We start from the raw sequence: 261,909 nt of genomic DNA, 5'->3' as shown, positions 1-261,909 counted from the left end.
GGCTGCTCTCCCCGCCAGCCGCAGTAAGAGCGCTGCCGGAGTCGCTTAATGGGGAACAGATTTTCCCCCAGTGCGGGAGGGCCCTGCGGGCTGGCCGTGCCGTGCGTGCTTGTGTCCCGGCGTGGGAAGGGGGTGGCACACACCCCACGCACCCAGCTCCCCCTCACCTTCTCCCCCGCTTTGCTCCAGCATCAAATGCCCTTTTAACACTGCTCCCAAGGGACCAGGTCCCCACGCAGCAGCTCTGTCCACCCGCAGCGGCTTGAAACTCATGGGCAAGGCGGAGCGGGAAGGTGGGGAACAGAGCCGGGCTCTTTGCAGAGCATGAGGTACTGCTGAATGTATGTGATATTCACGCCTACGAATGTACTTTAGTGACAGCTGCCTTCGAAAAATGCTAATAAAATAGCAGTTGCCGGTGCAGGGCTACCCAAAAGCGCGGCTCAGCCTTGCAGTGATGCTCTGCAAACCTACCCTCAGAGAGGTCCCACCTTCTCCACTGGCTCCTTGGGGCTGGACATTGGCAGGGGCAAAGCCAGATTTTTCAGCCCCCTACCCCAAGCCTGGGGCACATTCGCTGCCCTGAGCAGTGCTGGCTGCTCTGCTCGCGTCCCAGGCGCTCCTGAAAACCAGAGGGATGGTTCTGGGATGGGGGAATGATGGACCAGAGCAGGGAATGACAGACCAGAACAACTCAAGTCCCTGGAAAGGGCTCGAAAAGCAAAGTTCAAGCCTTCCTCTGGAAGCTGATGCTGGCCATCCACCTTGCAAACCACTGGGGAAGGCAAGAGTTAAACCCTCCTGCTTGGGAATTAATTAACAACAGATGTGCTTGGGTTTAACTAATTACTCTCCTGCCAGCACTTGGTTTTTACCGTTCTCTCAGAGCTGGGAGCCGTAGCACCGTGCCCATGGGGCTGCTGGCCCCACAGGCTGGGCTGTGCTGGGCACCCTGGGCTTGCCTGCCCTCCTTCCCTGGCCCCTCACTTGGTGTCTTAAGTGAAACAATTCAAGGAAACCGGCTAAAAGTCATATGAAATGGTCCAGTTGCCTAAAATAGCATCGCTCCGTTGTTGCTGTTTTCAAAGCAGCTTAGTGGCCAGGTCCTCCCAGGGGTGACAGGCGTCTGCCTCCCCGGGATGGGCAGTGCATGAACCCGGCTGGCCGGGTTGTCCGACACTTTCTGCTGGCAATTTATTATGGATGGGACATGGGACGTATTAATGACAGGAGCTTATTGTCTAATTGCTAATAGACTGCCAGGGCCGCGCGTTCCCAGGGCTGTGTCTGTGCTGCCGGGCTCCCATGCTGAGCATGTCTAGAGATGCAGCCAGCGTGTAGCAAGATGTACAACACAAGGCTTGGAAACTATGCAGGAGCCGTGGCAGGCAGGTGAGAAGCCCTTCTGCTTCGGGGCTGGCTCACCCCATGGCCGTCAGGTTTCTGGGCACCCTCTTTCTCCGTGTGCTGCGGGCGGCAGGAGGATGCTGTACGGGATGAACCCCGCATCTGAGCCTCTGCTCCTTCGGTGGGGGATTGCTTTCAACAGCCCGAGCTATTTCTGTCCACAATCACAATCAATAAAGCAAGAGAGAGGATTTTTATTTTCCACTCCAAATACTTTCTTCATCCTGTTTCCTCCCAGTTCACACGGCGGACTGGGGTGTGCTCCAGCAAGGAGGCCCACGAAGCCGTCTCCTCCTCCTCCTCCTCACTGCTGATGCAGTCCCCCGCTCCTGCTCTCACTCCTGCTCCTGCTCCTGCCCCAGCCCCATGCAACCCCGACGGTCCCTTCTAATTCGCTGCAATCTAAGGGGCAGGCTTTGCTTGGGGGTGGGGGGAGCGAAAGGCGTTGCACATGTGCGTGCGTGCACACACACACACTCACACACATATACAAGAAAAGTTTCAGAGCCAAAGGGAAAAAAAATAAAACCAGGTCTTTGGAAGACAGAGCGGCTCATGTAATCCCAGGTTCTGCTGGGCTGCCTCCGCACAGCGCGGCGATGGGGGGACGGGCCGAGGGGAGACGACTGCAGTCTATTAAACTTCCTTTGAGAACCTGCCAGACTGACAACAGCTGGAAGGAATTAACATTTCAGGTCCACCAGCTCCTCTCCTCGCTTTCGCCCTTCCCCAAAAACCAGCTTGAGGCCACTGGCCCAGCAGTATCACTTTTTCCCACTCCTTGGCGTCTGACAGTATCTGGTCTGAGCTGATTCCTTCTTTGATCCTGAACCTGCCAGAAGCGTGAGCATCTGCTGAACGAAACATCCCGGTGCCTGTGCCAGCACAAGCACCCAGTTTGGGATCCCTTGTCTCTTAGAGGGTTGGGACCAAGGTGGGTGTCACAACGGTGCTGCAAGGTGGCTTCAAGCCATCTCGCACCTCTCAGCCTCCTGCACAAGAGACAGCACTGTCAAGGAAGGAGAAAATACCCAGGCTGCTGGCTGCTGCCACTCAGGGCTGCACGGACGCCCTGCACGCGTGCAAGATGCAGGAAAGGGTTTGTTGGCCGGTGAAACCCCACTGGCTGCCAGAGAGCCCGTGTTTGCTGTCACTTCGGGGTGTCCTCATACTGTGCATGCACCCTATGCCGGGGGGAGCCTCGGAGCTGCCCGTCCCCTGATTATGGGGACCTGCACCCCGGTGAGGGGGTGCTGCCAGCCTGGCACCCTGGCCCCTTCGCTCCTTGCGGCGGGAGCTTGGCAGGAGCCGGGTGAAGGGGAGCAGGGTGGGACGGCTCCATGCTGCTGTCGCCAGCACAGATTACGCAGAAAGTTATCGTGTCTCGAGGGAAGGGGGGGTGTGGGGTGTGCAGAAGCTGTCTGAGCTCGGCGATAGCTGAAGCAGTGCAGAATTGGCAAATGCCGGAGGGTTTTGCTGCCAAACGGCAATCTGCCTGAAAGCGCCGGCTCCTCCAGCCAGCCTTGGAGGCTGGGACCCAAGCGGGGACCATATATCCCCACATTCTGCCTTGCTACCAAGTTGGAGAAGGAAAATGCAGAAACGCTCGTGTTAACCCTCTCCTGGGTGCCTAGGGAGGAGCGGAGAGAAGCCGAGCAGCCCGGTGAGCCCCTCACCCTTATGCACTGCCAGAGACCTGGGCAAAGAGGGCAGGTGAGGGCTTTGCCCCCAAAGAAACACTGAGACCCCAAGGGACACAACAAGGGACAAAGCCGGGATGCGCAGGACAGTTGGACCCGTGGCCCCTGGGGTCATATACACGTATATACTCATAGGCACATCTATCCAGGGACCACAGCTCAATTTAATGCAACCCCTTCAGCCTCCTGCCCAAAGGTAGAGACACAAGATTGAAGCCCAGCTGTAGGAGAGCTGGACAGACACACGGACCCCATCTCGCCCCGGCGGGTGTTTTCCCTTGCCCAAGCTCATCCTGGAGCTCAGCATCACCATGGGCTCCAGCCGAAGGGGGCTCTGCCTCCCCGGCGGTGCTGGGGCTCAGGGCAGAGCCGGCAGCTGGAAGGAGCGGGTCGATCGGGTCGTGCAGGGAGCAGATGACTTTTCCAGCATCGGAGAGGTCAGGAAAACAAGAGGGAGAAACAACCGCTTCAGAGGGGTTGATGGTGGGCTCGGTGTGTGGTCCGGCTGCCTGGGGAAGGCACGGCAGCCCCGGGCTCGGGCAGACCTGGGCTGGGGCACGGCAAGGCCGGATCCTGTCCCTGCAGCACTGTGCTCTCATGCATCACCATCGCCAGGGTTAGTTACATCTACTGGGCTCCTACCTCCGAGCCACACACTGGGTGCTGGGTCCTCTGTGAGTGCAGAGCAGGGGCCTGAACCAGGAAACATCGCTAATAAAATTGAGTGACTTAATTTTTTATTCTAATAACATTTCCTACACCTTCAACACCTTAATGTACGCACAGTCCTGCCAACCAAAAGACAAGGCTTCATCCCTCATCTCCCTTATGTTATCCAAGGAGCTGATACAAACCCCATCAGCCCAAGCATCTCCTTTTTCCCCGCTCGCAAAAGCTGCAGCTGTTGCACGAGTGGCTTTCAAGTGTCACCTCGTCCCTCTTGGCCACACGATGCTGGGGCCGGTGCACGGTGCCGAGGGCTGGTACATGATGCCAAGGGCTGGTGCACAATGCCAAGGCCCCGAGCTGCCCCGCCGGCACGGGGATACCTGCCTTCCAGAGCAAGCAGAGACTATTCCGCGCGGCTCGTCAGGAAGAGGTGCCTCATAAACCCAAATAGTGATTTCCTGCTGCAGTCGGTGGGAGTTGTTTTCTTTAAAAACGCAGCTGAAACCGGAGAGGAGATGGAGTTAGCTTAAATATCTGGGAGCTGGGGAGTTTGCTGTGTGTGAGACAGCGCCAGCAGCCAACACACACACACACATGCGCATGCACTCGCCAGGGATGCCAACATTTGCAAGCCATTAACAGGAATATTTTGGGAGGAAAATTCGGCCCTACCTTTAACCCCACACAGAAACGCGCTGAACAGCCCCGGTGAGTTATAGAGTGAAAAAAGTGGCACCATTTTTCTTTTGAGACCAAAGCACTCGTCCCTGCTAAGGAAAGTTGGCGCACGTTGCGCACACGTGCGTGACAGGGCAAACAGCCCTTCACCTCCCACGCATTAATTCACTCCTATTTACATGCTGGGCCTCATATGGGCTCCTGCTCACACCCACCCTGCTTCCTCCATGTGCACAGATGTGGCGGTGGCATGTGGAGGTGACCTGAGCACTCCTGTTTCCTCTGTACGTATATGTGTGTGTGTGAGACAGACCCTACTGTGTGCTATATAGTCTGGCTGACTGTATGCATATATATATACATGTGCATACACACATATATGTGCATATATATATATATATAGACACACATACATAGATACATATATATACACACACACACACGTATTTTTGTGCATTCATTTGTTTCTCTATATATTTTTCTATACCCACCCCAGCGGTACTATCTGCATTATCTTGTTGTGGCAGGCTTCGCCCCGAGAGCGGGCTCTGGGTTTCATTTGCCTGTGGGTGGGTTTCCCCTTGGTGCTGGGATGCCCTGTGCTGGGGCTGGGTTTCCCGTGGAAAGCTGAACCTCCCGCTCGATCGCCAGGGTTCAGCAGCCCCCTCAGCAATCTGGGAGCCATCCCCTGCGCTGCCATTTGGTGTTAATTATTTGCTGGCACTGCTGATGCCGGAGGGGTGCTGGTGGCTCCCAGCAGGTCCAAGCTCCATTTCCACCCAAGCCCCACTGATTTCCAAGCTCGTTAGTGCCTGAGCCTGTTCCATGGTGATGGGCAATGAAGGATTCTTTTATTTAAGGCTCTGAGTTTTAAAGTGTACCGAGTCCTCAGCGTTGCTGGGTGTCTGCGCCATGGTGTCTCTGCCTGCTTCAGTATCCCTGCTGCAAAGGGGAGATACGCATCTAACGTGTCTGGCTTGGTTATTTTGCTCAGGATTTTGGCAGCACGGAGGGAGCTCTCGTAACATACGCTGTGCTGAGCGCGCAGTCCCTCGGCTCGGCTGGGACCTGGAGGCTCAGCTGTGCTGGGATTACCCACGTGTGCTGCCTTCCAGCCACCTTTTATCTCCTTGCAATAAAGCGAATCCCGGGGGCTATCGCAGTGCTGCCGTTCTGGTTGTGCTCAGCCTCCTCCCGGGCCTCCCGCCCGAGCCAGGGAGCTGCTCTCCCCTTGCTGCACGTCAGCCGGGCAGCGAAGCCGCTCAGAAATGGCTTCCAGATGTTGCAAGCAACCGACTCCCTCCTGCAGCCCAGAGGAGCTAGGGCGCACGAGCCCTGGGCACGTCTCCCCGGGTCCTTCCCGAGCCCGAAAGCAGAGGCTGCCCCTTGCATCCAGCTCGGCCGCTCTTGGCAATGGCGGTTTGGCTTTTCAGGCAGCCCGGCAGCTGCCGGACCACAGCCCTTTCCCCCCTACGCACCGGCGCCTTTCGACACCAGATTGCCCAAGGTGTGAAGTTCTTTGGATGCTCCCACCTGGCTAATCCAAAATTGCAGAGATTTAAGGCAATTTTATTGGCATGATGCTGCCCTCTAGTGAAGGGATGACCAGCCGTCCCAGTTTCCCAGCCACGCTCGCACTGGGCCCGGCTGCTCGACCGACAGCGGTCAGTCCACGAGTCTCTGGTTTGTTCCTCGAGTGGAAAAATCAAGACACAAGTATCCCATTTTTATTGCAGAAGTGTTCAGCATCTGCACCTCTTAGTGACATCCAAAGGCACCCACTGCTTTAGAAAAGATTTTACACAACTTGATCTGAGGCAGTTTCTAGTCTAAAAGCACCAAGCCAAAAAAGAAGTTGTTGTAAGAGAGATTAAAAGAGATGTCAGAGGCAGTAAAAGTGCTGGTCGGCTCCGACCACCCCATGGAGATCTGCCCTGTCTCAGCTGCAGCAGTGACACCCCACCAAATGGGGGGGGTCCTCTGGGCTGCTTTGCTATGAGGTGAGTTTTGCTGCAGAGCCTGGGGGCTGGGGACCAGCCAGGTGCTTGGTATTAGCAGTGGGTGATGGAGAGGGAAGAAGAAATCTCCCAGCAGCGAATCACCTGGTAAGGGGCGGTGATGGGGAACCACCTGCACAGGGGCTGGGGTATAAAAGGGTCTCGGCAAGACAGGGCTCCCTTTGCTGGGATCAGTGGGACGGGCTCTGTGGTGAGCAGCCAAGGTAAGCACGTGCTTTGCTTCCCCTGGTAAAAAGCAGGGGACGGCGGTTGGGGTAATCCCGGGCTGGCGATGGGAAAGTGGGGAAGCTGATTTCCTCCGTGCACCAGCTCACCCTCCCCTTGGGCGGGGTTGCATGGGGTGTGCTGAAGAGGCAGTTGGCTTCTGTGATTTTTGGGGTTGAATCCTCCTGTTTCTGCCTATAGCGTTCTGCCCTAAAGTCCTGATGCTTTCTTTTTGTACTGAGCAGCTTTCCCTTCCCAGCTAGGTTTTGCTCTTCTCCAAGTCCTAGGGCTCCCCTGTAGCATTTGAGATAAAATAAACTGCTTTCTGGAGGCTGTGTCGGGGCTTGGTGACAGCCAGGTTCCTATGGTGGCCGTCTCTGCTCTTCCCTGAAAACTTGTAGCCTCTGGAAAGGCCAGAGGGTCCCCGAGTGCCTCTCACAGCCCTGCCCGTGGGCTGTTTTGCCCAACTAACTTGATCCCAGGGTTGCTTACAAAGCAATAAATATTTGGGGCTCCGCTCACTGGGCTGGTGTGAAGGACCACACGAGGTCCCCGCAAACCCCCAGCTCAGCATTCTCCATCCCCTTGTCTCATACCGAAGGGCTGAGCAGTCCCACAGTGACCATGCTGCTGCCGCCCGTAGCGGTGGCTGCGTTTCAGAGGATTCATTTTTACATGGCATTTTACACGTCTCCAGCTGGGATAGCCCAGCGCGTGCTACAGCCACTGTTATTCCCATTTACTGGGGTGCAGAGCAAGGCTGGCCTTGCGGGTAGAGCACCTAATGGTAGAGAGGAGGGTTAGCTCTCGTTTCACATTGCTCAGGTGTCAAGTAGGAGTGAAAATCCTCCTCTCCTTTCTCTCCAGCCTCTTTGGATTGCAAATCCCAGCCCCACAGAGCGCCTGGCACAGCGTCTCTCTGATACCCCAATGCTCAGGCTCTGGCTGTGCGGGGATGACACCGGGGCCGGGAGGAGACCGCTCTCTGCATCCCCGTCCTGCAGCCAGTCTGCGGGACCAGCCTTTGCTTCCTCACAGCAGTCCCTGCAGCCTCCTCATTGAGAGCAAACACTTGCCCCTGGGGGAGAGGACGCAAATGAGGGAGGTGAACACCTAAATCTCAGGCAGCATTTCTTGGTTGTAAATGGGAGCTGTTGCGGCCACAGCACTTAAATAGCCCCTTGATTATTTTTCCGCTTAAAAAGTTTTGAGCGGTCTTGCAGCAGGCTGCCTGGCAGAGTGCATCCTGGCTCAGTCCCCCAGTGACACATCTGGGGGTCGATGCACCTCTGGACTCATCCTCCTGGGATGAGCATTGATACTCTTTCCTAACAGAGAGGACCACAACCACCCCTTGGTCCTCATGATGGCACTGGCACTTAGTACAAGCGCTCTAATCCCAGTTGATGCCCTCCAGAAATAGCTGTGGCCTCGGTAGAGGCTTGCTGGGCATGGAGCAGAGCGTGGTGCAAGCCCTGATCGTCCCTGCCCGGTGCCCCTTCGTCCCTTTGGGTCGCTTTGCTCGGCGTTTGCTGAGTGCGTGTAAAATACCCGCACAGTAATGTCCCATAAAGTTTGCACTGTTCCAGGCTGTGGTTTGTCCCCTTGGTTTTATGTTTACATTGAGTTATTTTCAATAAAGGTTTTTTATTGTCTGAACTATTTCATGTTCAATAAAGGTTGTTATTGATGATGGTTCAATATAGCATCATAAAAATTGCACATGGCAGAAACATAATGAAATGCCCTTTCATGATAGTGTTGCACAAAGTACAAAAAAACCCCCATGATAAATTCTCACTTAATAAAACCCCTTGCACAGATGGAGGAAACTCTCACAGAGCATGTAATATTTCACTGCTTTTTCTCCTAGGAACGGGGTATCCCGTGGCAGCTGGCTGGGTGCAGGCGCAGCCTCCTTGGGGGTCTCCTCCCAGCTGGACACAGGTGACAGAAGCCAAATTGGGGGGGTGGGGTGTGTGTCCTACTTTTTGCCCCATGTAGACCGTTTTGCTGAGACACAGACCAGGTTTTCTACCTTTCTTCCTGCATGGCTTCTAGACAGCATGAGGCAGCCTCCTCTGACAGCCACCACTAACCCATGCAAAATGGAAAAAGGCAACCGCCCGGTGCAGAAAGCTGCTCTGCAGAAGTGCCAAAGCCCCTCACTGCGCCTTTGCACTCCCCTTTCTCGGGGGGGGCTATTGCAGAGCATTCACCAGTACCTGCATGCAATGCCACGGGATGCCCAGCAGCAGCAGTTTCATCCCCCTGTATTTGACTCGCAGCAGCAGCTAATGATGAGGCTTCAGGAAGGAAAAGGGCTGGCGAGGCGGCAGCGTGGACGTGGTCCTGTGCTGGAGGTAAGGGCGGGCTCCCTGGGGTCAGCTCTTGCCGCTCTCCTCTGCCCCGAGCTGCTGGGCTCTGGGTGGAGCAGGCTGAGATCCCTCCGGTAGCTTAGCGAGAGCAGAGGATTGGCCCCTGAAACTGGAAAAGAAACAGAAACCTGTCGCTGTGGTGCACAAGTGTGCTTGTCCAGCTCGGTGGCACCAGGCGTCACGGAGGGCGAAGGCTTGGCAGTGGCGACAAGGGCACCTCGAAGGAAGGTGGGAGCTGCCAGCCCTGGTTAGCATCTCCTGCTCCTGGATCCTCATCTGCTCTTAAATGCTTCAGAGGGAGGTACCACAGCAAAGGCAACTGGGCTCATCTGCTTCCCTGCCCGCAGAGCTGCCGGCCCAACCCTGACCTGTGCAAGCCTAAAGCACAAAGTTATTAATCCTTCCCAAACCTCTCCCTTACCCCTACCAGACTGAGGGATATCCCCATTTGCACAAACACAAAACCAAAATAAATATGCCGATGGGACAGAAACCTGCGTGCACCTGGGGTTAAAGAGGGACTTCTCCTGCAATGCAGCTATTCTGTAGCTGTCCCACCTGGAGATGTTGTTTTAAGTTATCTGGACATCTAGCGCCAGCCTTGCTGGGGGAGAGGATGGAGGACACGGGTGGCTGATCTTGTGGTGGCATTGTAGGTGAGTGTCCCACCGTGCCCAGGTGGGCAGGGAACAGACAAATTCTTCAGCAACCCCAGAAACCATATAATTTCTAAGCCATGACAGGGAATTAGGCGATCATTGCGCTTGCGCTCTTGGGCGAATCCCTTCTGCTTGTGGCCGGGATGAGCCAAGAGGTGCTCGGGCTACCGGGGGTGGCAGGTTCGCAGAGCTGAGCTGGCACCTGCTGTCTGCACCCATAGTCCAGAAATCCCGCGGCTCTAGGGAAAGGGGAGGAATAAATAACAGTTGGCTGTTAGTTGGTACCAGCCTCGAGGACTTCTCCTCCCTGCAGGAGAGCGTGGAGGTGTGGAGTAATGAATAAAAGTAAGAAAGATGGGGGGGGGGGGGGATCTCTTTTGCCATTATCCCCAAGTATAGAAGAAAAAAACCCTGTCCCTCTGTCCCCTCACTTGCCCTCTACAGATGCACATGCAAAATCTAATTAAAATTTAGCAGACGGGGGGGAAAAAAAAAATGACACAGGGTTTTTAGCTTTAAAAAAAAGAGAGAGAGAGAAAGAAAGAAAGAAGATCCTTAACAAAGGCCATAATATTAACAGGGCTGATTCGTCAGCCGCTACCTGATAATATAGAGTTGAGCAAGCTTTATTAACGTTGGAAGCCTTGGCTCTTTGTTAATTACGGGCTTTGCTAATGATTTGGAATATTGGCCGGTTCTGGGGGATGTTGATGAATAGAGACCTCGCCAAGATTTATTCCTAATTATCTCATTTGTCTCCCTCCATTACTTTTTATGGCTGAAATTTATGGAGCTATTACCAGGGACCTCGCCACGGCTCTGAGATGATTTGGGAGAAGAGAGATGTTTAATAATAATAACAATAATAATAATAATAAAAAGCTAGATTAATAGGAAACTGATTATGCGGTGGTGGGCGGTGGGGGCTGTTCCTGGGTGACCCCTGGTCCTGGAGGTGCCCGGCCCCCCGATGCTCCCCTCGGGCCTCTGTGTCCCCGGGAGGGAGTGGTGTCCTTGCCCAGCAGCCGGGGGACATCTGGAGATGCTGAAAGAGCCATTGGGAAATTCCTGCTGGCACCTGTAGGAGTTGGAAAACTCCTTTCAGGGGAGATGGCAGAAATCCAGCAGGTTTTTCACGCGTGGCTTCTCCCCACAGCCATCCCTGTCCGGGTCTCCTCCCTCCCCTCCAGATGATGCTCCCGAGCCGCTGCGGCTGCACCGTGATGCTCCGGCTCCTGATGCAACCCAAGAGCTGAAGTTAGCGACAACGCCGAAACCCCAGAAGCACCCCAGGGACGTTCATCAAACCCCCGGTGTTTCCATTTCCCCCACTCATCCCACCAAAATAATTCAATGCTTTAATATCTGATACCTCGGGCCATTCATAAGGGGGTTTTGCCGTGTCCCCGTGAGGGGCGGTGGTGACCGTGGCAATGACAACTCACGTCTGCCATCCCACCACGGGCTGTACCAGTAAAGCCGAGGGGCTTCCCAGCAAACCAACGCTTTCCTCCCACTCCATCCCGGGGCCGGGGCTGACGCCGAGCCCACCATCCTCTAATTATCACACAGAGCAATTATTTTTCTCAGCTGCGCTGGGGACTAATTCTCCCCCAAAGTCTCCCAGTAAACATTTTCCCAGTATTATCAAGTTTGCCACAAAAAAGGAGAGCCGGGGCTGCAGCTTATCTCCGTGGAGTATTATTCCCCTATCTTCCAGCATGTAAACCTACTCTCCTCCTGATAAGAGGCCTCACACAAAAGATCAAAGACAGCGAGACTCTTACGGAGAGGAGGGTTTTCTTCTTCTTTTTTTCTTCTTTTTCATTTTTTTTAGCGTTATTATAAATTCACAGATCCAGAAGAAGCTGCATTCCCGCCCAGTAACACAGATGATTAAAATAATCACCCACGGCTGGTTTCATTAGCCAAGAGGAAAAAAAAATTAGCATTAGCGATCCGGGGAACCCCAAATTACAGCATCCCTCGTGGCGACTTTGCTGCGTGGACGTCTCCCGCAACAGGGCCGGGGACAGGAGCGTCCCAGCAGCCCGTCCCAAGCACGGGACAAGCGCGACCACAGCCACCACGCACCCGGATTTGGGGAGAAGGGGGAGAATTTCCCATTGAGGGATTGTGTCCAAGCAGGATTTTTCTAGATTTATTTGGGATTTTGGGCTGTTCATGAGGTCCCTGGGGGCTCCAGGCACGTGTCCCTGTCACGGGCATCGATCGCCGTGGGGGCGTCGGCGGTTTGCTCAGAGCGCCGGCACCCCGTGCCTGTGCAGCCGGACCCCCCCCCGTGCCCCCCCCGGCCACTAACACACACACACACACACACCCCCCAGAGTGAGGGGTGCTCCTGCTGCAACTGCAGCCATTTGTCAACCTGAGTCACATCAAACAGCTTCTGCAAAAAAACAGAATGGGGAAAAGAGGAAAAAATATTGCAATTATTGAAACAAAATGTATCAGTGCTTTTTTTTTTTTTTTTTTTAAATACTGTGGGTTTCCTCCGTGCATTGAAAGGGGAAGGGGCTCTACAGCTCACCCTGCTTTTTGATAGCCAACATAACTGGCACAAAATCCTTTGGCCGGGGTTAAACAAAGTGTTCTGGCAGACCCACAGCGCTCTCCCCGAAGTCCAGGTTTAGTTTTTCTCCCTCCCTCCTAATTTTGGCTGCCGAACCAAAAACGGTGCCAGCATGCGGTCACCTCTGGCCCATGGCACGGCCCTGCCAGCCCCATCCCCAGCGCGTCCCCCGCAACTCAGGGATACTCTGGGCCCCTTTATGCTTTCTGGGTGCTACGAAAGGGACTTTACACCCATATTTGTTTTTCCCCTTCTTTTACACCTAGATGAAGGCTGGTGCAAATGGAAACCAGGGCTGCCTGGAAGCTAAGGGAGCTCTTTCCTCCTCCGGGTCGGGAGGAAAACGGAGAGCGATTGCCATGGCTATTTCTGGTTAGGAATACCGGGACAACGCTCGGAGAGGACAGCGGTGGCGATGGATGGGATGGAACACAGGGCATCCAGCCCTCCTGTCCCAGCGCAACCCGGGGGAATCTCCGCTTAAACCCACGCCCGAGCACCCCGCAGACCCCAACAAGCCCCCACGGGACCGAGACGATGCTCAGATCCCTCTGCCCCCGTTTTGTCCTCCGGAGCCGGGCTCTGCCCGCGGCGATGCCGGCTGGCACCAGCTGAGGATCGGGCTCCAAGCGCAGGAGCGAGAGCACCCCCTTCCCACCCGAGCTGCAGCCCATCAACACAGATGGCAAAATCTAAATGTTATGATAAGGTATTTCTCCCAAATTTCCATCTTAATAGAATTATGAGCCTGTAATTACCCTACAAGCCTGAAAACCTGCCGGAATCCCAATTAGGAATCTGAGGACATAATTGGCCCCTAATTAGAAAGATTTGTCAAATGTGAACAATTTTCTCACCTCTTCATTTTTTTTTTTTTTCTTTTCTTTTCCTCCTCTTTTCTTCCTGGTGAAAATACGGATATTTTCTTTTCCGCTCCGCCTCTTTCCCCATAAACAGGGGGCTGCAATCTCCCAGCTGCACCGCGCTCCGCGTCCCGCTCCTTCAGGCTCTTGGGAAAGACGAACTCCGCAGCAGCTGTTAAACCATTTTTTATATTTCCTGGAAAACTGCACTATTAAAAAATATTTTTAAAAAATTAAAAAAATTTTAAAAAATTAAAAACAAAACAAAACAAAAAGAGAGAGAGAGGGAGAGACCTGCAAAACTGCAGCCTTGGGGTTTTGACTTTGCTCCCGCTGCAAGGATGGGCACCGGTGGGCTGGCCGGGGCGGCGAGGCTGCTGCTGGAGCAGCTTTCGAGGCTGGGAGATGCGGAGAAGGTGGCGGATGCTGGTGCTGTGGTATGGGGCATCGCTCCGTGGCCGCGGTTGCCAGTGGGATCAGAGGGTTTTGGGGAGCAGGCGCTGTAGCTGGGCTGGTGCACAGCAAGGTGCAGGGGCTGGGATGTAGCGGCACTGGTCCTGCACAGCAGCGGCACAGCCAGATCCAGAGCAATTCCTCTACCAAAACCAGGTATTGAGCTTAAACACAGTGCCAGGATAACACCGGCACGGACCCACGCTGACCCGCAAGCCCTGAGCTCTGTGATGCCCGTCGCGCACACAGACAGCCGAGGTATGAAAATCCACCCCGGGAGCAAAGCCACGGCGGTTCCCGCGAGCACCCAGCCAGGTAAGTGCGTGCAGCCACCCCGGCGTGCCCGTTTCAGGGAGGATGGGCCCTCACCCCTGCAAAGCAAGCGGCCAAGTGAAACCCCGAGGGGGTTTTGGGCTGAGGAGGACCCATTTAAGAGAAAGCTTTGCTGCCCCAGCGATGAGATGCTCCCATTGCCTGCTGTCTGGCAGGAGAGATGGAGCAAGGCAGGAAAACCAGAAAAACCAAAGGAATAAAGGGAGCAAGTGGACACACTCTCCAGAAGGGGAAAAAAAAAAACGCCTCTTTGGGGAATGTTAAGCACGCGGCCATGGGGCAGGGGGTCACGCAACCCAGCACAGAACATCTGCATCACCCGTCCTGGGGGACCCCACGGAGGAGCGGCAGCGCGCCAGGGGCTGGGAGGGCCTGGGGCCACGGGGGGACGATCGACCGAGCTGGTGGAGCCGGTTAAAGCGGTCTGTTGGCACGTGGGGTCAGCACCCTCGGCAGCTGCCTGGTGCCACAGCAGCTTGTCCTGGTGAGGCTGCGCTGCTGGGATGGAGCTGCGGGAAAGGGGCTTCACGGGGACGTCTCCAGGTGGAGGGTTGTGTTGCACCACCAACACATGTGCTTGCACCCCCATCCCTGTCCCCCTGCCCAAACCCCCAGCTGGAGCCACACGCCGTCCCAGTGCCATGTGCTGGGAGCACAACCACCCCCCTGAGCCAGGTTTCACAGCCTCCTTCCCCCCCCTTTCTTCCTCTTCCTCCTCCTCCTCCCACCAGAGGCTCTTTAGTTAAAAGCGACAACAGGAGGGGAGGGATGGGGGGGGATAGGGGGATGCCTGGTTTTCCTAATTAACAATTAGCACAGAGTGTGCTGCTAATTATGTGGTTCCATGTAATTAAGAAGCTAATTAGTGCAGTGTCAATTAAGATTTAATTAGTACCCTTGTCAAAAATACTTGAAAGCGCAGTTTATATGCAAGTACTTCAATATTTCAATGGTCATGATCTCCCCAACGCGGGGAGCGCCTGCTTGCCAGCCCTCGTCGGAGCCTGCTAACAGCTCTCCTGAGTTTATTGATATTGTCCTTTAAAACGCTGTCGCGTGTATCTCTGTAACAGACGCTTGTATTGATTCTGCAGGCAGCCGGTGCTGGTGACGTGGCAGAGCTTTGCTTCCTACCGGGACGGGGCTTGCGTCGGCCGCAGGCATCCCCGGTGCTGCGCCGGGCAGGCGTGAAGCCTCCCTTGCCGGGGCCACCTGTCACGGAACCAGCAACACCGGCACCTGCAGGACCCCGGTGCTGGGAGCACGGGACCGTTGGGGCTTTCTTCAGCATCAGCCACCAACTGAGCAGCTCTGGACAAGCCTGTGTTGCCCAAGCCCGTGCACAGGCAGCTTCCTCGCCTCCAAGGAGCTCCCAGGCTCTTTTAAAAGCAAGGACGCAACGCCCACAACGGTAACATTTTGTGCAGCCAAATGCTTTTATTCTCATAATCATCCCTGCTATCTCCAAAGATGACAACGACTTGCCTGCGGGCACGTCAGTGCCCAAAGCTAAACCTGTGTCCTTCCAGTCCGGAAAATAGTAGAGCAGCTGGACCACGCCACACCTCCCCATAGGGACACCTCAGACCCGTGCTGCTCAATGGGGCTGTGCCCAAAGCCGCTGCTTCGCCGAGCTCCAGAGCCTCCTGCCACAAAGATGGGACAGCAAAGGGTCCCAAAAAGCCCCAGGGAGCTGAAGGCGGTGGCAGGTGATGGCAGAGCAAGAAGCAGACGTGAAGGAAGGATGGGGGGAGCCAGGGTGAATAATTTCCACCCCAACACCCATAGCAGCAGCATCTCTACAGCGCAGAGAAAAACCTCCCTCGGTCTAGGCTTGGCCCTGGCAAGGGGTTCCACGGCTGCCCGTGGTGCTCCCGGGCTCCTGCCCACGGTGCTCCTGGCTTGGGATTGCCCAGGAATTTCTCATGTCGGGAAGGGTGTGGGCTGAGGCAGGAGGAGGAAAGGAAGAAATATGTCGAGGGCTCTCAAGGCTTCAGGAGACACATAAACAAAAACCCACCTACACAAACAAACCAGGGAAACTCTCCGCACTTTGTAAATCATTCTCTGCAAGCGGCTCAAAGGCTCCCAAGCCCAGAGACGCAAGGAAAAGAGCCAGCCGCTCGCTATTTTTCAACTTGAAGGTGCAGGGCTGCTTGCAGGGAGCAAGCTCGGATGTGCCATGACAGCGACCGGGAGGGGAAACAGCTCCCAAACTCACAGCCGGCTTCCACGCGCCCCTGGGAGCCATCCCATGCCGGGCACAGGAGCTGCTGTTTGTCACGTTCTCCTCCAGCAAACCCCTGCCCTTGCCCCGGGCACTTTCCCCATGTGTAAATCCATGCCCTGAGCGCACACGCACACCTCGGGGCTTTCAAACTCCTCCAAAGCCACGCGCTTCACCAGTGGCAGCAAATTAAAGCCTGGCTTGCCGAGCGTTTTGGGTCTTACCTATTAATTTTATGCACTGTGGGAACGCATGCCTGGCTCGGTCATGGACCAGGTTGCTGCACCAAGCACTAACCAGTCCCAAAGAACATCCGAGCAGGAGCCCTCTCCCGCAGCACACCCAATGGCCCCATCAGCCACACGGACATCTGGGGCTCTGGCATTTTCACCCACCATCCCCCCCCTTGCTGAGCGGGTATTGCCAAGAAATGAACAACGAGCACAGACTGGAAGGTTTTATGGTCTCGAGGAGGCTTGGGAGTGAGGTGGTCCACAGAATAATCTCCTCGGGCAGATAAAAACCTTCAGAAAGCCGGTTTGTGCTTTTTGAAGCAATGCCCAGCCCTCCCAGCGCCGTAGTCAAGCAAAACCTCGCTCAGGACGCGGCACCGAGTCCCAAACGTACATGCACGGAGCTTGACTGCAAAATGACTCCTCAAAACAGCAGCTCCCGAGCAGCTCCTCCTGCCAGGACGGGAAAAACTTGTCCCCCTTGGCCTAATCCCCAGGCGCAGCTTCGTGGAGGTAGCATCCCTGTGCCAGGCCAAGGGACCAGGCTGGAGTCCAATGGAGCTGGCACGGAGCGTCACTGGGAGACGGACCATTTCCCCACCGCACCGGAGGGTTCAGCTCCTGCCCAGGTGACAGCAGTTGGTTTTACACCCCGAGAAGCAACAGGGGAGGATTTCTTGCCTCTACACTAATTGTCTCTCTGCGGGAAGCTTTCAGCAGTACGTTGAATAGCTGAAAAAACCCTGAGGGACTAAAATAGGGTCAGGACAATCCCCCAGAATAACCCCACGAAGAAATCAGCCGGGAAGGAAGCAGAGACCAGGACAGCATCAGAGTTGAATAGCCGGGGGGCTCTTCGTGCCAGCCGCGGGAGGGGACCCCCCGTCTGCTCCCCAGGCAGAGCCGGGACCTTGCGTTTTGGGGGCTGGTGAGGACGGACCCTGTATCACCCCACGGCTTTGAGCAGGGCTGTCCCACGCGCTCGGGTCCAACAGGTCTTTGCCGTCCCGCCCTGGGCACGCTGCCGCAGCCCCGGCTCTGGCACGGCAGAGGGGGACGTGTGGGTTTATCACCTTGTTTTAAAGGGGAGAAAGGGAGACAGGAGACAGAGCTGCCCATCCTCAAAGCAGCCGCAGCCAACCCGCCTCCCGGCCGGAGCTGAGCCCAGCAAAGCCACCGCTCCGGAGCCGCACGGACGGAGGGACGAGGAGTCTGGGGAGCACGAAGGAAGCACAGGAGGTGGTGGGAACTTTCCCCCCTCCTTCCCTTCTCCCTCCCCCCCTGCCTTGTACGCGGCTGAGCCGCCTGCTCTCCCACAACGGCTGCCAAAATACAGCGAGACAGGGTATAATTACAGACACTTACTGTGGCCATTACACCACCAGCACGGTCTGCGCAAAGTGACACACGACCCGTCAACTCCTTATTCACGCCATTAAGGGGACTCATTAGCATCTTCGCTCAGAAGCAAAATTACCCTCACTGCTCATTTCAAGATGTCATAAATTTTAATTTAGGACCCAAAGATAGCACAATGGGAGCGAGCTGGCTCTCTCCGGCAGTCGCTGGCTGGCTGAGGGAGGTGGTGGGAGGGAGGTGGTGGTGTTGGAGGGGGGGAGGAAAGAGAAATGAAAGGGCTGGTTGATAAAAGATGGTGGGGTTTTAAGGAGCGGAGATGGGGAAGGAGGGAAGAGAAGACGTGCCCAAAGGCCTGGCAAGTGCTCTGCCCCGTTGGAGGCAACGGAGGAGGAGGGAGCCTGCTGAGGGAATAATGCTTCCCTGGGAGGAGTGGGAGAAGAGGGGCAGTGCCGGATCCTGCCAGGGCACGGCATACAACAGACCCTGAGTTTTGAGCCAGCATCACAACTTGGTCCTTCCAAATCCCCTTCCCCAGGAGACTGCCCTGCCACAGCAGCATCACCCAGGGCTGGGCACTGGCCAGGTTCTGCTGGGAGATCTCCCCCAGCCACCCAGAGGGAGGTCGAGCAGAGGGCTCCAGCCCCGGCTCCTGGGATGGAAAGCAGAGACCAGAGGGACAGACGACCAGGGACGTGATGCTGCAGCCGCAGAGAGCAAATCCCTGCGTGAGGATGCTCTTCGTGCCCATGACGCACACTTTGCTTTAGTTTGTATCTACTGTTAATGTGCTTCTGTCTCAAGCAATCCCATTACCACCGCTCCATATGTTACCACTCATCAGCCGAGCGGAGCGGTGGGAGCGCTCAGTCCACAGGGCTCAGCTCAGCCCCCGGAGCCCGAGTCACCCCCCCCGTGGCTGTCCAGCTTCATCTATCCCACTTAAACCTGCTGGGCCGGGACGTTTGCAGCCTGTGGCTCAGCAGAAGAGTGGAAATGTGCTATAGCCTCCCACGAAAAGGTTGCTTTTATTCTAGAGTAAAAGTAGCTGTTGGAACTGCATCTGCAACAGGGCACGCGGGACATCGTAGAGCAACTTTTGCAAAAGACCTTCCAGCCCATCTCCCCCGCGGTCAAGCCCTGGTAACCTCCCTGTGCTCTCCCTGCTGGGTTTTTGGTACCCTAACCCATGCCAGGAGATACCCCTGCGAGGGCGACCACGGGCACCCCTTCCCTCCCACCCCGGCCCACGGGTGCTGGCTTAAACCTTCACAACGAAGGCGAGACACCTCCTCTCCCCCCTTCCCTGCAAACTGCCAGGACCAAACACAATTGCAAACCTCAAACTTTACCAGCTACCAGGCTCCATGATTAATGAGTTCAGATGTCCACATCTTTAAAAAACAGTGGGGGGAAAGAATTAGGAGAAAAGCAGCTCAAATTACAGGCGGCTGAGGGACTCTGGCCCACTCCTGTGCTGTAAGAACATATATCCAGAAAGGTTATGTTAATTTTTAATGTACAAGACTGTAATTAATTTCTGGAGCTGGCTGGATTAGCAGAGAGTGTAAATTCCAGCCTCAGCTCGGGCTGCGGATAAACCACACTGCTGAGGGCTGGGGCCGCGGGGCTCCCCGGGGCCGGGAGCAGCACCATGCCGAGGCCACTGCTCTCGGTGGCTCCTGGGGACACCGCATCCCCACGCACAGACCCGGCAAGAGCCCCTTCGCCAGCCCTGGGACACAGTGCTCGTGGCACCAGGGACGGGGTTGTCACAGAGGGTCCGGCCACCCCTGCACCGTGTCCGGCATTTGAGATGTTAAAGCATCCAAAGACACTTTGGAAAGGTAAAAATACAAAATAATCCCTCCAATGGCCTTTGGGGAGACTGCAAGGAAAGGGTCTGCACCCAGCAGGCAGGGATCATGTGGCCTGGAAATACAGTAAGTTTTTAAAGGAAAGAAAAGGCTCCATTATTCTCCCATTAAACTCTCCCCAGCTCTCCCCCTCTCTCCCTTCCCTCTGTCAGTCTTTCGTTCGCTCACTGACTTCCCCCAGCCTCTCCGAAGACAGATCGTTCCCTTAATCACTCTGGAAAAGAACCCCAAGCCGATATAATATTATAATTAATTAATTCACTAAAAAGGTATTAAATTTCTTTTCCCCCCTGTGGATATTATCTGAATTCATTGACCTTTAGAAAAATCACCCTCTAATTGTAACCAGGTTCAAGTGCATTTCCAGCCTGTCCCTTTTACATTAATAATATCTTCCAGGACTCCACTATGCTGCTTAAATATTGTATAAATTTCACTGCCCCCTCAAAAAAGAAGAGAGAGAAAGGCACGAAATGAAAACTAGGAGCTGATTAAACCATCTCTGGAGTGTGGGGGAAGAAGTAAAAGGACTCCACGGTGGCCTGGGAGGTGGACAAACCCACAGCGGGACCCTGAAGCGGTTCGGGACAAGGAATCCCACATCCCCAAGGTCCCTGTGGTCCCCAGCTCCCAGCTGGGAGGAAAATCCCAGGACCAGGATGCGGGGTGGCCCCCAGGCGGGGCATCCTTGGGAAAGCAAATTGCCAAGCATTTTGGGGTGCAGCTTGTTGGGAGAAGTGGTCCCAGCATGTCCACGGCGGTCGCTTTGGGGTGTCTGTGTGGCACTAGTGCAAGAGGACTGGATTTCCAGAGGGGTTTCTAAACACCAAGAAAAACGGGGCACTGCTTGTCTCAGCCTGGCCCTTCCTGGGGTCCCAGCACCTCCATGGGCCTGAGGACCGGTGCTCCCTGGGTTTCTGTTGCTGCAGCCGCTGCTCTTTTCATTCCAGGTGCCTGCTGTCCCCTTTTCTGGTTGCAGGGACCAGGCTCTGCTGCTCTGATCTCAGCAAGACCATGCTCAAATGACAAGCCAGCCAGCAATTGCTCCAGCATCCAGCACTGCAAATTCAGTGTCAGGCATGGAAAATCCAGCTGGGCGGCTGCTGTCAAGTCTATCGGGTATCCTGGGCCAAAGCTCCCCCTGGCAGAAGTCCCAGCCCTGCCAGGGCCAGCAGAGCGGGGCCATTTGGCTCTGGCAGAGACTTGGGGGGTGAAAATTCCTGCTGCTCTACCCACTGCTCGGGAGGCAGAGCTCAGCCTCTCCCAGCACCCCAGCTTGCCTCAGCCGAATCTGGCATGGCGTGCACAGCCAGCCGGGAGCTGGGGTTTTGCTCCACGGGGCTTGAGCCTGGGGAGTTTGCATCCCATGAGGAAGGGGCTGCTCCGGCATCACTGCTCTGCATGAGCTGCCACCTGCACCACAGGGGCTCAGCAGCAAGGGCCAGGTCACCTCCCCTGCGTCAGCCTTTGCATCCTCACCTGGGTGGTGGGGAAACTGAGGCATGAACCTTCTCCATGTCCTTCTCTGTGAGGGAGTGGCTTTCTACCTGCACCTCATTTTCCTCTTCCCAGGGCTTTTTTCCAGCACACTTTTAGCCCTCTTCACAACCAGCAAGCCACCGTCCTTCAGCCCCAGCTCTCCTGACCCTTTGGTTTCACAGCACACGGCCACTCCTGCCGAGGCACCAGAAATCCTAACAGCCATTAAACTGTCTGCAAGAGCTCCATGCACGGTCCAAAGGGCTCCCCAACCCCATAGCTTTAAAAAGCTGCTGACGGAAAAACAACAGGCCAAATGCATCCAGGGAGTAACCCTTCCAAGCCAGGGACTCGCCCAGGGACCAACCTAGCCCCTTCTCTTTGGAAGCGATTTCTGGACAGGCATCAGAGGTTTTCCAGTCTCTCCCTCTTTATTACATGCAAAGATTTACTTGCAAAGAGCTGCTTCGGTTTCTCGAAGCCAAGGCAGCCGTGCTGCCTATTCCCCCACCTGAAAAAGCCATCCCCTTCCTCCTGACCTCATCCCAACTGTTGCCACAACAACCCCCGGCGACGTCACTGGCGGAGGATTAGGGCTTCAGGTGGGGAAGGAGCAGCAGGAGTAGCCGAGGCGAGAGCCAGAAAGGAAATGAAGGGAGATGGGGGGAGAAGGAAAACTCAGCAACAGCCCAGCACCGGGACAGGGGATGGCTTCCAGATTGCAGGTCCGGTCGGTCCCACACCGGGGATGCTACAGAGCCGTGTGGGGATGCCTTGGGCCCAGAGAGCCCAAGGCTCGAGGTGGAGCAGGGGAAGCCCCTTGAGCCATCACCCACTCCTCTTGCTGCCGCTGCCACTGCACTGCTCTTCGCTCCAGTCTCCGGGGAAGGGCTGCCTTGCTTGGGTGAGCATCTCGCTCCAGAGGTGCCGAGGGCTGGGTTGGCTAATACTCATTTCTTCTTGCTTCAGGATCAAGCCCGTCTTATGTTTTATTAAGGTTTTTTTTCCCCTCCCCAAGAAAACTTTTTGTAGAAAATTCTCTGGGACTCGAGAAACAACTTGCCAACAGCATTTGTGAGGTGGATCGGAGACATGTTTCTACAGCGATACCTAAAGGATGGTGCTGGGGAAGGCACAGCTCTCTTTACGTAGATCTCTGTTTTCAGACAAGTCCAGTCTGACAAAAAAACCCAACAGAACCAAACCCAGCCCTAACACCTTTCGCACGGAGCAACCCAAGGGGATGCGGCTGCATCCTCCTGGAGAGCACGGTACCCGTGGCTCAGCCTCCTGGCCCTGCGCCTCAGAGGGTTTCGATCCTGTCCCAGCTAGGCGTGGGTGCTTGCCCCATGTTTGCCACCCCTGCTCGCACAGCCCCTGCCTGCAGCCCCTCTGCTCTTCTCCAGCCCAGTTCACCATCCAGCCTCTGCCAGGGGCTCTCCCCTTCCCCAGCTTTTACTGGCACTTTATGCACAGGGAGATTAAAAACTCCGCAAGTTGGTTTGTCGGAGGTGCTGAGCGCAGGGCCTGCAGGGAGCAGCGGCTGCTCAGCACCTCTGCCTGCCAGCCGGTTTGTTTTTAACCCTCCTGGGTTTACCAAAGCCAACTCAAAGAGGGAGACGGGGCAGCGGCCCTGGCGAGGGGATGCTGGCGGCAGGCTGAGAGCACAAGCAGGAGATGGTCTTGCTCGCAGAGGGCATCAGCCCCAGTACAAACACTGAGTTAAAGGTTGGACTCAATGATCTTAAAGGTCTTTTCCAACCTAAATGATTCTATGATTCCGTGAGCTCTCGGGGACCGGCAAACCCCAGCATCAGCTACCGGCGAGAGCCGCGTTTTGTGCAGGGTGGTTCCTACATCCCGAAGCTGGAGCCCAAAACAGCAGCGGGGCTACGAGCGGCGCGGCTGGGTGCGCTCCGCTCCCTGCGAGCGAGTCCCGGGCACCGGGAGCCGGCGGCGGGGGCGCCCGGGGATGAGCATCCTCGGCCGGGAGAGGTTGGGCCGGCTCCCCCGCCGGAGCCCCGGGTTCTCCGGCAACGGTCTGGCTCTCTCTTGTGGCTGCTCAGCCCCGGTGCAGCCTCGCTGCTCCCTCCCCGCCGCCCCCGGGCCGGGACTCAGCCCAAACCCTCCGGGAGGCCGCGGCGACACGCGCCTGTCCCGGGTGTCCCGTCCACGCAGGACACGCGCGACGCCTCCGCCCGGCCCACGGGAAGCAGCCGCTGCTGGCACCGCTCCGGCTCGCACCCTCCCCGAAAGAAGAGCCACAGCGTCGCGTGGGGCAGCGGGAAAAAGCGCCACAGGCTGCGTGAGACCAGCGGCCCCACCGAGACAGCATGTCACGGGTGGGAGGGGGGGAACGGAGGGGAGGACAAACCGCCCCCCCACCCCCCCCCGGGTGCAGCACCCCAAATCCCCCCGCTGCGATGGCAAAGGGGCTGCGCCAGGAGCAGCGGTGACCCTGCCGCCCGGTGACCTGTCCATCCGTCCATCCGTCCATCCCCGCAGGCAGAGCCCGGCCGCAGCTCATCACACCCACCACAGCCCCAGCCAGCGCTCCCTCCCTTTTATATCCCACTTGGAGCCTTGACACCGATTTTTTTTTCCCCGTGGGTGGCTCACAGACTGTAATTAAGAACCCTTCTCTCCCGCCTGCCCCAGCTCCCGTGTCCAGCAGCTGCTGTTTAAGCGAAGGAAACCCCCTTTCGTCCTCTCTCTCCTTTATAATTTCCCCCCCCCCCCCCCCCCCTCCTTCTGAACATAAAGGGATGACAGCGCTCCAAGCCAGGGTCTTTTGCATTTCTGAGTTGGTTCTGTTAATTGGAAGGAGGGTTAAGAATCTGCAAGGTCGTTTCAATCTACATCTGACCTTCAGAGTAATCCTCTATGCCAACACCAGAGCATGTCATTAAAATGAGGCCCTCTACCATATCCCGGCATCCCTTTATTCTCTCCTTGTGCACATTAATTGCTCATAAGTTGATTTGATCTCCCTATTCTGCAAGAAGTAAATTGCCCTCTTATTTCGCCATTTTCATCCTGTTTTCTTAATTAGGCCCTTAAAAATCTCTAGGGCCTCAGCCGGGCCGCAGGCCTCATCCTGGGAATAAATTTTGATCTCAGCCTGATAAAGAGTGAGCAAACCCGGAGACTGAACAATGTCATTCTCCCCCCTCCCTCCCCTCCACACTATTCTCTTGACATGAAAAGGCTATCAGTTTTTCTCTGTGTTAATATAGGAAATAATTCACACTTCAGGCGTTGTTCTCTATTTAGTGTTCACACTCCCCAGATAAATCAAATCAGGGATTTTTTCTTTTTTTTTTTTTTTTTTTTTTAAGTGTCTGAAACTACTTACTCTTTCTCTCCCCCCCAGCCTCCTCGCTCCCTTTTTTCCCCTCCTTCTTCTTTTAATAAAGTTTCCAAGATTAGCCCCTGTGATTTTCCATCCTGGGAAGTCTATTTTAAGGTGGATTTTTTTTTTTTCCCTTCCTTGTGTGTCTAACGCCATGACGGAGGGGAGCGGGGGGCAGCGGGAACCTGGCACGCGGCTCCGCACACCGAGCGGCACAGACAGGGTCTGCAAACGTGGCATGTGATGAGTTTTGCCAGGCACGGGCTCAGCCCCCTGCCCAGCCCAACAGGGCAGCAGGAGACTTTACAAGCACATTTTTCCCCCCTGCTTGTGCTGGGCAGGAGGGTCCCCAGCCTGCAGCAGGTTTGCAAACAGGAGGTGGGGGAACACCCCACCCCAAAGCCTGCTTGTACCAGGGGTCCAGACCCCCAGAGGGGTTCTGCAGCACCCAGGGGTGACGCTAAGCCAGCCCCAGCAGCGAGGAGGGGGCAACGAAGCCCCCACTCAGCCCCACGCCTGCTCCAGGGGCCACCTAACAGGTAGGAAACACACCTGAGCTCCTGGGAACAGCTCCACCATCGCTCTCACCAAGCACAAACCGGAGCAGCCACCGCAAACCTGTCCCACTCCCAGCACCGCACTCAGCCCCAGGAACACAGCTCCTTCCAGCTCTGCTCTCTGGGGCCTTGTGACTATTATTAATTAAGGGGCCAAGCCTGGTTCCAATTAAGCAATCAGCAGATGGGTCAGCACCTCACAAGTCCCAGCTGTGCTCAGCACCGGGAGCTGTGGACCTCCCCGAAGCACCTGGCTGCAGGGCTGGCACCTGGAGGGACGGGCAGGGGGGACCCTGAAAACCCCAAACCACCCTGGGACCGGCTGAGTGAGAGGAACATCAGTGCATCCCCCCTCTAACCGAGCCAGGCTTTCCCGCAAAAAAAAAACCCCAAACCCAGCCCCCAAGCAGCCCCCCAAATCTAGGGCAGCTCCCCTGTGAGATGGGGATGCTGCTGCAGCCCAACCTTCGGGCACGGCCTTGGCATCGCTGGGGGAAAGCGGCTCTGGGTGCTTTGAACACCATGACCCTCCCTCCTCTGGGACGAGAAGAAACAGCCCACGCTGCAATGCTCCGGGATGTTGTAAATAAATATATTTTAATGATTCTTCTTCCATTCCAGTTCATTCTTTTATACATTTATTTATAAAACAGTAGTAAAATTTTTTAATCAGAGCACAGTGCATTACAAAAGAAAAATAAAACAAACAAAAAAACCCCAAAAGATTAAAAAAAAATAATAATAATCCACAACGGTTTACTCACGGCCGGGGGAAGACGCCACGTCTCGCGCTGAGCAGCGGACGGTCCTCTGCCCCCCGGTGCCAGGAGCAGGGCGCAGAGCGGGCACGCACCCCAGCCAGCCCTGCACGTGCCATGTACCACCAGCGAGGGCCCAGCAGAACCACCTTATAGCCACGATAATCCCAAGCGACCAGGGATTTCGTAAGCCCGCCCTGAAGCACCCACGCAGACCCTTTGGTGTCCGCAGATCCACAGATCACCCACACCTATAGGTACTCAGCACAGCATATGGGGCGCCGCCGCCTTGCCAGGGGGGATTATTCTCTTTACAGGCACTAACGGCAGCGCACGAAGGACGCCAAGGCCTCCCGTGAACATGTGGGGTGAAGCAGCCCCAAACCTGCCAGCGCGCATCCCCGTGCCCCTCACCCGGCGCCCCGACGTCCCCTCCGCTCCCTTCCCTGCACCCCTGCAGGGCAGCAGCCAGACCCTGCCCTGCCCCAGCGCTCTACACCTCCGACATGTCCTCCCTCTTCCTTTTCCCCTCTCTTCCCCGCCTTCTGCACTTCCTCACACCCTCACGCCCGACAGACACCTCTCCAGGGGGGCACCGGGGCCATCCCCCCACCTCACGATCCCAAATCCAACCACGATGGAGCAAGCTTGTCCCTCCTTGGCTGGGCTTTCCCCTCGCGGTCCCAACCCCGTGACATCCCCCATCCTTGGTCCAGGACGGGCTGCACCCAGTGACCCCTATGGGTGGGCTCCTGTCCATCCAGCCACAGCTCCCATGGCCCGGGGGGGTGATGCTGTGCTATAGTGCAGGATCACAAAGGGGTCTCCTCTCCCCAGCCTTCCCTGTGCTCCCCTTTGGGCTTTACAACAAATTTGTGCAGTATTTTCCCTGTGAACAGCGTCCCCCTCCCCTGCCCAGCTCCCTCCCCACCGCCAGCCGGGCTGAGAAGGCAGAAGATGATGCAGAGCCCAAAGCAGCTCCCCATCACCGAGCCGTCCTGGCTGGGGAACGAGCTGGCGACGCTGGGAAGAGAAATAAACCCTGCGAGCCTAAGGCAGAGAGCGGCGGCTCAGGTTTGGCAATCAGTACAAACCGTTCCCTGGTCCCCCAGCCAGAGCCTGGACCTCCATGCCCAGATGTGGGGCAGGACACCCGCTTTCAGCAAGTATTCCCCCCCAAAAAAGTGTAAAACCCCTTTATCCTTCCACCTGAAGAGCCACAGCTTGGCGTTACGGGGCAGAGGCAGCTCTGTGGGGATGTCTCGAGGAAGGCTGAAGGTTGCCTGGCACCATGCAGCCCTTGTCCAGAAGCCAGCAAGGTTTTGAGGTGGTGGATGCTGCCAAACCCTGAAGGGGGGTCCTCCTGAAAGGTGGGGGTCACAGCAGGGGGTTGGGCGAGCATCAAACACCCTGTCCCGGCCAGTTTGGAAGCCCTCAATGTCGACCCGAATTCGTAGCCTCAGACCCAGCTCACTCAGACAACACCCCCCACGCCCCATGAATTAACTTGCTCCAATTAAGCACCTCTTCTCCCTCCAGCCCTGCAACCCGGAGAGGCAGCGCGTGCTCCGAGGAAGGAGGAACTGTGAAGGATGTGGCACCGTGAAGCATCTGCCGGGCTCGGAGGCCACCGCTGGGGAAGACTCGTTGGGGATGTGGCAAGGAGGCAGCAAGCCAGACAAAAAGCTCTGAGCATCGTCCCTCTCCTCCCAGGGACTCGAAGGTTCCTGCCCGCTCCGGCTCTGGGCCAGCACCCTGGGGAAGGGGGACAGTCCGGGAGGGTTTCGCTGAAAGGCAAAGCAGCCGAGATCACGCTCCTGGGCTGGGGAATCTGCAGTCAGGCCAACGCCACGGCAAGCCAAGAAGGTCTGCTCCAGCTCCTGGCAAAAAAAAAAAGCTTGCGAAAGACACGGCGGTACCCGGCGAGCCTTGATCCGAGACCCCCGTTGCATAGAGAAAAGGTACTCCTACGTAGATTCAAGTGCGTGGCAGGATGGGCTCCCCCTGCGAGAAGAGTGCCCTGTAACTTCACTAACCAAACTTGAAGGTCCAGTCCTCGCCCCCAGTGTCGGAACAGCTCCTCGTCACAGCATGTCTGCGTCCTCCATGCTGAAGCTGCTCCGGCGACTGCTGGCCTTGGAGGCCTCCGGGGACATCGCCGAGAACAAGGGATCGGAGGCCAGGGGCAGCATGGTGTCCTGCATCAGCATCAAGTCCAGCTCCTTCTTGGATAGGGAAGGGAACGAAGCACTGTGGCCGGGCTCCAGGCTGTCCGGGAAGCCCCGGGAGCCGTCGTCGAAGCTCAGGCTGTGGGTAAAGTCCAGCTGGTGGTAGGGAGACTGGGGTGGTGGAGGCAGCGCCGGCTGTGGCTGTGACTCGGGGTCCGAGGGTGGCAGCAGTGGCTCCAGCGTCCCCTCGTCCCCGCCGGCTTCTTGCTTGACCACCTGCTGAGCCAGCTCGGCCACGTTGACGCCCGAGGGCGAGGAGGTGGGCAGCCCGTGGACGCGTGCCTGCATCTCCAGCTCCTGCCAACAGAGCACAGGAGGTCTTTGGTGGGGACGTCACACACGGGGACACGGCACGCGGGCATCCAGGGAGATGGCAGGGACAGAGGGACCAAGAAGCTCACAGGGAAGGAGCCCGCGGAAGAGCTGAAGGGTTTAAAATGGCGACCCATGCAAAGCTCAACAACACTCGCTGTGGTGACCTGAGCCTCAGACGTCTGGTTTGTCTGAAGACTTTGCTCCTGGTGACTTGACAGCCATCAGAGGGAGGGAGCCCCTGCCCGCCCCCTCGGTGGGGCAGGAGTGAGCTGCTTGTGTGGCTGGAGCAGAGCGGAGGGAGGGAAGAGCACAGGGAAGCTCACCTGGATGCGGAGCAGCAGCTGCTTATTCGTCATCTCCAGACGCCGTGAGTGATTCTCCAGGTCTCGTGACCTCTGCAAGTCCTTCTGCATCCTCTTGATGTAGTCCACAGACGCCTTCAGGATTGTCCCTTTGTTCCAGCGCACGTCTCTGCCGTGCAGGATGGAAAAAGAGATTGCCACCTGCATGCCAGCAACATGTCCCCTCAGCCCTGCTCCACCAAAAAGCCCCTCTGCAAGCATTGCCTGCCATGGGGCCGAGTATCGAGCAAGCCCACGCGACCCGCAGTTATCCCAGCCCCACAGAAACCACTGATACGTACAGGTCGTTAGCCTTGGGGATCAGCATCCCCAACTCTTTAATGCGGTCGTTGATGTTAAACCTTCGCCGTCTCTCTACTGCAGGGCGAGAAGAGAGGGAAGGCGGTGAGGAAGCAGCAAGAGCAGGAGAGGCTCAATGTCCCGCCGACCCCACTCGCCACGCTGCTGCTCCCAGCTCGCGGGGCTGGGAGTCACCGTCGTGCCCCGAGCCAGACCCTCTGGAGTCGGGGGGGCTCAGGATGAGAAACCTCTGGGGCCAAGCCTTTGGCACCTTGCTTCTGTCCATCGCCCCAGCTGGCCTGACCAATACTACTACCAGAAAGACTGGCCTGTCTTTCTCAGTGCTGACGGGAGAGACAACAGGGTGTCTCCTGCACCGCAGACATTTTGCAGAGCCGGGAAAGAGGGAGCCATGGCAAGGGGCTGTGGGGGTATTTCCTGAGGGCGAGATGGGATGGGAAGGGGGACCCGGCTTGGAGAGAGGGGAACGAGGACGGAGAGCGATGGGGAAAGGGCTGCGGGGGTGGGAGAGGGAAAGCTGTGCCACCTGCGGGCAGCCAGTGCCAAACTCACTCAGGTTGTGATTGTCTTTCTTCTGGCGCTCTTTCGCCAGGGCTCGGCTCTCGGCATCTGCAACGGAGACCCACAACATCACCCGGAGGGGACAAGGCTGCATCTCTCCCCACGAGCATCCTGGGCTGGTGTCGGAGCACCCCAGCATCCCCCAGCACCCCCCTCCCCACCCACGGGGACAGGGCACCCCCGGCCAGCTTTGCTGCTCACCATCACCGCTGGCTCCCCGCTGGCTCGGGGGGCCAGGGACGTACCTGTCAGCTCTCTCTTCTGGGTGAGGTCGGCGGGGCAGGAGCTGCTGGTGACACCTACAAGAGAGGCCGTCACCTGGGGGTCCCCGCTATAGACATTCATGTGACTGCTGGACATCGGCAGCTGAAAACCAGAGGTACAGGTGGGTTAGCTCCATCCAGGGCCATGGGACCAGGGTTCAAGCCCAGCTGCTTGGCCTCTGGGATGTGAGTGTGTAGCCCAGGCAGATGTAATTGTCTTCCTGGGCCCTTAAAACAGCTATAATCAGAGTAGCAAAGAAAACAGGACTTCAAAGGGCACAGCTGATCCCCTCCCACGGCCAGCATCTAAAATAGGGCAGATGAATCACATCCGAGAAGGGCCCGGCAGGATGAATCCCACTGGGAGGCACAAACTGGCATACGGATCCGACCCAGGAGACGGTGCCACTCCGAGCGAGCTTCTGGCTGGGAAACCTCTCCTGGTACCAACGTCCCCCCGCGCTGCAGCGGACACTTGGTCCCTCCCCGCGCCCCTCTCCCGCCTCTCCGGCTTTTTATAAGGGTTCCCAATTGTCATTAAAGAGGAAAAGAAGCTGAAGAACTGGCTCTTGCAGTTGCAAAAGGGAGATCTCGCTGCCTCCCTTCCCCCAGCCCCAGGTCCCCAGGGACACCCACCCCAGGGACGAGGCTGGGTTGGGCTGGCACCCGGGCATCGCCGCAGGGACGTGACAGAAGGACAGGTCCCCTCTGCGCCACCTCCGTCCCTGCAAGCACAGGGCTGTGGGACCCTCAGGCCACCCTCCCTCGCGCAGCCCGGGGTCTGATCTCTTCCTAACGCGCATCAGAGACTCACTGTGTTGGGCATGTGGACTTCGGGGTTCATATAGCCCAAAACGTCATCCAGGCGCATGATGTCATCGATGACCTCATCAAACTGAAAGGGAAAGGCGTAAGGTCCCAGTGGGCTTCTTTGCCCTTTCCAGCACCTTTGCCTCCCCCAGCAGCCCGGTGACACTTCCTCACCTCCCGCTCGGGGTTGGAGCCGATGTTGAGCATGGCCATGGGGCTGTTGGGTGCACTGTTGCCCGCTGAGGAGGACATGACGTGGCTGGGTCGGACGCCGGGGGACGCGGCAGGGGGTGGCTTGGGAGAGTGGCTGACGGGGCTGACGTGGGCAGCAAACTTGTTCCCGTAGGTTTCGGAGAGATAAGCCTGAACCTTCTTGTCCCGTGACTTCTGCAGGTGGTACGTGGTGGGGTTCTCCAGGTAGGACTGGACCTGCAAGGAGACAAACCATCAGGGATCTCCCACACCCCCTCGGCCCCGGGGGCAGGGGACACACCCCCAGCACTGTACCTTGAGGACCTCTCCGGGCACGGGCGGTGGGGACTGGTAGTGGACGGGAGTGTTGATGGCCGGGGTAGAAGCCACCGGCATCCGCTGCTGCTGCATGTAGTTCATCATCATCTGCTGCTGCATGCGCTCCCTCTCGGCCTCCTGCTGCGCTTGCTGCTTCATCAGCTCCATTCGCAGGCCGATGCGCGACGCCATGATGCACCGGGGGGGAGGGACGCGGGCGCCCGCCGGGCACGGAGGTGACCCTGAGAGGAGGACACGGCACATCAGGAACAGCCTATTTTGCAGCAGGGAAACTGAGGCACGGGGAGGGAGCAGACATCCTGCAGCACCCGTACCAGCCGCTGACTAAGCCAGGACAATCACCCTAACGCCAGACGGACGGGTCTGCCTTCCTGCCACGGCTCCCTGCCGTGCCACCGCTCTCCCTGGGGACAGCCGGGGTACCTCAGGGGGGACGGGGAGGGCAGGGAGCAGCTGGGACCCCGCGCCCGGCAAGTGTGGACTCACGTACCGCCGGGTTCAGCTGGAGCGTGCTTTGAGCCACCAACTTCCAAAACACCGGAGCAAAGCAAGAAGGGCCGGGAAAAGCCAGAGCCCAGGAGCAGAGCGAAAGGGAAAGAGAAAGCAAGGGAAGAGCAGGAAGAAAAGGCCGGCGGGTGTCAGGAGCCAGAGGCAGGGTTTAACCCTCATCCCGGCTGCCCCGAAACCTCAGCTCCGGCGTGGGATGAACAATGCGGCTTCTGTGCGGGGCCGGCACGCGAGCACGGAGGCGGGGGGGAGGCGTGCGAGGCCCCCGCACCGCACAGACCGGCCCTTGTTCCCCCGTACAAAGGGGACGGTGGCCCGTGGAGGAGGTGGAGAGGATGCCGGGGCGAGGGGAGCTGCCCTACCCGGACTCTCCGGGGCACGACGATGGCTTTCCACAGGGCTGGTTTCCCAGGCGGGGCTGGGATGGGGATGCGGGAGATGCCGTGTGGGATGGGGGTCTGGACCACAGCATCCGCAGGGTGGGAGGGAAAGCGGAGCACAGGACCCAAAGCAAATGCTGCCAGGGGAACAGGCAGGAGCCAAACACCCAGGGTTTGCTCTGCGGCAGCGTAACCAGACAAATCTGGAGGGTTTTGCTATTTAAATACAATGTGTAATTGCAGACAAAGGGGCCACGGCGGCTACAACACACCGGGGTTTCGGCGAGGCATCTGATACACAGTGCCATGCGATATCCTAAGGGGGAAATTAAATCAAGCCAGCATGGACAGAAATACGATTACATGGATCAAGAGCCAGCTATTGAACGGCAAGAGGAAGGTAATTAATTAGACATGGTGGCCCATCTAAAGGGGGATGGGAGAAGAGGAGCCTGGGACAGTTATCAATCGGAGCTTCGTTAAGACGGCTGTCACAAACTGCCTTAAAGGAGGGCACAAGGGGATGATGCTTGAGATGAGCAACAGCAGAGCCCTGGGAAAGGACCCAGTGGCACCGGGGACAGCCCACAGCAGATAAAACAAGGCTGAAGGGGCATAAACCACAGCTGATGCACACGGAACGATGCAATAACCCCAAATATTAAGGGCAGGGTGAGAGGAAAAGCTTCCAAGAGCTGCGAGGAGATGGGATGAGCCATCGTGGCATGGAGGGACTGGCCGTGCTTTGCAAGCCCAGCTCACGCCGCACAGCCGGGGCACGGCCGGGGCAGGGAGGGGGAGAGACGCTGGGGCCCCACGAGCCAGACATTTTGGGGGGGCTCCCAGCACCAGGGGAGAGGAGGAAAGGGATTTCAAGCCGTGCACAGGAAACTTTGCGGTCAGCTCCCGTGTTTGCAAGCAAGCAGCTACCCATGGCCCTACAAAGCACCGTGAGCAGCAGCAGGGCTAAGCGTGCCCCGTGGGTGGCTGCACGGGGACCCTGGCTCGATGGTGCAGGGTGGGGGGACGGGACGGAGAGGGGGAGGAAGCTGGAGTGGCTGGCACCTCCGGCGGTGGGGAAACCCGGTTTCAAGGGCGAGGAGGGAGCTGCCTCGCTGCAGAGCCGGGGGGATCCGGGCTCTTCTCAGGAAGGGCAGCCGGTATGTGGGGGCAGGATGGTGTCATGTGAAGCATGCCAAGGCGTAGCCACCCACAGCACAGCACCCGCTCACCCCCGTCGGCCCCGGTCCCATCACCCTGCCTGGCTGTGGGATCCCCCCAGCTGCCCCTTTATAGGAAACGGGGGCGGGGGGAGCCAAAAGCGCTACCCTCTCCCCTGGGAAACTGTCGAGAAGGGGAGCCGCCGAGGGCGAGGATGGGGAAGGGTGGCCAGAGCCCGATAAGGAGAGGGGGGAAATTAGGTCAGGTTTAAAATAACCTGCTTGGTTCTGCTTGGCTTCCCCCCCGCCCCCCAAAACACTGAGCAGCTTCTGCTTTCGCTCTGAGTCAGCCCCGGCGGGAGGGTGGCTGGCGTGAGGGAGGCAGCCGGCAGTGGGAAAGGATGGGGATCCGGCCGGCGCCGCAGTGCAGGCACCCCACCCCAGGGCACGCGCCCCACCCCAGGGATGCATCCCGCCATCCCGTGGTCCAGGGGGGGCAGAAATAAAGCACGTGGGACGGCAGCTCCATCCGGGATGTCCGTTATTCCTGGGAAGGCGAAAGATGTTAGCATCCCGGAAAAAGCACGCCCGGTGGCTCTCCCGCTGAGCTGGAGCCACCCCCATGCCAGGGGCAGCCCCAGCTTAGTCCCCGCCTGGAGGGGACCCTGGCGAGGGTCCATCCCGGTGCACGGGCAGCGGCTTGCCTGGCTCCGAGCGGGCAGCACAGCCGGCCAGGGCATGCCCAGGCATTGGGTTTCCCGGCGGGCGCTGCCAGGGCACCTGCTGGGGAGACATCCCCATCGGTCACGGAGAGGGAAGAGCAGAGGAGGGGAGGGAGGAAGGTAGTGGGAGGCCCAGGGTGGGCGATGGAACAACAGGAAGGGGATGGAGAAGAAGAGGGGCTGAAGGGCGGGAAGGTAGGAGGGAGCAGGGAAAGGGTGGACAGCCCTGGCAGCTCTCCGCTCCCTGACGCCACCTTTCCTGCCCGGAGAGCGGGGACGGGCGTCAGGGCGGACACAGGGTGGCTTTTCCATGCCTGGAGCAGCCAGTACCCAGGTGGGCCCTCGACCCCCTGCCCGTAGCACAGGGTGTGCTGCCCATCGCCGACCATCGGCAGGAGAAGCCGCGGAGCCGGGCTGATCCTGACCCCGGCTGCAGCCCCCCAGCTCCACGGGGGAGCCCAAAGCACCTGCCCGGGGTCAAGCCAGGAATGCAGGGAAAAGGGACCCATTTCCCAAAGGAAACTCTACCTGTGCTCCAAAAACCCTGCGACCCTGCCCCTGCCTCCTTGGAGTGGGGGAAAAAGCTAATCCCGCTTTGTTGCAGGATCGCATCCTAAAGCCAGAGCAGCTCTTCGAGTGAAAACCTCCCTGGGTGCTGGAGAGCAGTGGGCTCCATCAGCGCCTGCGGGCTGTCCAGGCACCAGCCGTGCTCCACCACCGCACACCAGACCCACCGCTGGGACAACGCGCAGGGCCGGAGCCAGGGAATTAATCTCCCTTCAAAATATCTCTGCTGCTGTTTAGCGACACGGTTATTTCTGGACCTTTCTTGCTTTTCTTCTGGGGGTGTTATTTCATCAAGAGCCCAATGTGCTCCCCCCACGCCGGGGCGGCACTTGGGGGTGGCTCCAGCCAGAGGATACCCAGCGGCACCCAGAGCTGCCCTGACCCTCGCTCGTCCCCCACAGGTCTTTGCACGGCCCCGAGCTGTTCCCCGTCCCTGCGGGAGCCCAGCGGCACCGCAACCCAGGCCGTGACAGACAGTGGCATGGGGTCGGCTGCTCAGCAACCGCCGGTACTTTCTGGAGTGACATCGGGTGCCGCTCCGCAACGCGCGGGGCCGGGCTGCCGCTGGACCCACTGCGGAGAGCCGGCGTGGGGCACCCGGTGCCACCCCGAAGGGACAAAACACCCGGAGCCGCACCGCCATCCCCGTGCCCAAGCGGCACCCCACCTCCACCTCCCCGAGCGCATCGCTGCGCCCAGGTGGGGGTTAGAAATAAAAGCCGCCGTGAGGCAGTTTCCAGATTTAGCCCCTGTGAAATACAGGGGGATCGCGTTACCCTCCCTGGGCGGCTCACGGGGAAGCAGCACCCGCGCTGCCTGTCCTGCCTGCAACGTACAGGCACACACACACACACACACGCTGCAAATGCAACACATCTCCTGCCCACCCCTTCAAAAGCTGGAGGGAGAAGAGGGGAGCGATGCCCTGCTCAGCCCTGGAGACAGAGCTGAGAACCCCCAAACTCATTGCACCGAGGAGCTGCCTGCCCAGCCCCGCTCCCTCACGTGTGTTTATTTCCCGGTCGATCGTGGCCGTTTATGAGCGGAAAAATCAATCAGCGGCTTCAGCCGGGAGCAGGGACCCCTGGGGAAGGAAGGGAGCCAGGGCGGGGGCCGTGCCACCCACCCACCCGCTGCTCTGGGCCGCTTCATTGATAACCAAGAGGGCAGCGAAAAGGAAAGGGAGAAGAAAGAAGTGAAAACAGCTCTGCTTCTTGCTACCAGCAGCAAGCGCCCACCGAGCCTTCCTTCCTCGTTTTTGGTTTTCAAATACTGGGGGGGGGCGGGTGGGGAAAGATGCAGGGGCGGCGAGCGAGGGAGCCCGGCGCACCCCAGCCCGGGCAGGGTGAAGCACCCGCCACCGTTTCGGGGCAGGCAGCGACTGGTTGGGTCCAGGGCAGCCGGGAGCCTGACGGTGTTTGCTCTGCACCGAGATTTGCTCCGACAGCACCAAGCTGCCACCCCGCCGGGCACCCGCAAAGCCACCCCATGGGTGCTCGCAGCCTGGGGACGGGCTCCGCTGCCACCCCGCTGTGTGGGGAAGGGGGACGACGGGGCAGGGGTTACCTGGGCACGGGACAGTGGGGCCAGGGGGTTCTCCGGGCGCCGGGGCCAGCAGGTCGCAGCTCCTCCGTGCTCCTCGCCGGGGCCAGCCCGGCTCCTGCGCCGGCCCCGCGTTTCCTCATTTTCAGGACCCTGCTTTTAACGCAGCAGCAGCCACGCGGGGTGCAGGGGGGGGAAGTTGCAAAAAACCTCCAAACCTGCTTGTTTTTCTCACTGCAACACAGGAGTTAGCAATCAAGCTGAGAAAAAGTGTGGCAAAAATAGATGCAGCCAGTGCCGCCGGGCTCTCCGGGGTGCCGGAGCCCAGGCTGAGTCTGCCCCACTGTGTCCCCTCGGGAGCTGCCAGCAGAGCGGCTGCAGTGCTGCCTGCGGTGACATCCCTGCCTGAAAATACACAGGGACAAAAGCTGTCCCTTGTCCCTCCGTGTGCCTGGAACAGGTGCAGAGCAAGCACCAGCACTACGCAGCCGGATCCGGCCCCGCACGCTGCCAGGCAGCATGCGGGGTCCCTCCGGCACCCATAGCTGGTCCCCACCAGGTCAGCGATGCCAGTGCCGGCCGGCACCAGCCAGGATGGCGATGGCAAAGCCAGGGGATGACAAGGACGCCTGTGTGATGCCCCACGCAGCTGGCACGGTGCTGGGGACTCCCCCCACGCCCCCATTGAGCAAAGCTGCTTTGCACCATGTCCCCTTTGCACCTGTGCTGGGTGTGCCACCATCCCACAAGGGCACCACGGCACCTCCCTGAGCACCGCCAGCAGATCAAGCTCCCCTGCCGGGGAAGCCCCCCTGCGCCGGGCCGGCGAGCCACTGCCACGCCACCCTGCCAGCGACGCGGCTGGCACCCATCTGCTCCCACGCACCTGGGACCGGCCCCGTGGCCTGTCCTTCGGGGCACTCACCCTGACTTGGCAAGACCGCGGGGGCAATTCATGCCGTGCCAGCGTACCCGCTGTGTCAGGGGTCCGGTAATGCCAGCACCCAGTGGGAAGAAGGCCGGGGTCCTTCATCTTCATCGGCTCACGGAGGAGCGCAGCGCCGCGGTTGACAGCCCCAGAAAGGGGCAGCGGGACAGGGTCCGGCCCGGGGTATTAGGAAGGGATTCCTCATCACAAGGGTGGCAAAACCCTGGCAGCGGAGCAACCTCCATCCTTGGAGACCCCGATCTAACGCCAACGTTGGCCATGCTTGGAGCTGGACCAGAAGGTCCAGAGGTCCCATCCAGCCTACGTCCCTCTGGGATGAGGATGGTGGTGGAAAAGGAGGGGATTGGCCCCATTTCCAACCCCAGAGAGCAACAGTGCCCTCCCCATCACCCACCCAGCGGGCAGGAGATGGGTCGGGCAGGAGATGGGTCGGGCAGGTGGATGGCCAGAGCCACCCCAGCCCTGTCCGGAGGCGCCTTCCCCACACAGCGAGCACGCAGCCCTGAAAGGGAGAAGGAGAAGGCAGAGGGAGTTGGCAAATAAAAGCCGGGGTCAGTTGACAACACCAGCGAGAGACTGAGTCACTGGGACTGTTTTTAGCCCCGGCATCTCAGAAACGTGGACCATGGCGTTGTTAACAGGCGCTTGGGTCAGAGGCCAAATGTTTTCTCTTCCATGCGTTAAATACCGCTCCTGGAAGCGGCCCAGGTATCCAGCACAGTAAAAATATTAACACAAGTCTTGTATGACAGCAAGACCCCAGCTAAAGTGATCCCCAAACTGCCCAGGTAAGCTCGCCTCGCCGGGGAGGTGTCAGGGAGCCGGCAGAGAGAAAAGTGTCGGTCCCTGGGTACCAAGAGCCAGGGCTGAGTGTCCCTTGTCATGGTGTCACCCCCAGGGCAGAATAAATGGGGTCCATAAAAAAGCCCCCTGGTTCTGGTGGTGCCAAGGTATATCCACGAGAGCCCACCTGTGCGTGGCAGCCGTTACGGGGTTAATAATACACAGCCTTGCTCCGATGCCTCTCCTTCACCCCAAAAAAGCCCCTCTGCCCGGCGCGGCACAGCTGGGGGATGGCATGCACTCCATCACCCCAGCCAAGCACAGCGGCTGGAGGCTGGCACCCGCGGGCCAGATTCGGGTGCAGCCCCCGAAGCAGGGCTGGGGGAGGCAGGGGGACCCCTGGGACCCCACCACGGTGGGGCCGGACCCTGGCTCTGCGGCTGCTCCAAATTGGAGCAAAAGCCCTTCCCTCAGGGTGGTTGGCACGGTGCAGGAGCCCTGATTGAAACATCACTGTCCGACTGACCGCCCGGGGAATTCACAGCCCGCCAGCGCAAACAGCCCGAGCCGACAAGTTCCTGCCCTCCCCTCCCGCCCCCCGCCCGACAGCAGCAATTAAAAATAAAAGTGTTAACAGGCAGAAGGACGTTCCTCGGGCGAGGACGAGCCAACGGCAGTGCAGGGGCCGGGGACGCGCCGCGGCCGCAGCCCAGCACCACCCCAGGCTGAGTGGTTAATCAGCCCCGTATCATGTCCGCCTTTCAGCGGGGAGGCGAGGAGAGGAGCGGGGTGACCTTGGAGGGGCCTCGGCCGCGCCGGCAGGGAAGGACGCGCGGCCGCACCGCGTCCCACTCACCTCGGCAAAGGTCGCGCGCTCCCAAGCGCGCGGGAGAGAGCCGGGAGCGGGGCCCCACGCACAACCCGCGGCCAAAGAGCAAACCCCGTCCTGCTCCAACGCGGGCTGACTCTAAACAACTTGGGTGTTGGTGGGTTTTTTAAATAACTGCATAAATGAGCAATAAGGGGAACCGGCAGGACAGCACCATCCCTGGCCCCCAGCTTAGTTCCAGCAGGGCAGACGCAACACACCACGGCGCTGAGGTTTAGAGGCACCGCGTGCCCCAAAATCCTAGAAACCACCCCGGAAAGTGGGGATGCTCAGCAAAACCAGCCCTTGAGGTCCATGCGCCCCAAGTTCATGGTGCCACTTGCCGCGAGCAGAAGGCGCGAGGTGACAGCGGCTGCCCCGTGCCCCCCCGGCCCCCGGTGTCGGAAGCGCTCCCAGCGCCGCCCCCATCCCTCCTCCCTCCCACCCGCTGCGGCCCCGTGCTGCTGGAAGGAGGTAATATTTATAAATACGCTGCGTCCAGCCCCCAGCACCCGGCCAGGAGGCTTCTCAGAAGGCAGATTTCATGTAACCGTACCGCAGGCAGCAGCCCCAGCGCCGCGGCCGCCCCATCCATGGGAGCCGCAGCTGTTCCCCGACCCCAAGAATAAACAAGTTGGGGACAGCCTGTGACTTGTCCTCCCAAACAGTCCCGGGGCTCTCCCCGCAACCATCCCAGCCCCGGCAGCACCTCTCATGCCCCGGGGAGCACCCAGCCATCGCTGCTTACCCGCAAAGGAGGAGTTTCTCCTCTCCCCTCCTTTCCCCCAGGCTCAGCCCTCCACTGTCCTGCTCCGTGAAGGTCAAACTTGGCTCTCGGGAGCCCCCGCTGCCAATCCAGCCCCTGCCCTGGCACTGTGCTGGTGCAACCAGTCAGGTCCTCGCTACGAGTGCTGCCGCCTCCCCGGCACGAGTTACGCCGGTTTGACCATGAAGGAGCCCAGAGGTTTTTCCCACCAGGCTGGGCTTCCTCCAGGCAAGATCTTCACCTGCCCTGAGCCTGGAGCGGCCCCCCGAGGAGCGGCTGCGGCGCCGAGAGTGGCACCCACCCTGCTGCAGATAAGGCGGGAGCTACAGCCAGGGCTGAGCCCGCCGGCACCCATCCTCCCCTCCTCCAGTGGGGTTTGCAAGCCGGGAACGGGGAAACGCTCCCTGCATGCCGGGTGGCTGCAGACCCTGCTCCACCAGCCTGACCCGACTGCAGTCCCCTTCTCGTTTCCTCTTAAAAATTCCCCACCCCATGCAATTCCCCTGAAATTCTGGAGAAACGGCCTGGGCGAAAGCCGAAGCTGCTGCCCTCGCTTGTCCCTGAGGCTCCAAAAACTCCCCTGCCCGTCCCCAAGCTCATTGCCAGCCGCTGCCGCCAAGATGTCCCAGCCCGGACCCTGCGTCGGGGAGCACCCGCATTCTCTCCGCTTGCTCCCGATGCAGTGCAGGGGGATCCAAAGGTGCCCAGGTCAGGTGCCCCCTCGGCCCTGCTAGTTTTGGCACCTGGGCGCTACCGCAGCAGCTGCACAAACTGCACCGGAGGTTCGGCCACACGCTGAAAGGAGAATTTACAGCTGAAGCACAGTCCCTGAATAATGCTGTGCCGGGCCTGCGGAGGGGAAGGGGCTGAGCCAGGGCGGGGTGATGGGAAACCTTCGGCTTCGCAACTGTTTATGCAAGAAGTAAATCACTTTCATTAATAGTGTGCATGTATGGGAAGGAAAAAGAGGGATGTAACTGGCAGGGAAGGATGTTGCCTGGGTGTTTCAGGTTTATCCAGAAAGAAAGTTGCACCAATTTAACTAAAGGAGGGGATTTAAGCAGACAGCCTGCTGAGGAGTTTGTTCGGAGTTGAATGCACTTGTAGGAAGGGTGACAAAACCCCGACAGCAATTCTTAGAAGAGTCTTTAAAAATAAGGTGGCACAGCCTCCTTGCAAAGACTGTAGGGACCGTGGGGCCAGGGCGGGCCATGTCACTGAAAGACCTTGAACCCTCCCCAAGCGACCCCATCCAGGCAAACCCACCCACCGCCCGCTGCAAATCCCCTGGGCCGCACAGCGGTGCTTGTCCCCGTGCTCCCGCTCCCAGCCCCGTAGCACCTACCTCCCCGAAATGCCTCCCGAACCACCCGCCATGCCTCCAGAGATGGAGCATCCCCCACTCCCCGAGGGGCTGTGGAGCTCTGCCTCTGTCCTACGGACCTACGGCACAACGCAAGCTCCCAGCGGCCAGGATCCGGCCCCACGCCATCCTCCCGGGCCGGATCCCCCCCCGCCGTGGCACACCAAGCTGCTTCGGGCGAGGTCCTTCCAGGCAGGCACCACGCAGCCCCATTCACCTCTGTTGCTCAGGGCTCGGCCCTGAGCCCGCAGGGAAATCGTGGGGTTTCTTTACTGTTTTCCTTTTTTTGCAATTTAATATTTATAGCTTTGCTCCGCTGCCTGTTTGTTCAACAGAAAGCGAGGGGGAAGACGTTTGGAGAAGGGACGGCTTCTTCGAAGGCTGCTGTCAGCATCAGCTGGACAGGACCAGGGCCGGCATCGGTGCCGGGATCGTACCCGTCATTCCTAGTTTTCTCAGCAATGCGCCACCTCCACCTCCAGCCAACGCATGGGTCTCCCTTGAAGGCGAGGAACAGGAACCGGAGCTCATCCTGGAGCGCGGGGCTCGGCCTCCTGCATCCCTGGGCTGACCGTGTCCTGGGACCCTACGTGCATGCAAATCCACAAGGAAAACCCGCTCTGACCAAAAGCCAAGTGCCAGGTGCCAACCCTGCGGTGGGGCACGACCTTGCAATGAAATCAGGGGGAACCATCGGGGGGCTCTTTCTGGACATACCGGGGGGGGGGGGGGGGGGGGAAGATGAGCACGTATTTCCTGTCTGCGTGTTCACAAAGAGATCATCCTTTTCGTCCCTCCAAGCATTACACCACCAGCGCCTTCCCCTGCGTCAGCCACGAGGGCGACAATGACCGCGGCTCACCCCAGGAATCACCGGCTGCAGGGGGGATGCGCCCCGGCTGCCTCTGCACCGGGACTGCACCGTGGCTTGGCAAAGCCCGAGCTGCTGCCTCCCCCGGGCTTGCGGAGGTGATGCCACCGCAGAAAGGCCACCACGGGATGACCATAGGGCTGAAGCCAGCATGGCACAGCGCGGTGGCAGGTACACGTCACACCTCCGGGCAGCCTCTGCTCTTTTACGGGGCTGTAAAATGCCCAGCACTGGCTCCTGCGGCTGCAAAGCGCCCTGTAAATCTCCCACAGCAAAGAGAGGGTCGGGGAAGTTGCCACAAAACGGCTGCCACGGGTCAACACCGGTGCCGGCTGTGGCCACGGGATGCCATGATGCTTCCCCGGCGACATGCCAGTGATGCAGTGCCACTGCCAGGCTGCAGCGCCCACGCCAGGGACATCGCTGTGCTGAGTTGACCCTGACAAGTTGCTTCCCCCCCCAGCCCGGTTCCTCTTTGACCAGCGCACAGGATAACCCCACACAGGGCAGTTATGAAATGGCTCCCTTTCAGTGGGTGCAGCTCGAGGTGTCCCCCCCCCCCAAAACCCAAACCACAAACTCCAGCTGCCCCCAGAGACGGAGCCCAGAGGTGACGGGGATGTGCCATGCCCAGTGCCGGGAGAGCTCCGTCCCTCCCCACCATCCACCTGCACCCCCCAGGAAAGGAGGGAGAAACAGCGATCCAGGGCTGAGATCCCCCCCGTGCCAACGCAACATCAGGACCCCAGCACACACACACACACACCCCCCAGCACCCCGCAGCACGGGGAGAGCCGCAGGGAGCCAGAAGAGCATTTCTACCCTCAGTACACGTGCTTTTGGGGGGGTGGGTGCCCCCAGCGTGTCCTCCCCAGCCCCATTTCCCTGCAGCAGCTGTTTCTTTCCCCGCAGGGCTGTGCTGCTCGGGCTCCACGGCCACCCCACCCTCAGCCCTGGAAATGTCCCCCCGCTCCGATGATTCATCACTTTGTCGCTCGCGCACACAGGGCTCTTCCCTTTCCCCACAGCACCGCCGAAAACCAGCAAACGGGGAAACCTCGTCACGGCAAAGGCGGTAGCAGGGCAGGGGGGGACCAGGAACACACGTGCCGTAAACTCGGCGCCGTGGAGCGTGGAAAAAGAAATAAAGACCTGGCTGGAATCACAACCTCCATCCCAAACACCCGGATGCTGGAGTCGCCCCGTTGCTGCCAGCCCCACCCCGGAGCGGTTTCCTACTGATAAGGGCGGGAGGGAAAGCCAGCATCCCTCGGGAGGCAAACCCAGCATCCCTCGGAAAACACGCCGGCTCCCCTCCACACACCGCAGGGTCAGCATGTGCTGCTCGCAGCCGCCCGCCACGGCCATCGGGCACCCACCCCTACAGCCTAAATCTGGCGGTTTCTCACCTCCGACAGCCCAATTCCCAAACACCCACCGACCCTGGCAGTTTTCCCCGCCGGATCCCCCGGCAGCAGGTAAGCGCAGGCTCAGCCGCCACCAGCACCCGCAGCAGGGAGAAACCAGCCCCGTTCCCTCCTCCAGCCGGAGGAGCAGCCGTGCATGAAGCCAAGCAAACATGGCAGGGGAAACTAAAGGGGAGGCGGGGGGGGGAAAATCCCCCAAACTCCACACCTTCGCTGTCTGCTCGACTCTCTGCTGTTATATAAAAATAAAATCACAAACTCCCCCCATGCCCCAAGGGCCGGGAACGCGCAGAAGCACTGGGATTCCTGGAAACAGGCCCTGCTTGTCCCCGGACTTGCATGGGCTTATTTATTTATCTTAGAAGAGCACAACAATAACCACCATATTTTCTCTCTTTTTCTTTTTTTTTTTTTTTTTAAAGGAAATTTCCCCATCATCTGACTCACTGAAGCTTTAGAGGACACGGGCATGAGGGCTGGCGTAATCCTTCCTACTTCGCAATTAATTAATGAATATAATTAATCGGCGGCTGTAGGTTAAGTGCAGCCCCCTCCTATGCCCCCGCCAAACTCCTGCTGCCCCAGAGGAGCAAGTTGCAGCCTGGGGGGGGGGGTGAGGGGTGTCTTCTTGGTGATCCCCTCAGAGCTGTGTGCCGTGGGGTACCCCAACTCTTCACCTGCCTTTTGCAGACCCCAAAAGCAGCAGGGCTGGGGGGGCGGCCAAGCTTGCAGGGGGAGACCCGCTCTCCTGCCCCCCAGGCCGGGAGGGATTTGCACCCTGTCCCAGGGGACGGGGTGCCCGGAAACCCCCGAGCAAACCCAGAGCTCCGGGTGTCAGCACCGAGAGCTGGAGCATCCGTGCCTCAGTTTCCCCACGCGTAGGGTAAAGGGGGCGGGGGCGGGGGGGAGGGGGTTTACGCCGGTAAAGGCGACCCGAGCAAGTCACGTCCGGCTGCCGGCGGGCCCGCAGCCCCTGGGACCCTCGGCCTTTTGGAGGGGGCACCCGGCCAAGCTGCCGGAGACCCCCGACCCCCCCAACCGGCGGCTCAAACCCGGCAGCGCCGGGAGCAGCCGCAGCCCCGGCCCGGCTGGAGCTTCCTGTAAGCGGGGGCCGCTCCGGGGGGGGGGGGGGGGGGGGGGGGGGGGACGGGGACGTGTGGGGGTGTCGTTATTATTTACAGCAAAGGAGGAAAAAAAAAAAAACACAACCAACCCACCCCGCGGCTGCGAGTTCAAAACGCCCCGGGATGGGGCAGGAGCGGGGGGGCCCCCCAACACCCCCCCCCACCCCCCCCCAAGCCGGGCTCCGACCCGAGGGGGCCCCGCAGCACGGCTGCCCCCCCCCCCCCGGTACCCCCCCCCGGGGCACTCACCCGGCGGCTGCGGGGGAGAGGCGAACGCCAAAGGAAACAAAGTGGCTCGGCTCGGCTCGGCTCGGTTCGGCTCCACTCGGCCCGGCCCGGCCCCGCTGCTCCCGCGCCGAGGGAGGGCAGCACTGCCCGTCCGCCCGGCCCGGCCCGGCACGGCCCGGCTCGGCTCGGCCCGGCCCGCTCCGCTCCGCTCCGCAGCACGCCGGGAGCTGTAGTCCGGAGCGGGGCAGGGCTGCCCGCGCCTGCCGGGACTTGTAGTCCCCCGCCTCGGCCACAGCAGAAGTTTGGGTTAGGTGATTTCCTCCCCAAAAGCGGGTTTTTCCACCCCCGGAGCGGGCCAAGAGGCGGGGTGCCGGGGCGGGGGGTGAAGGCAGGGCTGTGCCAGGGTCGTGCAGTCCCTTGCACGGACGTTGTGCGGCTCCTTGCACCGGGGTCGTGCAGCATTTTGCACCAGGGTCGTGTGGCCCCTTGCACCGGGGTCGTGCAGCTCCTTGCACCGGGGTCGTGCAGCTCCTTGCACCGGGGTCGTGCAGCTCCTTGCACCGGGGTCGTGCTGCTCCTTGCACCGGGGTCGTGCTGCTCCTTGCACCGGGGTCGTGCTGCTCCTTGCACCGGGGTCGTGCGGCTTCTTGCACCGGGGTTGTGCAGCTCCTTGCACCGGGGTTGTGCAGCTCCTTGCATCAGGGTTTTACAGCTCCTTGCACTGGGTCACGCAGCTCCTTGCACCGGGGTCGTGCGGCTCCTTGCACCGGGGTCGTGCGGCTCCTTGCACTGGTGCCAGAGGCTTGCTGCAGCCATGGAAGGTTAGCAGTGACCTGGAGACATGCAGGGTGGTGGGGAGCCCCAGCAGCATGTGCCTGGCTCGAGGCACGGGGGTGTTTGGCCCCCTCCAGACGGGACCCTGGGGGTCTGGCAGCTGCCGGGGGAGCTGTGCGGGGAGTGCGGAGCTTTTAGTGCGTGATAAACTCTCCGGGGACTGGGGGCAGCAACGGGAGGGAGCAGTGGGGACCTTGCCCAGCCAGAGGCAGCAAGCCCCGCTGCGCCCCGAGTCCCCAGGGCACAGTGTGACCCTGCCACCGGGCTGCCCGTGGCAGCAGGACGGCATTTCCCTCTCAGTGGCTGGGAGCTCCCTGCTCTGCAGGACCCGCTGTGGCAGATTTGGCTGGAAACAGCAGATTTAACAGGCGGTCACATGCCCCAGTGGGGTGACTGTCATCTGACCGGGAGATGGGTGTCAGACAACGGCGATGGGCCCTTCAGCGCTGCATCACCCGTGCATCGCCCCATGCTGGACCTCGAGGACCAGCCTCTCGGGTCCAGTCCGGGCACCCAGCACTGGCCTGACCTGTCTGACACTGCATCCAGCAGCTCTTCCTCGGGGGGATCCAGACACCCCAAGCTTTGGTCACATCACCCATCCTTTGAGGCTGCAGCAATGAAGAGATTTAACCCTCGAGAACAAAACCAGGGCGTTTTCCTCAGCCTGAGTGTCCTTGCATGACGCTTTTTAATCCCTAATTTATTTGCAAATATGTGTGGGCAATTCCCCCAAACCTGATGAACCGAGAGCTGTTCACACGCAGCTCCCTATCTCTGCACATCCTGCTCCGAACTGGTTTCTGAAGCCTCCAGCGACCGCACCGGCTCAGCCCTGGCGTCCTCAAACCACAGCTGATCACACGGTGCAGCTTGAATTTCTCCCGGTCATCCCGGTTTCCCAGCCAGCCTGCCAGCTGCAGCGGGGATCCGGGTCCCAATCTAAAAGGCGACCCCAAATTTGTCATCGCTGCAAATTCAAAGGCTCCATGCACATCTGAAACTCCCAGCTCAGGCAGCGCCTGGAAACCTCGAGCATGAACTCGGACTTTGTTGTTTTATTAAGAAGAGCTGTGCCAGATCCTGCTCAGCTGCAGCCAGATGAGACACGAGGCAGATAGATTTGCAGCCCTTTATTCGCTACAGGAGATTTGGAGACTACTCATCACCGTACACGGGTCCAAGAGAGGATAAGGTGCTGCAGGGACAAATTATCCCACGGGCGATGCTCAGCATGCCTAGGCTGACAGGGCAAAGCCGACTCTGTTGTTGGCCAGGTCGAAGATGGAATAATACTGCCGGAGGAAGAGGTTGCCGAGGATCCAGAGCGGCTGGCCGCTGGCAGAGGGCACGTACGTGCTCTCGACCCCAACGGTGCAGACGCCGTCGTTCTGTCGGGGGGAAAAGGAGCAAATTTCAGTGCCAGTGAGGAGTGCGGGGGATTTGTGCTGCCTGCGCCTTCGTGGCTGCTTTGGCTGGGAGCAGGATTAGACCCTCCTTACAGTCACATACAGGCATGCAAAAGCACCGTGAAATCGGGTGCTGGGAAATATGGCGCTCAGGCTGCTGGAAGCTTCTGTGTTTGAAAAGAAACTCTGACTTTCTCCTGGGCAAAACTGCCCTATGATGGCAAACGCGTGTTGGGAACGATGAAATCACACCTACGTTTAAGACGTAGACAGAGGGAGGCAGCGGTAACTGGGCTCCGCTGATGGCAAAGTAGAGGGTGGGCATGCTCGGGACATTGCTGCAGTCGACGACGAACTGCAAAAGAAGCAGAGAGGGGCAGAGGGGTCAGGACCCCCGGGGCTGGGCACCGTCCTTCCTCCGGCTGTAACCCCGGCCATGCTCCCTAAGGGTCAGCACAGCTCCGACTGTGGCAGGGCTGTGCTGACCCGGGTTTATCATGTTTGGAAGAATTATTTTTGTTTTACAGCACTGCAAGGAGAGATACACCATTGCCGTGTTGTTTCAGGTGAGATGTTTTGCTCCAGAGATGCCGGGAGCCCCCCATAGCTCAGCATTACCACCCAGCTGTGTCCTCATCCCACGGCATCAGCCCCTCGTGTGTGCAGGGCATCCTTCCCACCTACCCCGTCGTCACTCTCCTCCACACCCAGTGCCTGCAGAAAGGCTGACATGAATTGTCCTGGGACAGTCAGAAGGAACGTCCCGGTGTCCACAATGCCGTGACAGCCTTGGCTGCACCAGCCGGTGGCTGACAGCCCGATGGTGAACCTGGAGAGAGCAGCAGAAAAGGCATCAGAAAAGGCTCCCCCCGCTCCAAGACCCACTCCGAGCCGCGGTGCAGCACTTACTCCTCGATACCAATTTTCCAGTACAATTCCTGGACCACAGGAGCCCATAAAACCTTCCCGGAGTACAGCTGGGGGTCAACCCCTCCGAGGATGACTTCCCCACCGTAACTATATGTCGCGTTGCTGGAAAGACACAAAATTAAACGCCAGATCAGGCAGGCTGCTCAGCAGAAAGCGATGTAGCATACAGGTGTGTGGGGAGAACGTGGGGATGGAGGATGAATGAAGGAAAGGGTGGATCCAGGCTGTGTCTGTGCAAGAGAGAGACCCGCTGTCAGAGGTCTCACCGTGAGTAATAGAAGCTGAAGATGGGTTCGTCGAGCTGGCTCTGCTGCAGCATGTTCTGCATCAGCGTGTTGTAACTGCCGATGCCAACGCCCGGGTAAGCCATGCCCAAAATCCCATCGAAGTCCAGGTAGTAAAAGGGTCTGCTGGGCTCATCCAGGCTCAGGCCGAACTCCTGGTTCCTGATGACGATGTTCTGGATCTAGAGGGAGAGGAAAGATGCTGGGAGACATCGGCGTTTTGGAAATCCCCCTTGACAGCAACATCCCACCAGGGAGTTTCTGGGGAGAGGCAGGGGCGGCCAGGAACGTCACGAAGGTAAATCTGCACTGAGGGGTGCTGAGCTCTTCCCCATCGCAGACGGGAGATGGAGTTGGGACCAGCCTGGCTCATAGTCTTTGTCCCATCACCCTTATTATTTCATAAAAATACCGACAAAACCCGTTTGCCTCAGTTAAATTAGTTTAAAATCACACTTTCACTGCGTGCAAGTCTCACAACAGAACATTTCTTATGTCCCGTAATGACAAAGCTCAGCCATCAGTGTAAAAAGCACTTGCGGCCAAAGATATCCCTTAGCCCAAAGCAGTGGCGAAAAGCCCAGAGGACTCGGACTGAGTTTGTTTGCAGATCCCAGTCTCTGAGTAAATTTATGCTGACAAGACATAAACTCTACATGGGAGATTCAGGCACTAATATCCAAAATACGAAGGTACTTTCAGCTACCCCCTAAATTTTTAACCGGATTGGACTGATCACAAGCGCGGTCGCTTCTTACCCTGATCGCAGCAACGCGCCAACACATCAGAAGTCACTTACTGTCACGGTGTCATACCCTAAAGCCACCGACAGGTCACCGAACCCGTAGATCAGGGTGTAAGTCACTCCGATGCCCGAGAAGGTGGATGACAGGCTGTGGTTGAACGTGGCATGATTTACTGCACGGAGAGAAGGTCACAGCCCCCGGGTCACATCCTGCCCTGGGTTCAGCATCCCTGTCCCCACACGGGCAGAAATCCGCAGCAAGGGGCTTCCCAGGGAAGGGACCATCCAAAACCAGCCCCACCGGTGCCACCGAGTGGAGAGCAAACACCAAACCCCATCGGCTCTCACTGATTTCCCTCCCGTAGCGCCAGCCCGCAGCGTGCAAGGGATGTCCAAGAATACCGATGGGTGGGGAGCCCCGGCCCCCCCCCACCGCTGTGTCCCCCGAGGGATGCTCACCGCAGGCTGGAGTCTGGCAGTAGGCGGAGGGCACCCACAGATTGGCAGAGCCGGTGTCGAAGAGCACCAGGAAATTTTGCGGGGGGGTCCCGATGCTGATCTCCCCGAAGTAGAAGGACTGTGAACAAGAGCGTGGGCGGATTTCTGTTTCTGCCTGTTTTTTTGAATGAGGCTTTTCAGCTCTCTGCCCTCTGCTAGCTGAGAAACCCAAACCATTACGGCGTTGTAGGAAGGGCTCGTAGTCCCTGAGTGCACCCAGGGCAGCTAAAGCACAGAAAGGGGGAATGATTTGCCTACGACATAACAAAGTCAGCATCAAGGCCAGGAGTAGGAGATCTGCCCTATAACCATCAAACTCTCCTTTTTCTGAGAAGGGAAATCAATTCAGGATAAGACGTGCTGCCTCCTGCCTTCGTCTCCCAACATCACCCAGCCCTCGGAGCCGGGCTACAGAGACAGCAAAACTCCTGCCGGCGCCCAGCACAGCCCCTCGACTCACGAGCAGGGAGGGAGCCGAGCCACCCACTGCAGAGCTTCCCGCAGGCAGCCAGGAGAGGAGGAGGAGGGCATCCCCAAAAACCGGAGCTGGGTGGCTCAGGGGAGGAAGGAAAAGCTTTAAATACTTACATCCAGGTAGTTCGTTAGCGGTTCATAAGCCACAGTGTTACTGAGCTGGTATTTCCTACCGGGGTCCCCTTTGAGTTGCTTCAGGAAATCCTCCAGCACCCCCTTCTCTCTCATCACCTCCCGCATGGACCTGCCTTTCTTCAGGGGGATCCTGCGCAGGACGGAGACGGCAGCGAGATGCTGAGCGGCCGGGCGGCCCCATCCACGTGTGTACCCCCATGTGCCGAGGGCGAGCCCCGCTCCGCAGCCGGATCCTGCACCCTCGCACCCATCCCGCCCCGGGGCTCACCTCACCATCCCCTCCCCAAGCCGGAGGCAGAGCAGGGCCAGCACCAGCCACCGCGTGGCCCCGGGTGCTGGTGGCTCCATGGCAGCTCCTGCACCACCTCGGCCAGGACAGGGAGTATATAGCCAGGAGCTGTGCTAGCCCCCGCCTCCAGACACCCCTTTCTTCTATCACGGCACCCACCCAACGCCAACGCTTGCGGTGTATTTATCACCGCAGCCGCCCTTATTATGCCTCCTTACCTGGCCGTTCGGGCGCCAACAGATTGGCCAGTACCTCTGATACCGAGACCAAATATGTGACGTTTGATAAAAAGCAAAATTCTGTTGTTATCAAGAAGTTAAAGTATTTTCCTTTGCCTTCAGCACCAGCTTGGTCTTTCCAAAAAACAAAGGCAAAACACACCCTTTGCAGCAAATAGAAACTTATGATGCTGGTATTCCTCTTTTGACTCATCCAGGCAGCCAAGGAAGTGCCACGGGCCGGCGGTATTTCTTCTATCCAAGTCTACAGACTGTTACATCCAATTCCCTCAACACAGCTAGCAGGAAAGAGCAGGGGTGGTTTTTCAGCCCAGCTCCAAGACTCCTGGGAACCAGCACGTACCCCCAACGATGTCTCTCTTGCCAGGTATTTGTCCTTTTGTCATCCTGCCCCTTCTGCCCTCCAGCTCTGCTAATACACCCCAAAGAAGCTGAGGTGGGGGCTAGAAACTGCTCGGTGTAGGAGCCCTGAAAGACATAACAGGCCTTTACTTGCCCAGTTACAACCACTCAACCATCTCCAAAAGACGCTTTGATTTGCTGCAGTTTATTATTAGTGCCAGAGTTACACCGAGGATGCTCAGGTCACACGTCTGGTGCATCAGAGGTGATGTTTCCCATATGCTTTGAGCGATGCTGGTCATACCCAGGCTGGAGAGATGCAGGGGAGCGTGTATTTAGGCACTCAGTCACAGGGGAATTTTAGTCCCGGGAGACCCTTTCCTCCCCTGGGAAGATGCTACCAGCCAGCCAGCCCTGCCAGTCCCCACCAGGTCACTGAGGACCCATCCTGGCATCTGCTACCCCGAGGATGCTGCTCAGCCTCGTGCTCTGAAGCCTGGGCACTTACCACCTGCAGAATCTCTGCCATGTGCTGCCGGGGAACAGTGATTGTCCCCGCGTCCCCATCACCCTGACAGCTTCATCTGCGCTGGGCCGGTGGCCTCATCTCCCACGGAAAAACTGAGGAGGCAAACATGGGAGGTTTTCTGTGCAAAGCTCTCAGCAAAGGAGCCCCAGCTGGACCGAAAGCCCAAGGCTGCTCGGACCCCTCTGCTTGGGGAATGTGACGCTGGGTCAGCTCCACCTTAACCACGTGCTTTAACGTGTATTGCTTCGAGCACCCGCCACACGCTGCGGTTCTGCTTCCATTTTGCTGGGACCAAACCCTTTGTCCAGATCTAAGGCCGCACGTTGAATACTGTGTTCAGTTTTGGGCCCCTCACTACAAGAAGGACGTCGAGGTGCTGGAGCGTGTCCAGAGAAGGGCAACGAGGCTGGTGAGGGGTCTGGAGAACAAGTCTGCTGAGGAGCGGCTGAGGGAACTGGGGTTGTTTAGCCTGGAGAAAAGGAGGCTGAGGGGAGACCTCATCGCTCTCTACAACTACCTGAAAGGAGGTTGTAGCGAGGTGGGGGTCGGTCTCTTCTCCCAAGTAACAAGCGATAGGACGAGAGGAAATGGCCACGGGAGGTTTACATTGGACATGAGGAAAAATTTCTTTACTGAGAGAGTGGTTAATCATTGGAACAGGCTGCCCAGGGAAGTGGTTGAGTCCCCATCCCTGGAGGTATTTAAAAGACGAGTAGATGAGGCGCTTGGGGACATGGTTTAGTGGGTGGTGGTGTTGGGTCGACGGTTGGACTCGATGATCTTAGAGGTCTTTTCCAACCTCAACAATTCTATGATTCTATGATCTGAATTTGTCCCACGGGGGTCACCAACGTGCCGCACCTCAGGGATCAGGCAGAAGGGGGGCCAGTGCAGCTCTCCCCGGGGTTGAGCGGGAACAGCCCTGCTGGTTTTTGCTGTAGGGCACTTGCAGACTCCCCAGTCCCCGCTAACAGTGGGGACAGACCCCAGCAGAGCCTTGCTGCTCCCATCTGAGCTGTTGGCGTTGGACCGGTGCTTCGAGCCTGCGGTGGCTCAGAAAACCCCTGGCACCCCCTCCTCCTCCTGATGGACCTGCCTTTGCTCCGATGGATCCTGCAGGGAGCAAAGGGAAGAGCAAAGACCAGCAGGGACACGGTCAGCCATCGCCTGTCCCTTCCTGCCACGGCTGCTGCCAGAGCAGCTTCAGCTCTCAGAAACCTCCCCATTTTATAGGGGAGGAGAAATGCCCTTCCCTGCTATCCGCACCTATCTAATCTCCGTCTCGCTGTGCTCAGCCTGTGTCAATATTTTGACACAAAGCACAGAGGAGTTTTTGTCCTTTCTCTGGTGAAATGACAGAGCTATTAATATATCTGATAATGAGCTCCAATGATAAAGAGCTTCTAAGAAACAAGTTTGGATCCCGGGAAAGAGCGGTGTTACCCAAGCCTCTCCCAGCCAAGGCATTCCCCATCCCCTTCGGCCACAGACCATGATCCCTGATACACCAGCTGTTGTTTTACCTGACTGAATAGCCCCACTTCAGGATTTAGGGGTCATTTGGATGTCATGGCTAACCTAGTCTGGCCTCATATTCCCACTCTGACTTAGTCACAGGACTTTGTTAAACCTTATCCAGCTGCAAGGAAGATTAGTGGCTTTCCACATGCACCTCTGACGAGGTTCTCCAACGCCCAGCAAGAGGGACAGAGGTGGGGACCGACCGGCCCCGCAGCTTTACCCGCGGCTGGACGGAGCCATCGGTTCAGCCCTGCAAGTACCAGCAGCAGCAAAAGACAGGACAGCGTGTCCCCGCGGTCCTTCCAAGGTCACCACAAACTGCAAGCAAAGCAACGTCCACCGCCACCGGCTAACTCTGTATCTGCCCGAGTAGGTGCTGGTGAGCATCCCCCTGAAGTGACATAGTGCAGCGCGGCAGCAAGCGGCAGCTGGAGGAGGATGAAGCCGTACCGCCCCGTTAGGGACACGCACGGCATTTCCAGACACGCACCGGTGCCTGATGGCACAGAGCAGAACTGGCTTTTTGGGGAATCCCTCGGGGAACTCCTGTCCCCGGCGCTGTGGTTGGTGTTTAAGACCAACCCCAGTGACCTTTTGCTGTCCCAATCCCCTGCACCGCAGCCTGGTGCGCGGTGCTTCTCACCTGCAAAGCAAAGCCCTTACAGGAATCAGGTCCAGGATCCTTGTTCTGGGCTTGTCCCTCATTGAGGACAAGGAGGACAGGAGGTGGGTGCAGCCAGGCCCAAAGGCAGCAGCTGGGATTCGGGGGACGGCAGCTGCCTGCTTTCCAACGCCCAAAGTCTGCAGCCCCCAGCTGAGTCGCACAAGCCTTGCAGAGGGGACGGGGCTGGGCTGTGGGACACCTTCGTCCCCAAGGGCTCGGGAGAGATGGGCTGCACCGTCTGCAGGAGCTACCCCGGGCACCACTGTGTGGAAGGACTGCTCGCTCCCATCCCTGCGCCCATCACGCTGCGAGCTGAGCTGCAGCTTGGAGCCTGCTGCGTTCATCAGAGCCACCCCCAAGCTTAATAATTCACTATAAAGGCTGAGACTCAGTCCCACAATCATTAGGAGTCGATAGCATGTCATACCCCTTTGCAAGAAACATAAATACATCGACTTTAGATTTGAAGCAGCCCAGGGACAGCTTCCCCACCGCTTTCCCCGTGCTGACTCTGAGGAAATCTGCCTAGGAGTTTATCACGGCGTTTACCTCGCTAGAGAAAGAGCGGCTGAGACACGCAACCCGTCAGTCTGCGCTCAGTCATCACTCAACAAACTCGGAAGGTCAGAGACGATTTGGGATATTGGGGTTTATTTGCAAGTGAGAACACACTTACACAGAAATCCCGGAGGGACAGGGAGCCATGCAGGCACGTAGAGGAACATAAAGGTCCACAGGAACCCCATGGAACCCCACCTCCAGCAACGCTGGCTAAGGTGTGTTCGGCCAGGAGAGGGGCTGGATTTCACTGCTCCACTCCTCTACGCTGACGGGGCGAAGCCAACACGGTTGTTGGCCATGTCAAAGACAGTGTAATACTCCTTGAGGAAGACGTCACCCAAGATCCAGAGCGGCTGCCCGTTCTGGGAAGGCAGGTAGGTGGCCTCAATCCCAAGAGTGCAGTAGCCGTTTTTCTGTAAGGGGGGAATAACGGGGGTTCAGAGCCTCCAACAAGCAGCAGGACCCTGCCAGCTGGGCTGCAGGGAGGGAGAGCATCGCTACTTGTCAGGAAGCACCAGCTCCTTTCCCAGCCCTCAAGGACTCAGCAGGATGAAGCTGCTCAGCTAATACATACGTTCAAGACGTAGGCAGAAGGGTAGAGCGGGAGCTGAGCTCCGTTGATGACGAAGGTGATGGTGGGCATGTTCTGGATCTCATTGCAGTCAACTGCATACTGCTGAGAGAGGGTGAAGAGGAGGTTATGGCTGGAACAGCACCGACTGTGAGAGGAGAGATACCCCGCTATGTGGGGGTAACACACACTTTATCCCCTGGAAGTGCCACATCACCTCCCTGACATGCCTGCAGCACCATGTTCCCTAGATGCCACGTGAGTTTTGCAGGATCTGGTCAAGCCCATGGCTTCTGGCTCACTTGCAAGCCTCACCGCTGCTCTGTGCGCACCTCCAAACCATCCCCTGCACTTACACCATAGCTGGTCAGCTGGGCACCCAGGGCCTGAAGGAAGCTGCCCACGTATTCCTGGGGCACCGTCAGCAGGAACGTCCCCGTGTCCACGATGGCCTGGCAGCCCTGGCTGCACCAGCCGGTCGCTGACTGTCCGATAGCAAACCTGGGAGGAGAACAGGGAGAAGGACATCATTTTAAGCACCCACTGGCAACTAAACGTGTCTTGACTGGATCTCTAAGTCTGGGATGCTCTGAAACGCAGTGCCTAACCCCTGCCTCGAGCCCACACCTGCCGCAATAGCTGCAGCTTCATCTGGAGGACAGCTGTACCACCCTCGTTGCATGAGCTTCCCCAGGTGGATCACGCCCATCAGGTACAAACACAACTCACTCATTAAGCGCAACCTGCCAGTAAAGCTTCTGGGTCACCGGTGCCCACATAATGTCCCCATGGAAGAGCTGAGTGTCAACTCCGCCGAGAATGAGCTCTCCCCCGTAGCTGTAGGTGGGTTGGCTGCAAAAACACAGAGTTACAGCAGCAGAGATTAGCAAATCGGTGCGATATGCGTGGGCTAGCGAGGGACAAATTCACAAGGAACCTGCACGAGGACAGGCAGAGGGACACCAGTGCACATCGGACGTGCAGAGGGCTCCAGCAGATTTTTACCGAGAGAAGTAGAAGCTGAAGATGGGCTGGGTGAGCTGGTTCTGCTGCAGCATGCCCTGCAGCGCGGTGGGCACCCCTCCCACCACCAGCGAGGGGTAGGCCATTCCCAGGATCCCATCAAAATCGGCATAGTAGAAAGGCTGGGTTGGCTCGTTCCTGCTGAGCCCGAACTCCTGATTTGTGACCGTGATGCCCTGGATCTGGAGGGGAAGGGGACGCCAGGTCAGCCGGCGCGCTTAGGCAAACCTGAGCAGCTATCAGATGGGATGACTGATGGTCTGAAAGCCCAAAGAGCACACTGCAAGGCCATAGCTGGTGAAAACATCACCAGGCAGCTGGGAAAATTAGCAGGAATTGGGTTAAAACAAGGTAAAAACCCAGCTGGGTAACTGATGGTGGCAATAACCACTTTATATTAGTTCTACCCATCTCAGGCCCTGGTTTGCCCAAGTCTTGGCTACACAAGACATGAGATCTGCCCTTAGGCTGTCCCCCAGGCTCCTTCCATCGGAGGAGCCGATGCTGGGAGCTGGTGCTGGGGACACAGTGCCCAGGAAGACAAGGAGGGCGCGGGGTGCACTCACCCTCAGCGTGTCGTAGCCCAGTACCACCGTGAGCGCGCCGCTGCCGTAGGAGATGGCGTAGGACTGGCCGTTGTAGGTGAAGGTGGAGGACTCACTGGGCTTGAACTTTGCATGGTTGACTGCTTGAGAGAGGAGAGGACAAAGCTCCTGGGCACACGCTCGCCTGGCCCCGGTGGGATTTCACCACCGGTCGCTCTGCCGGGATAATGCCTGGGAAAGCGGCTTCCCTGGCAAAGAGCAAGTCGTGAAGAGCGGAACGGGCTGTTCCTCCGCCTCGCGGTCATCTCTAAGGCAGGGTTTGCATCCCGGTTTTGCCTGCATCCCTCTCAAGGGAACAGCTGTTGTGATCACAACCAGATCAGCTACCCAGCGTGAGCAAAGCCATCAGCAGTTAAATCCCCACCGCTCTCCCACCGGCAGCGAGTTACATCGGCTGAGCTCTGCCGGGGAGCAGGACATCAGCTCCACGATTCGTAGCTTTGCTCTTCCCTCCGCCCAGCCACGAAAGGTCATAGAATCATAGAATCATTGAGGTTGGAAAAGACCTCTAAGATCATCTGAGTCCAACCGTCGACCCAACACCACCACCCACTAAACCATGTCCCTAAGCATGTCCCTAAGGTCAGGCACAACCACTGTGATTTCTGCGCTCCGGGGACACCCACGATAGCCACAGTGATTTGGCCGTCTTTATTAGCCAGGCACATAAGGGCAGAGGGCTCCGTGTTTCCCAAGGAAGGCACCAGCTGGTACCAGGGAGCAGCTATCCCAGAGCAGCGTGCCGGCATCATTTTCGGTCCGGCATCGCGATTTCCCCCATGTGATCGGACTATGCTGTGCTGCTGGGGGAGCTCTGTGCCACGCGGCTGCGGTACTCACAGCACGCCGGCGTCTGGCAGTAGGCGGAGGGCACCCACAGGTTGGAGGAGCCGGTGTCGAAGAGCACCAAGAAGTTTTGCGGGGGGGTCCCGATGCTGATCTCCCCGAAGTAGGAGGACTGCAGACGAGAGACGGGGTATCTCCGTTGGCCACAGGGTCAGGGACAGACCAGGCTTTCGCCGCCTCCCAGCCCTGCGCCGGCATCCCAGCGCTTTGCAGGGTGCCGGGGAATGCCAGGCTCACTCTTGCAAATAACAAAGTAGGCAGGAACGGACTGAACTCTCACCCTGCTTTTTCTCCCAAAAGATGTAATATTAAATATTTATTTTGTTACGCCTTTTGTTACACATAGAAAAGCATCGCTTTTCATTGCTGGGGGAAAACTTTTCTAAAGTCTAAAATAAAAGCTTAAAAAAGAGTGGGGAAAAAAAGCACTCTCTCACTCCTGGAGGCTCAGGGGTGAACAGATCACTCTGGCAGCGGGGAAGGCAGAGGGAAAGGGGAGCGTGGTGCACGGACAGGCAGCGAGAGGGGAACCTGGGGTACTCACATCCAGATGGTTGGTTGTCGGCTCATACATGACGTAGTCCTCACTGAAACGGTATTTCTTAACTGGATCATATTTAATTTTCTTCAGGTAGTCCTCCAGCACTCCGGCCTCCCTCATTTTCTCCCGTATAGACTTGGCTTTCTTCAGTTTGATTCTGCACAGAGAAAAAAAAACAAACCACAAAATACAGCAGGAAATCAGGAGAAGATTTGGGCATTTTCCAATGATCAGTTCTCTGGGCTCCTTTGAACCCTGCCACGATGGGAGCCCTCCGCTCGGCTGCCTTGTACCTCCCCAGGGGCTGCCCTCCCGGTGAGGGACGCAGCCTGGACCAGGACCATGATGGTCTGTGGAGATGCAGGAGGCCAGAGTCACGCCCGGTTAGACTCGGTTGGCATCCTTGGGGACGCAGCGCAGACCGTGCAGGTCTCTGTTACCTACCCTCCTCCTGCTGCAGCAGCTGCTGCAGGACACCCACCTCACCAGCCCCTCTGAGAGCTGGAGACCCACCAGGGCCAGGATGAGCCACTTCATGGTGCAGGAGTTGCCCACCGGTCCCCACACACCTCAGAGACCGCAGCAGATGGGTTGAGCTGCCCGGACTCCCTGGTTTTATACCGGGAAGCAATAACCCCCCCTTATCTGCTGACCTCCATTTTCCATTACCACCACGCGCACCCCCAGCTTCAAGGGTTTCATTGTATTTTGGGCCACGAGGATTTTGAGGAGTTTGTGTCCTTAGCGAGGCGCTCAGGTGAGAACAGAGCAACACACATCTTCCACAGCAAAATCAAAGCGTTACCATCCGATAAGAGGCCAGCTCTTATCGCAGCAAAGAGGGGAGCGACCCAAACGTCACCGTGGTGAGGCGTTATCTGTGTTTGCCAAAACCTGTTCAAACCTTTTCCCAAATCAAAGGCGCTCGCGGCTCTTGGTGCAGGATGGAAACACGTCAGACTTTTGTCTGCCGTTCTTCCGCCCGGCCAGCCCAGCCGCCCGCCCACGGGGACCTTCTGGCGTGGAGGAGGGATGGCTGCTGGCATGGAGGTTTTTCCAGGGCACGGCGCAAAGAGCTGGAGCCGGCTGCTCTGCTCCCCCCTGTCCCAGGGCCTCACTGAGCCCACAAGGTTTCTTCTCCTGCATCCTCGTAGGTGGTTCCCAGCGCTGTTCTGCCTTCTGGTCCGTCCTTCTCCCCTTCTTCGTCTGGTCTGTTCTTCTCCACCACTTCATCAGCCTCCCAGTCCTTCGCCATCCTCTCCTCCAGGTACGGATGGTTTCCCTATCTTGTACACCTCAACGCTGCTTCTGCTCTCATACTATTTTGGACAGAAATCACATATTTTTCCTTTTTTTTAATTTTTTTAATTTTAATTTTGTGGAACAACTGATTCCCTTTCCATCCTGTGTTAAAAGGCAGGTGCTGTGCCTCCCTGCATGGGGAGGTTTAACGTGGAGGAAGGCCTCGGGGCTGGCCGAGCCGCAGCTTCACCCACTGGGTCCTCGCACCAGCCCAGAAAGTCAGGAAATTCCTTGTTTGCTTTTTTTTCTCTGGGGGAAAAAAAAAAAAAAAAAACCCACCACAAACACAGACCTCCCAAACTGCCAACAAACACCCAAACAGACCAAAATGTTTTCAGTTATGACCTAAATATTTTCTAGCGAACGGACCAAAATGGTTTTGGTCATAACCTAAATATTTTCTAGCAAACAGACCAAAACATTTTTCCTTGTAACCTAAACATTTTCTAGCAAATGTACCAAAATGTTTTCAGTTATAACCTAAATATTTTCTAGACCTCCTCTGGCCCGGCTTGCATCCCCGCTCCGAGCAGCCTGGCTCTTCACAGCGGGGAAATCGCGCTCTCCATCATCCGCCGATAGCCCGGCGTCACTATCGCTGCGCTCATCCCGTGTCAACGCTCTGCACAGATTTTATTCCCTCAGGAGCACCGGGGAGTGTGTGTCCTTTGCTGGATATTGAGACTATAATAAAGCAATTATCTTGTTTGCTAGCAGGATTGATAGAAAGATCAACTTATTAAGATTGGATAAAAAGCAAATTCTGGCTGAAAGCAAAGAGCTGTTATCAAAACGTTAATATACCGAGTGTTATCTGCAGGTCCCCAGGGGGACTCAGCCTTGCCAAAAGACAAAGGCGTAAGGTGCCCTCTACAGCACACACAAACACATTCTACTTTTGGCACTTCTTGACCCAAAGTTAAGACAGCATTTGTTTGCCGAGGCATTTAGCCTAACGGGAATCAAGGGTTTACAGTTTCTAACATCAGAGGTCCCGTGTCCTTGCGCGCAGCAGGACTCGGCCAACAGCACGTACCCACGCCGCTCCAAGGCAGGACTTCTCCTTGGGGCCAAGCCCTGGGCATTTCTCCTCCTCTGCTTTCAGTTTCTTTTCTGTGTTGGTGCAATGGCCCAGCCCACGCGCAAACAGCTCCAGCCCAGGGAACCCCGTCTCTCCCAGATGAGTACGGATCCCCTTTGCACCCCATGGCCAACTCCGCCACCTCTCCCGGGACACTGCGGCGGGGCAAAACCAGCAAACGAGATGAGCCGTGAGCAGCAGCTGTCCCGGCCATCCGGAGGGCTTAAGCACTTTCAACACGAGCCAACAAATCTTATTAAACCAACAGCCACTGCAGAGGTGGGCACCGGCTCCCGAAAGCCGGTAGCTCTCGACAGAGCGTTTTGCAGGATTAGAAATGGGCTTTAAAGTGGGATCCAGCCTCCCCCATGACCCAAAGACCTCTTCTGCCTGCAGACACTACTCCCAGAGCCATCAGGGGACAGACACCTTTTCAAAAACATTGCCGTCACCCTGAATTTCCTAGTCTGCTCTAGGCTCTGCTCTACCCGTGGCAAAACCAGAGAAGTGACTGGTCCCAGCTCCGGGATAATTTACCACCCCGGTTCCTCCGCCTCTGCCCCAGACACAAGCTTTTGCTATTTACCTCAACAAACGGTAGCTTAGAACTTAATAAACATGAATATGGGACTGCCAGGAGCTTCCCCTGGTCATTAAAGCCTCTCGCTGTCGCAAGCACCATGTCAGCTAAAACCCTTCCTGAAGGTGCTGAATCCCACCCGAGTTAATGCTCTCCCCCTTGATAATTTAAACAGTCTTGCTCGATGTGATTAATTTAAAATAGCTATATTCACTTTGCCTGGAGCACAATTGCTCCCTGGCTTGGGTTCTCCAACCAAGAAAAGCTGTTGGTGGGAGCTGCAATGGCATGGGTACGACCGAAGCAGCTGTGTTTATGAACTGCGGACAAGCACACGTATCCTTTACTCAGTGCTGCACGAGCTGGTTTTAGTGTTTTATTTCCAAAACACAGATGAACAGCTTCCATCCACATTAAAATTAATATTCCTCCTTTCCTACGCAACCATGAGAACGGCTCCTGAAATAAACAGCTAGGCTCTAGGTCTAACATTTAAATTCCCAAACCAGGGCAAGGATCAGCCACTTCATGATGATCTCCTCTTGTGGGCAGTTTCCAAAGGGTGACCTCCAGTCACCCTGCTCAGTCCCAGACCCCAAGCTGATGCTGGAGCTCTACATCACCTCCTTATACACCCCAAAACGGTCCCCCCCTCCCTGTGTCAGCGTCCGCTCACGTACCTGAAGTTTAGAAACGCACCCGTCACAAGAGATTTTCCCACAGTGCTAAGGACTATCCTGAAAACTCCAAGTCAAATACCAGTGGCAAATGCCATGCTATTTTCAAGCTATTTTCAACTTCTTTTTGATAGGGCTATCGAGGTCTTCCTAGAAAGAGAAATGAAAAATGTTTCATCGTGTTTTCCTGGGATGGAAAGAATAACACGGGTTTATCGTCAGTTGTGTTATTGCCTCCGTTCCCCTTCCAGTTCTTACCTCCAGCATTGTAGAAAGTCATGGAACGACCCTGAAGGAAAGAAACACATGGGTTTGGGTTGGAAAGACTCCGCGCATGAAGGCACGCTCACTTAGGAAGGCACAGATGGCCCTATTAGCTGTTCTTAAATCGATTCCTGCTGGGGGAGAGTTTTCAGGGGGAATTCTATAAGCCAAGGAATTAAACAGCGCATGTTACCGCACAATTAGCTCTCATTTGCTGCAGAGCTTGGAAAAACAAGCAAATCAACTCTTTGCACAGAGCGATGGCAGAGAACCCATGGAAAGGCCCCCGTGCCTAGAACAGAACAGCACAGCCAGGAAGAGTGAAGCCACATCTTGTTCAACGTTGGCAAAAGCACCTCACTCCCACCAGCCCCCAAATTCCACCACTCCAAACTATTAGCTTAAATTACCCATGGTGGAAACAGCACGTCTTAAAGGGTAGGCACTCCAGAGACCACGAATATTCTTGCTGTGTTCAACCTACACTCATAGCACATCAATTCCCAAGGCAACTTCATGATTTCCTCCTGATGCTCAGCTCAATGGAAATCTGGTCTACACCCTCCTGACCGACTGTCAGCGATGGCTCTGCCCCAAAGAGTCACCGTGAAAGAGTCGGTGGTTTCAGAGCCTCAGCTCCTGTATCACATGGGCCAGAGAGCCTCATCCAAACATTTCTGCGAGTTCAGCTTCCAGCTCAAACAAGCAGCACGTGGAATTGTCCTGCAAAGATACCCCCATGGGTCACCAGCCAACAGAGAGGGAAAGGTGACCGTCCCTGCATACAGGTTTCTCTTCATTTATTTTTTAAGCCTATCACAGTGAGACTAGCCAGGTGGGAGACAGCAACCATTGCTCCAGGTAGAATACATAAGGACATAGACATTATTCCTTCAGGGGACGGAGACCTGGAAAACAAAGGTTGCGAGAAGTCCAGCTTGAATTGCGTGAGGGCGACTGGTTATTGTTGGCCTGGCTTTCCATTTTAAATAAAAAGTAAAGTTCACTTTGAAACGTGACGGTTGTCTCTTTGCACCACACACAAAAGACAGGACCACCGGATAATCATCATATTCCATTTATTCTGTATACATTCGTAGTGCACGTTAATGTAAGACATGAGCACTCCTCAGGTCACATAGCACTGCTGCTGTTCTTCACCTGTAAGGTTACACCCGGATGAGATATAAAGAGGGACGGGATGGATATCCATAGAAATAACCTGAAGAAGCAATTACACAGCAAGATCAACCCCTCTGGTCAGAGCAACTGAATCCCCGGTGGCCAGAGCCCCGAAGCACCTTTGTTTTTCTGCCACATCAGAAATGTTCAGTATCAAAGACACCAGTACGAGTAACAACAAGGAGAATCGCACGGGGGGAGAGCTTGAGATAACACAGATGCACCTGGGCCTTTCAACTGTAAAATCACATTCACTTATGGAAGAAAAACAAATTAGATCCCTTCTTTACAATTAGCCTTTTCCATACCCTGGCTTGTAATTGCCAACTTCAAAGCTCTCAGGATTTCCACTAATGTATTCACCTTTGGTCCTGTTCGGTAACAGGAATCTAAACCTGTTCTGCTACCTGTGCGCGGCATTTCAAGACGAGCCAAGTTTGGGGGAAAGACAAACTTCCCAGACAGGCCGGTGGCAGCCCTCCCAGAAGCTGAATTTAAGCAATGTGTTCATTAACGATCATTTGTTAATGATACTTCACAGTCAAGATACCACCCGAGAGGGCTGAGCAGCATCACACGGAGGGACAGAGGAAAGACTTCGGGAGAAAATGGCCGAGAGAACGGACAGCTGGTTTGGTTTTTCTCCCAGTGAACAGCATGGCTTAGGTAATAAAAATAACAATACTTCAGTAATAACTAACACATTCGAGTCTCTTTGCAGAAATACTGATCCTTTAACCCTCACAATCCAGCCTCTCCTTTGTCATCCTCTCCCTGTAAGGCAGGTACAGCTCACAGATATTCCAACCTCCTTCCCTGGGCGAAAAGCAGGCACATAAAATGGGTCAAAAGGAAAAACAAATCAAAAACCAGAACCCTCCCATGATAAAAGACAACTGAGCGCCAGGAGAAGCTATATTCCTACCAACGGGTTCTTAGGAAAGGGAAGGGTAAAAGATCTATTTATGCATTCACTGGGGAAGAAGCATCAGGGGAAGAAGTCTGATTGATTAACTCAAAACTCAAACAAGAACCACTTAAAAAGGTTAAGACAGTCAAATTCTCTCTGCACAGCACACGGCTTCTTACCAAGTCATCCCTTGAACTTCAATCTCACAAGCAGAGGAAGGAGACCAGCGAAGATGCAATACAGTCCCCAGCGGGGGCTACACAAACCTGCTCCGCAGCGAAGTACAGAAACCAACAGCTAAGCTCATGCTGCCAGGCCTTCGCCGTTACCCAGGATAGCTTCATTTTGCTGCCTTTTCTTCAGAACCAAAGAAAGTCTCAGCAAACGCAACAGCCAACTGAACACAGCTCCTTTTGCCAAGTTACCAATTCACAGACAAAAACATCGAGACGAACCATCTGCCTTGCAGAAGCAAGCTTGGGAGAGTAAGAGATCTCACAGCTTCAGCTCAGCTTCAGGTCCAGAGCAGGTTTCAGATGTACACGTGCTCATTCGTTTCCTCCTGGTCAGCTACGCGGCATCAGCTGGATGCACAGAGCCCTGGATGAATCCCTCAAACTCAAAACGAGATTTATGGATGCAGCCACCAAGGGTGAGGTATTCCGCTCTACGGAGGTGATCTTCGCTGCGGAGGATATTCCATGGTTGAAGGGATAGGAGGAGTCATTGGGTATCCCTACTTTAGTTCCCCATCCGAGTAAGCATGCACGTGCATATTAGTACGTATCCATTGGGAAAGTCCAGCAAACTTGCATGTAAGGCTCAAAGCAAAATCTCTAAGATCCATCTTTACAAAGTGCCATAGAGATACACCATATTGCATAAACATAATTTTCAACCAAAAGAAAACGGTAACAAGGAAAGACTCCAGAGGGTTATCAGAAGGGATCCCTCCTGCCCATCACCTAAATCAAAGAACTGAAGGAATGAGAAAATGCCAACTCAGATGTCCTCATCTTTCAACCCGATACTGGTTTCTCCTCCGAAACCATTTCAAGCGTGGCCACTAGAGGAAGCTGCGACACTGGCGAGCGCCGCTCGGGCTCTAACACAGGGAGAAATCCAAAATAGTGACATTTCTGCTCCCGGTGCCCCAAGAACTACCGCCTCAGCATTCAAACACGACTCCAGTCTTTCCTTGCACTTTCACACCACCTGCAAAATTGAATATTAAGAAGTTCTCAAAGGGTCCTGGATACTTAATGCGGACATTGCTCTTGTGAAGTTTCCCAGAAAAGCAAAAAAAAGCAAGAAAATCACTGGGACACGGACCCAATGTGCACCCTGAAAGCCATAAATGACAACTGGTTCCTGGCTGCCTGCACGGTGTTCCCCATTTAATTGCTTAAACATTAAACAAACCCACTGCAAACAGCGAGCCGTGACCGGCTTTTCATTCCCGAAGCTTTCTGGGGAGCTTACAATACCACGCGAGCGAAGCCTGCTGAGCCAGCAGTGCTGCTCCCCGACCCACGGCCACCAGGCAGGACACAACGGGACGTAAAGCAGAGGACGGTGCAGCAAGGCACCCGCCAAATCCCTGTGCACTGAGAAAGCAGCAGATGCAGCCAGATTCAGCTCTACGTTTTCTCATCTTTAAGGTCAAGGAAATTCTTCTTCTCCCTCTTTGAATAGGTGCAGCATCCTCCACTATAAACGGGACAAGGGATGCCCTCAGGGAACAGCGATAACGTATCTGCTGCGTGCGCACACAGCTATTGCACAGAGGTCTCCTCGTCACTACTGCTTTCAGTGTCCTTGGGAGGTAGGGGAGCATCAGATTCGCCAGCGAGGAAAGGGAGGCACAAGTCGGACAACCCAGTTCGTCTGGAAGACACGAAAGTCAGCAGTTCAAAAGATCAAAGCCAGCTTTCCCAAAGCAAAGCTAATTTAGAGCCACCTAAACGGGATTGCAGCCGGGGCTGGCTGGGAGCCCAGCCTTTCTGAGGAATCACCAGCACCGGCGTGGCTTTCCCTGATCCCTGGAGCTCACACTATCTACAGACCCTCACACCAGCCTCATCCCACCCGTCGGAGACACGGAGCCAGGCCGGTGGCCGCAGGGAGCACCCACCCCCCAGGCCTCACCTGCTTTCTCCCAAGACACAAGCTGCCACCCAACAGCATCTTCCCTTGCATTTAACCAACCTGCAAACCTCCCGTGCGGGTGGGAAAGGGCCCTCACCTCTTCCCCCATCTAAGCGTAAAACATTTCAGCCTTTTCTCCCTTTCTGAGGGGAAGAGGGGAATAAGTATTTTGCATTTCTCAGCTCGGGCGGCAGAAAGGCAGGTTCATACGGAGGCTCCCAGAGCACTGCCCTGTGCTGCCATGTGGGACTTGCTAGTGCTGTCCCAGAGGGTGACACTTACAGCTTATAAACTCTTTATTTAAATGGTTTATTTAAAGCTTAACGCAGTTAACTTTTTTATATATATATATATATATATATATATATATATATATATATATATATATATATATAAAAACCAATTTCTTCTCTCACTTCCCTAAAATGAAAGCTAGATTTAGGGGGATACATTACTTGTCTTTTTTTTTTTTTCCTTCAAATAAAGTCATTTGGTATACATACAAAAATATATTACTTGGGTTTCCTTTCAGTTATAGATCACACAAGGGTTGGGGTGGAGAAAAGAATGGAAGACAAGCACAAGGACTTCCAAAAAAAAGGCAAAAACAGTGATTTTAAGCATGTGGTGCACTTTGAATTTATAGTGCAACAGCAAGCCAAGAAATCCATGTTCTGCCGACACAAGCATGGCATTACTCACACTTTTATCACTTTTTCTGGACTGCATGGCACGTGTCCCCGCTCCCAAAAGGGTCACATTTCAATATGACATTGCAGCACCAAAACCAAAAAGGCTGAACTTCAAAAATCTGGAAATCAAGTTTCTGGACCTCAGAAGCAGGTTGCAGCTGGACGATCGGGTTCTCTTCTTTCACACCGGAGGCTCACTGACTTCGACATCGGAAAACGTTAGGGACAAGGAGAACACAGCAAGGTTTGGCAACGGGACACCTCGCAGAACACTGGATCTCTCAACTCCTATCCCAGGGAGGAAGATGAAGAATACAGACAGCAGAAAGGTGGGACTCCGGAGTAACCCAGAGCACTTCTGTCTGATTGAAACAGCTTATAACGGCAAAGAGTAATCCGGGGAGAGATTAAGCTGCAGCGTGTCACCATGCGGAGCCGGGTGGTGGAACATCCTGCGACAGGAGAGGAGCAGAGACCCTACACAGGACCTCACACAGAGGCCTGACAGCTCAGCTTAGACTCAGCCCTGGTGTCAAGAGAAAAATCCACATCAAAGGCCACAAATTTACCCGAGCGCTGAAATTTAGCCCTTCCAACTCCATAGTTGTAGGAAACAAACTGCACATTCACTCAAAACACCGATCAAATATTCCTCATGGACCCAGTCAGGCACGTGGGTGTAGGCAACGACTTCGACACAACTCCAAGCTCGGCTGCCCGGCAGCTCTGCTGGCACTCCCACGTCTCCCGTACCATTTCCCACCCACCCTGTGACAGTCAGTCCCAGTTAAAAAAATTTTTGATTCACAGCTGCTCTTTTCCCCAACTGCAGCTCAGCAAAGCCACCAACCTCTTCCGAGATCTGTCCCCCAGACAGGAGTGAGCCACAGCGAGTATGTGTTTCGTATCGGCACCGGTTTTGGCAACTACCACTGGGATGCAAAAATGAACATTTAATAAATAAATAAGTAAACAAATAAATAAATCAACAACACTTCTGAACAGCCACCAAAAAGAACCCTTAAAAATCAAAACAGGGTACGGTACAATTGAAGTTTTCTACACCAAACCTCAAATCTCACAGTTGCGGTCTTCCCCTCCTCTTTTAAAGCAGGGTCTCTTCAGGAAATCAGGTTTATGTGATCACAGTGTCTGCGCCCATGGCTGTCTGTCCTCCTCTGTTAATTTCTAGAGTTGCCCAATTTAAATCGAATCTGAGAAAGGGACAGAAGTACAAAAAGCTTCTACGAGCTTCAAGAAAATAGGAGAAAGGAGCGAGTTGAGGGGGAAAAGACCGCAGCATGAGTTCCCAAGTCATCAGGGATCAGCGAAACCCCAAGGCAAAACCTGACTTTGGAGCGGCCCGGCTGCAGAGCTCGCCTGGAGTCGCAAGGCATGAAATCCACGGGAAACGGGCTTGATTTGCAGTGGAGCTCCTAAAGCAACTCGCTTTTGGAAACAGGCCTCCACCACGCTCCTGCCCTGCCTCTGCAGCCAGGCTGTTGGCAGCGCTCACGGAGCTGCCAGGCAATCAGGAGAGCTAACCCGATTCGAGGCTGTATCCACACAGTGACGGTACTATGGCTGACACCTTCTGCCCCTCTCACCAGAAACTTAACCTTCAAACAGCGTCGTCAAATATCCCACAAGGCTTTAAAAACGAACTACACAGAGAGGGGAAGACGGACAGACAGACTAGCCTTAACATCAGCTGCAGGAGCCATCCCGTAACACCAGGTAATGGGGTAAACAGGGAAGCAGAAGGCAATGGCGAATGGAAGTCACACCGGGCAATACACTGAAGGGCAGGTACCGAAGCCACGACACAGTGCTTGCACTTGGCGTTCCCCCTTACAGAGGCAGGTCAGTGCTGTTATGTCGAGTTTTCCGCGAAGTCCCATCATCTCTCGGCAGGGCCCTTTGCAAACTGGACATGGCCGCTGTCTTTTTTAGGTCAATGACCGCGTAGGAGTCCGTCCGGCGGGCTTCGTGGGTGGCAGGAGGTGGGACACGGGGGACCGGTGGGTTCTGATGTCCCTTGCGCGGCTCAGCCTCCAGCTCCACCTGGATGTAGTTGAGTTGCCGCGGCTGCTCTGGACAGGGCCGGGGGAAGTCGAAGCTGAAGACGCTGGGCACGCAGCCGCGACGAGGCTTTGGCAGGAAGCCGCTGCGCCGCTGGCCGCTGCCCCCGTGCAGCGCCGTGTTCTCCGAGTTCATGTAGTTCTGCAGGGGATCTTCTTCACCAGCCTCGGAGTAGCCGCTGGGGGAAGGCGTCAGCACGTCCCTGGCGCCCGCGTCCTCCTCGCCCCGCCGGAGCGGCTGGCACTCCCACACCGGGGGCAGCGACGGCAAGTTCTCATAGTGCAGGAACGCCGTTCTGCGATGGGAGCAGCCGGGTAATCCCGCGTCCTCCCGGGTGAGTTTCAAGCGCCCGCCTCGACAGAGAGAGGAGGTGCTGGAGGGCAGCAAGCCGTTGACGTTCTCGTAGACGCACTGGGGTGAAGGGCACTCCTCCTCACACTCGTTGTTGTTGTTGGGGGGGCAGAAGTGCGTCCTGCACTCCCGGTGGTGCCGACAGACGCGTCTGTAGTTGGATGTGGGACCTAACACGAACTTAACCTCCCCTGGCTGCAGAAAGACCTGGGGATTGCGGTCTTCGAGGGAGCAGCTGTGGTTCCTATGGGGGAAAGGAGGGTGGACTTCAGGCAAGGAGTGCATACAATGTCGGCCCCTCAGGTCCTGATCACCATTGGCCGTGTTGACGTAGGTGTGGGACTGCAAGGAGAGAAGCAGAGGGACAGTGAAAGGAGAAGAGAAGAGACAAGAGCAAAGCAGCTGTCAGCAGCTGAGAAACCAACAGGAATGGAAAATTCTTCGGTGGCTGATGAAGCAGGAGGAAATGAAAGAATTTCAGAAGTTGAAAATACTTTGGGAAGCCAAACGCAAAAGCCATTTCTGGATTTGTGGGCTTGAAGGAGAGACAAAAAGAGTCCAACTGCAGAAGATACACATCATCTATTTCACGCTCAATGCATATGGCACAGAACAAAAAGCAAAGCCACCTGCAAAATAGTTCCTTGAGTGGCTTACACTGGCGATATTGCAGCACTCAACACCTACCTAGGCTTCTCTGATAATGGTTGAGACAAGCTGGATTTTGTAGGGAAGAATCTTGAATTCTAAAACTGAGAACAAAGAGCTGAACATCAAAAATAAAAATAAAAAGAGCCTGGACTTGGGTATGCATCTGCACATCAGTTTAGGGGTTGCAGTAATAGCTGACAGATAGGGCAGTATGACTTGGACTCACAAGCTAAGTGCTGCTGTTAAATAATTGCCACGGAAACACTAGTGGATCAAGGAAGCCAACTCAGTCGGCCTTGACAGAGTGCCTGCTCTAGTGAAGTGTCAGAGAGCAGCAGTCTCCAAGAGCAAAATGAAGCAAAAGAGGAAAAAAAGGATGACAAGGTAGGAAGATCCCCCGAGCTTTGCTGGAGTAAGAGAAACTCAGAATTGCACAGGACTGCTAGCAAAACAAGCTGCTTGTTCATTGCTTGCAAACAGCAGAATTTAGGACATCCAGGTTTACCTGCTCATCAGGCCCAATAAGGGCATGAGTAGAGTCTTCACCCACAGAGGAATGCCTCAGGCTGCTCACGGAGGGGTGGCGGGCTGCGGAGTATGATAGGGTTTCTCCAGGGAAGCTGTGAAATCCATTGGGAAATCCTGGGACAGTGTACCCCAGACCTGGGAGAGAATCGAGACGGAGAAGCATTAGAGCATTGGTTTGGTATAAAATAGAGTTGACTTCATTTTCACAGTCAGCTGGCCTCTTAACTGCACCCTGTAAGTCAGAATCAGCCTCTCTGGGGAAGATCCCTACCGTGAAGTACCTAGTATAAATACAAGGGCTAGGCCCTCCTGTTTAAATCTATTTAAGTCACTCCTAATGGAGACAGGACTCGAGCAAATCCGAATTCTTCCAGGTGTGGTTTCCTCTAGGAACCACCTGATCCTTGTAGGTGCTACTTAAAAAAAGGCCACGTGGCAGCGGTCCAGATGAAAACCAACTGGAGGGCGACAACTCGGTTGACTATTTGAAGGGCTTTTTGTTGCTGTTTCCTTGGAAACACAATACCACATCGCAGACAAGCGGGGCCTTTAAATAAACACGCTGCGTGGGGCACACGTGGACATAAAGATACTGGTCAACGGCGAGGCAGCGCACGGGAGAGATCCGTGGGCTGCAGAGGGCAGTTTCACATGAGCAATTGCAGACATCACCCACGTCTCTGTGTTCCCCCCCTCTTCTCCCCGGACACTGAAGGAGCCTTACTGTTGGGTGCCTGGGGGGTCCGGGAGAGCTCCCGCTCCGTGGGGCGACTGTTCCTCGTGATGACAACAGGCTCTTCCACTACGTTGATACTGTTACACTGCATCAGGTCCTGAAGCAGATTAAAGATCTCCTCTGCTCTGGAACACTTGAAGGCAAAAATCCCTGCACAGTAATGAAGAGAAGGGTCAGAAAAGCAAGAAAGCGATCCTGCTTTAACAAGAGTTTATGTAATTCCCGGCTCTAAATGAACAGGCAATTCTGATTTCTTTCGCTGTGTTTAACACAATCAACCCCTGCAACCCACAGCCAGAGGAAAACAACCAACAACTCGGTGGGTTATTGCATCAACAGAAATACAATGCCATGACTGCCGTCTGATCAAACGGTGCATCATTACAAGAAAAATAGCGAGCACCCCAGTTATCTTAAGGCGATCAATCCCACGCAAGCAGAGGTGTGAAAGGGACAGGCTAACCGGTCTCGTTTCATCTCTAATCTTCTATTTTAACTCACTTGGTACCCAGTCCAGTTCTCATTACCAGGGGAAAGTCTATCCAGTGACTACTTGAAGCTGAACTGGGCCCTGTGGAGCGTGCACATGAGGGAAGGACAAGAACGTCGTATTTCAAAAACGTATGGAATTAAACAGTGTCTCCCCAAACGAGCAGCCCAAACCAGAGCTGGTGTGTGCAGAGCTAACCAATCCCAAGCTGGCACGCACACACACGCACAAAAGCCATAGCAACGAGAACGGCATGGCAACAACGGCTGCTACCCCAAAGAATACGGTTTTAAAAATTCTGGCCAAAAAAATAGCTATATCTGCCTTATATAAGGCAGGGAGCAGCATCGGGAAGGAGTCCTCCAAATAAACCTAACTAAGCAAAAAAAAAAAAATCCTACAAGGAAGGGAGAAAACTCGTCAAAACACAAAGCCAACCCTCTCATTTCTGTCTGCTTTAAGACTGACGAGTAACTATGTGTCTGCTAAAAATTTTGTAATATGCGAAGAGCAAATGGCCCTGCTTTATCCCCACTACCTGGACCTAAATAAAAAACAAAACACACGCAGGGCAGAATTCTAATCGCTGCATCCCGCAAAAGGCAAAACAGGAACCGAAGATAAGCAATTCCCATCGCTGGCAACCGATAAGCACACGACTCCCAGAGAGGAAAACCCCACTTACATAAATATTAAAAAAGAGCATACGGCACTACAGATTTGCGCAGTGCTTTACACAGACACTGAACAGTCACGTGGAGTCCTTTTGGAGAAGAAGGAGTTTACAAACACATTAATAGAATGAGGAAACAAACTTCTTTTTCCCCCCCCGGGGATGCAGATGCCAAGAAAATGTTCAGCTCTTTAGAAGCAAGAGAGACAGACTGGTAAAGGAACTAACAGACACCATTGTAAAACTGGAGTCTATCCCCAGCATTGCTGATGACTTGGCATGTACTCCCGGGTGACTCACTTCCCTTCCCTATGCACAGCATCCCCATGCATAAAGCCAGTAAAATGTAAAACTCCTTTCCCTCTACGTTACAAAGTGCTGCCAGACACAAAATGCAAAGCATTAAGTAGAACGAGCGCTAACCAAGGCAGACCGAAGGCACCGAGAAACGTGAAATGTGCTCAAATAACTATTGCTACTGACGTGCGTTTGGCAGCTCTGTGGAATAAGCAAACCCTGAGAGGGACCTGCAAAAAGGTGCAGGTGATGCCCTTAAGCTGTATCCCCGGAGTTAAAAAGCGCTTAACAAAGCTTCAGTCTTGCAAAAAGCACTTTCTAGCTCCTAAGGAAAGAAGTCCAGCAACCCCTCCTACCACAGCTGTGCATCGTTCGGTACCGAAGCTCAGAGCTGACAGCGTAACTAACATCCTTCTCTGACGTTAAATACGCCCCGTCCAAGGCTCAAGCCTGCTTCACCAATTACCTCACGAGCGTCGGTGCACTAGCAAAATGAGACCATTAGATTTATGCCCAGGTCCTGAGCCATGATGTTGTTCTCATTAGTGTTTCAATCAGGACTATTAACTGTATGTGCTTGCACACTCTGGTATTCCGGGGGAACAGAGGCTGCAAAAGAACCTGTTGATTCATTAGATGCAGGAATTTGGGAAGACACAAGCATCGGCTCGCTCTGGCTGCCTGGGAACAGAAACCTCAGCAGTTCCTTCCTCCAGGAACCTCCCCACTCACCCTGCCCCGTCTGGCAGCGACGACCGCTCTCGAAGGAGAAGAGGTTGGAGTCATAGCCATAGCGGCGCAAGCAGAGGTAGGGCCACCTGACAGCATCTCGCTTGTGAGTGTGCAAGATGAGCTCCGTCTGTGTCAGCTCCATAATCCCAGATCCCAGCTCGTTACCTTCATCGTCCACGTTTGTTACCTGCAGAGGCCACAGAGCTCACATCAGGAAACTCAGTGCATCGGTGTCAAAAAAAGCCCACCCACGAAGACACTGTAATTCCCATGGATTCCCCCTTCATTTACTGAGATGCCTTTTTCTCAGCTGAGAGCATCAATTCACTGCTGGCAGAAGGCGCCAAGCCGGCAGCCCTGGAGACTGTGTGCTTGGCAGTTCGGCTGATGTGTCTCAGCACAGGCACTGGAACACAGCCCTGAGCAATAAAAGGTTTCTCTCCAGTTCCCCATTTCCTTGCTCAGGCTGAATCTCAGTGCCGAGGCAATTTCTTCTGCAAATACAAACGTATTTGCAGCAGAGGTTGCTTAAGGAAAGGAAAAAGAAAAAAAAACCCACAACCCAACAAACCAAAACAGTAACATATTTGCAAATCTTACCAAGCGGAAGACTTCTCTGCAAGAGCAGAGGTTTTCCTTCCTTTCATGCCTGGAGTCCAACCCATGCTGGGCTTTGCCAGTAGCCGGTGCTGTCACAGACTCTCTGGTGGGGATGAAGGTGCAATACTTACCTTAAATTTGGTGGGATGGTTGTCTGGGATGCTGTCTCTGCACAGACAACTGCAGCAGCTCCCCATGACGTCAGCATAAGAGGTAATCCCTGGGGAGAGGGCGCAAAACAGAGGACAATCATGTTTTCGAACCAACTCCTCCCACCCTCTCCAAACACTCAGCATTTACAGCCTCTCTCCTTCTCGATCCCCCTGCACGTGGCCCAGTGGGTTTGGATCTCAAACTCTTCAATGTGTTCCTCGATTAACGGACGCCATACAATATAAGGCTAATTAAAAATAACAGCTTTCTTACCATTAGGCAATTGTTGGATTTTTTTGGAGGAGTGAGAAGAAATTCCCACCACTGTCCCTCTATCTCCTTCGGGACTTCATGGTAACCAGGTGTCAGAGTCACCTAAAACACAAGGGAAACTGTCCCATCTTCCACCTGACAAGGAGAATACAATTAAACGAATTAAAACCCCCCGAGAAGATTAAAAAGCAGGGGGTGGGGTGGGGGTTGTGACTGAAGTTCCCTTCAAATATCACAAGGAAGGCAGGTGCTTTTTTTTTTTTTTAACTAACTTCCTGCATTTATAAGAATATAGAAAATAATTTTGCACAGACCACTCCTGTAATTTCTGAAAAAATATACAGTCTACAGCTAAAAAAAAAAAACAAACTAAAAATAGGAGATATTTTACTTCTTGGCCTTGGGATCCTACACAGGAGTGGGGTTTATCAGAGCTACTGTAGTGCAAATAAAACACAACAGTAACACTGAATGGCTGAGAGCGGTGAGGGTATGAGGAATCACACGCATCTGCTGCTTAGGAATGTGAAGACACCTTCACTCGGTGGAAGGTCCTTAAGGGTCAGAGAACCAGCAGCCCTAAAAGCACGTGAACACAACAGGTGCTCTACTGTGGACTATGAAAAGTAACAAATGCCGGAAAACATAAAAGCTCTGCTATTTGACATCAGTCAGCAAGCGCAAGTATCAAGCAGGCAGGAGGTGCATGCACTAGCAGTGAGAAATACTGCTATCTTTGATGCCAACTTAAAGGACTCCACATCCACTCTAGGGCAGGGGATTCAGCAGCAGATAACACGAGAAGGTGCCATGTTTTATTTGGCGAGAACAGCTAACGATCTCTCCATCTGAGGCGTGAGAGAATAAAGCCATATGGATAACCAGCCTGGCACGAGAGCAGTAAATAAAATGAAAAGGCTATTGGAAACCTCGCGCTCTACCATGCCAGAATCTGCCTCACCAGTCGCTCCAAATTAAACAATGAATCACAGAGTTGCACCTCCGTGCAAAACCACGTTGCACAGCTGCCCTCAGGCTCCCCCGCAGCGCAGAGCGGTGCGGAGGGAGGGGGAAGAGCCGGCAGTGAGCTGACCAAGGGGTGCCATTTCATTTTTTACATCAAAACAGAACCTAAATTACCTTCCACTGCAAGCCCACGCCTTAGCTTTGGCCCCTGAAGAACTCCCCACCACGTCCTAACCCTGCAAAGTCCCCCAGAAGAGGAACGCTTCCTTTTGAGCAAGCTGGAGGAGCTCGGGCACAAATCAAGCCGGCTGCCACCTGCCCTCTTGCACATACCTGTCACCCCTAACAGTAATAACACCACACGCTCCCTGTTCAACACCGCATCCTGCTCAAGCCATCCTATTTGTTTTTCTAGACTCAGTATGGATTTACTCCCCGCTGACCTTACAGGCTTTGATCAATAATTTAGCAACAGATCCCTCTCTGCTTCATCTAATCTGGTCACTAGGGGCCTTGTCCTCTACTGTCTCTGCTCTCCCACTCCCATCTCATCAATTCCCTCAGTAAAAAAAAAAAACCTTGTAGAACACGTTACCTTTGCCCCCTCTTTCTTCTTTATTCCTCTCTCCCCCTGGTGCTCCCTCCACCCGCGTCCGTCTAACCTGCGAGGAGGTTAGGTTGGAGTGCTGTCGCCTATCCTGAACAGTTATTATGGTCACAACTGAACAAACGAGAGAAAAAACATTGCGAGATCCCTGAACACTGCCTTGGCGCTTCCCGCTACTCCTCGCCCTTCAATATTTTAGCAGCATCCCTTTCACGCAGACACTGAGACTCTCAAGACTCCCGTCTCTTGCTCGGCGCTTTCGACACCACCTTTCCGACGGCTGTTTGCGAGTTCATAGCCTTAACTAGTTGAACCAAACACTCTAACAGTACGATACGCTGCCCTGCGAGCAAGAGCACGTGCCTCCTAAGACCAGCAGCCCCAGCCTCCCCTCCAGCCTCCCCACCTCCCAGGACCCAAACCTAAATCCTCCTCAAAGCCTTCGCAGCCCTCCTTGGCCCAGCCTCCAGACCACAGCTCACCTCTCCCGCTCTCGCAGCCGGGTCGTTCGCTCTCCTCCCAAACCCTCTGCTCCCACAGAGGCTCTGTCCGTACCCTTCATGCCTCCGCGCTCCTCCAAGTGATTCTCCTAAACCTGGCACTGCAGAAGAGGGTCCACCGAATCCCAAAGGACCAGGGCACCCCGGCACCCACCGGGTGCACGGCCCTGCACAGGGGCACGCGGATACCTCGCGCGGAAACACACATGGCCCCACACCAACCCACCCGTGACACGCAGCAACGGCCCCCCCGCCCCCCACCAGCACGGGGTGGGGGGGTGGGGGGAGGAGAGGGGCTGCAGGGGGGCACCAAGAGGGGCCGCTGGCAAGGAGAAGGGGCTGGAGGGAGGAGGAAGGGGCTGGAGGGAGGAGGAAGGGGCCTGCACAGCCTGTGGGGACGGGGGGGGCATGAGGAGGCGGCGAGTCCCGGGGGGGGGGGGGGGGGGGGGTAACGGGGAAGGGGGTGCAAAGGGGCGGCTAGGGAGTGCGGAGGGGGTGCGAGGGGACACCGGGGGACACGACTGGAACGGGGAGGGGGGACAGGGAGGCAAGGGGGCGGAAGGGAGGCAGGGGGCAATGCGGGCGGCCCCGGGCCGAGGCGCGGTGCCGGTGCCGAGGGAAGGCCCGGGCGCGGGTCGGTACCTGAGGCGCTGCCCGGCTCCGCCGTCCGGGAGCTGAGGCCCAGGCCCCCGCTGCCGGCCGGCCCCCGGCCCGGCCCGTCCCCTGCCCGGCCCGCCGGGTCCGGGCTCGGGCTCGGGGACCGGGTGCGGGTCGGGCCCCGCCAGCGCCGCGTCCCCCCAGCCCGCGCCGGGCCCGCCGGGAGCAGCGAGTCCGCCGGCCGCCGCCTAGAGCGTCTCGGGCTGGGAGGACCCGGCCAGGCAGGAGCGCGGCCGCCAGGGGGCGCGCCAGGGCCGCGGCGCCAGGGCCGCGGGGGCGGGGCCAGGTTGGGGCGTGGCGAAGGGCGGGGCCAGGGCAGGGGTCCGGGGAGGGGGGGGGGCAAGACGATGTGCTAGGAGGTCTTGGGGGGCAGCGAGGGGGCTGGGGACGGGGGTCCTGGGGCAGTAGGGGATTGGGAGGGTCTGAGGCAGGAGGGGGGTGCTGGGGGGTTAGGGGGGGATTTGGGGGGGTCTGGGGCGGGGGGTGGTCTAGGGGGGTCAGTGGAGGGGGATCTGGGGGGTCTGGGGTGGGTGGATGCTCTGGGGGGGGCAGTGGAGGAGGATCGGGGGGGTCTGGGGCAGGAGAGGGTGCTGGGGGGTTAGGGGGAGATTTGGGGGGGTCTGGGGCGGGGGGGTAGTCTAGGACGGGTCAGTGGAGGGGGATTGGGGGGTCTGGGGCAGCAGGGGGTGCTGGGGGGTCAGTGGAGGGGGATTTGGGGGGTCTGGGGTGGGGGGATGCTCTGGGGGGGGCAGTGGAGGAGGATCAGGGGGTTCTGGGTCAGGACGGGGTGCTGGGGGGTGCGCGCTGCACCCAGCCGCCCCCATTCACAGCATCCCTGCGCACCACCCGCCCCAGTTCCACCAGTATCAGAGCACTAAAGCAGCACAGTCATGGCAGCCGGGTGCTGGGGTCCCACAGGCGGCTGCACCCCCAGACCGCCTCGATGGGTGCTCGACCGCTCGCGGTCGGGCTGCACGGGGTCCCGACTCAGCCCCGGCACTCCTGATGTGATGTGCTAAATAATAATGCCCGCGGCCGGCATTTGGCCTCGGAGGAGGCACGGCTTCCCGGCCGGGAATGTGCGGGGTCTCCGGGAGGGTTCAGGGCACGCGCGAGGGGGCTGCCCTGCACGCAGGACAACAGGGGGGCCACGAGGAGAGTTAGGCTGGGCTGCAGATTTTACAATTGTCATGTTTACACTCGAAATTTTTACAATTGCAATCGCTCTGCAATTACAATCCCACCTGCGCTGTTACGGCGCGGAGCTGTCGGACATCAGCCACGGCTTCGGAGGGGCGGTGGGGGCTGCCGGCTCCTCGGCCATGACACGTGAGCGCTCCCGCTCTGCTCCGGCGCCGAGGCGTGTGGCTGCAGCCCTGCCCTTTCCACGAGGACGCTGCTGGCCACGCACCGGTTGCTCCGAGGTGTTTTGGCAGCAGGGAAGCCCGACGGGCCAGCGTCCTGCCTGTCACACGCGCACGCTCGCCCGGCACCCGTGGGGGACCTCGTGGCATTTCCAGGGCGGTGGCTTCGGTGGAGCGGCGGCTGGTCCCACCTAGGAAAGCCCCAAGTGACCCATCTGTCGAGTCTGAGTCCCTGTACCCAGCTGGTCTCCTAACGAGGACTTTGCCCATTAATCTCTCCGCCGTGCAGAGGGACGGTGAAGCGTGGGGAGTGCAGGCAGCAGCCGCTTCGCAGCTCGGGCTGGGAGCTGGCAGCGGGGAGGAGGGGGGGGGCCCACCACCACCCGGCGGTACAAAGTCCATAGCAGCAAACGGGTCAAGATACAGCTGCGGAGACCAACCTCCCACCAAAGCCAAACAGCGGATTAACTTCCCCGGCGCAGATCTGGGACCTTAAAGGGTCCCTGGGGAATTGCAGCACTGGTTCGACAGCCCCGATGGGACCCCTCTGCGGGGAAGCGGAGAGCGGCAGCCTGCAGAGGTGCTCGCCTGCCCCTTCTCCTTTTCCTCCTGCTTCTTTCCCTGCCCAGGTGATTTTGCAGAGCTATAAACCACCAGTGAGCAGTGCAATAACCCGGGCACCAACACCGCCCTGCACGGCCTGTCTCAGCAGTGCCAGCGGCTTGCCGTGGAGCCTGGCCGCTCTGACAAATTACCGTCACTTTACAGATTTAGGCTGCAGTCCTGACCCTGGTCCCAGGGACCTACGAGCCGCCTGCACCCCTCGGAGCCCCGAAACAAGACGCAGCTCCTGGGCAGCGAGGTGCTCGGACCACGCGGGTGGCAGAGGTCTGGTCCGGTCCCTGCAGACATGGGTTTTTGGGGGATGCTGTGCCTGTGCCCATCCCCAAAGTCACATCAGCAGGCAGGAAAATCTTATGGCATGTGAGAAATACACAGAACTACAACAAAGACGCTCTGCCTTGCGTCAGAGACTGATAAATCTTACCCTGACTCTTGCCCGAGTGCAATTGCTGCAGCCGAAGCCGGTCTAAATGGCTTTTGGGAGACTCGTCAGGTGTTCAGGGCTTGCGAAAACTAGGACATCCTGACTTGCCTCTGGCTAACTCCTTTGTGAGAGCCCAGCCAAAGTTTCTCCACCTCTAAATTGGGGTGTAATGACAGTTCCCCTCTTTCATGAAGCTTCAACTCTTTCTGATCTAGGTAGGAAAATAAATCACCGCGCGGATCATAAAAGTCATCAAAACGGCAACCCGGGGTGAACTGAGCCGCAGATGGAGGGAAGGGCGCGGACGCTCGGAAAATGAGAGGTAGCGAGAAAAACAGATGTCATCTAGAGCTCTTTCCCCTGTAGGGTTAATGTACACCCTCCCCTCCGCCATCCTTTGCTCTTCCCCTCCCTGCCTGCCGCTGTGATTCCCTGCCATTGGCTGTCTCTGTAGGTTTAGGCTAAAAAGCCTGTAATTAGGACCCCGGCTGACACAGATCCAGTTTCCTGGGCAGGCAGATTAAAAAAAAAAAAAAAGAGAGAGAGAGAGAGGAAAAAAAAAAAAATTGTTTCCCTGACCGAGCTTGGATGTTTTCCTTTCGCTTTGCAAAGTTTTCCCTGCTCAACCTCCATTCCCTCGCCTCCTCCGGAGCAGGGCGGGACGGCGGCGGCCGGAGCAGGGCTGGAGCGGCCGGCGGAGCCCGGAGCGGCGGAGCCCGGGTACCGGAGCGCGGGGAAAGGGCAGGTAGGTGAGGCTGGAAAGGTTTCCCGGGGTCGGTTCTCTGAGCTACGTGCTGAGCTGGAGGAGGAGCAGCTTGGGAGCCGGGGGGACACCGGAGAGTCCCCGTCCGGGAATTGTTGCAAGGGGAAGGGGAGGTGAACGAGGGCAGAGGGTGGGTTGTTTGGGTGTTCTTCTCTGGGAGAAATAAATGGGGGGAGCAGAATGGTATCGCTGCCCCCGCAGTCTTTGTTTTCGGGAAAATGTCCTCGGAGAGCAGGAGGCGACGTCTGCTCCATCGTGCCAGACTCTGCCATCCCGGGCTGTGCGGCCGTCTCCGGAGCGGGCAGGTGCACGGGGCTGGCAGGGCTGCCCGGCTCCCTCGGCCGAGGAGGGTCTCTAGGAAGGGGTGTTGGCTCCGCCATCCCCCCTCCGCCCAGGCTTTAGGCGGGAATGGGGTGTTTCAGGGTTGGTGATGGAGCTTTCCACTGGAGGCGGCTGGGCCCCGTCACACACCGACGTGCCGGGATGAAATCCGATGGCCGCGGGGGAGAGGTGGGGTGGCAGGTCTCGGTTCGTACCCGCAGATGTACGAATGGCTGAGTTACGGCAGGTTAATGGGTTACTGCTCCCCGCCGAGCCGGGGCAGCCGGCTGCGCCTGCGCTCTCAGCGTGGGGGAAAGCACACTAAGAAAAGCCCTTTGCTCACGGGGGGAATGTGTGAGTGCTGCAAACAGGCCACGGCGTCGGCCACGGTCCTCTCCGGTGACGTGGAGGACATGGTGCCATATGGCAGAGCAGGATGCTGAGACGTGCCCCACCCCCTCACCCCCCCCCCCCCCGCAAAATCATTTGGGGGGCTGCACTGACCCTGTCCCTCCACGCTGCTGGCCCACAGGACAGCCGTACCCAGCCAGCGGCACCCAAGTGTTGCTCCACCTCGTGCCATCCCAGGTCCAAAAGCCACCGTGGGCTCCTTCGCGACACAGGCTCCAGCTCGGCCAGCCTGGCTTGGGCTGCATTGCAGGACTAACTGCTCCGGCTCGCCTTGCCAGACCTCAGCTTATCTCACCCCAGAAGAGATGCATCTTTATTGCTCTGCATCTTTATTTCCACGTACCTTCATTGCAGCTGTGTTGACAGGAGCTCAAGCAAAAACAGGTTATCTTGTGGGTGAGGCGGTGAACGCAGAGCTATGCCTCTGAAAGCTGCCAGTGCTTTTGGGCGCTTGAAAGGGGGATCTGGTCTTTTTGGTGACGGTGAGCTGTTGCGTTTCCTTAGGGTCGTGGAGCTGGGGGGTGTTTGGTGCTTCTGAAAAATAGGCTAGAGGGGTTTGAAAGTGGGTCTTTGAAGATGGAGAGGTGACTAGAAAACCAAAGGCCGCGGCAGAGATGCAGATCAGCCCCTGGCCGTGCTGGGAACCCGGGAACAGGAAGGCTGTGCTGAATGCGAATGGGCCAGGGTGGCTGCACTGCAAGTTAATGTGTGACCTTGGCAGGAGAGGGCTGGGAGCCCGCACGCTCTCCCACAGCCGGCTGGAGATGGGGGCTGCTCCTGGGGAGCCAAATAAGATTAATATTCCCATGAATTTTAGCCTCTTTACCCAGAGACCTGTGACTGCTTCGCAAAGGGCTGTAGCTACTGTGGGAAACGTGCTCGGAGCAGGAAGGGGAGCCCTGCAGGGCCACCGAGCCCAGCGGTGCCAGCACCGGCACTGGAGCCTGGATGGCCATTTGCAGCCGTGCTAACACCGAAAGGCTGCAAGCGGGCAGGGGAGCACGGCAGGGATGTTGCCCATCCTTCGGAGAGCACAAGGGAGCTGAGCAATCCCAGTCTGGAGGAGCTCCCACGGGCAGGACGAGAGGCTTTTAAAGCAAAGGCAAATGACAGCCAGTGGCACTCAGCCTGCCCGACTGGTCCCGCACACGTCCCTCCTGGGGGGACACACCTCCAGTGCTTAGGTCTGCACTAGCAGGGGGGAGCAGCTCCCCAAAGCGCCCTCCTACCATCTCCCCCTGATGCCTGGTCCAGGCTCTCCTGTCCCTGTTTTTGAGGGCAGGCAGGGAGCATCCCTGTATCCCTTCTGCAGGCCAGCAGGGAAGAGCAATAGCAGGACTGCCTGGAGGCGGTGAGGGAGGGCAGGAAGGAAGAGGGGACAGACCTGTTGGGGCTGCCTGGCTCCTTAGCATGGGAGGCGTATACCACTGTCACCGTCTAGGGCTAATTACAGGGACTTGTCTACAGCCCAGACGGCTGCCAGCCGGCGTAATCACATCAAACCGGGCACAGCCCCATGGATTCACAGCAGCCAGGAGCCCTGCCCTCTCCGCTCTCCCCCAGCATCACCCCACTGGGCTCCCTGCTGATGGCCCTGGGACGAGGTGCCCTGTGCACCCTGCTATGGGGCTGGGGTCACGCGGGCACCAGCGGCTCTGCTGAGTCCGCGGAGCATCCGGAGGGGGTCTAATTGCAGCAAAGCCCCAACAGATCAGACAAATGCAGATTGGAGGCTTAATAAGCCAAGCACAGCCCGGGACTGCCATCCGCCTCCTGTGGGGAAGGAAAAGCAGAGACATGTGTTACCCAAATAAGGCAGCAGCGGAGCTGGGACCGGTCGCTGAGCCCACGGAGGTCACCATTCAGGGATACATGCAGTCCTCCTGCCCATTCAGCATCCCCAGGGATACGTGCAATCCTCCTGCCCATTCAGCATCCCCAGGGATACGTGCAATCCTCCTGCCCATTCAGCATCCCCAGGGATACATGCAATCCTGCACAGCTGTAGAGCCAAGGCTGGTTACTGGCCCAACACCAGTGACGGTACAGTGGTCCTTCACTAAGCAGCAAGGCCAGGGCTCTCTTTGGGCTGCAGATACAGAGTTGGGTCAGATGATTTCATCCCTGTGGAGGTCCTAGAGCCAAGCACAGCTTTAAAAGCACCATGCAACCAACCCTGCAGTCTGTCTGGACTAACCCCAGGGCTGGCAGAACCCAAATCCTAAGAAGGAGCAAGCAGCCCTTTTGTTTTCTTCCGCTGATTAGCCAATCTGCAGCGTTAATCATTGACCCAGGTGCATGGCAGGGAAACCTGAGCTGCCTGGGCTGATCCCACCCGCTCCCAGCTCCAAAGCTGGCCACGTTTGGGTGCAACATCCCGGCACCCCGAGATGTTGCATAGGAAGGGGCAGCTGTGGTGGAGGGAGCACAGTGAGAGCAGGGGCTGAGCCAGGGGTGTCGAAGCTGTTTAGTGGGAGCAGTAGGGATGCGGCCGCTGGGGCTGGCCAGGACGGCCCTGAGAGCACAGGCGGGGGGGGGATAAACCAGACCTGCAGAAGTACCACCCCAGTGCGGAGGAGTGAACCGGTCCTCATGGTGGCGGTGATGCAGGCAGACCTAGGTGCGTGGCCTGGGGGTTACCACCCCTCAACCTGAGCCCGTGCCAAGCTGCTCGCTGTATAAAACACTTTCCAGAGCAGTTGATCAGTCCATGGTGGGCACTGCATGGGGTGAATCCAGGGGTGTCCTGGGGCCGTTTGGTTGCAGCACCGGGTCTTGCCCCCAGAGCAGCGGCTCAGCTCCATCCCACCTGCATCCCACCCTCGCTCCCCATGCCGGGGCAGGAAGCGTGGGCAGAGGGCGTCGGGCTCCGGGCCGGCGTCCAGGGAGCCCCAGGAGCCACCGCATCGCCATCTCGCCTTTGTTTTGGAAAGCCAAGGCAGGAAGGAAGCGAGCGGTGAAAAGCGCCGCGTGGGGAGGAGGGGACGGGGCCGGATGGGTTTCCACTGCGTAACCATTAGCCGGGCGAGGTGGTGGCGGCTGGGTGAGCCGGCCGCCCCGGGCAGGAACAGCCGCTCAGGGCAGAACAATAGCAGCCTGAGGGGAATAAATTATTTTCCACTGAATTGGACTAGACCTCAGTCTCCTCCCACTGCCCTGCTCAGGGACAGGCCACTAGACCAGGGATTAGCCGTGCCAGCAAAGGGCTGGCGGCAGCCGGGGAAAATCTCCCGCTGTGGGTGAGCGAATGGCCGGTGCCGTTTCCCAAAACCTGTTCCAGCTTGAGCATGGACACCCAGGGTCTTCCCTGCTTGGTTTCACCCCATCACCATCCCTTCAGCTCCTCCTGCTTGGCAGACGAAGCCCCTGCCCTGCCGAGCACCCATGTCCTCGGTGTGGGTTTGCTTATAACCCCTGCAGAGAAAGGAGCAGCCTCTAAAAGCCCTTGGACTTCTACAGGCGTTCAGCCGAGGATCTCAAGGTCGTGGTGGCGTTGAGCATCATCCCGGCTGGACCTGCCCCGAGGTCCCTCCCCGGGACAACGGGCTGCTCGTCCTGCCGCCACGTGGAGACAGGTCGGCGCTAGGCAGGTGGGATGATACGTGTCCTGGGGATGGACCCCTGCTCCCCGCCTCGCCGAGAGTCTCACCAGCTCTGATGCTCTCTCCCCAGCTCATGTCCCTGCCGAGCCCCGCATGGCCCCAGCGAGACGAGCCTCCCCCCTGCAGCACTGCCACCGGCCTCCCGCCGGCCTCATCCGACAGTGACTCCGGCTGTGCCCTGGAAGAGTACCTGGAGCCCCCTGTGGACCCCGCTCCCTCTGAGGTGGGCAGCACCCCGGGTCTGGCGGGGCTCCCTCTGCTCCCCGCTCTCCCTCAGCCCTGCAGGTGCCATCCACGGGTGGTACCCGCAGCCCAGCACCCCCAGCCCCGAGATGAAACACGCATTTTAGCAACCTGAAGCAAGGCAGCTTAATTCCCCAAGCAGATTTTAAAATCTGCTTGTGTTTCTCTCTCCCATGCGACATCCCAAGGTCCCGGTGTGCTTCGGCACCCGCTCGCCGCAGCCTGCTTCTCCCGCCGACAGGATCCGGCTCCGCGCCAGAGCCCTCCTGCAGCAGCTGCCTCCTCAGGACTGCGATGTAAGACATGTATTTGCTGGGTGCTGCCCACCCTGGGCTTCACCCACCGTGCATCCTCTCACCTCCGCCTCCCCATGCAGGAGCGGTACTGCCCCGACCTCGCAGAGGAGGAGAGGAGGCAGCTACGGGCGTTCAGCGCCCGACGGAGACGGGAGGCCCTGGGGCAGGGGCTGGCATGTCCCGTGCCGGGTCCCTGCCATGGCTGTCCCTGCAAGAAGGTGAGGCATCCCCCGCCCAGAACCGGGCAGCACCCATTCCCCAGTGGGAACCTGTCCCCAAAAGCCAGCCTGATCCCAAACCCCGCGTCCCTCTGCCTTGCAGTGCGGCAGGAAGCTGAACAAAGGGGACCCGGGGATTTCGGCATCCCGGCTGGGGGACCAGTTCTGGCACCCATCCTGCTTCTCCTGCCACTTCTGCCACCAGCCCCTGGTGGACCTCATCTACTTCCAGCAGGATGGGAGGATCTACTGCGGCCGGCACCACGCCGAGCTCTTCCGACCCCGCTGTGCCTCCTGCGACCAGGTGGGTGCCGGGCAGGGGAGAGGCTTTTACCTCCCTTTTGCTGTTGTTAAAAGCTCCTGTGCTTGGCTGGGGGCTGCAAATGCAGCAAGAGCCGCTGATGGGCAGGAGGAAAGGTTCCTTCCTGAGCCTTACAGAGAGCCCCATGCCCGTGCCAAGGCACGGGGGCTTCTCCTCTCTCCTCGGCACAGCAAAGCATCCTCCGGGCTACGGGTTTTCTAGCTGGGTGCTTAGAGGATGGGTTGTTTCCCCCCCTCCAGCTGATCTTCATGGAGGAGTGCATCGAAGCGGAGGGCCGGCGCTGGCACCTGGAGCACTTCTGCTGCCTGGAGTGCGACGTGCCCCTGCGCGGGCAGCGCTACGTGATGAAGAGCGGCCGGCCCTGCTGCCGCGGCTGCTTCGAGAGCCTCTTCGCCGAGCTGTGCCAGGCCTGCGGGGACCCCATCGGTACGGCCCCTGTCCCCCCCTCTCCGGGGCAGGGTGCAGCGGGGCTTCCCTGCCCGGGCAGGCGGGATGTGGGCTGGAAGGGCTGCTGAGCCAGAGCCCCGTGGCTCGGTGCGGAGGATGGGTTTTGGCACACGGCGATGGGAAGAGCCTCCCCCTCACCCGCGGTTGCCCCTCAGGTGTCGACAGCGAGGAGGCCACCCACCAAGGGCTGCACTGGCATGCCCGAGCCGCCTGCTTCTGCTGCAGCCTCTGCCGAAAGCCGCTGCACGGGCAGCCCCTCACCTCCCGCCGCGGCCGGCTCTTCTGCTCCGAGACCTGTAGCCTGGGACAGGATGCATCCTCCACCGCCTCCGACTCCTCCGACTCAGCTATCGCCTCAGCCCCGTCCCCCGACTCGACGCCCCTCTCCCGAGCCGGCCCCGCCAGCAGGACCGTGCCGGGGACAGGCAGCACCTCGGCGGCCGGGGGCTGCAGGCAGCGGGTGGAAGGGGCTGGTAGGGATCCTACTGCTCCGCTTGCTACATGGCGGGAGGGGAGTGGGAGTAAAACCAGGCTCTGCTCAGCCCCTGGGTACTTTATGGGGTACATTGCATGGGTACAGCCCAGGGCTGGAGCAGCAGCGACGAGCCCCCAGCCCAGCTCCCACAGGAGGGTGAGCGCTGGCAGCTGGGGTTTGGTTGGTACAACCCTGCGTTGCATCCCGGGGCAGCCTCCCCTGCACGAGGGGCTGTAGCAGGGCAGGCTCGGCCTTCCCCTTCCTCACCCATCCTTGCTTTCCTTCTTCCAGAGGCGTTTCTGGATCAGGCCTCCATGCATCCAGCGTTCAGGAGCCTGGAGGACCACGGAGCAGCCGCTAAGGAGTGGCGTAGGGATGCTGGGAACGCAGGGATGCTGGGACCACCGGCCGGACACCCCTCCGGCCCCCAGCCCAGCACAGAGGGTCCAAATGGGCCTGGAGCCCCCAACCATCCAGTTCTGGGGGGCCCTGACCCACGAACACCCACAGGCCATGGAAACCCACATTTCCAAGCGGGCATGTCCCCTGCCCGATACAGCCCACGGCCGGAGGACATCGACCTACAGGACATCACGGAGGAGGATGACTCCTGGTGTCCCACCTGCTCTTCATCTTCGGACTCGGACTCGGAGGAAGAGGGTTTCTTCTTCGGGAAGCCCATCCCCAAGCCTGGGATGAGCTCCCTGGGCAGGGAGCCCCTGGGGAGGGCTGGGAGCAGGACGGCGAAGCCACGGGGCAGCAGCAAGCACTGCAGCGTGTCCTAGCAGCGGGGACAGGGGGGGGACCTCGACCGGCACTGCTGTCCTGCCAGCCCCTGCCACAGTCTCAACGCGTTCCAAGTGCGTTTTGGACGCAGCCCAAGGCTGGTGGGGAGAAGCTGCTGGGATCCTTCCCCCCGGCAGCTGCTGGCAAAGCACAGCCTGCAATTCCTGCCGGCCTCTCCCGCAATTAGGAACAGGTAAAGCAGGTAGGGAGCAGAGAGCCGGCAGCCCGCACCAGGGCTCCCATCTCCGACAAGGCGGCAGCCCCGGAGAGCAGCCGCGCACAGGGGAGGGCGGCCGGGTGCTTAAGACAAGGGCAGCTGCCTGCATCGCCCCGCTGTGGGGCTGCTGCTGGGGACCGATGGGGACAGGAGGGGTGCTGGCCGCCAGGGTCGGATCCTTCCCTTGGACACCTCTTCGAAGGATGAGCACCACTGCCAGCTGCTCTCCATCCCTGGTGGCACTCTGTCTCCTGCCGCCACGGGGAGGGGATGGGAGGGGACCGGGGGGCAGCTCTGCTGCTGCCGCAGACGATGCTCCAATAAAGCTCAGCTGAGACCTGAACGCAGGAGAGCCAACACATCTGCCCTGTTCCTCCCCACCCCAGGGTCACTGCGGTGTTGACCATGCCACCGGAGGGGTGTGATCCCAGGGGACAGCCGCTGCCCTCCGCTGTAGCTGGGGGTCCCCCGTAGTGGGTCCAGGATGAGGGTCCACAGTGGGACCCCTCCCTGTGCATGCCGGCCCCAGGAGAGTGAGACCAGAGCGATGGCAGAGCAGGGGCTGCAAAGATCGCGGCTCGTTTATTTTTAGATTTAAAACCAAGAACAATCCCCGGGGTTTCGGGGCACATCCCCGTGAACCAGGAACGGAACGAGGAGCCGGGGCGGAGGGGAGTTCCCCGCAGCCGCTCATCCCTCCCACCACCCTCCAGTAAAACCAGCTCCCCCTTTTGCTGCACATACAGGTCTGGGCAGGGATAAAACTAAGCACACACCCCCTCCCTCCATCTCCAAGGGAGGGTGGGACCGCGCCAACACGTCCGTACCACCTTGACCTGAGGGCTCAGCACCAGCACCCTGATGCACCGACACGGTCCCCCATCATCCCCCCCAACCCGGGTTGGCAAGGGGGGGTGTCCGGCTGCTCACCCTGGCCCCCCCTCAGCGGCTGAGGGTGGCCGAGTCGTAGCTGTTGATGAAGTCCTCCAGCTCCTGGAGGTGATGGATCCGGCCCTGGCGGAGGTTGGCCCTCAGCGCCAGCCCCAGCGCCGCCTCCATGGAGGGCTCCTTCTGCAGCAGCATCGTGGCCACCACCGCGATGGTCAGGCTGAACTGCTGGTATGACTGCAGGGGAGCGGCACGGGTCAGCATGCGGCACCCCAAAACCTCCCCACCAGCAGTGTGCAGCCCTCCAGGAATATTTTTTCCCCCAGGGCTGGTCCACAAACCCCCCAACAGCGTATGTGCCCCTGCAGAGCCCTTCTCGCCCACAAGCACCTTCCCCTGCAACCACCAGCACCAGGAGGGGGTTTCTCCCCAGTGTCCCCAGAAATGCCAAATTCACGTCCCACATCACCTGGCATCGCTCCCGCCCCATGGTTCAAAGGGTCCTTAGGCAAGCCCCCCCCCCCCCGGCCGGTCCCAGACCCCTGCGCGCCTCAGCTGGGGGCCACTGGGACTCACCAACTCGATCTCCTCCTTCCTGGCGAGGACGGTGGCGGAGCGGAGGTCCACGCCGGCCGGGGAGGATGCCGGGAGCGCGGTGCAGAGCTGGCACCGGCCGCCCGCAGCCTGGGCGGTGGAAAAGGTGAGGAAGGGTCAGATGCTTCGAACGGGAGAGAGACCGGGCAAGGCTGGGGCCAAACTGGGGCTGCTGGCACCAACTGCCAGCCAGGAACTGGTCACCCTGCGGGGAGGACCTGCTGGGACCTTGGCTCCCCAGGGTGCTTGTTTGCCACCCTTCCGTCGGGTGCGGGAGCTGCCCCTTGCCCCCCCTGCCCCCAGCCCTGGCAGCATCACCGCCGAGAGCCCCGCTAGCAGATTTCTCTTCCCATTAGGCAGTAATTAAGCCACTCTGCAATGCTCTCGTTTGCTTCGTTAAAGCTCGAGTCCCAAGGTTGTTCACGCTCCAGCACGCTCTCAAGCCTCTAGTTATTTTTTTGGCCTTTCTCCCAGCTGTCTCACGTTTATCAGCATCTCTGGCGCAGCCGGCACCGGGGCTGACACGGGCTCTGCCTCCAGACAAAGCAGCGCTTTAACCCCAGCCAGTAATCCTGCAAACGGGGAAGCCAGAGGGATCCCACTCCGCTGCTCCTGGGCTATGGCAGTATCCCCGAGCCCAGGGCACCTGCCCCCCATGGGGACCCGGGGACGCCTCGGGGTGAGTGTGGGGGAGTGGAGGCACCCCAACGCCGTACCGGCTCCGTCTCACCAGACCCAGGAGGATGCCGGGTCCCCGGTGAGATCGCTGGTGCTGCGCAGACGTCGGAGCCGGCCTGGCTGGGCTGTGCGTCGGGCTTCGTGGTAGCTCCTGGCAGGACCTGCGAGTTTTCGGATGGCTGAAGGCCACCGAGAAGCTGTGAGAGAGAAAGTGGCTGGGGAAGGAAGGCAGCAGCCGCACAGGAGCCAGCACTGCTAGCACACCCCTGCCCGCAGCAGCGGCCTTGGTGGGCTCTCCCCTGGGGGGTGGACACGCCATGGAGCTGCCCACCACGTGCCGACACCCGCCCCATCATGGGCAGCTGGTCTACAAACCCCCCAACAGCGTATGTGCCCCTGCAGAGCCCTTCTCGCCCTGCAGCCACCAGCACCAGGAGGGGTTTCTCCCCAGTGTCCCCAGAAATGCCAAATTCACGTCCCCCATCACCTGGCATCGCTCCCGCCCCATGGTTCAAAGGGTCCTTGGGCGAGCCCCCCCACCCCATGGCCGGTCCCAGACCCCTGCGCGCCTCGGCTGGGGGCCACTGGCTCGGCTTCTCCAGCTCCGCTCGGCAGACGCTGCCGTCCCCGGGAACGCGGGCAGAGCTCAGCACCCACCTCTCCAGCGGAGCCGGCCGCCGCGTGGACCCTCTCGGCAGGCTCCGGAGGGGCTGTCGGACTATGGGGATGCGACCCGCCACCTGCACCAGCCTTAGGGACACTTTGGCTGCACGGCTCTACCTGTGCAAAGCATTACAGATGCACTGCAGAGCCCACGGCGAGGGCTGGCAACGCCGCCCAGGCAAGGGGAAAAAAGAGGTTTGCAAAGGGGACTGCAAACTCCCACCTCCCCGTGGGCGCTGCTTTTAGGTGGGAAGAGGACACGCATTAGCTCATACCTCAAGGTGCTCCCCTGTCTCGGCAGAGCTCTCCTCCGGCGGCGCTGGCTCCGTTTCCGAAGCAGAGGGGCCCTGGCCGTGGCTGCCCGCAGGTTCCTGCCTGGCTCCCGGCTCGACCTGGGGACATGCAATGGCATGAGGCCGGGACACATCTGGCCTGGTGAGAAGAGCTGGGGGACGGGACGGACGGGGTGCTAAAACCCAAAGGAAACCACGGGGCTTTGCAGCCCCAGAGAATAGTCAGGAAAATGTCCGTGCCTGGCAAAGAGACAGCGAGGCGAAGAGCGAAAGGGCTGGATGAGAGAGAGAAGGAAGACGTTACACCAGCCGAAGAGACCCCCGAGCCGGGCACCTCCAGGGGTGCGAGCATCCCTGCCTGCCCCCAGGACAGGGGTGCTCTCCTACCGGTGTCGCTCCTGCTGCCTGCTCCGGCTCCGCAGCCTCTGTTGGGGCCTGGGGATCAGCGGCTGGGCTCTTCTGAGGGGCGCCAGCCCGTCTGGGGGACTCTGGGACCTTCCCGCTCACCGCCGGCGGACCCTGGGGGAAACCACGCTGGTTAGGGGCACGGCGGCACCACGTGGGGCTCAGACCGTGCAAACTCGTGTCACTGCTGGGTGCTGGGATGGAGGGGGGGGGTAAAAACCCACAACCTGAGCCATCCGCTCCCTGCTCTGTGCACCACCTTTGAAGGAACTAGGTGGCTGGGGAGGATCAGGGTGCTGCGGCTCTTCTTTGACCCCCCGATGGCTCATCCCAGAGTGGGAAGGAGAGGACCTGGAGGATGGCTGATTCCCTGCGGAGCGAGAAACACAATGGGAGCAATCTGCTCGCTCTGCCCAAGGTGATGCTGGCGAGCACAGCGTGGGGCCCCTCGCAGCCGATACAGGGTCGGCACAAACCTCTGGAGGGCCAGGGACACGGGAGGCGCTTGACCAAGGTTAACTCTCGGTGGCCACGGTGAAGGCGTCGGCAGTGTTTCCCACCCAGGCCACGGTAGCCCCAGGACGGGCAGCCATCCTGGAAGCGGCCTCGCTCCCTGCAGGAGCAAAGGCAGCCCCAGGGAGGGGGATTTAGGCTGGAAGGGGTCTCCGGTGCAACCCCCCCCCCCCCCCCGACCCTGAGTAGGGCCAGCTTCAACGCTGCATCACCCCTTGGCTGTGCACTGGAGCAGAGCCTGGCCCCCGCGCCCCTGCTCGCCACCCCATAGCTGCGCGGTCCCCCCACGCCCCTCACCCTCGGCACAGGCACCCACCCTGGCAGGCTGGCGGGGGGCCAGGGTGGGTGCTGCTCCTCACCGGGGAATTCAGGCCAGGCAAAGCAGCCGGGGCCGGACGGCGGCAGCTCCTGCGGGGAAGGGGGTGGGTTTAGACACGGAGCAGGACAGGGGATGCTGTGACTGCAGAGCGGAGAAGCTGGGCTGCTGCTGCTCCCAGCGCCGTGCAGGGAAACCTGTCCCGTGCGCTGTCCTTGTCACCAGGGCAGTGAATGGCCCCTGCCCCATTTCACCTGCACCCTGCCCTCAGTCCTGCGGCCGCTGCCACCCCCCCAGCCCACCCTCCCCTCACCGGGTGCCAGCCCTCTCTGAAGCAGTCCTCAGGTCCTCGGTTGTCTTCTCTGTCATCCCAAGGGGGCAGCGGGGGACAGTCGTGGGGTGCCCATCTCCTGTCCTTCTCATTCCCACGGAAGTCAGCAGGGCCAGGGAAGGGTCTGGGGTCCCAGAGACCAGGCTGCAACGGCAAATCGCCACTGGTGAGGATGGTGGCACGCTGGGGATAGCCACACAGCTGCCACCCCCCCAGCCCACCCTCCCCTCACCGAGTGCCAGCCCTCTCTGAAGCAGTCCTCAGGTCCTCGGTTGTCTTCTCTGTCATCCCAGGGGGGCAGCGGGGGACAGTCGCGGGGTGCCCATCTCCTGTCCTTCTCATTCCCACGGAAGTCGGCAGGGCCAGGGAAGGGTCTGGAGTCCCAGGGACAGGGCTACAACAGCAAATCACTGCCGGTGAGGATGGTGGCACGCTGGGGATAGCCACACAGCTGCCACCCCCCCAGCCCACCCTCCCCTCACCGAGTGCCAGCCCTCTCTGAAGCAGTCCTCAGGTCCTCGGTCATCTCCTCCATTGTCCCAGGGGGGCAGCGGGGGACAGTCGTGGGGTGCCCATCTCCTGTCCTCCTCATTCCCATGGAAGTTGGCAGGGCCAGGGAAGGGTCTGGGGTCCCAGGGACTGGGCTGCAATAGCAAATCACCACCGGTGAGGATGGCAGCTCGCTGGGGTGTTTTGGTTTTGCTGCGTTTCCCCCTCCCTGCCACAGCCCTCAGCTCTTTCTGCTCCTCCTGCTCCTAGGGGAGCCCCCAGTTTTGGCCACCCTGGATTTGTAAGTGAACCCTGAGAGCGCCGCCTCCCCTCGCTGCACGGCTGCTCGCCCCAGCCCCTGCCCCCTTACCGGGCGCCATCCGCTCCTGCCTCTCCCGTGCTGGTGCTCCCAGGGCGGCTCATCCCAGACGTCCTGGGGGCCGTGAGCGCAGGGCGGCGGTGGTCCAGCCTGCCACGGACTGGGCTGCAGAGAGGGCACAGGGAGATGAAAGCAGGATGAGACCCTCACCTTCGCCCTTGCACCGGCTGGATGCTGAGCCAGCACAGGGAGCCAGGAGCCCGTCCGCCCTCCTCTCCCGGCCAAGGTCCCAGACGATTCCCAATTCCTCCCCATACTGCGGAGATGCTCTCCTGGCTCCTTGGCATCCCGAGCGATGGAGCAGCGGGCACCCATCCTTGCCCCGCAAAGCTCCTCCACTCCCAACCACACTGGCAGCTCCAGCTGCGTGGCAGCACGAGGGTCGCAAAACCACTTACCTCCCTGGGGAAGCTCCTCCTGCAGCCCAGCGGTGAGAACATCTCGCCAAAAGCTTGTCCTGGCCCCGGTCCCAGTGAGGAGAAGGCCCCCGGGAGGTCAGCACCCAGCTGCAAAGGGAGAGGCGAGGGTGAGCACGTCCCACAGGACGTCACTGCCGGCTCGGGGACGGCTGCCGGCCAGGTGCCACCTGCAGCGCTCCCGGCTCCGCTGAGTTGGGTCACCTCCAGAGCCACATGGCATCACTGCCAGCGAGGACCCGCAGGAGATGGGGTGAGCTGGGGGCCACACGGACCCACTCCCCGTCCCAGGAGGGGACATGGGTGCTGGCAGTGCCGGGGCTGCTCCCTCGGCACCAGGTACCCCCACACCCTGCCCGAAGCAGCTCCCCTTGCCTACCCGAGCCTCCGCTTGCTCGCAGCCACGTTTCAATCTCCCTGTGCAAACCGCACAGGTCACAGCACCCAGCGGCACCACCCTGCTATTGTCCCACGGGATCCCAGCCGAGCCGCTCTCCCTCCCTGGCGCCGGAGCAGGGACAAGCCGCCCGCCGGGTGCCCCCGGCCAGCCGGGCACTGCAGCGGGGTGCAAGCCCCACTCCAGGCTGCGTCCCGGCCCCTTGCTGCTCCCACGGGCAGCCTGACACGGGCACGGGTTGGGCTCTCTGTAGGGGCGAGGGGGCTCAAACCCTGCAGATGCAAAGGGGCATTTCCCAGGCTCCCTGGGGGACAACCTTTGTGGCTTCCCCACCGCCGGGCCGCAGCGGCTGCGTGGGTCAGACAGAGATCAGGGCTTATCGCAAGGGGTGCAGTCCCAGCGAGCAGGGCGTGCTCTGACCCGAAACTGGGCTCCCAGAGCCATCAGTTAACACTCGCAGCCCGGACCCAGGCTGGCAGGAGTTAATGACAGCACAAGGCACCACTCTTTGTCTCACAGGTCAGCAGGGACCACGCTAGGGCAGCCGGGAGAGTAAAAGAAAGGAAATAACACTTTTGTCCCCAAATTGAGGTTTTACCTGGCCGATCGGGTCCCAGGTGGCCCTGGAAAGCAGCTCGCCCGCCCAGAGAGATGAAGCACCGAGGAATGTCGGAGAGAGACCCCCGCACCCCTGGCCAGCTCCCCGCAGCCCCTGGGGCTGGCGGATCTCCCCCACCCCCCGCATTTGCTGAACGCAAACCAATAGCAAGCGATTGCTGGCGGCAGCCAGGTGCTAATTCCCCCCCAGGGAGCTCCCCTGGAGCCCTCCTGAGCACTTGATTTCCCTTCCTTGAAAGCCAAGCTGCAACACCCTCCAGGAGCTTTTACTCCTGTTTGCAGAGCGTCTCCTTGCACTGAGTTCAGCTGCTGAAAATAAACACTCGCTAACAGGGGAAGCACAGACGGGCCGACAGACACCCACCACCCCCCCCCTCATTTCCCGAGGGGTGCACAGACCCCAGGCAGCACCTCTTCTCAAACCGGCCTCTGATAACCAGGGACAGCCAAATTCCTCCGGTTATCTAAGATCTCTCAGCAAACCTGGTTTAAAAGTTCGATGCAAGACCTGCAAACTCTGCACCGCATCAGCCTCTGGCTGCAGCCCCCGTTCCTGCTCCGTCCCACCTCTGCCGCTCCACCGTGCAAGGGGGGACCCTGCACCCCCAGGGCACAGAGCCACCCTGCAAGCCCACACCCCCAGCGCCTGCCTCCATCCAGCTCCAGCATCACCTGGATTAGCCACACGGTCCCCAGGATGCTCCCAGCGTTGTGCCGGGGGATTTGGGGGAGCAGGGACCCCCGGGGCCGCGGCACAGCCTGCAGGGACGAGGAGGGGAAGGGAAAGAGGAAGGGGGAGACGAGGATCCAGAGAATGCGGTGGCCCTGGCAGGACAGGGCCCAGCAGGAAGGGACGCTGCCATCACACCCACCTTTGCCGACGCCGGGAGGCCGAGGAGCGGCGTGCCCAGCGCCCCGCTCCCCAGGCACGGCTGGCTCCGACGCCGGGGCGGCCGGGAGGCTGAGGCTCAGTGCCGCCGGGTTCGCCGAGAGCTGCTCGGGGCCGATGTGCCGCTGAAGCTGCCTGTGTCCATTCACCTTCTAGCACCACAGCCAGGTTTGAGCCCTGCTCGCAGCATCGCCGCCCCCCAGCAGCCCCGGGGACAGAGCCCGCTGCGGCTCAGAGGGTTTCCCAAGCCTGCTGCCGGTCCAACACATCGCCTCCTGGGGCAGCCAGGCACTGGGCACCTCTGCCGGGCACCTACAGCGTCTCCTCCTCCCTATTTCCCTGCATTCCCACGGGGAATGGCGCTCCCAGGAGTTCGTTAGCACCGGCCAGATGTGTTAGTACAAGGTACCGACATCTCGCCCGGCCCCGCGATGAGACGCATCACCTTCCCGATGCTTAATGAACATCTGCATCGTGTCAGGGTCTGACAGCAGGCGGGAGGTTTTGCTGGGGGCTGGGAACGCTTTGATAACAAGCTGGTCCGAACTGGTCTGCCCAGCAATGCAAACTCCTGCATCAACACGGAGCGTGGAGACGCGTTTGCGACCTTGCAGGAACGCGGGAGGAGATAAGGGAGAACAGGGAGGCTCGGGGTGAGCTCGCTGATGCCAAATGTTAGCAAAGGAGGAGATAAAAGGGAAAGCCCGAAGTCTGAGGTGGAGTAAAATCCTTCAAAGACGGCAAACGAGCGGTGCTGTTCGCGGGGACAGGGCAGCCCGTGGCCCATCGGAGCTGGCTGCTTCTCAACGCTGCTCCCACCGGGCAGATAACACACAGCTTTCCAGCTGGTCGGTTAATTATAGTCCCTAATAGCTATAAATCAATTAACTAACTGGGTGGATCAATTAGCTCTTTGGGATTTGGGAAAGGAATACAGCAGCAGGGACAAACGTGGCCGCAGCCTGGACGGCCAGTGTGGCAGTACGTCCCCCTCGAGAGCCGAGTGGCTCCGTAACCCCACGGCCCCTCGGCTGGTGCACGTCTTCTTACCAGAGCCTGGCTTGGTGACCTGGGTGTCCCCAAAGAGGAGGACAACTAGCTCTCAGGGAGCAGGGACATAGGAGTAATAGGAAAGCTATGCTAATTCCTAGAAATTCTGTGTAAGGATAACCTACTCTGATTGCTAAAAGCTTTATACAATAATAAAGCTCTCATTGTAACTACAACCCTGCGGCCAGTTCTCGTTCCACAAAGGATCCTTAAAAGAACCTGCCTGTCCCCGTAGCATGGGGTGACACACAGCGCACCCTAAAAGGTGCAAACCGCGTCGGGTTTGGGGCTCCGCAGTGAACGCCTCTGCTCGGGCCAGGTTACTTTAGCAGGTCTCAGTCCCACAAGCTGCTTTTTCCAGGCACAAGGGCTCGGGCGCAGGAGAACACAAGAGCTGGTGCAGGGTCAAGGCCCCATCTCGGTGCACCCATCTGGTCCCAGCTCGCCCAGCAAACACCCTGTCCTGCCGGTAACCGGGTGGCACGGTGACCCCGGCTGCTCCGTCCTGGATTGTTTGATGTGGAACCACGTGGGCACGGTAATATATATTCTGCCGTCCAAGAGCGTGGAAATCGAGGCAGGGACGGCGGCAATTACGGTGAGATTAGCACCAGGGCACCGAGAAAAGGTGATGGATGCTCAGGTAAGCGCCAGCGCAGGGTGCCCCGGCAGCAGGTACGCGTGCAAGGCTTAACGGCACGAACGAAGCGAGTTTTGCTGCCGGGAAGCCCCCTCCTGATGGGAACAGGCACCTCCCGGGGAAGGCGGCGATGCCTGGGGTGGCAGAGAGATTTTTTTTTCCCCCCAAAAGCCACAAAGGCTGAGAGGGGGGTTGCTGGGAACGGGCTAGGGAAAGGCCAGGCCCCGCCGGGGGCTGAGGGCAGCGGGCTCACGGGGGAGGAGAGCGGTTCGAGATCCGCAAACCGGAGCGAAAGAGCAGGAAGGAGTCGAAGGGAAAGGGAGGATTTGGGAACAAGGAACAGAGCGAAGGTTGAGGCACAGGCAGGGAGGGGACAGAGGAAACGGGAGAGACATTTTCCAAACGCCACCGCTGCAACACCGTCCTACCCGCAGGTACCGCCGGTGCTTACTGCTGAGCGCTGTCCTTTGGGGTGCAACGGCGCGGGTTACAACCGTCCCGGCTCCGGGATCCAGCACCTGCACCCGGAAAATTCACAGTCAAGACGGGAGGAGGGGTACCTTCCCGCGGGCCGGCCAGGGTCACGGCCCACGCAGCGCTTCAGGCATTCCCTCGCTTTCCACACATTTTTTCCCCTCATCTTATCTCCCCCCTTTAGCAGCAGCAGCAGCAGCAGCAGCAGCAGCAGCAGCAATCCCCGACAGCGGCTGCCCTTATCGCCGCCGTGCAAACCCGGCTGGCAGGACCCCCGATCCCACCGCGCGGGGCTCAGCCCCGGGGGGGGGGTGGGGGGGGTGGGGGTGGGGGAGCAGCGGGGGTTCACCTGGCTGCGTGGCGGGGGATGCAGGGGGCCGGCGCCGCCTCGGCTAATTCGGAGCAGGCAGCGCCCTCTGGAAACAACCTGCGCAGAGCCGAGGTGTGCGGGGGGGGACACGACGGGGACGGGGGGACACGGGACACCCCTGCCAGCGTGCAAAGGCTCGGTGCGGGCAGGGGGCTGCGCCTGCCGGTGCCACCCCGCAGGCGCACACGCACCCCCCCCCCCCCCCCCCCTTGCACGGGCAGCGGCGGGAAGCCACGCGCTTCGTGCAAGGCCGCCCGCCCGGCCGGGTCGCACGTTGCACGTTGCACGTTGCACGTTGCACGGGGGGGGGGGGGTGGTGGTGCCGCGCACCGGGCCACGCCGCTTGCACGCGGGGCCGCTGCACGAGGGCGCTGCGCGCGCCCCCCGCCCGCCCTCCCTCCCTGCCGCGCGCCGGAAGTGACGGCGCGGCGCGGCGGCGGAGCAGGGTGAGGCGAGGCGGCGGCATGGCGGCGGCGGCGGCGGGCGGGCCGGCGGCCGCGCCGCAGGGGCTGCGGGGGTGGCTGCGGAGCGCCTACCGCTTCGCCACCGACCGGAACGACTTCCGCAGGTCGGTGGCGGGGGACGGGGGACGACGGGAACCGGGCCGCGGGCGGTGAGCGGGAGCCAGCGCTGCCGGTTTCTCTTTCAGGAACCTGTTGGTGAACCTGGGGCTCTTCGCCGCCGGAGTCTGGGTCGCCCGGAACCTGACGGACATCGACCTGATGGCGCCGCAGCCCGTCCCGTAACGGCGGTGAGTCCCGGCGGCAGGCGCGGGGCTGGGCGGCCCGGGAGGCCGCAGGGGACGAGGGGGCCTCCGGCCGACCGGCAGCTGCTGCGCTCGTCCGTAAAACTTGTCCCCAGATACCGGTGAGCCAAGCGGGGTGACCACGGGAGCGTGTGTCCTCCTTGCTGGCAGGACCCACCCCCCCCAAAGCCTGTCAGGTCCCCCGCCCCGGGAAGGGGATGTCACCGTGCGAGGTGATCACGTAAAAGATAACGAGGTGATCACGTAAAAGATAACGAGGTGATCACGTAAAAGATAACGAGGTAGAAGAGGGAACTAAACCCTGAGCGCACCCTGGCACCAGGAAGGCTAAAGCCTAAAGCAGTCCAATTTGTACACGGAGTTGCAAAGCTGTGTTAAATTGCCGTGTGCCGGTAGACCGGACTAGAAACAACCTTGTCTGACTCCGCTTAATTGCTGACCTAGGAAAGAAACAGAGCTGCAAGGGAGAAGAGCTCGCCCCTCCTGCACACAGGGACCAGAAGAGACGTGTTTAGCCGTTACAAGTTCCGATACGCTCACGGGAGTACGTTCTGCTCTTCTCTGCGGAGCTGCTACTCGCACCTGAAAGCGGTCACGCTCGAAGCAGTGACAGGGCGGGAAAAGCTTTTAGGTGCGAGAGGGAGAAGTTCTTTTCGATTCATTCTGCAAGGCACAATGAGAATAGTTTTCTCAAGGATGTGAAGCCATTGTGCGTGGAATTGTCTCCTGTACCCCCATCTAGATGTTTATTAAAGTGTGTAGAATAATGACACAACCCGCTGGAATTTCATTTTTTTTAATAAGAAACTTCAGCTTACAAAAACAAGGTGTAAAAAGAGTAAAGATTTACAAAAAAATCATAAAAACATGATTTATATTTCACACCCGAAAGACAAAGGAACGAGTCCAGTCCTGGGTTGTAAGCAGGACCCATCAGCTACTTATTCAAAGGAAAACCAAAACTGCGACAAGCCCTAGGTAAACTCTAACCACCAGAAGGTTTCCTGGGTAACGTCCGGACGAGAGAAAGCTGGGACACGGACTGTAAAGGAACGATGACTCTGTGTGTGGGGAGAAGAAGCCATTTGGTGTTGCATAGCATTTTAGTGCCCTGGACTGAGACCACAGCTTGCCGTTCCCAACTTTAAAAGTCCAGCTGTGGGTGGTGAAGCTGTTCGGGGGACGGTGGAAGCGCCACGTGAGGCTGACGTGGGAGCTGCGGCTGGGATTTACTCGTGATACGTTACGCGACAGCTCCTCCCAAGATGCTGTTTGTGGAGCAGAATAACTTCCCAGCCCTGAGCGTTACGGGAGCAGGACTGCAACATGGCTTCAGATTCTTTGGACGGTTACGCGCGGGTTTTTAGGTTTAAGACATTCTTCTGAAGTAGCGCTGCCTCCACGTTTTGTGACCGAGAACTGCCCCCTTACCTGCCCCAGAGAGAAACTCATTCCGCTACCGATACAGATTCTTAAAAATGCTGTGTTCAAAGCGGGTATTTTAACGTCCTGTAAAGAAATGAAGGTCTTTAGAAGTATGGATAATCCAAGTTATGCAGAAGCAGTTTCTGCAGGAAAAGGGGATTAATTAGAACATTTAAGTCATTTTATAGTTAATCTTGGTTTTGATTTAGAACACACTAATCCCCTCCCGAGGCCTGGGTTCAGGCAAGGGGCAGTTCATGCAGTTAAGTACATAAGGCTGCCGTAGGTGACTTACTGGATGGCGTCTTAACAAACCTTGACTAAAATAAAAGCTGCTGAGCCCGCGATTAGGAGCGGTGCTTCTAGTGCGCTTGCACCGAGCTGCGAGACAGCTGGACAGATTGCCAGAAACGTTCGGTAATTAATTGGATTCTCTTGTCACTTGCTGCTGCCTGGGAGTGTCCTTGAAGCAAAGGCAGCCTCATTCATGAGCACAGCATGGCGTACATCAGCTTAAGTCATTAGTGACGTTAAGTACCAGAAACTTGAAGCAGAAACTAGAGACTGTTCTGACTTAAAGCCCCCCCCCCCCCCCAGAAATCACTGAAAAATCAGGAAACCCACCCAAGCTCCAGCCTGGCTCCTCACCCAAGCAAGCGGCGCAGCATTTCACTCCTGTTTTCACAAGGGCTGCCAGGGGATTTCATACGGAGGGAAAACTGCTCGTCTTCTATCCAGCCTCTGCCAACAGCACCCTTCCAGCAACCTTAACTTAGAGCGGGATTAACTTTTTTAAAGTGCTGAAGATTAGCTTTAATTCTGCCCTTACTCAAGTCAACAGTGAAGCTTCCAGGGCGTTAGCAGAAGCGGGGTCTCCCTGGCAGCATCCTGCCCAAGCCCATCACACCTTAAGGGAGCTCGCCCGGGCAGCACTCCTCTTGGAGAAGCTGGTTGAAGTTCCTAAGCTGTGTTTAAGTCTCTTTTATGGAAAGGCAGTCCTGTAAAAAAAAGCTTTACTGGAAACAAACTTACCCACTTGTTCCCCTCCTGTAAACTGCTCATTAGATGTATAGAAGGCTGTGGCTTAAAGAGTTTGTGACTGCTTAACCAAAGCTGAAGTTAAGCAGGGAAAAAATAGGACCTAATTCTCTTTTACATGGGCTCTAGGTTGCCAGTGGTTAAGTTACTGTAGTTTACACATATGATAAACTAGGCGAAGACTTGGTTTTCACATGGAAATACGTGGTTCATCTTGTAGCAGTAGGAAATAGCCTGAAGGGCCAGGCCTAGTAACGTCATTTAATAAACGTAAGGAGAGTGAAGATGACACTTGCTATGAAAATGCCATTCCTAAATCAGAGGTGTGGAGTTACGCAGCCCAAACACTACGCTAACTGTGCAAAAGAGAAGGAGCCTCGCAGGTCGTTATCCTAATTTATCAGCTGCCAATTCCGTTCAGCGGTGCACCACGAGCCTGTGGTGACGTTACTCACGTGCACAGCTCCAGCCTGCCCGTGCTATCATACATTCTTTAACCTCGTCTAGCCACAAACCCGGCACGGATTCGTACTAACGCAGCTGTAGCAGTACAAATTGCCCCATGGTACGGATATGGTTATCTAAGGAAATAAGGCTAGCCTAAGTACTTTACACTTAACCCTGCCCACGCTGAAGGGATGTGGTTGTTCCTCTTCAGCAGGAGCAACGTTCAGAAGCCCCACGCTCCCATAAAGACGTGCTCACACAGAAAGCGGCTGTAAAGCAGGAACAGAAACAAGAGGAGGCCTTTACTCCAGATTCCACCAAGTCCTAGTTTGACAAGTCGGGGCGCAGCACTTCAGCCTGGAAAAAAATCAAATTCACCACCTGCCACCTCTATTGGAAGTATGTTATCAAGACTAAAAATTACAAATCAAATGAGGTAAAGTCATCAACTGTCATCTCCTTTCTCGCTTCCGGTTATGCAAAGCATTTACAGTGACGTCGTGGGCTTTAAGTAGGTAGCTCCTTTGTAAAACTTGAGAATTTAGGGTACTGTTCCTTAGGAACTGTAATATCTAATGGAAAAGCACCATTCGTTTTGCCAGTATGAGGCTACTGACCAGAGGAAGTTTTTGCCGCAAAAACAGCAGGCGCTTGCTGCTGACGAGACTGTGTGTGGATTTTCTTAATGTCTCTGCCTGCAAAACACGCAATCCTCTAACACACAAGGTCCCCTTATCGGACGCTTCCTGCCTCTTCTAAACTTAGATCACAGCTTATTGCTGTGGTCGGCTTGGCTTTCTTTTTACTGGTCGTTTTCATTCATCCCAACTCCTTCCCTACCCCCAGCCTGCACAAAATCAGTAGTACGGCAGTTCAAGAAGAACCCTAAGGGTACGGCGCTTTGCTGTAACTGCGATGCATTCTGTATCGTGCACAAGCTTCAGAACAATAAATAGTTAACAGTGGTTAAAGTCAGTCTTGGGCCCATTGGGCTGGTCTTCCCCCCCTCCCCCCCCCCCCCTTTGGAAATGTACATTGCAAAGCTCATTTTTAAGACTTAAGAACTCTTTTGAAAGTATTTTGGCCCACCATCCTTTAAACAAGTGGAACCCGCACACACACAAAATAAAAATCAGTACAACAGAAGGAGCGGCCTAAAGGCATGCCCCTAAAATCAACAAAGACAAGTAATCACTCGTTGGTACAGGCAGTGTTCAGAGCTGGTGCTTGGATTTTACTATTTGCTTTGAAGAAGGGACACTTGGCCACCTTACACAACTGCATCTATTGCATATTAAATTCACGCGGGCATTACCACGGCATGCTTTTGCTCACGTGTGGAAGTATTTGCTAGGCTGCTAAGAGGAAACCTGTGCAAACGCTGCCATGACAATGGGAACTGGATTTTTTTCTTTTCTAAACCAGCAGTTATCATTAGGTTTGTAACAGAAGGTGCTTCCCAAAGCTACGGCTACTCGACCAAAACCCCACCGGAGTTTTTAATCCTTGCTCTACGCTACATGCTCTGACAGACGTCAACTTACTGACCTGGCTGGAGGGGCCCGGATGACATAAGAAAATCTAAGAAGTCAAATCTAATCCGCCTTTGAACAAGCTGTTGTTTGAATTATTACAAACACAGAGATTTCAAACATGTAACACGAAAATACTAGCTTAGCTTGCTGGTAAACTTCATTCACATACAGATAGGAAATGTAAAAATGTCAGTGACACTGAGTACTTGTGAAAACACACAAATCTGTCTGCTGCTTCAGTCAGGAGGGGGGAATTCACGACTTATTTCCCAACATTTCGGTCCCATGCAAAGTATTATTGGATACAAGGCACCAGATCTAAGGAATCGTACAAAATTAGTTCACAAAACTGTATTGGCAGGTAAAACTAATCTCCCTGTCTCTTGCTTACGTAGTTCTCATTCTGCACCACCATTGACTTCCAGCGGAGCTCATCCCGGGGTAATCTGGCAACAGCTAGAAGTTTCATTAGTCTCTCATTGGGATGCAATTAAGCATATTCAGGCTTGGGGACGTTACAATCAATAAAAGAGTTTCTAAATTACCACCAAGACAGTATTTATGCTAGAAGCCTTGCCTTCTAAAAGCAAAAAAACCCTCCTGATGGCGAGTCCATAGGACACACTTAATGCTTTTACCATTTCCAATTTTATTTTTACACTCAAAAAAACATCTGGAAGTCCCTAAGTAAGTGGGGGTGGTACTGCCACCCAGAAAAGTTTGACGTCAGGCATTTAATATTCCATTTGCTGCCTCACATTAACAACTTCAAAGCCAGACCAGAGAATTGTTCTGGTCAGAACTAATGGGGAAAAAAGTCGTTTTTTTCAGTGCTTTGCAGAGAAACTGTTTTTGCAGTATGCATAGTTTAACTTGGGAACACAGTAAAGGGATAACATAGAGGCAAATTTATGTAACTAACTTGCTAGTGGAATAAAGTTAGCTAAAATAAGGTGTTTTCCCACAACTGCAGCAGATGCTGTATCATACCTGGCCATGAATACATTAAGATCCTTCATTCTTAAAAACATAAAATTACGGAATGCCAATTTACTTACAAGTTGAATGGAATAAGGATATGCTGGGAACAGTTCTGTCCCAAAGGCTGCATACTCACGAGGCTGACAGTCTGCCAGCGTACAGTGGCTTCCTACACCTTCAGACAATAACCTGCAAGGTGCCGAGAGCCTCACACTTGCTCCGAGCATCTCTCGAGGCAACTGACTCCTTGCTACAAGACGGAGAACCCCAGTACAGGAATCCCAGCACAGAGAGAAACCAGTTCTGCTCCCAGTTGTGCCAAAATAAAGGTGTTTACGTTGCAGACGCTTAGCTTGCAACTCGCAGCTGTGGCCAGTGAACTTCACGCATAAGTTAAGTTACATCATCTGCCTATATGTTTGCAGAAGCAGAGCCTTAAACCTGGAATTATTCTAAATACGCATCAGTGTATTAGCAGGATCTGAAGCCACACCATTAAAGGAGGGACAAAGTTTGCTTTACAGGCTACCCTTTGTCAGGCATTCACTTAAGTGGGCTTCACTGTAATGGCAAGTAGTATTTTCATCTTACTGATGTAGAGAGGTAACTTCCAGTCAGAGTTTCTGGCAAACAGGACACTATAAAACAGTGTCCACCATGGAGGGAGCCTTGGGCTATGCTTATATAAAGAAGCCTGCAGTAGACAAATATAAACCAAACAGCATAAAAAATGCTATACGCTATCGCTTCCAAATAAAAGCTAAATATTACAGAAACCTCACAGTGTTGGAAAAAGCAAGTTCATTTACTTTGAAGTATAATTCATTCCTTCCCTATCAGGGCAATCATTTTTCTGACTGCAGTATCTCCACATCTCAGCACAACTAGGCTAACGTCACATGGAGAGGCCACTGATGTCAAAAGATGTCACCAGCAAATGCTACAAAATCTGCTTGGGCAATCAGATGCAGCAATGGCTACAGGTAAGCTCCCAGCTCCCCACTCCCCTCTGCAACCTACTCGATTCACGTGACAACTGTATTACTACCTGAATTCAAATATTAATGCAAAACACTCAGTCAAAAGATGAGCATTCATAGCGAAGAGTCTCGGCTCGCTGCAGTACCAACAAATGCTGCATTACAGTTTGCCTTTCTATCGAATTTTTATATAAACAGGGCCAGCACGGCTAAGGATTCAGAAAGTGAACGCACCATCGTAAACCATGACTGTCACTTCGAAGAATATAATCCTCTTAAAGGGTGGACAGGCCTGGAAGGCCAGGTGCGTGGGAAAAATACCACTTTTCCCTTCCACCTCTTAGATTAAAAAGGCAATGTTAAGCACTATTTTTCCTTTAATTTTCCTTTTGGAGACACAGAGTCTTCCCAGAGCGTAAGTTTTGCCCTAGAAAAGAATCCATCGTGTATCTTATAATCACAAGCACTCGATTTTGATTCCTTCAGGAATGTCAACTTCTACCTGTGCTGAACCCAACTCAGCCTCCCCTGCAATCAGCAGAGGCACATTTACTTTTATTGGATCTCAGTTTGGCCTATTGCATTTTTATTAATTTTATTTACTGGTAGCACAAAAAATCCCCTACCTGGGAAACACAAAGATATACAGACATTCGTAAGAAATCCTTCCAGACCCTGCTGCATTTAGAGAACCAAAACTAAAACTTTTTAATCAGTTCCCATAGGACTGTTTCAAACTGTCTTGTCTCCAAAAAAATAAGAGCATATGATCTCAAAATTATACTTAATTGTCAAAAAGACAGTTTTTGTAGGCTCAAAAAGCAGCATGTTGCTCAGACATACAAGAAATGGGAAACTTTAAAGACAGAGGGGACCTAACGCGACACTGTGCTCTGACAAAATAAAAGTTTCTTGTTTGCTGTGCTCATCTCTGCGTGGCTGAAGGGATTTAACAGCAGCCAAAGTAAGAGAGACCAATTTGCCCACAGGACAGGAGATTAAAAGTCACAGTAGCGGCAGTGGAAAGAGAGGAATGGTATTTGGGAAACTTACCTCTTCACCCCCTCCAACAACAACGTAGGGTTGTCAGTGTGTGTCTGATGGGCAAATGCTGACAAGAATAAAAGGAGAAGAGGGAGGAAGAGAAACACACTTTCAGAACTTCTCTGCCTGAAAACGGAACCAATTTTTTTGAAGAACCTCATATTTTAGATTACTTCACCTTTAACCACTTTAAAAAAACCCCCAAAGGATCAAGATTGAAAGACGTCACGTCTCTTTGCAGTTACATATTCAGATTTGATTAAAACATGAAATGTGAACAGCCAAACCCCAAATTATAAAAACACCTGAGGTGCAACTGTAGGCTGAGAAGTGACTATAAACAGTCAACTAAGGCCCTGTGTTTCTCATAGAATTCTAAAATCAAGAGGATTACAGATACAGACATTTTTATAGCCTTTCAAACTCAACATGGCATTTGAGATTTAACTACATTCCTTCCCTTCATGTCCCAGCAGAAATAAAGGCTTCACAGGCTGAATTCTGCGCGCTGCACCTGTGCAACCTCACTGCCTTCGCTTAGTCCGGGCCTCGTGTGACAACCGCAATTAATGAGTATCTCCATCACAGAAGCAGTAATGGAAGCTAGCTCTGTCTCCCACCGTTGTGGTATTACCACCACCCCGTTCCCCTGAGGAAAACAAGCCACACTTGTAAAAAAGTGCTAGTTTGCCAGTGTAAGATGCCTCCGTGCTCCACGCTTCTGCTGTCACAGCTGTGCAAGCCAGGGCTCAGACTTCTTTATAAACCCGGTCAGCAAAGTTATGCCAGCAGAAGCCTGTAGCGCAGGCTTTGTTTTCGCTGCCACTGTAAACAGATATGACAAACAGGTACATTCCTGTTTTATTACAGGGGTTTGTTTTTGTTTTTAAATGCACTTTCTCCAGAGCAGAACTGTTTTAAAATCACATTCCTGGTGAATTTAGCTGCCAATTCAGTTCAGCCCAGAGAATAAACCATCAAGTGTGCGCACAGCCCCAGTAACACTGAGAAAGAGAGCTGTTGACAAAGCTTGCCAGCCACAGGTTTGCCCTCAACTGATGGCAAAGCAATTGATGTCACAGAGATAGCTGAGGCCTGGGGGAATATTTTCTCTGGTAGAAGAACGTTAAACGTTTCTCCAGCAAGAATGGCTCTCAGGGCAGTCAACTCCATCTACCCAACAACCGTTCAAATAAATGCCTGGGTGACTGTGTGATTCAAACCCTGGAAATCTGAATGGCAATTAAAGGGGAGGGTACTATACCTGTTCCTTCTGGAGTTTTATCAGCATTACTAGGTACTGACGGTTTTTGAAGCCAGTTGAATGCTTCTATTTCCTGGTTGTGCTCATTTGTTACACGCCTTACGCAATTCCTTTTTGATATGAGATGAATGATATACAGCATCAAACTTTCTCATTGCATTTTGTGAGCATAATTTAACAACAAGATGCTTTGAAAACAAGATTCTGACTACAATCTTACGTGTCAGAATTGCACAGCTCGATATGCTTTTCCAGACCCTGGGCGGCAAACATCATGATCTGATCCCCTTCCTGCAGCGAGCCTTTTTTCCTACAAAGAGGAAAGATGTGAACTCCAATGGTTTTAAAAAAAACTGAGACTGTTGATTGAGTTACAGAGCTCCCCATCATGGGAATGTCAGTCTTCTGTCCTTATCACTATTTTTGGACGGCACCTGAGCTTGGAGTTGTTTTTCTGAGATTCTTGCTTTGTCCTGCACTGTTCTTTGAGTGTAAAAAAGAATGTAGGCCTGGGTTTTGCACACCTCCTCCACGCTACATACATTCAGTTTGGAGTCATTGCAGTGGACCCAAAAACCTAGGAATTGAAGTGAGAAAGAGGACATTAGTAAGGGAGGCATAATTCCTTCTGAATGCATTTTGGAACTGTTCATAGGAAACATCCACAGAGAAAAAGGGCAATGTAGGAGAAAAGGCATCTCTATGTTTTCCTCTACAGATGCTTTGGAAAGGAGTTTCTAATCTGGAAAACATTTTGATCGTTTCTGTGCTGTTAACAGAGTTTAGAAATACCAAATTTAACCAATTGTATATTACAGCCCAAAAACTCAATTAGGAAAATAAAAATTCCCTGGAGATACCAATTTGTACCTCTTTCTCCACAAGTCAGAAGGCAGAGTCAGTACTAGTTCAGCTGCAGAAAGAGCCTGCTGGAAATTCACAAAAACCCTGCGGATGTTATTCATGAATGGTTCCTGTCCAGTTTCAAAACACTTTCTGTTTATCTCATCATCCCAAGGATACTGAGAAAAAGACACCCAGCTGGAGCAGCTCCACGGAGTTACATCGCATGAGAAAATGAAGCATTCATGCTGTTAACAGCAAGCAATAAAAGGCATCCCCAAGGGCCGCAAAGCAAAGAGCAGCAATCTGTGGCTTTATGCAAAAAAAAAAAAAAAAGGAAACATGCTACTAGCAATACATTCTGGGGAACAAACTACCGAATGTCAGGAAACTTGATTCCAAACAACTTTGATCATAAAGCTTTACAACGCACTACGTCTAAGGAATAAAACACGAGTTCTTGAATTTGTTTCCCCCGTAATAAGGCACACGCACCTCCCTCTGTGTTGTAGCAATATGCTGTGTAGTGTCCTGAGCCAAACCCTTTCCCGTGATGCATCACCACAGCGGAGAGGTCATAGACAAAGGTCTCTTTGTCAAGAGAGGAGAGAGAGTCCCTGCAGCAGTAAGGTTCCATGTTTAATACCTGGTCAAAGAGGACATGGACCCCAATCTTCTCACGGTGATTACGTTCAGACCACCTGCAAACACAAGGGCACGAATCAAAGACTCGGGGTCCTGCTTCTCGGCGGTGGTACAGGGCTGAGGGAAGATGCACACAAAAGCAGCCGCCGCTGAACAACTCGGAAAAGCTTTCTGTGCTAGGGTCAAGTAGGCGTCATATAATTTTTTTCCTTCTGTTTTCACTCTGACATCTACTACAGTCATCTTTTGCACACAGCTGATTCTGTCATTGATGCCCATTTGTTATTTGTTAGGATATCGTTGAGATTTACAACGGCCTAACACAAAGCAAGCCAAACATCTACTGTGGCAGTCAAACTGCATTTAAAATACTTATATAAATATAAAACCCACACACCTCAATTGCCTGTGCTAACCATTTTAGAAATTTTTCATAACTTTTGGAACTTTGTCTGCTAGGTTTTGTTCAACAGGTAAATACATAATATTGGCATTTAACTACCACGGGCTTCCAGCTTCAACAAATCTTTCACTCAATCAATCGGTTCATCCATCTCTCAGCCACTGTTTCAAGTTGTCTGCAAACTCAGACAAACACCGTTGAGTACAATTCAAGGTAGTAGTAATTAAGTAGTGTTAATATTTAATATAAATAGTATTAATATTTAATATAAAAAGCAGTATTAATATTTATAAAACGTTACATTTGTGTATAGCAGAAAACATGCTACAAACAGGCTACTGATTGTAACGTAAGTAGTACTCTGAGAGGGTATCACACATCTGGTTTGGGTGAAATGTTTATACACATGCATTTCCCAGACAGCGAGAGAAGTTACGGGCCCACGCTAATCACTTCTTTCCAAAAAGACAGAGGCAGGTCGCTTGCTTGACACCACGTAGTGTGCCCACTCACCTGAATCGTTTAAGGTGCAGTCGGAGGACCTGAGGTAGTCTGTAGATCATTAACTGCTTTTTAGCTTCACTCAGAACTAGAGGTTTAGGAGAAGACTTTCGCCGTTTGCCTATCAAAAAAACCAAACGAACAACAAAGAAAACCAAGGCAAAGACTGTTAGGGTGCAATTAATTTTCAGAAGGGGAAAAGAGCACACCATGAACTCTTTTTCTTCCAGTAGCAGTAGCCAGCTCACATGCACTCATAGGATGGGCACGCAAGTAAACATTTCGTATGAATTCCCTCACAGAGCAGAAACTTCTCTAGGACCAAAACTCACACATTGAAAAATACTTAAACTTTTCCACTTTTGTGATGCATTCATAACCACACCATCAGTTATCACCTTCAAGCTGCTCATGCTGACATTTTGCTCTGGGAAATACACCAGAAATATTAAGACAGAGCTAAGACATCCAGGGCGGTCGCAGTTTCAACAGGTGAACTACCAGCATACAAATAATACTGTTTGACATTGCATTCTGTCTACTACTTTGATCCTCCTATACCACTAGAATAAGGCTTGTAGTAGCACGCTTGACTAGCTCGAGAATATTAATACAAGCCAGAGGAAAATGCTTCCAGCAAGGTTCCACCTCTCGCAGGGTTTCTGCCTGCCCAAGAACGGAAAACAACCTCTGAACCGAAAATGGAGAAGAGGGAAAAAGGTTCCTCTTCCCAGTGATTACTCTTCCAGGACACTGAACATACGACTACACCAGGAGGAAGACAGGTGGCTTTCAGAGCTTCCAATAAGGAATGTACCTGTTAATTAGATTTCTGCACCTCACTGCACCAGTTCAGAACAGATGGGTTGCTCCTCCTCCATCACGTCTGACAAGCAGTGCCCCCAATAGTTTTTGGCACCTAGACGCAGGCTGGTTGCCTTTCCCTGACTTTTTTCAGCTGGTTAATGTTTCCTTAGCCATTTAACTCTGAAGTAACTGTTAAAATTCGGGCTTTCCCAAAGAATCAAAGAAAACAGAGTTAAGATGAAGCTGTACTCATCCGTATCGACACTTTGTGAACGTTATTTGTGAATCAGAATCTGTTCAAATTATATTTGGCTTTGTTTCAAGAACATCTAATCAATGATTATTTCCTAATGCTTTGTGAAGGTTTTGGTAACAGATTTGCAAGTTGATAGAGAACAGATCTCTACAAATATCTGCTACTTCAGCTGCTTAGTTGCAATGTAAGTCAAATTATTGGTATTTTCCTCCCAAGGGGATGAACATTTGCCATAAATACCTGCATGAAAAAAATTTCAAATCCAGCTTATCAGAGTAGCTGAGCTGCATGATATATATTTACACAAGGCTAAAATTATTTTCAGGAATATAATGACCTTACGCTCAGACCTACTACAGGAAAGCAGAAGTCAGTTTCTAGCTGAGCACAGCAAAACACGTGCACTCATATAACAGGTAATACATTAACCTGAGACTCCCAGAATAATGGCAGTTCATTGCTTCTTGACAAAATGCCTACAGAGAGATGGAAACTCTAACCTGGCAGCAGACCTTGAGAACTCTGCATTTGTGATTTCTGGTTAAAGGATTCAATCAAGAACAAGCAGCATATAGATGACTTGTTATAAAAGCTTTCCTGCCGTGCAGAGATGAGCAAACCACAGGGGATAAGGTTCCTTTTTTTGTCAATCCAACCCTCTTCCCCCTCCAAAAAAAAAAATTCTTGAAGTTGCCTTCCCCTTCCCCTCCAACACGAGCAGCAAGAGCAGTTCTGAACAGGGTCGTATTAAACCCTCAGTAAATTGTGCTGCTGAATGGCAGAGATGAGAGAAGAATGACATACGGGTTCCGAAGTGGTGCCCAAAGGAGCAGAAGCTATCAACAGGAGGAAACAAAACAGCATGACCAGCGAGGAAGAACACAGTTTTCACATACATATAGGCCACAATACGTGTTTTCCGACACACAAAACACACATCAGAAACCTAACACTTGGAAAACAGACGGAGCTTCTAATGGCAAAGACATCAGCAGGATCCGACTTACTGTTGCATTGGTCGCACGCGTATATCCTCCCTTCCAGAGCTTCGGTCTCGGTGAACTTGGCCAACATTTCTGTCAGCATGCACTCTGTCTGATTAACAGGGACGATCCCTTTCTCGATAGAGTGATAGCGCTCGGGGAATTCCAGGGAAAGATCCCAAAAGGGCTCAACGGTGTTGGATTTGTAGTTGCATGTTATGCAGGTGACCTGGGAATGAAATGTGTATACACAAACAAAGTTATGTACGTGCACACCTGCAGACTGGCATTTACATTCACATCTAAAGAGCAAGTTTATGCCCAAAAGGCAGTGCAGTTTCACAGACATAGAGATGATCTGTGAGTCAAGAGAAACACTACTTACTTCCAGTCTGAAAGCTGTCTATCTTGACCAGAAAATTTAAAATACTTTCTCAATTCTCAAAAAAATTGAGACAATATTCACCTTTGTGGGATTCACTTCCTCAGATAAACACCATTACAGGTATAATACCAATTCACAGTTGGGTAACAAGCACCTTGGATCTGTCTTCTACTACAAAAAGTACATGTTAGCATTTATCATGCAGTCTTCCTTCCATATTTTCTCTACTTCCCTTGCATATTTCAAAGTGTATAATTCCTTTAATGTTTCATCTGCTAACTAAATAAAAATTATTCATGAATGGAGCATGAAAGGACAAATTTCAGATGCACTTGTTTTCTTATGTCATCCCAGGGTATCATAAATAAGAACAGCAGAAAAGTTTTCAATTCAACTCAGAGGCAGCAAGTGAGAACACGAGGAGGTAACAAAACCAGGAAGCAGATCTGGTCAGACTGTGCATTCCTGCGAGAACCATCCACCCGAAACCGACTTCCAACCTTGCAGCTTCACGCGCTGAAGGCACCAGTAACTTCAAGATGGATTTGTAGCTAGCAGATAGGGAAGGAAGTCTTCTGCGCGTAGAGGGGTTTGAAATTAAATACAGTACATGTACACCAGAGTTACATAAGTAGAATAAATAGCTTGGCAAGTTATTCATAGTGTATCATAGTAGTAGATAAATGACACCGATCTGTGAAACTCTTCACGCTGTTAACGGAGACCTACCACTGAATCTAGAACATGCACCATCTTCCAGAGTCAAGAGACAACTGAACAAAGAGCTTTTAGTTAAGAAGTCCACAAGAAGTTCATGCACTGCAGAGATGATTCAAATGAACCAGGACTTCAAGCATCCTTTCCCTGAAAAGCCAAAAGCTTTCATTTGAAAAATACGCCTTTTAATCTTTAACGTGCACCTAAGTTCTTATGAGTGGTAAGCTTAGTAAGACTGGCACTGAGAAGGACGATATAAATAGTAATGAGAACGCGCACATGAGATACGCTTCGTGGTCTGATCTTGCAAACCCTTGAGTTTCAAGTTATGCACACGTTTCATTTCTCATGGAAAGCAAAGGTAGCTGAGGACTTTCAAAATGCACTGGGCTCTCAGGGTCTGCCTTGCGGGAATAATATGCTTCAGACAAGGGAACGGCACAGGAATAAGAGATCGAGCACCATGACAGGCACTTTCAGCTCCTACAGAAACGTGTGTTAAGCACGCTCAGCATCTCAAGATGACTTTCAGATGCCTGCAAAAAAAAAAATTGTCACGGAGAGCTTATTCTTTATAGCACAAGATGACTGCCCTCTCTGTCCTTCATCATATTCTTTCTAGCCGCGGAAACAAAACCAGGAAGGGACAAAACAAATTACAAAGACACTTTAAAAACACGGTAAAAACTTAAAACTAAGGGCTCAGAACTTCTGTACTTGTGCAGGTTTCATTCTGAAGTGGCAAAAATCAACTGAATTTACAATACACGTGACAAGTATCGAAAATGCTGACAACCTGCACAGCAACCCAAGAGATTTCTTTCTCAGGAGGCACTCCTAACCAATTCCTCTTACTTATCCGGTGGTTCCTCAAGAAACACAGCTTTTGCTCCTTGGTGCGAATGGCTCCAATTGATTTCTGTGCATAGGTGCATAGCATATGCATATGCATTGTAGGTGCATACCTGACTAAGCAACTGCCCATGAAAAATGGTGTTCACCACCTTCAGGACCTGCTTGGTGAGCTTCCTCTGTGAGAAAGGGATAAGGATCCTGCGCTTCGTTCCTTCCGACTCCAGCTCCTGCTGTACTTTGTCCAGCAACTCGCAGAGAAATTCCTGAGCGTCCTGCTGATCGTAACCTCGAAACGCCGGGATCAGACTCCACACAGAGTGCAGCATGGCAAAGGGCGACACGAGCGCCCACTTGCCAGACCACATCACTCTGAAGAGGGTGTGCAATTCGTGACAGAGGGAGATGTGCTTTGAACTTGGTTCCTTGGGTTGTATTAGTTCTAAACTCCTGCTTATTGAGGAGCTACCATTTAAGCCAGCTGGCAAGCTCTGCGTGCCATATGATCCCACTTTGTCAGTCCTCCCCGACTCATTAGCAGCAGGCCCATTTGCCAATTTGCCAGGCATCCTAGACTTCCCATTCACAGTTTTAGCTAAGAGTTCTTCTGTTTCACAGAGATCAAGTGTCAAAAAACATTCTCTAAATTTCTGGAGGTGACTTAGCACTTGCAGAATAGAATTCATATAACATGTGTTTCCCAGGTTCCTTAGACCCGTTACCCCGGGAGTCATCAGAGGCTTACGCCGGATGGAATAAAACTGTTTGAATCTGCTGCTCTGCATCTGCCTTGAGGTAGGGGAAGCGGTCGCCACCTCCCTGAATTTCCTTGGAATCAAGTTCTCTCTGTGCACGTGAGACAACAGCCTTGCACTCTTCCTCGGAGGAGTGTTTGCCAGCTCCTCCAGGAGTTGTCTCTTCACCTCCTGCCGCCGCTGCCTAGCTGCCTCCTTCTTTTTCTCCAACTCCTCCATTTGTTTCTTTTGTTTTAATTTTAGCTGGCCTCTAGAGCTCTTATCAAACCAGGTCCGCAGCGCCTTCGCAAGCAAGGACTGGCGCCTGTGCCAGAGAGCTGTAAGCATCTGAGATTGTCCCTGAGGGCTCCTTTGATGGCTGCACATGTCCTCTCCCAAAGCCATTGATCGCAACGTCCTGCCGCTTCTCGTTGACGGATCATGTTTTTGACTTTTAATTGCTGACAGAGAACTTCTCAGCAATTTCAAATCACCCTCCGGGTTATCATTCAAGACATAATCTTCACAAAGGTAACAAAAGACATACAGATCATTAACTTCCATTGCCAATGGATGCCTGGTTTCTTCAAAGTGTTTAAGTGCATGCTCCTCGATGTACCTCCCACAGGCTACGTGGGAGCACTTCAGACAAGCCCAGATAGATTCCGTTGTCTGGCAGTCCACGCAGTGCCACTTCTGGGGGTTCAGGATAGAGTGGTCCTGGGCGAGTCGTAGCCGCCCAACATGTTTGCATCTATCCATGTCTTACAGAAGTCTTCGCTGCTTTGACCTTGGAAGGCGAAAAACAGAAAGAAAAGGATCTTAGGGCCACTATACATATTTAAAATGATCTCTTTTGTACCAGCTGTAAAGACCTATAAAAATACAGATGTCGTGTCTTGTCAATCCCAACCACAGTCTTCCCTCAACCGACTACATTACTTCTGCGTGCAGTTTTTTTAAAAGCAGTTTTTAGTACTAGCAAAAGATATTGGATTGACAAGGTCTACAGCATAAAGCTGTCTATCTGCCTGCTAAGGACAGCCCAGACAGCTGCCAGCACGCCTTACCCAACCTGAATGGCTCGCTTCCAAGGAGAAAAAGATTAATTCTGTCCACACACACGTTTGATCTTTAGCTGCCCTCTTGAAATTGATACATACAAAATGAATTTGGAATTGGAATGCATGTCATCGGGAACTAGACTGAGGTTACCAACTTCTCGCAGAAGCCACAAAAATATCACATAATTGTCATAACCAGAGCATTTGCAAGTCCGCAGGCTTTACATTCTACCCTCGAATTCTCTGATTTCCCACAGCACATTTTTAATGTTTAAAAAAAATCAGCAGGGGAAAAAAAAAAGAAACGTGTAACACCATGTTATAGTAAACCTAAAGGAACATCTGCACGTGTACCCGTTCGTATGAGCACACATAAACAGAAAAAGCAAGTGATTTACTAAATTACTATATTGTAACTGAAGAGAAATCAAAGCAGGGATACTAGAAGGCGCAAAAAGCTTTCACTCCGCGTCCTGCGCCCATATGTTTTACAAAAGATACCCAGCCGTACAAAGAGCACAGCTAAAACACCGCGTGCCAGCGCTGTGGTTTCTTTTGTACAGTCCCTCCAACGCTCCGATCCAGCGGAAAGAGATCAGGGTGCAGAAACAGCGCCCAGACCCGCTCGCACGCCCTACTCACGGAGTCATGTTTAAACATCCTTTCCTCCGCGACGCAGCATCCAGGGCGCGGAACATGCCCATTTCAGCCAAAGGAGTCTTGGCGGTTCTTCGAGAATTTAATTACTACTTAAGTCTTCATTGTAAGGCAGCACAGCTTCAAAGCCCTAGAGAGAGAATATTCTTGTGATGCACATAAACAAACTAAGAACGCTGGCAGGGTTGCTTTTGAACACGATTAATCCCCCCAGTGCAAGAGCTACTGCGGAGAACACATTTATTACAGAGAACTGAATGATCTGGAAGTCAAAGCATGAACGCACCTAGGAACCCAAATACTCAGATGTTAAGAAACGTCACATGGAAGAGGCGCTCTGGAATTTCATTTTTCTGCTTTCATTTTCTGATAATCTATAAATCTGCTGATCACATGTAGCCTCTTCATCATAAGTCTTTTGTAGTGGATGACCCAACATATGGCAGAGAAAAAATCTGAGCAAAAAAAACCTGAGCAAAAACGTGCACCTCCTGTGATCACTTCAATTTTGGCCGCTTCGATAACTTGGTGAAAGAAGGGGGGAGGAGATGGGGAAAAACAGAGAAAAAAAAAAAAATCTGTCCTGAATTAAATTTCATTTCTAGATGATTTTTCAAACAATAAAACCGATGTAATGAATAGTTGTCAAGTGTGAACGGCACCAAAACAAGAACTACAGAGGAAAGAAAAATAGGGAAAACCTGCATTTTGCCAAAGGCAGAAAAGACTGTAAAAACGTATCTGTTGTAATAATCCAAGAAAGACTAAATGAACTTGCTTATGCATCTACGACTACAGCACTTCAATACAATACAAAGTAGTGACAGGAGGGACAGCAATAATACGCACAAAGTGGTTACAGATGTCACAGAGAGTGTCAGGTCTGGCACGGAGAATATTTAGTTAAAAAAATCATTTTACGAGGGGCAAAGTCGAACGTAACGAAGGCCATGGCATGCTTTCCCAAAGCTCTAAGATAGGTATTGAACAGTTGCCTTGATTGGCATGCAGAAAACCTATCTGACCAGGCTGAGAAAACATATTTTTAGTGGTCCCCAAATTACGCAAATTTACTTTAATTGCTATCTTTTTCCAGTGACACTGCTGCTAAAGATGGAATCTGTTAAAGAAAAACCAAAGCTTTTCTATTCTTTAACTCTTCTCAACTTTAGATTAAAGCACAAGTGGCCACTTCAGAATTCATCTCCACAGAGTGATTCTGCAGTGTCTAAATAACCATTTTAGTTGTTTATTTAAAACAGTTCAGAAATCTGCTACGCCTCTCCTTTGGGCTGTGTTCATTCACTCACAAATCCTAGGACCTGGAAAGACACTTTTGGAAATCCTACCTAAACAAAGGACTGATTTGGTCTCCTCTTTCCAAGTTGGAAGCATCCCTTCCCACCTTCCTCCCTGACCCTTTTCCCCGCCTCTTTCTTCTTTATTTTTCTGCTCAGGTCTTGATAGAAAATTGTGGAATAATCCCGTCTAGCCTTGGTGAGACCAAGTGGCATAGATTCCAGCTTGAAAGAGTATAGACACTATGGTAACATTGACAGCCTTCATTTACATAAAAGAATACTAATTATGTTGTACCATCAACATCTGTGATTCTGCTCACTGCCATATGCGACAGTGTTGGGAATTTAACCCTTGAGTCTCACCAGCGCATCCGAGATTTGTACCGTGTAACAAAAAACGGGCCTTATAAATACAATTTTCTAGAGACCGATTAAACAGCCGCCAAGTGCGGTCGCTCACCACCTCTGCAAGGTCTCAGGACACAATATTTTCAAAGAACGCTGAATTTAGCCTCAATTTCCAAGGAAAAAGAAACAATGCTGATGCGTTGCTAGTTTCAGCTGGGTAACAGGCTACAAGGAAATCAATCACACACCAGATACAGTGCATTAAAGAATCATGTTTAACAATGAAGTAGGCTGTCGGTATATAAATTACAAGCCTTTTGTCAACTGCTTTTGCTTTTCCTGTGTGGGCCAGCAAGATTTCCTGTTTGAAAAAAGGAAAGAGATTTTAACAACGTTGGGCAGTTAACAAAGCAGCTTTGTTTCACCTTAATTCAGTAATTCTCAGCACAAAAGCATCTTTGATGCTGCATGTGATATTCCCCACCTGTTTCTCTTCAGGTATCTGTGGATACTTCCCTTGCAAATCTAATCCCTAATACCATTTACATTTGGCTGCTCCGCAAGTTAGAAATGAACGGTGTTTATTTAACCCAAACCACTTAAACGATACGTCTTTTCAGCTTCCTCAAATGAGACCTGCTTTTCATCGGTGTGGTTTTCATCTCGGAGCTGAGAAGGCAGAGCAGGCTGCCCGCAGAGCCAGCCTGCCGGAGCATCTGCATTGCTCACGACGGCGCGCAGCGGGCTCGCTTTTCCACGCACCTGGCTGCTGCGCCAGCGGAGCTTCTGCCAGGCACCACACTTCAGGATTTCTCTTTCACAGTAAAGACGCCTGTTACTGACTCTCATTTTTGACCCCTTCCGTGGTGGTGGTGGGGGAAATTAAAATTAAAATTAAAATTGGCGCTCTCGCATCGCGCAACACGTGTACTAAAGGCAGCTGGAGCGTCTGCAGGCTCAGCCCCGCCATCCCACACACAGACAGACTAAGTAAGCCACTGGAAGACATGCCCACGACTAAGAACAAAATTTGTTCCTCTCTTTTGCATAGGTAAACAAATAGCTTGCCACAACCTACTAGCAAGAACAAAAAGAACACACTAACAGGAGAAATTACAAAGCTGTGATTAAAGGAAAACACAAAAATGAGTCAGAACTTGTAAAAAGTTGCACAAGGGGAAAAACAAACCGTGCAAAGATTACAGAGCTGGAGCTATTTAAGATATCGCAACAGCTGAATACAAATTTATGTGGTTGATGAGACAGCCTAGGACAAGCCATGAGCAACAAGAGAGTTTAGTGATGGAGAATTAACACCTTACATTCTAAGGTCTTGGAAACAAACAAACAGAACTCTCCTCTCTGCAATTACAGCATATCAGGTTTATTTCTTGGTTTTACAATTTTTTTTTCCATCGAGGTAGATCTCATTTTAAGAAATACCTACAAACTCGTCCTTTCTTACCTACCTAGATCTTTTCTTTTCCAGGTAAGGGATGGGGGAAGGAAAAGCGGGGAGGAGGAACAACTTAATTGCTCTGCATGGAGAAGAGGTACCAGAAGCAGCGTGGAGCTGCATTGCAATACAACTGAAGATGAGTTAAAACTGAAATAAAATAACAGGAAATAAAAGGAAAATAAGGACACTCGTTTAGCCACTAATGTTTTAGAGACACTTTGAAAAATTCTCACCTTGCAAATCACTTACAGTATTTAAACACTGGGTCAAACCCTACTTTCGTTTCTTGCATGGCTCATAATCCTGGCAAAACTTATGGCAAGATCCTGTAACAGCTTCAAGAACCAAACGCAGCAGAAACAATTTGGCTCTTGACCCCGAAAGAGTGTTAAAATAAAACACATGACTTTATTATGTTTCTTTGTACCATTGTTACACATTTGGAAACTGATTAAAGACATCTGTACAGATCTGTTGACACCAGCTACTTTCTTTTTCTAAATAAATGTGCATGAAGCAAAAAGAAAAGTTTAGGGATCAGAAAGGTGCTAGATGTTTAGCCTTGGAAACTAGATGCATCTTTCATTTGTCCAAGAGTTGATTCCAGAACAAATAAGAGTCTTCAGTACTGATACAAACTCCTTTAGCTGCAGTCTGGAAATAATCTTTAAGGCTAGGTGGGAAGCTCAGACGGAATGATTCTTTCATTCATTCGTCCCTCTCCTGGGAGTGGCAAAAGTGAAACACAGCAGCGTTTCACCAGTCTGTCGGGAATTGGTACCGCATTAAATAAAGCACGTTTGCCCTTTTTTTCTTTTCCTTCTCATTTTGGTTTAAAATGCTATAGGAAAAAAAAATATCCTTAGATATTCTTGGTTTCCACCAAAACTACATCTCCTACACCAACATACTGCATTTGATCAAACAGGTTTCAAAATCTTGAATGCAAAGAAACAAGCACCTTCCACTCTCCCCCCCAATAAGCAATTTTTCACGTGCGTCTCTAGAGTAGAATTTCTAGCCTGCTGCAAATACTCAAAAACGCATATAAGGAGATATCAGAGAGAATATATATCTAAAAATTGCATACAGCTACTCAAAAACTTTATTCCTCCGATTATTTTAACCTACCCATTTGTGAGGAACCAATTATTCAACCAGATGTCTAATGAAAACATGTAATCTGAACTGCATGGAAGACAGTGAAAAAAATTTCCTGCTCAAGACATTCATGTTCCTCTGCTAGCAAGAGCTGTCCGTGTACGTACTCACAGCAAAATCCTGTATTTGCTTCTCAAAGCCACTAGCAACGACACTTTTTCAAACAGAAAAACTCGTGTAATCGATATTCCGTTAGAGAAAAGGAATTGCTGCACGAATGAACGAATGTCACCACCGCATCACCTGAGCGGGTTTCCTCTGTCCTTACAAAGTCACTGCACGGTCCAGAACTACTCACTCAGTAACCAGAGCAAGGAAAACACCCAGGAAAACGTGCAAGAAGCTCTTTTTGATTCTCTTTCTCCAAGGAGCCATGGGCTTGCCCGGGCAGGAATGGGTTTCTCCCTTTACTCCTCTAGTTCGAACCCTGCTGGTTTTAGACTTTCAAATTGCATCTCCAAAGAGTAACAATAGCCCTAGAGATTTTTTCAATTATTCTGAAAGCATATTTTCTTGAAAACTGTCAGCTTTATATCCTACAATTGCTGGATTCTCTCTATCCAGGATGACATACTATCAAGTTAGTTACAGGCAAATTAACACAGCTGACAAAGGAAGGGGAAAAAAAAAAAAGGAAAACACACAAGGAAGAGTTACAGATGATTCGGGACTCAGCGTTTCTTTGAAAAGACAAGCAAAGCAATGAATTAAATAGCTACTGTGAATACATGAATAAACCACAATTTAAAAGACAGACAGACAAATAGACAGGAGACTTGAGCCGTGACAGCAAAAGCGGTCACTGATCCCACCTCCCTCCTGGCCAGCCCACTCCTCGAGCACCACCCTCCTCACCCAGCCGCAGCCCTGAAACACAGAAATCCTCCACCTGAACCTGAAGCTTACCAAATTCTGAAACGTCCCACCCGTCTGTGCCTGGAAGGTGGTCGGTGTCCTACAGGAGTCATGACAAGCTCAAAGGACTTCAGCTGGTTTCAGTCGTGCAGGCGCTGGAGGACCCCACACACCCCACCACGCTGTTCAACTCTGAAGCTATAATCACAAGGGAGCCTGACGAAAATGCGACTCTCCTGCCAACTTCCACAGCGAGTTCTGTTTTATTAACTCCTTTAAGTTAATTATAACTATGTCAATGTTAAACTGTTTCTAGGAGCCCACACTGTGCCGTAAAAATTTGCTCTAGGCTCAAACCCGGAATCTCGGGAATCAGTTTTCAAAGAAATATTCAGTCACTGCAAAAAAAAACCCAAACCAAACTCAACCCAAAAAACCCCAAAACCCCAAAGCACTCAAAAGCACGAGGATTGAGAAAATTCTATTTCCTGCACTGGCATCCTCAGTGGGAGTAAACACGACTTCTGCAGGACTTCGTTCTCTGAATCGTCTTGGGAAGCTAAAGTTGGCAGATATTGGTCCATATCTGATTTTAGAGTACAAGGAAGAGCACAGACACTACGATGTACTGAGTACAATTAGCTTCAAACATTTCATACTCCACAGCGAAAAGAACAAAGCTTCGGGGGGCTCCAATTTGTCCCTAGCACCAACCCACCTGCAAAAATTGGGCATCCTCCCTATGAAGTTCACATAGATTTAGGGGGATAACTGAGAGAAGATAAGCATTTGCTTCACGTTTTGCATCAGTTGACAGATGTAAATGTCCCAAACTTTCCAAATCAGAGACGTTAAGGTCCCACTACCACAATGCACCGGACATAAAACCTGCCAAACACCAGGCAGCTACCAGTAGCAGAGAGAGAGAGAGATTAAAAAAACATTTACAGGCACTATTTGTTAACAATCCAACCACCAAGTCGATCAGAGAAATTGCTAAAGCTGAGTTCAGCGCTCAGGGAATGGAGCCCCAGGGAAGAAGCAAGGATGAAAAAACTTCTCTTGTTCCCAAAACTCTGGAATTTTGAGTACTTTAGAAAAAAGTTTTAATGTCTCCGAGACTGTTTTAAATATGACCGGTGTACTTAAATCTAAGGCCTGATGTAAACTGCAATGTGCTGTTAACCCGTCTATACTGATCAAGACTGAAAAGGAAGTAAAGTGTTCCCCAGTCCCCACTGCAGGCTAGGCAACGCCTGGAACAGATAAAATAACTTATCCTGCCTTTTTTGCTGTTACGCTTATTGCGCTTGGTGAACTTGTTTAGCTGTACTACCCAAAACAACCTTTCTGCAGATATACACTCTCTTTACCAGAGAGGATTGCTGGCCAACTCTAAGAAATCTAAGTTAGAAAAAACACCAAAATCCTTTTGTTTGGTTAGAATAAATTTACGACTAAACCAAAAGACTTCACACTGCCTGCGTCCTCAAAGAGCAGTAGTTCATACTTCATACAGGCCAACAAATAGTTGCAAATGTGTTATGTGTCTTCTATGCACATTCCATCCCGATGAAGATCCTCTTAAAACTAGAGACAGTTCAGCATTCACTAGGAACGGATCCGGCAGTTTATGGTTTGAAAATAGTCACGGAAAGGCAAAGAGAAGGTGAATTTCTTCAGTTCACAAAGCATTTTAATACAACCATCCTTAGAAACTAGCTATTCTGTTATTTACACTGCCATTCAAATTCCCCAGCCGTACAAGTTTAAGCTTGAAAGTTTTTAAAATTTAAACTATTTTAAAGATGAAATATGAATATTCTTATTGAACCAAACTCACGCTGTTTCTTGTGTAGGGCAAGAGATGAATAAAAACAAGTGACTAAAACCTCAGGTAATGCCCCCAGCTACCTGTATTTTCAATTCTCACCTTTTGAACTCAGCTTTAAGAATAGCTTTTCAATGTGTAATACAACCAATACTATTTATTCTTCAGTGTCGCCGTAACACAAACAAACAAACAAGATACGTGTCCTACAGTTCCCTGAAAATGTGGGAAGTTACTATATAATGGCCCTGGATGTTAAAAAGCAGTATTAAAATGCTATATACTTCTTAGCTCATGGCTTTCTGGAAGTTAATGTTTCTTCATTTATTGCAACACATAAAATCCCCCCCTCCCCTTTCTTTTCATAGGCTTCTGAGGTTTTATTTTTCGTTTGGCTTTTTGAAGTGTTAATAAGCTGGGAAACACGATACGGCTACACTGTATAAAAGAGGCACTCACTTTACATTAAAACAAATCACAGCATTTCCTCTAGTCCTGGCGAACCAGGCCAAAAGGGAAAGATTCAATGCAGTAATTCCGCTGGTACTTACATCTGTAGAAGCCTGAAGCAATTACAGCAAATACATACAATCTGAATTATCAGAATCAAACATGAAAAAATGTTTTGCATTAGAACAGTCTGAAAGTAGACGCTAACTGCCCAATATAAAGTAATAATTTCACTTTATGAGTCAAGCAACCAGCTTTATAGAATCCATGAATTCCCGACAAATTCTATTCCATAATTGCGGCAACATCAGAGTGACGTGCCATAGCATTTTAAAGTTTTCTACATGTTTGCCCCCAAACATCGCTCCTGAAAAACCTCTCTGCCAGAGCAGACAGTAACGGAGCTTTAACGGATGCGAAATTAGTGGCACTGACTCCAAGTCAAGAGAGCTACATCAATTTTCGCTATTTGAAAATTCAGTTTTTTACGCCCCACCACCCCCAAACTGTCAGGATTCATACCAAAACTGATGTATTTTTGCTTCCTTTCACACTTACCACTGCCCAATTCAGCAAGTATTCAAGTTTAGTGAGACTGCTCAAATGGATAGAGTACGTGCTTACGTATTCACGGGTCAGGACCTGTGCACAAGTGAACAAGGCAGTTTGAGAATAATTAACAAGGTACAAGTCAAACAAAACAAGCCATGTTATATTTCAACGTGGCCTAACAAAGCAGGAATAGAGGAGATAAACAGCCATTCTCTTACGTCCCCCCTTTCCCTACCTTATTATTCCTTTTTCATCACGGCCTACTACAATGCAGCCAAAAAGCTACATTTTTCAGAATGCAGAAAGCATTATTTCTTTTGACCACGCTCTTTAAACATTATTTTTCGCATTCAGTGTACATCACATTTATCACCAATTGTCACGTAAACAATACATTCAGAGTTGAGGTTCGCAGCAATAGTTCAGACATCATATATTAAAGATATTAAAAAACACACGCTCAACCTGTGATAGGGAAAATTCTACTCAATTTCCACCCGCCTTCAGAATAACATCGACCAAATTAAACGTAACTTCCCACTGCTGGCAAAGAGCTTCATTAGCAAGGTCAGAACCGGTTACGTTTTGACCTACAGTACCTTGCTCCGTTCCCCCATCATTTGCAAAAACTGATAACTTTTGCATCAAAAGACACGCAATTTTGATAAAACAAACCAAACCCAAAGCCCTCCATCGCACAGGTACGAGGTGAAGTTTTCTAGCTCCAGCACATCAGAGAACCCTCTCGGTGCTGCTCACGCACACAAAACTGACGGCTGCAGCAGAGATCAATTTAACAGCCCTGGTATTCAGCAGCAGACTAACAGCCTCTTCGAGAATCTCTTTGTGATAGACACAAAGACGGATTATACCAGAGAGTGAACACTTGGTAAGTTATGGGTAGTCCTCTGCTGTTCTTCCTCCCCCATTTTAATTCATATTCATCTTGGCAAAATCTTAGACAGACTATTAACTAATCTAAAACAACATCACAGCTGATACAACACATAAAGCAATCAAATGAACATGTCAGTGCCATCTACTGAAGCAATAAAGAACAAGACAACCCCAGCAGGCTGTGGCTTATTATCTTCACAGCCATAATGAATAGGCAAATAGTATTAAATATAAGTACAGCATTCCACAGTCACATTTTGCTATGCTTTAAGCAGGAAAGGTGCCTTCGACATGTTTGAGGAGCAGAGATTACAACAAGATGAAAATGACGAAGGGTTTCGACACACCTCTCCATCATTTTCTTTTCCTTCACTTGCCAATCAACTACTGTTATGTCTTTTAAAACCCCAAGCGAGTGAAACAGAACAGCACAGAAAATTTTCCATGGGCTTTAATAAATGCTGGTAAATGGAGTAGATCATAGTGACCAATTCATCCAAAGGCAGCAAGGCCTTCTGATTTTTTATTTGTCTAACCGACAAAAACCAGACAACAGCCCAAGATGCTGAACAGTGTTTATTCGTATAGCATCCGTAAGCATGCCCGCATCCCTGCATGGGAGGGTGCTGCCGCGTCCTCAGCTCTAGAAGCAGCCCATGATCTGACCCAGCCTTCACTTGGACCGCTGGGCTCGACCAAGGTCTTCTCCGTTTTCTTGTCAACAAAGAATTAGACAGAGAGATTTACACGTCCTCTTGCTCTGCTCAACTGATGTGCCCGATTTGCGCTTGGGAAAAAAAATCTATACAGCAAACCCTCCTCTTCCTAGGTGTGCAAAAGGAGACCTAAAGTGGCATTAATAAAACTAAGAAGTGTATTTTCAGCCTCAACCTCCCCTACGTCCAGCCTGCCAGCTGACACACAAGGTTTGAGCCTCTATTTTCTGGTAGATAAGGAACAATTCCACTTGCTCAAATGCACCTTTTTTCCCTCCCCCCTTCCTGACAGAATTACTCCTGATTTGCATATTATGAATCCTGTTCTGGCTGAAATCCTTTTCTATAAATTACAGGCGTTATCTGAGGAGTAGTGCCTTTGTCCTCACCACAACACGACAACGTAACAGAACGAGGTAGGAAACAGGAACCCGATTTGCAAAATATCAGGTGGTTAATCTTCTTTAAGAATTGAAGATCAACTGAGGCCCGATTCTACAGCATCTGTTATTTTAACAAATTATCCTACTACGAGGTTAGAGTTCATCCCATCGATTTGTCTTGAGATGAAACGACAACAGGGCAAGGAAAGGAAAGAGGGAGAGGAGAATTTGGTTTTGATGTCACGATCCTGTGCCTCAAAAAGCTGTTCCTAAAACCTTCCAGTTTTGTAATAAATAGAGTATTATCTTCCTTATTCACCGACTCACTCATTTCCACAGTGTCCAAAACAGCAGGTCGGGCAGCCACGCTGCCGAACCATCCTGAAAAGTTCAGGAAAAGAGCAGTGCAAATTTCAAAGCAGAATTTTTCAGTCTACCTTTGAACAACAGTTGCTATTTTCACTCTCTATCATGAAGATTACATTTTCTCAAAATAAACTAACTCTTGTGAGAAGGATCTTCATCCTTGCTCTCATTCGGGTGAATTAACTATTCTTAGTTAAATAGATTTGCTTCTAGTCTTAGTCTGATGACAGATTAACTCATGACTGGTAGGATTATAGACTTACCTCTGGAACTAAATCACTTTTGAATCTGAGTTATAGCTATTAGTTCTTTAAAGCTTAGCTGAACAGCTTTTAGTACCTCCTTTGTATTTTTGAAAGAATGATTAAACATCATTAAATCCAAGCTAAGGGCTCTTTCTCACAACTCCAGTGAATAAACAGTTAGCTGATTTAACTTTAAAAAAAAAAAAAAAAAAACAGCAGAGTTTTACATGGATTTTTTCAGAATAATTAATACTACTCTAAGTCTAGAATACTTGTCCTTAAAATTAAAACATGTTTTTCATGTTTGTGTGGTTTTTAAGCACATAAAACCCCCTTTGTTCTCTTCTTTGGAGAGAAACAGCTATCCAGATCAACCTGCTCCTTTGTACCCAGCGCGGCGCTTCTGTTGCTGTTACATTTCTCCAGCTGCAGAAGACACGACCAATTCTACGGAGACGGGCAGTGAAGCTCTCCCGTCCAGCAACCAGCTAATGGCTCCTCTCTGCCGAGGACATCAAGCATACATTTACGCGTGGTTTGTTTTTACACGAAATACTCCAAAATATGACACCAAAAATTTCCATGCCGTCAGCAAACGGTTTCACTACATGCCAACAAAGTAACGTGGAAGAAGCCACTAAGCAGGGACCTAAAGAGTCAGCCTTTCAACGTCCTCCTCCTCCTGACATTCCCTTCGGCAGCATTAGGAAGGAAAGCGAGGAGCAGTCTTTCCCCATACTTTTGCATCTTGGCAGAGGATGGAGATATTTAGCCATCACTCTCTCCATTTAATTAGAAGTCAGCCGGCGTGGTCCAACGAGCTGCCTTAATTCTTTGCTTTTGCCTTCTACGTTTCCGTGAGAGGAGGCATGGATGGGGCAGTGAGAAGAGAAGTTGTTTCCCCGAAGAAGCAAAAATAAAACCAGCCGGTAACTACTAACGAAGATCACTGGATGGAAGAGCTGGAGGCATCACTCCTCCGAGAGCGCGATGCCGAAATTACATGGTTTAGTCGCACCCTGACAGCTACAGGCAGCAGATCTCCTTGGGCTCCCAGCCCAAGCAGCCAGCCGCTGATCCACATCCCCATCAGACGATAAGGTTTGCTTTTTAAGTTACACACAATCCAAGTTTCGGTTAATTCATCATTAAGTATCCCTCTGACTCATACTAAGCCAGCCGCAATCTCCGAATTAGAACATATCACTTTTCACTGTTTGTTAATGACTGGAAAACCCCTAAGCATCCAAAAGCATCCAAAAGCAGATCGTGTTGTCCAGTTCTAGCAATACATCTACAGATACATGCACACACATGAATATATAGACGTATAGTCTGTTTAAACTGATCCTTAAATCTCTCCCCCCCCCCCCCCCCGAAAACCCACCAACTGTTGTCAAGTATAAACCCCCCCCCAGTGAACACAAATGCAAACCCCAATTAGTCAAAAAAGACATTAGCTCCTCATCTGACTGAGTTACACAAATCTGCAGGGGCGGGAGGGGAGGCATTCATCTGCTGAAGTTTAGTGTATGAAAAAATTATTTGTTCTGATAGTCCACAGTTCAATATTTATGCAGACAATGTTCAAGCCAGAAGTCAGCCACAAATCTCTATCATTTTCTTAACACACAAGGCACTTGTTATTCAGCTGGAACGCATTTAATATACAACATAATGTGAAATTCTAAACTGTCTAAAATTAGTGGGTAAAGTTAGCTTCGGCACCAGGCAAGAGACGAACCGGGTCCCCTCACACCGAAAGAAAGGAAGGATTTAATATAAAATACAGCTCTGCTGTTTGAATAAAAGGAAAGCACATTTGTCACAAACTTATTGGAACGGAGTCAGGCTTAGAGACACCGATCCCTTCCAGGAAAGTGGGGAACAAAGCCGTAGCAGTACAGAAACACAAGCCAGCGCTGACCGCCCTTCTTAGGATACTCTCTTAGCATTTCTAGCTAAAAGCTATTTATCACTTCATCTGCATACCCACCTAGCCGGGCTGCAAAGACCCTCCTTCCATACCGTTTTTATTTAAAGTTCAAAACCTTGAATTGTCTTCAGAGGCTTTTCATAGCATGAGAGAGAGGAACAGAATGTAATTATAGGACAGTATTTCTTAATCAAATCTAAGCCGCCCACTGAAAGTGAATGGGAAAATATGGTTGCAAGGCAATACTTCTCAATCAAGTGGACGGATTTGCCTTTCAGAGTGAATAAGGGAATGGAACTGTGGTCACCATTTCTTAATCAGCTCAGCTGATGTCCTATAGAAGATCTCAATGGAGGAACACAGCTGTGGCCCATAACTCTTGACTTGATCTTCCATGGTTTGACTGAAAAGCCTGAAAAGAACATAAATGCACTAAAGCTTTTCTCCATTAAATTGGTTCTTTCAAAACCGCCACTGGCTTCACCCGGAGGGGGGAGAAAAAAAAGTTTCTTTTTCAGTATGCTTGGTTAAAGGTCGAGTGTAAAAGTTTTTGTGATATACACTACACACTGAGGTATACTATAATAGACCAAACTATTATTTTCTTTTAAAGACCAAGATGGACCACGTTATTAGCAATTCCAACCTTCCGTAGGGATTCCTGTGTCTGAGTACGCGGTTTTCGCTTTGGCTAAAGCACCCTTCTGCATTTCAGTTAGCAAAGTTACAAAACATTGAAAAAGCATCTCCTTGGCCAGGATTTTTTTTTTTTTTTTAAAGAGTACATTCGTCACGACTGACATGTTACACAAGATACATTTCAAATGCACTCACACTAACTTTGAGCTGTCAGATCCGCATGTTCCAGTTTTCTGTCTTCATTTGAAAATGCGGCTGAATTACACAGCCAAGGCAGCGAGACGAGAAAGCAAGCGTGCGCAGCGTGGGGAGGAACAAGGGAAAAAGCTTCTGTTTTTCAGATAGCTGCCCGGATTTTTCTTCTACTTTCTCGGTAAAGTTCTTAAGAGGACAGACTTCCCAGTGAATGACATTAAAATCACCTAATTAAAGGAACTTCTCTAGTGAGCCTTCCTTAAAAAAACTCAAGGTATGCCCCAACAAGTTTGCCATTTTCTGAGAGATTTCATACTGATCTTTGTAACGTATTGGAGGTGTAATAGTTAATGTGCACTCGTTACCATCTTATAAGCAAGAAGCTAATTAACAACACTTAGCCCAAAGCAGACAAGTTTATTTTTTTCTACCTATCTTATGCCCACTAAAGATACTAACTCACTTCCTAACACTGTAGCAAAAAGTAAAGGGTCTTTTTTCCCATCGAAACCAGCAGAATACAGTGTAATAGAGCGTGCATTTCAATTTGCGTTTTCCTCAATATGCTATGATATGAATTGCTGCAAATATACAAATAACCGGCTTTAGACCACCTAGAAATTATTTCCCTACGACACTGGCAAAGGACAGAATCTCCACCTCCATTTTTACCTTCTCTCCCCTCACTCCCACTTTAATCTTTTTTGTTTCAGTGGCGTGTTATAGCTGCTCCGTAGCTCTGCTGCCAGTTACGTGATGAAGCCTGCATGCTGGGGCTGTAATTCAGTGGCTCGCAAGCCACATACGACTTAACAGCCTCGCATGAGCCATCTTTGATCTAAAGTCTAATAAAAACAAAAGTGAAGAGCGTTAGCGTCGGTATACACGGAGATATGAACAAACAACCGAGACATTCTGATCTATAAATCGGATTTTAAAACGGTAGTGGTTTCTGTTAAACAATTTGTTGAATTTGCTTAGTACCCTCCAAAGCAATGACTCGTTAAGGGTTTCACGCTAACGAGGATGGTCTTCCATTCACTGACGTTGAAGGAAGGGGGGGGCTTTTTTCTATACAACCTACCCGCATCAACTCAACAGCCTGTTCATTGTGGTTAAGTGTTTAGGAAAGGTGAAGTGTTTATACACTGAGCAATTAACAATAGGCTGCTGAGACAAGAACATCTCCCAGGGTTTCATTCCCCAAAGGAGAAAAAAAAAAACCCAAAATAACAAAACCAACCCTTGATGAAATATTCAAGATGAAAACTGCAAAGGTTGTTAAACAAAGTGAGAAACTTCCAGTGTCTCTCATCCGCTGGAGAGGATTCCTGCGCACAAAATAAAGGATCGGGGGGATCTTTCGGAGCACGTCCCACCACGCAGCTCAGAGCTCGCTCGCTAGAGCTACCCCATCTTCCTTTTCCCCCATTCGATCTGAATTGCTGCACCCAGTTACAGGCAAAGTTTTCAAACAACTTATCTTAGCATCTCTCTATTAATTTCTAACGAACGACCTTAAAACAAAAACCTTAGTTTTGGTTTGACTCAGAGCTGAGGTCAACTTCAGAAACCCTTTCACACTTCCCTGAACCAAAAACGCACGTGAAAGAATTCATACGTACCTTGTAAGACAGAAGCTGAATTTCGTAGCATTTCCATTTGTTAGCTATTCTAAATCTATCCACTAACATCTTCTAAGGGCTGAGAAAACACTAAACTGCACTTTATGAGTCCCAGCAGAAGTCCTAAGAAATTTCAGTATAAAAATAGCTAACGAAAGAAAAAAAAAAAAGGCCAATAAAAACAGGATCTTAAGAGACGTATTCAGTAATTTATACCACCTCTGCCGCTAGAGAAAGTGCTTCTTGTCACTCGTTCTTAGGTGCTGAGACAAAACAGTAGCTACTTTAAAAAAACCCCAATTAACAAGTAAGCGCGTTCAGCACTGACGAAAACAACCTGCAACGTCTGATGTGGACAGAGAGCTGCAAACAAGCGAACACCAAGCGAAGGATTACGATTAGTCGCAAGAAATCCACTGCAGCAAGAAACCGCACTCAAGGCTTTCACACCCAGCAGCAGAGAGGCGATACACCCAGCTAAACGTGCCCTTTTTTTTTTCCCGTCAGCAGTATTCCCATGATTAACGGTACAGCACGTGAAAGATGGATCCTTTGCTGTTCCCTTCGAGTTTACCAATCCAAATACTAATCAGACCAAGCGCTGTTTCATTTTGCAAGCCGCAGCACATGAGGCTTATTCACAATTTCTCCATTCTCACAGGCCTCCAGAGTGTCTTGTCAACCACAGGGCTTTATACCACATGCAATCTGAATCTCCGCAGGAACTGCGGCGACAGATTCTTTACTAACGATCTTTGGACACACAACGGCTAAATAAATCCCCAATTTTGACTTACTGGCTGTAACACTCTATAAACCGTTGCATACGTGACTATTGTTAAGCCCTGCTCCTGAATAAGCAAAATTCTTTGTAACAAACAGAACTTGCACAAGACCAAGAACTATTCCAGACCTGAAAAGCTGCCAACTTCAAAACGCCCTTTTCACTTGAAGTCAGCTCACATTAATAGGAAGAATGATTAGGGGAAAAGTAAACAAGCGTTTACCGTTTGCAGCCTCGCGTTTGAAAGCACGCCTAGCTGAGAAACATCAAATGCTGCTCATGTTTGGCACGTAATTTTCAAATATTTGCACCTAGAATATTTGCAAAGCAATGAAAAACAACACCAAATGCTTTCGCTGCCCTCTTTTTTTTTTTTTTTTTTAACATCATACCAACATATCTGACAATTATTAAACAGCAGCAACCCCCAAGCGTAGCTGCCAAAGGCAGAGAAGCAGAAATTCAGCGCAAACCCCAGCACCACGCTTACTGCCGGCTGTAGACAGGGCGCCACTCCAGACACTTCTCTTACACTGACTCTCGTTTAATCCCAGGGCAAGTTTAATCCACAGCGTTCACACGCAGAGAGTTTTTAACGTTCGCCATTCTGCCGATTTACCCGCTCCCGCCCTCCCCGCTCCTGCGGCTCCTTCTCCTGCCCTCATTCTCACGTCCCAGCCGTGCGTTTCCTTTTCTCGAGCAACAGCTCAGATCTCTTCCCCACCACCACCACCAGCCCCCCCCCTCCTCCCCCTCCCCGACACCTTATTTTTGCTCCCAGTCCCACCTCCCCGTCATCCCTTTTAACCCGGTCCCTATTTTTTGCCTTGCCTTTGCGTGGGAACGATTGATACCCCTTCAGAAGCTCCCGCCGAAGTCAATTAGAGTTTTGCCTGGGCTGAGGAATCGGTAGCGCCTATCACATCTTTCACCGCACGCTCCTCAGGTTCCAGCGAGCATCTTCTCTGAAGATGCAGCGTATGAAAGGACCAAACGTCGCAACGTTTCGCACGAGACGAGCTCAGCGACTTCAAGAGCTCGCAGCATCTTGCCCCGATTAAAAGTACAAGCATAGCTCTGAAAAGTAAAGGCGCTACCCCCCCCCCCCCCCCCCCCAGCCCCGGTATATATTTCAAAATAACTGGGCGCTTCCATCACGCCCGTCGATATTCCCCCGCTGACTGTACCTGGAGATCAGGAGCCGTTCTGACACACTGATCATACCTCTTTTTCCCACGTACAATTGCACGTAACACGATTAGCAGGCGCGTTTCCTAAAATTAGCAGCTTTTCTAAAACCGACTCCTGTTTGTGGGGGCTCGCGCGCGTAAGCAGTTATTTTCTTCGGTTATCCGAGCGTTCGCAGGAGGGGATATAAATCGCTGCGACCCCCCCTCTGCTTCGAATGATGTTTAAAACGTGATTTTAAAGCATGCTTTGCTCCCTCGGGCGGGCGCTCGCCATCGAGAGACCTAAACCCAAGATGCCCCCCCCCCCCCCCCCCCGTTATTAACTTCTACCGTTTACCTTCGCGGCGGGCGGGGAACGCGCGAAACCCACAGCGCCCCCCCCCCCCCCCCCCCCAAAAATATGAAGCGGCACCGATTTCCCCCATTTCTGTGCCCTCTCCCCCCGTCCAAGCACAGCATGGGGGTTTACGGGGGAGTTTTTCAAGGCGTGCTCCCCCCCCACACCCCCCCGGCCGGCAGCAAGGCCACGACCCGCGGCACCCACTCACTCCCCCACCCACCCGCGGCGGGACGCGGCCCCCGGCGCTGTTCCCCCCCCCGGCCGGCGGGGGGCGGTAGAGCCCCCCGTGAGGGCCCCGCCGGGAAGGGCCGGTCCCGGGGGGGGGGGGTGTAGGTGGGGGGGGGGTGTGGGGGGGGCGCTCCCGCGGCCCCCGCGCCTCAACAAAGGGAAAGTTGCGGAGCCGCCGAGGCCGGCGCGGGGATCCCGCCCGCAAACAAAGACGGCGGCCGCCGTGGCCGGGGGGGGGGGGGGGGGGGGGGAGGGTGTCGGGGTCCGCCTCAGCGCCCCCCCCTCCCCGCGCCCCCCAACCGCACCGGGGGGTGGGGGGTGGGGGGTGCGCCTTTCGGGGGGAGGGGGGCGGAGGGGCATCAGAGGACCCCTCAGCACCCTCCTCACAGCGGGGTGTCCCCCCCTCGGTCCCCCGCCCCTCTCCCCCCCCCGCCCTCAAGGGGGGGTCGCGGCCTCCCCCCCCCCCCCCCAGCCCCTTTATTTACCGCCATCATCAGCACGCGCGAGCTGTCACCCAGCGCGAGACACCCCAACCGCCACCGGCCACGCCCTCTCCCCGCCCATTGGCCGCCCGCCGCGCCCCGCCCCGCCCCGCCGTTGGCTGGAGAGCACGCCACACAGCGCTCTCGCCTTCCCCCTCGTCCCGCTCCCCATTCAGCGCCGCTGCTTACGCCAATTCCGTAGAGCGGAGCCTGGCGCTAACGGCGCGACTGGCGCACGGACGGACGTCGTTTGCGCAGTCTACGCCGCGGCACAGCGAGTTCTGGCGGAGCTTACGAGCTCTGCGTAGCCGCTAGGGAGAGCTCTTCAATGGCTTACGGTCGAGTAGCAGGAGGGCAGCGCCGAGGGGCGGGGACTGCCCGGGCCCGGCCCCGGACGGTGACGTACCGGGCTTTGTGAATCCCAGACTGAAGTTTGGTTGAGTCACGGGAGGGTAAATAAGGATGTTTCGGAGACAAAGAGACTCTTAAAGGGGCAGCGCGGGAGGTGGCGCGTTCCCGCGGGGCCCCTGAGGTGGCTGCGTGGGGCGGGAGATACCCCACAGGGCCCCTGAGGTGACGGGGGGGGGGGCACCCCACAGAGCCCCTGAGGTGACAGGGCCCCTGGGGTGACGGGAGGGGGCACCCCCACAGGGCCCCTGAAGTGATGGGGGGCATCCCACAGGGCCTCTGAGGTGACGGAGGTGGGCACCCCGTGGGGCCAGGCAGCGCTGATGGCACACAAAGTCCCACGAGCCATACTGGCCTTTGCCAGAGGTCACTCGAAGGCCCCTAGGTCACACGCTCATCGCCACAGTGCAGGAGCCATGAGGGGATGGAAACGTGTTTTGTCAGACACAAAGGGACATCGGCACTGAGGCCGGGGGAGAAGCCTGTCCACAGCAAGGGACAGCCACACTCGGGAGTCACCCGCAACCGCTGGGACAACACTTTTTTGCATCCTGCAGGAGGTACCGTCGGGGACCTGCCAGGGAGCGGCGAGTCCTGCTCTCTAGGCAGCACTGAGCCGGGGCAAAGCTGCAAGCAAGTGGTCATGGACCGTGCAGCACTGATGGCACGTAGCACAGGTCAGTGGTGTCACAGACACAATTCCTTTGCACAGGGACAAAGTGTTCCCCCCCCCCCCCCCCCATCTTGTCCCAGTACGTTTTGAGGCAACGCGCTGTAATTTACTGCGACAGGTGGGAGCCTGCTTTCTTCTGCCCCAGCACAAGGACACTCCACAACCTCGTGGTCTCCTTGTGAGCTCCTTCACCAGCCAGCCTTCCCACAAATTCCACTTCCTGAGCTTTGTTGTCTTTTCCCTACACCTTCCCTTTCTGACCAGTGCCTGGTCTGTTTTGAACCCATACCTGCACAGAAATCCACAGTCACACACCTCTCAACTCTTCAACAGCTCCCCACTGGAATGAGCTCTCAGTCTGTAATGTCTGCTAAGAATTAAAACTGAAGATTAACGAGGCCCTTATGTCCTCACTCTCTTTGTAAAGCTTAGCAGGGTGCAGCTGCTATGTAAGTACTTCCTCATAAAAAATGCCACAGCACAAAACAGAACAAAAGCCCAAAGTATCCCCAGGGTGGCAGTGGGACTTGGACTCTCTCTCTCTGCCACTAAAGTGTTGGTGACCCTGGCAACATCACCCAGCCTCTACTTAGAGCTAGGAGGGGGAAAGCTATAACAATGCAAGGGTGAGACCCACGTCCCCAAGATCCCCAGTCCCCTCTAGGTCAGGCTTCAACTCACAGAAAACAACATTGCCAGTGATTTTTGAGGTGCAGAAGCAGAAAAAAGGATCCACAGTGGTACAGGACTACAGCTTGGCAGCCTCTCCCTCTAGATCTTGCATTCTCTGAGAAAACACCGGGGAGCAACAGGCAAACAACCTTCCAGACCATGCCTTGGCAGGCAAAATTAGGGGGGTTTCAATTACACTGGCTCAATCTGTTAATGTAATACAACTGAAAGCCCCCTGAAGCCTTGTTAAGATGCAGACTAGCATGTTCGAAGCCACGTTAACCTGCCACATTGATGCTGGAGCGAGCAGAACGAGGAGGATTACTGCAGCTAGTAAGACTGAAAAACAGTCATTTTGTCCATCCAGAAAGTAAAACGCCTCAGAGTAAAAGCAGCCCCTCATGTGGGGCAGCTGATCCCCTCGTTCACAGAATGCAGTTACAGCAACAGACGTTTTTGCTAAGACATAAAGGGCTAAATCCTACCCAACCTTACATGCGCGGAAACCTACTGACGTCAATGGCTGTAATGGTGTAATTGAAGGCAGAATGTAGCTCAAGGGGTCCCATTTTATTACTCTAGGAACAGTACAATGTATTAATAAGAGCACAGAAGTCCCCAGAGATTCCAGCACACATTTTATGCTTTTAAGACATGTGACCTGAGTTTTGACATCTCTGGTTACAGAACGCATCTTTTGGGAATTAATAAAGCATTAGCAACATTCAGCATAACTAATCTGACCATTAAAAGGTGTTTTTTTTAACCTTAAGTCTTAAAATGGAAAACAGGACAGAAATAACTATCCCCACAAAGACTACAGTTTGTTTTCCTAAGTTTTCCCAGCCACACTTAATTACATGGAATGACAGCAGGTCAGATTTTCATCACTGAAAATTAATAGTCCCACTGAAGTCAGTGCACATGTCATGAACTTGAGCTAAGAGTTGCAAAAATTCAGTATATTCAGCGTGTTGGAATTTCTAACACACTTAGGGTACCTTATGCCATTTATGCTCATTAACCAGGTCTTTCTGGACCCAGCGCTGATTAAATTTATTAAATGCCCACACTAAAAGCTCTAGGCGCTCTAACAGTTAATTAGGCTTACAGGTAGAAATGATAATCACAAAGTCATATCTAAATAGCTAGTTCTCCACCAGGCAGCAAATCAAGTAACAAAACAGCTTCTTCCCCCCCCCCCCCCCCCCACTGCTTCAGAAGGAAAAATCTATTTAGGAGAAATCTATTTCTGTTTTACTTGCTCTTCAGACTCTTCAAGACCCATGTATTGGCAAGGAACCAACAATACTTCCCGAGAGCAAGATGCACACTGCATCTTCACGAGGAACCCGCTGTCCTTCTTGCAAATCTCCCTTCCTAAAGCCATCCTTAGACCTTCTCTACACCTGCCCTTCACGTCCAGGACACGGGCCGCAGAGCTGGAACCCTGCTACACACAGCCTTCCCAGCAACCACGAAGGAGGCTCAGCGCAAAGGTTGGTGGCTGAATGAGCATGTTTCTGCTTATTCTAAGACGGAGCAGGGGGTGGAGCAGGGAGGAGAAGAAAAAATGACAGCTACAAGCCAGACAGATACTGAACATGTAAAACCAAGGGGACAGATGGCTCAAAAGGGATCTAATTTCCCTGGTTTTCCTGCTGTAAAAATAAATCACCACTAAAAAAAAAAAAAATATTCAAGTGATATCATATAGTTAAGTCTTGTAATAAATTTTTGGCTCTTATTCCCCAAATCCTTCCTTAGTTCGCTAAATCTGCTGAAGTCACCAGGATTTCTCAAATGAGAAACGGCGTGCAGGGATAGGACATTTATTACCTACCTTTCAAACAATGAGATAAAGCAGTTGGTATTCTCTTTCAATGCATGAGAGGGCTCCTACCGAGGCTTCATCGGTATCATCTGAGAGGTAGGAGATTTTAATACTCCCATCAGATATAAAAGATGAAGGCAAGCTAAGAACATACCCATAATAGGAATGCAAAAATTCCTGCAGATTTTGCCACAGGGAAATTAGTTTGCTTCAGGGGTATAAAGCTCTTGAACCAAATCAGAGATAAAACTCTGCTGAAGAATTGTCTCCATGCAACAGAAAAATTCAAAAGCTGTAAATAAGCAATACAAAACAGCACAACACTTGCTGTGCAGAAAGACTCCATCTCCTCACAAAATACAGCTTTTTATTTTGATGAAAAACAAGATGACACTTTCACGTGGATATCTAAAACAAATTTTTTAAAAAAATCTCTCGTGTAGCTGTTTGCAGACAAGAAAACTCTGCCCTTGCATGCATTTGGCTGGAATTTCTCCTTTTCCCTCCTTCCGCCGACGAACAGTAATCCCCTGCATGAAGCACTGTACTAAGAACCATCGGAACCACGGGCCCGATCCCAGACACGCTCAAAAACACGAAGGAGGACAACAAGAAATACGCACAGCATTCAAGACCTTTGCTTTGAAACGGGGGAAAGAGATTGAGAAGAAAAAAAAACCTTGGGCTGCCTCCAGTGCCGCTTTTTGGAGGGACTCCTGATCCACGCGGGCAGGCAGAAAAAGAGGATGCAGTCGCTCTAACCCGGGCTCCAGGGAGTCCCTTCATCTGATCCCCGCTACAGGCACCTGCTGCTGCTTGCGGATCTTGTTGAACAGCTCCATGTACTGAACCATCGTGTCCGCTGGGCTGTAGATGCTGTCGTGCTTGGTGCCAAACACGGACGGGATTCCGGGAGTGTGGTTCCCCATGAAGCTCTGCATGAACTCCATGAGCAGGTTCCAGCAGTCGTTGGCTATCACGCAGGGGCAGTACTCCACCTGGCAACAGAAACCACAGCCCTGAAGCTCATGGCAGGGGCAATAACCACACAGGAGGCAACGCGCTTTCCTCTCTCCTCACCAGACAGAGCGAGCTTTTTGTAAAAACATCTGAGAATATTTAGCATATAACGAGGATGGACAAATACAAATGAACAGGACATGCTGGGAACATGCAAGCAATCCCTTCAAAAGGGAAGGGGAGGTAAAACGTACCCTGTAAGGGCACTGCTTTTATTAAATCCCCAACAATGGAGGTCTTGGGACATTGGTTCAAACGCCACATTAACTTTACCCCGTCCAAACCCAAACTTCATTCCCACATGCTGGTAGGTCGGTGACTCGTGTGGCTGTGACGTCTTTCAGGAATGTACTGGGAAAAGCCTTGGGACTTAAGGACTTGGAAGCGTTTTACTAAACATGAGCCTGATCTTAAATCAGGAGTAGGTCCTAATGCAAACCCCGAAAAAACTACTAAACTAAAACAGAAGCAGCCAGACCGCCTGGCAAATCTGGTCCTGAACTCGAGTTTAGGGTAAAACAAGTTTAACCCCAGGTCAATAGCAACGCTGACGCTACAACATCTGTGTTTATTGCAGTGAAGAAATAAGCCATTTCTCAACCCTCGTCCCTGCTGGCTAGGAACACCTGCCTGAGTAGACGCAGCGTGATTATTAATTGTATATCAGATAATAGGATTTGTGTGTTTAGAAAAGCGCATGCTCTGATTTTGAAGAACTTTTAAGCATCTAATTCTCAGCTATCTTGAAGACTGTTAGGCACCAATATGTCTAGATGTCTGGAATCTGACCTACTCTGCTTTGCCCTTCCCGTACCAGCGCAGCCCAGCCCCCTGTCTTTTTCCGAGATGTTTTTCAGCCCAGCTGAGGCTTGTCCATGGCTTGTGAGCCTTCGACTCACAAGCTTGCACTCAGCAAGCTTGCTGAGCTTGCACTCAGCCAACCATCTCCCCAAACGCCTTCCTAGACCCTCCCATGCCCCTTCGTGTACGCCGAAGGATCTCCCTTTAGAGTTTGCTTCAGCCCAGCCTCCACCCTGTGAAATGCCCGTCGGCAGCTGGCAGCCGAAGCTCTCGAGCCTCATCAGCAGTCACGGCACTGAGCGGAGAGCGCGGAAGCGCTTTGATGGCAGGCTTCGAGCCCGCGGTGCACCCCACGGTGCAACAATCCAGGTCGGCACGCCATGGGGTAGGACTGGCGCCTGCCAAAAGCTCTCTGGTGAGGAGAAGACCATCTCTACACCGCGCGAGCAGAACCTGGGGCAGGAGGGCCGGGCTCTCAGCCCCGCCATTGTCTGCTGGAGATGCGGAAAGAAAGCAAAACCCAAATCAGCATCCAATTAGCAGCTGAAGAGGTTGTTTTGCCCCCCTTGGTATGCTTATTAACCTGAAGTACGCTACTAGTGTTGTCCATCAGGACTTTAAGCAGCTTTTCAGTTTGATGGCATCCCTTCAGGGTTTTGTTTATTGACACTTCAATGACAGGCTTTTCTGTAGCTGCAGCTGAGCCCCAAAGTACCTGCCTGAATTAAACCTTGTTGTGAAAAGGAGATAAATACCCTGCCTGCTGCATACATGAATGCACCTAGTACAAACTACCAGCAACGAGCAACACAATCGAGACACAGAAGGGACGGGGGATTTCTCGTCTAGCCTCCAACATGGGATTTCCCTGTCTGTAGTTGTATCTCATACCCTTCAAAGGCGATTCTTACCTCCACAGATATCCCACGGGCACTGGGCCCCATTGTGACCGTGCCCACCTTCACCAAGAAGTCACAGTACTGGTAGCGGGTGCCCCGGCTCTCTATCTTGTTCGCCTTGGCGTTTTGGAAGAAGCCTTTCAACTTCACCATAAGGGTATCAAAGTTGGCGTCTGCTATGAGGCAGGGACCGTTTTCAAAGAGAGCGAAGCAGCTGAGGGGATATTCCGAGTTGTGCATCACGTACATCAGCTTGCCTGTCTGCCCTGGAATAAGAGCAATGGTATTTGGGCTGTAAAACCAACAGTCCTGCACTTGTATGTGCGTTAAAGAAGCATCTGGTTTTTCCCTTGTCCTCCTCGTTGCTTTAATTCCAGGGTCCTTGTACTGCTCATACGTGCTTTACGTTATCCGGCCGTTCAGTGAACAGTTTGTATTTCCTTCTTAAGATTTAAAGTAAAAGGGGAAGAAAAAAAGAAATCTTCTGCAGCCCGGGGATAACGCGCCAGCACGACTCAGAGACCAGAGGGTGAGCTGGACGTGGGATCCCCAGCAGACTGGTGGGGGGGCGGTCAGCAAAGAGCACCCACCTCCCATCCCCAAACATGGGGCTGGGCATCCGCTGACTGTCCTCCTGCCCACGGTCACCGGAGGAAGGGTCACAAGGCTGGGCTTTGCCTCTCCTCCCACTCACCCACCAGTCCTGCCTGGGGAGGATGTGCTGGGACACGCTCTGGAAAACAGGGTGCCCAGAGGGGACGCGCCTGGCTTCTACCACGCCTTAAAAACTGGAAACAATTCTCATTTATCCGCACAGGTCAAAAAAGCCTTTCCACGCACGCGGCCGTGCAAGTTCCAGCTGCAGAAAAAGCAGCAAAGAGCTGCTCTAGTAGCTTCAGATGGATCTGTCCGGATGAACTGGCTGAGCAGAGCCCTGAGGCTGCGCGGGCTCCGTGCTGACCTCTGCAGCCACAGAGCCACCACGGTGATGTTGACATTGGCGTTTTTAGGTGACGTGAAAATCCAGGCGGTTAGGAGAAAGGAGGAGGCCGGAACAGCCCCTTGAGGCGAGCAGGCCACGCCGTACCTTTGAGCTACCGTTTTAGGCCGTGCTACCTCAAGAGGGGATTCGGGGTCCTCCGAGCACACCCCCTGGAAACAGCTGGGTCATCTCACGCCTCAAACCCCCCCCCCCGAGCTGCTCCCCACCGCCCTGGCAGCCGGCACTGCTCCCCGCTACCGCCTCCAGCTTGTAGGTCGGCTGCCATCGCCTGCCCTCGAGCGACGGCCCTCCTGGAGGCGAGGGCAGGCAGACGCTGCCCGGAGACTTGCGCCCGTCCTCTCCAGAGCGAAACGCAGCCCCCGAAGCGACTGGGACAGAAGCAACATTTTAAGAAGCTTCAGGGAAAAATACGCCGACAGCAAAGGTACCCGACGCGGCTGCTAAGGCTGGAGCGGGAATCCTCGAGGCAGGGCTCTCCCCCCCCCGCGACGCGGCCGTCCCCAGGGCACGCAGGGAACGGGGAGAACAGCGGCTGCCAGCGGGCAGACCAGCACGGCCAGGCGTTTGCTGCGGGGCAGCCCCGGCACACGGCATCGGCCACGGCAGGCTGACCCGTCCGTGCCTCAGGCCGACCTTGCCCGGCTCCCCCAGGACCGCGTACAGGGACGCTGCTTCTCCCGGAGGAGAGAAGGGGCCACCGGGAACCGGGGCACACGCCCCTTCCACGGCGGCGAAGGCGTTCTGCAGGCAGCGAGACGGCCGCCCGTTCCCCACATCAACAAAAAGAACGGCGGTAAATAAAACGGCGATGACCTGCAGGAAAAGCCTCGGCCCTCCCGGGACCGGACGGAGCCGCGGCCTCACCCGCAGCAGACGCTCGTCCCGCGGGAGGCCGGGCTGTCACCGCAGCCCGGTTTCACCAGCAGCCTCCCCCCGGGCGCCAGGTTAAGGAGCTGGCAAACGGCGCTGGGGAGAGAAGAGGCGGCTCCGGGCCGGCTGAGAGCACCGACCCCCCCGGCGCGGCCCGGCGCGGCGCGGCCCGGGGCTCTCCCGGCGCTGACCTTGGCTGCTGATGGTGGAGGCGGCGGTGTGGTAGGTCTCGCAGTCCACGCAGAAGGTCCCCTGCTTCTCGGCCCCCAGCAGCTCCAGCTTCCGCGTCAGGATCTCCACCGTCTGCTGCACGCTCTTCCCCTCCGCCACGGGCACCTGCGCCACGCTGCAACCGGGGCGGGGGGGGGGGAAGAGTCAGAGACCCGCCGGCGGCGCACCGGGCCCGACCGGCCGCTTACTCCCGGCTCCCTCCCCGCCACGACGGCACCCCCGGGACGGCTCCCACCGGCGGGGAGCCCCCCCGCCCTCACCAGGTGACCCCCATGCTGCGCCCGCCCGCCGCCGCCGCCCCGCCGGGACGGAAGCGCCGCCGGAAAGGGCGGGGCCGACGCGCCGCCGGAAGGGGCGGAGTCGAGGCGCACGCGCGGCCGGTGGCGGAGCGGGCGGCGGCGGTAGCAGCTCTCCTCAGGCCCCGCCGCCATGCCCAAGGCCCGGCGGGCGCGGGGCTCCGGCCCCGGCCCTGGCCCCGCGTTGCCGCTGGCCGAGCAGATCCTGCAGGAGGCGGCCCCGCGGCCCACGGCGCGGGGGAAGCGGCGCGGCGGCCGGGCCGAGGAGGAGGCGGAGGGCGGCGGCGGGGAGGGCTATGTGGACGCGCGGCTGTCCCGGCGCATCCTGGAGCAGGCGCGGCGGCAGCAGGAGGAGCTGGAGGCCGAGCACGGCCCCGGCGCGCCCGCCGCCCCCAGGCAGCGCAGCACGGCGCTGGGTGAGCCCCCGGTTCGCCCCCAGCCCGCCCCGGGGCCTGGAGGGTGCGAGGCCCTGGGTTCAGCCGGCGCCGTTCCCCCGCAGGCCCGGCGGTGCGCGGCCCCGGCTCGGACTCGGAGGACGATGAGGAGTGGCCCTCGCTGGAGAAGGCGGCGGCGGCGGCGGGACGGAGCGGGGAGTACTGCGGGGAGGTGGCGGTGGACCCCGAGGACGAGAAGGCCATCGAGATGTTCATGAACAAGAACCCGCCGCTGAGGTGAGGAGGCGGCAGGAGAAGGGGCTGGGCCAAGGGCGGCGGGCGATGCTTCCCCCCAGCGCGGCCCCGGACTCACGTCCCTCCTGCGCTGGCCCCAGGCGCACGCTGGCGGACATCATCATGGAGAAGATCACGGAGAAGCAGACGGAGGTGGAGACGGCGCTGTCAGAGGTATCGGGCTGCCCCATGCCCCAGCTCGATCCCCGCGTCCTGGAGGTCTACAGGGGCGTCAGAGAGGTAAGGCCAAAGCAGCTCTGCCCCGGGGCTCGGCGAAAGCCACGCTGAGCCCCGCAGCCTCTGTGCCCGCTCTCCCTCCTTGCCCTGTGCAGGCGGTTCTGTGTATTAACTGCAGTTTGCGTAGTATCGGCCCCTGAAGGGCCCAGAGAGTTTCTGAGTGGCAATCTCCTGAGCACCGTGCTCAGGGTGGTCCTGGGACGGTCCTTTCTTAGGACCTGGGATGGTCCTTTCTTAGGACCTGGGATGGTCCTTTCTTACCAGAGGTGCTAAGGGAGGGGAAAACGTTCTCACGGTCATGAGACGAGTCCCGCAGCCCTGCTGTCAGCGCCCATATGTCACGGCCCGGCCTGTATCCATGTCTTTTAAGGTGCTCTCCAAATACAGGAGCGGGAAACTCCCCAAGGCATTTAAAATCATTCCTGCCTTGTCCAACTGGGAGCAGATCCTCTACATCACAGAGCCGGAGACGTGGACAGCAGCTGCCATGTACCAAGCCACCAGGTAAGATCATCTCTGGGAGATGCTGATGTAGGGTTTTTTAGCTTTTTCCTTCCATAACTGGAACCAGATTTACAAAATACCAACCTGTGTCCTGCTCCCTTCTCCACACCTCGCTTTGTGCTTTGCTTTTCCCAGGATATTTTCATCCAACCTGAAAGAGAGGATGGCCCAGCGGTTCTACAACCTGGTGCTGCTGCCGCGGGTCAGGGATGACATCGCTGAGTACAAGCGCCTCAATTTTCACCTCTACATGGCTTTGAAGAAGGCTCTGTTCAAGCCGGCAGCCTGGTTCAAAGGTAGGGGCTCCCTGCAGGGCTGCCGTTCGTCCCTGGGAGCCTCTCGCCATCTGGGGGGCTCAGCAGGGGCACGTGTTGCCCACCACTGCCCAGCGTGACGGCACACTGTGCCCTGCGTGGTGTGGCCCTGGGGGCTCAGTGGGGAGGAGGAGACGTGAAAGAGATGCAGGGACTCCGCCTCGGTGGACGAGGCAGCTTCCAAAGCCCCAGGGGCCCATTTGCGGCATTTGGGGTGGAAGGGTGATGCGTGCCGTAGGCTTACGCAGGTGCTGCCAGCGAGTGCTGGCAGGTATTTGGGTTCTTTTGGAGGTTGATGGCAGGTTACGAACTGTCTCGGGTCCGATCTCGTTCTCGTCTGGCAACCTGAGGGTGTTTGGGGCTCGTTGCGTGGCAGGGAGATGCTGCGACCCCTGTAACGGCAGCTGGTGGAGGAGCTGTTATTTCCTGGGGTCAGATGTGTCCTGGGATAGAAGGGGCTGAGCCCCGTGTCCCGCGGCTCTGCCTGCTGCGATTTAAGACAGGCGGTGCCTGACTCTTCCCCCTCCGCAGGGATCCTCATCCCCCTGTGCGAGTCGGGGACCTGCACGCTGCGGGAGGCCATCATCATTGGCAGCATCCTCACCAAGTGCTCCATCCCCGTCCTCCACTCCAGGTAACGTGCTGGGAAGCTGTGGCGGGGAGAGGTTCTCCTTTAGGGACACCGGTGCAACGCCTCGGATCTGTCCCTCAGCCTCTCCGGCACCTCCGAGGTGGGGGGGTTCGCTCAGCTCCCTCCGGGGTTGAGATTCAGGGCTCAGCACTGGGTTTGTCATCTTTCTGTCTGGGTGCCTGCCGCCCCGTGGCTCCCGCCTGCCCTGCCCTCACCTCGCTGCTCCCTCCCTCCCCGCAGCGCGGCCATGCTGAAGATCGCCGAGATGCAGTACAGCGGCGCCAACAGCATCTTCCTCCGGCTGCTCATCGACAAGAAGTACGCCCTGCCCTTCCGCGTGGTGGATGCCCTCGTCTTCCACTTCCTGGCCTTCCGCACGGACCAGCGGGTCCTGCCCGTGCTGTGGCACCAGAGTTTCCTGGCCTTCGCCCAGCGCTACAAGGAGGACCTCTCCTCGGAGCAGAAGGAGGCTTTGCTCGAGCTGCTCAAGTTCCACAGCCATCCGCAGATCTCACCGGAGATCCGGAGGGAGCTGGCGAACTCCAAGACGCGGGATGTGGAGGGGCAGCAGCCTGTGGCCATGGAGTGAGCAGGGAGAGGCAGGGAAGAGCAGCAGCCCGCCCTGCTCCTGGGACGCTGCTGGATGCAGTTGGGAGCCCGGTGCGTGAGCGGAGCCGTGTGGGAGCATCCGTCCTGGGATCCTGCTGCTCCGAGCGGGCGCCGGGGGCAGGCTGTGTCCGTAGAGCTGGACCGTGCTCCCTGCGCTGCTCGTCACGGGGCAGGGCAGCCCCTGTCCCACCGGGGAACCCGGTGCCACCAGCACCCGGGAGGGTTTGGCCTGTTCCTGTGTTGGAAAATAAAACCCAAGGCGTGTCTGTCAGTCAGGGGCAGTTCTGCCCCACCGCTGCACCTCTCTGGGGTCGCATCCCTGCGCCGTCCTACTCTTGTCCCCGCCCCACCTTGTCCTGTCCCCAGCAGGTGGCAGAGCAAAGCCACCGGCCCCGGGGTTCTCGCAGAGCTGCAGAGTCTGTGCTGCCGGTGCTGGTCCCCCCCCCCGACCGCAAAGGGAGGAGGGACCCCTGTGCAACCCCTCGTCCCTCCCTGCGCTCTGCCCTGAGCAGCCCCTGTGCGGTGGGGCAAAGGGGGGGCGGGCGGGGGGACAGGGCTGGGCCCCCCAGGCTGTTCCCAGAGCCAAAAAACTGCTCTCGGGGCAGGGCGGGGGAAACACTCCTGTAGGTCCTTGAGGGTTTCCCGAGGGCTTGGTTGTCACCAGGCAGGAGCGGGCTGCGGAGCTGTCGCTGGCCGGCAGCAGGGCCTGAGCCGGGACACCACGGGGAGCGTGTGCGTGGGCGGAGGCGAGGGCAAGAGCAGCCCGGCAGTGCTGGAAGCCTTCCCCGCCACCCCCCTGCCTCCAAAATGCCTGCCATCCCCCTTCCCCAGGGATTTTCCCGAAACGTTCCCTTCCCCAGCTGCCCCTCGGGGTGTACCTCTACTCAGCAAGGCTGGTGAAGCCCCGGCACCGCTGTCCTCGCTGGGCCATCGAGGCCACGTGCCTGGCCTGCTCGCGGCAACCCGCCCACGCACACGTGGCACCTCCGCTGGAAAACCCAGTGGGGGCTTTTCCTCCCGTGTCCCACGAGGCGCCGCGCTTACCCGGGGGAAATTGCTGACGGTGACGCTGCGCTGCCGCAAGGTTTGCGCGTGCAAGTACCTGGCCTGGCCCCCGAAACCAGCGCAAAGTCCTGCTGGTGCAGCCCGTGGAGAAAAGCCGCTGCAGCTTCCCACGGCAGCAGGTTGCGCTGAGGACGGCTGCCTCCCGCCTTTGCTTCCCTGGAGGGTTGGCACCTTTTCCCGTGACGGCAGCGGGAGCAGAAGCCACGTGAAGCAGAGCAGCACGCGAAGCCCGGCCGCCCGGGCTGGTTGCGCGCCGCAGCGCCTTTTCCTTGGCTTCCTGATTTTTATCTCCTTTCTTTAAAGAAGCCAGAAGCTGATGAACGCGAGAGATTGCGCCGTGCGAGCCCGGGCTTCCAGCACGCTCTCGCCACCCTGCAGCACCGCCCGAGCTGCTGCAGCGCCCATCGGCGAGAGGGAGGCTTCAAAGCTGCCGGGGGCGTGAAGTCGCTGCCTGCTCTGCGGGCAGGCACCTTGCCTGCAGGAAGGCGTTCGGTTCCACGTTCGTCCACCGCCATCCGCGAGCCGCCCCGGGGCCTCGGCGGGTGCAACGCGTCCCTCGGCCGCTGCAGCATCTCCCCTCCACCTCTCCGCGGGGTTGGAGCTGGCTGGGGGGCGTCCTGCCTGCCCGCTCCCCATTTCATCCTGCTCTTGCGGCCCCGGGGAAACGCAGGGCTGGAGCCTCCGGGAGCTGCCCGAGGGGATCCTCCAGCTGACGGGGGTCCCACCCCAGAGCGATTTGGGGCAGAGGCAGGAGCCCTGTGAGGGAAGAAGAGGCCGAGGTCTTCCCTGGGCGGCCCAAGGCACAGCACGGAGCGCAAAGGGAAACTCTCGAGGCGTTCATACTTGTTTAAAATACTTTATTGCAACGTCATACGGTCTTCTGATTCTCCCAGCAGCGGGACTCTTCGGTGTGAAAACCAAACCAGTTTACTCTTAAATTAAAACTCATTTATATATATAAAAAAATTTTGTACGGACAAGCTCTGTGTGCCCCCCAGCCCTCCTGCTAGCAGGAGGCAGCGGCAGACGGCTCTTCTTGACAAATCAGGCTAGTGGACGAACAGCAGCCCCATCTTTTTCCACCTGATAAGACTTTTGTTTCTAGTGGCATCCAAAAAGGAAGACTTCTACCTCCTTTTCCACGTCCCCCACGGGAGGACAACAGCCACAGATCCACACGTCCAGAGGTCACCAAGCAGCAACAGTCTGCCTCCCATCCCCGCAGAGTCTCTCTGGCTTCTCTCGGTTAATACAATTCTACTATTTAATGATTCTCTCTTAGAAAAGCAGCATTATTTTTTTTTCTTTAAAACACTTTTTATAAAAACTAACAGACGGGACCAACGACAACAATACAAAAATGCAATAATTGCTTTTCAACTCAAGTGCACAGCGAATTTTCCACCCGAGAAGGATACAGCTCGGACCCACATGGATATAGGTGCAACGCAGCCCTTTCCCGAATGCGATCCCAGATCTCTGCCTTGGAGGAGTGAAGACGCATTCCAGACTATAGCAGCACATTCAAATGTATTTCTTAAAACCTAGTCTGATGTCTGAGCTACCTAAAAAAAAAAACCTGATCAGCTTCCAAGTGAGACTCATTCCCCGGGGAGCTAGGGAAGGGGGCGAAGGGTGAAGGCACTCTTTCGGAAGGAGAGGAGACCAGCGTCCAGGCCCCACACCAAGGAACTGCAACGTCTTCCTCCCTCCTCATTCCCAGCAGTTAACAATAAATTAAGCAGCCTCAGTGGGGCAGCGGAAAGCCAAGGGGATTGCGCCCAAACCTCGCCCAGGAGGCTGCTCCCCGAGGCGAGGACTTCTCTTCTGCTGTCCACGCAGACGGGGACCGCGTCCCCCAAGCAAGCCGAAAACCCGCAAATCCCAAATCTAACAGCAACAAGAAACAAGCCACACGTTTCCCCTCCAAGCAGAAGCAGCCACGCCACCCCCCCCAGGAGCCACAGCAATCTGGCACGAAGCAATTGGGACCAAGGGGCCAACAAGCACCTGCTCCCTCCTCCTGGACACTCGGTTCTCTCTTGTGAGCCGCAGCGGGCCCGTAGCACCCCAGCCCGGGGAGGGAGGTTTGTGAGAGGTTATATTTTGGTCACGTAGGTCAGGGTAAGAGGCTCACTATCCATGATTGATGGCCCACGCGGGGCTGGAAGGCATCACGGTGAACACCCCGCGAGGAGACAGCGAACAGCGGCCAGCCAGGCTACGAGGAACACGAACTGAGAAACATTTTACAACTTCATTTTGGGTCCTGCTCCCCCTCCCCAGCAATTCTTGTGCCCTGCCACCACAAAAACGGTCGCTTCACCCCGGCCACCTGCAGAAGCTGACGAGCAGTGTCGAGCTCCGCCAGCCCGGCTGCCCGCTCCGACAGATGAGCGCGGATCCTGCTCTGCACTGCCAGCGAGCAGAACAAATCCTCAGCAGGCGTCAGATGGAGGGGGCTGACGGACGGGTAGGTGGGATGCAGCGACCTTTCGGTGTCCAGGGCGAGGTCCTGCCGCGGCGGGGCCGGGCGGCCCTCGGGAAGGGGAGGCTGGTCACAGGTTGATGTCCGTGACGTCTGTAGGCGTGCTGGTGGGCTGGCTGGCCAGGTAAGCAGCAGTCTTGGCGGTGCTGTATTCCTGTTGGGTTTGGGACGCCTGTTTCAGGCTCTCGGCTAAGGCTGCCTCAATCTGCTCCTGACAGGCTTTCAGGCAGTCCTGCGGGAGAGGGAGCGAGACAAGAGGCCTCACTTCTCTGCTGCTCAGAGGTGGGAGCCTTACAAATAGCTCTGAGCAGCTGCTGGGCTACGCCTCTGGCCCCTGGAGCATTTAAACACACAAGACCAAGAAGCCTTTCTCCGACAAGGGACGTCTCCAGCTTGTCTGTGCTTTAGGCCCCTCCCCAGGAGAAGCCCCGCGCTCTGGTTGTCTTCTCCCCACCTCCCTGCTTGGCCGCGTTCTCGAGGAATAGACGTTGCGCCCATCAGAGCTTCCCAAAGCATCTGGGCTCGTGCCCGGCTGCAGCGTGTGATTTCAGCATCACGGCAGTCAGCTGCTGCCGCCGACCAAGAGGGCAGAGCAGAGCAACTCTGCGCAGGCTGGTACCAACCTTTACAACCAAAGCTTCCCAGATTGACGAGCGACGGCCGGCGTGCAGCACCACGGGTACACACAGGGACCTTGGTAGATCCACCTGCCTCCCCCAGGCCCTACGTCCCGGGTCTCCCGGAGCTCGGCATGGTCCTGCATCTCTGCGGTCACCCACCCGCTGCAGAGAAGCTGCGCGCAGCTCTGCCTCCTCCCGTCCCTGCCCACGTCCGAGCCAGGACAAGGCGAATCCCTGCTGGGTGCCCTGACTGACGCACACTGCGTCACTTTGGGGGTCTCGAAGGCAGCCGGACCCCGACCTTCTCAGACCCGACAGCTGCCCCAGCCACGTATTCCCTACAACACTACGCGCCATCGATGCTGGGTCGTCATGAGAATGATGCTGCGGCCACGTAGCTTCTCACAAGGCTTTTACCCTCCTGCTCTCCCCCCGGGGAGCCCCGCGTGACTCACCCGCACCTCCCCGGGGCCCAGGGAACCCAGTGCTGGGGGACACACCAGCCCCACGAACAGGAAGGCGCAGGGGACTGCGAGCAGCGGCATATCACTTGTAACAAAAGCAAACCCCGCTCCGTTTTCTCCCCACACAAGCTGTAAACCAGAGGAGGAAACTCCTCCACTTCGACACCAGAGCACCATGACGCACCGAGAGCCGCGGGAGGCATCGCCAACGGGCGCACCCCAGCCCGGCTCCTACACCGCATCTCGGCTCTCACCGAGGGGTCGGAGGTAGCATTTCGCACCTCGCGGCCGGAGCCGAGCTGGACGCCGCGGGGCCGCATGCGCTCGCTGGATATTGTCACAGACCGAAATCTCTTACCAGGAATCCGCCATCAGTTCTTAGAAACTGACAGAGGATGTGGCGAGCGAAAATAGCAACGCCCACCTCTCCTTCCCCACACCGCTTCCCGTCAGCGCAGCCTCCAGCCCGCCCGCCCGCAGCCCCGGGGCGAGCTCGCTGCGGGGCCTCGCGCCACGGCCAGCCCGTCCCCGGGCTCTCCGCAACCAGGCTCTCCGTCGGCAATTTCGGCAGAGGTGCTAAAAGCTGGCTTGGCCACAGGCAGCCAGACTCCTTCGCCGGCTGGCGAAGCCTCGGGAGCTGCCCGGGAGGCAGCTCGGCTTGCCCCAGCCTGCGTGCCCCCTACTCTGCAGGGCAGCCGTGCCGTGGGGCTCTGGCTCAGACACACACTACGGGCTGGTCCTGCTCCGCGAGGGATGAGGACTGATCCAGAGCAGCTCCAAGTTGCACCCGAAGCGCTGGCACAGCGCGGCAGTGCAGCTCCCACCAGCTACAGAGCCGGCACAGCCCCGCACCATCGTCCCCCTCCGTCCCTGCGGACTCCCCGCACCCCCAGCACTGCCCGGCTGAGCCTTGGCAGCTGCAGGAAGGGGATCGCTCCTCCAGTGCTGAGCCAAAGTGGAAACTGAGTCACAGCCCAGAGATACTGCGAGGCCAGGTTCAGGGAGAAGCATCAACACCACAAACACGGGTGGCCGAGGCCGGGTGCTTCCCCCGGGAGCCCTGCAATACTGCGGATGCATCCCCAGGGCTTCCTTCTGCTACAGGAACCGCCAGGGTCCTGCCTGGGCCGGGGCTGTTTGTGCAGCACCTCGCACCCGGGCGGGCTGTGGGGCAGAACAGATGCCCTCTCTGGGCCGAGGAGGGAGAGGAGCGGGCCGGAGGGTAGCAGAGGTGTGCTGGGCTCCATTTCGGCTCCCCTCCCTCGGCGGTGTCCTCCCTGCTTCCCACCTGTTCCCTCCACCAGCCCCAACCCACAGCAGGTTTCAGTCCCTGCCCCATTCACTGCAGCAGCTTGAGAGCAGCTGGCTGCACTGATTCACTCTTTAAAAAGGCTCCGGCTAACAAAAAAACATTAAAGCTGCACAAATAGATCAGGACGCCCTCCTGCCCCGTCCCCTCCCTGCCTGGACAAAGCCTGGTCGCAGCCTCCCACCCGCCGTGGCACCGGCACCTCTTCCAATTCCCGGCGCTGCTGTCAGGGGACTGTAACTAACCCCACACCCGGCTGCCGGCATTAAGCGCTCGGGCAGAAGAAAAGATCAAAAGGGGCCCCCGGCAGAAGAAAGGCTCCCGATTGCTTCACTGCAGCAGGAGGGACCCAGAAATGGGGAGCCCGACAGGGTCCCCCTTCCCAATTCGAAGGGCAGTGGAGGGGCAGGCAGACGCCCCCCCACCATCCCGACGTCCCCAGCAAAGCCGCTGTGCCAGCATCCTGAAACGCTTTGTGCCCCCGACCCCCTTCCCACCGGAGCCTGGGCACCTGCAACCAGACACCGGCAGAGGTTAGCAGATGCCGAGCCCGGCTTCTCCCTCTGCCCCATCCCACCCTGTCAACCCGATCCCACCAACACCTGCCCGCGCAGGGAACAGACGCTCCCCTTTGTGCTGCTTTTCAAAGGCTCCCGAGCTCGCCCCGCTCTGCGTTGGCAGCGCTCGGAGGCCAGGAGCCGACTACGGCCACGGGACTGACCAAGGGTGCTGCGTTTAGAGATGCTCACTCATCTCTAGGCACTCCTCAAACCAAGGTCAGCATCGTTACGAACAGCCTAATTTCCTCTCCCTCTAAGAAGAACGAGCAGCAGAAAGAGGAAGGGTTTCCACCAGATCCAGCAGCAAAACCGCTTTGCTCTTCCCCCGTGAACACTCACCACCTCCGTGCCAGTGATGCTGGCCAGCAGCTCGGTGATCGCCTCGCCGGTGAAATCGTTCACGGAGACCGTCAGGCCGTGGATCGCCGCTCCGATACTGCCCGTCGCAATCATGGAGGGGGGGTACAAGGCAAAAGTGTAGTCTAGAGCCAGGACAGGGACACAAGGGGCAAAAAGAAGGAGCCGTTAGCAAGGATGCGCATGGTAAGTTCTTGGGACTGCGATTTCCCTGGAAGACTAGAGAGGGCCAGGCAGAGGGGTCTCTCCAGCTTAGTGGGGAGAAACGGGGGTGAAGCGACAGGAAACAGGCTGAGCATCAGAGCAGCAAGCTTCATTAAGCTATTTCTCTGGGCCTGTCTCGCCAATAGAAGTTCTGAAGGCGAGGTTGCTCTAGTGACTTAGAGCGAGGCTGATAAAAGCTCAGATTCAACCCTGCCTTTACCCTGGTCCCCCTCCCGCAGTCGCAGCCTGCGCAGCAGGGGGGGTGGCACGGCGGCTTTGCTCTTTCCCAGCATCTTCCAGGCACCCACTAAGAGCCCCCGTGGGTGAGTTATCCCCCATAAGAGGACCGTTATCCCGCTTTGTCAGGGATAGAAAACACGTCACGGAGCAGCAAAACGCTCTGATTTGAATGAAGGCAGGCATTCAGCTCCCCAGAAAGCCAGGGCGTTAGAGACCAGCCCCAGGTTACCCAGCAAGCCTGACTCGAGCCCAGGCTATCCCACCTGCAGTGGCCAGCCCACCCTCCCCAGCATCCTGGCGGGTGGCTCCAGCGGGAGCAGGCACCCACCTGTGGCACACAGGGCGATAAAGGTCTGTGCGTGTTTCTTCACCAGCTCCATCTTGTCCTTATGCAGCGGGAGGTGATGGAGGATGTGAGCCAAGAAATCATTCGCTATCACTGAGACCAGGTCCCACTTTAGCTTATCCAGGACTAGAACCTCCCAATCCTGCAGAGTCAGACAGTCAGCACGTTATTCAGTGGGGCCAGGCCAGGCAGAAACACTCACCAGATTCAAGGGCAGATAAGGCCAGTGCTTGGGGAAGGGCCAGTAAAACAGTACAATCCATGAGACAGGGAAGAAAAAAAGAGGGATCGTCCCTGCTCTGCAACTATGGCACAAATCCAACCTTGAGCTGTTGCAAAGCCTGGAGTAAAGATCAGAAGAGGAAGCGATAAATCTGGTTTCTTCTTTCCAAGGCGCAGTCGGATTAGCCTTCGACACTTTGCAAGGTTGCTGCAACAGCCCACATAGGAAAACCAGAGCAAGGAGCAGTAGGCACACCATTCCCATATTCATTCCCCACTCCCGAAAGGAGAGGCTGATGTCCAGGCTCCCAGGAGCAATCCAGCTTGGGGCTAACACCATACGGCAAAGGGAACACGGAAGCTCACCTCTCCGTGTGCCCCTTGGAGCCGGCCAGTGCGCTGACTCCCTCCTAGAGCGGCTCCTTGGCCGCTGAGCCGCAGGAGGCAATAGCTGCTCTGCAGCCAGCGCCTGTGTGCACAACACGTCGAAGCAAGGGAAGGTGGGGGAAACACAGCTGAGCTTTCAGGGCTGCATCCAGACAGCCCAAGCTCCTGTATGAGATCTTCAGTCCCTGCAGAGCTCGGGGGCTGCGACTAGGTGCTGAGGTCTTCAGCCCAACAAGCACCGGGCACGCAGCCCTACAGAGGAGGTCCCAGGCTGGGCAGGAGTACATTGGCAGAACCTCCCCTACTCATCATGCCTCTCTTCTGCCAAGAGAGCCTCCAGCCATGCTCAACAGAGCATCCCCAGCAGCTTCTCGGGGGGGGAAGGAGGCACTAAACAGCCATGCTAACGCCCACCTCTCCCACTGACATACAAGCAACGGCTCACCGGTGCTTCCCAGGTACACGCCAGGCGGCTGCTGATGCCTCCGTCCCATGTTGCGGTGCTCTCTCTAAGCATCTAAGAGAGATTTCTGCAGTATCGTCCCCGAGCCAGTCTCTGTGCAATCTGCAAGCTGGGGAACAGATGGCAGGAAGGCCGGGTGCCACCCGCGGATTTCAGCTGGAGCCCGGGCTGCTCCTCTCGTCTGCTCAGCCTCTCGCAGGCTCTTCCAACTCTGGGCGTTAATCCTAACACCGACGAGGAAACCAAAGTGCAGAGCAGCCACGGGCCAGCACTTGGCAAGGTCTACATGACTTAGCTAGAGTAGCAGTTGAATCAAACTCAGGGGCCACACACGTACTGGTCTCACTGGGCTGGGCGGCTTTGATGTTACGTCTGGGGACGGCCGTGCCACCGACAGAGCAGTCTCAGGAGAGGCGAGAGCGGCGTCTTCCCAGGATCGTTTCCCTTCCCATCCCAGCAGGAATGTCACGGGCGGCCCACACCCAGCCGCCCGAGCTTCTCTGCCGGTCCCAATTCCCCCACGTCCCGAGCCACAGTGAAGGTCTCTGGCCTCCAATTTCTCTCATCCTCTGGATCAGCAGCAAACCTGGTTTTGGCAACAGGCTCCAGGTATGCCAGAAAGGCCACAGAAGATGCCCCCACGTCCCTCCTCCCTGCTAGCGGCGGCGGGGGGGACAGTGGCCCTGAAGATGTGCTGGGAAAGGAAAACACCCTGCAGCAGGAGCTGAAGCTCCAGGTTTGGAAGGACAGAGCTGAATTGGGATTTGTATCAGACATCTCCATTTCAGGGCCTAGTCCTACCCAGCAGAGTATCTATTCTTTTTCCAAGTAGTCTGGGATTACCAGGTCAATGCTGCCCACAGATGTGCCAAAGGGCTGCCAGAACAGATGGATTTGAAGAAGTGAGATTTTTCATAAGGGCAGATCTTCATTTTCTCTCTTTTTTTTTTTTTTTTTAAACCCACTCTTTCCCCTTACACAACAATACCAGTTTTGAGTTGCTTAAATGAGCAGCATTGCTCAACCTGCTCCAAATCCCCCATGAGGCCAAACGCGCCGTTTGCCATTTCACAGCCTGCACTTTTCCAACCAGAAAGCGGTGCTTTGCTAGCACACGCTCGCTAGTCTCCCATATGGATGGCCAGCCGGCTAGTCTTTCTATATTTTTAAGCCAAATCCACGGGACAAAAGCAAGAAGAAACTTAGCAATGAGCTCCAGAGCCTGAGGATCGCAGCACAGGTCACCGAGGGTGCTTGGTTCAAGGGGGGGATTGGAACAGAGGGGAGAGATCAGGCTTGGGTAAAAGAAGAACCACCAGGTAGTGCTGGCCGCTGGTTAAACTGCGGAAACACGGCAAGGTGACACAAGGAAAGAGCCGCCGGAGATGGAGAGCTCTGTGCCTCGTCCCTACCTGTCGCTCATCTGGAACCCACCAAGGGCAGCAGGTTGGGAAAGACGGCTGCTTGCTCGTGCATGAGCCCATTTTCTTGGGAAGGGGCACAGGACGCCGCTGACGCCTTCGGCAGTCACTGCCCCGAGGGCGAGAGGCCGAGGCAGCTCCCGCCTGACTCCTCCACGCGGGCTGGGAGCATGGTCCTTTTGCAGACCCAGGGAGAAGGTCAAAAGGAGGACCTGGAGATCGCTGCTCGCAAAGCAAACCCAAAAGGGATCACTACACCTGAGAGGGGAGCTCCCGAGCACAGAGGGGACACCAGCCCAGCATCATCAGGGCTCTTGCTCCTTGCCTTTCTTCCCAGAGCTGCAAGCCAGCTGCTGGGAGTCACCAGAGGCACATGATGCCCACACTGGTACGGCAGAGAGCCTGTCCCTGCTGGGACACATTTTGTCCTAAGAAGATCCAGGGTGCAAGTCAGCTCAGCTGTGAGACCTCACCTGGGACAAGCTGGCTCCTGCCACACCAGGACTGATCCAGGACAACAGCCCGTCCGTTTGCAATGCACAAAAGCAGCTCTTTTCCAGCTACTACAGAGGTTCATCGTCTTCTTAAAAAAACCTCGTTGTTACAAAAGGCCTGATCCCGAGACCCAGCCGGCACTCGAGATGCCAGCTGAAGGCGACAGGCGCCAAGGACTGTCACCAACTCACAGGATTTAGCTCAGGGAAGCGTCTCTCCTGCCAAACCACCCTGCTCCTCGCTTCTCTCCTGCTAACCCTGGGGACTTCCCGCTCTCAGAGCAGCATGTCAGAATCTCTGAATCACTTTATCTGTGGAAGAAGCAGAACAAAAGGCTGCAAGAGATAGGCAAGCAGGTTTGTGACAACAGCACCACTCAGTATAGCAAACATCCTTTTCCTGGCATTTTGTTTTGCACCTAATTGAATCAGTCTCTGCCTGGCTAATGAAAGAGAGGAAGAAAGTGGAAAATGTTCCTTTGTTTCTCCGGCCTGCGGAGCCCACCCTCCTCGTGGAAGGGCTGCAAGCTGCCAGCGCTGCCCACCGAGCATCCCATCGCTGGGAAGGCATCAGGCCCCCCTTTTGCAAGATCCCCCAGGGCAGAGCTCCCCATGCCTGGCCGGCGTCTCTAGGGGTGGAAATTGCACAGCAGCTGAGCTTCCCCTCTGCTGCAAGCTTGCTCCCTTGATCTGGCTGCGTCCCACAAGAAAGAAAAAAAAAAAAACCAAAAAACAAGGAAGGAGAACAGCTACCGTCTCCCATTGCCCCCCCTCCTCTGACAAGGTGATCTCAGAGCACAGTCCTGTTGCAGCGAAACAGCCTCAAGCCCCTGGTTGCTGCCTCTGCACCCTCTAAGACAGACCCAGTCACAAGCAGAGGCTGTTTTACTCAATTTACAGCTCTGCAAATGCAGACTGGGATGTGACAGTCACACCAGCTTCTCTCCTTTTCATGTAGTGACAGTCACTCTGTACATCAAGCTCTACCCTCAGCAACACCCACACACCCGCTATGCCTACACGGAGTCTGTGTAAACCTATCTGGCGAGGCTGCACAAGGAGCAGAGCGCCCAGCTCCTCTCTGCAGCAGCCCTGCCTGCAGGAGAAAAGGAAGTTGCACTCGATTTTGTCACTCAAGTTGATAAGGTACCATTTTACATTATCACAGACCTGATGAGACACCAGCGAAGCGGGAGCAGGCTGCACTTGTTGTGCTCGCGAGCTGACTCAAAAAGAGGGTGGAAAGAGCTGCTGATGTTGCTGCTGGCCACCCACCCTACCCAGCAGCTGAGACACAGCTACAGAAATGAGCAGCCATGAAAGTCCATTTGCAAATAGGAAATCTGGGGCAAACGTTTGTTTCCATCCCCTGACCAGAGCGCAAGACTGTCTGTCAAGGGTAAAGGTGCCAACTTCAGATGCAGAAACGGTCACATCTGTCCGATCCATGCAACGAGCAGAAGGTAAAACACTAAAACCCAAGCATGCCTTCTGGAAAGTCAACGCTCTATCACAAGTGAACATCCCTTTCTACTCAGCTGTTCTCTCTTTCTCTTATTTTCACTCCTCATGGCCTGCTGTCACTGCTGCTCCCTTCATTACCCACCTAGTGGCTTGGTCCTGCTCATGGTCTTTGCTAGGTAATACCTGGCAGTTTGCAAAACTGACCTTAGGTCAAAGATTTCAGAGGCAAGCCAATGTATTAGGAGCAAACCAGGCAGATGAAGGTGACCTACGGCTGCTCTCCCCAACCTTCAAGCAGCTGAATACCCTCCTGCACAGGCCAGAAAAGCCTTTATTTAAAAAAAAACAAAACAACCAAAAAAATTAAAAGAAAGGTAGGTTAGATAACACCCTTGACGGAAATCCAACTTCCTCCAAATGGACAAGTCCCTCGTTGCATCATTTCCTTCTCCCTAGAATAACTTCATCAAGATTTTGTTTCAAATGTGTCCTTTCTAAACCGCTGAGCTGGTGCCAAGCATCCCGGCAAGAGAAGGAAGCAAACCTACTGGGAAAGTGAGCCAGCTTCCTCCAAAAGGCCGGGGAGGACACGCTGGAAGCCGAAATGGCACCGATCCATGAGAAGAGGCCAGGATGCACCATTGTCCAAACCTTGATGAAGAAGCTCCCCTTTCCCTCCCCACCCTCTTGCACTGCAAGATTGTGAAAGACAAGTAACATTACCACGATTAGCACAGAGGAAAACAGCAGCTCGCCCTGGTTTTGTAATCAGGGTATTAACTCTTGTCAGGTCCCAAAGCGGAGACAAATCCTTCACGTATCTTCAGATGTTACCTCCACTCCCTCTTTACGGCGGAGAGCAACGGGAGACTGGAGCAGGATCTGCGCCAAACAGGGTTAAACATCTACCGAAAGCGAGCCTTGTGCCGGGCAGGGAAAGATGACCACCAGATCACGGGCTACAGAGCATCTCCGGCCCAGACATCTGCAAATGCCTCAGCACCTCTCCTTGAGGGCTGTGGCTGGTTTGTGATGCCTTCTGCTCAGCCCTTTGGCTAGCACCGACCACCAGGAACGAACCCCTGCCCTGCTGAGTGCTCACGGCCATCCCCTTGGGGAAAGAGAAAAGGGATCCTATTTGCCCGAAAAAGCCACCTTTGGCTATCCCGAGAAAGGACTTTTGACCCCCCCCAATGAAGCCATCCCTGTCCACCTCATCTGCGTATTGATTCCAGAGCACAACGATGAAAGAGATCCGTGCCAACCATCCGGCTGTGCCTCCTGTTGCACTGAGAGCACCCCAGGATCCTGGTGGGCAAAAAGTACAGGGAAGGAGAACTCCAGTACCGCGACCTGCACAATCAGAAGTGAGCAACAGGCGGCAGACAGCACTTTCCTCCTTCATCTCCACCCCAGTGCTGCCAAGAGGAGGGAGAAGGGAAGGTTAACACTGTGGCACTGCTTAGCCACAGCTTCCTGCTGACAAACCTCGGGGGGGAAGAAATAAAAAAAGACTGAGTGAGGAGGCATTAGCATTTGAGTGTGAGAGTGAAGGAAAGCCTCCAGGGATGGTGCACATGCTCTGCCCGCTGCCCACCTGCACATCTCCTAACTGCTCTCCTTTGGAAGGAGCCTACAAACACAGCTCAAGATTCAGCTGAAAAAAGCAAATCCTCACCAAGAATAAATCACCAAATAAATCAGAATGAAATACAACTGGGATCCATGGGACATACGCACCAGGTGCCCACCAAGACCAATTCCTTGTAGCCCAAGGTCCACGCTGCAGAAATCACTAGCATTTGCTGTGACGATCTCCCCTAGCCTGCAGGGATGATGATAGGACTCCCTGTAAAGCCTGGATCAGAGAGGGAGATAGAGGTGAAGCACGGCGGTAAGTTCACCTTCCTGCAACCCATATTCCTGTCGGACCAAGAGCTTATCCATCGCTCTGAAGGGACAGAAATCAGACACTGGCCCAAAACATGCATTTTGATCAGCTTCAGGCTCCTGAGGGCATGGAGAGCACTGTCCATGCTTTGAAATGCAGCCTGCTTGCCTACAAGAAGGCTGCTAGGCACCTTCTGCTCAGCTTGTTGCCTCTGCAACAAACAGAAGCGACTTTTGCTGGCCCAGCAGAAAAGTGAATGCAAACCCACTCCCATTCCCCCTGCCTTTTTTCCCAGCTAAATGTTAACCCCCTCATTATCGCAGGGCCAAGGGGAACCCTCCCGTTACAGGCTGGGATTAGCTTCATGTGATGGATCCCCGTCCTGGGAAGATACCCACGCAGAATCCATTGCTGGATGAGAAGGTGCTCTCAAGGATGAAGCTTTACTGACAAAGCAGGAGAAAGCCTTTGCACACAGAGATTTTGTGGCAGCCCCCCGCAGCAGGATGCCGCAGCACGGCCACAGCTCAGCATCCAGGGAAGCAAGAAGCACTTGTGTCTCCTCTGCGCATTCCCATCCCTCATCACTATTCACGGTAATGATCCACATACTTTTTTCCATGAATGCTACTTAAGGCAACAACCACCCACAAATGACTACAGGGAGAGAGGTATGGAGGTGAGGGGATTTTCCCCAGCCTTCACCGGCACTTGGAAAAAACCATGTTCATGCTAGAGTTCCTCAGTTACCAGAACCGCCTTCCGATTCACACCTGAAAGTTTTGTGGGTTCACTCCCCACCCTGGGGACAAATCACACTCAGATCATCTCACCCACCCCAGCCCAAAAAAATAGATAGTTAATAAGGCGATGACTAACCCCGAGAAACTCTCATAGGCAAACGGTCTCCAAGGATGTTTGTTACTCGAAGCGAGGTGGCTGTTTCCTCCCAAGGGCTCTGATCTACCAGCACGGAAGGCCCCCAAGAAAAGGGGTTCTCCAATTTCCTCCCCCGTTGGCGAAGCTGAACTCAGAGGTTTGGATCTTTGCTTTGAACTTCTCTCAGATGAGAAAACGCTTTGCCTTTCAAAGCCTACACCGCTTCTGCCCGAGTGTACGATGGGGAAAGGCAAAGTAGTCCTGCTTTAACTCAAGGGCACGGAGCAGGACCTGGGCAGCAGCAAGGTCCCACTCATTTCCATCACCTTGGCAGCCCTGTCAGCCCCGACGGTCCAACCCAGCCAGCTGGATCCCAGGTCAGAAAAGCTCCCACCCGTTTTGCTGGTTAACTCTCCGCTTAAAGCTTCGTTTTTCCTACTGGTGTGGAAATGCATCTCCCACGTCATGCCCCTTTGCAGCCGGGGCAAGTCAGAGCTGCACGCCCCAACGGCAGCCCCCGCCTCGTGCCCCGCTGGCTGCGCAGACAGGAGCCTTTGTTCTCCAGAGCTGTCACTCGAGAGCGAACCAGCGCCTGGGAGCGAGCTCAGCGTGGCAGCTCCGCGCTGGCAACGAGCTCTTAAGGCACAAGGAACTTCCTCTGTAACCTGGAGGTGACAAGGCTGCTTCCCACAGCAGGGAGCGAGTGTCTGCCCAGGATGGAAAGGTCTTCACCGACAGACATCACACCCACGAGGGCAAAGAGGTGAGATGGTTGGTTGGGGAACGCAGAGGAAGGTGAAGAAATGGAAGAAAGAGAACAGGAGGAGACACAGAGGCAGGTAGGCTGCCAAGTAGCAGGATGCAGGAGATAAGAGAGCTGGGGAGGAGGTAGAGAGCTCTTTGAGATAGGGGTGGTTACCAGGAGCTGCTGAGGCGTGATGGAGTTGTCTGTGTAAATGCAGAGTTTCTCCACGGTCAGGGGCATAGTTTCTCGCAGCTTGGAAGCCAGGAGCATGCAGACCGCTCCCAGAAGCTGCAAGTGATTTTTCCGCATGGGGACTGACGACAGGTAGCGATCCACGTAATTCATGGCCAAGGGGAAGACCTCTTCTTCGCACTTCTGCTCCTCGCACACCTGACAAAACCCAACGACAAAAATAAAAAAATAAAAGGAAGTTTTAATCAGCACAGGACTCCCCAGATCCTGCCTGCACCGCAGCTTCAAAGCTTCTGGTCATGATGGTGTTTCACACTTATCTGCAGGGCTTTGAAGGCACCTCGGTGCTAAGGAGTAAATTAGCTACAGGCGTTAAGCCTACGACTTCGGTGGGATTACACCAGCAACAAGTTTGACCGATGCCTTAAGACTTCATCTTCCTGTGGAAAGCTGCAGAACTTATTTGTGCACTCTTTCTTGCTACATATAAGTTAAGACCAAAATCGCTTTATTTGGCCCCTTTTTTAATGTCCCCTGTTGGGGACGTCTCCAGCCAGCTGTACAGCAAAGCTGCCATTTTCTGCTCTGTGGGGACTGGGAACCTCTAGAGAAAATGAGCAGTTCCAGCATATCTCCAGCTGGAGACCTAACGGTGGGATCCACAGCCGCTTCTGGCAATTCCACCTGAAGTGGTCCAGGGACACAAGAAGAATCAATGGCAGAGCCCAAATCAATGGCTGAGTCCAAAAGCCCTCCTCCTCCCTCAGCCACACTTGCACCACAGCCACGAACAGAATCCAGGAGCTCTGAATTTCAGTCCCCTGCTCTTATCTCTCAACCAGCATCAGAACACCGGTCATATTTAACTTCCTTCTTTCAAGGCAACCATAAAAATATTGAGGTTTCTCCTCATACAGCAGCAAACACCACCATTCTCCTTCCAGCAGCGACTGCCTCCCCCTGCACAGACTGCCACAGCGCCGGGGACACCGACACGCACGGTCATGACAACTGCCAAGTGTCATCCACTTCTTGACTGCCTTCAGGGCTTCGCAGGAACAGCCTCCAAAGCAGCATTTATCTAACTACCCTTCTCAGAAAGGGAATTGCAGAAACAGAACAATAATAGCAGGGAGGGGGAAAAAAAAAAAATCCAAACCCTTTAAAAAGCAAGATGCTCGTTATTTCTTTTGACGGAAGCAGGCAGCTTTTTGCAACAGCGGCCGGGGCGGAGAGCAGGCAGGCTCGATCCCAGCATCATTTGTCCTTTGCAGAATCTCTTCTTTCTTTCTCTATTGAGACTGTTCACTCTGATCGTCTCACGAAGAGGCCCATGAGATTTCCCTCACTGAACTGTATCCCACAGAGAGCCGCAGTCATTTTTAATTTAGGGAAGTAAATGGTAGTGATATTATTTTCCCCCTTTAACCGGGCATTTTCAGCCCCGTTCAGGAAATGCCAGTCTCTAGCCTGCCGGGTGCACAGCTGAGCGCTCTGCCCAGAAGTTTTGGGGAGCAGGGTGCGATCATGGGGTCCGATAGCAGCATGGCAGCACACCACCAGGGAGGGGTGAGCACAGGCTGTGGGTTCGGGGGGGGGGGGGGGGGGGTCCTGCTCCTCCTGCACAGGACAATCGCATCTTCTAGCACAGCCAGCACCCACAGAGATACCGTCCCGCTGCAGACTGCCTGCCTCACCCGCCTCCCGACCCCCCCCGTGCAGCCCCCTTCTCCCCCCCCCCATACCGGAGACCTGACCCCCGGCGCGTACCAAGCCCTGGGACTTCAGGGCTTTCCCGTCCCCTGGATTGTCCCTTGCACCCCTGCACAAGGCGACCTCACTGAACCCCCCTCCCCAGCGAACACGGGTCGGGTGCTTCTGTCCGGTGCTTCCCCCCCGCCGCCAGCTCCTCTCCCGCCGGAGCAGGAGCGCGCACGCCTGCAAGCGCGGACGGCGGGCAAGGAAAAGCGCCGGTGGCCGGGCAGGGAGCCGGAGCTGCGGCGGGAGAGGAGGCAGCGAGGGGTCCCGTACCTCCAGCATCCAGAAGGCCAGCATCTTCCGCATGTAGGGCTTGATCTCCTGCTGCACGCAGGGGAAGTAGGAGAGGCGGGGGCTGTAGCGTTCCTCCTGGCTCAGCAGGTTCTGCAGCACCCGCCGGTCCCCCAGGAGCTGCGGGTCGCGCCCGGCGCGGGGCACGCGGGGGACGGCTTCCACGCACAGCAGCTCCATGGGCGCGGGCAGGCGGGCAGGCAGGCAGGCAGGCGGGCGGGCGGGCAGGCGGACGGACGGACGGGCAGGCAGGCGGGCAGGCAAGCGGACAGACGGGCAGGCAGGCGGACGGGCACCCCGCCGGCTCCGCTGCAGCCGCCGCGGGACGCCGGGAACTGGCCGCGCTCCCAGGGGGCGGGGCCGCCGCCCAGGCCGGGGCGACCCGCCGATCCCGGGCGGCCCAGGCGCGCCGAGGGGCGGGGCCACCGCCGCCTCCCGCCAATCCGCGGGCCGACCGGCAGGGACGCGCCGAAACCGGGCGGTGGCCACGCCCCCAGGGGGCGGGGCGAGAGGCGCGCCGGCGGGCTGACAGCACGTGGGACGGCCGCGGGGCGCCGCTGCCATTTTTTGGGGGGGGGGGACGACGACACCGGGACCGGCCGCCCCCGGCTCTCGCCCCGTCCCTCCGCTGCGGCACCGGCACATTTCCCCCGGTACCCGCTTTTCTTCCAGGGGCCGCTCCCCGGTGCCCAGGCGGTGTGGAGCTCTCTGCAGGCCGGCCAGGCTGCAGAGGGACAGTCCCGGAGTTTGCAGGGAGGCTTCTGTCAACCCAGGCTTTACGCATTTCTAAGAGTAATTTTTTCAGTATTTAGTCCTATACCTTTTTTTTTTGTGTGTGCGTGTCTGACCAAAGTCCTTCAAGGCTATGAAAATAATCAGCTGTGTACATACTTGGAGCCGGTCCGTACTGAGCCGCCTGTCTTCCAAAAGTTACCCTCATGTTAACTACTGGTGCAGCTCCGCGGGAGATAGCAACCTCAGTGTCTGCTGAGATAAGGGTTTGTCAGGCTTGGCTGGTTTTTCAGAATAATTAACAATTGTTTGTAAATACCTTTGCAAACTGTACACGGAATGGCTACTTGCTCGAGGAATTCTAAAGTCTTTTGAACAAGTTTGCACTGTGACTTCCACAGCATGGGATTTGCTCTGCACTGGTACCCGCGCCTGCTTCTCGTTCACCCAGCAGTAATTGCTTTCTGCTATGGAAGGTTGAAGACAACGGGCTGTAACTCCGGCCACGTTGCATCTCTGATGTTTTTTGGCTACAAAAACTGAGATGTCTTGACTTTGCTAGTGCCGATGGGAAGGGTCGGAAAACAGTATAAAACGTACGAGATTCTCTAATGGGAAGGGGGAATGGATTGCCTTCAAGCTTGCAGATTAAAAGCTCCTCACTGAATTGAGAGAATTCGCTCAGGAGGTCCATTTTTTATGAAGGTTCCCAATACGGGTTGCGAAGGCAGCGTGCCCGAATGGGATGACCTGCCCGTATAAGCCTCTTCGCCAGCAGGATGGTGCCACAATGTGGCATTTGCAGCAGCAGTTGCAACCAAATGATTATAATCACGGGTGTGAGAGGTGGGAAATACGTTCCAGACCACCAGCATCCCTTGCTCTGCTAGATTACGTCATTCCCTGCCAAGTCTGACTGCCCTACTCTCTGAAATGAAGCACCTCGGCAGTACGCGCTCCTGTAACGCTTCATTGCGCAGGGCAGTATATAACATTTCACAGTGCAGTATTGCTGGGCTGAGAGCACGATACAGGGAATCGGACGGAGACAAGCCCAAATTCAACTCACAGCAATAAGCCGTGTCTGCGGTCCTGGGGAGAAAGCTGCTCGTGTTCAGAAGGGAACAGAGCAACGGAATTTGCAGCAATTGAGGACTTTTGGGATGCGGTATCATACAAAGGGGACTCGGCTGGAACACCTCTGACCAGTTCTGCTGGAGTTTTCCTCAGTATACACACTTGTATGTATTTTTCAGCTAAGGAACAAAGAACTGAAGGAGTTAGCGGAGCGATTGGCCACAATAGCTACTCCCCCACACAAGTCACTTCTATGTGTGCCATTTTGACACATTTAGTACTTTTTTTGTATTTTCAATCATCTAAAAAGAGTCTTTTAATGAAGAACAAACATACGAAGTTAATAAGCGTAAGTAAAACAAGACTGAAGTCTTTGTTCTCCCTGCTCAGGATTTTTTGTGTGTTGAAAATGAAAAACATCTTTTTGATCAGAGGTTTAGAGGTTCAAAATACTACTCATGACAGTGAACACAAAGGTCACACACATAACACACATTTCACACGCTGGAATCCCATTTCTACACTTGTACAGATGGCTTTAATTTTCTGCAAGGTATATGATACACTGCAAACTTTTAATGATGCCATCGGCGCCGATGTGTTGTGCTGAATGAACACCATACAGCACGGTGATGCGGAACTGGAGAAAAGAAAGGGGGAGAGAATTACATCAACCCCATCCCCGCCTTAAAATGAACAAGAGGAAGTTCTGTAGGTGAGATGAGATTCCCAAATCCCTTTCCCGACTAACTTGCTTTCACCTTACAAATAAATCTTCCAGTGGTGTGGGCAAGAAATATTTGAAGAATCTATGGGAGAGATTTCTGCGGACCAGTCAGCTGGTTTTAATCCGGGATGACCCCCCCTGCTCCACTCCCCCACTCTTTCATTGTGAGCAGCATCCCCCATTTGTGCAGGGGAAGAGAAGGGCCCCATGTCCCACATTTTTAGTAAAAATAGACAGCAGCTATTTTCTTTAGTCAGGCAAAGGGAAACCACAGCACTGGGTTCTTGGTCCTTCTGGTTTCTGGGCTGTGCCTTTTGAAATTGAAAGTTTCGGGCCCTTTCCCAGACTTCATGGTCTTTCTCCTGTTTCCCAGTGTCTGCACGGCGGTTCTGACACAGCCCCTTCAGCCGGAGCTGGGCTTGGTGGCAACCGTGGGCCATAGGACACAGAGGGGGAAAATGAAGCCTGTTGCATAAGAAAGTGTTCCTTCCAGATGATGAGTTGGCAAAACTGATGCCTCTGCAAGCCACATTATCAGGCTAGAAAGGCAAATTACAGACTGCAGGCGTCCTAAAAAGCCTATTGTGTGGGTGTGCGGAGGGAAAAGAAAAAATTCCAGGAAAACCAAATTTTGGTCACTGTTGCCCACAGATAGTCAGCTTCCTGGCTTTGGCAAGAGAGAGCACAGCAATATTAAAAAAGGAAATTCCTTCAGAGTAAAAATTAAAAAACCTGATGGCCTCCAGACTTCCAGGATCTCGAACCAGCAATGTTATTCTTTGCTGAATCATAAAGGGGGCTCATTTTTTTGGTATGTTGATGGTGAATTAAAAAGAGTGACCAGCAGCTGGAGCTTTTAAAGGGGCAATGCAGATGCAGGTCTGATTCTGATGGTGTCACACGTGGGCTTGGATCGAGGCTAATGCCATTTGTCGGGATGGCCGTTCAACAGGGGCATGTCCGTAAGCTCTTTGCTGCAGAAAGTTTTTATCTACATCATCTTGCATCAGCAGTGGGCCTGGCCCCGAAGGCTGTCAACAAACATGATCAGTACCTTTTCTACACTGGTTTCTGTGTCTTGTATTTTATATCTACCTTCCATCCAATTTTGATCTACCAAGAGCTAAGCCATCTTCTTCCTTGGTCATACTGCAACTACAGTGTCATCAGTGACATCAAAATGAAACTGCTTAACATACATGAAGGACTTGAAAACCAAATCCAATGAGCAAATAACTATGTAATTTGCTGTAGGAAATCCCCAAAATAAAACGAAAAACAGGTACCATTTTGTGCATGTGTGAGAAAGAGTGAAGACAGTATTTCACGCTTTCTGGTTTGAGGATTTCAAAGCACTTCAAACATCCTAATCTGTTATATTTCACATCCAGTTTTCCCTTAAGCGGAGAGATACTGCAACTATTCCCAGCAGGAAAGAACAAGGGCTCTGGCACGCAAGGGCTAGCAAAGCGTGCTGCGGCAGTCTGGTGTCACAGTCTGTGCTTGCCAGAAGTCCCTGCTGCTTTAGAAGGAGATGGCCCAGTTTACGGTCCATCATACGCACTTAAACGGCTGATAAAGACGGACTGGTACTAGCAGGTCAGGCCGTGGAGCGCACAGCTTCATCTGCTGACATGGCAGCAGCAGGGCAGATCGCTGCAGGGTCGCAGCACGTCGGCCCATCGCAGATGTTCGCTCCAGTGCACATGAATCGGAGCCCGCAGGCACAGGGAGCTGAGGCATCTTCCCCGCTCATTCAGCCATTCCCTGGTCCAGTGGGCAGGAGAGCTGAGGATTTCCTGGTCTCGGTCCCATGCTTAAACACAAGACCGCTGTCTCCCGCCGTAGCTGGCTCGCTCTCCTTTCTCGTATCTTACTCATTCTTAACTTAGAAAAAATGCTTTCACTGAATTGAAGGAAAGTTTGGTTGAGTACAAGTTTAACATTTGACCCAGGGGACGTGTTTCCTAATATCTTTCCCATTACTGGCAACCACTCCATTCCCTTTCCTCTGACTTGGTCAGACTTTTGAGTACAACTAATTAGTTCGGAGTGATATCATCTGAATACTGAATCTCAGCAATGCTTAGATATAACCGGTAATGATACACATGAGAATGCTGAAGAAGAAAGCTTGCTGCTTCAAAGGTCAAAATATAGCTTTTTCATTGACTTAAATCCCCTTAGTGGAACAGCTTTTGGTACAGTTTGGACCAATTGTCTATTTAAACCAAAATAAAAGTGTGACTGTCAATACTGTTTGGGTTTACGCTATATCCATCACTTCTGTATCTGAGCGTGCCTGTTCCTGGGATATATATCCATTTAATAGTACGAGTTCCTTAACCAACATTATTAAAGGAGAAAAACTTTCACGGATGCAGGGAAGCCCTTCGCTTAGGTGGCTTCCAGAACAGAACAAAGAAGTGGTTGGAAAGAGGTATGAATGGATGAAGAGAGATACATTTGTAAACAAGCCCTTAGCAAGCAATTCACTACATCTTTTGGCAAATCATTCAGGAGAAAATTTCCAGAAGTGGCTATGGCTTTGGAGTGTCTCCATTTCAGAACAGCTGGGCCAGATTTGACTCCAGTGGAGCCAGCTCAGTTTGCCTCAGCTATTAATTTAGGCCGGCAGAGATTTAAATGTAGTTTCACCTGACTTTTTATGAAAAGCATTAGAACAAGTTTGTCTTCATCTGTCATTTTAGCAGCTGTTTTCTGCCTTAGTTCCCTTTTCCTAACGAAATCTAAAATTAAGTCACATTTTCATTGACTCAAACTCATACCATAGTGAGCCATCCCCAGGTGAATGTTCAGTTTTGCTCCCAAATCAGGCATTTTAGAAACCAGCCGAATTCAGCTGTAAAGATAGAAAGAAAGACCATAGAAAAAAATGCAAAGTTGAAACCAATCAATTTCAGAAAGCAAACTGGGCTTGGAAAGCCCCCAGTTGTGATATATTTAGTTCATTTCAGGGGATTATCTGTGGTCCCCAATTATGCAAATTGTTAAAAAATACTGCCCAGAAATTTTACATATAAAATACATCTCTTTTACAACACCCTTCCCTTGTCCATCCTTCCTGCCTTTTCCTGCCCTGAACTGATCTTGTTGCCTCCGTCTTAGTGCACCCTATTCGGTAGATTAGATGCGTTTGGGTTTTTCTAAGAATTTTTGGTTGCATGATATTTTTCATTTGATGTGGCAAGCCCGGTGCCTAGCGCCTGTTTGCCAACGCAAACTGCCAGTCAGCGAGTCAGAGCCAGCTCAAGGCTTCTCAGCAGTGCAGGCAGAAAGGGAATTTGCCACGGCTGTACTGGAGAAAGGATCTGTCCCGCCTGGTGAAGCGATGAGGAAGGGGGGACTGGCCCAGCTGGAACAGGAGCAGGGAGAAAGGAAAATCCTTGGAAGCTGGGCTTAGTGCTCCTGCTGCAAGAAGCGTGAGTCTGCTATGGGATGAGGCTGTTTGCAGCACCGCAAGCCTGTGTCCCAGCTGTCCAGCGCACGGTAGCACCCAGCCACATTTTCCAGGACCCCACAAAGCAAAGCAGGCAGCAAAATCACAGGGGTAGGGCTGGAGCCAGCCAGCACTCCTGAGGAAATGGGGTGTGATAGACTGAGCACTGGACTGGCAGGCAGGACGGCTGCATTTTAATCTTGGCCAGGTAGTAAATGGGGATGGAGACTGGGCAGGTCTCTGCCCAAGTCGGGACTAGGAGGATTGTTCCCTTTACAGGGGCAGAGGGGATCACGTCAGGACAGGATGGAGGGTGGGCTCGGAGGGGGTGCGCTACCCCGCTGCCGGCGTTGCAGTGGAAATACCGCGGGACCGAGCTCTGGGGTGCCAGCAATGGGCAGGCAGGAATCTCATCAGATCAGTCGAGTCTGTGCTAGATTTGGTTCCTTGGAGGGAGGGAGGGCTATGCTGTGTGCGTGTACATGTGCGTGTTTTGGGGGGTAGAAAGAAAATGAGCGATACCCCACTGACTTCCCCCACTTGTGGTGCACCTGGCTTGCTGTTACCTTCCAGCACAGGCTGAGTATACGCTACAAGGGCTTTGAACTAGAGGCAGACCTTGCAGGCGAGAAGCCTTTACCATGAGCTTGCTGGCTGCACTCGGTTCACCCTTGGTATAACTGAAAGGAAACATCTTGTACCAACCCCACGTCAGCCAGAATATGCCTATGCAGCCAGCGGGCGCCGAGCTGAGCCGCTTTCAGGTCCAGCACAGCAGCTGTGCCTGTGCGTGGCAGACCCTCCGCTCTGACACCCCTGGGACCAGCCCAAAGCCCACCATCTTCGCTGCCAACCTGGCTTTACCACATTAAGCCAACGCGTGCATAGCCTATGTGTCCTCCCCCACCTAGGCAGTGAAGAAGTACGCTCATCCCTCCAGTTCAAACTGCAAAGCCAAAGGAGGAAAATTTTAAGGACCTGCAAACCACAGTGATTAAGTACAGGCAAAGAGGAATGTCACACCCCTGTGTTAATAAATGGAAATAAAATACAATCCGCACAGCAATCTGCAGCTTTGAAGACGTCTCCTTCTCTAAGTAGTAGACTATACTTGCTCCCAGAACACCTTTCCCTGAAGGCACAAATGTCACTGTATTTCTTGTGACTGTCACAGCCAGGTACTTCTGTATATCCCAACAGATGTATAGAGATCAAATTCACCGAGATGCTAGTATCTGTAATAAAATACGTGATGCATTTCTCCCAGCAGTTCTGACAGTTGTATATTATCTACGTATGCTTCTGCATTCATGTCATCAATAATTACTAACATTATCAACATGCTAATGAGATACACTCTGTGAACGCATACACATCACTGGGCAAGCAGTATTCCCACTGTATTTAGGCAGATCTTTGGTGGAGTGATTCCAGCAGTCGCCCGATACGTTAACTGTTTCTTCCAACACTAACCTACTGCTTTGCATTTGCTCTGAGCCTTACAGCATAGGAGTTGCTGCTCCTGCCTGCCCATTCTGCCCTCTCCTAGCATCACAGCAGTGAAGAAGATGCCTTCTGAGACACCATAAGCTGAAATCAGTAGTGGTTTATATGGCTGGCTGAGTTAGGAAAAACAGTAGTGTGTCCTATTCAACTATTCCTACTAGAGAGCCAGGCTTCAGCCACCCCAACTAGACCTGCTGCCAAAAGCAGGTCTGCAGCTTACACTCCTGCCCCGTACATGTGAGCAGAAATACTGTCATTCTCACTTGACTACAAGAGCCTGAGCAGAAGGGAATCAGATCTACTGCAGTGCAACACCAGAGCCAGCCTCCTACCAGGATATGGTCTGTAGCAATTAAAATATGAACTTCCTTCCCACTGCGAACTGGCAAACAAAGAGGTTCCTGCAATCAGGCATGAGTGCTTCTGAGTTTATTTTTGTAGCTCTTCAGCATTATTTATAAGGTGAGCTGGCAGACCATGTCCCCAAAACAAGTGTTAACGCCCGGACAGTGAACAGCCTGCTGCGGGTGTTAGGGGCTGGGCCAGACAGCTTTCAGGGGCGGAGGACCTGAAATCCAGCTGGATATGCTCTGCTCTGGGTGGCTGCTGACACAGGGATGAAATCCACGGTATCTGGTCCACACTGAAGAACCCTCTGCTGCTATCAGTATTTTGAAACTGCACAACATAAGCCGCTGTGGAAGGAGAAAAGATGAGGGGATGGCAATGCTTAGGAGACCTGCAAAGGAATGCAGGAGCATCCCCGCTTACCGATGAGGAAACTGGGGCACGGGGCACTGAAATGACTTGCTCGTCACCCCCCAGCAGACGAGTGCCAGGCCTAGACAGGGAGCCTGCAGCTTCCAAGTCCCAGCGTGGTGCTCTGTCTGCCTAAGCCCCACCACAATCAAAGAGGTCGCGTGCACAACATCAGCACCACGTCCTGCTCAGGCATGCTCTGGTGTGCTCGGTGTTGGTGATGCAGCTCTCTCCCCCAGGCACTGATCCGTACGGCACTCACTTGCACATACTTTCCACTGCTCTGCGATGTAGGGCTGTAAAGATGCTGAGCAGTCACTCCTCCCTGGGTGATTTCCCCGTAGCCCAGCAAACAAGGGGACCTTGAACTGTTGTCGGCTCTTCTTCACCTCTTCGGTGGGGGCGAATCCCTGCTACATGGCCACCTTGCCAGTCCCCATCCAGGCTCAGGGCAATATGTGCAGAACTGCTGAACAATCCCATCATCAGAGCCACTGATTATCTGCACAGCTTGGGTCGGGTAGTAAGGAGTGCAGGGCTTGCCAGGCCTTCTAGGAGCTGTCATTACCATTAAAACGTCCCCTCCTTCCTAAGGTATTTGAGCCAAAGCGCATTGCGAGCAGCTGAAGGATGCTGGCCCAGCAGCTTTAGAAGCAGCTGGAGATGCTGGAACTAGAGATGCTGTTTTGGACCCGTAAGGTGTTACACGGCCAGATAAATGGCTGTCATGGGGGCACTCCAGGGATTATGGAGCGGTGCCAGGGATGTGACCTCTCCGGGAAGCCGTGGTCCTTGCCTGCTGAAAGCCTATGAGGGAATCAGGAGCATGTGACAGATGAACACATGAGGAACATGGGGACAAGGACACCCGGGTCGTCACAGCCTGGCGGGTGCAGCAGTGTTAGCTTTGCTGTTCCTTGGCCTGGAATGCCCCTGCCTTTGTTCTGCAAGCAAGACTTTGGAACAGAGATCTCTGGAGTCTCTCCTTTGGATTTTCCTTCTGTGTTTTGGACCAGCCTGGTCCCCCGGCCAAGCTGAACTTGCTAATGTGACCCTAGGGAGAGGAAAAGGAGAGATACACCTCTACCACCCAGCACACCGGGGCAAGCAGGGGAGAACTGAAGGGGTGGAGAGCTGCAAACAGCAAGTGGAGGAAGCATGCAGAGAACTGGGCAAAGCGAGGAAGATGAACCACATTACTCTGCTCATCCTGTGGCAAATGTATGAGGCTCAGCTGGCAAGGTGACAGGAGGAGACGGCTGGTCAGATTCAGCCAAGGAACTTTCATTTCCCAGGCTGAGCTCTGAGCGGTACGCATGATGGAAAGTAGAGTGACTTGTTTCTCCTCCCACCTGAGCTGCAGGGGCTTCTTGCATTCAGAAAAGGCAAACGTCAAATTGGCACGAGATTTTGACTTCTCAGCCCAGGCTGAGACAGAAACTGGGAAGATGCATGCATGCTTAGAGAGCCAGAAAAAGAAAGAAAAGGGAGGACAAGGAGAGAAAAATAAAAGCTAGATCAAGGGCTGAATTTTCAAAGGCACTCAGCAGCCAGCAAATCTTTTTGTTCTCAAGGCAGTGGTGGAAGAAGCAGGGTCTGGATTATTCTCAGCAAAAGCTGAGCTTTTTTAGCAACCTGCCCCCTCCCCTTCCATGCCTATGATGAAATTTCACAGAGACAAGATCTGTTTGATTTAAAGGTATATTTCTGGGGTCATGGTTGTAATGCGCAGTTCTGGGTGCCTGAACAGAAGCTGCAAGAGACTCACTGCCCCCCTTAAAGCAGCCATCTGGGAACGCATGCCAGGCCCAGTGTGCTCTGAAGTGACTTGGCCATTGTCTTCCAGAGGGCCTGGCCTCTCAGTTACGGGCTGCACTGTATGAGCACCACTGCCTTGCCCTGTTTGGCAGCTGACCGACCTTGTAGTGCAAAACGTGAGTGTAAAGACACGGGGACGGACCGAGCCAGCCTTTCAATAATGGGCTGAAAACTCGGGAGAGAGTCAAACACACAGCACAGCAGCTAATTCCCAGGAAACGGTGACTGATGTGTTCAGCTCCAGTCTTGAGCTCATCGAGGTTGAGGAGTACAGTCAGCTTGCAGCTGCCTCCAAGAGTTACCAAAAGACTCCAGGTCAGCTGGGATCTTGCCTTTTCCCTGCCAGAAAAGAACAAACTCTTAATAGCTACAGAGGAGGAAGGAACAGGAGGCCCTAGAGGGATGTAAACAAGTTGGAGGTGATGGGAGATGACAGTTAGACCTCACTGCTACTTAAATCTCTTGTATGTCCTGTAATTCAAGGGCCTTAGCCAAGGAAACCGGAGTTACCCCCGGTCTTGTGAGTCCCTCTGAGGAAACAGCTACTGAAAGAGGACTCTTCTCCCTGCCTGATGTTGGGAAGAGCCTCTTGGGAGATGCTGGGGTTGCACCCTGAGGCATGAGAGAAGAGAAGAGAAAGCGGACCTTCCTTCAGTACTGGCTTGGGAAGGATGTTTCCTCCGTGCTGGCTGTGCCCAGCAAATACACAAGCGATAAGGAGAGCCTGGGGGTCTCCCCCGGCCCCTGCCAGCACCGCCCTGCCGAGGCCTGAGGTCCTGCCGTGAAATCCGTTAAATTGCCTGGAGCTGCTGAAGGGCATCAATGCATCGCTTGCTATTTTGGACGGAGCCCCTTTCCTCTGGTCACGCTCCAGGGCAGAAGAGTTGTATGCACATTTGCAGTTACCACTTGGCTGCCTGGTTCAAGATGCAGCTGTTTGGTCACTTGGGGGAATCAGTCAGTCCCCTCCCATGCATGCAGGGTTAGCAGGAGCTCCCTCATACCCAGGCAAGGATCAGGTGATGTATTACTGCATAAAGCACAGCTGAATACGGAAGGGCTTAATTTTTGAACAAAAGCTGTGACCAGCTTCAGTGGAGCCAGGAGCAGATTCTACTTGAGAAGAAAAGAAAACCTTTCTGCTGGCAACCGTAGTGAAAGGAATGAGATCTGGGTCTTCTTAGCAAACTGCTGGGCCTGGGAGTGCTTGAAAGGTTTCCTAGAGACAACAGTGCAGTGCATGGAAATGTTTTCCATTTGCAAGAGCGCTCCTACCTCGTTCTTCTCAGTGCACCAACCTAAGCATGACCTTTTGGGGTTTGACAGCTAACAACCAGTCCTGGCTCCTGCCACTTCCTTTTGAGCCTACAATGCCAGCTTCTTGTGATTCCTAAGCAGGATTACAAGCCAGAAAGAGCTTGGATATTCTCTGGATATCAAGACTATCTTGTATTCTAAAATGCATGAGAGGAGATGCTAAACCACATGCTTCAAGGTCAACACCAATAACGGTTCTTGCAAATTATCCCTAGTCTACTCATGCAGGGTTCTTCTGCCTTCCTCCGAGTCAGCTAACACTGGCCTTTCAGATAGAGAGGAGACTGTGAAACGAGCCTTAGGTTTCATCAGCACAGCAATTTCTATTTTCTAGTATCTTAACAAGTTTCCCAGACAGAATGAGGAGCATTATTCCCTTCACCCAGATAATATGGTGTACAATAGAAAATATTAATAAGTGTTCACAGCGAAAAGAAAAAGTACGTATTGGAAAGAGCCAGGAAGTGTCGGGGCCTGAGGATTAATTTCCTAGCTCTCTTCTGCCTTGCTCGGTAGCCTGGGCAGACCACTTAACTGCTACATGCCTCAGTTTCCCTCCAGCCAAATGAGATAATGGAGGTACATAAGTCTCCATTGAAGTCAGTGGAACTGCCATCAGATACTCTGGAGCACACGTGTGCAAGTAGAACTCTGGCAAATGCATTTATTCTGCACTTACTTGGCACTAAGCCTAATCCATTCATATTTAGGTGATTAATCATTAATGATGTTCGTTTATTAATGGTGTTAAAGGCCTTCAAGATGGTAGAAAATTCCCAGGTGAAAGATGCTACAAGATTATGTCTTTAACTCTATAAACATGTAAGCAAAGGATTTAATTCTCCCTGAAAATGACATCGTGCAATGGAATGACTGGATCAGACTCTTGGAAAGGGACCTAGTCATTAACTTGGTGTAAATTAATCAGCTTCAGTCAGGATTTAGAGACTTTAATAGCTCAGTGCTAGCTTTTATAGTGACAACTCCCAGAACGTACTTTGAAGTGGCCTGCCTGCTTGAAGTGGTACAAGCTCCAGGACTCAGGAACCAACAGCTATTGTTTGCCTTACAAGGGGTATAAAAGCACCCCCTACCCCGAGATCCGGGCCTTTCGGGCCCCGATGCAGACAAGGAGAGACTGAGGAGGTGCCAACCTCGCTAGATAAGGCGGACAAAGGAGCTGCGTGAGAAACCAACTGCATAGGGAGAGCAAGGACAGTCTGGGATCTGGTTTCCTGGGTGAAACTGCTGAAGTCCAGGCTGCTGCCAAAGGGGCTGTCCCGCTCTCCCCCCTGCCCGATGCCAGTCCTCCTCCCTTCCTCGCACAGAGGCTGGTCTTTGTGCTGGCTGCCCTGTTCTGGCTGGGTTAACTTCTGCCAGATCAGGGACAAGACCTGGCTGGCTGCAAAGCTGCGTTACCAAATGGGCAAGTGCGGACAGGAAAGCCGTGCCCGGGAGAGATTTAAGTCAGCTTTGTCTCAGAATCAGGTGGGCTTCTCCATTTGCTCCATCCAGATAAAAGCTTTACTCTCTTCACCACGCAAAGGATATTGTGGTGGCAAAACCATTTAAGTATAACTATATTTAAATTAGTATATATGTAAAATAAACCATGTTAACGTAAAGTATGACCATATTTGTATAAAAGCATCTACTGCTCTAACTATGCTGGCAAATAAACCTCCCACAGCTCAGGAACAACTTACATCGGTGAAGCACGGACTAGACCTACATCTTCTGAGCCCCAGTGGTTACCAGGGCAGGCAGCCATTCTGGGGAGCAGACAGATATGCTGCATAAGTGACAGCTGTAATAAAGGAAATGCTCATTACTACGTGAAACACAGAAACCAAGACTACTGCAATTAATTGAAAAAGGAAATCAGAGCTGGGTCACTAGAGCCTAAACATAGAAGAGAGAAAAAAAAAAAACACAACAATCTGGGGAAAAAAATAATAATACTATTCTCAAGGCCCCACAAAGATAACTATCACAGGCTACACCCCAGCTGACCCCAAGTCACCCTGGTACATGGCTACTGAAAGTGCAACTCCTCAGCTGGCAGGGTGGGGCTGCCAGCATCTGTACCGGGGATCCATCCCTCCGCCCGCCACAGCTGGAAACGGCTCAAGAGAAAGAGAAGCCTCAGCAAAACAAGAAACTTTAGAGGATGTTTTTCTCTAAAGAGGCTGAGAAAGCGTTTGATTTTTCTACCTGAAAATATGTATGTATGTTATATTCCGCCCAGTTAATCTCTCTCCTTGTTTACCTCAAGGTCATGCTGTACTGCCTGTCCTTTGTGGAGTGGAAGAAGCAGGATTTGGCTGTGATACCATAAAGGGGAATTTTTACTGAGGCTGCTGGACATAAACACACCCTGTGGTCCTCTCTGTCTGTCCAGGCCCCATCGCTGCAGCCCAGGCTTACCGCAATGGGTGTCCCTACGCTGCGGCACGGACTGGAGCTGGGCAGGAAACATTTTTCCCATCCCACAAAAATCTTCCTGTTCTGCATCAGGATGAACCCAAGATCTTTCAGCGCTTCTAGCCTTGTTTTCTAAAGAAACAAGCCATATACGATCCTGCTGCGTGTGTCTGTTCTCCCTTTCCCATAAATACTTAATCCTTTGGCCAACTTCAACAAAGTTTGACTGACTTGATCAGGTAAAGGTACCAATGGTGTTACATTCCCACAAGTCTCATGCAAGCAGGCAGCTCAGGAGAGGAGAGACCCAAATCACGCTTCCACTGAGAAATAGATTCAGTCCTTCACAGACACCAGATAACACACAGAAGAGCTTCAGTTTTGCTGGAAACCAGCCGTGCCTGGCCTTGCTGCTCACAGTAATAGTGTCTTGAAAGCTCTTGCACACCATGGCATGACCTGGGACATAGGAGGACAAAGCTCAAGGCCAAGACTTGCTTCCTCCTGGACATGATTCTCAGTCTGTGCCCCCACCAGGGCAGCGGGGCCACCCTTTCTCTCGTCCTAATATACTTCCAAGCACATGAAGAAAAATCAGCATTTTCTTCCAAACATTTGCACTGGGGAGTTTCAGCCAGCTCCAGTACAGGTACAGCGAGCAGAGGGGTGGGCTGCTCACCGCTGCCCGGAACTGGTGGAGTAGGGCTGGGTTTTGCACAGAGCAGGGCATTGGTTGGGGGCGGCTCTTCTCCAGCATCCAGTTCATTACACCCTTCATCAGCAGGAAACTTGCAAAGGCCACAAACGCTTCCTTGATCCTTTGGCAAAGCCCCTCCTGCTCCCAGGACCAGGGTAGCGCCCCACCACATCACACACATCCCTCCACCCCGGCTTTTCACCATACTTTACAGAGGAGATTTCCCTTTTTTTTTTTTTCCCTCTCTTCACTACCACCTCGCAGGTCTTTACCAGATCTTTGCAGATGGTGTCTCAATGCCTAATCGTTCATCCCAGCTTTTGCATTATCTGGGCCCCGGAGGCCACCCTGCGACACAGTCCATGCCAGAAAGGTCAGAGATAAGCAAAAGGTCCTTTTGTGCTCCTGTCTCCCTGCCTGCAGCTCCCCGCCTGGGTTTCTTAGAATCTAGCTGCCCTCAAAAAGAGAAAGACGACAAACAACTGCATGGGTACAATGACTGATAGTGCTTCAGTAAGCCCTTGGCACTGTCTTTTAATGCCTAGGCCAGAGGGAGAGGTTGCCCTAACGTATTGGCAGGCTCATGCCCCTACGCACAGAGAAGACTAAGGGCAGCAAGGTGGGGGAAAGAGCTGATTGCCCTTTTAGAAGTAGCTGTGCAATCAAAATTGCAGGCCAAGCAGGCGATCAGCTTGCATGGGAAGGTATGTACAGACACAAGAGAATCCACTCGTGGCCTGTTAAGAGGTAGAAATGCATTGCACCAGTGCACTTCAACTGCTGCAAACTGCAGGCTGGCAGGAAAGTGTGAACAAGATGAGCATTTAAAGAGGGCGAGATTCATGCAGGTGCTGAGAGCTAGCACAAAGCCTCAGACCCACTTCCACACCCCAAGCTGAGGTTGGTGATGGGTAAAAGGGATAGGACACTGAGCACTAAGCTAGCCTCTAGGCTAAGGCACAGAGACAAATCCATTGCTGATTATCAGCTCTGAGCTGGGGAGGGGCAGTTATCAGGGGGACAGCACTGGAGGGGTCTGTGAACTGATTGCTGAACTGAGTGAAAATAACCTCCTGCTTTTAATCAGTGATAATTTAGAAGGTACTTTGATGATGGTGGATGGAGAAGTGAGATCATACATGCTGAATCACATCTCCCTAGGCCTGTGCATTTTAAAGTGTGCTTAACTTTATTTCCATCACAGCTGCTGTGAGTTTTGCTCCCAGCTTAGGCCAATAATGACAGCTTTGGAAAATCCCATCACTGCAGTTTAACAATGATGAATTAGTTAATACCTGCAAAGTGCTTTGATGATGTAGATTTCTCAAGCAGGCAGTGCAACTACTGCTGCTGCTTCTGGATGAAGAAAACACATGGGATACATGTTTAGCTTTAACTGGAACAAAACATAGATGTCCCTGCCAGTCATACTGCCTGACCCCTTCCCCTCTCACTAAGAGTGGAGGTGAGGAGCGTGAGTGTCTAAGAATAGCTGTATCAGTTTGTGTTCATACCTGTAGGGCTAAGGTTCTGCATGACCCTCAGCAAATGGACTCCATGCACTGTGCCTCAGTTTCCCCTTCCATAGTACTTTGAGGCTGATGGAAGGAGACGTTCACAGAACTCAGCATTTTTTATAATTCTTGCATTTTATGGCCTTTTTATTTTTTAATTCTTGACTGGGCATATAAATGCCAGCTGCCCAAGGCTATAGTGCAGAAAGTCAAAGGCGTATGTCTTTGATTTATGAGGCCTCCATTCAGTTCAGTTTGCCTCCCCCTGTAGTTCCCATGGGAAAAGTTGCTCTTCACTTCCTATCCAAAAATCTCTTGTATGGTATGGCTGGGAGCCGTTAGACAGCCACTTCTTTCTGCCCTTGCTACAATTTTCTCAGAAAAGCGAGCTGGGCATGCTGCTTCTTCCTTCTGCTGTGCTGAATTTGGTGAAGAAAAAGGTACCAGGTTAACAGGAAATGCAGGCACTATGGTTTTGCTTAGTAAGGTGGTGACCAGGTTAAAAATCTTGGTTATTCAACCTAATGCACAATTCAGAGGAGGAAATCGGCGTGTGTAAACACTGATGGAAAACATCCTACCTGCACAGAGCACCCCACCACTGTACACAACTGCTATACCACAACCTACAGAAACACTGAAATATCCAGTCCCCTTCTGCTCCCAGGAGAAAGGCTGGTGCCAAAGGCTGGGATAGGACTCAAGAGAGCTCATTCAGGCCCAAAAGCATGTGTGACAAGTCTCTGCCCCCAATCTTTTTGCTTTAAAATGGACACAATACCTGTTGCTTTGGCCCCCTACGCTCCCCCAGTAAATCCATTCTGCCTTATTGTCTGTATGCACAGTGCTTTGGAGAGCCATGCCGCTGGGCCCTGGGGCTATTACAGCAAGTGATTTTCAATAACCTCCAGTGCTAATATTTGCACTTTTATTGTCTCCACAGGGAAAAGCCTTTTTTATAGAGACTCCTCAGTCTCCTGCCAGGGCAGCTCCCTTCTTCTACAGCCATGCTCTCTCTGTATCACTGTCCCCTGCTACCAGGTTTTTATGAAGTGATGCCAAGTGTCTGCATGAATTGTTTCAGGACAGAGAATATGATCTATCTGAAAGAGGGGAGACACATTCATCTAAGTGTCAGCTATTACTGTGAACACATCAACCAGAGACACCAGAAACACTAGCTACATGCCCTGGAAACTCCTACTCGGGTCAGTAGATTTACTCAGCTCTGTATACCAATTTGATGTCCATGGAAGCTGTAGATCTTTCATTTTCAGGCATACACTGCTTGAGATTACTGTTGATCCTAATTAGCTAATAAACTGTAAACCAGGAACTGTGCATTTGTACTTCTGAACCTGACAGGGCTCTCCTTCTAGATGGGTTTAGGAGATGCTGTAAGACAAAGACCAGACTCCTATCTTTTGCAGTTATAACCAAAATCCTGGATTATTCCTTCCCTGATGCAAGCAAGAGAGCGCTCAGCCCCCGCACACCCAAGAGCGGGAAGGTTAGCCTATGACTAATGATGGCAGGGCTGCAGGGTACCATTCCCGTGTGCCAGCAGCTGAGACAGCGAGATACAAAAGGCTTAAAGACAGGGCTGGTGTTTGCCATCAGTTATACCCTTGAGACCCCATTGATTTCAATGGGCTCCCACGTGCAACACGAAGCGGCTCTCAGCCGATTCAGCCCCACAATATGCAAACTTTATTTTTACCACCATTACCTGACAAATATGTTAAAAGTATGCATAAGTGTTTATTTACTTCCTGCACAGTAAAAGTTAAGAAGGAGAAAATAGATGCTCAGCAACGATCTCTGCTCACCTGCAGAGATTGATGGTTGGATGCACAGCTGAAAACTACAATGGTGCCCTAAAGGCAGACTAGTTTCCACTCCCCATCTCGTCACTTCTTGCACCTGCAGATCTGGCTCAGCCAAGCCCTTGCAGGCACAGTGAAGTGCCTAAGGAAGATGTCTGGTTGCACACGGGGATGATGCTTTGAGCTAAACCTGCAAACCACTGCTTTGGAGCAGAGACAGTGTTGAGAGCAGCGATTATGCTGGCGGTCCTCAGCCACCAGAGAGGTCTGCTGTATTTAAGCCCACTGTGTCCTGTGTTTAACCCTTCAGCTTTGCAAGCTGACAGTTTCAAAGAGCTTTAACAGTCACATCAGAGTTGAAAAAAAACCAACAACTGCAAGTGAGGCAGAACACAAATGTGGCAGAAGACCTTTGAAGAGAGACAGTAGCATGAACATTACACAAAGTATCTCAGCAGTAGTTTCCCTGCACACACTGTCACAGCTATAAGCGCATAAGATTTTTCCAGTTCTGGTGCCGTCACTGCTGCTCTCACACTCCATTAGCTGTTTGTGCATCAGCAGCACCGCGATGCCGGGCAGAGCTGAGACTCCCCTCTGCTGAACACTGTGCTCGCTCTGATGGCGTTTGTGATTTGGGGCATCACAAGCAATATTGGGATTGCATCCTTCCCTGCATTGATCAAGCCATGCAACACAGGGCAAGTGACCTATGTATTGATACCCTACCAGGCTAGGGCTAGAGAGGTGGCCTGAACAGCTACCGCAGGCTCTCTCCTCTGCAAGATAACACAAAAATGCTGCGATAGTTTCTGGGTAAAGATGAGAAGTGTCATCTCCCTAGCTGAAGAATTTGGGGAAATCTCTGCAAAATCTGAGACTTTCTGGGGTATTTCCAGTGGAGAGGCTGACCTGGGCTCTGATTGTCAATGCAATTAAATATATTAGACAAAAAAGAGCAGACCTCCCATCTTTATTTATTTTCTGGCTCAGGCTAGAAATCTAAACAGGGCTGGTTTGAAAGGTACTTTCCATAAGCCTCGAGTCCATCTGTGCTTGCCTGGGCCCAGCTCCCCCATAAAACATGTGCGTATAGAAACCCGAGCTGTCCTGAAGAGCGCAAGTCCCTGAATACTTGAGCATAGGAGAGACTGATTTCAAGTGAAAAGCCCTTGCAAGAGAAAGCCGCAGCCGCATATGGAAAAGAACAACACAAATCGTACAAATAACTCCTGGGTTAGAACAAGCAGATTTACGTACATCTGCATGAAGTGGGGGACCTGCTCCACTCTGCCTGCCTTGTGCCAGCAAAATGCCTCCCGGAGACAACGCTGTTGTGGCTGCAAATAGAAGTGCAGGATGGAGCCATCTGCACAGCGTTATGTTGCTCCTCACCTCTCATGATGGTGAAATAGGCGGTGATAGGCTACGAGCCCACAACAGAGCTGATTTGGCCTCGTCCGATTTTGGAGTTCAGGCGCCAGTGCAGGTCTCAGCACCTGGGCATTATAGGCAGATGCACAAACAGTTATTTTGCTGCTTTGCACAAGGAGTTTGACACAGGCCGCTAGCCATGGACAGCTGAACCCTGCACACAGGCAAGATGAGACCAGTGATGCTGCAGCGAGCCACCAGGAACAGGTTGCACATGCAGCGTGGCTGGCCTGTAGTCTGATGCAAAGAATAAAACAGGACCCTTTATCTGACTGAACTCCAGGGCTGTTCCCTACCATTAACCTCCTATTTGCCCAAGCTGTGGTTCTTGCATTGCCAGCGCACTGGTTACCTGGAATAAATGCAAGGGCACGGGGCAGAAGGACACAAGGCAGCACTCCCACACCGGCTCTGACTTCTGCTCTCAAATAGGAAGTTGATAAAAACCTCACTTGGTTGCAGAAAGAAAATCAGATTTCAAAACCGCTGTCAAAAGGGCTCCGAAGTCTAGCAGGAGTCCTGGCCTTAACCCTTTCCAGAAGGCAGGCCTCTTCCCAGCTGCACCTGGGGCCGAGGAGTGGCTGGGGCTGACACCAGATACCCTGGTCATGCCTTGCTCAATTCTTTGGGGGCTTTTTTTTCCCCCCCAAGCTGTTGCTTACATTTTATTTTAACATTGCTTTTGTCTTGGGACCTATCGCATGTCAAATCTGCTTTAATCAATAACCAGGTTGGGGTGGTGGAGGGGAGGGAGGAAAGGGGGGCGTTCAGGAAAAACTGCTGTCTCAGTTAATGTGCTCACCCACTGCAAAAGAAGGGAAAAAAAGAAGGGAAAAAAAGAAACCCAGTGCTAGGTTGGATGGCAAAACCCATCACCCTCTCAGCAAAACACTTGGCTCCTGGTGGGAAGCTCCAGCTCCCCAGTGATTGCATGGGCTTTCCCAGTTCTGGGTTCCAGCCCCAAAATCCTGATTCCGAGGGACTCCTCACAGAAGAGCCAAGTTTCACCTCTCTTTGGGGCCTTGTATATTTTCCACCCAGCTGGGACATTTCTGCTTGCCAGCCTGACCGAGAATCACTTTTGCAGCTGGGAACAGATACAGTGACCTATATGTGTACCCTACCAGCCTAGGGCTAGAGAGGTGCAGTTCAGCCCCTCAGAGTTCAGCAGAGGAACCCACTGATCCATGCTCAAGAAACCACCTAACACACAGGACATCCCAGAGAACTGACACCTCATGTTTGCTCAGAGGATCGACACTGCCATGGCTCTTTGTAGACTGTACAAAAAAGATTTGGCCTGGGAGCTTCAGTTTGGGAAGTCACAATTTTAGCATCCTTCCCACTAGGTATGGAAAATGCCACTAGAAGAGGGCAGTTTTCCACTTTTTTTTTCCCGCTCCTTTGCTGCCCTGGACTAGAAAGATGGTGCTGACCCTGACACTGGGGGTAGAGCAAAGACTGCAGCAGCCAGAACACAAGGACCATGAGATCAGCCGACTGTTGTTCTCCGCACACGAGCTACTCCTGCTGCTTAAGCAGGCAATCTTTAACACACAGTTAGGGAGCAACCTGCTCTCAGGGGAAAGAGATTTTCCCACTTTCTGGAAGGCAGATGAGGCATTGGATTTGTCTCACCTCAACACAAGCATCATGCTGCTGCAAAAGCCCCTTCAGAAGCCTTCTGCTGTGCAATGAATCCGCACGAGCCCTCCCTGCCAGCCCTGGCCCCTTCGCAATGTCCCTGTCATGCTTCTACTCCGCCCCGGTGTAGGCTGCAGAAAACCTTTGCAAAAGGTCCCAACCATCTGACTTTCCACCCAGGCAGGATCTGGGCAACTCGCTTCCCCCCGCGCCCTCACTACCGGCTGTGGATTTCCTGGCCCTCCCGCATGCGCAGCCTGACCCAGAACGGGGCACGCTGGCTGGGGATAAGCAGGTGCTCTGTGTTTCTCACCTCTTTCCCCTCCTTTCTCTCTGCGTCCTATATCAGTCTGTGATTAAATCGAGCCTGTTTAACCGCCACAGCCAGATGTGGGGACCCCCTTCATTTGTTATAAAAAAAGAAAAAAGAAAGAAAAACAAAATTACATGTGGTGACAGTTGTCTGCACGTGAAACGTGGCCTGTAGCCCTCCGTATACCCTGAAGCCACAGGATCTTTGCTCGGGCCATGGGAACTCCATTTATCAGACCATCAGAGACCCAGTCTTAAATATTTACCCCAAAATAGACCCTGCTGTCAGTGAGGCTGAGGAAATGCATGCTCTGCCAGACTCCACATGCCCTCCCATACAACCCTCCCTCTGAAGTCAGTGCAGATCTCGGTCCTCCTTGCCCAAGGAACCTTCTCCAGCACAGACCTGCTCTTCCCTGTCTCCATGGACCAAAATAAAAGTCTTGCTGCCCTCAGACTCAGAGATCCCCTTCCCTCCAGCCAAACTAGATAGTTTCACAGCCACAGAAAACTTGTTCTACATCTGCCCCTGGAACAGCTTCCCTTGCTCCCAGCCCAAGCAACTTCTCTGCCACACAAGCGTGTCACCCTGACCTCCAGCAAATACCTTCTCCATTACACTTCAGTAGGTGTCCAGTGCCACCATCCCTGGGAAGATCAGTTCTTGGGGTGATACCAGCATCCTCTTGGCTTGATGGAGGTCCTCACAGACAAACCCAAGTAACACACAGACATGCTCTGAGGAAAACTTTGTCCAGGGAGCATGGTCCAGGGTCAACAGTTTCTAGCCACAAACATTTCCTTCACTCTATTTTTTTTGCCCCTTCAAAATTGCATTTCCTAGGACAGAGAATACTCTGGGATTTCCCAGCCCACCATCACTAGGTGGGACCCTCAAGGGGACCAAGGCTATTAGTCCTTAGGGAGCTGCACAACAGAGGGTCAGCAAGCAGAGCCAGATCAGAAACTCTGCCATGGCAAGTTAACAGAGGTTATGGAGAAAGACTTCAGACTTAGAGAGGAAGAGACAGAGACATGAGGGAGGAAGGGAGGAGGAGGAGGAAGGAAGGGAGATGATATCCGTCCCCATGCCCAGAGCAGGGAGGTGAACAGACAGAATAAGCAGCGAAGCCTATCGTTGCCTCCCAGCTGGTGCAGATCCCCAGAGACAGGCTGTGGGTCACAGCCCATTGAGGATAGGGCTGTCATCTATGTGAAGCTTTATCAGCAGCTGTTTCTTCTTTCTTTCTGTCTTGCTCCAAACTCTTGATTTCCAAAAAGGGTGGGAGATGTCACAGAATCAGCAACACATCCTGAACAGCTGCTGCCACCCTCTATCTCTGCCTCACCCCTTGTGTCTCACTGCTGCTTCTGAAGGCCCCAGAGGAACAAACTGCTCTGCCTGGCTAATGGGGAGGTCATTACACCCCAAGTCCAGAGGACTGTGGCTGCCTGGTGGGATTCAGTTTTGGGTTCGCATTAGGTCTGACCGATTCAAGACTTCCATACAGCCTTTGGGTCAGGCTCCTGTGGAAAGAGCCATTTGGAGAAAACAGAAGTTTTCCCATCTCAGGCTTATTCCATGACATGATCTGGAGCCTCTCCTTCCTCTCAAGGAGGGGAGAACAGGTGGGAGAGGGTAGAGAGTTTTTTCGACACCCAAGGCTTCTCATGGAGCAACTAGTGTGAAGATGGCCTGGCTGCACCTCCTGCCTGGGCAATGGGATTCTTCCATGGCCACAGGTAGAAGGAGGTATGTATAGACACGGCTGGCCAGGTCTCTCCACCCATTAGCACAAAGATACTTAAGCATCTAATTCTAGTTTGAATATGCCTCTGTGCTAGCAAAGGAAGCAATTTTTGAAGGATGTATGATTTTTAGAGACACTAAGCAACATAGTTCCTTCTAAAATCAAGAAAGGCCATAAAAGAGCCAGCTTCTTTGGGGGGGAAAAAAAAAAGTCCTTGAAAGAAAAGTAATGCTATTCAAGTGATTTAACAAACCTCCCTCCCCTCACTCTCCCAACAGCCTATTTCAGGATTTCTTCCCAAGAAGCCTCCCTTTTCCCTAAAGATCCTTTTTTGAGCAGATTAATAAACTTCAGGCTTTGTTCTTATGAAGAATCTTTTATCAGCTTCTTGCACTGATAGTGACAATTTTCATTTCATCTGAAAATGGGAACGGGGAACTGGATTTGATCAAACAAGAATCAGTCCAAACCCAAGCTCTAAACTCAGCTTGAACCTGTTGAAAAGGTCCAATAAGTTCACAGAAGTTCCTACATTTCATCCATTGCTATGCTTCTGTATTTCCAGGATCCCACTGGGAAGAAAAAAGTGACTTTCATCAGACTCCAAGCTCAAATTTACAGATATAGGCATTTGCTCAGAGTGCTTTGCTAAGAAACACCAGTATTCTTGAAATGACAGATTTAATGGGCAAGTAGAGGTGACAGCAGTCCCTCTGAACCCCATTATTGCCACGCACTCTTGTAACGGTAAGCAGCTGCTTAACTTTGCAACTCTTCCAGTCAAATCACTGATGGTTCTTAAGCTATTTCCCCCCAACCCCATTTTAAAGATGGGGGAAAAAACAAACACAGAAAGGGAAGTGTCTTGCTATATACAAAGACCAACAGCAGAGCCAGAACCAGGCCCTCTAAGGTTGGTGTTCTAGTCATTGCACCTCAGCAGCAGACAAAAGTTTGTACCACATCACCCGTCGCCGTGGGAAGCATCTCCAAAAGCTAGTAAAACCCCTCAGTCCAACCTGGGAGAATTTTAGCAAGCCATGTCCATGCATGAGACCCAGCTGAGGCATGTGGGCTCTACAGAATCCATCCAAACAGCTTCCCCGTCCTTTGAAAATAGGAAGAGCTCAAAAAAGGACCTCAAGCCCAGCTGGGATAGCCAACATCGCACAACCACAGCTCAGAAGAATTCTCCAAACTTTCATGTTCTTCTACTCTGAAGCAGAGCTAGTTCAGCCTACTCACAGCATGGGCCATGATCTGCTGCAGAAATTGCTCATGCTGGCCCTGGATGCTCCCTGCCAGGGGGAACATGGGCAGCTTCACCCTGCTCTGATAGAGGAGCTACCCACAGCCCATCCTGGAGAGCAGAGGTATCCCACCACCCCAGCCCAATCCCTGGGCCTGTGCATGGAGGAGCAGGATTCCTTCCCCCACCCCTACCCTGAAAAGACAACACCCACCGTGTGGTTTCCTGAAACGATAGCGATATTTGTCAAAGACAGCAGTAAGAAACCCAAATGGGTTAAGTGGCCTCTTCTGAGTTGAGAGCTGCCAGTGCTCATGCTCCAAAGTAAGGCTGTCACCCTGTGGGGCCAGCAGCAACACCTTACTCTTTGCAAAGTATCAAAGGCACATGCGATGCAGCTCTGGCTTGGAGCAGAGATGGCTTCATCTGGCAAGCTGTTAGCCACAGAGGAAGTGTGCAAAAAACATGCAGGAGACATTGTCCTGGCCCAGCTTTAATGCTGACATCTGCTTTACAAGAAAGACGGTGCCCACCTTGCTGTGCAGTACTTCCTCTGACAGCCTGAAGGCCTGATCCTCTGAAGATGACATTTAAAAGTCAGGCAGATACTTGAGGTGGGGAATGGGCTCATGGCCCAAGGCAAAAATATGCCAAATGTGGATACAGGGCTCAGCAAACAGGGATAATTCTGGGTGTGCTGCAATTACACATTGCATTTGCCACTTCTTGGTCAAGGATGAATGAGAAGAGGAGGATTCAAGATTTGAGAAAGTTTCAGGTCAGACATATGGCTCTGACTGTGATCAATCCATGCTAGGGAGAAGGCAGAGGCAATGTGTCTCTTCTCCCAGAGTCCTTCTAGCTGGTTTTAAGGATCCCCAGTAGCCAGACCATCATCATCTGTTGACAAGACAGGAGAGAAGCTGGGCCAGACAAGTACTGGCTCTCTGCTGAACATGCTATTGGCTCTCCCTGACACCGCTGGGGATATTTTGATTTACAGCATCCCTGATACTAAGGGACTGCATCAGTGGCTGTTACATCCAGCACCTGGTGTGTCCGAAGCAGCTGCAAACAGTTTGCCCAAAGCAAGGATGGGAAGTCAGAATGACAGCTTGCAGATAAGATTGGATGGAGAACTTATCCTCTCCAGTGCAGGGGGGAAGGTGAGGACCATTTCCATTGCCTGTAAGAATCTGCACCGGAAAGCATCCCCTAAACCTGGCGGCGTTCCTCTGCCTGTTCTCTCAGCAAACCCTAAGATCTGCTCTTCCCACATCTAACCAGTTGCACAAAAGCAGACTTAACCCATCTCCTCATTACCTTTGGACCCTAAAGCTTCAGGCAAACAGAGGTAACAGAATGGAGAAGAACATCCACTGAGTCACTGATGAGGTGGGACGAGCTGACCAGAGATCTGCAATAGTTCTCAGCAGCGGAGACTCTGGGCAGCCTGGAGGTGTGGGTTTACATGCTTGGGGGATTAGACATGGCACTGACTCAGAAACATAGCTATGAGCTGGTGGAATGGGAAGGAACAGTTTGTACATCAGCTGAATAGTGTTGAAATAAGAGGTCCAGCAAATATCAATCACCCTAGGCCTGCTTTAAGCAGTAAAGATGCTCTGACATTCCAGTTTGGCCAAATGGAGCTCCTGGTACCTCCTTGATGTTGCAGGCTCGTCCTTAAAGACCAAAATTTGCAAAAGGAGACACTGGGTGGGGGGAGCCTGCCTGAGTGGCAGGGGAGGAGAGCCAGAGACCCTTTGGGGTCCAATTCCAGCACAGACACTGCCACATAGTATAACCTCGGAAGGGATACTAGCTCTGACTGCCCGCTTAGGAGCTGGCTATAAACCCCTCATTTCTGAGTCTAGCTCAGCAGCCTGCAGTTGAACTACAGCATTATCTTCTGGAAAGACAGTCAGTCTTGATTTGGAGCCTTGACATGTTTGGGAGTGTACTGCACCCTTGAGGAGCCCAATTACATTTCCCTACAAAGAGATGCATCTTATTTCCTGTTTTAACTGTGCTGACCTGCACTTCCAGCAGCTGGATCTTGTTACAACTCTGTTAGATCAAAGAACCCTCTACCACCAGACACCTTCTCCCCTTGTGGTTATTTATAGGTTTGACTAAACAGCTTCAAGCTTTACTCTGAAAAACTCCACGGCTAGAACGCCTAACTCGCACATTGAGATGCATTTTGCATTCTGGAAACTCTTCTCCACCCTCTGCGCATGTTACATCTTTTTGAAAGGTGAATGTAAATTCCAGACGTGATCCCTCAGCACTATCCAGAGAGCTCATTCGCATCCCCACGCCTCGCCACGAGCCAAGGCAGGGCAGTCCTTTCTGCCAAGACATCAGCCTCCTCTGCCAAAGAAGAAAACCAGCAAGAAATCTGCAAGGGTTTTACTTCAAGAGGCTTTAATTAACACACATGTATATTGCCAACAATAACACCGCTGCTGTTTTAGAGAGGAGGACAACACTAACAAACAGATATTTCTCAAAATAGTAAATAAAATAATAAAAAACAGTAGCAGCAACATGGCTATAAGCTCTCTGCATTTGAGTTTTCATTTCTGCAAGGCATAAGCCAATGCCATTAGAAAAAACCCCAAATATTCTCAGATGTGCAGTTTATTCCCTCCTTGCCCAGCAGCAGCTTCCTCTGCATATCAAGTGTTTGCCACTGTTAAACTGCATGACAAAACCCCTCAGATCTGGTCAGCCAAGGAATTTGGGAGCTTCATAGGAGCTTTTCAGCAACAAATGGCTGCAGGGAAGATTTTGGTGACATCCTGACAGCTAAGGGGTGTAAGAGCCTAAATGAATTCGCTGTTGGCTATTTTGGTTTCTGAATTAAGTTGCTCAGAAGTAAGAACACATTGGTCACGACATGCCCTCTGGTGGCAACGGTGCTGGGGTGGCTTAGGGCAGAGCCAGAAGACAGCAGCACCACGCAGGTGGCAGCTGCCTGCTTTCGGGGCCAGGTGCTGCAAGGAAACCAACCCGCAGCAGCTCCATCCTTCACTCTGGGCCTGTCCAAGGCACATCTCTCTGGCAAGCCAGAGGCACAATGAAATTTAAGAGCACAAAGGGACATTAGATCACTTGGCCTGGCTTCCTGTCTAACACGTGCTGCAGAATTTCACCCCTACATTGAGCTCAGTAATTTCCATCTGACTAACCACCTCTCTCAAAGTTATGATTTGAAAACATCAGGGTCATGCAGCCAGCCTTCTGCAGGCTCTTCTGCTACGCCGAGTGCCTCCCAGGCTCAAGCAATTACAAAGCCTTGGGCTTTCACTACCCAAAAAGTCCGGAGTCATCAGTTCCCATTATTCTTCTCAAATATGAATTCCAAGAAGCTTTACAGCTTTCCCTCTGGGATTGTCCATATCAGAATAACTGTTCAGCTGTATCTCAACAAGGTTAATATTCTTCTTGTCTGGGGTCACAAAACTCTTTAGTGTCTGGGAATCCCCACTCCTACCTCGTTTTAAGTGATCTGCATGCAATTCAGAGTAAAAACACATTAACTTTTTCCTTTCTCAGTTTGACACCAACGTGAAAGTGGTTTTTGTTGTTGCTAAAAATGGGAAACAGAGGAAGTGTTCCAACCTTTGGGAAAACACAACATGCCCAGGAAGGCACACAGACTATCGCCATCCTGCAGTTTTTCGTTTTGCTGCCAGGTGACCGATTTCACAGCACTCCAGAGGAAACTGGCACGTTAAATTGGCAAATTTTTCCAGCGGCAGTGTCATTTCCCACTTCACCCGGGCTCTGAAATAAAGATGCCGCCCTCCACCTATGGACGCAAACTGCCAGCATGGTTCTGCTTCCAAATTCCATCCCTTTCAAATTGGATCCCCGTCAACATCTTTTAGCATGGCACTGAAGTGCTCCTTTTTCGCTAGTCCCCTCTTGTCTCGGCTGGCTAGTCTCCTCTAGTGGCTGCTAGCAGCTACTTCAGAGCAGCCGGTACTTCAGAGACATGCAAGAAACTCTTAAATCACTGAGTAACTGGACCTTTATGGAAGTTTTTTTATTCCCACCCCACCAGTCAGAGGGGAGCTAGGCATAAGGGAAGAATTATGTACCCACGCCATAAAGAGGGATAGTCCCTATAAACCCATAGTTTTAGGGCTATCTGCAAATCTGTGGACTAGTGGATTTCTGCCAGGCTCTGGATACTCTGCTCGGGATGAGTCCAACATGGACTGCACTACTCTGGGAAGAGCTTTCCAAGGGTACTGCACCACCAACAAGAATGTTTTATTGTCAGATGCTGCTTTTTATCAGCTCTGAAAGCATCTCACAAAGAATGCCTGTACTTACAGACGGGAAAGCGAAATGCAGAGGAGCAGAGACTTGCCTATGGTTACTCAGCAGGCTGGCTGCAGAGCCAGGACTACAGCCCATAATAATACAATGCATTGCCCCACTAACGACAGCACCCAGCCTCCCCTAGCATCCCTCACTGCAGGACTTCCCCCACCACCCCCTTCCCAAACCAAAGCCCCTGGAGTGCTAAGAGCTAGAGACTTAAACAGTTTTATTTTCTGAAATTTGTCTATGAAGCTTTGGGAAGGAGGAAAAAAGAATATTCCCAAGAATAAAAAACAGGCAGCACAGGGCTGTGAAGTACTCTTATTTACACAATAGCTCCCACACATGAATAAATCAGGTAACGCAGTACATACAAGGAAAGAATCAGCAAAAGACATCAAATGCAGAGGGCCGTGCACAAGCCAGGCCAAACAGCTCAGCCAGAGCAGGCAATAAATGCTTTTGCCGGAATTTCAGCAGCCTCATTTGCAGCAACCCATCTCTGTAGAGGGAGCTCACAGCAGGAGACAGTGGGTGCCAGGGGCGCACTGAAGAGTTGTGGCTGCTCATCTGGACAAGCATACACCCCAAGGAAGGAGGCAGCACACACACAAGAGCAGTGGACCCTGCCTGGATGCAGATGCTTGCGCAACACTGATGGAAGGCACTGCACTGGCCTGGCCTCTGGCCTGGCAGGCAGATTCTTCAGCTGCAGAAGGAGCTTGTGCCTGGGGGGAACTCCCTGAAGCCTGCCTGAGCTGGGAGAGCTGGTGCACAGCCCAGCTACCAGCATCCCTTTGCTCTTGACTGCTGTGGGGACACACGATGCAAGCGGGCACAGGAAAGTTTACATTCAGTAGCCTCGTCTGACCTCATGGCTGAGCCTGCTTCTAGCAGGAGACTGGACTAGAGACCTCCTGAGGTCCCTTCCAGCCTGAATTGTACTGCGGGGCATCAGATCCCTGGTGGGAATACAGGCTAGGCTAGGCAAGGCTCCCTCAGCAATGCTCAGGTGGGAGCTGGGCATTTCAAAAAGACTTGAAATAACTAGCTAGGAATTGCTGACGGATGTGGGGGGGTCTGAAACCTTGCCTCTGCAGGGCTCCTTCTTTCCTACAAAAGCTGAAGGAAGGAAGACTGTGCTCATGTTCTCATTAACTGCTCAGCCTCTCCACTTTCCAACTCCCAGAAAGATGCTCCAGGTCTGCTCAGGAAGACACTGGATGCCCTCCATCCATATGGACAGAAACAAGCATTGCACAGAAAAAAATTTGAGTCAGCTGGGGCAGAGAGAAGCTGTGTGGCTGTACAGATCTGCAGTTAATTCTCCAGAGCAGGAGAAGGATGCTGGGTCTCAGTCTGTATTCTTCAGGATTGTATCTGTGTTTTATGTGAAGCAGTTACATGCATAAACACTCCTGAAGGCAGGGACTGAAAGCCAGGTTTGTTTCATTCTAGGCAAGTGCTGTAAATAACAGGCTGAAAAGTGACATTACAAAGTACTGGAGACAAGAGACCAAGAAGAGACTGTCCTCATGCAATAAAACAACCAGGAGTTACGGATCAACTATCATGTGCTGTATTTATATTTCACCCCTCACAATCTCAGTAAAATAACTCAGCTGCTAATACCCTCATCCTCCTCACTGCACAGATGAGGGAGTGAAGGAGAGACGTAGCAGCAGAGATAAGAGCAGACTGAGGTCCTGACCCACACGCATCTCAAACATGTGCATGCTACTCCCTCACTCTGCACTGGGCCCCTACCCGATCTCTCTTCTGCCTGAAACATTTCAGGGTCTAGCACCACACCACTAATCACCATTTATTTCTTTTTTTCCCCTGCTCAGTGTGATGGCTGGCATATTATATTATGAGGAGGAAATGCTGCCTTACTTAGTACTCTGATGCACACAACATTCATCAGCAAAAGCACCTGTTCACACTTGCTTCCCCATTTACTCATCCCCTAGATTTGCTACAAGAGCAAGCTGTAAATTGGTTGAATTAACTTGATGGCAAGCTGACACCGAGGGGCACAACACTTCCCATGGTACCATGCATAGTACCAACCAGTCTGAAACTCCCCCAGCGCTCCTGCAGACATTTTTGGCTCTACTCAAGCCTGTCTTTGCAGCACCAGCACTACACCGATGCTTTCAGTCCAGCCCTGCCAGCATTCACTCCCCTTCCCATCCAAACAATTGGGGTCTGACACATCTCAGGAGTTACCCAGAAAATTGCAACCTACCAACATTAAGCACTCACATTTCCCCTCTTTTAGCTTCATCCGCAATGTCAGCTTACTCACTAGCATGCAGACCTCCAGAAGTTCCTCAGCTGGAATCTACAAGGCTTCAGCATCTCTCTCTTTCTTAACATGCTAGGGGGCTGAGAGCCTGCCCCACCTCCACTACAAAGCCATGGCAGAGACCGATATCCCTGCTGAGGGATGGTAAAGTGGCTGCCTCACGGTTTGGCAGAACGCTGACACCGTGGGAATTCACATAGACAAACTGCAGCAAGATCCCCAGTCAGCACCAACCCCCTCACACACAGCCATTTCACGGTACTTTTAATATCTTCGGCACAATTACACTCCACCAGCCCTCTGCCAACAGTTTTGCTTGTCCCTGAGCACATAAGGCATAAGATTGCCCTCTATATCACATTTTCAGTCTCTGATGTTGCCGCCTACCTTTGATGATCAAGAAGTTTGCTTCTGCAGGCGTGTTTGCTTTGAACAATCCAGCCTCCACCTTCCTCTGCCTCCTCGCTTTCCCTGTCTGTTAATGGATTTTGCTATTGTTGTTGAAAAGCCAGCAGTGTGTAGAAGCTGTGTTGCCATCCAAACCAAATACAATCAGGACCTTTAATTTCCAGCGTGGCAGCTGTTGTTTACATCACTTTTTTTTCCCCTCTCACATGCAGTAATTGGTTCTTACAATGTTCTTGCTCTCCCACACATGTACTTAAACAGGAAGCAAGGGGTGGGAGTTGTAGCGTGGGGGTTTCCTGTTCTGCCTTTCTGAAACACTTAACTGACACCAAAGCTTTGATCAAAAGATCTAAGCACACAGGCTGGTACACTGAGGTTCAGCTAAGAGTACATATTGCTTACAACAGGAAAACCCTAAGTGCTCCCGTGGTTACAGGGTTCCCAGCACACCGCTGGTACTTTTCAAGCTTTTTTAGTAAATAGTTTCCTAATGGGAACGCGGGCTATTCTAAGGTAAGTGCAATGCCATTACACAGGTTTCGCTCTCCTGGTTAGCCTGTAGAGGCAGGGTGAGGGCTTTCCCCCCCAAGGTGCCCAGACAAGAAGTGGAAAACCACAAGCTTCAATACATCTCAGGAAATGAAAGAGGCACTCTTCTGAACCTCAGAACAAGGTGGGCTGAACTTTAGACCTTTGCCCCACTGGCTCACGGCACCTTGCAGGGCCACGGGCTGCAGCCGGCGCTTGGAGCCCACATACGACACCAGCACCCGCCTCCTGCGGGCCCACGTGGCAGCGGGCACACAGGTGCGCAGGGGAGCACCCAGGGGACCCCCACCCTGCCATGGGCACACTGCTGGGGGGGGGGGGGGGCAGCGAGCACTGGGGCTGGGCAGTGCAGGCAGTGGCACAGGCTCCACGCCCGCCTGCCCATGCCCTCCTGTGCTGGTTTTGGCTGGGGTAGAGTTAATTTTCTTCATAGAGGCTGGTATGGGGCTGTGTTTTGGATTTGTGCTGGAAACTGTGTTGATAATAATACAGGGATGTTTCAGTTACTGCTGAGCAGTGCTGACACAGAGTCAAGGCCTTTTCTGCTCCTCACCCCACCCCACCAGCGAGCAGGCTGGGGGGGCACAAGGAGTTGGGAGGGGACACGGCCGGGACAGCTGACCCCAACTGACCCAAGGGATATTCCGCACCATATGACGTCATGCTCAGCAAATAGAGCTGGGGAAGAAGGAGGAAGGGGGGGACATTCAGAGTGACAGCATTTGTCTTCCCAAGTCACCGTTATGCTTGATGGAGCCCTGCTTTCCTGGGGATGGCTGAACACCTGCCTGCCCATGGGAAGGAGGGAACGGATTCCTTGTCTTGCTTTGGTGTGTGCGGCTTTTCTTTTCGCTATTAAACTGTCTTTATCTCACCCCACGAGTTTTCTCACTCCTACCCTTCCGATTCTCCCCCCATCCCACCGGGGGGCAGTGAGCCGTGGGGCTCGGTTGCCGGCTGGGGTCACACCACGACGCCTCCCTCCCACCCACACTACAAATCCCACAGTGCCCCGCGCGCGCCTCAACGCGCAACCCCCCCCCCCCCGGCCGCCGCACCTGGCGCATGCGCACGGCTCCATATGGCTCCAAGATGGCGGACACAGCGTCCGGTGGCTCCGGCACGGTAACGGCGGCTCCTCGCCGGGACGCGGGGCCGTTATGGAGGGTGTTTCCCGCGGGGACCGGGCGGAACGGCAGCGGCCTGTTCCTCCCATGGCGCTGAGGCGCCTGCGGCCTGCCCGTGGGGCTTTGAGGCGGAGGCTGAGGGGAGGGAGGCGCTGATTGGCTGAATGGCCGGAGGGAGGCGGGGTTCGGCAGCGGGGCTTGATTGGCTCAAGTTCTTCCGCTCGGATTGGCCGGCGAAGGGGGCAGCCAGGCGGGGGTGCCCGTGGGGCGGCTTTTTTAAAGGGGCCGCGCCCCAGAGGGCGTTCCACCATGAGTGGTGCCTGCAGCACCGTGTCTATATCTTACCTGTATATGCGTGTGTGTGTATGCGTGTACATATGTGTAGATGTAGATGTATAGATCTGCGTGTGTATATGTATATATGTGTGTATGCGTATGTACATGTGTGTAGCTGTGTGCGTGTGTGCGCATGCGCGCAGTGGGGGACAGGCAGGGCCGGCCCCTGCCCTCGGAGCGCAGGCAGCCCTGCCCGCAGCCCTGCCCTCCAGCCCTGCCCGCAGCCCTGCCCGCAGCCCTGCCTTCAGCCCTGCCTTCAGCCCTGCCCGCAGCCCTGCCCGCAGCCCTGCCCTCAGCCCTGCCCGCAGCCCTGCCCTCCAGCCCTGCCTTCAGCCCTGCCCGCAGCCCTGCCCGCAGCCCTACCTTCAGCCCTGCCCTCAGCCCTGCCCTCAGCTCTGCCCGCAGCCCTGCCCACAGCCCTGCCCGCAGCCCTGCCTTCAGCCGTGCCTTCAGTCCTGCCTTCAGCCCTGCCCGCAGCCCTGCCCGCAGCCCTGCCTTCAGCCCTGCCTTCAGCCCTGCCTGCAGCCCTGCCTGCAGCCCTCCGCTGCATCACGGAGCCCGTCCCAGGGCAGCGCCCCGCAGCCCAGGGGGCTCGCCCTTCCCGGTAGCCGCTGCTGGGGCAAGCAGAGCTCTGGCCTCGCTGCTCCCCCCCCCCCCCCCGCCGCAGCGGGTCTGGAGGTGGCTTCGTTTCTCTGAGCTGTCGTTTCGGGGCGGGGGGGGTTGGTCTGTGTCCGCAGAGGTCGGGCAGCAAGCACGCAACCACGCCTGCGGATAACTACTACCTGGCTCGGAGGAGGACCCTGCAAGTGGTGGTCAGCTCCTTGCTCACCGAAGCCGGCTTCGAGAGCGCTGAAAAGGCCGCGGTGGAGACGCTGACAGAGATGTTACAAAGCTGTGAGTGTCCAGCAAAGTCACGCTGGTCCCCTGAAGTTTTGCGTTTCTCTGTTTTCAAATTGGCCTTCACTCTCCCATTTTTTTGTTGCGTTTTTTTATTACCTTGTGTTAATGACGTTAGCAAAAGCGGAAGGCTGGACTGGTGGCTAGAGCGCAGCCCCGGAGCCGCAGGCTTCTGTGAGCGCGAGATGTTTGTCCGAACTCAGAAGTACTTATTTATCTTAGTGAGTACTCATTAGATAATCATTAGGTATCCTAATAAGCTCCCCATACTGAGACGCTGCCAGAATAAATAGAGACAAAGTTCCAGACCTTTAGTCAGTTAAGGCTGTAGAAGTTCCTGTGTTTGGCAGCTCTGCTCCTACTCTTCCAGGTGATGTGCCTGGGATCTCTTTTTCTGAAATCAAGAGGTGATTAGGTTTTGTATTTTTTCACGCCTGTGATGCAGATTTGCCTTTTGCATTTGTGGAAAACATCTGACTCTCTGATCTTTAGTGTCTCCTTACTTTGCACACGCTTTAACTTCAAATACGCAGGCTGTAAGACACTGGATTCCAGGAGATATTTTTCATTCCTTGCTAAATTTGCTAAAAATTCAGGTCTCTGAAACCAGGGTTGGGCTGACACAGATGTGTGGTCACTGTCTGAATCGAATATGTGGTGGTGTTTTTTTCCACCCCCCCCAGATATTTCTGAAATTGGAAGGAGCGCAAAGTCCTACTGTGAACATACAGCCAGAACACAGCCTACGCTCTCCGATATAGTGGTTACTCTAGTGGAAATGGGTGAGTAGTTGACTGGTCCCGCTAATTCCAGCTGCCTGCATTGCAAAAGATGTGGGTGTGCTGCGTCGGTAGGAAAATCTGTCCCCCGTGTTTCTGATGCCCACTGCTCCGGGCCTCATGCAGGCGCTCGGATATCGCTGCTGTGGATGCAGTATGAATATATGCAGAGTACGTGATTTTCTTTCTCATGTAATTTGGAGCCCTTGGAAAAATTCTGGAGAAGCCTAAGAGAAGGGATTTTTGACAGGATAAACTCTTGGTGTGATTTCTGTTTCCTCTTTTGTATTTCAGGGTTCAATGTTGAAACGCTTCCTGCATATGCCAAGCGGTCCCAGAGGATGGTCATCACTGCCCGTATGTGGGAAATCCTTTCTCTTCTTACGTAGGAAAATTGGAAATAATTCGGCATTCCTATCTGCTGGCATCCAGGGCTCCTGCTTTTCTGATGGATGATGCAGTCCAGTGCTCCTGGAAATGCAGTTTGTGTTAAGGATTCCTGTAATGACTGTGTAATAGGTGAAGGAAGGTACCCTCTGCCGAATCAGTTGCCTTTGCTTCAGCATCCTCATTGCACATGAGAATCCTCGAGACGGTTTTGTTCCTCTCGTGTAGGAGAGAGGGGTCAAGTAATCCTTGTTCCCTTTTGGGATGCCAAACACAGCCTGAAACTATTGCTCATGGGACGTGCTCTGTCCCTTTCATAGGACCTGGAGACATGGATCACAGCTCAGTATAAGCTAGCACCTTGTCCCTAACTCTTGGCAGAACGAAGCTGGCTGATTTGTGTGTGTGCATTTTTTTCTAACTGTAGCTCCTGTGACAAACCAGCCTGTGACTCCCAAAGCCCTGACAGCTGGACAGAACAAGCCACATCCATCCCACATTCCTGGCCATTTCCCTGAGTTTCCAGATCCTCACACTTACATCAAGACGCCAGTGAGTGAAAAAAGACTTCCGTGCCATTTGGGGTCTGTCTGCAGTCAATGACACCAGGAGTGGTGTATAAATATTTTTACTGTCGTGCTGGTACTGTTTATCCAAAACATTGTTTCTCCTGGCTTAATGTATTGCTTGTTGTTTGCGGGTTGCCCTTGCTGTAGATTTCTGGCTGATTGACATCTCATCCTGAAAATCTCTGCATGTTTAAGGTCAATGCTTGCCTGTAGCATCTGCATCCTAGTAGTGTTTTGAGGTTCAGCTCTCTGCACTGCATCCACTAACGGTGTTCTTTTTTTTCTCCTCCCTGCTCCACAGACATACCGGGAGCCAGTATCTGATTATCAAGTCCTACGGGAAAAGGCAGCATCTCAACGGCGTGACGTAGAAAGAGCTCTCACGCGTTTCATGGCTAAGACGGGAGAAACACAGAGTCTCTTCAAAGATGATGTTAGCACGTTCCCATGTGAGTTATCTAGGACACTTTGTGCTGTAAATGGCAGCTATCTAACTGAGTACACACTCTGTTAGAGTTCTTGCTACTGCAGGAGGTGAGCACTGAAGGACCACATTGCGTTTGCCCTTCTGAGGCACTGGAAGGCAGGGAAATGAGGAATTTTCTGTTTAAAACGTGGATGATAAACAGAATCAAAGCCAAATGGTAGGCTTCCACCCTCACCAAAGGCTCGCTTGCTTCTGCTGGTGGAGAAAGCCTTGGCTGACAGGTGCTAAATTTAAAGCTCATCCCAATCCTGACTCCGCCCCTCTGTAACTTTTGAACAAGTAATTTCTTCTCTCTCACATTTTTGTGGTAGGCAGTGGAGGTTTTCCTGTTTCTCTGTCTGCAGAGCAGTGATGAGAATTCCCACCTTCCCAAGGCTCACTGATGGCATCGATGTCAGTGTTATCTTAAGGGGGACTAAGTGATGCTGCAGCCTGTGAGATAATTGAACTTTTATGGAGGTCAGGAAGGATTTTTTGTGTTAGTATAATGCTGCGTCCTTAGCTGGAAACATAAAGGAGCCTCAGAAAATAGGAAATTAGAGACCGCTATCTTTTAGGGACAGCATATTTCATTCCTGATCCCTGGGAGCAGCAGGAAAAGAGTGTGTGTGTGTTTAAAACCAGGACCAGTGAAAGTGTTTGGTCTCTAAGTAACCAGTTGGCTTTGTGCTTCATAGTCTCTGACTTGAGGAGCCTTTTCCCAGCTTGCTGACTGTGTCCTTTTCCCTAACCCTAGTGATTGCTGCCAGGCCTTTCACTGTACCCTACCTGACAGCTCTTCTCCCCTCTGAGCTGGAAATGCAGCAAATGGAAGAAACGGATTCATCTGAGCAAGACGACCAGACAGACACTGAGAACCTCCCCCTGCACATGAGCACGGTACGCCCAGCCTGAGAGAGAAATGTCTCTCGGGCCTGACTTAAACATATGACACCTGGTTCTTTGCCTGTCTTCCCTGCAGCTGAGCAGTGTGGGTGGAAAATGGCAGAGTGGGTTGCGTTTTACCAGGTGTAAATGACTAAACATTGTCATGGTTCTTTAACTTTCTGCAGGCTGCAATGCAAAATGAGGCTGGATCATGAGCTTTCAGTACAACCTTCATTTCAGTGTTAGGAGAGAGAGGATTGTCCTAGAATCCCGCTGTTCCCGAAGGGGATCTTCTTGTGTTAGAAATCAGGAGTCCTCACCTTTAATGCACCTCCTTGCGTGCTGCTGTTTATCTTGGCTGTTGATTATCTGTTTTGCCCATAGGTTACGTGGTTTGAACTTCTAAGCCTTGTTTAGCCTAACTTTGGTTGTTTATGCTTGTGTGTTTGTTTTCTTTTAATGTGGCAGGATGATTCAGGACCTGAAAAGGAGAATGCTTCAGTGTTACAGCAGAACACCTCCCTGTCAGGCAGTCGGAACGGGGAGGAAAATGTGATAGACAATCCCTACCTCCGGCCAGTGAAAAAGCCCAAGATCCGCAGAAAGAAGTGAGGTGTAGCCAGCTGGCTGCTCAGAGAAAGAGAAACCCGGGGGTTCCACCTCCGCTGCTGTGGGTGAGAGGCATGGAGCAAGACAGGAGAGGCAATCCGGCTGAGTGGCAGAAGCAGAAGAATGATCTCTCTCTGCCTAGTGAACTACACTCTCATCTTGGTTTGCAATGGTCCCCCTTTCCCCTCTGCTCTCCTGCTGACTTGGAATGGTCAATGGTCAATTGCCTTAAAAGCGTTGAAGGCTACCGGGTTACAGATGGGAATTGTCTCATTTACTTCGGTTTGTTCTCACTGTCGGCAGGATTTACTCTCTGAAGAGATGGGGGACACAAAGGTTCTGGCTGCTCAGTGCTTCCCAGCAGGCTCTACAGAATACAAAGGCATAATTCGTTTGTGGCTGGCTGGCAGGCTAGAAAAGAAACTTCTGCAATCGACCTTGCCTGGCCTTATAATGTAAGGAGCATGTATTAACAGAGACAGAAAAATCCCAGAGAGGTTTCTTTCTTTGGATTCTTGGCAGGTAAAAGCAAACAGACTTTTCTTTTATAAACTAAAGGCGTCTGATGTGTTGGTAAGAGAGTGAAGTGTAAATACAGAGCTAAGATGGCATTTTAGTCTCACTTTTCTGACTGCAGCTGCACTTCTAACTTAAAAGCGCTAAGTGTGGTGTTTACCCTGTTCTGCTTTGAGATTATTTTTTAGCAGTATGAATGGCAAGATTTAACAGCTGCTTCAGGCTATTTTTCAGTTCTATTGTTAGTTTCAACACAGCACAACTCCTTTGAGAGTTCACACCTTCACCAGCTGTTTTGAAAGATGCTGTGCTGAAAAACTTGGAATATGGAATAAAGCTGTATTGATTGCAGTCCGCAAGGCCATGCTATTGATCGCACTTTTTAATTTTGTCGGTTCTCAGATATGGGCTTTTATCAACAGAAGTTGCTCTTTTTTTTCGCCTTTATTTCTCCAGTGCAGAAGACTTTATTTCAGCAGTGAAAATGACTGGTGATGGGAGTATTGTAATTGTTAGCTGGTTCTGGAGGGCTTTGCTTTAATTTTCATTCAGCCTTTACTTAGGCAAAATATGGGTTAAATTTCTTTGACAAAAGACTCCTGTAGTTTGGTCCAGTCTCCCAAGCATCTCTTCTGGATGAAAATGTGGTGCTGGGAGAGGCAGCAAAAACTGCCTGCTACTGACTGCCAGGCAGGTCATGGTTTCCTAGAGTAGTAGCTGAATGCAAGAAGTCTGTTGCAGTCACTGGGGAGGTCAGTTATGTGTGTACATGTTCACCTCTGTTTAGTTAAGGCATCCTCCCAGGCCTCCCTCTTCCCCTGGCGCCCAGGGAGGAGGAGGATAAAAAGGAGTAATTGTTTCAGTGAGAACAGAGGTGTTCCTGCCAAACAATTTGAAATGACATCTCTAGCAAAAAAGTCCTGCATGTGCCATTGTCACTTCTGCTGGTGCCTTGGTTGTACAGAATAACAAATGTACAGAGACATTGTGTATGTATGTATATATAAAAATTTATATCTTTTTACTTGGATGAAGCATTTTTCGTAATGAGAAAATCCCTCGCTGGGTAGGGGAAAAATGTAGGACGAAAATAGTAATTTTTATGTTCATAATAAAAGAAATTTTATCTCCTACAAGCAAAACTGGCTGAGTCCTTAAAGTTTCAGGAATGGAAAAGCACCTGAATTGAGCCTGAGTGTGTTTTCAGTGGGGTGTACAAGTGGTAGGAAGTTCATGTCCTTGCCTCTGCATCTCTTCCTTTCTCCACAGCAACACTTGATAGCTGAGAAGGTTGGGAATTTTCCGACAAAAACTTTGGTTCGTTAGAAATATGTTCAGTGAGGACAAAGTGCCTTTTGAAATAGCATCAGTTTTGCAAAAGCTTTAGTAGAAGGTTTCGCCAATCACAGGTGCAACATGTGGTTGAGAAGAACTGCAGAATCATAGGTACTGCTTACTTTCTTTTACATCTTCTCTTACACATGTATTTTTCTCCTGATTAGAAAGCCAAGACAGATGGAGGTAAAGGATGCAATATCAGCCATGAATACAAAGGTGAAGCCTTAAACAGCCATAAACCCCAGGTCTTAGGACAGTACAATTTCCAGTGAGTCATACCCCCTCCTTCAAAAGATTGCACCAAAAGGGGCAACTGCGAATCAGCAAGTGCATCCCTTTTTGACAGCTGCAGCTACAAAGCAGTCTCTTGTGGTTGGGAGGGAAGGGGCCAAGGTGCCTAGAAAAGACAGGTCGTGAGCAGCTGTTGTTGTGCGTATGTGAGAGCGCTCGAAGACCGAAAGTGGGAAATTGGAAGAATGCATTTTGGTTTTATAACTGAAATTGGGCTACAGGTGGAATTTGCTACAGAAAGAGCTAAACAGACCCAGAAAATTTGAAAGCCTGCATGGTGGCTGGTAGTTATACCGAGAATGAATGTTGCCTGCTCTTAGTTTTCCCCTGAGATTGAATCAAGCTTGTGATCAGACAGATTTAAGTCTGTGTGTGAAGGTTTGCAAACTTTTATAGAAATCCCTAGGGTCTGAGTTGTACATTACAGAAACAACTGATATGAATACCAGCACCTTTCTGTTTCAGACTAAATTTATTTTTGTGGCCAGATTCTTAATTAGCAGCATGTTGCTTGCTCCTTGATTAAGAATATCTTCCTCATGTCAGTAGGCAAAAGCTAGTAATGCAAACGTACGTCTTGCAGGCCATCTGCTCTAACCTGTCCCAGCGCAGCCTCTTTCCCTAGGACATTTGCCGTGTGCTACTTTAATATAGTTGCTGGCTCTGCACAAAGCCATTATACTCTCTCTGAACATACCTGAGGGGGCAGCACAGTACTGGTGGCTGTGCCACGAACGCCCCCATGTTTCTCAGCTCTCCTCAGGCTGTGGGTGAACCCCTGGGCCTGGCCTGGAGCCTCTGTTGGAGATGAGAAGATGGTGGTGAGGCGGCCAGAGGAGGCAGGTGGCTGCTGAGAAGATGGTAGTGTTCACTCCCAGTGCTGAGGAGACAGGGCAGCAGCCGAACTGCCCTCTAGCTGCATTAATTTGGCTGCTCTCCGGTGCCAGCGAGGGCTGGATTTTGGGGGGAAAAGCCCCCTGCGGCGAGGGAAGCCATGTCGGGGAGGGTGGTGAGGTGAGGGTGTTTCCATGGTGACCCAGAGAAAATGGCTGCCAGCCCTGCCTGGGCCAAGGGGCTGAGGGAAGCAGGGCTGAGGGCTGCTGTGCGCAGGACCCAGCGGCACCCAAACACCCGCAGAGGCAGCAGACACCTGGCGCGATACCAGGTAAGCACAACTAGTGGCATTTCTTTTTGAAATGGTTTTATTTGGAGAGGCTGGGTAGTGCAGATGAATGTTTTCCACGAGTGAGTGGGAAGCGGAGGTGAGGCCTGAGGCGCCCCGCTGGAAGGGGAGGACATGTGGTGGCAGCCCTGGCTCCTCAGCTGTAGTATAAACTCAGGTAGGCCACTCGGTCCCGGTGTTTCCTGAATTCTCTGTCTATGGTCAGCTAAAAGACAACTATTATCCGTTAGATATTAGCAATGACAATTGCTTCAGAAAAGTGCAGGAAGATGTGAAATGGTGTTGAGAACCTTAACCTATGTTTTAAATCAGAAAGGTTTTCTTTTCGGCAGAGCTACACGGGGAAGTCTGTCCTCTGGTTCTCTCACTTTGTGGATGGAGACTCCCAGAGCAAATTTCTTAATAGAAGTTTTTTTTGAAGGACTGTAACTGTTTTTGCAAACCAGCATTTTCTGATAGAAAATCGCTTTGTATCTTGTGCCCCAGGCTAGTAGAGCCACGTACCCAGCAGGCCAGCGAGGAAAGGATGACAAAACATAGTGCAAATGCGTTGAAGTCATCATATGATTTCCTTTGTCAGAAGCATTGAGCCAGGAATAACATCCCCTTATCCCTGTCCTTACCTTCTGTACCTCCATTTTTAGCATCCTCTTTGCTGGCATTGGCACTAAAGACCAGTCTGGAGACCCAAACTTCATCGGCCAAGTGATTTTTTTGTGTAATTGCTTGTCTGCTTCGTAAGTTCCAGGTCTAAAGAAAACAGGCACAAAGTACCTCATTTCTGGAGCTGGTGTATGTTTATAATACCGGAATTTACCATCCCTACCTCAATCCATGGGAGAAATGCATGTTGTGGTATTCTAGTCATCATGCTAAGTTAAAGACTAAAGCAGGGGAGCTTTTTGAAGATAAAGCATTACTGGGAACTCAGTTACCTATCTCCCATTTGTTTCAGTATTTCTCTGCTAGTACACCTGCTTATTATTAAAAGTGTAAGAAAATGAGTTACACTACCCAGGGAAAAATTCTTTATCTGAAGGCTTATCTGGAAATCGCGGTGTCTTAATGGAAAATGGAGCATAGGCAGGCTGGCATTTTCTCTCTTTCTTCCAGAATGACTGGTACATTGCTGGGCCGGGAGTCACAGTCTGCAAGAGATAAAATTTCTATATGGAAGATTTTGTTCTGCAAACCATTCCTACATGCTCTGATCAGCAGCCACCTGGGCATTACAGACCTGCTGTTCAATGCATGCTTTGGCTACTCTGATAGTGTAAAAAAATCAGAACAAGTCTGTTATGCACACCCTACTCCTTACCCAGTATGTCCTGTGATGTCTCTCCTAATACATTGTTATTCTAGAGAAGTTGGGCCAGAAAACAATAGCATGTTTGTTCAGGTAGTACAGCTGAGCTCCCTCCCTCATTTTGCCTCAATAAGTACATTTACATGTGTGTGTATGTGATACAAAGGAATGTGTATATACAAATACATGTGTCGACGCTGCCAGAGCTCAGATGATCAGTCATCAGTCTCTAGGCTCAACACCTCCCACTAGACTAATGTGTAAGGAGATCTGTAGCTACCGTATATATTAAGTTGGAGGCAGCCCCAGCAAATGTGATTGAAACTAATAGTTTATGTTGGGAACAGCCTACAAATTCTTGCAAAGCTGCAGCTCTGCCACTTTTAAGTGTGCTTTTCTTACCTGTGGCTCTCGTATGAAACGCTGAGCTGTCCTCGCTCCTATCACGTAGCCTTTCTTGCTCAGTGGTTTGTTTGCCAAAGAGTATCCGAGGCTGCTTCTCTGCAATTCCAAAGCAGCAGTGTCTTACTGATGTTTTTAAGATACCATTTGCATCAGGGGAAGGGCAGAAGTACATGAGCAGCAGATGTTATTCCTATTAATTCCTCTAATTTCTCACTAACGTAGAGCGCTAGGGCAGCTGGAGCTTTGAGGACTGGTAGGTTTGGAAGGGGAAGGGAATTTCTGTTTTCTAGGTATATGTGGAGACCTTGTACAATGGGTTTGCAGGGCAGGTGTGGGGGACTCTGTGCCTGGCTGGCCATGGTCCTATTGCTCCTGTACTGCATGTCTTTTGTGAAGGAAAAGCTCTGAGCACGAAAACTGAACAACTTACCTCTTGACTCAGGTAACAGCCTGGCCCAAGCGAAGGGTCTCCCCTCATGCCTATGAGCTGGATTCCCAGCCTGTCTGGGGCGTGATGGAGAGGGAACATTTTCCGCTCTTGACATGACCCAAATGAGATCCGCTTTTGCACATCTGTGAGACCAGGAAAGGGAAATGCCAACAGTGTGATAAACCCATGCGGAGGTGACCACTTGCTGCTTTTTTTCTTTCTTAAGGGTCTGCTGCTCTCTGCCTGAGGCCAACCATCCCCTTATCTCCCAGATAGGAATTTCCCCTGAACCTGGCTATTTGTGAGGGGTCTGCCCTTTGGATGCCTGTTCCCTGCTGTCGCAAAGGCTTCTTTTTCCCCAGCCTGAGCAAAGAGTAGCCTAGCAGCCCGGTTGTGGGGAAGGTTGCTGGGGAAGCCCGATGCCACTGGGGATCTGCGCGAGAAGGAAAGCCCTTGTGCCCACAGCCCCACTGGGTGCACGCACTTCGCACAGCTCACCTCTTGGCTCCCTCTCCGCTGCCATGCTGCCCTGCCAGAGAGTCAGGATGTGTGTGTACTCCAGTTGCTATAGACACGGAGCAGGGGGTGCTGGAGGGAATGCTGGCGATGGCAACGCCTGAAGGGTGCAGGGAAAAAAGGAGGATTAATAACGTCCCTGTGGATTGCACTGTGCTGGCTCCTACACTGAGGAGCTGCTGTTTTCACACTGTAAGTCAGTAGGGGAGCGGTCTTGGGGGAAGCAGCCTATAGGTTGTGCTGCCAGGACCCTTCTCTGTTATCTCTCTTGTGACGCAGCCTGATCTGCCCCGTTGTCTGCTCTCTGTCTTTTTCCCTGTGCCTGGCTGTCATGGTAAGGCAGCAAGAAACCCCTGGAAAATGCCATACCGGAATTAAGTCCGGCTTGTGGATTCAGGCCCTTCCCTGAGCACAAGTGTGAGTAGCATGAGGGAATCAGGGAGCATCAAAATATTAAGAACGAGATAAGTTCAAACAGTGAGGATTGTTGCTTTTGCAGAACACTTTATTTAATCATTCTTATTCCATGCAATTAGATCAGAGGGGTCTGTTTGCTGTAATAGCACTGGTATCTTCATGGCCAGTTGCAGCAGGAGCAGCTGGTATCAAAGACGAGACTGTCATCGCAGCTCCGCACAAAGGTTTCACCATTAATGCGGTTGTAGAAGATGCTCTTATTGGTTGGATCTGCACAGATGCCGTTGGCCTTGCCAGCACCAAAGTTGCTAACACCAGAGCCCCCGCTTCCACTCCCACTTCCACCTGTAGTACAGGGAGCTTCACTGACTGGAGGACTGGGCTGAGTTGGAGGCACACAGTCTGAAATAAAAGCAGGAAAGGGCTTATTTTTGTGTTGACAGTCTCTCAGCTCTCCCCTCCCTTCATAGGCCCTTTAGTGGTGGGGTCAGCTGTTAAAGTGTGTTTCCCCAAAGGCTGGCCTGGCTCACACCAGGCCTTTGAAACATCTGGACCCAGGTCCAATTTACAATCTCCCTCTTTTATGCCAGGGGATATAGAGTGAAGGGATCTTTCCAGGGCAATCTCTAGTTGTGGCTTCCACAGAAAGTCTTTATCCACCAAGGCTCCAGAGATAAAGTTTCACGTGTCTCTGAAGCCCTGCATCAGCAGTGAGCTAGGGAGTCACCTTCAAGAAGCATACACTACTCAAGCTACTCACCGCCATTTTGCAGACCAAGACCATTCTTCAGAGTGGTGATCAGGGGATATTTGCCTTCTTTGCAGAAAGTGCCAGTGAAGTCATCCAGATCAAGGGCCCAAACCATAGCACCTCTAAAACTGTTCATCTTCAGCCAGTCAACCTGTTCAGTGCCAGGGGAGAAATCCCTATTACTCCTGGGACCTGCTACTGCAGAAGGCCTCCTGCCTTATTATTAGCACAGCCACACATCCCATCATGCCTCGATGTTGAAGCTCTTGGTGGTGTCATAGCCAACCCATTCGTTGCCCTTGTAGGCATAGGGCACAGCCCGGGGGGCATCCCAAACCTGGGTGGTCCCGAATTCAAGAGAGTGCAGATCTAGGGAGAAGGGCCAAGAGGTGGAATTTTACTGAGTATCACACAAAAATGGAAAAGTCCAAGCTCTGCCATTACCTTGACTTTATTCTCTAGTTTTGTGTCATTTATCTGGTCCCCGAGAATAAATAACTTTTTCTTAGCTTCTGTGAAATGAGCTTAAGAAGTTCCAAGGCTTACTTGGACACATTAGATACTACTGGGAAAAGATCAAGTATAACATCCCCTTCCTACTCCTTGCCTTACGGACACTAGAAATAATATTAGTAATTTCTCTTATTGTACTGGAGGATTCATCTTTCTATTTCAGAAAGGCCTATTCATCAGTATCAAACCCTTGCTCCTAAACTGCGTAGTGATATTCAGTTTATGAATAAGACATTTGTTTTCAGGCGCAGATTCTCTCTACTATTTTAATTCGCGTTTCTTCTGCAATTCTGCGGACAGTTTTGTGTCTGAGGTAGCCATTCAGAAAGCTCCATGGGTGCCTTCCTTAAAATGATTTGAGAAATTAATGTGATTAGAATACATGTACCTCACAGTAAGCCAGTGTCCTGGCCTCCTGTGTCCAGCTGGACCAGGTCCCGATGCTGGTGCACCGAGACCATTGTCAGACGGGTTTTGCAGTGTGAAGGTATTTTCGTACGTTGGGAATCCAACAACTAGTTTCTCAGCTGGGGCATCATTGCTCTTCCAATAATTCATAGCATATTCCTATAAGAAAACATTACTGTTCAAGTCTTTGCCAGGATTTGTAGGCAGGATGATGAATTTCTAAACTTCTCATCACTGGTGTGATCACAGACCTGAGATTTGTGACAGTCTCGCAAAATATCCTCACAGCATTGAAGTAGATGTAGTCACCAGTGTCAGCAGGGCCTTCGTACAGAGGGCTGTTGTCCCCAGTGTTTCTATCCCAGGAGCCATGGAAGTCGTAAGTCATCACACGGATGTAGTCCGAGTACCTGTGGAGAACGTTGCTCGCATCCATCTCCTGGCCTGCTCAGCCACCAAGACCTGATTGTTCCTTTAGTGCTGGCCGTTTACCCCATCACATCCCTAGCCATGTCCCTACTTTCTGCAAATCTGGTTTCTTCAAGACCTTTTTTGAGCTGGCCTTGTAAGTGCTGGAGCCAATTCTCTCCTCCAGAGGAGGGAGGCAGAGGTCAAGGCAGAGTGGGAATTATGCTGGTATTCTGGGAACCGAGATGTTCCCCGATGGCATTGAGTGGCTGGAGCCAGCCTGTTGTTACGCTTCCCTTCCTGAGGTGTCCCCTTCCCCACCAAACAAGCACCACTCATAGCATTCTTGCCTTACACAAAAGAGTAGGGACCCCACAAGCAATGAGGTTGGTTTCTGCCAGATAATGGCACAGTTTCCCTTAACTGCTTGAAGGAAGACCACTTAAGTCACAGAAATGATACCCGAGGGTTTGCTACTCACTTTCCAAGCTCAGGAATCTGGTAGCCAGCCTGAATGCTGGAAAGTCCTGCAGCAACAGCAGCGGTGATCATGAGACGGGGCTCGTTGACCTGTGTGGCTTCCTGCTCAAAGGCTGCAGGCATTTCCTGAGGGATGCCAAGAAACAGCTCTCACCATGGATGCTCTGGGCTGAGGCTTTGCAGGTGCCCAGGGCTCTGGCCAGAGCTGTACAGAGCAGAGGGCTTGACCAAACCCTTTTGTTTCAGCCTACCTTAACCAGGATGGTAAAGAGAGTCTTGTCCTGGGGTGGGCTGCCCCTGGACCCAGGGTATTCCCAGTCAATGTCCAGCCCATCAAATTGATACTGGCGCAGGAATTTGATGACGGACTTGATGAAGGTCTGGCGGTTCTCAGGAGTGGAAACCATTGTGGACAACCTAGGGAAGCAGAGCAGGACAGAGTTGGGGTTTGGTTGGTGCCTCTTCTCCCCTCTCCCTCCCTTTCCAAGGTGCTGTTATGGGAAGGAGATGGTTTGAACTTACTTGTCTGTCCCAAAACTCCATCCTCCGACAGAGCGCAGAGTCTTCAGATTTCTGTTCCTGCAAAGGGAGGGACAGGAACGTATTTCACTACAAGGAATGGTTTAGTCTTACCAATTTCTAATGTTACACAACAGACCAACATAGAGCACAATGCTCTTGCTTTTCTTGAAAGTGTCTGGTGTAGCTGCCTTTGTAGGGCGTGATCTCTTGGTGTGAAACCCAAAGAGCAAGTCCAGAGCACACTGAGTCGCTGTCACCATCCTCAGAGGACCGGTGCTGGCAGCCTGCCCTGCCCTGCCCCGCCCTCCCCATCACTATCTGCCTCTTCTCCTTGGCATCCCTCAACCGTGGATTGCACTGCCATTGTGCAGAGAACAGCTGCTGGGCAGGACCTGAGAGAGAGAACAAGTGATGCCCTTTGCTCTTGGTACATACTGGTTCTTCAAGCCGTTGAAGGATTTGTAAAGGGCCCCGTCGTTCCATTCATAAATTGTGATCTTATTGTTGGACATCCCAGCAAAGGCTTATAGCAGGTGAGTGCACAGGCACGGGTCAATGGCTGGCATGAAACTTCCCAGGCCAGGCCTATATTGGGCCCAGTTGGTGAAGTAGCATGACAGCACATAGGCAGTGCCTGCAGAGAAATAGAGGAGATGTGGTAGGGTGATAAAAGAGCAGAGAGGACATGCCTCTGAAATGCAGAAGGACTTGATCTTAAAGGTATTTTCCAACCTAAATGATTCTTTGATTCTATGCACGCTGGCCTGGTACCTAGCTGCATGGGGCCATGTTATTTCCTACAACCATCCTTCAAGTCACACAGGAAAGGCAACGGTGCCCTGGGCTGCACTTAGGAGTAAGTAACTACATAAAGGGGATCTAATCAGAAATGATTGGGCAATGTTTCCTTGCAGGGTAAGGAGTTCAGAGGAAGTGAGGTAGGGCTGGTTATCCCTCTGGGAACTGGCTCTCCAAGGATAATAATGCATTTCTTTCCTTCCTACTTTGTTTCAGTAGATGAGTTGGTCTAGGATCTTCCTACACCCTTAAACTCATGAATCAGGGTGGTTCTGAGTGCTGGGTCTCTTCCCCAAACTGAATCTTTCTGCTTTGCTGCCAAGCAAGGAAGAACAGAGGCAGAAGGGATCTCTGGTGAAGTGTCTGGAAGGTGGAAGGCTCTTTGCGTGTTCGCTATGCTGCCTCTTTGACCTGCCTTTGAAAGCTTCTGCAAAGACCGAGCTAGTAACTGCACTCATGCTTCATTCAAGCTGAGCAGGAAGGGGCTGCTAAGAGGAAGCTTGCATGAAAGCAAGCAACGTATTTGCACTTTAGATTGAGCATGCCATGCTTCATCAAGCTTTTGTCTTCAGAGACACCATCACTCTGTGCCTGCCTGCCTCTCCTTCCTCCTTCCTCCCCCATGGCTAGTGAAAGAATTAGCTAGTAAGTCTGTTCCAGTTGCCTGCATGTGCCATAACTGAGAAGGGTTTGGTAGAGTTGTTTTTGGGGTAGAAAGCACATACCTATCTGGGTGTTCAGCAGGAGGACCAGACCTTTAAAGAAAAAAGTGTGGGATTAGTCTTTGGGCTGAGCAATACAAAGCTCTTGTGCAGGACTGGCCTGAACCCAATATAACCTGTACCCAAGGTCACTGTTCATTCTGGGGGAAGAGGAGACTGAGACAAAGAAGTCATGTTTTGTCAAAAGCCTAATCTGAACTTGCTTGAGATTGTTGTATTTTCTTGAAAAAACACACAAGAATCTGGTTTCTCAAGCATAGGTCAGTTGAGTGTTCATATGGAAGCGGGTACAATTTGTGGAATGATTTAATGTAGAAATGTACAAAAGAAATTGAATTCACAATGCAGTATTCTGATTTTTTGGTGGGTTTTGTGTTCATAAAGCACTTTTCAATTTCAGTTAGCAACAAATTCTATCAATTTTTAAAGCATAAAATATCCACGAGTAGTACTGAAAAATATAACTATGCCTCCTGAAAGTAATTGCTATATCTTTTCTTTTGACAGGAGAGTGAAACATCTTTAACTCCCAAAAATCTCTTGTATAACCACCCAATATAGCGAAACATCCACAAATACTCATCATAAAGGCGGAGGATGAAGTTATGAAGCAGGACTTAAAGGTGAGCAAAATGAGCTTGGCCATCTTTGCATTGGAGGAATTGCATGCAGTCTGTTTCTTGCTTATATATGCTTCTCTCATTTCATGCAAGTCTTGTATCAACAAACATGCACAAATATTATGAAACTTGGTAAAGATCACTATCACAAAAAATTATACCAGTACAGTGGGCCTTAACACTCCAGCTGGAGACACCACTATTATCAGGCTGTGCCATGGCGTGGTGCTGCAAGAGTAGTTGAAGAACAACATTAGATGGCTTTTCTTCTTAGAAATTTTGTTAACAGCGACAGGCTTTGTGTCAACACTGGCGATTACACAGTGATAGATGGCTGAAGCGTTCACCTTGTGCTGTCATTGTGTCTGCCCGGAGGTGGTAGGCACTGCCAAACCAAAGGTGGTTTACAAGGGGTTTGTCTCCTTGGCTGGGGCAGTCAGCGAGGCAGGAGTGAGTAGGGCTTAGGCTCACAGCAATGGGCTTTTCGGAGGACACAGGAACTGGGCTCACTTGCTGTAGGCAAACTGTCTGTCAGGATCCAGGGGGCTTTGTGATCTGAGCTGTTGCTTGCCCACACCATCTGAGCTTGTTGTCACTTCAGGGAAGCGGAGAGGGTTTCCTGGTGTCCCATCAGTAAAGGAAAACCAAGTCAGCTTCTGCCGAGTCGTTCTCCCACTTGCCAAGATAATTTTCTTCAGGGAAAAGCACTATTTTTTGGAGGTCAAGCTCTACGAGAGAGACCCCAGGGACAGAGGATCATGCGGGTTGCATTTCCTCCCGCACTTACTCCCTCCTCTTCTTTGTCAACTGTTTCCTGAACTGAGAGACCTCTGTGTTGCTGAAAGGTTCTGAGGAGGAAAAGGGTAATGTTTGGAGGGAAGACATAGAGGTAAGCTCTTTCTGCCAGCTTGCTAAATTTTTCCTTCACCTCTTGGGAGAATTATTTCATCCTATGCTTAAATTCTCTTTAATGGGCTGGAAAAAAACAGCTGTGCGTGAAGGAAATCACGATGATTAACTTTTTAGTGTGAAGCACTTTAAGGGTGTTAAATATGATCTGGCACTATGGTAAAATGTGATAAACTCTTTCTTTCAAACCCATGCTCTACACTTGGCTAGGTAGTGCTTTCTGATACGCTCTGAGAGATCTGTATGGGAACCTCATTTCCTTATGAGCTAGAAGGGCTGAATCTCCTGAGAAATCAGCATGCTCTCTCTCACTTAGCAACAGTACAGCCTTGTCTGATACTAGCAGCGTTAGTTTTCAGCTCTTTCATTTTTGTCAGCTAGTCTCATAAAAACCTCTCACTCCCAAAGCATCATCTAATTCCATGAATTAAACGAAGGAAGAAATTGAGTTAAAGGAAGAGGTTTCCCTGCACATCCAGCTTCTCAATTTGCAATTAAGGGCACCTTGAAAGCACTGCAGGAGGCAAAATAAAAGCAAAATAAAAGTATTAGCATGTAGTCTTAACTAAGGAGAGCATCTTCCTCCTGTTTTACAAGAATCTTGTAGTCAGTGGCTGGGTACTATCAGCAATTAAAATATCCAACAGTAGGTGTCAATGTTGCTTGCTCTTCCCAACCGTATAGATGGAGTGCTTTTTAGCAGTCTTCTGATAACATTTCAAGAAGACATGTGCTTGCAGGCCAGAAAGCTTAGTTGCTGCTCCTCTTTGTTTAATCACAAATAGAGATCTGAGATTAACAGGACATTTTTTGCACTTTCAAATAGAAATGGAATGCTTCGTTCTTGCTACAGAAAAATAACCAGGAAAAAGGCTAAACTTTGTTCAGTTCATTTCTCCAGAGCTGTATAACCTACATAAGACATGACTATCTTAGAGTGAAAGAGGAGCTATTAAAGACAGCTGTCCAAAAACTAGCCTAACCTTGCAACATGTCAGGATGCCTATTAAGATATTAGTCATTTTGTTGATATGCCCAGGAACCACATCCCCTATAAAAGAGCATCCCAGTGCCTTGGCAGGGTACTGATAAATCTATGTGTTTTGGCTATCTCAAATGTTTAAGTCACTTGCTTGTATCTCTGACAAAGAATGTAGGCTCACCTTCTGTCTCTTCCACCTTTTCTTACCAGCTGTTGTGGTTTAACCCGGCAGGCAGCTAAACACCACACAGCCGTTCACTCACTCCCCCTCTCCCAGTGGGATGGGGGAGAGAATCGGGGAAAAAAAAGTAAAATTCGTGGGTTGAGATAAAGACAGTTTAATAGGACAGAAAAGGAAGGGAAAATAATAATAATAGTAATAGTAATAGTAATGATAATAATAGAATATACAAAATAAGTGATGCACAATGCAATTGCTCACCACCCACCGACCAACACCCAGCCAGTTCCTGAGCAGCAGTCACTGCCCCCTGGCCAACTCCCCCCAGTTTATGTACTGAGCATGACGTCCCATGGTGTGGCATGTCCCTTTGGCCAGTTGGGGTCAGCTGTCCTGGCTGTGCCCCCTCCCAGCTTCTTGTGCACCTCCAGCCTGCTCAGTCGGTAGAGCATGGGAAGCTGAAAAGTCCTTGACTAGTGTAAGCACTGCTTAGCAACAACTAAAACATCGGTGCGTTATCAACATTATTTTCATACTAAATCCAAAACACAGCACTGTACCAGCTACTAGGAGGAAAATTAACTCTATCCCAGCTGAAACCAGGATACCAGCATAGTAAGTATTTATTGCAGGGGAAAATGGGCTTGAGTAGTCAGTTTAAAGATAAAAACTTAATTTCCCTGGGTCTATGTTAGTGTGTGCAGTTTCTGCAATATGCCTAGTTTTATTCAAGTGGCTTTGGGTGAAGCAGGCCTGAATTGTGTGTGGCCTTGGCATATGTCCCTTATTAATCTGCTAAGAAAAGGAGATTTCGAACCACCTCTGATGGTTTCGAAACCTTTCCTTTCTATTGGGCACTTTTTTGCTGTAGAGCAAACCCTGGTTTCACACTGGCAAAACATGAGACAAAGCAGTCACACCAGATTATTCACTCCAATGATAAATGTACATCCTGACAGCAGTTCAGCAGGTTCTCCTAACAACTGCCTGGTTTTGCTCAAAGCTCTATATACTTGATAAGCATTTTATCATGAAGATCAGAGCAATCTTATCTACTCCTTCCTGGCAAACTACATCTAAATGTAGCCATCTCCATCCTGGACATAGTAAGCAGCTTCAGACTCCTGCCCAATGCTTGATCCTTTTGGAGTTCAGCTCATGCTCCGGGGCCTGTAAAAAGAGAATGTACTTCTGATGCCAGCACATGTCAATGGCCTATACCACAGCACTGCCTAAACTGTGCTGTGTCAAATATCAAACCTTTGGGAGCAGCAAAAAGCAAGCAGAACAAAATCAACAACCACTTTGTACATAAATGCCTGCAGCCAGAAGTAACCCTTTATTTTCACTTTGCTAAAAGCGAGAGAGATTTTGTGCCATGATCAGGACAGCTTGACTAAATGGCATTTTTATTTCTTAGCTTTTACCATGCCATCTTGGCAAAAGTTTCCCTGCTTGACTTGGCTTAAAATCTAAGGGAGGAATATCAACGAATCACCGACTACTGCTTTGAGTTATGTTTCTTCCAATGCTCAGTCTGGGAGGTGTTAGGAGATAACCTGTTCTCCTCCTCTTCCTTTGGTTTCTGCTTTAGAGAGAGGAATGGTGGAGTTTCTTTCTTTCAAAAGCAGGGTGAAAGGTATCAGGAGTCTGGTCATCCTGGATCTAAGGGAGTGACTGGGAACACCTTTGCCTCAGCTTTAATGTTCTGCATATCCTGAGGTTGGAGTTGAGCTGGAGGCAGGGGAAGGAATAGACTCTGCAAGCTGCAACTTGATTAGAGATGCATGGAGCATGTTTAAAGAGGCCTATCTGGGTCTCCTATCAAGAGCTTTGGTGATATTGCTGGTCTCTCAATGGCTTAACAGCTTTTAATAGCTGAGCTCTATTTGGGGGCTGCTGACCTTCTTGGAAAACTGTCCCACTCTCTTCAGGAGTCTGACAAAGAATTAAGAAAATATGGCCACAGTGTCAGTGGCCAAACATGTGAAAACCTGGCTCCACATCCAGTTGCGTATGTATACACTTGCTTAAGTTACTGCCACTATAATCCGATGCCTGTAAATGGAGTCCTGAAAAAGGATCTCTCCTACCTCCAAGTCACGTATTCCCTGGACGTGTCCTTCACTGTGCAGCACACAGAGCTGGTGGTGCCTGGTGTAATAGTATCTGTGCAAAGAGGAGATAGCTGGAACGCCTATGGGTCTGGCATCTGCTCAGCTGCCTGACTGAGAGCTTTGAGAATGATTTGGGAGCTGTCCTGGTCCGAATCCCTTTCTGTTCTTCTAAACAGATCGTTTGGTGCAGCTGAAAGACTCATGTTGGTGCTGCCATGAGAACCATTCTGTGGGAAGCCCAGGCTGAAGAGCCAGCACCGCTACCTGCAATGTAACATGGTCTATCCAGGAGCACGTGATGCGCAGGAAATGTCTGGCATCTGTTCTTGTTCAGATTCACGGCAAGAAATCAGGAGCTTTAAAGCTCTTCAGATTCCTTCCTCCAAAAAGTAATCACACCATGTAGGTCTTGGGCAGGGACTTTGTGCAGACAGGCGTTCAGGGCACTTTGCCTATATAGGACAGCCAGGAGAGACTCATATCTCTTTGATTCTTACGACACCAGTTCATTTGGTTAAAGGTCTCTGGTTTTAAGCCTGCTTTCCCCAGTACTAACTCCTTGTTACAAAGGCTGGATCTGTTCTGCTTCACGCCATCTTCCTCTGGCATTTGACTTCCCTTCTCTCCACAGCTCATTGAGTGGAACTAAAGAACTGCTGATTTTCAGATACCAACCATTCCCTGCCCCCCGGGGGAAATTCTTGCCTTCTGCATGTACATTCCCAGGAATATAATCTCTGACTCACTCTGATTACGAAATGCTGCAGCCATTTCCCCAGCTACTTCTACAGTGTCATCGTTTATTCACCTTTTGTCCCCAGGTATATTTTATAAGGACTTAGAAGAGTTCTTTTCATGAGCAATTTGATGCAGTACTGCAATTGCCCATTGCATATTCTTTCCTTACAGCACATCTTTCATCTTTCCTTATTCTCTGTTGGCACTAAACTGCTATAATTAGGCGCTGTAAACAAATCTCAAGCTTCTCTGATGTTGTGAAACACTCAAACCTGATTTCTGACCATCCTGTTCCTCAAATAAACCTTGACTCTGCATTGCAGGCATCCTACTAACATTCCCTGGTGATCAGGATTGGGGCAATGAGTTCACCAGCTCTCTGTGGTGGTGGTGAACTCCAGTGAACAGGGTGCTCTCTTCACCTAGGAATGGGCTGCAGATCCTTCCACCTAGCCTTGTATCCAAGTGTTAGTCCCAAGAATAATTTCCTGGTCTATCAGCAAGTGAGAACAGGCCTTCGAAAGGGGGCACGTGTGCGTATGATACAGATTCACAAATTGCTCGCTTGCACATAAATATCTGTGCCCTAATGCAGGTGTGTGCAGGTGGGCAAAACGTACTGCAAAAAGGTTATATATGCATGAATGAACATGCACATGGGTGTTATTGTAGCTAAGGAAATATCACACGAAGAATGCTTTGTTTCAGCTGCTCTGGATTTTTCTTTCTCTATTTTTATGCACCTTATGTTACATGAAATTTTTTTATAGTCTGATCTCTTAAAAATTGGATTTATTAAAGCATATAATCTTCAAAAATCCACTTAAGATTGATAATGCATATTGCAGCCTAAACTATTATAATCTATTATTTAGAAAAATATCAGCACAAAGCATGCAGATCTTGGAACTTCTTACAGTCAGGATTCAAAGTGGCAGGTTCAATCAGGCTGCTCCATGTAACATGACCTGTTTTCCCCACCCATCTCACCCTGACAATCCCCATTATCAGTGAGGAAAGAACCAGATGCCCTGGATTGCGAGCTGAGACTAGCTGAGAGTATTGGGTGCTAATCCATCACTGAACGCCGCAGCCATCACTGGCTTCCAGTCTTCATGAGGTCTAGTCGTTACCAGTAACTTACAGCAGGGCTACGGGAACATCCTTTTGGGCTTGTCCTTTTTCCTCTGAACCCTTCAGAGGAGGCTCTGCCCCCACAACAGGATCCCAGCTCATCTAATTACTTACTAAGCTCTTTTTCTGGTTAGCCATTTCCAATTAATCCTTGTTCACAAGCTCAATAACCTGAGCCATCTGTATAGGTAAGAGAGATAAGCTTCCCATTAAACATTTACAGGACATAACAAGAGAGTATTGAAGCAACTGTTGCTGAGACAACCCAGGCGGGTGTCTGCGTGCAGGGGAGTAGCTAACCCCATGCCTCTAACTGCCACGCTGTAATTGAATGAGAAAAATAGATGGGTCTAAAAATGTATGTGGACTGTCACACTCCCCCAAAAGGATATATGCTCCTCTCGCTTACATCCATGAACGTTCTTGCTACATTAGCATGATAAAGGCTTTTAAACTAATTCAATAGCATTTTGGGCCCTAGAAGTTCTAGCAACCAAATAGCCTTTAAATAAAACATTCACTACTTAAACAGAGGCTCGAGATGCCCTTTAACCTCAAATGCTTAAAATAACTCAGAAGTCAGTCTGACCCCCCCGTTCAGCTTTCCTGAACAGGGTGAAACATGTCCTTAATTTTAGGCAGAGACATTATCTTTGTCCCCATGCTTCATCAGTTACTGTCCTTGTTTTGAAAGAACAGTTTTATTTCAAAATCTTGCTAGGATGGGGTTTTATCTCGCAGAGCGCCTCCGTCCTTTTTCCCGTTCAAGGTTTCCATCTCTGGGGCAGCACAGAGAACAAGATCCTTTGCCAGTACATCCCATTCCCTCAACAGCAATTAGTGCGAACAGAGGGGTTAAGTCTTGCCAAAAACCTTTGTGAAAACTAAGGAGTCTCAGGAATGAAGCCAGGGCATTGACAACTTTTTAAGCGTATCTGAAGATCCGGGGTGAGGGTTGGCAGATAATTGCTTTTAAGGGCGTAAAGAGTTTAAGGGGCCACAAAAAGGGAGACGGTGACTCCTCTGCTCCCTCAGCGCCAAGGCAAAGCACAAGCAACCAGGACAGAAAGCTTCTGAGCTGTGACAAGGCTCGGGGGACCAGAGGGGCCTCGGGGGACCAGAGGGACCTCGGTGACACAAGCACAGTGCTGGCCCCTTCCCGGTAATTCCGGCGCGGAGCCACGGGGGGGCGCGCCCGGCCCCGCCGCCCCCGGGCAGCCCCCGCCGGGCGGCCCCGCCGCGCCTGCAATCGGATCCGCGCTCTGCAAACTGATCCTTGCTGCCAGCTGGCCTGACGCAAAATCGAGGGCAGGCACAGCCAGGGCGTGCGCATCGAGGGTATGAAGATCGAGGGTGTACACACATCGAGGGTGTACACACATTGAGGGTGTACACGTCGAGGGTGTACACATCGAGGGCATGCACGTTGTGGTCTTAAGCCTGGGTCCGAACCAGCAGCATGGGTACTTCCATGCTGGCTGGCAAGTTGCTGCTTGTATAAAGTTAGTTGGAGCTAGCTTGGGAGGGAGAGATGATCAGCTCTCCACCTCCTCCTCTTCCACATGGGGTCCAAGATACTGGTGTACTAAACACACAGGCCTATACCAGCACCCTTGAAAAAGCACCTACTTCTGTTAGCTAACGGCCACAGGAGGCTCCTGTCCCCAGTGCAGGCCGGTCAAAATCTCTCCAATCATACATTTGTATTAATAATTTTTTCCCTCTGATGGTGTAGGCTGTCAGCCTGATTATCTCAACTGCTCGGAGCTTGAGCTTCAATTGCAAGGGGATGCGGCTGATCTGCTAGCTTTGCAGTGCAAAGCTGCCCACTTTGTGCGGGTGCTCTGCTGTTTGGAATGTGGTGCTGAGCAGCAGAGATCTGGTGTGGTTTGTAGTGTTGCTGTCAGCAGGTTGTGGGAGAATCTGTGTGTCCTGGGGACAGGAGACCAGCTGCTTCGTCAGGGTAGGTTGCTTCCAGCTCGGTATGCTTTCGACTTTTGCTTACAACGTAGGAGTTGTACTTCAGGAACTGAAACACCTACTGCAGCCTGCTGTCTGCCCGGTCGTATCTAAAGACAGACTGAATTTCACAAGCCCCAGTCTCTGCTGGCTGGTGTCACTCAGAGCAGATTCAGCAAATAATTCTGAATATTGCAGACATGAGAGAAAACCCAGGTAGGCTGAGGACTGTGGCTAACTTGAAAGCAGTAAAAGTGAAATTCATCAAAGAAACTACCAATTAATTACTTCACTCAGGGTCATGCTGCAGGGAAGGAAGCACTAGGTTTCTAGCGTGTGAATACATTTCTGCTCAGCGCTTGCATGCTGGCTAGCCTGTTCAGTGGGGCGTGGGAGTGGGGAAGTTGGAGTAAGGGCACTGTCCCGAGTTTAATCTTGTATTCATGTCTTTCAGTATGGGGACTCTCCTGGGGCTGATCTAGGGCAGAGAGAGCCTTGAAAGGCTGCCAGGGTTGTTTGGGGGTAGAGGAGGAAGTGGGAGCAGAAGCATCTGTGTAATAGTCTCTTGAAACAGCAGTCATTTCTCCTCATTGATCAGACACGGTGAGGGGGGGGGGGTGAAGGGGCTTCCCTTCAATTTGCTGACCCTTTATTTTACCTGCAGGGAAATGAACACACCCTTGTCCCATCCGTAGCTGGGACACAGCCACCTCTCTGCGCACACCCGAGATGCTCTCTCTGCCTCTCTTCCCTCCCTCCCAACTTACAGGCTGGATGCAGTCACCCTTTCAAGCATCCAGGCACCCTAAATGTGCTTCTCACCAGGAGCCCTTCATTGTCACGCCAATCTCTATAAAAACTTTAAAATCTGCCGGTGCCCACCACAATACCACAACCGCTGGCACTCCTGGCAGCGACACAGCAGGCTCCAGAGGCTGTTACCGTGCTTTTGTTACCAAGGGAAGCAGCAGGCGGGCTTTCCTTCTTTGGAAGCGTGGCTCTGCTCCACATCCCCACTCGGCTCTGCCCTCTGTGCGGAGGGTTTAACCGTGCTGTGTGGCTGTCTCCTACGTCACATGTTTTTAAGAAGCTCTTGCCAGCTTCCTGCTGGGGAGCTGATCCTGCTGACGTCTGCAGAGCAGGCCACGTCAGGCATGGCCGGGAAGGGAAATGCAGTCCTTTTTTGGGTGCAGACTAAAGCAAAGTCTATTGGCCTGAGCAGAGAGGAGGGCTGAGATTCAGGAGCAGCTGGGCTCTGTCAGTAATTTAGTACTAAGAGCTTAAACAATACCCAGGATAAACACACTCCAGGACTGGCAGACCTCCCTCTTTTTCTCAGCTCAGCACAATATTTTCCCTTCTCTTTTAAAAATTTCACTGCTGATAATTAATTTGAGTGGAATGCTTTTCCAGAGTTATATTTAGATTTTCTTCTCCGACAGCACTCCCCCATTCCAACTTCTCTAATGCAGCTGTATCGCTGTGCTTTTTGAAATGGAAATGATCATTTGCCTTCCACAAAACTTAGCAGTTTCATGTCCTGAGGCAGCACCTGAACTGGGACACTTTTGGGGGTTCAAAAAGGCTGTGTTTGTGGAGAAAGAGAACTAGAGTAGCAAAGCAGAACCACTCCATACCTCCAGCTTCAGTCTGGGGGCTTTCAAGTGCCTGGAAAAGGGGGGACAAAACAGCCCTGGATCAGAGCACGCTTAAAGTGGCATGTTACTCAGAGTAGATTATATATATGTGCACATATTTGGAAATTTGGACAGTTTACAACCAGTCTTTAAGATAGGCTTAAGTCAAATCCCCACCTGACTGCTCCTCAGCTTCTAGGAAAACCCCAAGCTAGACGCAAAATCCATAGCAAGGCACCTTTCCCCAGCACACATGTTCTACCTGCCTGGCAAGGCTTTGCTTTCCCTGCCTTCCCTGCAGCTCTGACATGGCTGTATGCTGAAAAGTTCCTCCTTTCATGTGGGTGGTTGTGAGATAAGACAGCTCTGTTCTGCGCCTACGTGGCGTAGTTTGAAAAAAAAAAAAAAAAAAATCAGGCTACCAAGGTTACAGAGCTGTGAGGAGGAGATAGTTAATCTGAGAACAGCTTTCTACCCTTGCATAAACACTCCAAAATGAAAGGCAATTACAGTGCTGCCATTGTGGGATAGCTGCTCAGCTGGAAAGTCCCTTTACCCCCCCTCAGCCCACCCCGACCCCGGGGCCTCCCAGCGCTCCCGCCTGGTTTAAGGAGTGTGTTGCCATAAGTGAGGGTCACACCCAGGCCTCTAATCTTATCGAGCAGCGGTGGAAACTTGTTCAGCAGGGTCATAGAGCAAGATGCAAAGTGGGTCCATCAGGAATACTTCTGTTTTCCTCATGTTGGTCAAGACGTGGTCAGAACCTTTTCTAGCCCATGTGTGATGCCTTTCTTTGCATGGTTAAAGCTGCCTAAAGTGTAATTAGGCAGCCCCATATAATTAAGACAATTATGTAAGGTAAGCACCCCACAGAGTAATTGTGGCCAATTTTTAGCATACCCAGGGGCACTTACAGGGCCCAAGGTGGCCCTTCAAATGATTTACCTGCTCACATGTCTCTAAAGTACTCATCTTGGGTGTGTCTTAGGTGACATCTCTGAAGTGGACATTATTGTTCCGCTCCTGTGAGAAACAGCTGGCTGGAGAAATAGTACTCTTTTTTTCTTCCTTCTTGCAAAAAAACGAGTTTCATATCTTGTTTCTGTTCTGAAGGAGACTGAAAGTGAGACTCTGGATGTCAGTGACCCAGATTCAGATGTGACCCGCCAGAAGAAGGGCTTGACTTCGAGAGCTGTCACTCCACCGGGGGAGTGTGGGTTGCTCTAGGCAGAGGCTCACTTGCTTGCTGTCTTCCTCTCTTGCTTTTTGATGAGAAATTCCAGCCTGGTTCTGAGAAATCTTCCCAAAAAAATGGTGGTGATGTGAAAAAAATTTCTTGAAGTGTTTTGTTTGTAGTGGAAGGATATGTCAGTTCTCCTGCAAATACCATGAGGTTCCTCCTTTAGGTCCCATTCTTTTGAGACAAAAGGCAGCCCTCTGCTTTCTTCTACCTTTTTACTGGGTTCCTAAAAGCCATCTTGTCCCTTCCCTGCCTGAAGATTGACCTCTGCTCATGCAGCCAAATGCCTGAGGCAAGCCAGATCCTAATCTGCATCTCAGCTCTGAATCTGGAGTCACTCCGTCCTCATCCAGAGAAATATGGGCCAGTATCTGGCTATGATAACTGAACGTCAGCACCAATCCTGATACAGAAGGCAGAGAGTCCCCTGAGCACTAGGAAGGACAGATACAGAGGCTGTAGGAAGTGGTAGGTTGGAAAAAATTGTGTCATTGCCCACCTCCACTAGCCAGGAAGAGCCCTTCTTGCTGTGTGCTGCCTGTGCTTGGAGGAGGGGGCGTCATGAGCACAAAGGCTCTTGTCCTGGAGTCAGCAGAGCTGCCCACAGGGCACCTGACTGCTCTTTGGGTGGACCACATCCTCCTCTAGCTTGCCAGCAGCACATATGTGTTCTTCTGGGATGCTTTCTAATGCATATGTGCCAGTCTGCACAGAGCTCAGGCCTTCCCTTTCTGAAAATAAAGCTGAGAGAGCTCTGTGAAGCAGCTCTGGGATACAGCAGGGTGGGAGGAAAGGCTGAATAGCAACCTGTGGTGCTACAACACCCCTCTCCCTCTGGCTCACTAAGGCATGGTGTTCTGCTGTGCTGGTGTCCTTCCAAGGGAGCTCCAGGAAAGTCAGTGAATTTAATGATTTTGGTAGCTTCTAAGATGTTTAAAATAACAGTGTGTCTTCGAGCCTCTCCCCACCCCAAAACACACCTCAACATCCAAAACTGAAATTTGATTTTATTCTTTATTCTTTTTCTCTGCTTCTTTTAGCTAACTCCTGTGTTTCAGACCTTAACATGGATTTGCAGAGCCAGTTCATGTTTTCAGTTTTCTTTTTAATTAAAAGCTCACCCCTTGCAGGAGGGAAAGAAAAGCTTCAAACATGAGAAGACTTGTGATGAGATCTCAAGCGTTGGCAACTTTGAGCTGGAATTTCTAATGGTGGAACAGTTTGTGCACAATGTGGCCTTGATAGAAGGAGGGAAAACAGCCATTTATGGCAGACAAATGTGTACAGTTGCCAAGCAAGGGCCCTCCTGGGCTCTGGAGCAGGCAGGGTGAAGGGTGCATGAGTTATTATTAGCCGTTTTGTATGGTAAAGAGGGCCTTCAGTTGCCTGGTCTCTGCAAAAGCTGCTTCACTCAGGAGTACTCTTGAGAATGAGGGAGTGGAAGGCAGGAATTTGAGACCCTTTTAAGGTCTGTTTACTCTTCCAACCTCCACAGATTTCAAGGGCATGTATATGAGGCAAATCTGAAATGGTTATCATGGTGAGAGCTGCAGGCACAGGAGGGAGTGGAGATCCCTGGAGCCCTGTCAGCCAGGACTAATGGGTCACATGGGAATGTTTTCCTGCTCCGCTGGGCCATTTCCGTACCGAGTGTCCGTGATCTGGGTTAAGAACGGCCCCTCCGCAGGGACCATAAGAAAACAGTCCTGGGCCTTGTGTTTTTGTATGGCGTTGCTACAGGGAAACTGGAAGGCGATTTTCCCTTCCCTTCCCCTCTTGCGCAGTGTTTTCTATGGGGACACCTTCACGGCATTCATCCTCTGTCTAGCAGGAGGTTGCCTCACAGCTACATTCCCAGCTCCTTCCACTCATTAGAGATGCACCTTTTCAGGTTCAGAAGTGCCCAGGTGCTTTTATAATGGGAAGTGAGCCTCCATGTGCATCAGGAAACTGAGGCACATACTGAGAAAAAGTGAGTTGCTTTTGCACATACAGAGCAGGTGGGTGCCAGCAGCAGGATCAACCCTATCGTGTTTGTTCAGCTGCTTTTCAGGCCACCTGGGAGGAACGCGATCCTAAGCACACACAGCAGAGCTGGATAGTAAGGGATTTCAACCTGACTTCATGCCTTGAGATGGGTAGCAGGGATGTAGTTAGCTTTTGGACTCCGGGAGTCTCCAACAGGCTGCATCAGAGTGGAAAACCTTGATAGATATTCAGAGAGTCCCATACGGGAGGTTGCAGAAGCATGTGAGCTATAACTCTTGTTTTACACTGCCGTAACATCTCCAATGCTGAGATCCAGATTTTCCAAATGCTGGTGATCTCAGACACTGTTTTGGGCAGCTCTTAAACCATGAATATTCACTTTCAAATCTTGGATTACCCAAGAAGATTTTGCATCCAGACCTGAGGCTGGTCAGGGTGAGCAGATAGCTAGAATGTAGGCAGAAGATCTTAGCTGCAGAGCTGCTGTGCCTCTGCGCAGCTCTGACACAGCAGACTGGGCTCATCTGGTACTGGAGCTGCTGGGGATGTCACGAACAAAAGATGTATGACCTGGTGGTTAGGAATCTGAGTTTTAGGGGACATCTCAGTTCAATTCCTGGCTCCATCACAAACCGCTGGCCTGCCCCAGGCATGCCATTCTGCTTTCCCATCACTCAGTTTACCTTCTGGGAAATAGGGGAGAAGGGAAGAAATAGCACCCTACTTTGTGGGCTAACTTTGGGGGATAGCTATATTAAAGACACTTCAGTCTTGCAGGCCTTGGGACACCCTGTGCAGGTGGGGATGAATTGCTGAGTTGAGGGGCCCACGGTGCCCAGGCAGGATGGTGCTGGCTGTGCAGGGAAGTAGCAGGATGCATCCTGCTCTAACAGAGGGGCTCCGATCCCTGCCTGGCACCTCTGTCCCCTTCCCTGGTCTGTGCTGATGTCTCGGCTGCCGGCAGATTGGGTTGTGCTTTCCCAGCTGTGAGGAAGGTTTCCTGGCAGAGCCCCATGTATAATTCACTCAGCATGGCCTCAGCCATAGCTCAGTACAGGAAGGGGAAAGTGGGTTATTGTTGTTATTGTTTTTCCAAACCTCCTTTTGTTTTCTACGGAATGTGGCTGCAAAGCCCTGCTGCCAAAGCCTCTCTTGAGAGTCCTGCTCTGATGGCAGGTCTTCCTTGGGGCTGCTGTGCCCAACGGGGGAATTATGTCAGCAAGTGAGCTGCATGTTGTTTCTTTTACAATCGAGTAGCTATTCTGCTTGTGACACAGCTCACCCCACTGTGCATCCTCCCACGTGCTGTAGCTGTCACAGATCTTCAGCGTTTCCTTTGCACAGCCTTTTCCTCTGTCACCTCATGGAGAACAGTGTCCATGTTGGACATCCAACACTGGATTTCCAGTCGTTTTTCTTGGCTTGTCTTAGCCCCGTGTTTGTTTTTTGGTGCCTGCTCAAATTCCAGAGGTGCTGAGAGATCCCAGACAGCTTCACTGACCTCCCTGTGGGAGACAGGGACATAGCTGTCTGGGGTGGGAGTGGGACCGTCCCTGCCATTACTGGTGGGTGGGGTGGGGCAGGGCTGGGGTATAACTGGGCTCCCAAAAGCATCAATTATAGTGTGAGCTGGTGATGAGCGTGTGGAGGACAATCACTCCAAGGAGCTCTGGGGAACGCTGGTCAGCAGGGGTGGACTGAAGCAGCCTGGCCAGGATGGCTGGTCTCTCAGGATCATCTATGCTGCTGTCTTAGCTCTAGCAGAGTCCTTGGGGCCAGGTCTTTGACCATCACATCCCTGGTGTATCTCAGGGCAGCCTCCTGGAGACTATTTTGAGGATATTGAAGTTATGTTTAGCGTAAGCAGGTTTAAATGTACCTGTTTCATTCCAAACCTAGCTTCTACATGAAGCTCCTGGGTTTTTGTAAAGTGAGACCAAAGTCCTGAGCAGAAATTGAGCAATAGATCAAGGCCTTGGACAGGCACCAAGGTCTGACCTGAAAATGGCTCAGGAACCCAGCCCCCACCTCCTGTCCTCAAATGTACGCAGATAAAATCATGACTCTCTTAATTCCTCTAAATATGAGTGGAAAAATGCCTCCAGAGACTCTGCTAAAGCCTTGGTTGTTGCTGAAATGCAGAAATAAGACGAGAGCGTTTATGTGCTGCTTCTGTGAGTAATAGATGTGGCTCTAACCTGAAATTTGGGATTCCAACCCAGATGAACTCTGGGTGCAATCCAAAGCCATGCCTAAACCCAGATTTTTGAGTAAATGACCCCTACTTTAATAACTAACCAACTCCTTCCCTCCCTTCCTCCCTCCCTGGTTGCACACACCCTGGCAGCGCAGGGTGAGTTGAGAGCTGCAGCTCTGAAGCCAGATATCTGTTTGGCTCTGGCCTCCCTGACTTGCTTGAATAACAAAACTTTCTGTGGGACTTCTGCAACAGGCAGAGTGAAAAAAACCACATCTGCTTCCTCTGCTGGAGTCTGCAAGACAGCAAGCCAATGCGTGAATGCTGATACTACGTCTGTCTTTGCTCTGATGCTCAACTGGCCTTTGGTGTTAGCTACAAAGGAGCTGTGTTCCGGTTAGAGAGCATGCTGGTTGCATGTGAAATTGCGGATAGTGAGGAGGTTTGCAAAGCACTGGAGGGTGGATGCGTGTGGTACACCCTGTGCCTGCCTCCCCCTGCCCAGGTGCAGCACCCCACCAAAAAACAATTAGCCAGCTTTGCCAGGGAGGGCGAGGAATCTTTGGGAACAGCCTAGAGCAGTCCTGCAGAGTCCACCTGCTACCCAGGAGGTATCTCTCCAAGCAGGGATCAGCCTGCCTCTTGGGAAAGGGCACCACCCAGATCTAAGCTCTTGAAGGGTGTTGCCCTGCTTTATCTGGGCCGTCTTTGTGCACTAATTGATGTTTGCAGGGGTTGGGAGGTTTGCTGGGCTCTGGGAAGCACTGGGTTCTTTCTTATTTGTGGGTGTAGCCTGAGAAGAACCCCAAAGACCTTCTCCCAGTGTCCCTTCTCTCCCACGCTGGAGCCTGGACCATCCGCACGCTGCAGCTCTCGATGGCTGTAAGACGAAAGTCCCCCACGGATTTGCAGTCTGGGCATACAGAGGCCACAGGGAGAGGGATGGATTGGGCAGAGCTTTGTCAGTATAGCAGCTATAGATTATGTCTGACATAACCCGTGTTGTGACGTTGAGCTGGGGACCAAGAAGAGGGCTAGTGGGACGGGAGAGAAGGGGAAGCCAGATCCATCTGGCCAGATCCATAGCCTATGATGGTAATGAGATTCTGGAGTTAGCCTTAACCAGGTCAGCTTGCTATAAACTAGACTAACCATGCTGGAGTAGGCCAAAATCTGGAAGTCCTAGAGCTACTTGTCTTCTCTTTTGTTAAGCAGCACCTTGCTACACTAAGGCTTTGAAGTCTGTATGGGACTGGCTTGATCTCTTCAGCCTTGTGGGAAAACACAGAACTTCCCAGAAAGATCCCATTTTCTGTTTGACTCTGTATGTCCTAGAAAACCCTCAAGCAAAGGGTGCTGTGGTGGTAGCTCAGATCTCTGATGCTGTAATAGAAATCACTTTAATCTGTAACCATCTCCTGCTCTTCTTCTCCAAAGTGTGGGTAAATCAGCTGCTCTTCACAGACTTTCAAAAAACACATTCAAACCCAGCAGAGATCCCCACTCAATGCCAAGATGTCAGGTGGCTCTGAACAGGGTCAGTAAATTCACTTACCAGCTGCTACAGCAACAGTGCCTTTGGTGCTCTTGCCCTTATTTTTTTGCCGATGATTGGGGTTGCTATGGCGCCGCAACATGTTACCCTGCATTAATGCTTTATAAGCAATAAACGCAGATTTCGGCAATGTGCTGCTTTGGCAGCTCGTCACAGCATTGCTCCCTGGCTGAGCTGGAGTTTGGCAGACGAGTCACATTCTCACCACCTAAAAAATCCTGTCTTGTGGTTTCAGCCAGAGGGTTTTTTTTTTTAAATTCTCATTTCTAAGAAAAGAAAAATCCCTTTTTCGTAGCATGGCTGCATGTCGGTGAAGTGTGAAATCCCTATATATAACCCTCCAGCCTCCCTTAGAAGGAAAAGGTGTGAGATAGACCCAAGGAGGGAGGTTTGCCTGAAAAGCGCTGGCTGGGGGGAGAAATGCTGGCCCCTTACCCTGCCAGGCTGCAGCATCGGGGCAGCACAGCTCATGGGAAGGGCCCAGTATCTTGCTTCTGCTTTGTGGCTTGGAACAAGACACAGAATCTTTTAGGCTCTGTTTCCTGCTGTGCTGGTTGTCTGTCTCTCCCATGCTAGACCATAACCCCTCAGCTCATGTGGTTGTTCATGTGTGTCTTTGCGGTGCTGAGGAGGATTTGGCTCCCGTGTCCTGTGTTATTGGTGGGTTTGTCACCAGAGTGAGTGGTGGGTTTACCTGTTCCCAGTTGGGGGAGGGAAATGATGTTTTGACTGGAGCCAGTATTTATTTGGAGACTTTCTAGAGGGGAAAAGAGCAGGGCCCGGGTAGGCAGACACACCCCAGGGTGGTGCGATAAGGGAGATTACCAAGGGGCAATTTGCCTCTGCACACATCTGTGTCTCACATGTGCTGTTTACCTTGTGCTGGAGGGGAGGACTGGGGGAAGATGTCATCGCCAAGGGCTGGTGAAGGGCAGACGAGGTGGAGCAGGACGAGGGGCTTCCCAGAGGCACGTCTTACTGCAATGCCTTCCTCCCAGAGTCCTGCTGCTCCTTGCTCCATTTCTGAGATAGAGACAGGGCTCTGAACTCTTTTTATCTCGTAAACTAACAAGCCTGTTCCAGGCTTTACAGCTGACAGCTTTCTCTGGACCTGACTGTGCAAACACCTCCATCCCCACACTGCTCTGGGTCTGCTGCCTTGGTGAGCACTCCACTGGACTTTTTCTATTGTCCCCTTTCTACCCTCTCAAGCTTTGTTCCACAGGAACAGAGGTAGGCGGAGGCAGTGGCATCCTGCAAAGGGGATGTGGAAAAAAACAATAACCGAATGCAAAGAACAGGAAACCATCTCTGAAATCAATGTGAGGTCATCTACACACCTTCCCCAATGAGGCAGCTTCATGAGGAACTGTAGGCTGAGGCTTCATCTCCGGACGATAATACTGAGCTTTGAACAAATGTCTTCTTACACAAGACGCTGGTCAACATGGGTTCAGCAAGAAGCTAGTAAGGCCAAGGAGAAAACCCCAGAGTGCACTGAAGGCATGTGGAGCCAGCGAATGCTCAGCACCATTGGAAAACTAGGTCCAAAGTCCTAAGGAGTTTGAAGAAAAAGCAATTCTTTCTGCTTGTGGCTCCCTTGAGTACAGCAATGTTTGCTTCCTAAAATACTTCTGAACAGATGTGACATTCGCAGTGGGTCAGATAGGTTGCTTTCCATAAGGAAACATGGCATGCAGTGAGGAAAGTGGATCAGAGGGAGGTTGTTCTGCGAAAGACGGCTCCTAGGAACTGCGTGGACCCTCACTGAAGCCCTGGGCTTGGGCTACAAAAGCTACTGTGTTCAAATGCTGTGGGGAAAAGCATCCAGCTCTCAGTCCACATACAAATCCACTCAGAAGCAGAGGGGAATATTTAAAGGTTCCTGATAGTCTACAAATGAAATTGCCTGGACATGCCCGTAATGTATCCTGACATGTCCTGTCCACAAATCCCAAGGCACTCGGAGCTGGCGTGGGGAGACGGGTTACAGGCGACACCGGCTGAACAAAGGACCAAGCTGACAAAAGACATTCAGGCACCAAAATAGGTGGCGAGGTGCTTAGCAAAGCCCAGCGCCATGGAGTCATGCAGGATGATAAGTTTCTAGGAGCTTGGCCCGCCTAGATGATGCCATGTTCTTGTCCTGACCGTGGTCTAGACTGCTGGGAATCGATACGTGCTGTAAAACATGGTCTGATCTAGCAGCTAACAGGTTAAAAAGGCTTTGTTTTCTGTCCGTGTCCTCCCTCTCCCCTCCAGTTGCATTTCACATGGTTCAGTCACAGTCTTATTTCACAACTGTGTGTTTTGAAAGGACTTATTAGCTCTAAGTGTAGGCTGGGCTTAAGACTCTTGCTTTATTGTTTACCCTGCCTGCTAGGCCTGTTTCTGGGGTCAGACCCGGGTTACCAATTACAGCTGTGATTAAACATACTAGCCCAGCTTACCCCTGGGCTTTTTTCCCCCTTAAATTCCCAGTGATTCTGCTTAACTGGTGTTAGCAACCAGGTGGCTGCTGGCACTGCAGTCACAATTGTCTGTGCCTTCTCTGGCAGAGCCAGATAATGAGATTTGAACCAGGCCAAACATCTATTATTTTTCCAGTTCAGAACTGTTCCCAGAGATTTTTTTTGTTTTTTTTTTCTTAATGTAAAGAAAGCCAGCCCTTGACTTCCCAAATCTACATAGATAACCTTAAAATCCTTCTTAAATACTAGGGTAATTGGGAGGGACCCACCCGGGAGAAGTGACAGCTAATTTAGCAATCTGTGGGACATGTCTAATAAGGAGGATTTGAATGTTAATTCTGTGTAACTATTTCACCGCTGATAACAGGGGGTGTGAATTCACACTGTGGCTGTTTGACTGGCAGCTGACTCTAATGGTATTCGAGGCCAGCTTGAAATTGTTTTCTGTGTCTCATGCCTTCTGAACTTCAGTCCAGCAGACTAAAAAAGGTGTCGTCACCCCCCAAAAAAACATAACAAGTCAAAGTGTAGCGTGGGAACAGTTGCCTTTTAGGTGTACATAAAACACCATGAGTTGCTGACTCTTGAAAAGCGTAACTCTGTGTGAGCAGCTTGGTCTGTCCATGCTGAGTTTTAACCCTTGATGGAAAGCCAAATGTTCCCCTTTTATTGTAAAATTTCCAGCCTAACTGGTTTTGAACGTCATTTGGATAAACAGGGCCAGAGTGTTTGAAAGCCTATCTGAACTTCTAATTCCTGTCAAACCAGTTACAAATCTAGTCTGGCCAATTGCTATGGAGAGGTTTATTGTTTTTTGGTTTTTTTAATAATTGAAATCTAAATGCTCTCAGCCATTTCCAGCTAAACACAGGGCGGAAACTAATCTAGCCAGAACAGCATTAAAAACAGCTCTAACTTCTTTTTTTAAAATGAATTTTATTTTCTAATTGTTTGTTTACTCTGTAACTCCTCAAAGCAATTTGAAGGCATGTGTTAAGTCTTATGCCCTGTCTTTATGACTGCAGTCTTCTTGTAACAGGGCCAGAAATTATGGGCACATAACCCGCTTAGAGGTCCTTGAGCTCCACAGGAAATCTCTTATTGGAAGGGCTTAACGAAGACAATCTGATTTTGGAGACCAGGGCCTGTGTCCGACCATATGAACACACAAAGGCCCTAAGCTGTGCGAAAGGAGCCTTTAGAATCAGGATGATTAAGAATAAATGGAGGATCTGAATTTGGAGAATGGTGCCACCACTTACTTCATCCACTTCATCCATCCCTGTGGAGCAGGGGGGACGAGGGGAACCTGCTTGCCAAGGTTAGGTCATCATCAGCGCTTAACGAACACTGTTAGCCCTAATGGCAAATAAACCTGTACTTGCTATTAGCGCTATTTTTGGCAGGCTGGAGGACAGAAGACCTCTTGCTACAATTATTGTCCAGTGACTCAGGACTGGATGATACCATCCAAGTACTTTTTAATGTGATCCTTCTGTTGGATGGGGGAAACGAGCCCTTTTCCCTGCTCTCAGCTTGTCTGGTTAGATTGCAAGCTCTGCTCAGGCCTCCTGTGCTTTACTACAGTAGAAAAGTTGAGGGTTTGTTTTTGCTTTTACCGAGAGAGAGAGAGATATATAAAGGTATCATCCACCAGGATGGTTTTGCTTGCTTCCTAATTTTCTGCTGATTATGACTGTACCCACGCAGCGTGAGCATGTCTGCTGGCTGACAATGCAGGTGTGTTTAAAGTAATGAAGCTGCGCGTGGACAGGCTCGCGCTGTGTGTTTATGCAGCCTCTTCCAGGGGCCTCTGGCTGCTGCTCCAGTATAAATAACCTCCCCCTGCATTGTGCTGTGCTCCGGGTTTCACATGCACCCATGTGCTCTTTCATGTGTGTTGCTGACTTTAAAAGAAAAAAAAGTCCTTAGACTTTAATCCTTGGGTTTATTTCAAAGCTTACAAAGGCAAATCTGGTTTATAGCAAGAGATTTGCTTGATTCCTTGTGCTCTGCGGATGAATGGAGTGGCAGATGGAGCGGGGAGGGGAGGACTCGGGGACCCCTTGGCTCTATCTTCTTGCTAGCTTGACCCTACTTCCGTGCCTGCTGCCCAAAGCGCTTTCTTTTAAGCTGCGCAGAACACGAAACGGGGTCAGTACAGACCTCTGCTTGGGCAGTATCTGTTATATCCACCTCTTTTATGATTTCAAAAGCTATTTTCTTACTCTCTGCTCTGGCTTGTTGGTTGTACATTGCTACATAGCCATCGTCTTGTGCTTCAGAAGGTGTGAAATCCCATGTACAGTGTGTGCACGTAGGAATGACAGAGGTGCAAATAAAATGAGCTGCAGCCTCTGGAAGCAAAAGGCCTCAAAAAATCCTATTAAACCCTTGAGTCATCGGAAATAATTGGAGTTTTGAGACCTGCTGTATAAAGAGGTGCTGGAAAGCCTCCCCCCGACCTGCTGCACAAAATCCCCTCTTTTGAGGGGGACAGGCAGGGTGCTGCTCTCTGCTAACCCTTGCCAAGAGCAGTGCCCAAGTGGGACAGGACCCTAAACGATTCGATAAGAGCCGCGATAAGGTGGAGCCGTGCTGGCAGGCTGCGTGCCGGCAGGCGCACGCTCCTCCTTATCAGGGAGCGCCGTGGCGAAAGCGCTGTGCCAGCGACGGGAGCGGCACTGTGGGAACCGGCGATGGCTCAGCCTCCGCGGGGCTGCTCCTCGGGCACAGGCAAACCCAGATGATCTAATTCCCTGCCTTGGTTTTCTCCAGCTGCACCCACTGCTTGTGGAGATGCCAAATGAGGCCCCAGCCACAGGAGAAGAACGCGTTTTCGCTGGGGATCACATCAGAGCTGTGGCTTCAGATCCTCCCCCAGCGCACGCCAAGGGAGGCATCTGGGGCTGCGAGACAATGGCTCGAAACAAAAATCTCGAAACAATGCCAGGGAATATTCATTCAGAAATCCCATCCTGTTTTGATACTAACTCTCTCATGGTTGATCAAAGCAAAGGCAAGAAAAGAGCTTGGCCTCCTACTGTTGCTTTAGCTTCGGGCCAGTTTCAGCAGAAGCTGGGCGAGTGCCTTTATCCTGGGCAGCGTGGCTGGCAGCTGGGCCAGCTGGTGCAGCTCCCTGTTTTGTGGTGGCTTTAAGGTGCTGCTTGCATCTTACAAAGCATTGGGGCCGTGCACCGCTTGCACCGGTTCTCCTCTTCCCTCCTGCTGGGCTGGATGGAGGCAACCAAGGACGCTTGGTTCTGCTCCATGCTTGCCTTGGCTTGCTCTCCCTGCTCCATGATTGAACATGTCCTCTGCGCTGCAGCCACCTCCTCCTGGATCCTGCTCTTCCTCCAGCCAAAAGCCAGGCTGGAAGGAGGCACCGAGTCCTGAGGTGTCTGCCCTTGCTCCTCACCTCAAACGCTCCTCAGGCAGTGAGATGACAGCAGTTATTGTCATGTTCCCCCTCATCTCCCTCACTTGTCTGGGACAGTGCAGGTGATGGCAAGTTCTCCTGCATGCTTCGGGGATCACTGGAAAGGATTTGGCCTTGTCTAGGGAACAAGGATCTGTGCTATGTCTTGGGTGATGGACAATGAAATTTGGTGATGGAAACCTGCTGGGGAGAGGAGACCCCCTGTGTAGGGGGCCAGACCCCATCCTGTACTGAAGCCAGGAGGGTAGGAAGGGCCAGACATCAGGGATGGGTCACTGTTGCTGGCTGCCCTGGGTGACTGATCCGTCTCATTCCAGGTCAGCAGAAACGCTGCTCCACCGATACCGAGAATGCCCCGACGCCGATCCAGCACCCAGTGCCCATGCTGGGCCGATGCCCCGGCAGAAGCGCGCAGGACCCCGGGGCTGCCGGCTGTCAGGGGCACCCTTCCCCTCGCACCATCTCCCGTCAGCTGCACCATTCCTTCAGTCCGTTGGCGGTTTCAGTAAGTGACTTGCCAGTGGCTTGGCGGGGACAAGCCTTTGCTTCACCCTCCTGAGGCGGCGTGTGTGTTAGTGGAAGTGGCCCGTGAACTCACCCGCTGGTGGGGAGGGTTGGAGACCTGACCCTGGTGGTACCGGTGCTCCGGGGTTCCCCACAGCAGGCCGGGGAGGCTGGGCTGAGGGGGCAGCGGGACCGGGCCGGCTTCCCGTATGCCGCCAGCACCCCGGAGACCCACTCCACGGACCAGGGAGCAGCCGGGGCAGCCCCAACATCGGCTTCCCTGGGGCGGCAAATGGCACCTAGGCCGATCCGGGATCTGGTGGGGGGTTTCCACCGCTCAGGACGACCCGGGGAGCCCTTGCCCTGCCCCCACGACCGCCCCCTCGAACACCGGCAGCTGCCAGGGACCCCCGATCCCCCCCTGACACCCGGAGCCCACGGGTGCCGCAGCCCCGGGGCTGAGCGGGGGCCTCTGCTCTGGAGCAGAAGGGTGCGGAGAGCTGGGGTGGGCCGAGCCCCGGCCCCGGCCCCGGTCCCGGCCCCGGTCCCGGTCCCCTCCTCCTCCTCCTCCTCCTCCTCTTCCTCTTCCTCCTCCTCCTCCTCCTCCTCCTCCTCCTTCCAGGTCAGCCCCAAAAATAGCCCTCCGGTAACTCCCCCCCCCGCCGCTATTGTCATCGCGGCGGCGACGTCACTCCTTCCACGGCGCTGAGGTCAGGCGCTATTAGCATACCGCGCCCCCTCGGCCAATGGGGGCCGCCGCGCCGATGACGCCTCCCCCGGCTGCCCTATTTAAGGGCGGCGCGGAGCCGCCGGCGCAGACAGAGCCGAGTCGATCGCGGCGTCGGAGCCTCCGCGACCCCCCTACGCTGCCGCCCGGGAGCCCAGCATGAGCCAGCGCCAGAGCCAGCGCCGCGGCGGCCCGCGGGCCGACATGGCGCCCGAGATCGCCGCCGCCGTGGGCTTCGTCTCCAGCCTGTTGCGGACGCGGGGCTGCGTCAGCGAGCGGCAGCTGCAGGTCTTCAGCGGGGCGCTGCGGGAGGCGCTCGCAGGTGAGGCGCAGCCCCGCGGGCCGGGGAAGAGATCAGCTTTGCAGGGAGGAAGGTCCGGGGCGAGAAAAGACCACTCGTGTCCGTCCTCTTGCTCTCCTCCTCGGGGCCGGGCGCCCACTGGTGTCCTTCCCCGGTGCCCCCCGTGTTGCTCCCGGGACCTGGTGTCCCTCCCTGGGTGCCCACCTGTGTCCTCTTGGGTCGGGCACCCATCTGTGTCCTTCCCTGACACCCAGCTGTGTCATCCTTGATGCCAGATGCCTATTTGTGCCTTTGCCTGGGTGCCCATCCACATCCCTCTGGGGACTGACAGGTATCTGTGTGCCTCCCTGGGCACCCACCTGTGTCCCTGTGAGGTCCTGGGCAAACAGCTGCCTCAGCCCTGAAAGTGAGCAGATTCCCTGCCTAGTCTCTGAGGGTTTTGTGCAGCCCATCTGCTTGAAGCCCTCCTTGCTGGGGCTTGATATAGATGATCCAAAGCTACTCTGAGTGCCCCATCCCCTGGCAAGAAGTGCTCAGCCCTGTGTCAGTGGGGTTTGGCACTCCCCTCTTCACAAGCCTGTCTGGGGCTCAGCAGTAACTGGGTGGTTCAAAGGTCTCCTCCCAGCCTAACGCAGCCTTGTGTTCTCAGCCCTAAGGAGGGATGGTTTGTTTGCTGCTGTGCTGAGATAAGGGGTAGTGATATGCCCCTGAACTTAGAGAATGACCTGGATGTTGCTCCCTGACTGGTGTTTTGTTGTTGGTGATACGGTATCTACCCTGGCCACCCCAGCAGTCGGGGTGAGAAGGTGTTGGGGTCCTGTCACTGCAGCCCCTGTGGCACCGTCCTGCCTGGGGTTTCTAGGACCCAAAGAGCTGCGCTTCTGCGCCTTGGAGCACGCAGCGGCTGAATAATTGAGCGCTTGGCTCTGGAGCTTCTGTCTGATGGAGGCAGCCTAAGGAGGACTCTGTTTCCTCCGCCTGCAGTGAGGTGTGGGACCCCCTTGGGACTGCAGCAGGACGCAGACCTTCTCACAGCTGCTGCACGCCTGCTCACCGCTCTTCCCTTCTCGCTTCCCTTGCAGAGCACTACAAACATCACTGGTTTCCTGAGAAACCGTTCAAAGGCTCTGGGTATCGCTGCATCCGGATCAATCACAAAATGGACCCCATTATCAGCAAGGCAGCTAGCCAGATCGGACTCAGCCTACCGCAGCTTTACCAGCTCCTGCCCAGTGAGCTCACGCTCTGGGTGGACCCCTATGAGGTCTCATACCGCATCGGTGAGGATGGCTCCATCTGTGTCTTATATGAAGCGACTGCAACGAAACCTGTGAGCTCCTACGGGATGCTTACCTGCAAGAACCAGATGATGTTAGGTCGCACCAGTCCTTCCAAAAACTACATCATGACTGTCTCCAGCTAAATACTCCTCTTGTCCTTACACTGCCAAGACACAGGCTACTGTATACCTCACCTGAGGATCTATTTTTAAGATGAAGAGCTATTTATATTTTTTAAAAAAATCCAAGAAAATCCAAAATTAAAATATTGGGCACCGCTTTGACCAGAAGCGGTGTTCTAGGTGCCTTTTTTAAAGCTGTTGCAAGCTTACAAGTTTTTATTATGAAGCCGATATCTACCTAATTAGTGTTGGATGGCAATTTTGGGCTGGCTTGCTCACTTGGGCAGCTTGGAATGCAGGAAGAGGGGGAAGAGCCAGGCTGGGAAGTGTGGCTTGGTGGTGGGAGATGTCTGTGTCACCTTCTCACCATCCTGGTACCCAACAGTATTGCTGTATTGCCAAGTATTGCAATATTGTCGGAGAAGGGATGAAGGAGTTGCTGTCTTTCCTCCACTAATTTCTTCACTCCCCAGCTGGTCTGATCTCTCTGGGGCCTGGATATAGTGTTTGGGGGAACCTTGCCTCAGGGCTGGGTGGTGCTGGGGACCCTAGGATCCCTCACCTTTGCTCTTGCACATCTCTTCTGGACCCACTTACTCTGTGAGTGTTGCAGCTCTGCTCTGCCCCACTCCCAGCACAAAGCAAGGGGGAGCATGGCCCTTCTCCAACCCCTCCATCTCTCCTGTCTGCTGTTGGATTGAGGGGGCCACATAGGTACCAGTGCCCTGTGAAATGGAGCAAGGCAGAGATGAACTGGGGGTCAGGCTGTGCAGAGAAGGTCCCCAAGATGTATATTGTAGCTACTGTGGTGGCACTGGAGTACTGTTTGTTCCTGGTGCTCCCCAGTACCTGGCTGTCACCCACTGCTTGCTGCACACTGAGAAGGGTACTCCAGACCCTGAAACCAGCACTGAACAGCTGTGAATTACAAAGCCTTTCTGCTATGTGTGGCTTAGACATCAGCCCACAACCTGCTCCTGTCTGGCCTCTCTGTGCTCCGAGAGTGGAGTCTGTCCTCTTGCTTGCAAAAGTTGCCTAATCCAGTGCTGATGACTTGCTGTGTCACTTCTCCAGAAGAGCCGAAGCAACTCGCCTTGTGCTGTAGAGGTTGGTGTGAGAACCCCCTTTGCCCTGTCTCTTAAAATCAGAAGTATTGGGGGTCTTTTCCCCCTGTGTGTGGGATGCTCAGATGCTTTGGTATCTTAACTTTGCTTTTAAAGTCACAGCACTTCTTCCCTCTCTTCCTCCACTGGGTGATCAGCATGTGGCTGTCCCTGGGAGCTGTCTCCACTGATACCTTGGTAAGGGGCATCGTTTGGTTCTGATCTCTTGGTACATAACCTTTGCACAATTAATGCCTGGTCCTGTGCTCTTTCCATTCAAGTAAAACTCCTTTTGGAGTCCCAGTGGTACTTGTATTCAGGGAGACTTTGCCCAAGTGTTTTTCAGAATTTGGCCCTTAAACTGCTTTGGCTAACTATGAATGGGGTGGGAGCTGAAAGTGCTGCCCCAAGAACTTTACCTACCTGTTGGGAATGAGCCTTTACCAGAATGTTGTATGTCTATTGCCTTTTTACTAACCAGCTGGTGTTCTTCCAGTGATCCTGGGAGAAGTGATTGAAAAAGGGCATTGACATGGTTGGTTGTAATGAAACTTTCCCAGATTTGTCTCTCAGCAGACCTTTTTTACCTTCCTCTTTTCTGACCTGGCAGCTGACTGGTGTAACTAGAGTTGTTCTTGCCTAGCCTTTGATGAATCAAGTTCTCAGACATTTGTGCAATATGTTTCCAAATCTTGGGTGCTCTGGGAGAGGAAGGAAGCCTCCCGCCTGCCACAGTTCGTAGCTTGTGTTTTTTAATATATTAAAAAAAAAAATCAGCACAGCTCCCCAACTCTGACTGCTAATGTGGAAAAGTAAGTTCAGATTTTTGTGTCAAGTCATGAATTCCAGAACTGGAAAACCACCCTCAATTCTTAGATCCTTTTAAAATGTCAAGTGGTGAGTGAGTTGTCCTTGAACAGTAATAGCAGACTGTGGCTCTGAAGTTGCATCACTTCCCTTTGCATCACTTGAATTTCTCATGTCAGCAAAGCAGAAGCTGAAATGAAGCACTGGGGCTTTTCCCTTGGTGAACTTGTGCAATAGGTGACCTCACCAAGGGGGGAGTACTTGGGAACTTCCAAAAAGCAAATTCCCTTTTCAAGGAAAAGGGATCTCGGTGCTTTTTGGAGTCCTCACTTAACCTGCTTACGTGGAAAGCCCATGATGAGAACTGCATCCAGGATGAGCAGTGTTTGCTTTGCTGGACTCCTTGGCTGGATGTGGAGTTTCCTGAAGGCTGGTACTTCCTTGGGTTATAATTTATCATGATCAAAGCAGTCTTAAGATTTACCCCCCCGTTTTACTCTGTTCCCTTCCTCTTACCAGAAAGGTTTTTCAGGAACAACAGCCCACACCAAAGGAATACACTATAATTGCTCTTAACATGCCCCCACTTCCAGAACCGAAATAGCCAAGTCTCATTCTTTTTGTCCCTGGTGTGGAGGAGTCTGATGTTAAAGGTGTCTGTTTTTAGCTTCAAAACCAACCAAATTTGGGTATAATCCATTTCTCTCTTGTAGCTGGTTACACGTAAAAGCTGTGAATTAGTGTGCTCTGTTGCCTTCTGCCTACAAGCCTGATACACACCATTCAGCTCTGCGGTTGAGTATTTTAAGACAATGTATTTGAGGGGTTTCTTGTCTTTTTTTTTTTAACAAGCTGGACTGTTGAACGGGACCTGCTTTTTGTATTTGGTGAAAATGGTAGAAAGTTTGTAAGCTACACTTGGAGGAGGGAGTGGATGGTTCCTAATTGTATAGTAGTGTTTTTATATACAGAATGTACAATCCTTTGACAGACGTATGCTTTTGTTACTTTAATAAAAATGTAGCAGTATAAATGAGCCTTGTTTTCTTGCTGGGAACTGCTGTATGCTTGCGAAGAGGGTGAGGGTTGGGATTGCAGCTGAAATCCCACACTGTGAATGCTGTGGGCTTGGTTAAAGTGTGGGTGGCTGTTAATATCCAGCTGTGTCAAGGAGGAGGTTTAGAAAAAAGCTGCTTAGTCAACATGCTGACTCTAAACCTGACCCTCTAAACCTGAGGAATTAAGGCTGGGAATTGGTCTGATGACTAATGAGGGGCTGTGGGTGTCCTGCCCTCTCCTTACCCATGCTGACTTACGGGGTTCTGGCTTGGGCAGCGGGGGATTTAATCAGTGCAGGACTGTAGAAATCCTGTGTCCTGCCAGGGCATGAAGGTGTTACGTAGTCGACTGGCAGATCTCTTGCCCAACCCTAGGAATGGCATAAATGAAGTCTTGGAAAGAAGCGATTGATGATCTGAGCCAGGTATGGGGGCAGTTCCTGGTTAAGCCTCTCTGCCTCCACTGTCCTTCCAGGGGTGACTGAGCCGGCAGAGGAGGAAGGGTTGGGAGATCACAGGATTGAAATGTTCAGGTATGTGGAGGATGCTCTGGGCCTGTCATGATAAAGGCAGCTGGGGTTGATTCACTGCAGACCCTGTTTTGGCTCTGTCAAGACACTGGTGACTGCAGCACGGAGCTGTAACCCTGCTCCCTGGGATGGGAATGTCCAGCTCGTGTTTAACCCTCATCTGCACTCATCTTCAAGCTGACCTGATTTAAGGACCTTAGCTAAATTGGCTTGTGCTGGTTTCAGTCCAAAACTCCATTTTTATGGAGTTCAGGAGGGCTTGAGTTGTGACCTACCCCAACCTGCTCCCTGTGCTGGTGCCTTCCTGGAGCAGTGATGCCAAGGGGGGAGCACAGGCCTGGTCCCACCGCGCTCCCCGACAGGGGCAAAGCTGCTTCCTCCCCTCCTGCTTTTATCATAACACACCACCTCTGAGAAGAAAACAATTTGTGGGCTGATTTTAACGCTCTGTCAAAGCCGCTCCTTTTTGGAGTCATCCCTTCATTAGTTTCCATAAACACACCCAAATTGCTGCTGCTTGTGGAACAGGGCTGTCGGGGAGGAATGGGTGTCCCATTCAGTTGCTGATTAGCTTGGGAGTCATCCAGGTTCAAAGGCTTGGTGAAGTCAGATGATGGCAGCCTTCCTCCCTCTGGCTTGTCTGGACCAGCGTGGTCCATCTAGACCTGCGTGCTGTGGTCCATGGCCCATTTTCAGGCTGGCATAGTCCATGCCACGGCCAGCCTGGCGTGGTCCCACGTGCTGTGGCCCGTGGCTGGCATTTGGGTCAGCAGGCAGAGCCAAGATCATCTAAAATTTGAGGTGCTCGTAGCCAAGATAAAAATACAGCTCTTACGCCATGGAGTGTTTAGTGAGGAGTCAACCCTACCTGCACCGCAACCAGATCCTCCCGCCAGCCTTTTAATAGGTGACTCATCTACTATTTTTATTTTGCTTGTCAATTTTCTTCTGGTAGGATCGCGATACCTGGTGTACAAGCTGGGTTAGCTTGGGGGTGCGTCTTTATCTGCCCCCCCGCAAGCCCTTTCTAGGCCTTTTGATGCTGAGCCGCAGCTCTCGGTACGTTTTCTCATTGCGAGATGCCCGAGCCTGTCACAGGATCAGCTCATGGGCACAGGAGGAAGGGAGCGCGGAGGCACAGCCGGACCTGGCTGCCCCCTGGCATGCTTGAAGCAGCTCTGAAAAAGACTGAAAGTAACTAAAACCGCACTTACCCACCACTGCCCACCTCCTGCCTCTTGCAATCTGGACTCGGTTTCTGCCGAGCCCTTTGCTGGGTTTCTGTTGGGACTTTTTATTCAGGCTGGGCAGGGAAGTGTCTGATCAAGGAGCCTGGGTCAAATGTTGTCCTCTGTAATCAGAGGTCGGTGTGTTGCATAAACGAGTATTTGCCTTTGACGTGTCCTCGGTGAGAGCTCAGCCCTTTGCCCGGCAGACCTGCCTCCACATCTGCCTGCGCGCCTGCCTGCTTCCCAGCACCCCGCAGGAGAGATGAGCTCCGCCGGCACAGCGGGGTCCGGGACTTAAACCCGGAATGTCCCTATGTGTGCGACACCCACCTAGAAACAGGTTATCCACCGCAAAAACCCTGCTGCAGGGAGGAAGGGCAGCACGGGTGATGCTGGCTTTCAGGAAAACCTTCTCCTCCCATCGCAGCAGTCTGGAAGGGCATTTAATGCCTGTTTAGAGTAAAAAGGTGGGTGGGCTTTAATGTCCTGTCCCCTGCACTGATGCGTTGTCTCCCTGCTATCTGTGCAAGGCTTCCTGGCCGTGTGTGTGCTGTAGCAGTGCCGTCAGCCCTGCCTCGCAGGAGGTGGGGCAGTTTTGGGGGCTGGTCTGTTGGGGAAACGCAGATTGTGCAAGGCCTGAATCAGCCGCGAGCAACGTCCTGACCCAGCAGCAACAACCCCCGGGTCCGCGAGGATATTTTGGTTGACTCATGGAAAAAATGTTTGTTTGATTTTTTTGTGTGTTTGTGTGCTCCTCTTTCCTGGGGTCCCTTTAGCAGAAATTGGGTGTTCCTAAGTGCTCAGAAAAGCAACATCATCATTTAGGATGCGAAACTGCTTGTTGGGGTTATTTCTGCCCTTCCCACAGAAGCCAGACCTCATCCTCCGCCAGTCCCCGGTATTACTGTCCCTGCCTCGAAGCGCTTTTACCTCTGCCCACCCAGAAGCTGGCAAGAGAGCTGGGCCCCTTTGAAACGTGGCAAATGGGACAGGTTGCTCAGAAGGGAAAAAGGTGAGTGGGGACGAGGACGGCACTGGCATGGCAGCCGAGGCTCTGGGCTCTCCCTCGTTTGCTTCTGCAGCTGGAGGAGGGACAGAAGTGAAACCGGGTGCCGCCGAGCCTCCTCCCCGCACCAGCACGTTCGTGCAGGGCTCAGCCTCCGCCAGGTGCTTCCTGCCCTCTTTATTTGCCGACGGGGCGATGGGAAGCGACCGGCTGTTTCGGCTCGGCCGAGGCCAATCAGGCACTCGCGTGGGTGCAGCCACGCTTGCCTGTATCTGGGGAGACGCAGCCGGCAGTGCCCAGCCCCAGCCCTGGGAAAAGGGGGAGGCGCGGGCCCCGGGGCGCTCCATCGCCTGTGGTGCTCTGGAGCCCGGATGATCTTCCCAGGATCTGCCGGAGCTGTAGAAACTCTGCAATCACATGGCCCGGCAACGGGAAGATGCTTTGTGGGGTTTGGAGGGGTTGGTGCTGCGCCAAGCCCATGGTGCTTTGGGCTGCAGCCCTCCGGCAGGCTCTGGCATCGCCGCTGCTTGCACCAGCAAACTCCGACATTGCCAGTGTTTGCTGCCGTGGTGGAGCCCCCCACAAGCTCTGCCTCCAGCTCCACACCCCGCAGGGTTGAGCCAAGCCCTTCTCCGAGCCCCCCGGGGCGTGGGCAGACATCAGGTCTGGGGTCTGGGATGGCACGTGGGCTCCTGTTGGTTTCTGTCCCTTGGCCAGGATGCTAGAGTGACTCCTGGCTGGGGACCACGCTCCCTGCCTGCCCTTCCCCCTGACAGACCTTCCTCTCCCTCCTCTTCCCTCATCCAGCTCTCTGGCCTCCCTTTGCATCTGCACAGCGGCCACAGCCAGACCTTGAGCTCTCTCTGGCCAGACCTTGAGCCCTCCGTAGCCACGACCCATCTTGGTTCAGCTTGTACATCCCCAAGCACCCCAACAGCCTTGCACACGGCCGGGGCCCCCGAACCACCCCGTGGTTCCCCCTGTGAGGGGGAACGCACCGCTCTGCCTTTCCAATCCTTGCTAAAAACTGAACCACCCGGTGGAAAAAAACCCTCCCTTCCTCCAAAAAGGTCATGGGCAGATGTGAGCGCGTGTGCCACAGCCGCCGCACGCCCACTCGCCTCCCCCCCGTGCGGTGCAGTAACCGTCTCGGCGCTCGCGGCTTGCTGTGCTTGGAGGGACTCCAAGCAGCAGATGGGGCAGGCTGCGGCGTTGCTTAATGCTAACTTGAAATGAAAAAAATTCCCCCCGACCAGCCATAAAACCTGCCGGCAGGCTCAGCCCCAGCCCCGTCTCCGCTCCCTGCCTGCTCACTTCCTCCCGCGCCAGCTTTCGGGCAGGAGCGTGCACAGAGCGGGTCCTGCACAGACCTCTGGTTTATTAAAAATTACAGCGGGGAGGGAGAGGGGAAGGGGGTCCCCAAAGGGAAGCGGGGGTCCGCTGCTGGTGCCCCGAGAGCAGGCACATCCCACGGCCCTGGGAGGGGTCATCCCCCATCGAGGTGAGCGGCTCGAATAGGACAAAAGTGGGGTCCGGAGAGGGACAGCCCACCCTGGCCCTGCAGTGGGTCCCCACGTCTCCCCACTCCTGGAGTGTCACCGAGGGGCTCGGGGGTCCTGGGGGCTGACTCACCCCAGCCGCCCCCCTGCTGCAAGCGCCTGGGCGAGGGGCTACGAGGCTGGGACAGATGGGCAGGGGGAGAGGAGCCGCTTTCAGCTGCTTTTTTTATTTTCCACCAAGCATCCCAAGGGGAGAATCGTCCCCATCCCTGTCCCCATCCCGGCCCCCTCTGCAGCGGCTGCTCCCCTGGGCGGGGGCCAGCTCCGAGGCTCTCATTTACGACCTGTTGGAGGATAAAAGGGGCTTGTTGGTGGCAGCGAGCAACTGGTGTGCGGGGACAACTGTTGCCATCTGTCTGGTGGGGCGGTGGGGGGGGCCGCAGCGGGGCCGGGGCCGAGCCAGGGCTGGGGTTTTGTTTCTCCTTTCATGCACCACTAAACTTTGCACCTTTTGTTTCCCAGAGAAGGGCTGAGAGCCGGGAAGAAAAGAGGCCTCTGCGCCGCACGGGTCGGGGCAGAGCTTGCTCGGCTTGCTGGGGGGTTTGCATACGATTCTTATTAAATATTATAATAGTAATTATTGTTATTTGAGGAGTCTGTTGGTGTTGGGCAACCCGGTGCTGAACCCCCTCCATCCTCCCCCCGCCGCGCCGCCCCCACGCCGCACCCTGCGAGCTCGCCGGGCAGAGTGAGGCGCCCCAACATGTTCTGTGCTGCAGCAGGCAGAAGCCACGGCTGCTGATGCTAGTGGGGTGCGTCCCTCAAGGACCCGAGGCTGCGTTGCCACAGAGCGACAGCGTGCCCTGCCATCCCCAGGGATGCTGAGCCCCTGTCCCCAAGGGACGCTGTGTCCCTGTCACTAAGGGATGCTATGCCCCCATCTCCAAGGGATGCCGTGCCCCTGCCCCCAAGGGATGCCGTGCCCCGTCCTTGAGGGACACCATGCCCCTGTCCCCAAGTGATGCTGTGCCCCCGTCCGTGAGAGATGCCATGCCCTGACAGTAGCAGCAAGGAGAGGGCAGGGCACAGGCAGCCGGGATGGTGGGAGCAGCCAGAGGCTGCGTTCGCTGCCCCGGCGCAGTTTGTGCTTCCTGGTGGAGCAGTGTCTGTGTCTGGGACAGGCGCGCAGAGCCCGGGGCAGGTTCCAGCCGGGCATGTGAGTCTCACCAGCTGCCTGGGTTTTGTTCAGGGCTTTGAGCCGCTTGCTTTCCTCATCATCTGCTTTCTGCTGAGCTGCATCTCTGGGCCCAGCCTGGAGCTGGCAGCTGGGATGAGCCCTGCGTGTTTGGGAGAGCATGTTTCCCAGCTCCGGGGAGCGCCGGAGGAGGGAGGAGGGCTCATGGGGCTCCCCCCTCTGCCACATCTCCACACCGGTGGCACTGACCCAGGAGTGTCTCGCGACCCATGTCCGAGCTTTGCCTGTGGCTACTACTGCTACGGTCCCTGCTAGCCTCTTGTCCCAACCAGCGGTAACAAGGCAGAAGGAGAAGGATTTAAGGGTGGTGCTGGGGTCTGTGTCCCAGGACCCACCAGCTCGTGTCAGGATGTGTTAGGGCATCCCTCGCGGGGTTGGTACCTGCCACTGGCCCCTCTGCAAAGGCCACTCGTCCCTGTGGGTATCCCTGTGCCTGGCACGGCAGTACCTGGCCCTGCGGGGAAGGGGCAGCTCTCGGTGTTGCTGCTGCGGGGATGCAACACCCCCCGTGTGAATGCAACACCCGCGCCTTTGGAAAACCGCCGGGAAATGTGTTACTGGGAACTGGCTGCGGGCAACAATATCCCTAAGCCCTGCGCGTCCCCGGCGTTCCCAGCTGCCAGATGAAGGGCGAGGCCCATTTTCCCTCTGACAATGCCCTTTTACCAGGGAGTTTATTTCTATTATAGCACCGGATAAAACAGAAAAGGGGAAGGACGGGGCTGGAGCGGAGCAGCTGCCCTTGCTGACTCGTTTGCTGCTCTGTTGTGAGTTAAAAGTCTGGATTGGGGCTGACACCCTGACCGTGGTGCTCCCTTAAAGCACGAGGGGGGACTGCAGAGGGACTGGCTGAGATCTGCCCCAGCAAAATCCCCTCCGGGCGGTCAGCGCAGACCGTGGCACCGTTTCGGGGCACAGCCCTGCTTAGCCCAGGGATGCAGACTCTGCTGGGGGTCTGTGCCAAGCTCTGCCAGCGTGCAGGGGGCTGAGCTTTCCTTTTTCTTCCTTCTCCCCTTTGGAGTGACTTTGGTGATGGGGTTCAGCTCCAGCCCCAAGGCCGTGCTCCTGGATCCTATGGATGGTTGCGGTGTCAGACCAATGCACCCCACCCCCTCTTAGCGCTGACCCGAAAACCTGCTGGGGCAGGAGGAGGGAGAAGGGTGACGCTGAGCCTGTCCCCCCCAAACCCAGAACCCCCGCTGCTGGGGAGGGCTGGGGGCCGCGGCAGGGCTGGGGCGCGGGGGCCACGCTGCCTTTTGAAGCAGAGACAAAGCCCATCTTGATATTTACGGCACGTGCAGTGGGAGCGCGGGGCGTGCGGGATTGCGGGACAGATGGCGAGTGAAACAAAAGGGGAGGCAAGAATGGGGGCTGAACAGATTGGGAATTTCCGGCCCGGCCCTCTCCCCCCTGCCCAAACACTGCTGGGGGCGTGCGGGGAGCGGGACCGCCTTTCCCCAGTGGTCCCCGCAAAGCGTTTGGTCCCTTGGAGGGGACTGACCCCCACAAGCTGCTCTAGCCCCCAAGCTACGCGTCCTCCTGGAGCCAGGTGGAGAGACCCAAAATCCTGAGACCCAAAATCCCGAGACCCAAAATCCCAAGCACCGAAATCCCATCTCCATTTTACTCCTGATGTGGAGCTGTGAGAGCAGGACCCTCCCTGTTCCTCCAAGCCTCAGTCTGCTCCTCTGTGAAATGGGACCCCGGCTCATCCCCGAGTGATGCCGGAGAGGCGAGGGGTCCTGGTGATCTCCGCCGGCGATGCGCCGGGCCCCTCCCCGGCGTCTTTTCCCGCTGCCTCTGCAGTTTTCTTATCTCTTCCCAGCAATGTCACAGCTGCCGTGGGCTGGATCCAAGCAGCTTATTAATAATCAACTTTTATTGCCCGTCACATTGCGAGCACGTCTGCAGATGGCTAGGCGTGGCGGTGGCAGCCGTGACCTGGCCACCGATCCTTTTGTCCTCGCAACTCCTCCACTCAATAAAGGTTTTAGGTTAAGTCTGAGAAGAATTGAGCAAAGGGAAGCGCTGAAGGACGTGACGCCGGGTTACACTTCCCTGGGCCGTGACTCACGCCGGCTCTGCAAATGCTCACATGCCGAATTTGAAGCACAGGGACGGTGCTCTGCCTGGAGCTCACGTCCCTTGACTGGGGGGGGTGGCTCTGCCCACCCCGGACTCCTCCAGCCAAGTTAGGGTCAAACCCATCGCCCGCTGCCTCCCTGCTTTCTTGTGTACTTCTCCAAAGGAAAATATTTTGAGGGGTTGTTTTTAAACACAAATCCTGCTCTTCCTGGGGAAACATCCTCCTAAAGGGATGTTTGCAAACAGCCTGGGAAGCGCTTGAGCTGATGGATGCTGCAAAGGGGGAAAAAAAGCGAGGAGGGGAAGAGAATCTGGGGGAAGAGGCTGGAAAGAAGCGGAGATGAAATCTGGGAGTTTTCGGGGGAGCTCTGGAGAAATCCTGCCTGTCCCGTGGCCTGAGCCCCTCTGCAGACACGGGGTGATGGCGGGTGGCAGCGGGTCTGGCAGGAGCAGCAGGGTGTCTTTGACATCCCACCCAAAGAGAGTCCTTGAGAGGAGCCCACAGTCCAAATATGACTTTGAGGGGGCTGCAGCTGCTGGTATGTCCTGCAGCAGCCCCACAAAGCCTCTGTGCTCGGGGCACACCTCCAAGGGGGCTGGGGAGCTCCTTTTTGGTTGGTTTGGGGTTTCCCCCTCCTTTATGCTTCTCTGTGGATCTGGACAAAGCCCTGCACTCCCCCCTCCTCCTCCTTCCCGGTGGGATACAGCCTGCTGGGGCCCCCCAGACCCCGCACCTCCTCCCAGCAACCGGAGGAGGAGGAGGAAGGGGATGAGGAGGGGGGCCAAGCCCCCATCCCTGCTATCCCCACCACAACAAGGCGGTGATTGGGCGCCCGTGGGCTCGCCCAGGACCAATGGGGTCTCCCCCTTTTTTTTGGGGAGGGGGAATGGCAGGGCGGTGGGTTGCCCTGACCCTCTGCCCCCTCACCTCCACCCCTGCGGGATGCAGAGCCAGTGCCCCAGCTGGTGTAAATCAGCAATCGCCCGGCGTGGAGAAAGCAGCTGCTGGAAGCAGCATTGGGTGGCTGCTTCTCCAGGGTTTTGTTCTGCTAGCAGCAGACTCTGCTGCTAGGTCTCCTCGGAGGTGATGGGCTGGGGCCTCCCTCCAAACATCCCCTGGACCCCCATCCCCTTCGGCTCCTGCAGGCTGGTGTTGATTTGGGAAGGGGTGTGGATGCTCTGAGGCAAAAAACCTGACCTGGGAACAAGGAGCGGTGCGTGCTGGTGCCCGGGCAGCTCTCAAGCATGAGGAGGAGCGTGGTGCTCGGCTGGTTTGTAGGTGGATCCTGCAAACATCGTCCCCTGCTGCTTTTGAAGAGCATGGAGACATGGCGTGGGCTCGGGTGCTTGTAGTCCTGTCCCTGTCCCCCTCCCGCCTGGCCTGCTGGATGCTGCCACAGGGAAGGAGGAGGAGGATGGGCTGTGGGCCCTGTCCTGGGGGCTGATGGCAGAAAGATCAGAGCTGGTCCCAGATGCCAACAGGCACCTGCGTTGGAGCCGACCGGCTGCACGTCCGCGGGGGTTTGGGGCGCTCTCCCTCTCTGCAGAGCCCACTCCCCCATGCTGCCCCGCTGCCAGCCTTTGAGGGAGCCCAGCACAAGCATCGTTCGTCTCTCGCTATCTCAGAAGCAGGGTCAGGTTTGCCTCCCTCTGAGCCCTTTTTTCCCTGGGCGGAGCTGGGTTTCACCCTGTGTCTCAGCCCAGCCTTGCCCAAGCAAGTACCGGCTGTGGTGGGCACCCCTGGGTGCAGGGCAGCTCCCGAACCTGGGTGCTGCTCTCTGGGGACGTGGCCTTGGGGAGGGAAAGCCAGGGCCACGCTGCCAGGCTGGACAGGGCCACATGTGACAGGCAACGCCGACATCTAGTGACAGCCCTGGGCTCCTCGGCCAGCTGGGCGTGCAGTGGGATCCCCTCGGTTCGGGGTCCCCGGTCCTGGTGCCTCCGGGAGGATTCGCATCTCTGCAAGGAATGGGGTTTGGCTGTGGGAGGTCACGATGCGGATGTGCATGTCCCTTTGCTGCCCTGGGACACAGGAGAGGATGGGGAAGGGGGTGTCCCGAGGGGATGGAGTGGGGTCTTCTTGCCTCTCCTCCTGCCTGGCTTCTGCAAGAGCCTCAGCTGGAGTTGGGGGGCTGCCCCTGGCCAGGGCCAGGGACCAGGTCTGTTTGGGGAAGGCCAGCGGGGACACCCACCTCCTGCACCCCACGGAGCACCCGCAGGCTCTGCCTCCCCGGCTGGCACCAACCCAGAGCCAAGCGGGCCCCCGGTGTGCTGAGGAGAGGCTCGCAGGCTGGGAAATGGCGCTTTCGGTGCGACTCCCGGTCTGTAAAAATCCTGCCCATGTGAATTTTTTTTTTTAAGCATCCCCCAGCTTAGCTGTTAAAAATAAGCAGGGCTGAAGACTGGAGAACATGAAAGCATCTGGAAAATAACTACCAGAAGTACTGTGCCAGTGGCACCGCCATCCCTTCCCTCTCTCAACTGACACTTTTCCATGTGTATTTTTTCCTCCTATAAATGTCCTTGCATGGACCCCATCTGGGATGTGCTGGAGTGGCAGCTCCTCGGTGCCAGGAAGGCAGCGTACGCACATGTCGTGTCTGGTACAACCACTAGACGGCAAATCCAGCCCGGATTATGTCTGCAGAAAGATCTGGTCTGCAGGAGGGGAGGTTACAGTGCTCAGGGCGGCTCGGAGCAGCCCCAGATGCTCAGACCCTGCGTTTGGGATTCCTCAGACACGTTTGGTGCAGTTACAGGAAGGGCTTTATTCGTCGGTATGATATCTACAGTTCATGCGTCAGTGATAGTACAGGTTTTTTTGGGTTTTTGTTTCTATAGTGTTAGCATGCAGTTTAAACGCGGAGGGTCTGGATGACCTCTTCAGCTTTGCAGGTCATCTCCAAAGCTCAGCTGCCCCTTTGGTTCTCAAACTAAACCGTCCAAGGAACCAAGCTGGGTGTGTTTGGCGAATTCAGACGTGCGGCGGATGCACGCGTCACCGCGATTTTTTTTTTTTTTTTTTTAATTTTTTTTAAAATGGGAGACCCCGGTTGCCTGGGCAGGGAGGGAGCTGGGAGCCGAGCCAGTGGGTGGGATGGAGCTGGACGTGCCGGGGCTCCCCAGGCAGCCGGGGGCGACGGCACCGGGAACTGCCCCATCCCTCGCCCCCGGTCCTGCCCTGAACCAGAGGTCTGGGAGGAAGATGTGAGACCCCCCTCGGCCACGGCCTGCTAACAGGCTGTTTCTCAGGGTGTTTCTCTCTAAGCTCAGCAGCTGACAGCCGCTCGGCAGCAGCAGGAAAGGTTTCTCTCCTTTCTCTCTGGAGCAGGAAGCTGATGGAAGGGGGGAAAAATGGAGGGGAAAGAGTGGATATGCTCTTCCCCATCCTAGGCTGAGGGATGCTGGCAGCCGGGAAATCTTTAACCCTTTACTCGTGTAGCTCCCAACCTCCTGGATGCTCCTCCCAGTGACCGCTGGCACCTGGCCCAGGGTGAGTCACTTTAAATCTGCTGGTTCTGCAGGACCCACGCCTGAAGCCCTCCCCGCTGGGGTCGGATGCTCAGTGCCATGTTTCGGAGGTGGGATGAGCTCTTCCCCATCCCACCTGCATCCCACCCAAACCGGGGGAGAAGGTGAATGGGGGTGCAGCGCTGTGGGGGGGTGGCTGTGGTGGGGACAGAGGGGGAACTGTGCTGGGACCTGTTCCACCCTGCGTGGCCGGAGAGCCGGGAAGAGGGAGTGTTTGGGGATGAATGGATCCCACCCACCCGCACGGGCTGGTGTTGGAGTACCCTTATTGCACTATTGCAGAAGCCAAGTCAAACTGTCAAGCTGCATTAAAACGGGAGTGAGTGTCTCCCCAGGAAAGGGAGAGCCAAGTCCTGAGGATGGGGAGGGGGCCAGGCGGGGGCCAGGCTAGATCTCGATGACGGTGGCACGCCGCAGGCACAGCGGGGCGTCGGGGGGCACCGCGTTTCGCTTGATCTCGTTCCCGTCGAGCCGCAGGACCTGGAGCCTGGAGTAGTTCATGACGTCCACCACGGTGCAGAAGCTGCTGATGGAGAACTCTGCGGGGGGAGAGGAGACGGAGAGCTGAGCATTGGCTTTGGCCCCAGCTCTATCTAACCTTCGTGATGCGACTGATCTTTGGGGAGCGATGTGGGAAATGTCAAGGGGGGCTGCTCTGGAGATGGGTCTGTGGGTACTGACCTCTGAGAGCCGGTTTTTGTTAAGATGGGCAGGAAAAAAATGAAAACACCCCTAAATCACCAATCATTCCTGCAAATGTGGACTCGAGACCCTCCGCTCTTAAGCTAAAAGAGTAACTGATGCTTCTAGCTGCAGTTAGAAGGAGCCTGTGAGTTTGTGCCTGTTCCAGGGTTTGGAAGTGGTGGCAGCGCCCGCCCTCGGCTGCCTTTGCCCAGCCTGGCTGGAGCGCTCGTAAGGAAAAAGCCGGGTGGAGTCAGATGAAACATTGCTTTTTATCGGGAATTGCCTTTGCAGCCTCCCTTGTGAGGCTTCCTACGCTGCAGCCTCCAGCCCCCGAGTCCCCTGGCCGCTGCGGGACTAGCCAGGCAGTGTGTCCAGGAGGGAGGACGTCCCTGTCCCCATCCCATGCCCGCAGACATCCCCTCTCCGTTCATCCGCCACCCGCTGCTGCCGGCCCCGGGCAGGGAAACTCCGGGCCAGCCCGGGCTGAGTTTGGAGGGAGGAGATGGAACAAACTCCCAAAAATTTTGTGCAGGATTTGGGAGAGAAGCGACCGACTAGAGGGCAGCAAAGCTCCAGGCCGGGATGCTGCTGGGGAAGGCAGCGGGGTGCTGGGGGACCCCTGCGCCCCCGGGCCGGGGGCCTGGGGGGGCTGCAAGCCCTGCGGGTGTGCGGGGAGGCAAGCGGGGACCTCCCGGTGTGGCTGGAGGGGCACGACCCCGGCCCTGATGCCCCATGGGTGGGATGCGCCCCCCCAGAGAGGTTGGTGCTGCCTGCTTGGACCCGCAGCCCCTCGCTCCTGGGGATGCTTTAAAGGTCAGCGGCAAAACCTGCAGCTGAAGGAAAAACTGCTGTAAAGCCTGAACGGCTCCGGGGTGGTTTCATGGCATTTGTGGGCAGACGTTAACAGCTACAAATTCTGAAAGCAAACATTTGGGAATCTGTTCTTGTTTTTGTGTTTCTGTCGGTTCCCCGGTGCGGGGTTGTGTGTTTCCTCTGCAACAGCTGATGGCTGCACTGACACATCCCCGTCCCCATCCCAGGCTTGCGCAGGGGCTCCAGCATCGCTCCGGGAGGGTCCTGCCCTCGGGGCCTGGCAGGTGAGAGGACCAAGCCTGGATTTTTCCAGGAGATTGCTTGGTTGTTTTTTTTTCCCTAGCTTATTTTTATAAATAGCAGCCCCAGAACAATCTGTTCCTTTTATTTATTTGTGTTTTAAGTGGAGTGAATTTTAGTCCTGGCAGAAGATGCTGCGTTGATGGCTCTAATAACGAAGAGCTCCCATCCCACAGCAAGGATGTGCCCCTCGGCTGCAGATCACGGCCCTTGGGGGGCTTTGGGGCCATGGGCTGTGCCCGGGCTGTGCCAGTGCCCTGCGAGGCAGGGAGGGAGGTGAGCAGAAGGGGCTGGAGAAAGGGGCTGAGCTGGCCCCGAGCGCTGCAGACCGCCGGGCGCCGCAGGGTACGTCCCCGTCCCCTGCATTAGCGCTGGCCAGGGTGATGTGTGTTCCCACGTGCAGTGACCGTGGCTGCGGGGACTCCCCACCTCTGTCCACTCTGTCACTGACCCCTCAGCCTGGGTGCAATGCCGGACTAAAGCCGTAGTCCCCTCCCCAGGTTGTGCATCAACTTCTACCGACAGCTGGTTTCTGGCACCTCTAACCAGAAGATGCTCAGGCTGCTGATAAATGCTCAGTAAAACCACTGCAATGGCTCCGTGGATCACACGGGAGCGTTCAGAGCTGGGAGCCTCTCGGCTCCAGGTGTGTTGGGACACAACGGGCACCATTCCTGCCTTGCCCAGGGCCACCTAGAAGTCTCCCAGATTCCAGCTTCCTGCTCAAACCATTACCCCAGGTAGTCTCCCACAGGGAGGCACAGGTTCTCTGCATCCCCATCTCCCCATCCCTCTGTTGCACCACCGCCCCCTGCACCACCGCGCTTTGGTTGACGTGTTTCTGCTCACCGTTGATTTGGTTCCCTTGAAGGTAGAGGTTCTCGAGGTTGGTGCTGACCCGGGGGATCTTCTGGAGCCTGTTGTAAGAGAGGTCCAGCTCGAGGATGCTGCTGCTGTTGAAAGTGTTGGTAGAGAGACCTTGATTTGTCAGGCTGTTGTGGGACATCCGTACATAGAGCAGCTTGGGAGAGACCTTGAAATAGTCATCGGGGATGGCGTTGATGTAGTTGTACTCTAGGTAGAGCTGTTCCAAGGCCATTGGGAGCCCATCAGGGACTTTCCTGAGGTGATTGTAGCTCAGATCAGCAAGGATCAAGGACCTGAGCCCTTTGAGGGATGCTCCCATCTCAAAAATGTAGTTGTGGCTGAGGTACAGGGCTGTGAGGTTCTCCAGACCCTCCAGAGCATTGGAGGGGACCTTGGAGATCTGATTGTAAGACAAGTGGAGCTCTCTCAGGGACCGGGGCAAAGGGCTGGGCATCTTGGTTAGGTTGTTGTTGTTCATGTACAACCTCTCCAGGCTTTTGAGCTTGGCAAAGACCCTCTTGCCCATCTTCTCACTGGTGATCTGGTTGTTGTGCAGTGCGAGCCATTCCAGCTCCGTGGCGTTGTCGAAAGCCCCCTCTTGGATGGCGGTGATCTGGTTGTTCTGGAAGTAGACGTATTTCATCCGGGAGGGCACGAAGGGCAGGTACCTCAGGTTACGGGTGTCACAGTACATGGCTGATGAGAAGTTAGGGGGGCAATCGCACTCTTGGGGACATTGCCAGGAAGGGGCTTGCTGAGGTTCAGGGCCGGGCTCTGCCTCCGTGTCTGGAGCTGGGAGGTAGGAGTACACGTAAGGGGTGTTCTCATCCTCGTAGTAGGGCATGTAGTTGTAGGAGGACATACGGGACTGCCGTATGTAGTACTGTAACCAAGCCATGTCTTCTTCTTCATTGTACTGGCCCAGGGAGGCTCCGCAGAGCCCAGCGATGATCAGGACGGTGGCCCAATGCATGGTGCTGATGCTGGAGAGACCTGGCGGGGGGAGAAATGGGGAGGGAAACCATCAGCAGTGTCAGGTCTGATGTAAGGGCTAGAGGCAGGCGAGCTGCACCCCGTGGCCGGGGAACCCGGCGGGGTTGGATGTGGTTGCAGCCCTGCCTGGGGTTGGTGACACTTGGCAGCAGAGCTGGAGAACCAGGGGACCTGAGTGAATCCTACCCAAAAAGACGCGGCTGCAGACATGTCCCCTGTTTGCAGTTACCTGATCTTCCCCCTTTTCACCTCAGGCCTGCTAGAAACCTCCATCCCAGTGGATATTTGCTTGCAAAATCTTTACTTATGGGTATTTCTGTTACAGCTGAGTAGAGGATGGAGATATGGGCACATGGTCTGAATTTGTGTAAGGTCACGCAGCTCTGCCCCGAGGTACCCGGGATTCACCTGCGCTGGCTCTGCGCGGGAGGGAGGAGAAAGGACTTGGCCACTCTCCGGCCACGCGGAGGAGAGCGGTAGCTGTGAGAACAGGTTGATGGAGCTCAAGGCGTATTTCGATGGAGCTATATTTATGCTACACTCGCTGGCGACATGATTCGCTGTGGGTTTCATCCAGCTCTCCCTTCCCCCACAGAAACGCAGGATGCTCATGCTGCTCGGGACTGATGTAAATCCTGGTAAACAAATTCTGGCTTATTTTTGAAATGAAACCACTTTCAAGCTTAGATTTCCTGAGCTCAGCCCCGACACGAAAAGGGGCAGCATCCGCCGGCCCCTCGAGGCCAGTGTGACCAGGGAGAGAAGGAGGCATCGCCAGACCTAGTGCTTGGACCCTGCTTGTGAAATTCAGCCTACCAAGGGCTGACATCCAGAAGAGAGCAGGGCAGAGGGCTCAGAGCAAGGCAAACCTGTCCCGAGCCCCTTGGCTTGGCGCGTGGGCTTCGCAGCCACCCCGTGCCGTGCCCAGGGCAGTGTGCTGGCACGCCACGGTGCTGGTGGCAGGAGGACTCCAGCTGCGGCTGTTCATCCCGACTCCTCGTCTTGGTGCTAAAGGAGGACACAGAGCGGCCTGGAGCGAGGCAGTTTGAAATGCCTCCAGGAAATACGCAGGGCTGTGCTGTTCGGAGTGGGAGAGGAGTCGCTCCTGCCTGCTGGCTCCTATATACGTGGCTGGGAGCGCAGAGCTGTGGGGCTGTCGGTGCATTGCTGCCAGCTCCGCTCCGGCAGCTGCGGCATGGGCAATGTGCGAGCACGGGCCAGCGTCCCTCCTCGCTGTGCCAGGGGGATGGCCGTGGGGTCGCCCGATGAAACCTCGCCGCGTCCCCACCCCGCAGCGAGGAGGGGATGTCTCTCCTGGCAGACAAAGAGGGCACAGTTTGCTCCGAGGCAGCGGCTGCCCTGCCACCGAGGCACCCTGGCAGGCTGCTCGTGCTGGAAGAAAAGAGGGATTGAGATGGTGGCAGGCAGGCATGGCTCCCTTGCTTTCTCCTTCTCTCCCTCCTTCCCCCTCCGCGTGCTCGTGCAGCTGAGGGACAGATGAGACGTGGTCCTCCGGGATGCTGTGTGCAATGGGGGAGCTTGGCAGTCGCAGAGGAGTTTCTTCTCCTCCCTCCTGCTCCAGGGCACTCTGCCTGATGAAATACCAGAGCCGCCCTGCTCTGCACAGGGGCTTCTCCACCCATGCAGAGCTGCTGGGGGCCCCTCTGTGCGGGGCAGGACCGATCCATGGGGTCCCTCCACCTTTTCTAGTGCCCCCCTTCAACATACTGGTAACCCCAGAGCCTGTCCTCAGCAGACACCGCTGTCCCCTGCTTCATTTGAAGGTTGCTTCTCCCCTCCCCAGTGGGCTTCAGCCCTGTTTTTGGGGTGGGATCTGAGCTGAGTGTGCCGGCCATGAGATCCATGTCATCTCCCAGTGCCCATGCTCCCGTGCTGGAGGCTGCTGGGCTAATGGGGTCAGCTCCTCACCCTGAGAGGCAGCAGGTTTTGGGGCAAGGGGCTTCCCAGTCTGTGACCATCCATGGATTCGGCCCATTGCTGCTGTGCCAGGTATGAAACCAGCTCCCCCTTCCCCTGCAGCCCGGCAGACGGGACGGGCAGAGCTGTGCCGGGCAGGGGGGGCAGTGAGCAGGCACTGCCCGCACCTGGGTGTCGATGGCTGTAGGTGTCCAGCTCCCAGCCAAGTGGGCAAGGAGCTGCCAGAGGGGCGAGAGATGTGGGTAGCAGGAGAGGGCTTCTCCGCCGCGGAGGCTTGGGAGTGCTGGCTTTCAAGCTGTGCCACCCGTGTCGCTGGCACAGCGTGCCACTGCTTCGCGTGGCAGCCGCCCGCCCGCCGAGGCAAGGGTATGGAAATCAGGCTTCAAAAAAAAAAAAAAAAAAAAGAAATCATAATAAATATAGAGATGGACTTACCAAGCTAAGAGCCTCCTTTCCAAAGCCTCGCTGCTCTTCTCCGGGATCTCCCGTGTGTCAAGCAGCATGTGAGTGTGTCTCCCGATTTGCAAAGGCTGGTGCCCGCCCTAGATCCCAGATCAAATATTGTGCTTGCAGGTCACGGGCTCGGCAGGTTTTTTGGGGAGTGACCTCCCAGCAGCAGCCAGTTTGCAGGAGAGACTGAAGAGACCCTAATGCTGCCTGGCGTTATAAATAACCTGCTTTTTCTTTCCTTCCTCTCTCTCTCTCTCTCTCCCGTCTTTTCTCATAGGAGTGTTGGCACTTTTCAGGCTCTCTCTGTTTAACGAGTTAGTGGAATCGGGGATGTTGTTTTTAAAAGGGCTGTTGTTAGGTCTCCTGCGTTTCTCATCAGGAAGCGATGAGGAGGCCTCTGGCCAGATTAAAATATATCTGATTTTGAGGCGCTGAGGATGTGATTCTTAGGGAGAAGTGGGAAAGTATCTTTAACTTTTGCAGTACCAGGGGAAGAGACGTTAGTGCCTGCCCCGACTGGGCTTCTTCCCCAGGAAGCCTCAGTTTATGCAGTCCTGCTATTAAATATTTAGGATAAACATTTCCATGAACGATAAGGCTGCAGCATCCAAGGTAAATAAATTGCCTACCAAAGGGCCACTGTGACAGCAGGAATTTGTCTTCAGCTTGGCAGGAGAGAGATGCCAAGCTGGCATTTCTGCGGGCTGTGTCCATCTGCCCAGGATGGGGGTGTCCCCCCCCCACCCCGAGGCTGACCCAGGGGTGGGTGCGGGGGGACGGGGCAGGGGAGCATGTGCTGAGGGTGACCCGTGGTTGGGCAGAGACACGAGAGCTTGCAGCTCTCCCTGCCACAAGGCTCATCGCCTCCCAGTGCCAGCCTTGCCCTGGGGGGGGGTCCTGCAAAGCCGGGGAGCGGCGGGCGCTGTCACAGCCCCCCCAGTCCCCATCCTGGCTCCCTGTGCACTTCAGCTTTGGAGACGGCTCTTCCAGGGCTGTCGAAGCATTTCCTCCAGCGAGGAAAGGAAAGGAGGAGCCCCGACCGCCCATCGCCATCCCGTGCCCGGCTCCAGCAGCACGCCCAGGTCCTCCCAGGAGCCTGGAATTACTTAGTGAAGCTCAGCAGGTGCCAGGCTCCCTCCAGGCTTGCTTTTTCCTTGCTTTCCATCGAAATTTCCCAGCCAAAACATCCTCTTCCGCTGGGGAGCCTTGCAAAGATCCTTATCGCTCCGAGGTCCTTGTTGCAAGGAGGAGGAATGTGCGGGGTTGCGAGGGACACGCTGTACAGCGGGGACTTTGCCAGAAAGCCAGTCTGTTTGGGAAGGAAGAGTGTGCCTGGAAAGCACAGCCCGCTGCACTGCAGCACGGGGCCGAGATCTGCGAGGAGAGAGAGGATTCAGAGAAAGCCTTGCCTTCGAGTGGGGCAGGGGGATAGCGCTGCCTAAAAGGAGGTAAAACGCTAGTAAAGCGGGGTGGGGGCTTTCATTTGGCTGGTAGCATGTCTTCTTCCCCGTCGAGCATTGCCATGGCAGCTTGCAGCAGTGTGGGGCAGCTGGAGAAGGGCTCTCACCGCGGGCAGGAAGGTCGTTCGAGGCTCTGGGCTGATGCGGAGAATGACCCCGCTTGGAGGGATTTGTTCCCGCTGCCAGGGAGCTCCGTTCCAGGGAAAATGGTGGGGAGGGTAGTGGCAGCCAGTAACATCTGCTGCTCGGCGCTTGGATGGTGTCAACCAGCGTCACATCTCTGGCAGCTCGAGGTGTCCTAGTGGCCAACAGCTCGGAGGCTTTTGCACGGCTTGGATGTTTATCTGGAACTGTCCCCAGCTAGGTTAGATAAGGAGTGTGGCCTTTCCATCTTCTGGAAGTTAAAAATATTCATGACCCAGGACATGCACCCTTTGGGGGAAGGCTGTCCTGCAGCACCCACTGGGGTCGGGCACCCGCTGTGGGTGCCAGGGGCTGGTGGTCCCCCGGGGATGCTGAGGAGCCCTCCCCGCATGAGCTGGCTCCGAATGCTGCCATTCCCCATGGACACATCCCCCTTTCCCAGCCTGAACCAGAAAATAACGACATGCTTATACTCAGTTCGTATGTTCCCCACAGTCACCAGGACTTTCTGCTGAATCTCATCCTGACCGGTTTAGGACTATCTCAGGGAAGGGAAAATTTACCATCTAAAGAAGCACGTGTGTCTTTTTTTCTCCGTCCAACCTTGAAATCTCCTGCTCCAGGTGGCCAGCATCTCCCCAGCCGCTAGCAGGGCTCTCTTGCTTTGGTCTGTTTGCCTGGTGTGAGGTGGGCGTTGATAAGACCTCGGTGCTACTGCTCATTTCAGGCCAATGCAAAACAGCTCCTCTCGGTTCCCCAGTGACTTCCACGAAACTTTTTCAACATCTCCTCCTATAAACATCCCTCCCCTATTGCTGACGGTTCAAAGAAAGCCCTGAACTGGTGACAGGACCTGGGAACATGCCGTCCTGCTTGCTCGAAGCCAATGGTCCCTATCGCTGCATAATCCTACCCGGAGCAGTTACGCCAACGGTTGCAGTCTGCATCTCATCAGGGCCAGACAGATGCCTGTATTGGTTTTCTGAACTAAACTGATGTGAACAGTGTCTATTTTGGTTGGGTTTGTTCCAGTTGTTTTGATCAAATGCTCTTGAGCTTTGTATTTGAAACCACCGAATCTGGCCCCGAGTTTGCCTTTAATTTGCAAAACCTGCACTCGGAGCCGGGAGCGCTGTCTTCTCTGCGGATGGACGCAGGTTTGTCAGGATGCTTTTGGCAGGGGGACCGAACGCTTCCCACTATAACAAAGAAACAAAGCTCTCCGACGCTCCTGCTAAGGCTAAAGCTCGTTCTGCCTGGATGAAGGGGGAACTATTAAACGTACCGTGGGCATCCAAAACCAGCGACTGTCAGAAGCACGGCTACTTCTGAGCAGCTTCCCTTTTTACTCATGGAAATGTTATTTCTGCCTCTTCCACATTTCCAAGAAGTTTCAGCTCTAGTGGAGCTGTTGGCTGCTCTGTCCTCCCACTCACGCTATTTTCTTTAATTTCCGTGGCCCTCCCCGTCCTGGGAGGGGGTTACCAGTCCCGCTGGGCTCAGGGTGCTTGAAGACAGGGCTGCTTGTGTAGCGGTCTCACCATGCCTTGCCCTGGCTGCCTGGCAGGTCCTGCAGGTCCCTTCCTAGACCTTGTCTTTAAAGGCAGATCCCTGAAGGGTGAAGGTCCCAGCTGCCCTTTTAAGGGACTCCAGTGACAAGAGTCCAAGTAGGAGCCAAGGAGACTTGGCATCTCCAACCTTGCTCAGGCAGGGTGGGTGGAAACGCGTGGGGCATCGCCTGCAGAGCCTGCGTGGTGGAGGGACCCGTGCAGCCACGATCCAGAGCCC

General features: G+C 53.4%; 16 protein-coding genes and 1 long non-coding RNA gene across 36 annotated transcripts; 6 read left to right on the top strand and 11 right to left on the bottom strand.

The window, feature by feature from the left end:
• Positions 1–26,544: 26,544 nt before the first annotated feature.
• TFEB (transcription factor EB) lies at positions 26,545–44,583 on the bottom strand. The gene is made up of 9 exons (XM_076358067.1): positions 44,443–44,583; positions 31,141–31,385; positions 30,808–31,062; positions 30,638–30,718; positions 29,806–29,926; positions 29,552–29,608; positions 28,981–29,056; positions 28,661–28,808; positions 26,545–28,319 (listed from the first exon to the last, which is right to left on the bottom strand). The coding sequence occupies exons 2-9, from the start codon at positions 31,333–31,335 to the stop codon at positions 27,879–27,881; spliced, it is 1,374 nt and encodes a 457-aa protein (XP_076214182.1). The 5' UTR covers positions 31,336–31,385; positions 44,443–44,583; the 3' UTR covers positions 26,545–27,878.
• Positions 44,584–46,493: 1,910 nt separating this feature from the next.
• On the bottom strand, positions 46,494–50,078 carry LOC143170215 (pepsin B-like). Its single transcript, XM_076358310.1, has 9 exons — positions 49,999–50,078; positions 49,710–49,860; positions 49,083–49,200; positions 48,678–48,796; positions 47,861–48,060; positions 47,574–47,696; positions 47,349–47,493; positions 46,921–47,019; positions 46,494–46,646 (listed from the first exon to the last, which is right to left on the bottom strand). The coding sequence occupies exons 1-9, from the start codon at positions 50,076–50,078 to the stop codon at positions 46,494–46,496; spliced, it is 1,188 nt and encodes a 395-aa protein (XP_076214425.1).
• Positions 50,079–53,952: 3,874 nt separating this feature from the next.
• Positions 53,953–61,131, bottom strand: LOC143169917 (pepsin B-like). Its single transcript, XM_076357712.1, has 9 exons — positions 61,105–61,131; positions 57,465–57,618; positions 56,915–57,032; positions 56,036–56,154; positions 55,452–55,651; positions 55,176–55,298; positions 54,803–54,947; positions 54,450–54,548; positions 53,953–54,288 (listed from the first exon to the last, which is right to left on the bottom strand). Exons 2-9 carry the CDS (start codon positions 57,579–57,581, stop codon positions 54,136–54,138), a joined length of 1,074 nt encoding a protein of 357 aa, XP_076213827.1. The 5' UTR covers positions 57,582–57,618; positions 61,105–61,131; the 3' UTR covers positions 53,953–54,135.
• A 1,296-nt stretch (positions 61,132–62,427) lies between these two features.
• On the bottom strand, positions 62,428–76,692 carry FRS3 (fibroblast growth factor receptor substrate 3). 13 transcript variants are annotated; one of them, XR_012996965.1, is made up of 10 exons: positions 75,919–76,128; positions 75,425–75,550; positions 73,864–73,998; positions 73,569–73,657; positions 72,838–73,024; positions 70,634–70,795; positions 69,887–70,044; positions 68,153–69,072; positions 66,308–67,229; positions 62,428–65,344 (listed from the first exon to the last, which is right to left on the bottom strand). XR_012996965.1 is itself a non-coding variant. In XM_076357703.1 (10 exons), exons 5-10 carry the CDS (start codon positions 73,632–73,634, stop codon positions 67,085–67,087), a joined length of 1,638 nt encoding a protein of 545 aa, XP_076213818.1. In that variant the 5' UTR covers positions 73,635–73,657; positions 73,864–73,998; positions 75,425–75,550; positions 75,919–76,037; positions 76,579–76,692; the 3' UTR covers positions 66,006–67,084. The 13 variants fall into 13 exon arrangements, 10 of the variants coding, with proteins under 10 accessions (XP_076213818.1, XP_076213822.1, XP_076213816.1 ...); XM_076357703.1 differs by lacking the exon at positions 62,428–65,344 and adding an exon at positions 76,579–76,692 and having other exon boundaries at positions 66,006–67,229; positions 75,919–76,037; XM_076357707.1 differs by lacking the exon at positions 62,428–65,344 and having other exon boundaries at positions 66,006–66,823; positions 67,148–67,229.
• Positions 76,693–79,608: 2,916 nt separating this feature from the next.
• PRICKLE4 (prickle planar cell polarity protein 4) lies at positions 79,609–87,449 on the top strand. The gene is made up of 8 exons (XM_076357938.1): positions 79,609–79,750; positions 84,173–84,325; positions 84,534–84,641; positions 84,722–84,859; positions 84,963–85,163; positions 85,421–85,607; positions 85,784–86,101; positions 86,395–87,449. Exons 2-8 carry the CDS (start codon positions 84,176–84,178, stop codon positions 86,886–86,888), a joined length of 1,596 nt encoding a protein of 531 aa, XP_076214053.1. The 5' UTR covers positions 79,609–79,750; positions 84,173–84,175; the 3' UTR covers positions 86,889–87,449.
• Positions 87,450–87,662: 213 nt separating this feature from the next.
• On the bottom strand, positions 87,663–93,151 carry LOC143170067 (uncharacterized). Its single transcript, XM_076358002.1, has 14 exons — positions 93,054–93,151; positions 92,647–92,760; positions 92,270–92,431; positions 92,020–92,181; positions 91,770–91,931; positions 91,457–91,548; positions 91,104–91,240; positions 90,855–90,997; positions 90,610–90,741; positions 90,205–90,321; positions 89,924–90,046; positions 89,305–89,463; positions 88,571–88,678; positions 87,663–88,231 (listed from the first exon to the last, which is right to left on the bottom strand). Exons 1-14 carry the CDS (start codon positions 93,093–93,095, stop codon positions 88,049–88,051), a joined length of 1,836 nt encoding a protein of 611 aa, XP_076214117.1. The 5' UTR covers positions 93,096–93,151; the 3' UTR covers positions 87,663–88,048.
• A 4,822-nt stretch (positions 93,152–97,973) lies between these two features.
• On the top strand, positions 97,974–99,050 carry TOMM6 (translocase of outer mitochondrial membrane 6). Its single transcript, XM_076358102.1, has 3 exons — positions 97,974–98,077; positions 98,159–98,260; positions 98,720–99,050. The coding sequence occupies exons 1-2, from the start codon at positions 97,974–97,976 to the stop codon at positions 98,253–98,255; spliced, it is 201 nt and encodes a 66-aa protein (XP_076214217.1). The 3' UTR covers positions 98,256–98,260; positions 98,720–99,050.
• A 12-nt stretch (positions 99,051–99,062) lies between these two features.
• On the bottom strand, positions 99,063–133,847 carry USP49 (ubiquitin specific peptidase 49). Of its 6 annotated transcripts, none has more exons than XM_076358095.1 (11): positions 133,823–133,847; positions 115,822–115,966; positions 113,495–114,905; positions 111,452–111,656; positions 109,394–109,502; positions 108,328–108,533; positions 107,424–107,566; positions 106,990–107,299; positions 105,735–105,792; positions 100,325–100,698; positions 99,063–99,784 (listed from the first exon to the last, which is right to left on the bottom strand). In XM_076358095.1, exons 3-8 carry the CDS (start codon positions 114,875–114,877, stop codon positions 107,213–107,215), a joined length of 2,133 nt encoding a protein of 710 aa, XP_076214210.1. In that variant the 5' UTR covers positions 114,878–114,905; positions 115,822–115,966; positions 133,823–133,847; the 3' UTR covers positions 99,063–99,784; positions 100,325–100,698; positions 105,735–105,792; positions 106,990–107,212. The 6 variants fall into 6 exon arrangements, with proteins under 6 accessions (XP_076214210.1, XP_076214211.1, XP_076214212.1 ...); XM_076358096.1 differs by lacking the exon at positions 133,823–133,847 and adding an exon at positions 123,800–123,838; XM_076358097.1 differs by lacking the exon at positions 133,823–133,847 and adding an exon at positions 123,800–123,838 and having other exon boundaries at positions 100,530–100,698.
• Positions 133,848–134,218: 371 nt separating this feature from the next.
• On the top strand, positions 134,219–137,318 carry LOC143170116 (uncharacterized). The gene is made up of 3 exons (XR_012997007.1): positions 134,219–134,271; positions 134,785–134,904; positions 136,845–137,318. It is a non-coding gene; the product is annotated as an uncharacterized LOC143170116 (long non-coding RNA).
• A 435-nt stretch (positions 137,319–137,753) lies between these two features.
• Positions 137,754–142,529, bottom strand: MED20 (mediator complex subunit 20). The gene is made up of 4 exons (XM_076358094.1): positions 142,491–142,529; positions 142,191–142,345; positions 140,139–140,392; positions 137,754–138,404 (listed from the first exon to the last, which is right to left on the bottom strand). The coding sequence occupies exons 1-4, from the start codon at positions 142,502–142,504 to the stop codon at positions 138,189–138,191; spliced, it is 639 nt and encodes a 212-aa protein (XP_076214209.1). The 5' UTR covers positions 142,505–142,529; the 3' UTR covers positions 137,754–138,188.
• A 100-nt stretch (positions 142,530–142,629) lies between these two features.
• On the top strand, positions 142,630–145,789 carry BYSL (bystin like). Its single transcript, XM_076358148.1, has 7 exons — positions 142,630–142,942; positions 143,026–143,197; positions 143,296–143,434; positions 143,802–143,935; positions 144,071–144,231; positions 144,781–144,883; positions 145,121–145,789. Exons 1-7 carry the CDS (start codon positions 142,660–142,662, stop codon positions 145,467–145,469), a joined length of 1,341 nt encoding a protein of 446 aa, XP_076214263.1. The 5' UTR covers positions 142,630–142,659; the 3' UTR covers positions 145,470–145,789.
• Positions 145,790–147,400: 1,611 nt separating this feature from the next.
• Positions 147,401–196,429, bottom strand: CCND3 (cyclin D3). Of its 3 annotated transcripts, none has more exons than XM_076357956.1 (5): positions 196,264–196,429; positions 161,283–161,498; positions 153,125–153,284; positions 152,335–152,477; positions 147,401–149,274 (listed from the first exon to the last, which is right to left on the bottom strand). In XM_076357956.1, the coding sequence occupies exons 1-5, from the start codon at positions 196,270–196,272 to the stop codon at positions 149,113–149,115; spliced, it is 690 nt and encodes a 229-aa protein (XP_076214071.1). In that variant the 5' UTR covers positions 196,273–196,429; the 3' UTR covers positions 147,401–149,112. The 3 variants fall into 3 exon arrangements, with proteins under 3 accessions (XP_076214071.1, XP_076214072.1, XP_076214070.1); XM_076357957.1 differs by lacking the exon at positions 196,264–196,429 and adding an exon at positions 194,636–194,722; XM_076357955.1 differs by lacking the exon at positions 196,264–196,429 and adding an exon at positions 163,332–163,529.
• On the top strand, positions 196,271–202,913 carry TAF8 (TATA-box binding protein associated factor 8). Its single transcript, XM_076357954.1, has 8 exons — positions 196,271–196,330; positions 197,406–197,562; positions 198,249–198,347; positions 198,639–198,701; positions 199,159–199,283; positions 199,602–199,749; positions 200,524–200,666; positions 201,123–202,913. The coding sequence occupies exons 1-8, from the start codon at positions 196,271–196,273 to the stop codon at positions 201,264–201,266; spliced, it is 939 nt and encodes a 312-aa protein (XP_076214069.1). The 3' UTR covers positions 201,267–202,913.
• A 1,794-nt stretch (positions 202,914–204,707) lies between these two features.
• On the bottom strand, positions 204,708–207,255 carry CIMAP3 (ciliary microtubule associated protein 3). The gene is made up of 6 exons (XM_076358191.1): positions 207,231–207,255; positions 206,733–206,875; positions 206,300–206,398; positions 205,606–205,739; positions 205,215–205,341; positions 204,708–204,796 (listed from the first exon to the last, which is right to left on the bottom strand). Exons 1-6 carry the CDS (start codon positions 207,253–207,255, stop codon positions 204,728–204,730), a joined length of 597 nt encoding a protein of 198 aa, XP_076214306.1. The 3' UTR covers positions 204,708–204,727.
• A 567-nt stretch (positions 207,256–207,822) lies between these two features.
• LOC143170060 (acidic mammalian chitinase-like) lies at positions 207,823–212,913 on the bottom strand. The gene is given in 12 exon segments (XM_076357991.1): positions 207,823–208,067; positions 208,426–208,567; positions 208,667–208,785; positions 208,963–208,978; positions 209,323–209,496; positions 209,624–209,747; positions 210,227–210,351; positions 210,477–210,642; positions 210,748–210,804; positions 211,183–211,381; positions 212,271–212,302; positions 212,891–212,913. Coding segments are annotated over 12 exon segments (1,422 nt in total).
• A 23,859-nt stretch (positions 212,914–236,772) lies between these two features.
• Positions 236,773–241,312, top strand: BTG2 (BTG anti-proliferation factor 2). The gene is made up of 2 exons (XM_076357735.1): positions 236,773–236,988; positions 238,050–241,312. Exons 1-2 carry the CDS (start codon positions 236,826–236,828, stop codon positions 238,388–238,390), a joined length of 504 nt encoding a protein of 167 aa, XP_076213850.1. The 5' UTR covers positions 236,773–236,825; the 3' UTR covers positions 238,391–241,312.
• Positions 241,313–251,684: 10,372 nt separating this feature from the next.
• Positions 251,685–258,899, bottom strand: FMOD (fibromodulin). Its single transcript, XM_076358146.1, has 3 exons — positions 258,503–258,899; positions 255,119–256,129; positions 251,685–253,011 (listed from the first exon to the last, which is right to left on the bottom strand). Exons 2-3 carry the CDS (start codon positions 256,107–256,109, stop codon positions 252,860–252,862), a joined length of 1,143 nt encoding a protein of 380 aa, XP_076214261.1. The 5' UTR covers positions 256,110–256,129; positions 258,503–258,899; the 3' UTR covers positions 251,685–252,859.
• Positions 258,900–261,909: the final 3,010 nt, after the last annotated feature.

This window comes from Aptenodytes patagonicus, chromosome 22 (genome assembly GCF_965638725.1).
Source record: "Aptenodytes patagonicus chromosome 22, bAptPat1.pri.cur, whole genome shotgun sequence".
Classification (NCBI taxonomy): Eukaryota; Metazoa; Chordata; class Aves; order Sphenisciformes; family Spheniscidae; genus Aptenodytes; species Aptenodytes patagonicus.
Note: the sequence above shows the minus strand (reverse complement) of the source record. Positions and strands in the feature narration are given on the sequence as shown.

Bases quoted from the DNA above. Each gene is read 5' to 3' on its own strand.
- BYSL (XM_076358148.1), top strand. From the start codon at position 142,660: ATGCCCAAGGCCCGGCGGGCGCGGGGCTCCGGCCCCGGCCCTGGCCCC. The intron at 142,943-143,025 runs GTGAGCCCCCGG...GTTCCCCCGCAG, and splicing joins GCAGCGCAGCACGGCGCTGG to GCCCGGCGGTGCGCGGCCCC. The intron at 144,232-144,780 runs GTAGGGGCTCCC...CCCCCTCCGCAG, and splicing joins GCCGGCAGCCTGGTTCAAAG to GGATCCTCATCCCCCTGTGC.
- FMOD (XM_076358146.1), bottom strand. From the start codon at position 256,109: ATGCATTGGGCCACCGTCCTGATCATCGCTGGGCTCTGCGGAGCCTCC. The intron at 253,012-255,118 runs GTGAGCAGAAAC...CTCCCCCCGCAG, and splicing joins TCAAGGGAACCAAATCAACG to AGTTCTCCATCAGCAGCTTC.
- MED20 (XM_076358094.1), bottom strand. The intron at 140,393-142,190 runs GTCAGCGCCGGG...CTCTTATTCCAG, and splicing joins CTCCACCATCAGCAGCCAAG to GGCAGACAGGCAAGCTGATG. The intron at 138,405-140,138 runs GTAAGAATCGCC...TTCTGTTGCCAG, and splicing joins CCCGTGGGATATCTGTGGAG to GTGGAGTACTGCCCCTGCGT.
- LOC143170215 (XM_076358310.1), bottom strand. From the start codon at position 50,078: ATGGAGCCACCAGCACCCGGGGCCACGCGGTGGCTGGTGCTGGCCCTG. The intron at 47,494-47,573 runs GTAAGTGCTGCA...TGCTCTCTCCAG, and splicing joins TGGAAAATTGGTATCGAGGA to GTTCACCATCGGGCTGTCAG. The intron at 46,647-46,920 runs GTAGGTGTGATT...TCCCCCCGACAG, and splicing joins CCTCTGTCTACGTCTTAAAC to AACGACGGCGTCTGCACCGT.
- PRICKLE4 (XM_076357938.1), top strand. From the start codon at position 84,176: ATGTCCCTGCCGAGCCCCGCATGGCCCCAGCGAGACGAGCCTCCCCCC. The intron at 84,860-84,962 runs GTGAGGCATCCC...TCTGCCTTGCAG, and splicing joins ATGGCTGTCCCTGCAAGAAG to TGCGGCAGGAAGCTGAACAA. The intron at 86,102-86,394 runs GTAGGGATCCTA...TCCTTCTTCCAG, and splicing joins GCAGCGGGTGGAAGGGGCTG to AGGCGTTTCTGGATCAGGCC.
- CCND3 (XM_076357955.1), bottom strand. From the start codon at position 163,529: ATGGAGCTGCTGTGCGTGGAAGCCGTCCCCCGCGTGCCCCGCGCCGGG. The intron at 152,478-153,124 runs GTGGGTGCCTGC...TCCTGGCTCTAG, and splicing joins TATCGCCCTGTGTGCCACAG to ACTACACTTTTGCCTTGTAC. The intron at 149,275-152,334 runs GTGAGTGTTCAC...CCTCTCCCGCAG, and splicing joins GCATCACTGGCACGGAGGTG to GACTGCCTGAAAGCCTGTCA.
- FRS3 (XM_076357703.1), bottom strand. From the start codon at position 73,634: ATGGGGAGCTGCTGCAGTTGTCTGTGCAGAGACAGCATCCCAGACAAC. The intron at 73,025-73,568 runs GTAAGTATTGCA...TGGCCTCTGCAG, and splicing joins ACCATCCCACCAAATTTAAG to GTAACAAACGTGGACGATGA. The intron at 70,796-72,837 runs GTGAGTGGGGAG...ATTACTGTGCAG, and splicing joins TCGCTGCCAGACGGGGCAGG to GGATTTTTGCCTTCAAGTGT.
- TOMM6 (XM_076358102.1), top strand. From the start codon at position 97,974: ATGGCGGCGGCGGCGGCGGGCGGGCCGGCGGCCGCGCCGCAGGGGCTG. The intron at 98,078-98,158 runs GTCGGTGGCGGG...TTTCTCTTTCAG, and splicing joins GACCGGAACGACTTCCGCAG to GAACCTGTTGGTGAACCTGG.
- TFEB (XM_076358067.1), bottom strand. From the start codon at position 31,335: ATGGCGTCGCGCATCGGCCTGCGAATGGAGCTGATGAAGCAGCAAGCG. The intron at 31,063-31,140 runs GTACAGTGCTGG...GTCTCCTTGCAG, and splicing joins TGCCCGGAGAGGTCCTCAAG to GTCCAGTCCTACCTGGAGAA. The intron at 28,809-28,980 runs GTACGTATCAGT...CCTGCACGGCAG, and splicing joins ATCCCCAAGGCTAACGACCT to AGACGTGCGCTGGAACAAAG.
- LOC143170067 (XM_076358002.1), bottom strand. From the start codon at position 93,095: ATGTTCTCACCGCTGGGCTGCAGGAGGAGCTTCCCCAGGGAG. The intron at 92,432-92,646 runs GTAAGGGGGCAG...TTGCTATTGCAG, and splicing joins GCAGGAGCGGATGGCGCCCG to CCCAGTCCCTGGGACCCCAG. The intron at 91,932-92,019 runs GTGAGGGGAGGG...TTGCCGTTGCAG, and splicing joins TCAGAGAGGGCTGGCACTCG to CCTGGTCTCTGGGACCCCAG.
- BTG2 (XM_076357735.1), top strand. From the start codon at position 236,826: ATGAGCCAGCGCCAGAGCCAGCGCCGCGGCGGCCCGCGGGCCGACATG. The intron at 236,989-238,049 runs GTGAGGCGCAGC...CTTCCCTTGCAG, and splicing joins GCTGCGGGAGGCGCTCGCAG to AGCACTACAAACATCACTGG.
- TAF8 (XM_076357954.1), top strand. From the start codon at position 196,271: ATGCGCACGGCTCCATATGGCTCCAAGATGGCGGACACAGCGTCCGGT. The intron at 199,284-199,601 runs GTGAGTGAAAAA...CCTGCTCCACAG, and splicing joins ACACTTACATCAAGACGCCA to ACATACCGGGAGCCAGTATC. The intron at 200,667-201,122 runs GTACGCCCAGCC...TTAATGTGGCAG, and splicing joins TCCCCCTGCACATGAGCACG to GATGATTCAGGACCTGAAAA.
- LOC143169917 (XM_076357712.1), bottom strand. From the start codon at position 57,581: ATGAGGGAGGCCGGAGTGCTGGAGGACTACCTGAAGAAAATTAAATAT. The intron at 55,652-56,035 runs GTGAGTGCACCC...CTTCCCCTCCAG, and splicing joins TGGGCTACGACACGCTGAGG to ATCCAGGGCATCACGGTCAC. The intron at 54,948-55,175 runs GTGAGTTGTGTT...TTCTCCTCCCAG, and splicing joins TGGCAGGTTGCGCTTAATGA to GTTTGCTATCGGACAGTCAG.
- CIMAP3 (XM_076358191.1), bottom strand. From the start codon at position 207,255: ATGGCAGCGGAGAGGGAGCCAAGAG. The intron at 205,740-206,299 runs GTAAGAAAAGCA...TATCTCTTGCAG, and splicing joins GTTTCATACGAGAGCCACAG to ACTGTGACTCCCGGCCCAGC. The intron at 205,342-205,605 runs GTAGTGTAACTC...TGTTTTCTTTAG, and splicing joins GATAAAGAATTTTTCCCTGG to ACCTGGAACTTACGAAGCAG.
- USP49 (XM_076358095.1), bottom strand. From the start codon at position 114,877: ATGGATAGATGCAAACATGTTGGGCGGCTACGACTCGCCCAGGACCAC. The intron at 108,534-109,393 runs GTGAGTGGGCAC...TTGTGTTTGCAG, and splicing joins CTGCACCTTAAACGATTCAG to GTGGTCTGAACGTAATCACC. The intron at 107,567-108,327 runs GTGCGTGTGCCT...TTCAATTCCTAG, and splicing joins TTGCTACAACACAGAGGGAG to GTTTTTGGGTCCACTGCAAT.